The 267,473-nt window shown below is 40.1% G+C and overlaps 1 protein-coding gene across 1 annotated transcript; it reads left to right on the top strand.

The window, feature by feature from the left end:
- The first annotated feature begins 33,758 nt into the window (after positions 1 to 33,758).
- Positions 33,759 to 262,746, top strand: MAP3K5 (mitogen-activated protein kinase kinase kinase 5). Its single transcript, XM_027551670.1, has 30 exons — positions 33,759 to 34,628; positions 97,148 to 97,287; positions 119,794 to 119,817; positions 125,543 to 125,736; positions 126,974 to 127,142; positions 128,519 to 128,625; positions 131,199 to 131,369; positions 159,136 to 159,248; positions 169,403 to 169,562; positions 172,195 to 172,348; positions 178,562 to 178,669; positions 184,404 to 184,453; positions 186,921 to 187,016; positions 192,968 to 193,049; positions 209,177 to 209,310; positions 213,689 to 213,816; positions 214,820 to 214,956; positions 215,890 to 215,995; positions 221,561 to 221,718; positions 224,018 to 224,195; positions 224,921 to 224,941; positions 230,319 to 230,496; positions 230,587 to 230,755; positions 237,328 to 237,513; positions 241,140 to 241,245; positions 250,736 to 250,979; positions 258,131 to 258,243; positions 259,216 to 259,328; positions 261,039 to 261,115; positions 261,850 to 262,746. The coding sequence occupies exons 1-30, from the start codon at positions 34,205 to 34,207 to the stop codon at positions 261,908 to 261,910; spliced, it is 4,101 nt and encodes a 1,366-aa protein (XP_027407471.1). The 5' UTR covers positions 33,759 to 34,204; the 3' UTR covers positions 261,911 to 262,746.
- The last annotated feature ends 4,727 nt before the right edge of the window (positions 262,747 to 267,473 follow it).

The following is a 267,473-nucleotide window of genomic DNA, read 5'->3' as shown; positions in this document are numbered from 1 at the left end:
TGATCGATGAAAAACTGGCATCAGGGAATGACCCCATGGACTGTAGCCTACCAGGTTCCTCCCTCCATGGGATTTTCCAGGCAAGAGTACCGGAGTGGGTTGCCATTTCCTTCTCCAGGAGATCTTCTGAACGTGGGTCTCCCGCATTGTTCAGTTCAGCTCAGTTCAGTCGCTCAGTCGTATCTGACTCTTTGCGACCCCATGAATCGCAGCACGCCAGGCCTCCCTGTGCATCACCAACTCCCAGAGTCACTTAGACTCATGTCTATCGAGTCAGTGATGCCATCCAGCCATCTCATCCTCTGTCGTCCCCTTCTCCTCCTGTCCCCAATCCCTCCCAGCATCAGTCTTTTCCAATGAGTCAACTCTTCGCATGAGGTGGCCGAAGTACTGGAGTTTCAGCTTTAACATCATTCCTTCCAAAGAAATCCCAGGACTGATCTCCTTCAGAATGGACTGGTTGGATCTCCTTGAAATCCAAGGGACTCTCAAGAGTCTTCTCCAACACCACAGTTCAAAAGCATCAATTCTTCGGCGCTCAGCCTTCTTCACAGTCCAACTCTCACCGTCTGAGCCACCAGAGAAATCCACAAAATGAGACAAGTTTCAGCAAAGTCTGAAACCATGCCGCGAGTCCGAAAGGCTACTGAATGATTTGTTGCTCAGGGAAACAAGGCGAAGTTAAATCCACCGGCGTGAGACTCAGGAAAGAGACATCATTAGCAACTAACTTAAAAAAAATTTTTTTTAATTCTCATTATATTTATTGTATAGAATTAACTGCTCAGATGTTGGAGCTGATAAAGAAAAACGAAGGCTCATTCATCCATTCAAATATTTACCAGGCATCAGCTGGTTAAGAATCCGCCTGCAATGCGAGAGACCTGGGTTCGATCCCTGGGTTGGGAAGATCCCCTGGAGCAAGGAAAGGAAAGGCTACCCACTCCAGTATTCTGGCCTGGAGAATCCCCATGGACAAAGGAGCCTGGTGGGATCGCAAAGAGTCAGACATGACTGAGCGACTTTCACTTCACATACCAATATAGTGTGCTAAGTCGCTTCAGTCATATCCGACTCTTTGCAACCCAGTGGACTTTTGCCCACCAGGCTCTTCTGTCCATGGGATTCTCCAGGCAAGAATACTGGAGTGGGTTGCCATGCCCTTCAGGGGATCTTTCCGGGCCCAGGGATCGAACCTGTGTGTCCTGAATTGCAGGCACTGAGCCACTGGGGAAGACCTATACTATGTAGAGAGTGGCCATATAGTACTTACCTGCCAATAAGGCCCTTTTGAGAGTGAAAGAGATTGCAGTTAATAATTAAGCCAGGTCAACAGGTACAAACCTAATCATATGGCCACTTTAAAATATACACCACGTGCAGTGCTAGGCACTGGGGATTCCAAAGCAAGAAGATATAGTCCCATGTCATCAGTTAAGTGTAATCAAAATATTGTAGGTGCTATGAGAAATATATAGGGGCTATTTTTTTTTTTAAATAAAACTAATTGTCAGTACTGGAGGATGGGAGACAGGAGGAAAAGCTTCAGAAAGCAAATAATATTTGTGTAAATGATGATAAGTGCTAAGTTGCTTCAGTCGTGCCTGACTCTGTGACACCATGGACTGTAGCCTGCCAGGTTCCGCTGTCCATGGGATTCTCCAGGCAAGAATACTGGAGTGGATTGCCATTTCCTCCTCCAGGGGATCTTCCCACCCCAGGGATCCAACCCGAGTCTCTTACATCTCCAGCATTCGCAGGCAGGTTGATGATAAAGTTTCCTTTAAATGGACAAGGAGATGGAGGTCATTACAGGAGCAGGAACAACAAGAGACCTAAAACAGCATGATCTATAGGAGATTATAGCTGCCATGAATCAGCCTGTCCTCGTGGAAGGGGTATAGTGAAGAGTATTGGGTGGAAAGACTAGAATACTGTGTTGTGTCATGAAGAGTCTTGTGTGTCATACCAACAGAATTTGACTAATATTGTAATTTAAGCAATAGGGAACCATCGTTTCTTAAGGGAGAAATTAAATGACCAAGTTTCATTTTATAAGGTCTTCTGGCAGCACAAAACTGGAGGACAGAGATTGGGGATAAGAAGGCCAGTTAAAAGACTTTAGCAATAGTTCCAGCAAAAGATAAGAATGTAAACAAAGATTATGCTAATGGGAGAGAGTTACACTCTACAATATTGTGAGATTTACTCCTAGGAGGCCAGCCAGGTTCTCATAGTAAATATCAGAAGGGAAAAAAACAAACAAACATCTTTTGCAGAAGGAAAAGAAAAGGAACCATTTTGAAATAGCCTTAACAAGACCTGCTCTCAGGGAAAACTAGTTAACCAAAGTCTAACCTACTAGGGTATTTTCCAAGCCTTCCTAACCTGAAAGTTTCCTTGTGCCCCTTTTCATTCAAAGCCAGCCCTACTTCTGATCAACCACTGACCTGGTTTTCCTATTAAGAACTGCCTGAAATTCCAATGTTAGAAATGTATTACCAGTGAGTTTTTTTTACTTGATTATTTAAAGATTCCTCTTTTAAACACAAGTAGGCTACAGGACAAAAATTACTGAGGTTTGATCTCAATTTGCCCTTTAGTTTTCAGTAATAAACTTTGCCTAGATTCTTGTTTCTTCCTATGTAAAATGGAAAAATTTCAACTGAATCAATCATTTCTAGCTAGGTGGTCTTGAAAACTATAACAGGGTTAGAGGAACTGATCTAAATATTTAAAAAACAAACAGGAATTGCACATTTATAATTCTGCAGGAAAGAACAGCCTGAAATTCTAATTTTCTTTGTTTTTAGGCTGGGATTATATGAATGCAGTGTGGTCAGTCATTCTCTAATGTTGATATTAATTTCTGATTGACTGCTTATGAAATTATGATGTTTCTGGAGCTCAGGGAAGAAAAAACTGAAAACATTAATAGGTATTTAATGGGCTTCTCAGGTGGCTCTAGTGGTGAAGAACCTGCCTGCCAATGCAGGAGACACAAGAGACTCGGGTTCTATCCCCCGGTAGGGAAGATCCCCTGGAGAAGGAAATGGCAACCCACTCCAGTATTCTGGCCTGAAAAATTTCATGGACAGAGGAGCCTGGCAGTACCTAGGGTCACAAAGAGTTGGATGTGACTGAAGCAACTTAGCATGCACCCATAGGTATTAAACAGGTTGATCTCTAAGATTCTGTACAGCAAAGAGGACTGAGGTAAATAGAGTTGCTGTCTGTCGTGCCCACCTTACTGGAATAATTCAAAAATATAAATGATAGATAAAAACAGTTGTATCAGTTTGAGTCCCAAATTTGATGACTGTTCTATGGTTGTATAAGAGGATGCCCTTATTCTTGGGAAATACTTAAGTAATAATAAGAGTTAAAGGAAATTATAAAGGAATAACTCTTCAAATGGTGCAGGAAAAAAAAATGAAGCATATAGACAGGTGCGATAGGGAGAAAGATAAAACAAGTGTGGTTTAAAATGTTAAAAATTTGATAATCTGGGCAAAAGATATATGGGCATTTCATGTATTATTTTTGTAATTTTTCTGTAAGTTTGAAATTATTACATTTAAAAGGTGTTCTTAAGTATGTGATTAAAGATTTTACTAATTCAGACTTTTCTGTGTCCAATGAGTTTGAATTAGCAAGAAATGGTTCTAATTTGCTAAGTACACCCTGGGGACCTGTGAAAAATTCCTTTGCTAGTAGTGCCTCCATGGTCCCAATAGGTGATTCGTATGCCAGAAATGTCTGTGGTGTGACTTTTGACTGGGACTTCTGACTCCATAAATTTGAGGGCATATTTGAGAAGAACAGCAGAAGTTTCTTGCTGTTTAAGTCTAGAATGAAACGGAGCTAATCATGTGGAAATGTCAATGAGGAAGTCCAGGTCAACTGTAATTCCTGTCATGACTAAGTGGCATAAAGACTCAGAATATGATGACCTAGGGCTGACCTTAGGGAGAAATCACAGACTAGAATTGCTCATTTCTGGATTCTTGGTAAGGTTGATTCAGCAATTCATAAATCTTACCATTGACAATAAACACAAACCTAGGTAACTACATACATTTCATTTTCTCAGGCAAATATGCAGTATATATGTTTACATATTCTTAAGAAAGATAAGATCAGAGAGAGAAACAGCTTGTGTATGCTAGCACTGTCACTAAGTCATGTCTGACTCTTTTCGACCCCCTGGACTGTAGCCTACCAGCTCTTCTGTCCACAGGGTTTTCCAGGCAAGAATACTGGAATGGGTTGCCATGCCCTTCTCCAGGGGAATCTTCCTGATCTAGGGATCGAACTCACGTCTCCTGCATCTCCTGCATTGGCAGGAAAATTCTTTACCCTTTAGCCACCTGGGCTTCAGCTTTTGTACCAGATACAAAAGGAGTATACAGATCATCTTAGATGTAAATATCAGAGTTTGAAAATTTAGTATCTTCTTTACCTGCCTTGGATTTCTTAGCTCAGGAAAATAGCATATTCTGCAAAAGTGATCCTTTTCATTAACTGAGAAGTAGAAACAACACTGATCTACTTCAAAACTGTTCAAAAAAGGCAGGCATGCTTTCATGTGAAAGAGGAATCTTAGATTTTGTCTAGCATTCTTCTCATAGCCCCCAGGCTCTGTAACATTTTTTAAAGTACAGCATTATTCACAGTAAAAGAAGAAGAAGAAGAAGATGAATTCTCTACATTGGGAATCAATTCATTGCAAATAATGATGAATACAAATTTTAGCACAGATGTTGACGGTATGATTTTAAGCAAATAATTTATCTCTTTGAGTCTCAGTTTCTTTATAAAATAGAGCTTCTTGAGAAGGGCAAGCAGAGCAATGAGGGATCTGGAAGCCATATAACTTAGCTACATACCTATGTGTATGTACACTTAGCACACCTATGTATGTGCTAAGTTGCTTCAGTCGTGTCTGACTCTTTGGGACCCCATGGACTGTAACCCATCAGGCTCCTCTGTCTATGGAGTTTTCCAGGGAAGAATACTGGAGTGGGTCGCCATTTCCTTCTCCAGGGGATCTTCCTGACTCAGGTATCGAACCCGCATCTCTTGCATCTCGTGCATTGGGAGGCAGGTTCTTTACCACCAGGGCCACCTGGGAAGCCCCTGCTACCTGCTAAGTCACTTCAGTCGTGTCCGACTCTGTGTGACCCCATAGACGGCAGCCAACCAGGCTCCACCATCCCTGGGATTCTCCAGGCAAGAACACTGGAGTGGGTTGCCATTTCCTTCTCCAATGCATGAAAAGTGAAAAGTGAAAGTGAAGTCGCTCAGTCGTGTCTGACTGTTAGCGACCCCATGGACTGCAGCCTACCGGGCTCCTCCATCCATGGGATTTTCCAGGCAAGAGTACTGGAGTGGGTCGCCATTTCCTTCTCCAGGGGATCTTCCTGACTCAGGGATCGAACCCACATCTCTTGCATCTCGTGCATTGGCAGGCAGGTTCTTTACCACCGGCGCCACTTCGGAAGCCCCTACAAATCTCTAAGAATGATCAAAGTGTGTAATTCTGACAACACCGAATGTTAGTGAGACTGTGGAGCAGCAGGAACTCTCATCCATTGCTGGTGGAGTGAAAAATTGTACCAATACTTTGAAAGACAGTGTGGTGGTTTCTTACAAAACTAAACATACTCTTACTGTACAACCGAGCAGTTGTGCTCCTTGGTATTTACCCATAGGAGGTGAAAACTTATGTCCACCCAAAACCCTTCACAGGGATGTTTATATCAGCTTTATTTATAATTGCCAAAACCTGAAAGCAACCCAGATGTCTTTCAGTAGGTGAATGGATAAATGAGCTGTGGTGTATCCAGAAAATGGAATATTATTCAACACTAAAAATAAATGAGCTATCAAGCCCTGAAAAAACATGGAGGGACTATATACACATATTATTAAGTGAAAAAAGACAATCTGAAAAGTCTACATATTGTATGATTTCCAACTATGGCATTCTGGAAAAGCAAAATTATGGAGACAGTAAAAAGATCCATGGGTGCTGGGTCGGGAGAAGAGGGAGGGGTTGGAAGAGATGAACGGGCAGAGCACAGGGGATTTTTAGGGTAGCGAAAACATTCTGTATGATTCCATGATGATGGATACATGTCATTATGCATTTGTCCAAGTCAACAGAATGCACAAAGCCAAGACTGAACCCTGATGTAAACTATGGACTTTGAGTGATTAAGATGTGTCATTGTAGGTTCATCAACTGCAACAAAGGTATCAACCTAGGGGGGATGTTGATGTGGGAGAAACAATGCGTGTGCGGGGCAAGGAGGGTATAGGGAGTCTCTGTACTTTCCCCTCAATTTTGCTGTGAACCTAAAATGGCTCTAAAAATAGTCTTCATTTTATAGGAAGTCTAGTGCATTAAAAACAAACTGTAATGGCAATTAATGTTCTTAAATAAATCAAAAGGCCTTAAATTTTAATTTTATTCTCCACTACCCTTCAGAGAGAAAACTTTCAAAAAGCTAAAAAAGAAAATAAAATCTCCCTTCTCCCATCTCACTAACACGGATTGCTGCATACAGCTTTCTTCTGAAAGATCCTTTTGTTCCCTACACCCACTAACTTTTCTGGGTGTTCTTTAATGCTACCCCCTACGCAGGAAAAGTCTTTTGCTTTCTTATCCCACAAACTAACTCTCTGTCCTCTTCCAAATTTTCCCTCAAGGTTGAATACTCCAAGAAATTGTAGCTCATCTCTAGAACTTAACTTCCAAATATGAAAACAGCACACATCTAATATCATGTGTAACAATTGTAATTGCTTTTCTTATTTTTTCTTTTTTGGGGGATGGTATGGATCATATCCTTTTTGTGACAAATTTAATGACTAAAATATTTATAAGGAAAATGATTATTAAGATTTTTTAAATGGAGACAGCAGTGGGCTGAATGTCAAGAATCTCTTTTATGTTTTCGGACATACTGCTTTACATTTTGGTACTCTCATATGTAAAATAAGTGTAGTGGATTCCAATTCTTTTTATCTCTTACTATCATGACTCCAAGACTTGTCATAAAGAAAAGTTATTGTATGAAGGTTTTTAAATTCAAAGTAAGACTACCAGGATGTAGCCACATGTTATCCCAAAATTTGGATTCTATATTTCATAGACAACAGAATAACATTTCCTATTAGGTGTGAGTTGATTTTAGGTAGCATTATAATCCAAAGCTTAATTCAGAAAGTAATGATGCTGAAAATCATTCTCCTCAAGATGTAGAAATGAGACATAAAATGGCCTTGAATTAGTTTTCTTTAAAATCTAACTATTTGTTTTTAGATCTTCATCCAAATATTAAGAACATGCACATTTTCTTGCATGTATGTTTTACAACATACACAGAAGCAGTCTCCTTCTCACTCTTTAACTTTTCAGTGCTCCTGCTCAGAGAGAAATATCCTGTTTACCAAAAAAAGCAAAGTGAAAAACAGTGTTTAATATGCCACCGTTTGTGTTTTCAAAATGTGTATATGTGTATACATGTCCTGTTATTCAATTCATAGAATATCTTTGAAAAGAAACACCAGGAAACTGATAATAGTGGTTGCCACTGGAAAGCAAGAGAAAAGACTCTGGATTAGTAATCAAGACTTACTAGTCACTGGATATTTTTTCATCTTTTAATTTTTTACCATATGCAACTATCAGTTAAAAATTCCCACAGTGTATCTTGTAGACCATTCAATAAACACACATAATTTTATCCCATGCTTTTTAACAATATAGAAGTTTTTTAATCTACTTGAAATTATATATATTCAGTCTTACCCAAAATAATATTGCTGAGAACACTTTGGAACTAAGAAAATATGGGTTGAAATCCAGGTTCCACCACTCTCAGCTCAACCGTGGGCAAACCACTTCACTTCAGTTTCCTTCTCTATAAATGGATACAATAATAGCCCTTAGAGTTGCTGTAAGGATTTAGTGAATAATTATGCCAAGAGCCTAGTATTATGCCAGACACATAGTAAGTGCTCAGTAAAGTTTAGATTTTTTCTCTCTTGGCTTTTTAGTAATTTGGAAAAGTTAATTAAATGCTTAAAATAGGAAGACAAATGTATAGTGTTATTGTTGTTATTAATTATTACTGTCTTTGTGTTCGTAGTGGACTTTTGCTCTGAAGAAATGAGTTCTGAAAAGTGTTAAATGGTATCTAAGATCATGTATCCTTTGAAAGGAGGTTTGTATTTAATTTTTCAGGTAGTTAAATGAGAGAACATGGAGTAATTTGACAGTTTTATTGTCAGTCAAGCTATCCAATTTGAATAATTTATGCCCCAAGTGAGGAAGCTATTTAAACATTAAACTAACATATAGCTTATGTATTTCATCTACTGCACTGTCACAATTATCTGGAAATGATGGTAAAATGTTGCTCTCTGTTTTACTATTGTGGTGGTCTTAATTGTGTCTCCCCTTCTCCCCACACCAATTTTTATGTGGAAACCCCAACTCTTAATGTGACCAAATTTGGAGATGGATCCTTTAGAGGTGATTAAGGTGAAATGAAGTTGTAAGGGTGGGGCCCTAATCCAAAAGGATTGGAGTCCTTATAAGAAGAGGAAAACACATCAGTGTTTTTTGTTCTCTGTGCATACAGTGAGGAATAGCTGTGTGAGGGCACAGCAAGAGGGTGGCCATTCACAAGCAGAAACTTCGCACCAGAAGCTTCGCACCAGAAACTAAATTTGCCAGCACCTTGATCATGAACTTCTAGAACTGTGAGAAAATAAATGGCTGTAGTTCAAGCAACCTAATCTGCAGTATTTTTTTTATAGCAGCCTGAATAGACTAAAATACGGAATGAAGCAGGGCAAAGGCTAATAGAATTTTGCCAAGAGAATGCACTGGTCATAGCAAAACACCCTCTTCCAACAACACAATAGAAGACTCTACCCATGAGCATCACCAGATGGTCAACACCGAAATCAGATTGATTATATTCTTTGCAGCCAAAGATGGAGAAGCTCTATACAGTCAGTAAAAACAAGACCGGGAGCTGACTGTGGCTCAGACCATGAGCTCCTTATTGCCAAATTCAGACTTAAATTGAAGAAAGTAGGGAAAACCACCAGACCATTCAGGTATGACCTAAATCAAATCCCTTATGATTATACAGTGGAAGTGAGAAGTAGATTTAAGGGACTAGATCTGATAGATAGAGTGCCTGATGAACTATGGAATGAGGTTTGTGACATTGTACAGGAAACAGGGATCAAGACCATCCCCATGGAAAAGAAATGCAGAAAAGCAAAATGGCTGTCTGGGGAGGCCTTACAAATAGCTGTGAAAAGAAGAGAAGCGAAAAGCAAAGGAGAAAAGGAAAGATATAAGCAACTGAATGCAGAGTTCCAAAGAATAGCAAGAAGAGATAAGAAAGCCTTCCTCAGCGATCAATGCAAAGAAATAGAGGAAAACAACAGAATGGGAAAGACTAGAGATGTCTTCAAGAAAATTAGAGATACCAAGGGAACATTTCATGCAAAGATGGGCTCGATAAAGGACAGAAATGGTATGGAGCTAACAGAGGCAGAAGATATTAAGAAGAGGTGGCAAGAATACACAGAACTGTACAAAAAAGATCTTCATGATGGTATAATCACTCACCTAGAGCCAGACATCCTGGAATGTGAAGTGAAGTGGGCCTTAGAAAGCATCACTACGAACAAAGCTAGTGGAGGTGATGGAATTCCAGTTGAGCTATTTCAAATCCTGAAAGATAATGCTGTGAAAGTGCTGCACTCAATATGCCAGCAAATTTGGAAAACTCAGCAGTGGCCACAGGACTGGAAAAGGTCCGTTTTCATTCCAATCCCAAAGAAAGGCAATGCCAAAGAATGCTCAAACTACCGCACAATTGCACTCATCTCACACGCTAGTAAAGTAATGCTCAAAATTCTCCAAGCCAGGCTTCAGCAATACATGAACCGTGAACTTCCTGATGTTCAAGCTGGTTTTAGAAAAGGCAGAGGAACCAGAGATCAAATTGCCAATATCTGCTGGATCATGGAAAAAGCAAGAGAGTTCCAGAAAAATATCTATTTCTGCTTTATTGACTATGCCAAAGCCTTTGACTGTGGAGATCACAATAAACTGTGGAAAATTCTGAAAGAGATGGGAATACCAGACCACCTGACCTGCCTCTTAAGAAACCTATATGCAGGTCAGGAAGCAACAGTGAGAACTGGACATGGAACAACAGACTGGTTCCAAATAGGAAAAGGAGTACGTCAAGGCTGCATATTGTCACCCTGCTTATTTAACTTCTATGCAGAGTACATCATGAGAAACGCTGGACTGGAAGAAGCACAGGCTGGAATCAAGATTGCCGGGAGAAATATCAATAACCTCAGATATGCAGATGACACCACCCTTATGGCAGAAAGTGAAGAGGAACTCAAAAGCCTCTTGATGAAAGTGAAAGAGGAGAGTGAAAAAGTTGGCTTAAAGCTCAACATTCAGAAAACGAAGATCATGGCATCCGGTCCCATCACTTCATGGGAAATAGATGTGGAAACAGTGGCTGACTTTATTTGTGGGGCTTCAAAATCACTGCAGATGGTGACTGCAGCCATGAAATTAAAAGACGCTTACTCCTTGGAAGAAAAGTTATGAACAACCTAGAGAGCATATTGAAAAGCAGAGACATTACTTTGCCAACAAAGGTCTGTCTACTCAAGGCTATGTTTTTCCCAGTGGTCATGTATGGATGTGAGAGTTGGACTGTGAAGAAAGCTGAGCGCCGAAGAATCGATGCTTTTGAACTGTGGTGTTGGAGAAGACTCTTGAGAGTCCCTTGGACTGCAAGGAGATCCAACCAGTCCATTCTAAAGGAGATCAGCCCTGGGTGTTCTTTGGAAGGAATGATGCTAAAGCTGAAACTCCAGTACTTTGTCCACCTCATGCGAAGAGTTGGCTCATTGGAAAAGACTCTGATGCTGGGGGGGATTGAGGGCAGGAGGAGAAGGGGACGACAGAGGATGAGATGGCTGGATGGCATCACTGACTCGATGGTCGTGAGTTTGAGTGAACTCCAGGAGATGGTGCTGGACAGGGAGGCCTGGCGTGCTGGGATTCATGGGGTTGCAAAGAGTCGAACACGACTGAGCAACTGAACTGAACTGAACTGATGCCTATCTTCAATCAAAAGTCTTTTTAAGACAAAAAAGAGAGAGAAAGAGAAAGATAGTATAAATTCAGAATCTTTTTAAAAAGTTATTTAGTGATTATTCTAACAGTTAAACAAAATGCTGAGACAGTAATTGAACTTAATCACCTTCATTTTACAAATTAGGACACTTAGGCCAAAAGAAAGGAAGTCAGCTCTTTCCTGACTGAGCCAGAACTAAGAGTAATCTTCTGCACAGAACTCTCACCATTACACCCACTGCTTTTGAGCTGTGGGTATCTTCCTGGGGCTACAGGGTACAGTAAAGAGGAAAGGGAGAAACTGACTGCACTCTCACTGCCCTGCTACATCATTCAGTTCAGTTCAGTTCAGTTCATTTCAGTCACTCAGTCGTGTCCGACTCTTTGCGACCCCATGAATCGCAGCACGCCAGGCCTCCCTGTCCATCACCAACTCCCAAAGTTCACTCAGACTCATGTCCATGGAGTCAGTGATGCCATCCAGCCATCTCATCCTCTGTCATCCCCTTCTCCTCCTGCCCCCAATCCCTCCCAGCATCAGAGTCTTTTCCAATGAGTCAACTCTTCGCATGAGGTGGACAAAGTACTGGAGTTTCAGCTTTAGCATCATTCCTTCCAAAGAACACCCAGGGCTGATCTCCTTTAGAATGGACTGGTTGGATCTCCTTGCAGTCCAAGGGACTCTCAAGAGTCTTCTCCAGCACCACAGTTCAAGAGCATCAATTCTTCGGCGCTCAGCTTTCTTCACAGTCCAACTCTCACATCCATACATGACCACTGGGAAAAACATAGCCTTGAGTAGACAGACCTTTGTTGGCAAAGTAATGTCTCTGCTTTTCAATATGCTCTCTAGGTTGTTCATAACTTTTCTTCCAAGGAGTAAGCGTCTTTTAATTTCATGGCTGCAATCACCAGCTGTAGTGATTTTGGAGCCCCCAAAAATAAAGTCAGCCACTGTTTCCACTGTTTCCCCATCTATTTCCCATGAAGTGATGGGACCAGATGCCATGATCTTCGTTTTCAGAATGTTGAGCTTTAAGCCAACTTTTTCACTCTCCTCTTTCACTTTCATCAAGAGGCTTTTGAGTTCCTCTTCACTTTCTGCCATAAGGGTGGTGTCATCTGCATATCTGAAGTTATTGATATTTCTCCCGGCAATCTTGATTCCAGCCTGTGCTTCTTCCAGTCCAGCGTTTCTCATGATGTACTCTGCATAGAAGTTAAATAAGCAGGGTGACAATATGCAGCCTTGACGTACTCCTTTTCCTATTTGGAACCAGTCTGTTATTCCATGTCCAGTTCTAACTGTTGCTTCCTGACCTTCATACAGATTTCTTAAGAGGCAGATCAGATGGTCTGGTATTCCCACCTCTTTCAGAATTTTCCACAGTTTATTGTGATCCCCACAGTCAAAGGCTTTGGCATAGTCAATAAAGCAGAAAGAAATGTTTTTCTGGAACTCTCTTGCTTTTTCGATGATTGCTGCATCATTAAGAGGCCTTGAATTAAGATTTAAGGACACACATTATTTTACCTGAACTAAATACATGACCTCTCAGAGAAGTTCTTTTTTTTTTTTTCTTTCTCTTATTTAAAAAATCAGTTGAGATCTTTTTGATTGAGATTATTAATAAAGTATAAATTTTGCAGATTATTTTGAGAACTAAGAATAGTGGATTTCATTTAATTAAATAAGTGACAGCTCATAACCCACACTTCTTAAATAATAATGACATGGGATTATCAGTACTGTAAAAATTTGCAAATAGGTAGACGTCTAATATTTAAAGTTAAGTTTTATATATATGATTTTTTACAGGAGTACTTACAACTGCAAAGCACTACATACATGTGATAATTCCCCTTTAGGATGCTCTAAAATTTCTCCTTCTACATCTATCCATCTATCTACCTACCTAGCTATCATCTATTTATAGATAAATATATACACATGCACACACATTATATTGAAGATTAAGATAGACATGACAAAGACAGTTGCTTATCCTACATACATTCTTTCCTTCTTCCCTGATAACAAAACCCCTAAATTGTTGGCTGTGCTTTTGGGCCATGTTTAAAGCTACAGTGTCCAGCCCCCCTGGTGGATAGCCCTTCTGTAAGTGGACATAACTGGGTGAGGCTTCTAGGAAAGCTACTTTTAAAGACCTGGTTAGCATGAAGTCACGGTCTTTTGCCTTCACTCCCTGCCCTCCTGCCTCCTAGAATGTGGATATGATGGCCGGACTACGTCAGCCACTTTCTGATTATGAGGTGATTCTGAGGATCAAAGCCATGAGATCAGGCTGAGGGAAGAACAGACAGTGAAGGGATCAAGAACCTTAGCAACAATGGAGCCACCAATGGAGACCTGAACTGACTAAATCTGGACTTATTTTACATGAGAAAAAAAGTTATGTTCTTTCGAGCCTCGGTTATTTTGGATTTTTTATTATATGTTATAATTGGAGTATATGTTCCATGAGGGCAGGAATCTTTGCCTGTTATATTCACCGGCATATCCCAGAGACCTGACTTAGGCATTCAGGAAATACTGGTATTGCGCGACTGCAGCGTAATACAAGCCTAAACCTTCACTGTATTTTTTGTTACAGTGCAAAGAGTAAACTGTTCTGGAGTTTTCTGCGATGCCAAAGAAAAGTTAATAGAATATTGAAATGAGCACACACAAAGCAGCTGGAACCTTGGCCAGGAGTGGTACGGGAAGATTTCCAGTCTAAGCTAAAAATAGTGTGGTGGTTCTGGAAAGGACAGAAGCTGGTTCCAGCTGCGGTAAACTGTTTACGATGATCCTGGCAGTGGAAGAAATTCCAAAGGACTCCAAGATATTAGCCACCTTTCCTGACCAATACGTGACTACAGCATTGTAAAATATTTCATCTCACATGCTAGGTTTTCTAGAATAAAAACAATTAGACATATATATAAATAAACCACACTCCTATGCTGGATTTTAGGCACCTAAAAGTCAAGTCCAGGTCTAATTTGTTTGTATCTCCAGAGTCTTAAAACATTCTCCATGTACCGTAAGCCTGCCATAAATGTTTGAGTTGAGTTGAATTGAAAAATTAAGGAATAGGAGATATGAAATAGTTATCTTCTCCTATCTCTCTCCTTCCCTCTCCTGACACCCCTCCCCATATGTGAAGTCTCCAGTGTGGAGTCTAGGTTCCCTAGAGGTATGGATGAAAGTAAAGAACTGCCTAAAACTCCAGTACTAGAAATATATTCTTTGTGACTTCTAAAATTAATTACTTGAAGCCTTCTTTTTTAAATGCAAATGAGCTATGGAACAAAGAATACTGAGCTTTAATGTCAATTTGTTTTAATGTCAATTCCATACTTCCCCTACATTTTTACTTCTTCTGATGTAAAATGGAAGTTTCCAGTGGATCAATCATTTCTAGCTAGGAGGTCTTGAAAACTGTAGCAGCGATAGAGAAACTAATCTAAATATTTCAAAAGCCAAACAGGAATTGCACATTTATAATTCTGCAGCCAAGGCCAGTCAGAAATTCTAATTTTATTTGTTTTTATGCTGGAATTATATGAATGCAGTGTGGTTACATTCATTCTCTGATGATGATATTAACTTCTGACTAAATACTTATGATGGAGAAGGAAATGGTGACCCACTCCGGTATTCTCACCTGGAAAATTCAATGGACAGAGGAGCCTAGCAGCTACAGTCCACGGGGTTGCAAAGAGTCAGACACGATTTAGTGACGGAGCACAACCACTTATGAAACCATGACATTTCTGGAGCTCATGGAGGAAAAAAATTTGAAAATGTTTATGATATCAAACAGGTTGATCCAAGATTCTGCACAGTGAAGAAGACTAAGGCGCAGCATTGCTGCCTGTCATGCACACCTTATGGGAACTCTTCTTCAGCTTTATCGGTATAATTGACAAATAGAGAATGTATATATCTATACATGTTTTGTTCTGTTATACATTGTGAAATGAGCTTCACAATCACACTAGCAGTGCAGCAAACATGCGTCTGTAGAGGCTACAGATGAGAACATTTGTAATAGAGGAAAACCACATTTCAGAGTTTCTCTTTTTTCTCCACAAATTTGTAATAACAAAAAGGACTAAAAGTGAGCAACAGGATACAAAGCACATTACTTTCATGGCTCCTCTTTACTGAAACTGCATCCTTTGGCTCAATATGGACTCCTTTCAACAGAGCAGTACCTACACTTGGAAATGAGGCAATCAGCGTCACCTTCATGCATGTGTGACAAAACTATAATTTCTGAATTTGGTTATAAAGGACGATAACAGGTGTGATAAAGATAGCTCATTTGGGAACAAACATGGAATGCTTTCATTTTCCAGTTATTGTGACCAACTATTTCCTAGCTAATCCTTTCCATGCTGGGTAGCAGAACTATTGGTAAAAGCAGGGTCTCCTTCCTGTGACTATGACACTTGAGTAGTCAGCAAAGTAACAGTGTTACAAAGCTCAGGTCCCTGGAAATCTTGATGGGAATAATGCTATGGAATTTATGCAAAAGCAGCTTAGATTGAGTACTTCCTTTCAGTCTACAGGTAGTGACTTTAAAATCAACACCACTTCTCCCTCTCTTGTAGCAGCTGACTTCTGTTCTCACAACCCTCACTCCACAGGCCTGGGTGTAAAACCAAGGCTGAGACTTTCCCAGTCCTCTGAGCCAGAGACAGTCCCATTCAAGAACTGCACATGACCCTAGCCACACTAGTTAATCCCTGGTACTTTTTTCCTATTTGCTTTCCACTTTGAGGAGAAGCTGGCCTGAATATCCTAGCAAACATCATAAAAATAATAGAAGTAGAATTACCAGGATGCATGCATGCTAAGTCACTTCAGTCATGTCCTACTCTTTGGGCCCCTGTGGACTGTAACCCACCAGGTTCCTCTGTCTATGAGGATTCTCCAGGCAAGAATACTAGGAGTGGGTCGCCATGCCCTCTACCAGGGATCTTCCCAACCCAGGGATTGAACCTGTATCTCTTATGTCTCTTGCATTGGCAGGCTGGTTCTTTACTACTAGTGCCACCCGGGAAGTCCAGAATTACCAAGATATAGGTCTTATAAATGGAGAAGGCAATGGCAGCCTACTCCAGTACTCTTGCCTGGAAAATCCCATGGATGGAGGAGCCTGGTAGGCTGCAGTCCATGGGGTCGCTAAGAGTCGGACACGACTAAGTGACTTCACTTTCACTTTTCACTTTCATGCATTGGAGAAGGAAATGGCAACCCACTCCAGTGTTCTTACCTGGAGAATCCCAGGGACGGGGGAGCCTGGTGGGCTGCTGTCTATAGGGTCGCACAGAGTTGGACACAACTGAAGTGATTTAGCAGCAGCAGCAGGTCTTATAAAAGTGCTGTGTTCCACTGGAGTTGTCCCACCTATCTTAAATGGACTAAAGACATCTCCCCAGAAGAGGTGAGATGTACTGAAATTAATTTCCTCATGGTCTAAAGCTTAGTATTTCAGAAATTAAAAGTCAGAATAAGCCTAGACTACAAAGAGTAAAGAATTGCCCATGTTTGAAATAAAGAATCCCAGTGAAGCAGAAGGCAGTGAGTGAGCAGTTGATGAATTTTAAATATTTATAAATGTTTAGACTCTGTTTTATAGTGTGAGGTAATCTGTTATACAGATACAAGATTCTATTCTATCCAAAAAGAGCTTACAAGGCTGTGAATCACACAGACATAGTAGAAGTCTATTGAACTCAAAATGGTATTCAGAGATCTTCAATGGTATTCAGAGATTCAGAGATAATCAAGAACGATTATCTGACACTTGTGTATTCCAAACATGATTTAATTAGAAGGTTTGATTGGTAAAATACATGAAATAAAAAGAACCGGAGGCTGACTATTGTACTTGAAATTGCTTTTATCCAAAAATGGGGAGGGACAGGGGACTGTGAATGTATTTGAAGCTAAAAGTGGTATAAAATAAATGTTTGAAAATGATATGTTTTTTCTAAAATCAGATGTAAGCTCAAAATATAAAAAAGAAACATTATAGGTGACAGTAAAAGAATAGGCACTTCAAAGGGACTTCAAAGATAGAAACTAGGCAAAGAACTTCAAAGAAATAAAGGAGGAAAAAAATGATAGTTCTAAATATTATCTAGTTTAAAATAAAATTTCTGGTTTTATAAAGATAGGAATTAAACCCAGCCTCCCCCATCCCTTTTGGTAGAAAGTATAAAAATGATTTATGAATTCCAGGATTTTTTTCTAATATTCCAAATTTGGATATTTTGTATTATACATATTTTAATATCTAAAGATATAAAATAGTCTACAAAGAATCTAGGAGACTTAAATTTTTACCCTGATTTTTAAAGAAATATAGTATTACTAGTTTTATCAGTAGTGACAAGTACATTTACTGAAAAAATACCAAATTGGGAATTGGGATATTGTATGTTTAATGGCATGCACAGATTCTGAATTGTATACTAAAATTAAATAGTGAAATTTATGTCAATATAATGAAAAACATGAGGTTTCAAGTGAAACATATTGTGCTTGATGTATATAAACACTTGATATTTTGTGAGTTACTTCTAATACAAATTAAGACAATTGAAAGTTTCCTGAATCTATAGAAAACTTTGTTTTGAAATTGTGGGTAAGTTTAAATGTTTAGCATTTGACACATTTATATATATACATATATGTCTGTCTATCTATGTATCTATCTATCTATATATGGGGCAGGTTAGAAACTATCTTTGAATCTTAGGGCAGAATTCTTTTTCCAGGAAACCTCAATCTGTGCTTTAGAAGCCTACAACTGATTGGATGAGGCCCACCCATGTTATGGTTGGTAATCCATTTAAAGTCAGCTGTTGCAAATTTTAATCATTCTACACAATACTGTTATAGCAATATCTAGACTTGGGCTTGCTCAAACAACTAGTCACTATAGCCTAGTCAACTGAAACATAAAATTAATCGTCACAGTGATCAACTTAATTAAATGTTATCTAAATAAAATGTGATTTAAACAAATTCTTCTTGATTGACTTTTGTATGTTTTAGTTCACAAATCATTAAGACAAAAATATTTGTATTTATTAAAGTAGAATTCTATACTAGAGGTTAGAGTTATCTATAATTAAAATAAACACAGTTGAAATATATATGACATTTTGGTCCCTACATCAAAAGAGGATTCCAGATTATCTCAAGGGCCACATATACTTTACATATATCTATCTTTGCTATTCATATAGAACTCCAAGATATCAAGATAAGTTTTGATTATCTCACTGGAAATGAAAGATTATCATTGGTACTGGGTCAAGATATTACTAAGAAAATCATTTAGATTTCTACAAACTGTAATTTAAAAATATATATATATTTATTTACTTGGTTGCACTGGGTCTTGGTTGTAGCATGTGGGATCTTTAATGCCAGAATGTGGCCAGGTATCAAACCCATGTCCTCTGAATTGTGAGCGCAGAGTCTTAGCCCCTGGCCCACAAGGGAAGTCCCACGAACCATACTGTTAAAATATAACAATAATACATGACATGACAAAAAGCTGACATGTCATGTTAAAGAAGGAGACTTGTAGCTCATAAAAGGGAAAAAGTGATTCTTAAAAGCTTTCACCCGAAAACTCCCCTTTAACAGTTCTGAGACTCAAATTGTTATATTTTAGATCATTCGATATCCCACAGATCGCTAAGCTCTGCTGGTTTTACTATTTTTTTTCAGTCTTTTTTTCTCTGCTTCAGTTTGGATAAATGCGCTTCCTATTACTTCAAGTTCACTAATCTTTTCTTCAGTATTAACCAATTTGTCATTAATCCCATTCAATTTAATTTTAATTTTTAAAAATATATTTATTTATTTGACTACCCCAGGTCTTTGTTGCAGCATGCGGAATCTTTTAGCTACAGCCTGTGAGATCTTTAGCTGTAGAATACCAACTCTTACTTGCGGCATGTGGGATCTAGTTCTCTCCCAAGCACGGAACCTGGGGCCCCTGCATTGGAAGCAAAGAGTCTAAGCCACTAGACTAGCAGGGAAGTCCACTAATTTTAATTTTATTTTTCTTCTCTGGAAATTTAGTTTTGTTGCTTATTGTATCTTCCATTTTATCCTCAATATGCTAATCCACATTTCTTTTGTATTCTTCAGCAGTTATGCCTATTTATGATACCTGTTTTAATGTCTTCAATAATTGCACTATCTCTGCCATTTCTGTGTCTATTGCTGCAACTGATTTTTTTTCCTTTGTTTGTGTGGCAAGTTTTGATAGGATGCTAAATATAACACGTTCTAGTTTATTGTTATTCAGTCGCTAAATCATGTCCAGCTCTGTGACCCCATGGACTGCAGCACATCGGGATTCCCTGTTCTTCACTATCTCCCAGAGTTTGCTCAAACTCATGTCCATTGATCCAGTGATGCCATCCAACCATCTCAGCCTCTGTCACCCTCTTCTCCTGCCCTCAATTTTTCCCAGCATCAGGGTCTTTTCCAATGAGTTGGCTCTTTGCCTTAGGTGCCCAAAGAATTGGAGTTTCGGCTGCAGCATCAGTCCTTCCAATGAATATTCAGGATTGATTTCCTTTAGTATTGACTAGTTTGATCTCCTTGCAGTCCAAGGGACTCTCAAGAATCTTCTCCAGCACCACAATTCGAAAGCATCAATTCTATGGCATTCACCCTTCGTTATAGTCCAACTCTCATATCCATACATGACTACTAGAAAAACCACAGCTTTGACTATATGGACCTTTGTTGACAAAGTGATGTCTCTGCTTTTTTAATATGCTGTCTAGGTTTGTCATAGCTTTTCCTCCAAGGACCAAGCGTCTTTTTGGTTTTGTGGCTACAGTCACCATCTATAGTGATTTTGGAGCCCAAGAAAATAAAATCTGTCACTCTTTCCACTGTTTACTCGTCTATTTGCCATGAAGTGATGGGACCGGATGCCATGATCTTCATTTTTTGAATGTTGAGTTTTAAGCCAGCTTTTTCACCCTCTTTCTTTTTGCCTCTTTCACCCTCATCAAGAAAGAAGCTCTTTAGTTTCTCTTTGTTTTCTGCCATTAGAGTGGTATCATCTGCATATCTGAGGTTATTGATATTTCTCCCGGCAATCTTGATTCCAGCTTGGGATTCATCCAGCCCTGCATTTCCCATGTTGTACTCTGCATATTAGTTAAATAAGCAGACTAACAATCTACAGTCTTGTCATACGCCTTTCCCAACTTTGAACCAGTCAGTTGTTCTGTGTCTGGTTCTAATTGTTGCTTCTTGTTCCGCATACAGGTTTCTTAGGAGGCGGATAAGGTTGTCTGGTATTCTCATCTCTTTAAGAATTTTCCACAGTTTGTAATGATCCACAACATCAAAGGCTTTTCTTCAAGAGATCTCTAGTCTTTCCCATTCTATTGTTTTCCTCTATTTCTTTGCATTGTTTACTTAAGAAGGCTTTCTTATCTCTCCTTGCTATTTGTTGGAACTCTGCATTCATTTGAGTATATCTTTCCTTTTCTTCTTTGCTTTTTGCTTTTTTCTCTTTTCTCAGCTATTTGTAAGCTCTCCTCAGACAACCGTTTTGCCTTCTTGCATTTTTTTTTTTCCTTTGGTTGCCACCAAAGAAAAAATGGTTTTGGTTACCACCTCCTGTGCAATGTTATGAACCTCTGTCCATAGTCCTTCAGGCACTCTGTATACCAGATCTAATCTCTTGAATCTATTCATCACCTCCATTGTATAATCATAAGGGATTTGATTTAGCTCATACCTGAATGGTCTCGTGGTATTCTTCAATTTCTTCAATTTAAGCCTGAATTTTGCAATAAGGAGCTCCTGATCTGAGCCATGGTCAGCTCCAGGTCTTGTTTTTGTTGACTATATACAGCTTCTCTATCTTCAGCTACAAAGAATATAATCAATCTGATTTTGGTATTGACCATCTGGTGATGTCCATATGTAGAGTTGTCTCTCACGTTGTTGGTAGAGGGTGTTTGCTCTGACCAGTGTGTTCTTGTGGCAAAACTCTGTTAGCCTTTGCACTGCTCCTTTTTGTATTTCAAGGCCAAACTTGCCTGTAACTCCATGTATCTCTTGACTTCCTACTTTTGCATTTTCAATCCCCTATAAAGAAAAAGGGGGCTTTCCTGGTGGCTCAGTGGTAAAGAATACACCTGAAATTCAGGAGCCGCAGGAGACACAGGCTTGATCCTTGGTTCGGGACGATCCCCTAGAGGAGGCAATGGCAACCCACTCCAGTATTGTTGCCTGTAAAATCCCATAGACAGAGGAGCTTGGCGGGCTACAGTCCATGGGGTTGCAAAGAGTCAGACATGACTGAAGCAACTGAGCACACACGCATGGTAAAAAGGACATATTTTTTGGTGTTAGTTCTAGAATGTCTTGTAGGTCTAAACTGTTCAGCTTCAGCCTCTTCAGTGTAAGTGTTCGGGGCATAGACTTGGATTAGTGTGATGCAGAATGGTTTGCCTTGGAAACAAACCAAGGTCATTCTGTTGTTTTTGAGATGGCATCCAAGTACTTCATTTCAGGCTCTTGTTGACTATTTTGAGGGCTGCCCCATTTCTTCTAAGGGATTCTTGCCTATAGTAATAGACATAATGGTCATCTGAGTTAAATTCACCCATTCCTACCCATTTTAGTTCACTGATTCCTAAAATGTTGATGTTCACCCTTGCCGTCTCCTATGTGAGCACATCCAATTTACCTTGATTCACGGACCTAATAGTCCAGGTTCCTATGCAATATTGTTCTTTACAGCATTGGACTTTACTTTTCACTTTGTTCTAGTTTCCTGAGTGCTATATTTTTGTTATATTTCTTTGGAGGATATCAACCTTTTTCTGACAAGTAGTTACCCACTTAATAAATAAATAAATCTACTTATGGGTTAACTTTCTTGTTTCTAAGCTCAGTTAAGACAAAGTTAGGGTCTTCTATGCAGATTTCTAGAATTCTTTATCTGTATAGCTTTCTCCTCTCAGATACATGTTCACATTCTAACCATCTAAGCCTCCTCAAATTCTGATCTTTTTATCTTCATATTAAGATACTGGGAGTCTGTTGAAGATCTCCTTCCTTACATTACTGTACAGAAAATGCCTTCTGACAGAAAAGTCACCACATTCATTGCCCTTTTTTCAGGGTTCCAATTTGTGTACTGCTTGTTGTCAAATACCTGAAACTACAGGGAGTAAAGAATTGTATAGCATGTATTATCATTATATTAAGAAAATGAGACATATACATGTGTGTGTGTTTATATTAAGCAATTCAGCAATTTAATACATTACTTTAAAAAATTATTTCTTGAATTTCTGATTCCAGCCATAACAGAGAAATAGGACTTGGGATTATCCTCCCAGTGAAAATAACCAGAAAACTAGAAAAATATGATTATGGTTAGAGATAGTCAACTTTCCTTTTTATAGTTGCATAGTACTCCATTGAGTGAATATATCATAGTTTATTAAACCAAGTACTGAATGAGAACATTTGATGATTTTTGTTATTGTAAATAGTACTACTTCCCAGGAAGCGCTAGTGGTAAAGAACCTACCCACCAATGCAGGAGGCATAAGAGATGCTGGTTAGATCTCTGGGTTGGGAAGATCCCCAAGAGGAGGGCATGGGAAATCACTCCAGTACTCTTGCTTGGAGAATACCATGAGAGGAGCCTGGCGGGCTGCAGTTCATAGGGTTGCAAAGAGTCAGATGTGTCTGAAGCAACTTAGCACACACACACACACACAAATAGTACTAAAATGAACTGCCTTGTAAAAATGTCTTTCATAATTTCACCAATGTAACCTTGGGGTGCATTTTTAGAAACTGAATTACCAGTACTCTTGCCTGGAGAATCCCATGAACAGAGAAGCCTGGTGGGCTACAGCCCATAGGGTTGCAGAGTCAGACACGACGGAGGCCACTTAGCACACTCATGCAGGACAAGGGTAAGTGGATATATACTTTTGCTAGATATTGCCAAATTTCTCTCTGCAGATATATTTTATCATTGTTTCATTCCACCAGAAATGAATGAATGCCCCCCTTTTTTTTATAGTGTCACCAAAAAAATGTGTTGTGAAAGTTTTTGATTTTTAGCAACATAGTAAATAATGATGGTGCTAGTGGTAAAGAACCCACCTGCCAATGCAGGAGACATAAGAGATGCTGGTTTGATCTCTGGGTTGGGAAGATCCCCTGGAGGAGGCAATGGCAACCCACTCCAGTATTCTTGCCTGGAGAATCCCATGGACAGAAGACCCAGGCAGGCTACAGTCCATGGGGTTGCAAAGAGTTGGACATGACTGAAGCAACTTAGCATGCAGGTAGTAACTGAAAAATGGTATACTAGTATAATTTGAATTTGCATTTATCTCATTATGAATGAGGTTGAGTATCTTTTTATATGGTAAAAGACACCTGTATTTCCATATTTATGAATTGCCTGTAGCTTTCTATAGCTCACTTTTCTATAGGACTTTTGGCCTCTATTTTTAGAAACTCATTTTAAGGGCTGTGCTATCAGCTGCAGATATTTTTTCCTAGTTTGGTATTCATCTTTTTAGTTTGTGGTATCATTTGCCATATGAAGACGTTTTATTTTTATGTTACCAAGTTTATGTATTTTTCCTCTTTAGTTTTTAAATTTTGAGTCATAGTCCTAAAAGATTTCCTTGCTCCTAAGTTGAAAAGAATATACCCATATATTTATTGCAAATCTTCCCCAGTGGCTCAGCAGTAAAGAATCTGCCTGCAATGCAGGAGCCACAGGAGACACAGGTTCAATCCCTGGGTCAGGAAGATCCCTGGATAAGGACATGGCAACCCACTCCAGTATTCTAGCCTGGAGAAGCCCATGGACAGAGGACCCTGGTGGGCTGTAGTCCACAGGGTCGCAAAGAGTCAGACATGACTGAAGCAACTTAGCACATGCACGCACATAAATTTATTGAGTACTTATATAGTTTCATTTTTTTCATATTTTATCTCTTTATCAAGTTTACAATGAAAAAGAACTTGCAGCAAAAAAGTTCTGTTTTAAAATAGGGGCTTAAACACTTGCAAACCTCTTTCTCTGGTCTGGATTATATTCAACCAGATAAGTTGACATACAAAGTTTGACATTCCGGAGGATTTCTTTATTCCTTGGCCTTCAAAAAAACCATTTACTTCTGAACCTCCTCCCTGTTCATTTTTTATAATTAGATCTTATATCCAAACGGAATTTTTCTTGGTGTATGGTGTGGGAAATGTATCTAATTTTATCTTTTCCATATGGCTTTGTAGTTACTCCAATACCACTTTTGGAAAGTCCCTTTGATCCAATACTCTAAAAGTATGTTTCTTATACTAAATTTTCCTATGTAATTTGATCTATTTATGGATATTCTATTCTGTCTCATTGATTTATCTATTTATTCAGGAAGCAGTACTATTAATTTTAGAAGCCTTATGTCTTTAACAACTGTAATGTCACAGAAAATAGCTGTGACTACTTGGGACAAAGTCAGAGCTATTACTCTGGTGGAGTGACCTCAGCTATAGTTCCTGCTCTTTGAGGGTTCTTGGTTTCAATCTTTTCTGAGCCTGGATGCCAACCTGGCATTGATGCATGAGTTCTAATATCCTCACAAAAAAATTCATTTTTTGGTTTTGGTAGTCAGAGTTGGGTTTCCAAAGCTTACACAAAAGGTCTTACTGTGGCTCTCTGTATTTGCCATGATTTGTTTATCTAAATTATATTAAAGAGATGCCTTTAACAGTAAGAATTGTAGTCAAAATGAGGGAAGAAGAAGGAGACACATTGACAGCCTGGGAAACAATGAATACGTGGGTGGGACATGGAGCAATTGGAGAAGAAAATAGCAACCCACTCCAGTATTCTTGCCTGGGAAATCCCATGAGCAGAAGAGACTTGTGGGCTACAGTCCATGGGGGTTGCAAAGAGTCGAACATGGCTGGACACTTGTCAGCATGGAGCAAAACCTGGCCTTTCTTTCATAAAACATGAAGAGAACCATTTCTCTGTATTAAAACTGCTATAACTTATTAAGACAGAAATAGAAACAAAAATGTTGGCAACTATAGTTTTAAAAGAAGCATTTCAATGATTATGTCAAAAATCATTCCAGCCTGAAGAGACCTGAGATGCTGCAAGATCATGGCTCCTTCCTGAGACCAGGCTTGAAATATTCCAGAAGCATCTTAATTTCCTTTTGGGTTTAGGTACAGGCCTAAACGTCTACATTAGGCCACGGTTTTCCTTCTAAAATATTGATAGGATTGCGTTACTCCTCTGCTTAAAGCCCTTGAATGTCTCCTTTTCTTATGGGCTTCCCCAGTGGTGCGGGTGGTAAAGAACCTGCCTGACAATGCAGGAGACCTAAGAGACACGGATTCAATCTCTGGATTAGAAAGATGCATGGCAACCTTCTCCAGTATTCTTGCCTGGAGAATCCCATGGACAGAAGAGCCTGCTTAAAACCCTTGAATGTCTCCTTTTCTTATAGAATGAAATTGAACTTAACTTGCTTGAAGATGCTTCAAAATCTAGCCTTAGCCTCAGTTTCCATACTTGTTTCTGAACAACCATCATATCAGACATGTATTCTAATTGTAGTAGTAGTAGTAAACAAAATTGCCTTAACAAATCCTATAGGTATATTGAAGGTGTCCTGTGCTGAAACTTATTTAAATTATATCTCTGGTGGTGGGGGGTGGGGGTTCGGGGAAGGGTCTTTATTTGTGTACAAGTCCTCAGTTAACTCTGATCTGCGCCCATGGCTAAGAACCACTGCTCCTGGTGTTTGCTGAAATGGATGGGGAGAGAGTTAGAAGCTGTTGGATAAGCGAAGAAACAAAGAATTAAGAAATTCAAAACATGATTTTTGTATTAAAACAAATTGGCATTAATTATGAAATAAATGGCAAACATCAAGACAAAACAGAGGCGTCAAACAGATATAAACAAACCACATTCACCCTTGTGGACTTTAACCTCAAATTATTTCTCAAGACTTCACACTCCCTGGCTTGGAAGGGAGAAGTTTGGAAACACAGCTACTGTACACAGCTTCCAGAACAAGAAGTAAGAATGGTCTTTTGAAGTGATATTTCAATATTTAAATTTGACAGATAGACTGTCTTAACTTCTCATCCTTCTTCTTTTAAACTTTATGCAGCTGTCAAATGAACTGGTTGTATTATGCATGCCTACTGTTTTTGATGGCTTGTTTTTCTATCAGGAGGCACCTGATAGATCTGGTTATCCCTCCTTTAGTGATAGTAGTAACTATTGATCATCCATATCTGAATTCAAATTCACTGAGCTGTAAAGTGAACTGGTCCTCACATCACAATGAAAAAAGCAGATGTGACGTGATGGTCTTATCCTCCCATTACAATAAAGAGCACAAGCTCTATACTGGAACTCTGGTCTTGTTACTAACTCCTTATCTGACATTGGAGTCTTCCCTGGTGGCTCAGGTGGTAAAGCATCTGCCCTCTATACAGGAGATCAGGGTTCTGTCCCTGAGTCAGGAAGATTCCCTGGAGAAGGGATTGTCTACTCACTCCAGTATTCTGGCCTGGAGAATCCCATGGACAGAGGAGCATGGCAGGCTACAGTCCATGTAGGTGCAAAGAGCTGGACATGACTGAGCGACTAACACTTTCACTACTTCACTTCACTTATCTGACATCGGGTAACCTTTTCCCTCTGGCTTCCTGGAGTCCTCATCATAAAAATGTGAGATATGCCTATAAAGCAGTTAGCATGGTGAGATGGGCACTTGTTATTTTTCCAAATGGAAATGGCTCTAAGACACATTTGATCATGTTATTACTAGAAAATGAACTTGGCATCAGTTACAGCAGAAGTAACTTATTATGCAAAAATTAAAATGAGTCCTTTGATTGTAGATTTCCCACTATCTAGGTTTTACTCACTGCATCTCCTGAGCATTTTAACCTGCTTTATGGTCCTATGTATTTCTTGGAATTAGATATTGAATCTCAGCTTTGGATTCTGGGGTTTTGATGAGATTCACACCTACTGTTTTTGCTATGATTACCTCATAATTGGTGGTCTGTTTTTCTATCAGGAAGCACATGATAATTCTGGTTATCTCTCCATTAGGGATATTAGTAACTATTGATCATCCATACCTGAATCCAAATTTACTGAGTTGCAAAATGGTGAACACCTCATGCGAAGAGTTGACTCATTGGAAAAGACTCTGATGCTGGGAGGGATTGAGGGCAGGAGGAGAAGGGGATGACAGAGGATGAGATGGCTAGATGGCATCACTGACTCAATGGACGTGAGTCTGAGTGAACTCCAGGAGTTGGTGATGGACAGGGAGGCCTGCTGTGCTGCAATTCATGGGGTCGCAAAGAGTCAGACACGACTGAGAGACTGAACTGAACTGAACTGAACTAGACTCTATATGTATTACATGAAATATTTCTATAAAGATAACATTCCCTCATCCACTGTCTGGTTACCCACTAGTGTTTTCATTCTTTATACTTTTCATTGCGGTAGAAGAACTGCTATTCTAACTGAATACTTAAACACAGAACATTAGAGCTTTAAACGATTTTCAGTTTAACCTAATCCAGCACTTTTTTATGGATGAAGAAATAAACTCAAAGAGGTTACATCAGTTTTCCAATTTCTAAAAGTTCACGGTAGTTAGTAGAGTCTCAGAAGGATACAAGCCAATTTGTTTTTCAGTCGCTAAGTTGTGTCCAATTCTTTGCGACCCCGTGGACTACAGCATGCCAGGTTTCCCTGTCCTTCTCTGCCTCCTGGAGTTTGCTCAAACTTATGTCCATTGAGTTAGTAGCCCATTCAACCATCGCATTCTCTGTCGCCCCCTTCTTCCCCTGTCTTCAATTCGTCCGCAGCATCAGGGTATTTTCCAATGAATTAGCTCTTTGCATCAGGTGGCCAAAGTACTGGAACTTCACCTTCAGCATCAATTCTTCCAATGAATATTCAGGTTTGATTTCTTTTAGGATTGAGTGGTTTGATCTCCTTGCTGTCCAAGGGAGAGTAAACACTGACATTTTAGGAATCAGTGAAGTAAAATGGATGGGAATGGGTGAATTTAGTTCAGATGACAATTGTATCTAATACAGTGGGCAAGAATCTCTTAGAAGGAATAGAGTAGCCCTCATAGTCAAAAAGAGTCCAAAATGCAGTACTTGGGTGCACTCTCAAAAATGACAGAATGATCTTGATTTGTTTCCAAGACAATTTAAGATGGGTTTATTTATAAAAAGACTAATTGCAAAGGTGTAGAGGAGTTACAGAGAAGCTTTAAAGAGCTGTGAACTCGGAGCTAGCAGCTTCAGAGCCATCATCATTTCTAGGTGTCAAAGGACAAGATGAGGGACAAATATGAAATCGTGTACTTCCTGTAGGATCTGCCACCTTGAGAAGAGAAACGACTTCCTATTGAGCAACATGGCCAGCCTGACATAACTCGTGAGTCACAATATCCGTCCTTCCTCAGATCTCCTGCCTAGACTCCCCATTGACCAAACCCAGTTGGTAAACAGAAAGCAAGGAAGCCCATTGATTTAATTCATACAGGTTAGCCTCCGGAGGTACAGACTATGCAGATACAAACGGAGAGTGGATCTAGAGAAGAGAACTCAGGAACAGGGCGCTGAGGCAGGATTGGATTCAGATTCTTGCTCCTACCCTACCATTCTTCCATGCGTTCAAATGTTTGTCTACATCCATGGATCTTATATTAGTAATTCACGGTCCAGGATAATGTCACCTTCCTCTGGAGTGAATTTTGTTTGTTGAATGCCTGGAATTTTCTTAATTCAGTTTCAGGGTTCGCGATTTATTTCCTGGGTTGCTCAGATGTTTGGAGGAAGAGTTGTTATCCATGAAAGGGTCATTTTGTGTCCAGTTCACACCTACTTCTAAACTATATCATCCTTGCTTTTTTTGCACCCTTCCAAGTGTCAAAAATATAGTTCGGCCTCCCAGTTGCCTAATTCAGATTCATAAAAATTGTCAAGCCAAAAGCAGCCCCAACTGTAAGCACGCCCTCTGAATCCCTGTCCTTTCTTCGAGAATCTGGTCAGATAGCTCCTCATTCTCTCATTAGTTCTTTGATACCTCTATTTTAAATTTTATCCAGCATTCTTAGTCTTCTCTGGTGAGAGGGTTGATCGGTATTATTTAAACTGGTTATAATCGGAAGCAGAAATCTCTCCTTTATATTTCTCTAGCTCTTTTTCAGGAAAAATTTTTACCTTTACCTGTTGGTGTTCTCAAAGGTGTCCCAAGGATAATCTCTAAGTGGAAGTGTGATGGATTCTGAATGAGGATATAATTTCAACCAGTAAACTTCAGCTCTGCTGCCATGCTTTTTTTTTTCCATGAAATGTTCTATATTATACATCACAGCTGCCAATCTGCTTCCTGAAGTTTTCAGCTTCTTAATAACACCAGAGATTAAGGGCACAGGGTGGAGTTAGACTGACATGTGATTGCTGAGATGAAAGTGTGAGTCTGAGGGCCATTGAACACAGAGAATTTTCCCAGTGTATCATAATTACAGAAACACCTGTGCTTAGGAGTTTGTACTGATACAAAGAAAATTCATGTAGCTTAATGGTCTGGAAGGTCCTTCATCTCAGACTCAGGCTCCCATGCCTTTTTAAAGTATAAAGATGTCACAGGGGAATTCCCTGATAGTCTAGTAGTTCTAGCTCTATGCTTCTACTACAAGGGGCATGGGTTTGATCCCTGGTCAGGGAACTAAGGCAATGGCACCCCACTCCAGTACTCTTGCCTGGAAAATCACATGGACGGAGGAGCCTGGTAGGCTGCAGTCCATGGGGTCCCTAAGAGTCGGACACGACTGAGCGACTTCACTTTGACTTTTCACTTTCATGCATTGGAGAAGGAAATGGCAACCCACTCCAGTGTTCTTGCTTGGAGAATCCCAGGGACGGGGGAGCCTGGTGGGCTGCCGTCTCTGGGGTCACACAGAGTCGGACACGACTGAAGCGACTTAGCAGCAGCAGCAGCAGGGAACTAAGATCCCACATGCTCAGTAAGGCCAAAATAAATTTTAAAAATTAAAAAATAAAGATGTCACAGACTATTCATGATATTATAACTCTATCATGCATTCAGTATGGTTTAGTCTTTGCCAAGAGCTTCTACCGAGGCCTCTATTTGTGGTAAGGATCTAAACAATATGTTACTTCTCTATTTCCTTGAATTCTTTTTGTCCCTGATGCAGAAGGCCAATTTGTGAGCTTGCAATAAACAATGTAATCCCCTCAATTCCTGTTTTTTTAAGTTGATATAACTAGAAAGCATTGTATCTGACATATTCCTCTGAAATGCCTTTACTGAATTAATATTTAATATTATGACTTTGTCTTTAAAAATATGAAATCTAAGTCTGAAGAACATATATACTTGTTACCAATCCATATTCAACTGCATTGTATTGCCCAGTGTCCTCCATATCAGAGTCTATGTAATAAAGTCTTTATAGAATTCAGTGCCAGATTAAGACTTGACTCTTCATAGGAATATGTGTACTTTTATGTACACACGTGTTTTCTTTTTAAGTACATTTTTATGTACTTTTATGTGTTTTCTTTCTGACAGTCAAAGCACAGAGCTAAATTTAGCAATCAAATTTTTAATTTATCCTAGCTGCTTGATACCTTTTACTAGCTTCCTTGTTCATTTCTGATACTTTAAAATTATATTTACCTTGTTTTGTACATAGCATTTAATACTTTTTGGAATTAAGAGTATATAATATTCCTATTTATCTACCTGAGGATGCAGAGAAAGGGGCAAATCTGTCACCTAAAGTAAAAGCTAGTTAGCTAGAAGACACCTGTCCATTTCAGGTTTAAAGTTTTCCCTTTTATCTCTTTAAGAGTATACCTGGAAGCCCAGCCAGGCAATGATTTCTCTCCTGTCAACCACTACCATGTTAGATGTGCTTTTGGATTAGAAAACCCTGCTCCTTATACACAGATGAATTGCAAAAAGCAACCTCTGGGTGATCCAATTAGAAAAAGGCTTTCATTCCTCCAGACCCACAAGCCCTGAGGCAGGCATGGCAAACTGAAGGCTATGGGGATTTCAGCACCACACCCATGCCCTCAGCATGGTGTCCCTGCCTACTCAATTTGACTTGTGTAGGACTCAATTTGAGTTGTGAACGGAACTATTTGAATTTATACACTTTGAACTGTTCATCAGCTATAAAAATGTAAATTTAATCTGGATTCATTTAAAGAAGGCTGTGTACGATTAACCAGCTAAACCATGCCTGATTAGGTGGGAGAGCCCTGGGACCAAGAACTGCTTTTTTTTTCTTCCACATTGTATTGGAGTTTGGGTGCCAGTAATCAGTAACATCTTTGAAGATATTAAATCAAGTCTAAATAAAACTAAGTGGCCAAAGTAAAACAAATCGTGTATGAACGATGGCTCTGAAATAATCTGGAAAGGAAGCAAAGGTGACGTAGTCTAAAAATTATGGTTTTTAGAAAATAGCTTTATGAATACTCTTGGGCCTTATTTGTGTAGTTAAATGCTATTTGAGAATTTGGGCATTCTAATTTTCCAGATATGGTCCCAAAGACTCTCCTGCATTTGTTGTTTTGGGTCAGGATAGGGTAGAGGATTGTATACTTTCACAGAAGTTTGGAGGTTTTACAAGTTGTTGGAAATATTAAAGGACATATAATGATTAGCAATCCACCCATATTTTGTTTCTGTATGATCAGCGATTCATTAAATATCTAAATTTTCCTATGGTATCAAGTTTAAAAGCAGATGTGGATCCCATAGATTTCAGTTTCCTTATTATAAGTTTACTTCCATTATTTTACAAATCTTTAGAAAAAGCTAAGGTCATTTGGCTTCATTGAGGATACAATTGTGCAGATACAATTGTTCAGCTGCTAGGTGTTTCCCCACATTATTTCCTTTCTTCTTTTAACCCTTTCCTACTTAACTATTTTATCCTCCTTTCCCCCTGTTGATTAGTCGCTAAGTCATGTGGAATACTTGCAACCCCATGGACTGTAGCTTGCCAAGCTCCTCTGTCCATGGGATGTCTCAGGCAAGAATACTGGAGTGGGTTGACATTTCTTTCTTATCCACTCAGGGACAGAACCCACCACTCCTGCACAGACGGATTTTTCACCACTGATCCACCAGGGAATCCCCGCTTCCCGCCTAGCTTGTATGTAATTTGCAGTATTCTTCTACCTTTTTCATAGAACTTAATCATCTCGGTTCCTGAAAGTCCAAACCTGTTTCGTTATTTCACTGTAGGTTCCACTGGTTCTCCTAAAGTTATAGCATTCTGGAGAAGTTCTCTGAGAACTTGCACATATGTTTTTACTTTTCAAATAAGTAGATACTCTGATTGCTCTTAAGCAAGCCAGGCATTCCCCGATCCCCACCGCCACCCCTAGTGCAATTAAAAAAAAAAAAAAAAACTGAAGTAATTGCTTAATTTCCCTCTTTCATCTGGCAGATAGATGATTTGCCAAGTCCAGGATAGAACCGGTTTTCTATCTCAAGTAAGTATACGTTGTGTTGGGGGAAATTTTATGAACTCAAATGGGAACGCAAATGCTATACAGTTCAGCACTTGGAGCTAATCATTCACGACAGCAGAGCGATTGAAAACTTGAAAACGTCTACCAGGGGCAGACCCGATAAATTCAGCCTGCCACTCCCGGAGAGCCACTGTCACCAATACACCATTCTCCAGTTGAGGCCGCCTGCAGGACCGTAGTTAAAATCCTCGGGCCTAGCGCCACGCAGGTCTCCCCACGCTGCCCTATTGCTCCCCGCGCCTCACATGGGACCCGACAGCATCGCGGAGCTAGGCCGGCACCGGCCGGAGGAGGGCGCCGTGGTTACGGGGAACGTGGCGCGTGCCTCCTGGCGCTGGCTGAGAAGACCCAAGTATTCGCAAGAGAGACTTTTTTGGGGGCCATCCTATAGTCGCGTGCGCTCCGGGCTTTTGCCTACTCCAGGTTATCTTGGGTGGGGAGCCCAGTGGGTGACGGAGGAGAACCTTGGCCTCGCGCGGTGCTCCGGGCTGGGCTGCGGTCCGGGAGCCGCGACGCGGTCGGTTTCGTCCGGACTCGAGCTTCCCAGCAGCGCCCTCCCCCGGGGCGGGCCCAGACTTTCAGTGCCGCGACGAGTGGGCGGCAAAAAGCCGGTGGCGGACCTAGCGAGCGGCTGCAAGGAGCGGCGAGACTCGAGCGACCGGCTAGTGCCGGGACGAAGCGGCCGCGGCGATCGGAAGAGAACGGGGCCGGGGCAGGAGGAGGAAATAGAGCCGATGAAGGGGAGCTGCCGCCGAGGAAGGAGGCGGATCCTTTCGGCGGCCGCTGCCGCTGTTCCGGGACGCGGTCCAGGGAGTCTGCCCGCCCGCGAGGTGCTGGCCAGGTAGCTCCCCACCCAGAGGGCGCACTCCCCGGCCCCTCCCAGGGTGCCCGGCACTGAAGGAGCCGGGACCGCGCTCCCCGGGGGCCAGGGCGCACCGCACCCGGAGAGCGGCGCCCTTGAGCCGCACCGCCTAGCAGGTTCGCGAGCCGACTTGTCCGCCGGCCAAGAAAAGGAAGCGCTGTCCCTTCCCGCTCAGCCGGCCTCCCCACCCCTTGTACTCTACACCCTGCAGCGGGCGAGCGGCGCGGCCACGGAGGCGCCGAGGAGGGGCGAGCCGCCGCCGGGCAGCGGCGTCCCTTCGGGGGAGAGGGCGCCGGAGAGGAGGCGGCGGCGCGGCGCGGAAGGCGCGACGCGGGATGGCAGCTGCTTAGCCAGGCGCGCGCGGAGCAGCCCTGAGCTGTGGCTGGCCAGACGGTGCGGCTGGGCGGGCGACGCCGCCGCGGCAGTCCGGCCGGGAGAGATGAGCGCGGAGGCGGGCGAGGGCATCACTTTCTCCGTGCCACCCTTCGCCGAGGGCGGCAGCTACCGGAGGGGAGGAGCGGCCACGGCGGCCGAGGGCGAGGAGAACCAGCTGCCACCGCCGCCACCGGGCAGCTTCTGGAACGTGGAAAGTGCCGCCGCTCCCGGCGCCGGGTGTCCCAGTGCCACCTCCGGGAGCAGCGCCACCCGGTGCCGGGGCAACTCTGGGGGCGGAGGCGGCCGACGGACCACGGTGGCCTATGTCATCAACGAGGCGAGCCAGGGGCAGCTGGTGGTGGCCGAGAGCGAGGCCCTGCAGTGCCTGCGGGAGGCGTGCGAGACGGTGGGCGCCGCCCTGGAGACCCTGCATTTTGGGAAACTGGACTTTGGGGAAACTGCGGTGCTGGACCGATTTTACAATGCAGGTGCGTGCGATTTAACAATGCAGGGCCCCGGCCTCCGCGGTCAGGGGCCACCGCAAAGGGAAAGCTGTTGTTTCCCACCCCACCCCCCCGCCCCCATAGGAAAAATCGATCAGTTTCTGGGCAGCAATTGAGCGTCTTACTTATTTACTTCTTGCCCCACCTTAGGGGCAGCGAGCCGCGCTGCGTGACTGCTCGGGTCGCTCGCAGCTCGGGGCAGAGAGTCTGACCGCCCGGCAGCCGGCCCGCGCTGGGAGTCCCGGGGTGCGTGGGGTCCTCTTGAAGAACTTCTGTTCGCCTGCAGTGCGAGTTATTTGTCCCAGTGAGCCCTGCCTTATTCAGTGTTTTGGTTTCTCTTCTGTTAGATTTGGCCCACATTTTCCTTCTATATATACCTGTGCCTGTTTTAGAAGATGTCCTCATTTTTTTCCGTGTACTTTTGAGAGTACAAAAATTCTGACTTCTGCCACGCAGCCAGCTGCACGCAGAGCGGATCTGTGTGAATTTGCATGTTATGTCACGATCTTCCCAGCTCCCTTTCCCTGAAGTTTAGTGGCTTGATTTCCCATCTCCTACCAATTTGAATTTTCAAGTAATTACTTTCAAAAGCAACTTTTTTAACTTAACACTAAACTTGCGTGATATCTCTGTTGGAATTTTGGTGAAAAAGAGCAGAGTCTATTTTTCATGACTCCATATACCCCTATGGGCTGGCAAGTAGATAATTTAACATTATGTAAAACGCTGATACCCAGTTTTAATAACTAAGTTAGATTGGCCATTAAAGTGTGCCCATTAAAGTGACTGCTAGAGTAATTCATGAAAAAAAATCTTTTCAGCCTATTACAGATTTCAGAAAGTGTCACTGCAATTCAAGGGACTGAAGCAATTTGCTATCTGTTAGCAAATGTTAGAGATAAAAGCATGTTATTGAAATTAACCTTTAGCACCCTGTACAACCAATGTTGAGAATATATATACATATTTATTTTTTTATAAGTGTGGGCATAAAATTTGATTTAATGGTGCTTTCAGACAATAAGTTTCTTGCATTGTGATCACATAGAAGGTTTTATATTCCAATCTTGTTTCCAGTTCTGATTCTCTTCAGTCTTTTCAGAACACCTGAAGAAGGCTTATTTCAGTCTTGGAATTCAGCCAAAACTGAATATTTTAAGAACAAGAATTTCATGTTAAGGAAGCCAGATTGAATAAACTAGGATTTTCTGGTTCTGGTGTATTTTACTGTCTTAGTCTTCATAACTGGAAATGGGTAGAATATAGTTTAGCTTGGTTGTGTGACTTGCTATAAAAATTACATAAATGTTTCTAAAAATTACAGCATTTTTATTTTTGGATTATAATTTGGAAAAAGCTTCAAAGAACTGAAAGATATATGAGGAAAACACCCAATGAAATGCTAAGCCTATTTTTATTGTTTTGATAGATTGGGTATTTTTTTATAAAATAATCTTTAAGCTAACTTGAAAGACTTTCCTAACAAGGTTCACGTAATGTTTATTCTCCAAATACTATCTCTGGGAAAGGGAGAGAGAAAGATTAGAAGGTACCAGACATTTGAAATGTATCTCATTTAATACTCCAAACAAGCCCATGAGGGAAGTACTTAGCTATCTTCTTAGATGAGAAAACCAAGGGCTCCATCACTGGCTCAAGGTCATGGGTAACAACTGGTCAATGGAGGGTCCCACTTTGGGTGCCTGACTCTAAAAGGTCTGGCTTCACCCTTGCTACCTCCATTTAGCTGGACTGATTTATTCTCAGAATTAAGAGAGGGAAACATCAAACTCGCGGTGGAGAGCTGGCAGGGACCTTGTGAGCCATTGTGTGCAATGTGGAATAGTGGGGAGGAGGGCACATTCTAGGGAGACCAGTGTTTCTGGGCCCGCTCTGTCCCATCCCACTGGTGAGCTCAACCAAGGCAGGCCCCAGTTTCACCCCTGCCTGTGACACGAACCCTCAGGTCTCTCATTCAGCAAGAAAACGTTGAAGATGTGACAGAATGAAAATGGTATCGGTTTTGTTTTTCTAAACTGAGGGAGGCCAAGGTGAACAGTAGTAGAACTCAACTTCTGATTTCTAAGAGAGCACTTGTTTGTCCTCTGTAAAGGGCCAGATGGCATAAACGTTTTAGATTTCCCTGGAGGTGCCTCTCACACCTCCTCAGCTCTGCAGGTGTTACTCAAGAGGAGCCATAAAGAGGATCTAAATAAATCATCATGGCTGTATTCCAACAAAACTTGGTTAATGGATGTTGTCAGATTTATGAAATTTATATCTCATATTATTCACAAAGTGATATTCTTTTGATTTTTTCTTTTTTTTCCTCAACCATGTAAAAAATAGAAAAACCATTCCTAGCTTGCAGGCCTTGCAAAAACAGGCCTGGTAAGATTTTGGCCCCATGCTGACCTCTTCTCTACATCTACTACTGCCACGTTAAAGTTGAATCGTTATGACATAGTGGGAAGAACTTTATCCCTCTAGTTTGGTCTGAGTCTTTATCCTGACTCTGCTCTGAACCATGTAATTCTGAGTAAGGTCCTTTGTCTCCTTCAGTGGCCTAAACAATTGGATCAGGGATGGAGGGAGAGAGGGGAGATGAAAGTAAATTTCTAGGATTCTCTCATGTAATCCTATGAGTTTGCAAAGGAAGGCAGCAAGGTGGGCTAGGACAGAGCATCTGAACAAGAGTTTCACGATCTGGATTCTGGTCTTGGTTCTTCTCTGCTGCTAAGTCACTTCAGTCGTGTCCGACTCTGTGCAACCCCATAGATGGCAGCCCACCAGGCTCCCGCGTCCCTGGGATTCTCCAGGCAAGAACACTGGAGTGGGTTGCCATTTCCTTCTCCAATGCATGAAAGTGAAAAGTGAAAGTGAAGTCGCTCAGTCGTGTCTGACTCTTAGTGACCCCATGGACTGCAGCCTACTAGGCTCCTCCATCCATGGGATTTTCCAGGCAAGGGTACTGGAGTGGGGTGCCATTGCCTGGAGCAAATCATTTAAAATCTCAGAGAAGAGTTGTAATAACTGGTCTCTGAGATTCCCTCCAGCCCTAAATTCTGTACTTTAAAATTATAGCAGTATTGATTTAAAAAGGAATCACTTCAGTTCATAGAGATGAATGAACCGCGTGTATATATAATGTTGCCATCTCCAGGAGCTCAGGGTTGGTGAGCAGCACAGATTCAAGTGCAGATTCCTGGTTGTGAGCATCCTTGCAGAATGCTTTGTGCTTCCAGGAAGTAGCCTCTAGAATCAAACTGGAAGAAGGGTGGGTCAGAGGTGACCCCTAACTTGAGATAGAATGGTAAACAAGGAGGATTTACAAGGGCCTCAACATTTAAAATGGAATGTTGGCGTTGAAGTAGTTTGATTACATTTTTACGAGCTTCTGCTCTTTATGTGTACGGGGGTTTTCTAAAGAGTAGATTGCAGTTACAGGTTTTCACTGATTTTTCCTATTTGATTATTGTTCAACTATAATCAAGTTTGTTCTTTGACTACCCTTGTCATTCTCTCTTTCATTTCCATCTTGAAACTAATATTCTATCCAATATTTTATGAAAATTCATCATATATACAAGACTATCACTCAGAGATGTCGGTTGACAGGCTAATAACACCCCTTCCCAGACCCCTGCATTGTAGACAGTAAATTTCTAGAAAAGCTAAGCGATCTTAGTGATACAAATGTCAGTGATATAGAAGTTGGTGATGCAGAGCTATTCCACTGAGGTAGATAGGCCCCAAATGGCAGGGAATCAAATTTTTTTAAAAAAATGAACACTACTTTTGCAAAGTGTAGCTGGGATAGACTTTCTTATTCCCCTATTTGCTTATGAGAAAACTGAACCATAAAGGAGTTATATTCATTCATTCAGCCTAAATGATTTAAGGTTGCTGCTTAGAACCAGAAGCACACTTTTTCTTAGAAACAGTATTATAGATGGTGGTTAGATTTGGGTCTAGCCTGTAAGAGCCCTCCTAACTCAATGTACTTGAAGTCTGGAGCCCCTTTGTCTATTTAAGCAGTAAAACTATGTTGCTGGCCAACCTAAAACTGAGACTTTGAGTCCATCTTGCCCTGAGTTAGAATTGGTAACATGTATTTACCTAGCTTCTGGTAGTGTCTTGGCTGGGTGTAGGAGTATCACTTTGGATTGGTGGTGTTGGAAGGAGAGGCTGTGGTGAGGCAGGGGACAAAGGAAGGCTTGGGAAGTTTTGGGGAGAGGAGGGAGGTGAGGGACGGTGAGGGAGGAAGAAGGATGTTCAGCGAAGGAGGAAGCGATGTCAGCAGGAGATCTAGGAACACTTTCACCTTCACCCCCTCCAAACCTATTTATGGTCTTTGAATTCCAGCTGATCTAAGACCCAGGGACAGTGTTCTGTTCACGGCCACCTCACTCCTTCTTAGGGGGCTCACAATTGAATGGCTGCCTGTTTCCCCCTTCCCTGCCTCCACACCGCGCCCCCCGCCCCCCACCCAAACTACCATTGTATCCCCTGGCCTTTCTCTTAGGCAGGCTTTCTGTAGATTGCAATCTCTTACTCAGCCTATCACCCAGTAGCAGCAGTGGGGAACAGGAAGGAAACATATGCAGGTCAAAATTTTAAGAATTTAGCCTTTATATTTTCATCTGTGTAGTGTTCCCGCCTTGCTTGTGATAATAGTCTCCTATTTGGCCATGTCACTGGACAGGCATCTGAACTTTCTGGGTTTGGTTTCACTTGCTTCCAGCACAGCTCCCTAGGACTTCCAATCTTATTTGATAACAAAACAAAGCAAACATAACCTTTGTATCCTGTATATCTCAGAATGAGAAGTTCCTGAGAATCTTCCAGCCCACTTCTGCATCTTCTGCTTTTAAATCCAGTGAAGCTTTTATCCATACTGTCTCATATACTTGGAGAAGGTGGTGTCAGTATTTCCTAAATAGTGGTTCCCATGAACTGGTTTTTAAAAAGTTGAAGATTGACATGAATTTGTCATGATTTTATTTTTCCAAGTAAGGATATTAAAAAGAAAAAGAAAACTCAAAAACCAGCCAACTACTGCCACTATTTCTTAAAAAGACATTCTTTTTAATGTTAAATTAGGGAAACATAATCTTAAAGAATAGCTTTTTACATACAGTAAATATATGGGAAAATGCATTTTATTTTTCCTATTTCGCCATGATGGATAAAAAACTCTTTCATGCCAATCAACAGAATGGTGTTTGAGAACCTCTGATCTAGACCACCTACAAGCCCCTTCCCACTTCCAGTCAGTCTTTCTTCAACCAAGGAACAAGCCTTAGAAAATTATCAAAAGAGCAAATGTTGGCAAACTCATAAAAAAAAAAAAAAAGGTCTAGTTTAGGAAGGGGTTAAAAAAAATTATCCCAGTGGAGCCACGCTTGTGTTTTTTGCTGGCATATCATTCACCCTGTGGGATCCCAGAGCACTGTGCCTCCTCTTGCTTTCTTGGAGGCAAAATTTTCCAAAAAGGATTTTACTAGAAAATTAGAAAAAAAGCAAAGCTAAAAAGAAAACTCCAAAACACAAAGTACACTTGTTTGTAGAGCACTCATTTCTTACCCTAAATAGTCAAGTGCAGATTGTCATCATTGATCCTGCTTCCCAGGCTCCTGGCTCCTTGGCTCAACTTGGTCACCTTTGGTCTGCTTCATAGAGTCGTCAGTTGAGAGTTACAGTCGGTTCCACCTCTAGGTGAAGCCTAATTATAGGCACACAACTTGGCTTTGTCTCGCCAGTGGCCTTGGCTGCTGCCAGCCTTCTGGGAGTCCTCTGCTATGAATTAGTTCCCCTCCGGTGGCTACGGGGACTGTCCCCTGCTTCCTGTTTTGGAGGCCTGGTTAGCGGCCCGTTCAGTTCCTGTTTCTGGTTTGCAGGATAAAACTGGTTCACGGCTTCTTTGTGGAGCAGTGGGAGATCGACAAGCACAAAGCCCAATGAATATGCGAGTTTCCACCAACAGGTACCAACTGGTTCTGCTTTGCAAGTAGTTGTCCCAAGTGTTCCCTTTGAGCAGCACCCCACTCTGCCTGAGGCAGGATGAGAGTTGAGACTGTAGTAAGAGAGGTGGGCGTGGACAATGTTGCAGGAACTACAGCTTTGTGGGTATCAGGAAGAAACCGGTCACCAACAGCCTTGGGAAAGGTACATCTTGAAGAAAACCGCCTCACCATCCTGTAAACTGGATATAGTTAAGTAGGGAAACTGGCTTTGTTTAAGAAAGATTCCCCTTATTTTCAGGGAGCAAAGTTCGATTTGCAAGTTTTATTAGTGGCATAAAAGAAAAATAGGAAAGCAGAGCAAAATGATAAATTATTTTAAAATCCATTGATGATTCTAATACACTGACTGCTTTCATTGTTTTTCTATATTGGCTTTTATCTCTGGCTGAAGATGCTGACTTAAGGAACCCATCAAAATATGTGTCAGATTATTAGAGAAGGAGACAGGGTATAAGGCAAAGCTGATTTTTAAAGTCTTGTCGAATTGTACCAACAAAAATTTAAAGTGAGTACCTAACATCTTAATGTGTTTTATTTTGTAATTTTTTTTCTGAAGAAAATATAAAAACTAAAAGATACAGAATCCAGGCTACCTTGTGGCAGTCTTCTTAGGAGACAGAGAAGAGAGGAGAAAAAAAATTTAAATGTTCTTAGAGTCTCCTACTAGAAATCCTAGCAGAGCCAATCTGTGTAACTTAAATGCTTCAGGAGTCGCACAGTGTAGCAGTAAACATTTCATTACATGCCAGCCTTTTCTGTTACAATAGGTAATCAACAATGGGCAAAGCAATTGCCTTTGGTATATGATTCATACAGGAAGCAAGTTATATTCTTTGGTACAGTAAGGCTCTAAAAGTAGTTCTGACCAATTACATTAGTATTTTCCAACACTTTTAGTCTCTTCTAAGACCTCTTAAGTGGAGAAGGCAATGGCACCCCACTCCAGTACTCTTGCCTGGAAAATCCCATGGACGGAGGCGCCTGGTAGGCTGCAGTCCAACAGGGTCGCTAAGAGTCGGACACGACTGAGCGACTTCACTTTCACTTTTCACTCATGCATTGGAGAAGGAAATGGCAACGCACTCCATAAGAGACAGAAACGGAGCGGAACTACCCTAGTGAATTATTAGTGGATGTCAGGCCATTTGACTGTTGACTCCAAACCATGTAAAACTGGGTATTTGCCTGATCGTGGGTTAGTCACTAAGGCATATCCAACACTTGGGATTCCATAGATTGTAGCCTGCCAGGCTCCTCTGTCCATGGGACTCACCAGGCAAGAATACTCTGGAAATCTTCCCAACCCAGGAATCAAACCCAGGTCTCCCACATTGCAGGCAGATTCTTTACCAACTGAGCTATGAGGGAAGCCCTCTTTTTGAGGAAGCTATCACTTTATTTGGGTAGCACTGGCCTTAAATTGGGCTTCCATGGTGGCTCAGACGGTAAACTGCCTGTTAACGTGGGAGACCTGGGTTCAATCCCTGGGTGAGGAAGATTCCCTTGGGAAGGAAATGGCAACCCACTCTAGTACTCTTGCCTGGAAAATTCATTGTCCTTTCAAAATCTTAGTTACTCCTATTTCTTATTTGAAAGTCACCCCCAAAGAATTAAGGAAACCTAGGCTATGACATGTCAAGTACCTCTTGATATCACATTCAGTTCAGTTGCTCAGTCGTGTCCGACTCTTCGTGACCCCATGGACCACAGCACTCCAGGCTTCCCTGTCCATCACCAACTCCCGGAGTTTACCCAAACTCATGTCCATTGAGTCAGTGATGCCATCCAACCATCTCATCCTCTGTCGTCCCCTTCTCCTCCTGCCTTCAATCTTTCCCAGCATCAGGGTCTTTTCAAATGAGTCAGTTCTTCACATCAGGTGGCCAAAGTATTGGAGTTTCAGCTTCAGCATCAGTCCTTCCAAACAGTTTCTTGTGACAAAGATAAGTTTAGAGCTGAGGCTATCGAGGACCAGGAGCCTGATTCCTGCTGTCTTGGGGCCATGGCAGCTCTTACCTACCTCTTGAGTGTTTTCCAGGTTTATAGTTTGTTCACACCGGGGTGTAGGTGATGTCATGTGGCTACATGAGGGTGATAATATAAATGTGTGTTGTTTTATGCAATGGAGTCCTCTTTTGATTATCTTATGTGCTCCAGAAAATACATAGATGTGGCAGTGTAGTTGCTCTATATGTCACAGTTGAGAAAACTCCTTCTTGGAGAAGGGTATTTGACTTTGGCCAGAATAAATCAACTGGCTGAGTAGGGAGTCAAACTCATGTCTTCAGAGTTCTGAATAATCCAGGTGTTTTCCCCTTGCAGTGAAAAACATTTCAAAACACATATGCTGTTTAAGAGGATCAGTTCTAACATCTTGGTCCATGATAAAGAGAATTTGAAAAGTCGAGATTTCTCTCTGTCTCTTTCACATACACACACACACACACAATCAGGAATGCTGAAATGATTTGCTAATAGATGCCAAACTGACTAATATGTTGTAAGACAATTCTATAGGTATAAATGCTGGAGTCATCTTTTCTACAGGATGGAAATCAATTGTATCTCTACCAAAGAATATTTCTTTGTATTGCTGCGGACGGATATTATTTGCATTACTATCAGTTTTATACAACTTAATGTTTATCCCTAAAGCATTATCAAATGGTTTTATCACTAGAAGGACAATTAATGGTTGTTTTTTTTTTTTTAAATCAGATAATTCCCAGAGCATGGCTTGACCAGAACCAAGTCAGAATAGACTGGTGTGTTGCTTACAGTGTCTGCAAACCCAGCTCTATTCATATACTGGGAAATCATTATTACTAATAGGAACTTCAGTAGTCCAGACACCTTCAAATAGGTTTCTCTTTTGCAGAAAAAAATGCTTATAATATTTTAGAGGACTAGCAAATTTGCTATAAAACTCTACATACCAAATATATTACTTTGATCTTTGTAGTTTAAGGCCAGTGAACCAACCAGTGCAGTTGCTCAGTCGTGTCCGACTCTTTGCGACCCCATGGACTGTAGCCTACCAGGCTCCTCCATTCATGGAATTTTCCAGGCAAGAGTACTGGAGTGGGTTGCCATTTCCTTCCCAAGGGGATCTTCCTGACCCAGGGATTGAACCTAGGTCTTCCGCGTTAACAGGCAGTTGCTTTACCGTCTGAGCCACCATGGAAGCCCAATTTAAGGCCAGTGCTACCCAAATGAACACCATGTGTTACTGTGTGCTGGGTGCCATACCAATTACTCTACATGCCCAATCATATTCCTTATTTAATGTTTATGAGTTAGATGGCATCAATAGATCAGTTTTACATATGGGGAAATTGAGACCCAGCAGAGGTAATCAACTTTCCCAGTGCCACTTGATGGAACCAAGTTTTGAATCTGGGGCTGTCTGATCCCAGAGTCTGTTCATTTATTTATTGAGAAATGAGAATGTATTTAACTCATGGGGCTGTAATAGTTGAATTAAAATGAATATGGTTTCTTATCTCACAGCATATATGGAAATCAGATTCAAATAGATGAGGGACTTAACGCTGAGAGGCAAATTTCAGAGTCTGTTCATTTATAACTATGCTCTCTTGTCTCCTAGAAATAAATTTTCTGTTTGAGAACATTTAAATTACAGCCTTCTCATCATAGACATTAAAGTTGACTACTTAAAAATCTGCAAGATTTCTTTCTAAGGTCTGCACAGAATTAGGCTGAGTGTAATTTCTGCCTTTTATGATCTTTCAGTCTGCCCATTGAATTCAACAATTTAATAAGTAATTATTTAATAAGCCTATCAAATGCAAGGTGATATTCTAAGTAGTGAATAAGTGAAAAATCCAAAGAAACTCTTACGGACTTCATAATATGGGTGATTTCACTGAATGGGACACATGAGAACAATGTACATTACTGTGAAGATAAATGTGAAAATGCATTGAAGACCAAAAGCTTACAAATCTGTGAACTATGCATTAGGCTCTTCATTTATTTTTATATGAAATCAGTATCATGTTCAAAATTATGTAAATAAGTACTCAATTGTATTAAAAATCTTTAGGGTCTTTTATAAATATTGACAGACTCTCACTAAATTGACCTCAGGGAAGTATTGTAATTAATTCTTTAACGAAGAAGAATTTTTATATTCTGACTCATAGAAAGAAGTAGAGTTACTACCTGAGACTTAGAATCTTTTTTCTTATATTTTGTTTTTATAGTAGTGAAATTTGATCTGGCTCAAAATTCTTTTGTATTAGTCCTTTTAGTTTGTGAAAAAAATTGAGGCTATTTTAGGTAATTGCAACACACCAGTGGTGTAGTATCAATTTAAGATTCCTTAGGCGTATAGTCCGTGATTGAATTGTGTTGCTTGTTTGTTGATAATACCTGGGGTTTATGTATGGTCCTTGGTTGACAGGAAATTTGGCACCCCACTCCAGTACTCTTGCCTGGAAAATCCATGGATGGAGCGGCCTGGTAGGCTGCAGCCCATGGTGTCGAGAAGAGTCTGACATGACTGAGCTACTTCACTTTCACTTTTCACTTTCCTGCATTGCAGAAGGAAATGGCAACCCACTCCAGTGTTCTTGCCTGGAGAATCCCAGGGACGGGGGAGCCTGGTAGGCTGCCGTCTATGGGGTCGCACAGAGTCGTACACGACTGAAGCGACTTGGCAGCAACAGCAGCAGCAGTCAGGTTGAATGCAGAGTTACTGAATGGCTTGTCCAGAATGAGCCTATAAAACAAACAGAATTCCATTTAGATAATGGAATTTGAATGGCAGACATGTATTAGATACAGTGATGCATGCAGGACTGTATCTGTATTACGGTATATATAAAAATGACTAAGTTTGAAATCTGGGCTACCTTTGAAGTTCCTAATCATAGTTATTAATGTATACTTTACATAACCTTTCTAATTGTTTTTGAGTCACACGCGTACAATTGATGTATGTTAGCTCTATCAAGACAATTTCTAGAAATTGATCTTGGGAAACTAGTTTTGGTTGATCCAGTGAAACTTCAGATAATTAGATCTGGACAGTAAGATTTTAGTTTTTTGAAACTAATTCTTGGTCCATTTACTGTTAACTATTTATATACAGTCAGAGTAAGAAAAGATTTCTAGGCCATGTAGAGGGGCAGAATCTGGCTTTACAACCTAATGTATCTCTTTGTGTGTGTGTGTTGTTAGTTGCAAAACAGGATTGGGATGTAAGTTGCTTGGCTTGACCTAGTGAAATTCGAGAACAGTGTTGTAGCTTGCACATGAGTTATGGTGAGAATAGTTGGCTTAACTTTTCTTGCCCAGCAACTTAGTACTGCCAATAGCCTAGGTGCTTAAAGTACATTTGGCAGTTGGTAAATCTGAAATAAAGTTGGAAAGGAAATGCTAGGCTTGACTCTAAACAGAATCCTAGATTCCTCTTTCCTTTATAAATGCAATAGTGTAGAACATTTATTTAATCATTAAATATGACACGTGAGTGCGTTACCAAGGGCTGATCCTGCTGTGTTTACTAGAATGTTGACCTGCATATCTGCATTTGTTTTGTTTCCAAAGTCTAAAATTAAGGCTTGTCAGCATTATGAAATCTTTTGCACAGTCAGCTATGCTTTTGACTTAACATTTAATTTCCAGGAGTATTTTGTTAGTGTTGACTGGTCCTTCGAGCATATATTCAAATGAGTGGCACACTTGGTCATAAGTGTTAATTTTGATTGATTTATGTCACATCAAAGTTGTTCTTGCTTAGTTGCTAAGTTGTGTCTGATTCTTTTTGAACCCATGGACTGGGTAGCCTGCCAAGCTCTTCTGTCCATGGGATTTTCCAGGCAAGTAGATTTTTTTCAGGCAAATGGAGTGGGTTTTCGCTTTCTTTTCCAAGAGATCTTCCCGAGCCAGAGATCGAACCCAAGTCTCCAGCATTGGCAGGCAGGTTTTTTTTTTTACCACTGAGCCAGCAGGGAAGCCCTCACATCAAGGTATAAGTGACAAAATCTGTATTTATCACAAACATAATATATTTACAAAGTTAACTTTTTAAGGTTCTTTTGAAGCAATGAGTTAGATGCAAATATGTGCCAATTAAGAAGGTAAATTGCAGGAGCATTTACAAGCTGCTAACATGTAAATATTCATCAGTATTCATGAATAATAGGGTTAAGGAATGGCTTGCTTGGATTTATGGAATGTTTAAAAATTCAGACAAAATTCTGTTTTTGATTCTTTGTTTAAGGGAACAGAAGTCAGACAAATGGCAGACAAGAATTGTAGGTGACTGAGCTTAAGTAACCTCTATGGAGTTTTATGGTTACATTTATAACTATCATTCGGTGCCCCTTTAGGAAATCTTGGAGAAGGTAAAATTTGATAACATGAGAGCGACACTTTTCTACATCAGCCAAATCGCTTAAACACTTGGAACCAAAGTTAAGATATTGCTCTATCTCTTTGGTTTTCTTCCAGCGTTAACACATACTTTCACTGTTTGGTGAAAGTTAGGTAACAACAGTGCTACTTCACAATTTTCAAGCTTCACTGAGTTCAGGACTCTGCATCTGGTCGGATTTTATTAAAAAAGCAGATTTCATCTTGTTAAATATATATGAACATTCTTCATGATGGATAATCTCTTGATTATCCAAGACTGGTAGCTTCTCCTGATTACTTATTTCCCTCCTACCCCACCCCATCCCACCCCTCTTGGTCATCAAAGAGCTAAGCTCTCTCTGTTAATACTTCCTACTAGCTATCAATTTTACACATGATAGGATGGATTGAGAGGTTAGCATTTCCATTCATTGAAAAGATTTATTTTTTGGCTGTGCCTGGGTCATCATTGCTGCTGGGGCTTCATTATCATGTGGGCTTTTCTCTAGCTGTGGTGCACGGGCTTCTCACTGGGGTAGCTTCTGTTACTGTGGAGCGCAGGCTCTAGGGTGCTCGGGCTTTGGTAGTTGTAACTCCCGGGCTCTAGAGCACAGGCTCAGTAGTTGTGGTGCACGGGCCCAGTTTCCCTGTGGCATGTGGGATCTTCCCCGATGAGGGATCGAACCCATGTCCCCTGCATTGTCAGGCACATTCCTTACCGTTGAGCCACCAGGGAAGCCCTCCATTCATTTTCAATCTTGGAATTAGAATCATCAGAAACAAGTAAGTTGTTCACACAAAACAAGAACAGTTGTGCCGCTGTGTTGTGACGCCATTTGGGAATTTTGAACAAAGTTATACTATGATTTTATATGTTGGCATGCCTTAATTTTCCCGGACCCACCATTATTTAATAGGTTTGTGCTTCCCTCTGAAAATATCATTAGACATGTTGGAATAAGTTTGCAGAGACAGATGTATGAAGCAGTCTTGATTTTTCTGTTTTTAAATTGCACTTTCCTGGGGCTGATTCTCCTTGGTGTATTTGTCAGGGGAGCTAGAGTGTGTTCCCTAAACAGATTCCATGCCAGAGGATAAGCCAACTTAATTTGAGAAGATTTTCTAAGAGCATTAACAGAGGGGGAAAAAAAAAAAAAACTATGACTGGAGAATCCAAGGTCCTGATCTGCTTTCAGTTTTCAGTTACCTGGTCTCAATTCTGAAAGCTCCGTTTAAGACTTTGACTGACTTATAAGCTTCTGATGACAATATATTTAGTCTATGAGAATTTCCTTCTCAAGTCTTGTAATTGTCCCCTTTAGCCATAGAAGAAAGTATTGCCCAACATTTGAATTATAATGTGTACGTAATATGTGGTCGCCAGGAAAATTCCTTCCTGAGCCCAACATATTGTATAGTTATTTATGAGCTGGAGCTTAGCATGCTTTTTCATTTAAGCTAAGAGTAATCGTGGAACTATTTAACTTTTTGTTTTTTAGCCCCTCTTTAAGACTTGTGTAATTTTTTAATTACATGTTTATGTTAGTCTGTTACCTCTTAAAATAATCTCCTAAAAGCTATTAAGTACATTTTAACTCATTTACTTGATTCTTTGGCAGATATAAAAGAAAAAGCTGTTGCTTCATAAGTCTTGCATCATATGTGAAATGACTAAGAAGGAACAACCAAAAAAGTCAAGTCCAATGTAGAAGGATAATGAGAAATCCTTTGTTAGAAAGGTCTGACATAGAAGCAGCAGTTTCAGGTACTTCAAAGGATCATTAAAATATAATTCCATGTCTCCTTTCCTTGTCTGTCTTGTTTATCCTGTATCTCTAGCACTTTATACAGTGCTTGGCACTTAAAAGGCACTGGATATCTATGGATGGATTGAATGAATGAATATTGCATTTCCCCCTCTTGGTGTTTAGTTATTGATTTTGATATCTGTCTTTTTTACTCAAATGTGAATTAAGTTCCTTGGGGGCAAAGATCACATTTTATGGATCTTGACATGCCCCAGGTCTTCTATTTCTTTGCTTGACCTGTAGATCTGAGCTTGATCATGAAGTGGTCACACTTACTGATGCTTATCGAATAGAATTCAATGAAATCAACCCTTCTGTTGAGGGGCTCACAGTCTGGTGCAGGCGACCAGCCTATTAAGATAGAATAGGTTATGCTGATTGCTGATGGCTATTCTAGAAGTTTATATTAAGTGCTTGGAGAGCACAAATGACAGAGGATTCTTCTGGTGAAGGGAGTGTGGAGGAGGTTCGCTAAGGCTTTGGGCAAGAGGTGATATTTAAATTGGATTTTGAAGGATAACAGTGAAAGCACTTCTTATGTACCAGGCATTTTAAATTATGAGGACAAGTGAGTCTCCCTATAAGAAAGAGGCAGAATGAAAAAAGGGGCCTATGGTAGGACACAGACAACACCAGCATTTAAAAATGGATAGAGGAAGGCATCAACCAGTGAGAAAGAGAAGTGGTCAAGAGGTAAGACAGGAATAGGGGAAAGTTCAGAGAGAGGAAGTGAGAGGGAAAGAGGGAGCTAGCTGAAAACAACAACAGAGAGGTCGGAAGTCAGGAAATTTGAATTTTTCAGAGAAATGAATGGACATGGAGATGAGAAAGCCCCTGATAACTTTTGCCAGAGCAATTCCAGGTGAGTAGGTGGCAGTGGTTTTCCCGAATAGCCTCTTGAGTGATTGCTGCTGAACTGCAGAAGTCATATAACAGAAAGTAGTCCTTAAAATGAACCTAGCTATGGAACAGAAAAAGACTCGCAGATGTAGAGGACAACTTGTTGTTGCCGAAGTGTTGGGGAAGGCATGGACCGGGTCACAGATGTAGAGGACAGACCTGTGATTGCCGAGGTGTTGGGGAAGGCATGGACCGGGAGTTTGGGGCTGGCAGATGCAAACTATCGCATAGAATGGACAAACAGCCAGGTCCTACTGTATAGCACAGGGAGCTGTAGTCTATATGCTGAGATAAACCGCAATGGAAAAGACTATAAAAAAGAATGCATATATCTGCATAACTGAATCATGTTGCTGTGCAGCAGAGATTAACACAGCATTGTAAATCAGCTATACTTCAATTTTAAAAAGATAAATGAAAATAATTTATAATAAATGAAGATAAATGAAAAAAAAACCCCAAATAAACCAATGTGTTGGTGAGAGAAAAAGAAGGAGAAGCCAGGTGCTAGAAGGAGCACACCCTACTCCCGGGCTGAGGCACCTTGCCTGGTCCTGCCAGTTGTTTTTATGCCTTAGAGACACAGTGAGGTCAGTAAGCCTTTGTGGGCTCAAGTGTTATTTAACATCGTTTCTGTGGGAACGTGGAATACAAATTCCTAAGCATTTTCTTCCAGAAAGAACTTCGGAGCGTGACCCCTTGCAAGTGTACTTGTTTTCTTGGCTAATTGCAATTAGGGCTGAAAATAGAGTTGCTTTTCTTTGTGAAATTCTGTAACTTGGATAAATTCGAATTCACAGTGGTATGGGCTTTAAGTTGAGGGTTCTTTACTGGTGGAACTCAGTTTACAGAAGTGTAGAACTTATTCAGGAGGTGAAGTGTTTACTAAGACAATGGAGAGCTCAGGCTAGGGAAGGTTTTCATTCTTCTGTCTCCGGTGGCAGATTTCAAAGATTTTTGAAGCCCAGAGAATAAGAAGAGAGATCAAAAAACACTTTTGTTATTTCCTCAGCCACTTGAAACACTTCATTGCATATGACTGGCCACTTATAAGTAAAAACGATTCTTTCTTTAAATGAGATCTTTTTTACTTAATGCTATTTCACTTTGTAAATGTGTACGTGTCTCTCTGTGTGTGTGTGTGAATGAGCATGAGCTAGTCACTTCTGACTCTTTGTGAACCCCTTGGATGGTAGCTCGCCAGGCTTCTCTGTCTGTGGAATTTTGAAGGCAAGAAGACTGAAGTGGGTAGACATTTCCTACTCTAGAGATCTTCCCTGCACAGGGATCAGACCTGCATCTGCTGTGTTGGTAGGTGGATTCTTTAGCACTGTGCTAGCCGGGAAGCCCTGTAAACCTATCAGTTCAGTTCAGTTCAGTTCATTCGCTCAGTCGTGTCCGACTCTTCGCAACCCCATGGACCTCAGCACGCCAGGCCTCCCTGTCTATCATCAACTCCCGGAGCCCACCCAACTCATGTCCATTGAGTCAGTGATGCCATCCAACCATCTCATCCTCTCTCATCCCCTTCTCCTCCTGCCCTCAATCTTTCCCAACATCAGGGTCTTTTCAATTGAGTCAACTCTTCGCATCAGGTGCTCAAAGTATTAGAGTTTCAGCTTCAACATCAGTCCTTCCAATGAACACCCAGGACTGATCTGCTTTCAGATGGACTGGTTGGATCTCCTTGCAGTCCAAGGGACTCTCAAGAGTCTTCTCCAACACCACAGTTCAAAAGCATCAGTTCTTCTATGCTCAGCTTTCTTTACAGTCCAACTCTTACATCCATACATGACTACTGGAAAAACCATAGCCTTGACTAGACAGACCTTTGTTGGCAAAGTAATGTCTCTGCTTTTTAATATGCTGTCTAGGTTGGTCATAACTTTCTTTCTAAGGTGTAAGCGTCTTTTAATTTCATGGCTGCAGTCACCATCTGCAGTGATTTTGGAGCCCCCAAAAATAAAGTCAGCCACTGTTTCCCCATCTATTTGCCATGAAGTGATGGGACCAGATGCCATGATCTTCGTTTTCAGAATGTTGAGCTTTAAGCCAACTTTTTCACTCTCCTCTCACTTTCATCAAAAGGCTCTTTAGTTCTTCTTCACTTTCTGCCATAAGGATGGTGTCATCTACATATCTGAGGTTATTGATATTTTTCCCAGCAATCTTGATTCCAGCTTGTGCTTCATCCAGCCAGCATTTCTCATGATGTACTCTGCATATAAGTTAAATAAGCAGGGTGACAATATACAGCCTTGACGTACTCCTTTCCCAATTTGGAACCAGTCTGTTATTCCATGTCCGGTTCTAACTGTTGCTTCCTGACTGCATACAGATTTCTCACAGAGGCAGGTCAGGTGGTCTGGTATTCCCATCTCTTTCACAATTTATTGTGATCCACACAGTCAAAGGCTTTGGCATAGTCAATAAAGCAGAAATAGATTTTTTCTGGAATTCTCTTGCTTTTTTGATGATCCAGCGGATGTTGGCAATTTGATCTCTGGTTCCTCTGCCTTTCCTAAAAACAGATTGGACATTTGGAAGTTCACTGTTCACGTATTGCTAAAGCCTGGCTTGGAGAATTTTGAGCATTACTTGACTGGCGTGTGAGATGACTGCAATTGTGTGGTAGTTTGAGCATGCTTTGGCATTGCCTTTCTTTGGGATTGGAATGAAAACTGACCTTTTGCAGTCCTGTATCCACTGCTGAGTTTTCCAAATTTGCTGGCATATTGAGTGCAGTACTTTCACAGCATCATCTTTTAGGATTTGAAATAGCTTGACTGCAATTCCATCACCTCCACTAGGTTTGTTTGTAGTGATGCTTCCTAAGGCCCACTTCACATTCCAGGATGTCTGGCTCTAGGTGAGTGAACACACCATCATGATTATCTGGTCATGTAGATCTTTCTGTACAGTTCTTTTGTGTATTCTTGCCACCTCTTCTTAATATCTTCTGCTTCTGTTAGGTCTATACCATTTCTGTCCTTTATTGAGCCCATCTTTGCATGAAATGTTCCCTAGGTATCTCTAATTTTCTTGAAGAGATCTCTAAGTCTTTCCCGTTCTATTGTTTTCCTCTATTTCTTTGCACTGATCACTGAGGAAGCCTTCCTTATCTCTTCTTGCTATTCTTTGGAACTCTGCATTCAAATGGGTGTATCTTTCCTTTTCTCCTTTGCTTTTCACTTCTCTTCTTTTCATAGCTATTTGTAAGGCCTCCTCAGACAGCCACTTTGCTTTTTTGCACTTCTTTTTCTTGGGGATGGTCTTGATCCCTGTCTCCTGTACAGTGTCACGAACATCCGTCCATAGTTTATCAGGCACTCTAACAGATCTAGGCCCTTAAATCTATTTCTCACTTCCACTGTATAATCATAAGGGATTTGATTTAGGTCATACCTGAATGGTCAAGTGGTTTTCCCCACTTTCTTCAATTAAAGTCTAAAGTTGGCAAAAAGGAGTTCATGATCTGAGCCACAGTCAGCTCCTTGTCTTGTTTTTGCTGACTGTATAGAGCTTCTCCATCTTTGGCTGCAAAGAATATAATCAGTCTGATTTCGGTATTGGCCATCTGGTGATGTAACCTATGCTTTGGCCAAAAAGTTCATTCATATTTTTCCATGAGACTCTAACCCTAACCCTATGATCCTGTGGAAAAACCTGAAGAAACTTTTTGGCCAACCCATTACAATGAAAACACATTAAAAAAAAAAAAGGAAAGCAACTCTGATTGCTTTTTAGGCTTTCTTTGCCTTAGGTTCCCAGCCTCTCCTGAGTGGAGGGCTGCTCTGACTGGAGGGCTGATATAATCCCTGGATTACTTTGAGTATACTCTTGCTAAGAAACAGGCTGCTTCACTTGTATTCTCTGCCTGGTTCATTCCAAAAGAAACTTTATCCCTCTCAAAAAAAAAATCTTTGTCCCAATAGTTACTATTGTTTTACTGGCTGATTATCTTGGAATCAGCTCCCTTCAGCCTTATCTTTTATGCGTCCTGTGAGGGAGACACCGTGTCTGATGTTGACCCTTGTTTCTGATGATATTCCCTTCATCTTTTGTGTCACACTCACTGGAGTAGCAGAGAGAAGAGACATACTTATTTAGAAACATTTCATGTTCCTGTGGATGACTTTACTTCTTTCTCCTTTCCCTTCCCCTCCTCCTCCTCGCCTCGCCTTCTCCTTCTTTTCTCCCTCCCTCCTTCTTTCTTACAATAGGAAACCTTGACAGAGCCCAATCTTTTAAAAAACTTGCCTTGAAAATCAATTCTCAGGGTGAAACTTGAATTTTCCAAAAGAACACTTTCAAAGAGAACATATTTTTAAAAATATTGGGTTGTCAAGATAGTATAGAATCTGCTTTGATAATAATCATGGTAATTATAGTAATAAAAAGATCAGAGTAGAAAGGTTTAGTTGTCCAGGTTTCTGGCAACAATATAGGGGATTAGCTGGGTTTCATTCTTTTTGTCCATGTGAAGTGAACAAACTGCCCTTTTTTTGGTGTCAGATGTCTGTCTCCCTACTATGTCTTTTTAGCCCAGAACCCCAGAGCTGTGGGTTAACCATCTGTGTGCTCCACACCTTACTGTTGTCCCACAGATACCTTCAAACTCATTTCCCTACAGAAGTCGGTTCCCTCCTCTAGTTCCTAACATCTCATTAAATGGCACCCAATTATCAAAACCAGAAACCTGATCCAGATTCTTTTAAAATAATCACAAATTGTATACAGGTCAAGAATACCAGTCTTATATTTTCCCCCAATAATGTATTACTTTATTTCCTTGGTTTGATGTTTAGTTTAATTATTATGTTAATTCTTGACACATTTTTATAGTCAAAACTGTTATCATTTGTGAATTCCATGGTTGCTTTTAAGTGAAAATTCTTGCTTTATCCATAGATCTGAGAGTTATTCATTTGTATTTTCTTCTAGAAAGTTTAATAGATTTTCTTTTTACACTTGACTCCTGCCTCCATTATTGAATTAATTTTGTTGTAATGATATAGGAAAAGTAACATGTGTGTATTCCAATGTACTGCAATTGACAAAAGGAAACAACCTGTGAGCTGAGTGAAGTTTATAAACACAACATTTCTTTGTGCATGCTCAGTTGTGTCTGACTGTTTATGAACCCACGGACTGTAACCTGTCAGGCTCCTCTGTCCATGGGATTGTCCAGGCAAGAATACTGGAGTGGGTTGCCATTTCCTACTCTAGGGATCTTCCCAACCCAGAGATCGAACCCACATCTCCTGTGTCTCCTGCATTGGCAGGTGGATTCTTTACCACTGTACCACCTAGAATGCATATATTTATATGCACACACATATAAAAATGGGTGGAAGATGGGGGAATCTCAGGAGGAACTTTGACCTTTATTATTTTTGAGGCTGAGCAGAAAGTCAGGGAAGTTCTTATTTTTCCCAATAACCACAGAGATAACCTTAAGCTGAGGATGCTTCTACATTGCCTCTCAATGGTAACTCCTGTCCTGCTCTAGCATTCCACCCTCGCCTGCAGTTGTCTTTTCCCTTCAAAGAGCAGGATGCTCATAACCATGGCCAAGTTCAGGCTGTCCACACCAGGCATGATGCCAGATCAATAGCCTCCTGCAATGGCATCCCACTCCAGTACTCTTGCCTGGAGAATTCCATGGATGGAGGAACCTGGAGGGCTGCAGTCCATGGGGTCACTGAGGGTCAGACACGACTTCACTTTCACTTTTCACTTTCATGAATTGGAGAAGGAAATGACAACCCACTCCATTGTTCTTGCCTGGAGAATCCCAGGGACGGGGGAGCCTGGTGGGCTGCCGTCTATGGGGTCGCACAGAGTTGGACACGACTGAAGTGACTTAGCAGCGGCAGCAGCACCCTGTGCTCTTGGCCAACTGCAGGGACTCCAGGCTCATGCTGTGGTTCTCCCCACTTGTTACCACAGCTATGGGTACCTTTGTCCAGGCCAACTCGTAACTCTGGACCTCAAATTCAGGGAGTCAGTCTTTACTCACTTGACTTTCTAGATCCTCTTCCTTATTCTTATACTCATGAAACTTCAGGGGTCGTTGGGCACATACCCAGCTGTAGTCACTGGCATTGTTAGACCTCCAGGCCTGGGACTGTGCATATTCTCTTATAAATTTGATTTGGATGGGGACGGGCATCTAATGATGACTCCTGACTTTGGTAAGATACTGCTTAAAAAGTTCTCCACTGCCTGGGCATTCGGGGCTGGGGGAGTGACACAACCCTGGAAGCAGATGTGTGCCCAAAGTGGTGCACACGGTGCCCAAAGGGACAGATTTGCAGGGAGCCAAGTGGTGACCCTGCAGAGTTCACACATTTCAGCCCCTGAGATGTGGTGGGAAGAACAAATGCTTTAGGGTTAGGAGGCTTGCTTTGAGTTTCAGTTCTGCCTCACATATCCTGTCTGCAATGAGAAAGCCTATATTTGCTTTTGCTTGAGGATTAACTGAGAAACATGAAAGGAGTGACACATCAAAGGGCTTTGATTTATTATTTTGAGAGATGTGTGTTTCGTTTTTTTGTGTGATGCATAGCAATCCATACAAAATGCAGTAGCTTCTAATAACAATGTTATTTTCCCACACAAGGAAAGGCATTGACTAGGTTCTGCTGGGTGGTTCTTCTGTTTCATATGTAGTTGGTTGGTTCTGCAGTCATCTGGAGGCTGAACTGGGCAGGGTTTTCCAGAAAGGCTCATTTCCATCCCTGGAAGTTGGTGTGGGCTTTCTGCGTCAGCCTCAGTTCTCCTCTGGTGGCCTTTCCACATGGCCAGCTTGGACTTCTCACATGGTGTTTGCATTCTGAGAGGGACTGTTTCTCAGAAGAAGGAAGTGGAAGCGGTTAGTTCTTGTATGTTTTAGTCTCAAAATTCTCAGGACTTTTGCTATATTTTGTTGGTCAGAGCAGTCATAGTACCAACACAGGAGGGGACTTGCTCAATGAGGAAGTGGGCATGTGCAGGCCACGGGGTAAGGAATTGATGGTGGCCATCCTTGGAAACATCCACCACAGTCTGACTGCCCTGGCGTACTTCTGCCACCATGGGGTGTGCACATGTGCAGGCAGCTGATCAGGAGCTCTCTGTCTACTTCACTGCCATATAGCAGTGATGTCATGGAGAGAACCAAGGCCTGAGCCTCAAAGAGTCATTGAATTTTGAGAAAGAAGCAATTAGAACTCAAAATGGAAGGTACTTGAATGGATTCAGCAAGAATATGCTTTTTTTCCCTATAGATTTTTTTTCTCCTTCTACAGCTAAGGATGGTAGAAAATTTGCTGTCAAAATACTGTCCTGAGACTTTTTGCTGTCCACCAGAAGAATGTTTGCCTGAAAGCTGACCTCTTTCCCCACATAGTTGGGTCTGTTGGGATTAGATGGTTGAATAGAGACTAGATAGCTAAAGATTTGCCCTGGCTGCTGCTTGAAGTGAACAAGGTAATGAACAATTTTGTGAAAATCCTGTTTATACATCTAAGACCTCTGATCTTTTTTTATTAATTATTCATTCATTGGCCACACTGTGAGGCTTGTGGGATCTTAGTTCCCTAACCAGGGATCAGACCCATGACCTCAGCAGTGAAAGCCTGGAGTCCTAACCAGTGGACCACCAAGAAACTCCCAAGACTCCAGATCTTAATTGATTCATTATGCAGAAAGTAGAGTTGATGCTTTTTAAAAATCTGTGCAAATTAGCACACTAGACTCACCACCCCATCTCAGCTTTGAGAATGGGCAGTATTTGTTGTTTTCTGCCTCTAGCTGTGCAGAAAGAAAGGCAAGGAAGGATTAGGGCCACAGAGAAGACCAGGTGGTAGCAATGGCCTGGCTGCTAACCAAGAGACCTCAGGAGACTGGGAATAGGAAAGGGGAGGGAGAGACCTTCCTTGAGGGTCGAGTGCAGGTATAGGCATGTGGTTCATGAACTGGTTTAATCTGCAGGCAACTTGCCTATCCCAAGAGAGGTTTGCAGCCAGCATCAAAGTTTCCAGAGAGATAGGTAGAGTACAGGAGGTACTTTCTCTTGAATAATTCCCCTTGTTGCTTTTCACCTGTTTAATTCTACTCGGCCTTAGGAACTCAACCAGAAGTTGACTTTTCTGTTTGTACTTTTCCTAATCTAAGCCCTCCTCTTGCCTTACACACTCTCTGCCTCATTTCTGGATGGCTGAACCAGTCAGGAGCATGAGCCAACCTTTCTTTCTAATCTTTGCCCACAGAACACCTGAGAGTCATGTGCAAACATTCGACAGACGGTTCTTGGCTGTGTATCCTATCAAATGCACTGTTTATATTTGGGAAAAGCATTGGTTCTTCCACTCAGCAGACAAAATGTGTCCAGGCATTAATGAGACAAAGTCAGGAGCTCCGTGGTTCTGTGTGTTCTTTCCTGTACCAACTTCCTTCTCCACTTGCTACCTGCCTCTTTTGTTGCAACTCTCCTCTGGTGGGGCCAACAGTGGAGATTTTTCTTTCTTATTTTTTTCCCTTAATCCAAGCATACCATATTCTCTGCTTAAATTAGAAACCAAAAAATGTATTTGCCTGCCTTCCTTTAAGGCCATGGCTTTTAACTTTAAAGAAGTTGAAGAGTTAATTTTTAAATTATTTTGTTTCCTTTTTCTAGCACATTGTTGATGAGTGAAGCCACCAGTAATCTTGAATTTTTGGTAGAATTGCTGACTGAGCCAGTATCCCTCAAATGTATTCATTCCATCTGCATTTGCTCTCGAGAGGGCTATCTGGGGGCTCTTTCTTATCTTCCATCACTTCTCTTTGGTGCTGTCTGAGTAGTTGCTAAGAAATGCTTTCTCTCCAATGCAGTATCTTGCTTAGGGCTCCTGACCATTGGCAGGAGGAAACTAAACTTGTTAGCACAGAGTGCAAAGTTTGCCCAGGTTGGGCATCCATCTACCCCTTCGGCAAGTCCCTCTCACAAGCCCCGTGATTAGACCTAGATTCAGGACCGTTTCTCTAAAAAATTAAGCTCAGGGATCTCTCTGTTCTCATGTGCAAGTGTCATTTTCTGTTTGTTTTTTGATTTCCTCCCTTTCAAGTTCTATAGTATTACTGTGATGATAGTTGCTAGACCCAATGATTTGGGAAATGGGACCTGGTTCTCCTAGACTCTTTCCTGCCTGGAATTCACTTCCTTCCCTTCCTGGGAAACTCCTTCGCATCCTCTAGGCCTGCTCTAAAGGAAATCAGTCGTAAATATTCATTGGAAGGACTGATGCTGAAGCTGAAGCTCCAATCCTTTGGCCACCTAATGTGAAGAACTGACTCATTTGAAAAGACCCTGATGCTGGGAAAGATTGAAGGTAGGAGGAGAAGGGGACTACAGAGGATGAGTTGGTTGGATGGCATCACTGACTTGATGGAAGTGAATTTGAGCAAGCTCTGGGAGTCGGTGAAGGACAGGGAAGCCTGGCGTACTGGATTTCATGAGGTTGCAAAGAGTCGGACATGACTGAGCGACTGAACTGAATAAGCGTCTCCACCCAAGCAGTTAGTAACTTTTGTCTTCTCACAGTGCCAGCTGCTGGCTTCTACTTATGTGATTGGGCTCCCGTTGAGACTGTTAGTCTTTAGGTTTGTTTGTTTGTTTTTGGCTGCACCTTGTGGCATGTGGAACCTCAGTTCCCAGACCGGGGATCAGATTGAACCCCCTGCATTGGAAGTAAGGACTCTTAACCACTGGACAGCCAGGGAAGTCCTAAGACTTCGTTTTATAAGTTAGGTTGAGGTCTGTTTTCTTCATTTTTGTGTCCTTAGTGTTCACCTGTAATAGCTATTTAATAAGAATTTCTTGAATAGGTAAACAAATAGTGCTGTAAATTAAGTTTGTTGAACATACTGACTTAAGGGGGCTTCCCTGGTGGCTCAGATGGTAAAGAATCTGCTTGCAATGCGGGAGAACTGAGTTCGATCTTTAGGTAGGGAAGATCCCCCGGAGGAGGGCATGACAACCCACTTCAGTATTCTTGCCTGGAGAATCCCCATGGACAGAGGAGCCTGGGGGGCTACGGTCCATGCGGTTGCAAAGAGTCAGACACGACTGAGCTACTAGCACTTTGACTGTCACACAATCAATATCTTATGGAAGCACTTTATTCAGAAAATCTTTTACCTTTTGTTCTATTAATAGTTGATGCTTATGGCTAAAAAGAAAAGCTGATTAATATGCACAATAGCATTTAGTATAGGATTTACTAGTCTTAACTGCCTTTAAGGCCTTTATTGTTTTTGAAATTAAAAAATATCTAGACTGGTGACAGGCTTTCCAGGTGGCATTAGTGGTAAAGAACCTCCCTGCCAGTTCAGGAGACGTAAGTGATGCAGGTTTGATCACTGGGTTGGTTTGATCCTTGGGTCGCGAATATCCCCTGGAGGAGGGCATGGCTACCCACTCCAGTATTCTTACTTGGAGAATCCCATGGACAGAGGAACTTGGTGGGCTACAGTCCATAGCGTCAAAAAAGAGTTGTACACGACTGAAGCAACTTAGCACTCACACACACAGGCTGATGACAGTTAGATATGTGATGGACGCTGACTATACTTTGCTGTTAAGGCTAGAGAAGTTCTTGCCATCTAATGGCAGTTGGAATATCCCAACGGGGTACATTTTAAAAATACCGTATCACTCTACCACATGTTGACAGAGAACCGATTGATTCGTCCCATGTGGCTTCTATCCTGCCTGTCAGAGCAGGATTCACGTTGGTCAGTGACTGCAGTCTCCTCTCCTGGCTTACTGCATTTATTTGGAACTTGTGGATAGTGGTTGCCCTAGAGGCTCAGATGGTAAAGAATCTGCCTGCAATGCCGGAGACTTGGGTTTGATCCCTGGGTCAGGAAGATCCCCTGGAGAAGGGAATGACAACCCACTCTAGTATTCTTGCCTGGAGAATCCCATGGACAGAGGAGCCTGGCTGGCTACTGTCCATGGAGTCCCAAAGAGTCAGACACAACTAATGCTTTCACTTTGCACAGACAGAGACAACTAGGGCTTTCTAAAACCCATTCCCTGCCTCAGTAACTTAAAACATGTGTAGAATGTTGTTTTAGCTTATTTTCATTTCCCCTTTAAAATTCTATGGACTTTCCTCATGATCGTAGTAAACACAGCCTGTTCTTTAAAGATGGGGGATAGTTTGTGTATGGGTGGTCTTTTACATCCTCCAGCTTATACTTTATGTATAGTTTTAGTGTAATTGTTTTTTAAGGAAGCTTTCTTCTTTAAAGACCTTCTCAGGAGCGTGTTATTCTTGGATTATAGCACAGATTTTTGTTACTGATTCTTGCCTATCAACAGTAGTGGGAAATATTGCACATTTGTGAATCAACTTCTTATTCATCTTTGTGCCTATGATTTGGCACCTTCTGTACAATACTTATTCAATAAATATTCATTGCATGAACAAGTAAATAAGGCTGAACAGAGACCAATTTACTTTCAAAAGCCTCTACTTAATAAAGGTTTGGCACATAGAAACATGGACAAAAACCAGGATTCCTACTGTGAATGTAAGATGTGCAAAAACTCAAAACATTTTTATTTTCTCAGAGGGACTAACAGTTTTAATCAAGGCAGAATACACTTAAACCTAATAATTGATGACTTGTAAATTACTAAAGTATAAACAAAGCCTCCACTTATTAATTTGCCAGTTTCTTCCTACTGGTTTGTCTGTATTTTATTGATTTTTCTAAAGCTCAGATAAGGGAGAGGTAAAAATGTTTTGCTTCCAAAAATCTACGGTTCTGGACTGACTGTCCTAACTACAAAAATTATTTGATATACCACTTGAAAATGGATGGGAGGGTGGGCAGAGCAAAAGGTATTATTTGTCATAGTAATAGTTTAGAGTCCTGGAATAATGTCTTAGAGAGCTGTAAGTGCAGCATAAATTCAGAGACTATTTTTATTTTGGTTCAGTTTTCGTTATGTAAAGTTATAAGACTTTTATTAAAACATCATAAAAGACAAAAATTAATCAAAATAATAAAAGTGACTGAAAGACTCCAAAGCTTTATTATGTACTGATTTTCTTTGGAATGCTTTAAAATGTTATGTAAGAATAAACTTTTCAGGAGTGAGGAAGCTAACTTTTAAAATGCATGAAGATTTTTAAATTTTAAATTTTAGTATGATATAAGGACACTAATTTACAGTGCATTGAACTGAAAGTAAAATCAAAATAGTGTTTGCTCCTAAATTGCAAAGAATCTAATACAGTAAAATATTTAAACAATAGTCTTGCATTGGGTGCCTGTATTAAAATAGGCTTTAATTATTTACACAAAGACTATTACTTTAGTACTAGTATTTTAATACTCATGACTACCACTTTAAATGGTTTTATTTTTATGTTCTTTATTTTCTATCTAAAATGTATTTAGATGTTTTGAGGTATGAAAAGAAGTCTCTAAAATCTACAGAATGAGTAGTTCTCTGATGAATATGTCTGATGAACTTTTAATTTTTCTAATAGGGTAAACATAGGAGCAAAAGGGAATCTTGTTAACAGTATTTGATCATGTATGGATCTGTAGTGCTATCTGATAACACAGATGATTCTTATAATAGCTCATGCTTCCCAATATTCAGATAGCTCCCTTGACCTTCTTTCTCCATTCAGCTAGCCCTGACTCTCTTTCTATAAGCTGTGTTGAGATTGAAATGCTGTTATAGTTGTATTTGGCTGGTATTGAGGAATACCACAGTCTTGCCCTGGAAGGATTATTTTATTAAATTATTATTATTATTTTCCTGAGAGGTTCCAGAGGTAGCTATCTGGGCAGAAAATACACCAGGGCAAAGCATCTCTTGACATGGGGCCCTGGCCCTGGGCCCTAATGTAAAAGTGATGAGCTAAGTTGGAGTCCCTGAAGATCTCCTTTTCTGGACTAGGTGGCTTGAATGATCTAGAACCGAAGCAGGTCAAAGAGTCTTCCTGTCAGTTTCTACTACAGCACTGAATCCTGAGTTTCCTCAGGTCTCAACCCTGGTTGGATGGAAGTCCATGAAGATGCTGGAGGAGCAGAAAGGAGCTTTGCTTCAAGGCTTAGAGTGGATCTGAAGGAAAAGCCCATGTACCCAATACACTTGAGAAGGAGTCTCCTGGAAGCATGTTTGGGACAAGTTGGAAGAGGAAAAAGAGACCTTATCCATGTACTGGGTCATTAGCGCTCATGAGGCTGACACATCTCAAGGATTTTTAAAATCCTTGAAAAAGTAATCTCTGTTCTCCAACTCATATTCTTCACCTCTTATGGTTGTCTTTCCCCCTATCATCTATTTGAAATTCATTTCTTCTGATGAATCTACAGAGATTTCAAGCATCAAATAATATGGCCTTTTGTCTTCATTCTCCTCAGCAAGAAAGTACATGAGGCTGACCAGTCCCTCTGCCTTCCTGTACTGCTCTCTCGTTACTTAGGGCACCTGGGATGAAAGGCTGGTGTCAGTCAGTTCAGGCTGACTAGATGGCGTAACAACAAACTTTTGCTACTCACAGTTTTGGAGGGTGGAAGTCCAAGATCTAGGCACTGGAAGATTTGGTGTCTGGTGAGGGCCTGCTTCCTGGTTCGTGAATAGCTGTCCTCACATGGTTTAAGAGGTGAGGGAACTCTGTGAGGTCTCTCTGGTAAGGGTGCTAATCCCATTCATGAGGGATCCATCTTTAGGACCTAATCACCTCTCAAAGATTCATTCTCCAAATCCTATCTCTTTGGGGATTCAGTTTCAATGTATGAACTGGGGAGGGGATATAAATGTTCAGTTTATAGCAGCAGAACACCATAGAGTTCATATAACCCTTAAAGAGCTAATAGTCTATTTGTAAAGACAGATATCCAAAAAGATCATTTCACTGTTCTCTGACTTAGCTGTGCTGTTAAATTTCAAGTTTATGTTTGCAGCCTATTCTTCCCTCCTTAGCTCCATTTCCATGTATCCAAAAATCTACTAAATGGACATCTCTTTTGGCCTCAAATTGATGCCATCATCTTCTGTCTGAAACCTGTGTTCCTTTGCTCATGGGTGGTGATATTTTCTCTCCAGTCACTCAGATTGGACACTTCAGTGTCATCTTTGATTTCTTGCCTCTTTATTCATCCATTCATCTGAGTGCCTACAGCTAGCCTCTATGGATGCAGAAAACCATACTCCCTGCTGTAGTTCATATAACTGCCCAGCGCTGGGTTCGTATATAATTTCACAGGAAGGAATCGTAGAAAATTCAGTGTTCACAGGAGAAAAAAGCATAAAGACCTCTTTTACTCTTTTATGTTGATGACTCTGGTTTATTTAAATGCAAACTTCCCACATATGAAAAAAATATTTGAAATGTAAGCATTCTTTTATATAGCATTTGTGGTTCTGCAATGTGTCTTAAGAAAATGTAAACAAGCAGACAGGTAAACAAATTCTGACTCTGCGTTAGGGTAGATGAAAAGTGAAAGTGAAAGTCTCTCGGTTGTGTCCGACTCTTTGCGACCAGAATTCTCCAGGCCAGAATAGTGGAGTGGGTAGCCTTTCCCTTCTCTGGGGGATCTTCCCAACCCAGGGATTGAACCCAGGTCTCCTGCATTGCAGGTGGATTCTTTACCAGCTGAGTCACAGTAGAAGCCCAGTAATACTGAAGTGGGTAGCCTATCCCTTCTCCAGGGGATCTTCCCAACCCAGGAATAGAACCAGGGATTCTATTACCAACTGGTAATAGATTCTTTAAAGTGGATTCTTTAAAATAGATTCTTTAAAATGGATTCTGTAAAGTGGATTCTTTAAAATAGATTCTTTAAAATAGATTCTGTAAAGTGGATTCTTTACCAACTGAGCTATCAGGGAAGCCCCTGGATAAATACCATGAAGACAAAATAGCACAGGGCAGAGGTGGACTGGAACCAGGAACGGTAGATGCAGGGGCAAGAATCTTGAGCAGGTGGTACTGAGATAGAGCCTGATGGATGTGAAGGAACCATGCAGAGATCTGGGGGGAGCGTGTCTCAGGAGAAGGGGCAGAGCCCACCTTCCAACCCTACACTGGGCTTGAACCCTGATCCTTGAACCCTTAAACCTCTGCCTGGCCTCTGCCTCCATCCAGCCAATGTCCCAGCCATGCCGAGCTTCTCCCCTTTCATAGCTCTATACCTTTGCATTATTTCCTCTGTCTAGAGGGCCTTCCTCTTGTTTCTTTGGTGAAACCACACTGCAGAATGCAGCTGAAATGTCATCTGTAATCCACACACTCTCCCACTCACAGCTCCCTAGCACATAACCTTTATTGATGTGAATTGCAATTGATTGGCCTCCTCCCGCTCCAGACTGTACCCCTTTGACATCCCAGTAGCTTCATCATCTCATGGGGCATGATAGGTGCTAAAAAACTGGAATATTTGAATTAATGAGGGAGAGAGGGAAGAAGAAAGAGAGGGATGAAGGGAGGCAGAGAATGAAAGTGTAAACCTTTCTTGGAAGGTCTGAAACACACTGAAAAAGGAGAACTAAAAGTAAATAAAGAGGACTTAAAATTTTTTTTATTTTTAATAGGATAATTGTTTTACAATGCTGTGTTGGTTTCTGCCCTACAATGATATGATGTAGCCATAAGTATACATATGTCCCCTCCCTCCTGATGGGGGGACCACCACCCAAGATGACTTTAAAATAATACTAGAGATGTTTTCATTATGAATATAAACTATTACATGTAGAATGGATAAACAACAAGGTCCTAATGTATAGCACAAGAAACTGTATTCAGTATCCTATGATAAACTGTAATGGAAAAGAATATGAAAAAGAATGTATATGTATATATCTTAATCACTTTGTTATAGGGAGAGATTAATGCAACACTGTAAGTCAATTATATTTCAATAAAATAAATTTAAAAGAAAAAAATAAATTGAGCTAGAACCCAATTGAGTAACATGGTCCTGGGGATGCCATCAAGACATAACCAAACTAAAGGTTCACTTGTATTTCTAGGGTGGTAACCTTCTGAAAGTAGGAGTGGCTTAGCTTTTTCTTTTAAGTCAGTGTGTTTTTGATATTTTACATGTTTGGTGGGTTGGATGACAAGAATGCAAGCCTGAATCTACTTTCTGTATAACCACATCCCTTCTTTAGCGGCCTGGGTTGGGAAACAGTACTCCGAGCCAGAAAACAAGAACTGTGACAAAATGCTATCTACTTCCCAAGAAGTGTTCACAGCCTTTCTAGGCTGAGATCACCTTTTTAAATCATTGCTGTTTTAAACTGGTTGTTGAGTAGGGTGGGGAAGGATTGTTTAATTCGGGACCTGCAGGCTACAACTGCCAGCAGATTTCTACAGTAGAGGCATTTGGTATTTTTATGTTGGCTGGATAAAAGGAAGAAATAAGTAGATCATTATCTACCAGTACATTTCTTTGTGAAAATATTACTATATTTGGCCAAAGTCCTCATAACTATATTTAACATCCTGTTAGTGGTTTGTGTCTGTGTTTCTTTCCTGCTAGTAAACTCTGCCTCTCCCAAATTCCCATGGGCTATAGTAATGCAATCTGGAATTCACTTCTTTTCACTAATCTATGATTTAAACTGCAGAATGATATTGCTGTAATCCCCAAATAAAAGCTTAATGTGGATGGGAAGATGCAGGATGGCAGGTCTTTTGGTGACCTCATCCAAAATGAAGTTGGTAAAATCGTAAATCAAAAGAGCAGCCAGAGCCCAAGAAGAAGCAGAGATGATGATTAGATTTCTGTAGAGTACTCAAATTAGAGCAAAAGAATGCTGCTCTGGAAGGATTAAGCAGTTGAGAAGAGGGAGGGAGAAAAAGAGAAAAAGAAATGCACTCGCTAGAGTTAGAAGTCATGAGAAAACGACCTAACGAGGTCCCCAAAGAGAGGAACAAGTTCTTTGTTTAGTCATTCTGACAAGCAAAATTTTAAAGTTATATCAGAAGATCCAGAATTTTTAACATCCCTAAAATACTAAGTGAGATTCGTGGAAAGCTTTGCATTTAGCAGTTGATCTTTAGAAGCAGGAGACAAGTGTGTAAATATAGTGCTGGACAAGGACTGAGAACTACCTAACTGAAGAGGGTGGAAAATGAAATGTGTGCGATGATAGCTTTAGTTTAAGGCCCCGTCTCTTCCCATCAATTGAAATCAAGGATAAATTGGGAAGAAAAAAAGCCCCAAAGGAAAAAAGATTCAGAAATACCTTTTAAGAGTAATATGTTCTAAATGTACCTAAAGATTCCAGGTGGTCTTGTTGAGGGGATAATGTGACAAGTTATTTTTGACAACATAAATACTTTGATGCACTATAAACTCTTAACAGCCCATCCCTTCATCATTAAGGAGAACTATTGGTCCTCAACAGTTCTTAGAGACACCAAACTGTATGAGAGGAGATATTTGTCTCTTAGAGGACAGTAGGAGGTGTTTTTAAACCATTCTGTATTGGCTAATGAAAAAATGGAAGGACTGGGGACTGTGACTGTTACCCAGAATCAATGGGGTAAGGAGGGAGGGTGATCACACTTTGTCTCTTATGTCGGCTTTTATGAGTGTATTGATGTAAGAGCATTTGTGTAACGATAGTCATTTGCATGTTGATAAGTTGGAAGAGAATGACTTTGAAAGGTGCATCAATAAGTGGTTCACCTATGTAGCTGCTCACCATGAGCTGTATTGGGCAGCTCTTTAAACTCTGGATGGAGATTTGCTGCAAAGTACAACCCCCACGAGCCCTCTTCATTTCTGGCGTCTGGCTTCCAGCCCTATTCACTAGATCACTTGGTCACTCAATAGACATTCACATAAGCTTATATGATGCTGATGAATTAGACTCCTTTGGTGGAAACTCACATCCTGTTGGACAAGACTGATAAATAAATGACAGATTCATGGTAATTGCAAACTAGACTTTGTGCTGTGGATGACAGCAGATCTAATAGGAGGTCACTTTTGAGTTCAACCTTTTGGAAGATGAGTGAGCATTCTCTAGGTGCTGAAAAAGATCATCTAGCTATGGGTATGGAAATGGTCCTGAGATATTCAAGTCTAGGTTAATATTAGACAACCAGCATGGAGTGATTGCATCTTCACTGGTCACCTTAACAGAAGTATCTTATTGGGCCCCCAGTAGTCATTGTCATAATTTTTTTTACAACTTTTCAAGCATATTATATAATTTTCTTTATTGTTCCACTTTTATTTCTTAACTAAGGTCAGTAATTTGCCTATAACTATATAAGAAAGATACTGAAGAAGCCCCTTCCCTGGCCTAATTTTTCTTTCTTAATTATATATAAATGTGTATATGTGTACATACCTGGCTTCCCAGGAAGTGCTCATGGTAAAGAATCTGCCTGTCAATTCAGGAGACAATGTAAGAGATGCAGATTGGTCCCTGGGTCAGGAAGATCACCTGGAGGAGAAAATGGTAACCCACTCCAGTATTCTTACTGGGAGAATCCCATGGACAGAGGAGCCTGGCAAGCAACAGTCCAGGGGGTCAAAAAGAGTCAGACGCGACTGAGCATCTGAGCGCGCGCGCGTGCACACACACACACACACACACACACACACACACACACTCAGATACCCAAGAGCCTTAATTGTTGTTGGTGTATTTAAAGTTGTTTTAAAGTATTCTATACCTTTTCCTTGGAAGTAGTTCTCTCTTTTTTTTAATCAGTTTCTATAAAATGTCTACTTCAGCTTTTAACTTTATTAAATTTGCCTTCAGTTTTAGATTCTTGATTTCAAAGGTATTTTTTTAATTGTACTATTCCAAGTGTTAAGTTCTAGAATTCAATTTCACCATTATTCTAACACAAAACAAAACAAAATACCACCCCCCACTATCTTAATGACATCATGTAATCTTTAATACATTTTCTTAGATTTTGTTTGCCCTATGTCTTTTATTTTGCATGTTTTGTAAAGAACCCCTCCACGTTTTTCAAAGAAAAATTCTTTCAACAGTTTTTTTCTGAATAAGTACATATTTGTGCAAGCACACATAAATAGGCATATTTGGGATTCTTATGGATAGTTACAAGGCCCAGATATGAATAGGTAGTGGTGAATATTAAGATTTTTCCAAGTGCCTCCTTTATCTGAACACATTTCAGAAAGAAAGATCTTGTCAGCCAAGATCTTCACGTCTGATGCAAAAAGGTGGGATAAAGACATTTGGGTAAGGAAATGAAAAGGATGACATTGCATACACTACCCTGCCTGTGTGCATCCATAGCTTGACACATGACTCAAGGAATACTAGTGGTTAAGACTTCACACTTCCAATTGCAAGTGGAACTAACTGACTGGTTGGGGAACTAATATCCTATGTGCCCTATGGCACAGCCACAAAAACAGAAAAGGAGTACTGGTTTATTAGAATTTCTCACTTTGGGACAGAAGATGGAAATGTGCTTCTTTCAGAAACTTGGCATTTTGAAATATCTCTCTTAGATCATGGTAGTTGATGTTATTGACCCTTTTGGGCTACCGTATATCCAATAGACCTGAGTTGTTTTTGATTTTGTTTGGTAGAGCAGTATTTGCCACATTGGATCAAATTTGTTTCATTTTATACTGAAACATCCCCTATATCCTGTTTATGGATTTACAATATGGCTGTTGCTTCAAAGGGTGGTCCCTGTACCAGCAGCCTGGGCATCACCTCGGTGCTTGTTAAAGACAGAATCTCATCACTCCCTCCACCCATGACTGAATCAGAACCTGTTTGTTTTTTCTTTACATATATAAGATCTAGTGATCATGTACACATTAAATTTGAGATCCCTGGACTGCATTCAACTATTTTTACTTGGGAACCTCCCACTTACTTTCCATTTTATTGTCTTTAATCCCCCAATCTTATGAAAAACACTTATAATCTATTAATTTAAACACACACACAGTTTCCCAGCCTTTGTCATACATTTTCAGCACGTACTATCTTGATGGCTAATCAGTTCTGTAAGTTCCACTAGGAGTTACACTTTGAAAAGTAGTTCTATCTCACTTCAACCTGGAAAAACCCTTTTATTGGTCATTGGCTGCTTATACATTCATTGGTCAAAGTAGGGCCAGAGAGCAGGCATGTAAACAAGTGGAAATCCTGTTGTTGTCTGAAGGGACTAGAGATGTGTGTAACCTGGAGAAAAAAAAAAAGTCGGAGATGTCAAGATCAGTTCAGTTCAGTCACTCAGTCATGTCCGACTCTTCGCGACCCCATGAATCGCAGCACGCCAGGCCTCCCTGTCCATCATAAACTCCCGGAGTTCACTCAGACTCACATCCATCGAGTCAGCGATGCCATCCAGCCATCTCATCCTCCTTCGTCCCCTTCTCCTCCTGCCCCCAATCCCTCCCAGCACCAGAGTCTTTTCCAATGAGTCAACTCTTCTCATGAGGTGGCCAAAGTACTGGAGTTTCAGCTTTAGCATCATTCCCTCCAAAGAAATCCCAGGGCTGATCTCCTTCAGAATGGCCTGGTTGGATCTCCTTGCAGTCCAAGGGACTCTCAAGAGTCTTCTCCAACACCACAGTTCAAAAGCATCAATTCTTCAGTGCTCAGCCTTCTTCACAGTCCAACTCTCGCATCCATACATGACCACAGGAAAAACCATAGCCTTGACTAGACGGACCTTTGTTGGCAAAGTAATGTCTCTGCTTTTGAATATGCTATCTAGGTTGGACATAACTTTCCTTCCAAGGAGTAAGCGTCTTTTAATTTCATGGCTGCAGTCACCATCTGCAGTGATTTTAGAGCCCAAAAAAGTAAAGTCTGACACTGTTTCCACTGTTTCCCCATCTATTTCCCATGAAGTGATGGGACCGGATTTGTTCTTAAATGTCTGTAGGCTTTTAGAGGAAGAAGAATTTTTTTCAGTGTAGCTTTAGGAGAGTGGAAGGAGAAATAAAAAGTAGAAGTTAAAGAAGATTTTGTACTTATATAAAGAAGGATTTTAAAAAGGAATTTGAGGGACTTGCCTGGTGGTTCAGTGGTTATGACACCATGCTTCCAATGCAGGGGTGTAGGTTCAATCCCTGGTCAAAGGGCTAAGATCCCAAAGGCCACGGGGGCACAGCCAAAAAAAAAAAGAATTTGAATATTCCAACAACAGTGGAGTGTACCTCTTCCAACTACATGTAAAACTCGATACATGGAGCAAGCTGACCATCCTTATTACACAAAAGGTGCTCAAGCCAAGGTCTCTGGGAGCACTGAAGGGTATTGGGGGAAAGATGACTGGGTGATTTCTGCAAATTGTTCTCATCTTTATTTTTTGTTGTTGTTGCCAAAAAGAAAGAATATTATTGTGCATTCTCAAATTCTTTCTTTTTTCCTTTCTGAAACAGTTATACGTAGATTTTGTCTTTCTCTCTTGGGCATTAACACCCTGTATGGCTTTCTTTGTATGAATGGGCTACAGCTTTCTACTAGGATGGTTTTCAGGATACATGCTACTTTCAGTGTTTTATCTAGTATTCTTTCTGTGCTGTTCAGTGCTTCCCTGGTCACTTTCTCCTATAGATCATGGGGTCAATATCTTCAGGGAACAGTAGTTGGGAACTCCTAAATCTCTAATTTACAATTACTATTGTAACAGTTCATAGTCAGATATCTTTTTAGGGTTTAGATTATCTTGTATGTGTATCATTTTACACAGACCTAAAAATGAACATACTTTAATTTTTCTGGCCACCCAGAATTTTATGTTTTTCCATTTGATTCCCTTAGGCCAAGTTTTTTGTAACACTGGACTAGGGAAGCCTTGTTGATTTTACTGTTAGACCATAAACCTGCTGTATTTACTGTGGCCAATATTTGTTCTGTTGATGAAGTGAAGAGTTTTAGATACTAAGTCTGAATTTTATTGGGTTTTTATTGGGAAACCAGTTGAGTTTTGGTGGAGGTGTAGAAAATGAAACAGATGAGATTTTTTCAAAATTGGTAATGTTTCACTATTATCTTCCTCTTTCTTTTAAAAAATTAAAAGAAATTTTCAAACAGGTAATATATTTACAAAGTTCAAAAGGCACAGATCAGATCAGTCGCTCAGTCGTGTCCGACTCTTTGTGACCCCATGAATCGCAGCACGCCAGGCCTCCCTGTCCATCACCAACTCCCGGAGTTCACTCAGACCCACATCCATCGAGTCAGTGATGCCATCCAGCCATCTCATCCTCTGTCGTCCCCTTCTCCTCCTGCCCCCAATCCCTCCTAGCACCAGAGTCTTTTCCAATGAGTCAACTCTTCTCATGAGGTGGCCAAAGTACTGGAGTTTCAGCTTCAGCATCATTCCCTCCAAAGAAATCCCAGGGCTGATCTCCTTCAGAATGGACTGGTTGGATCTCCTTGCAGTCCAAGGGACTCTCAAGAGTCTTCTCCAACACCACAGTTCAAAAGCATCAATTCTTCGGCGCTCTGCCTTCTTCACAGTCCAACTCTCACATCCATACATGACACAAAAGTATATACAAAGAAGAGTCACCCTCTATTGTTTCACTACCGCCTAATTGTTCTCTACAGATGCAACTGATAATATTCATTTCTTCTGAATCCTGTAGGTACATTTGTTAATACATAAGCAAGGAAATGCATTTTTTTTACAGAAAATGATAGCATACTTTGATTTTCTGCATCCCATGTATTATTTTTTGTTTACTTAGCATAATTTGAAGATAAAAATAATTTAGATATTAAATCATTTTAAGTATCAGTGATTCTTCAAAATGTGTCTGAAACCTATTTGTATCTTTCCATCATTATTGCCACCTCCCTAGGTTGTAATAACATCCTCCTCTCATACCTGGACTTAGGCACTTACCTCCTGGCTTATTTCTCTGTTTCTTACCTGCCCTGCTTCCAGGCTGTGTTCTTTATAGCAGCCCGCTGATCCCCTACAAACTTGAGTCCCATAAGCAGACTTCCCAGAGTCAATCCAGGTTTTAACGAGAAGAAAACTTTAGAAATCAACCTGATTGATTTCACCTTATCAACTTGCAAGGTGACTAAGAAATCACTGAATCACACTGACTGTCCTTGAAATTATCTAGATTGAATTATCTGCCTCAAAAAAGAACACATGATACATGCCTTCTCTGAAAATATTGCAAAATAACATACACAGATTTCACCCTTTTCCATGTGTGTGTCTGTGTGTGTTTGTGCATGCACATGTGCTCCCTTTTTCTCTGGATGTAGCTGGAAAGCATTGAAGAAATAATCAGTAGAAACCTGCTGAATACCTGTAGAAAAGTGAACAGGTTGTTGTGATTTTCTTGTTGGTAGTGTAGGTGTGCTGGGGGTCATGGTCTGTCTCCCAGCTCAGAAAAGGGGGAGAAAAATCCATTTAGAGGTAGAGTTTCCCCTTCTTCCCTCCCACCCCATAGCAGTCACAGGCAGAGAGCGGGCGAATCTTTGCTTTAACCCTTTCTTTGTGTGCCTGGATAAAACATCTTTTCTAGAGCATATCAGTGTTATTTCACTATTGAAAGATATGTTCATGTTTTGAGGATAGGAAGTTGAAAATGGCCGGGAACTTGTTTTCTTCCCCCAAATGTGTATATTGGTGAATTACATGATTATAATTATGTTTCTTCCATTTTTAATAATTTGATACAGGAAAAGGGCAAAGTAGTTATTATTCAACTAGTTTAAAGAAACTTTTCTAAACAGTATACATAACAGATGCAAAAGCTCCAATTAAAACTAAATTGCTCAAAAAATAAAAACATTTAATAACTGCCAAGTGTGTGCCAGCTGCTGCCCTGTCAGCATTCTGAACAGGAAAAATTGAGTTCCATCCAAACACTGCTTCCACTCGTCTTCATTATAAAAGCCAGTTATTTTCATTAGTATGCAAATGAGTATTTGTTGCCAGCATTTCTAAGGAGCACAATCATGGGTCCAAATGCTGAAATAAGCAGTCTATGCTTTGCTTCCAGGCAAGTTGCATGGTTGATGGATGAGTGAGCATCTTTAAATCAGCTTCCAAATTGGTGGTTCTTAGCCCTGCTGAAAATTAGAATCACCTGATTCTAAAAGTCCCAATGCCCACACCACACCCCACAGTGAGTAAATCAGCATCTCTGGAGCAAGTTCTCAGGCTGTTTTTGGAAGCTTCTAGGTGATTGCAACCTGAAGCCAAGACTATGACTCATGTTTAAATGATGAGGCCTTGTAACTGCCCCACATCCAAGCAGGATTCCCAGCTGTGGGGTGGGTGAGGGCTGTGCAGTATGTGGATGCTAGTGCACACTGGGGCAGGTGGCATCCACGGGAGCCGCTTTCAGCTCCTAGAGTGGAATGATCAATTCCACATTATGGTGCCAGGGACTTGCTTCACCTTCCAGCACAATCTCAGGATGCATGGGAGCTCCATGGCTCCTGCGAAAGGAACCCTTTTTATAAAGTCTAACGTCATTTGTTTGTTTTGTTCAATCACTCAGTCGTGTCCAACTCTTTGTGACCCCATGGACTGCAGCATGCCAGGCTTCCCCGTCCTTCACCATCTCCTAGGGTTTGCTCAAACTCACGTGCATGGAGTAGGTGATGCCAGCCAACCATCTCGTCCTCTGTCGTCCCCCTTCTCCTGCCTTCAATCTTTCCCGACATGAGGGTCTTTTCTAATGAGTCGGCTCTTTGCATCAGGTGGCCAAAGTATTGGCGTTTCAGCTTCAGCATCAGTCCTTCCGATGAATATTCAGGGTTGATTTCTTTTAGGATTGACTGGTGTGATCTCCTTTCAGTCCAAGGGACTCTCAAGAGTCTTCTCCAACACCACAGTTTGAAAGCATCAATCCTTGGATGCTCAGCCTTCTTTATGGTCCAACTCATGAGCACAGGGATGGAGGGAGTAGGTTCTAGGATTCCTTTTTTAATAGTCTCTGTTTTGTGGAGTTGTTTTAGATTCACAGCAAAGTAGAGCAAGAGGTACAGAGATTTCCCATGTCCCCCCCTGCTGTCACAAAGGATAATACACATGCCACCGCCCCCCCCACCCCCGCAAATCACAATCCCCCACCAGAGTGGTTCATTTGTTACCACTGATGGACCTACATTGATAACCATCACTCAGAGTCCATTAGGGTTCACTCCCGGTGTTGTACATTCTGTGGGTTTTGAGACGAATATAATGACATATTTCCCCCTGTATAGTATCATGCAGAGCAGTTTCAGTGCCTAAAAATCCTCTGTGCTCTGCGTGTTCATCCCTGTCCCCTCCCTGACTCCTGGCAACCACTGACCCTTTTACTGTCTCCTTAATTTTTCCATTTCTGGAACGTCATATAGCTGGAATCATGCAGTATGTAAAGCCTTTTCACAATGTCTTTATTTTACTAGTAGTAGGCATTTAAGGCCCCTCCATATCTTTTCATGGCTCCAAAGCCCATTTTTTGATGCTGAGTAATATTCCATTGTCTGGATGTACCCCAGTTTATTTGTTCGCCTACTGAAAGATATCTTGATTGCTTCCAAGTTTTGGCAATTATGAATGAAACTGTTATTGATATCCATATACAGGCTTTTGTGTGGACATAAATTTTCAGCTCCTTTTGGTAATCACTAAGCATGATGGCTGAATCATGTCTCTAGAGTATCTTTAATTTTCTGTGAACCGTGAAACTTCTTCCAAAGTACCAGTTTGCATTTTCACTAACAATGAATGAGAGTTCTGGTTGCTCTAAATCCTCACCAGCATTTGATGTTGTCAATGTTTTGAATTTTAGCCATTCTAATAGCTGCAAAATGCTATTTTGTTGTTGTCATTTTAATTGCTTTGTATTGAAGTGTAGTTGGTTTACAGTGTTGTGTTAGTTTCAAGAATACAGCAAAGTAATTCAGTTATACATATATACATGTATATATATATACACATGTATATATGTGTGTAATTTTCAGATTCTTTCCCTTATAGATTATTAAAAAATATTGAGTATAGTTTGCAATGCCATACAGTACAGATTAAGTTGGAAAGAACTGACATCTTGACAATACTGAGTTTTCCTGTCCATACATATGGAATGGAATATCTCTCTATTCTTTAGTTCTTTGTTGAGTTTCATCAGAGATTTGTAGTTTTTCTCATATAGGTATTTTACATATTTTGTTAGAAGTACGTGTATTTCATGTGTAGGTTTCTAATGTAAATAGTATTCTCTTTTTAATTTTAAATTCCACTTGTTCATTGCTGGTAAATAGGATAGTGATTAACTTTTGTGTATTAAGCCTGAATCGTGCAACTTTGCTATAATGACTTGTAAGTTCTAATAGTTTTTTGTTGAATCTTTCAGATGTTTCACATAGATAATTATGTCATCTGTGAAGACAGATTTATTTCTCCCTTCCCAGAAGTATGCCTTTTATTTCCTTTTCTTGTCTTTTTGCATTAGCTAGGACTTCTAGTCCAATGATAGAAAAGAGTGATGGGGAGAGACATTCTTGCCCAATTCCTGGTGTTAGTGGAGAAACTTCCAAGTTTCTCACCATTAAGTACTGTTAACTTTAGTGTTTTTGTACATGTTTGAACACAGACTTTTAACATCTTGATTCAACAGCAAATTATGAACATCAGACTCAAGCTTTCTTAAGTGTAACCTTAGCAGAAGTAGTTATTATTGGAACATTATATGTAGAATAATTGCAGGTTTGCTGCCATACTATATGGGTAGTGCATGTATGTATGTGTGTGCATGTAATAATTTTATAGCGAAAAGCCAAGAAACAAATTTACCAAAGTGCTTAATTCCTCTGTGTGGTAAGTTTTAATTAGATCATTTTAATGTGCATAGTGTTTTACTTCTTTGATGGTGAGGACTGGATATGTTTTTGAGAGCTGACAACATTTAAATTTTTATCACTCACCTGGATATAGTTTTATTGTTTGATGAATTTAGTCAAGAGAGTCACATTGTGGGGATCATGTTGATAGTATGTTTAGTTTTAACCAAGGCAGTCTTACTGATAGAAAAGGAAGTGCATATATTTTAATGAGACATGATGAGAGTTACTGGGAATTCAACATGAGATGTAAATAGTGGCTGCAGAAGTGAAAAAAATTTGCCATTAATTTAACCTACATTTCTAGGAAAAGGAAAAAATGTACATCTTTTTCAGAGTGAGTGGATCCAAATAAATGGCAGAAAATCGCTCCTTTGTTATTCAGGCGGCACATACCATTTCACAAGCCTGTATTGTTTTTTACAGTGGTGCAAAAGGAAGACCTGGGCAGTTTAAGAAAATAATTTGTGTCATAGTTTTTCTAAAAGCAAGCTAACATAAAAACTAATTCAGGAATCATAGTAAAAATAGCATCTGGGTTAATAGTGGTGTGATTATGGATGGTGTAATTTCAGGTAATTTTTTTTTCTTTTCCCCCATTGTCTCAACCTTGCTCTGAAATCACATGGGAGTAGAAATAACTGGGGAGAATATGGTCTTTCAGATTTGTCTGCCTGGTTTAAACTAGTTCCCAAAGACCATTGGGACTTTTAGTCCCAGACCCAGTGGACACGTGGTCTTTTGTAAAATCAGCTCTGGCTTGTTGATGTCTAAAAGAAACTTGACCCTGGCATAGGCATTTTCAGTAGAAATGATAAGTAAACAGTAGAAACACGAGAGGACAAATATAAGCTCTTGGAGGAAGATGCAGATTCCAGAAAAGAAAAACCAAGATTAGAGTGAAAGGGTGGTTTAGTTGCTAAGACCTCTCAGACTCTTGCGACCCTATGAACTGTACCCTGCCAGGCTCGTCTGTCCATGGGCTTCTCCAGGCAAGAATACTGGAGTGGGTTGCCATTTCCTTCTCCAGGGGATCTTCCCGACCCAGGAATCAACCATAGGTCTCCTGCATTTCGGGCAGATGATTTACTGACTGAGCTGTGAGGGAAAGGGAGGCCAGGTCAAAAGAAGGAAACGCACGTGCGCATGCGCGCGCGCACACACACACACACACACACACACACACACACACACACACACAGAGTTACATGTGTGCACGCACGCACACGCATGTAAATGCAGACAGTAATGCAGACAATCACCAAAGAAAAGGAGAAAAATCCCAACAAACGAAATTTAGTTCGTTAGGAGTAGCAAGGGGCTATGAGTTCAGAAACTGCCTGATTCTACTCCATCCCGTTTTTATAGTTTCCTCTATTATTTTGGCCTGAGAGATTTGGAAAAGCAGCTCACGTCTGAAAATCATTTGAACATTCAGGGCTGAGGTCTTCATCTAGTGAAAGCCCCAGGGCCAAACCTGATGGGATGTGGGGGGTGGTAGTTCCTGAGGTTTTTGACAGCTTGCGGGCCCCCTGCCGGCACTGCCTATGGAAGGTGACCACACTGTGGGACAGGATCCATGGCTCAGGCTGAGGGACTGAAGGGTGCTCTACCAGAAATTACACTGGGCTGGAAGACATCCCCTGGGGTTGTTTGAAGCAAACCAGGATGTGAACTCAGCTGCCCATTCCAGCACCTTCTGAGGGCTCTGCAGTAAAGAGCCCTCATCCGCCTCCTTCAAACCCCCAATACTAACTGCAACTGTCAGATTGTTTCCATATGGTCCAGGGCCTCTCTTGAAGATGTTCTTTGCTACAGATTTTGTCAGGGCAGCAAGAGTCTGTTGAGAAGAAGGAAACTCATTTTATGGATTTTATGGCTTCTGCTTATCAGATAGGAAAAGGGCAGGAACCTATGTATAAGCTGTGGACAGTTCTCTGTGGTGGAAATAGGGTGTGAAGTTCCCTCCCAGTCCATGGCTCTGTAATAATGGCTAATGGTCGTTGAGGGCTTATGGTTGCTCAGCCTTTTCTGTGACAGGGACTGCTGTTCTTAAGTGATGGATGAGGAAACTGGTGGGGGAAGGGGGGGTTTTAGGCCGAGGGCTGCACAAATGAAGTGCAGACTCGAGCAGACCTGAGTGGGGCGGGGTCAGGGGGAGCCTGGCTACTTATAATTCCTGGTTGGTTCTCACTACTGATAGGCCACATTTATTTTTGGTCTCCCTGTATTTCTGCTTCTCCTTCAGATTCCATCACTCTGTCAGGGGAGCCCCACCAATTAATTAGCTCTCTCTGTTTGTGTTGTTCAGTCACTACATTGTGTCCAGCTCTTCGCAACCCCATGGATTGTGAAGTCTCCCCTGTCTTTCCCTATTTCCTGAAGTTTGCTCAGATTCATGTGCATTGAGTTGGTGATGTCATCTAATCAATTCATCCTCTGTTGTCCCGTTCTCCTCCTGCCTTCAATCTTTCTTAGCATCAGGATCATGAGTTGGCTCTTCGCATCAGGTGGCCAAAGTATTGGAGCTTCAGCTTCAGCATCAGTCCTTCTAATGGATATTCAAGGTGGATTTCCTTTAGGATGGGCTGGTTTGATCTCCTTGCAGTTCAGGGGACTCTCCAACACCACAGTTCAAAAGCATCCTTTCCAAACACCCTATGTGTTATCATTTGCATTTGCTTTTGTATGATTATTTGATTGTCCCCACACTAGAACATCAGCTTTCTGAGGACACCTCTGTGTGTGTGTGTCTGACTTCTGTATCCCTGGGCCTCGCTCATAGCAGAGATTTAATGGGCTGAACTGGTACCTGGTGTGTCAGAGCTGACATGGCTACAGGTTACTCTGAGTCCAATAGCAGATGCTCCAAGAATAGATGCATATACTGCCTGGACTCTGTTCACCGTGACTTCAGTTCTTTAGGTCTTTCTGTTCCTGGTTCTTAATATGCACATAGAAAAAAATGCTGAGACTTCGGGAGGTATATATAGCTCTCCTTGAAGCAAGTTAATTCTGTTAATGCTTTTTAGCAAATATACTTTCTGTGCTCCTCACTACCTCTGAATACTCTCCATGGCTGTGATGATGTTTGGTGGGCTTATCTTTTAGCCAGAGCACCACCTGGAAAACTCTTCCTGTTTGTCTCTTCTGCTTCAGCAACATGCATTAAATGTCACTCCTTACCAGCGTTTTCTGTTCAACTGGTAGGCATCACCTACCTTCTCACGCATAGACAGAAGCTGTCGGATTGTGAACAGAGGGAGCTATGGAAAGGCAAGGGAGTGAAACTCACCGTGGACCAAGGAGTAGGGGAGAGGGTAACACAGGCATCCTAGTGGCGTGTAAGGGAAGGAGACGTATTTCATAACATAGCTTAGAGTGTGTAAGGGCACAGGCAAAATGAAATCTCTCTCTTCCTGGTAAGAAAAGTTTTTATTGAAAAGAATTCCAGGAAAAAAAAAACCCATTAATTATGCAATTTATTTTACTGTCTGTAAACTTCCCACAGGGAGACCAGATAGGTGGAGCGATAATCCTTTCCCCTGTCAGTGGGAGGCTGTGCCCACGTCCATTCCTAGGCAGTGGGGCAATTTTTCTGGTGGAGAGAAACTCCTGTATTATGCAATCACAGAGCAGCCAGAAATGGCCTTCCCTCTAGTCTCTGTTTACTGAAACACTGCTGTTTCTCAAGGCTGACCTATCTGTTTCGTTTGACCTGGGACTTGTGCAGCTCACATGCACTTGAAGGGCTGGTGCTGTTTTCTCTGACCTCTTCATGTCTCTTGCACAGAATAATCAAAGCTTGTTAAAATAAGGAAGTGTGGGAGCAGAGAAAGGGGGGGTGTTCCCAGAGTGCTGTGATGACTGGGATTGGAACAAGTTCAAGAAGCCCGATCCTCCGATGCAGGGTGATAAGAAGCTATTGGAAGGCTGGAAGGAGGGTGTAGCCTAGGGGGTAATGCTGGAAGGGACTGCCCATCATGTCCTCCCCCGACTTGATCACTGTGTCTGTGGAAGAGGCATTTCCCATTTTCTCCACTGCAGGGCTGCTGAAGCTGGCTTTCATTCCGTGTCTTCATCCTAGTGTGGCTGGCCTTTGAGCTGTACTGACAGCTCTTTTTTTCAGTGACATTTTTTTTTTATCATCCCACAAATCTGTTGCATTAAAACAAACCAACCATAACTTTCCTAGAGAGTAAGTGAACTCCTGAGACTGACAGATTTAACTTTGTTTTTGTTGTTCAGTCGCTCAGTCGTGTCTGACTCTTTGCAACCCCATGGACTGCAGCACACCAGGCTTCTCTTCCTTCACTATCTCCCAGAGTTTGTTCCAACTCATGTCCATTGAGTCAATGATGCCATCCAACCATCTCATCCTCTGTCTTAGCCTTAGTGAGAAGGGAAAAAAAAGGACCCAGACTATTTCATGACAGTCAGTTAAGGTCAACCACCTAATCTGACAGCAATAAAAGGGTTATTTAACAATGAATAGTTTCAACTCTGCTCCTTCTCTCTAGTAAATTGTTTTAAAGAAAACCCAAAATGAATTGTTGTATGTACTGTAATGGAATGTCGGCATGTAAGCTGCAGAGTGAAATCATTACTGGCAGTATCTTATTTACACATCTGTTGTGTGAAGACAATTAGACACTCTTAGAGGAAGAACAAAGTAAATTTGAATTGAAATAGTGCACATTTTGACTAGATGCTGATTCCTCATTAGGTGTTGGGAGTGACTTTGACAGTGTACAAAGAAAGCAACAGTTTGACATCATTTAGAGACATTCTAGAAGAATCCTGATTCAGGGAGATTTCCATTTGTGTGCACTTTAAGAATCTGGAGCCCCGTGGAGCTCCTGGGCACTCACCCAGTTTTCTTAGATCCAGTTGGGTTTATGAGTACAAGACACGATAGCTTTATATGCAAGAAGGAAAAACCTTCTCAAACTGGCCAGCTTACTGGGCTGAGTCACTACTTCTGCCAAACAAGTGCTGTGTAAGCTGAGCTGTTTTCATCTTACTGCCTATGTTCTTTCTACAGCAGGAACAGTACAGTATTTATTGATTGCAATTAAATTTCTTATTGCTGAGGAATAACACTCTCTGATGGGCTTCCCTGGGGGGTCCAGAAAATAAAGAATCTGTCTGCAGTGCAGGAGACTGGAGTTCGATCCCCAGGTTGGGACGATTCCCTGGAGAAGGGAGTGGCAACCCACTCCAGTATTTTTACCTGGAGAATTCTGTGGACAGAGAAGCCTGGTGGGCTACAGTTCATGGGGTCTCAGAGTCGGACATGACTTAATGACTAACATTTTTTCACATATTTGTTAAAAGAAGAGGAAAATACATATGTAAAAATATATATGAATACATATGTCAATGCATATATGTATGTACTTACAAAAGTGAAAGTGAAGTCACTCAGTCATGTCCGACTCTTTGCGACCCCGTGGGCTATAGCCTACCAGGCTCTTCCTTCCATGGGATTTTCCAGGCAAGAGTACTGGGGTGGGTTGCCATTTCCTTCTCCAGGGGATCTTCAGTATTCTTAGCTGGAGAATTCCTTGGACAGAGGAGCCTGGTGGGCTATAGTCCATCAGGTCGCAAAGAGTCAGACATGACTTAGCGACTAACACTTTTTCACATATTTGTTAAAAAAAGAAAAATATACATATGTAAAAATATGTATGAATTCATATTATCAGTACACATATGTATGTACATATATAAAAACACATATTTAAAAGTACATATGTAAAAATATATAATGAATACATATGTAAAATGCATATGTAAAAATACATATGAATACATATGTAATAAAAGAAAATGCATACATTAGCAGTTAACTTTCTTTTTTCTTTTTGCAATATAGGATTAAATTACCATGCTCCTACCAGAGGCCCTTATCACACCTAAAATAATTTCTTAATATCATCAATTATCCTGTCAGTTGTCAAATTGTCTCCTATGTGTCGTAATTTTTTTAAGATTCATTTTAGTTAGAATCCAAATAAGGTCCCCATGTTGCAATGAATAATATCCCTTAAGTCTCTTTTAATATCTAATTTTTCCCTCCATCACTCTGCCTCACCTCCTGTAATGTTTCTGTTGAGGAAACCAGGTCATTTTCCCTGTAGAATTTTCCATAGTCTGAATTCTGTTGATTGCATCCCTGCGTTGCACTGCTTCAGTCACTATTGTTGTTTATGTAGATCAGCACACATATCCTACAGGTATTGCCCTCCACAGAGTGAGACAAACCTCCTCTGAATCAGAACAGCCTCAAATGAGAATGACATTGCCACAGTCATTTTTGCTTTAGAACCATGTAAGATAATGTTCAGGTGTTCTTTGGCCATTGTCTCTTGTCTCTGTGTGAAAAAGTCATAAAGGTATAAAATAATTAGGAAGAGGATGTCACTCAGGATGCATATCTGTGAGGAACAATCAGATTTTTTTCAAAAATGATCGTAAGTGGACTCTTGTAAAGTTACACAACTTAATGCCAGTGCCAATTAATCTGATGGGCAAGGAGTCTCAGAGTGACAGAGGGCAATGCTGTGTGCTTGGGAACTTCACTGAAGCATAAATGCAGACAGCTATGAAGATTTAATTAAAATTAAATATGAGAGACCTAAAAAAATGGCATGTACTGAAACCACCATAAAAACTAAACTCTAAAATAGGCTGTTCACATTTTTCTGAATAGCTCTTTCAGCCTGTAATGAAAACAGATGGATTACTTCAGGACTGAAATTTAGTACCTACAATGAGTTTACAGAGATCTAAATTTGTGATTATAGACCCTTAAACCCAATATAGCTTCAGGAAATAGAATAATTTCAAGGAGAAAAATAGTTTTCAGTGGTGACATAGACATTTTAACCATCAAAGCAGCCTCATTTTCCATTTCTGCTTATAAGATGCCATAAGGCCTGTCACATCAATAACCTTAGATTTAATTTTGACTCATGCTTTTCTTATATAGCATACTCTTTATGGATCATTGGCCAACTCTATTGTTATTGCTGTAACATTAAAAAATAAATTCTTAACTTATAAACTAGACCCTTTTTTAACTTGGAGAGTTAATACTTTTTGATGTAGGACCTATTTGTATTTCTTTAATAAATTGGGCTTCCCTAGTGGCTCAGCTGGTAAAGAATCCACCTGCAATGCAGGAAACCTGGGTTTGATCCCTGGGTTGGAAAGATCCCTTGGAGAAGGGAACGGCTAACCACTCCAGTATTCTGGCCTGGAGAATTCCATGAACTGTATAGTCCATGGTGTTGCAAAGAGTCGGACACAACTGAGTGACTTTCACTTAACTTAATAAGCAAAATTATGTAGGGAATTGACATACTTGTGAGCAGGAAGTATCATTTGATAAAGTATTTGCCACTCATCAAAGATAAAAACTGTGACTTATCCACGTTCCTTGGTCTGTGCACTGATAGTGAAAGATTCACTTCAAGACTGAATGGGGTTAGAGTCCTTACAGGCTGCCTTAGTAACACTTCCTTTCCAGGTGGCTTAGTGGTAAAGAATCCACCTGCCAGTGCAGGGGATGCAGTAGGTATAGGTTTGATCCCTGGGTGGGGACGATCCCCTGGAGAAGGAAATGGCAACCCACTCCCATATTCTTGCTGGGAAAATCCCATGGACAGAGCAGGCTGGCTGGCTACAGTCCATGCAGTTGCAAAGGAATTGGACACAACTGACTGAGCACATGACAAATGACTTAGTAACAATTACCAAACCACCATCAAAATATTGTGTGTTTGAAATTCCTCTTTAATAGGAAGGAAGGATTCTTCATTAGGCCAGTCTTCCTTGTGACCAAGAATATGCATTTGTAAGATTGAGATTTTAATGTCTGGTTAAGGTTTTTGTCTCTAGCTAGTGAGCAGAGGGCTTCCCTGATGGTTCTGATGGTAAAGAATCTGCCTGCAATGCAGGAGACCTGAGTTTGATTCCTGGGTCAGGAATCCCCTGGAGGAGGGCAGGGCAACCCTCTCCAGTATTCTTGCAGGAGAATCCCATGGACGGAGGAGCCTGATGGGCTACAGTCCACAGGGTAGCAGAGTTGGACTGTGCACACACACATGCACAGTAAGCAGATTCAAACTGAGCTCTATTCTTTGGCGTCCCTCTTTTCATCCAATACTCCTTTACTACATTTTAGGCAGTAGATAGTAAGCAAAGAAATAGAATTTTTTGGTTCTTATGATGCTTGGGTTCACATCCTGCTCCTTAGCTGTAATAGCATTCTTAGTATCACAAGTGACAAAAATTCCTCCCAAAAAAGAAATGTACTGGCGTCCTGACTTTGGAGAGCAGAGGTAGCGCTGCATTCAGGCACGTTACTCGAGCTGTCCACGGGGTGCAGGCTTGTTCTTGCTGTCCCTGGATGGTCTGTCTTCTCTATTGGCCACCAGCACCCTGGCTCTATCCTAAAAGGGCTATCACCTAAATTGGAAGATCACAGTACTCTTCCTTCTACTTTATCATTTCTCAGTCTTTGTTTTGTATCACTTCCCTTTTTCTTGTTTTTAAAGTTATCCCTCCTTTTTTCCAAAGCTGACTTTTCCCTTTCATCTTTGATCCCCTCCCATCTGTCTTAACCAAGAATATAAAGGCAGTCTCCACTAATTAGCTCCCCTCTTTAAAATCTTAACCTTTCTACTAATGTTTAAGTGCACCATCCTAAAACTAAACACCTTTAGCTTTCAGATCCCCTTCAGTTGTTGTTTGATGTCTAGGTTTCCTTATTGAGTGTAAAAATCCCTCCTGTAGACCTTCGTGAGTGTTAATCCTCTTCCTTGCTGGAGAATGTCTGTGCTCATTCCCACCATTTCCTCAGCTCTTACTCAGCGCCTTTAGTTCTGCTGTACTCACCTCTCACCTTTCTCATCCTGTGGCTTCTTTATAATTCTTGTGGTGGGCTGAAAAATGACCTCACCCCTACGCTCCAACATCTGTGTCGAAATGAAACTGGTGAATACTGCTTTATTTGGAAAATTTGATTGCAGATGTGATGAAGGGTTTTGAGATGAGATGACCCTGGATCATGTGGATAGGCCATGAATGCCATCACACAGGCTCTCATGAGGGAGAGAAGCGAGGGCAATTCGGCACCACAGGCACACGTAGCACAAGGCAAGGAATGCGCAAAAATGTTGGATTGTGAAAGAGGCAAGAAACACTTTCTGCCCTGGAGCTTCCAAGGAAGCCTGACTCTGGTTCTGCTGACGCTTTGAGTTTGAACTTTCAGCCTCCAGAAATGTGAAAGAATAAATTTCTGTTGTTCTTAAGGGATGGAGTTTGTGGTAATTTGTTAAGATCGCTGCTGCTACTGCTGCTGCTAAGTCGCCTCAGTCGTGTCCGACTCTGTGCGACCCCATAGACGGCCTCTTTGGACATTCTTGATAAAATCATTGACCAAAGTGAACATGCCTGAGTAAACAAGACTTAGATCAAGAAGGAGACTCTTATCAGCTCTCCAGCAGACCCCCAGAGTCCCTTTTCAGCCTTTGCCCCTACCAAAGAATTCACTATTTTGAATTATCACGTTTGTGAACCTAATATGAACCGCATCAAGAAGAATAAACCTATCTCTTTTGTATATGGATTCTTTCTTCTAACAATCCGTGAGGTTCATCCATGTTGTCATATGTGGTTATAGATTTTTAAATTGTCATTGCTGTATAGTATTCATTGTCTATATAGAGCACACATTATTTTTTCTACTGTTGATGGTTTACCAATACTGCTGTTATGAATATTGATTATGGACCTTTTGGTGAACATCGATTTGTGTTTCTGTTGAGTATATAATGAGGAATGGATTTCCTGAGTCGAAGATGCCTTGTCATTTCGTTCTGTACTAAGTTGACAATCTCATCTACAGTTCTACTTTAACTATCCCTCATCATTCTGACTCTTGAAATCTCTCAGTCTGATTCTGATCTTAGTGCTTAGATATAAAATGACAGCTATCAATTACACACACACACACACATACAAACACAGAGTTTAGTCTGTTCCAGTTTAAAGATAAGTTACTGCCAGAAAAGTGGCTCTTCCCCTTGTCATTTGTCGTGTTAATGACAAGTCATCAGTCTTAACCATTCAAGTTTGAAACAGAATCACTTTTAATTCTTTCTTTGATTATCCTGCGTCCACCAAATCTCAAAAGCTTCCCTTCCACCATGATTGCCCACCATGTTCTCTCTACATCAGTTTGGGGGTACACTGTCCCTTGAATGACTCCTTAACTTGTCTCCCACCTTCTAGTCTCTTTTGATACTCATCCATCTAAAAATTCTAGGTTTATCCTTACGAACTTTGATCCTGCTGCACCACTTCTCAAAACTCATGGACATGGATGGATCACCATTGATTATAAAAATCAAGTCAACGTTCCTTATGTTGACTTTCTATGCCTCATAATTTGATTTCAACATCATTTCTATGAGTAATTATTTACCTGAAGTTTCACCAGCTGGTATTGAGTTATCTATTCACATTGTCTTCAAAAACATTTTTATGATAAATTGCTCAAAGGGCTTCCGATGAACGATTCCTATAGTGGCTCCATATAATGGCCGTGTATTAAGAGTTTCCTGTGCCTGGTGTACACATAACCCACACAACAGCTTTGTGTGGTAAATACCTGTGTTATTATCCTCAATTTACAGTTAAGGACACCAAAGCTTAGAGAATTTAAGGTGTCTAATGTTATCCAGCCAGAAACCTAATTAGGATGCAGACACTGGAAATCACGACTCAGCTTACTTGCGTTTTGCATATTCATGACTCCTCTCAAGGCCATGGGAGATGAGGAGGCTTCCCTTCCAGCTTTCAGGTCTGTGGTGTGCTTTTCTGAGGCAGCATCTCCTCCTAACAGAGAGCTGTGATTCCAGGTCCCGCCAGTCTGCAGATGTGTGCTTTTCCCCCTCACGTTCTCTGAAGCTGGCCCATCATGAACTGAACTCTAGCAGCCATTGCCTGGGTAAGGGGGCTTTAGTTCTTATACCACCAATTTGGTTTGGTTCTGCTCCCTCCTTCTTTTCCTGTTTCTCTTCTCCTCCTTCCTCCCTTTCTCTGCTGTTTCTTTCTTCCTCTGCAGGCTTCTCCCTTTTCCTCTCCCCGCCCCCTCCCACCCTTCCTGCCCTTCCTTTGGTAGGTGCCATGATTCTCAGTATTTTTGAAAGATCACCCTCTAGAAGTGCACAATGTCCCTCAGGTCACTTACTTTGCGGGCTTCACTTTTCAGGTTCAAAAAACCCGCGATACCTCAGTATAATAACCAAATAAGCAAATTAGTGCTGGAGTGGGGAGATTATGTATACATTTGCTTGAGCAATATATGAATGATTCATGTTTGAATCACTATACATATATTTATTGTAGTTTAGGGATGAGGAAATTGTGGGCCAAAATCTATTGTTGATACAGATATGTATCATTATACACTGTAGAGTTAACCAAGCACCATACAAGAAAATAAAAGGATGCTGATGAAACTAAATGTGTAGTAATTTATAACAGGAATTTCCAAACCATGACCCATTCAAAACAACAATGATGATGGATTATTCTTCTATCCTACCTGAAAATCTCAACAGTTTCAGTTGTGCAGAAGGAGTTTTGCAATCTCTCAACATTGTATCCCTACCAGACTTTAGAAGACTAACTTAGAACCTTCAGGAGACTCTACTGGGGCACTACCTTTAGGCTCTGAGTAACATTTTAGTAATTTTCATGTTGTAGATCACTTGCAGGTAGCCCTTATTCATTCATGAAAGAAAAATCTATGGAATGCAGATGATGGGTCCCTGAAGAATTAGGAAGGGATGATCATTTGGGGGTTAGTGTCTGCTCTTTAGAGACTCTCTCTTGGTTCACCCACTGAGGATCCTACTGGGATTGATGTTGGTGTTTTCTGTTTTAGCTGTGCCAGGTCTTAGTTTTGGCATGTGAGATTGTTTAGTTGTGGCACATTAACTCTTAGTTGTGTCACATGGGATCTAGTTCTTTGACCAGGGATCGAACCCTGTCCCCCTGCATTGAGAGAATGGAGTTTTAGCCGTTGAACCACCAGGGAAGTCCTCTACTTAGTTTTCTGTTTTGATTTTCTGAACTTCTCAACCAAGCCCGGTACCCTTCGTTTCCTTGGCTTCCTCCATAATGCCTTTGATGTGCCCGGGCTGCAGTTTTTCCTATGCACTCCACTTTCTGACTGCATTAACAGCTAATGCCTCACCCACATAGATGTCTGTCATCCATCCCACCGAGGAAACTTTTATATAATAGATACTCAGGATGTTTGTTTAATTAAATTGGAATTAATGGATCACTGCAGGCATTAACCCATCCTGACTGGATGGGTAGTTCTGTGTGATAACTTGGGAAGTTTCCAGTGATTATGGAATGTTAGAGCACCTTGTAGACTATAGAATAAGCTGAATCACTACTGGGCTCTTGCTTTTTCATCAGTCATCCTGAGGTCAAGGAAAAAAACTGAATAGATAAAAAGTAAACATTAATGTCTTTCCCTCAGTGCTGCGTTTTACAAGCAGAGGCAGCTCTTGTGAGATATTTAACTAACAGATATGGTATTATCATGGAAAAATTGAATAAAAAAAGTAACAAAGACCATGAACCACTGCCATTTGCTGACTGAAATGCAATTAGGCACAACAGTTTTGTGTGATTGTCCTAGAAATTTATTATGCTTTAATAAACTCCTGGCAAACCTAATTAGATGCTCCATTTAGCATTAATTGAATTGGAACAAGGAAAGAAACTATACCTCATGTAAAGTTGTAAGAGGCACATTTTTAAATGACTGACTTGGCCTTAAATTTTGAAATGTGAAATGTGGCAGTTTTACTCACAATATTACCATAGAAACTCAATTAGACAATTATTAAGTGCATTTACTCATGAAATATACTACAAGAGTATATGTATCAGTCTCCAGATCTAGTTTTGCTTTCCATTCATGTCCTGATCTTTGGAACTTCCATATCCCATAAATGTAGCATGTGGCTCATTTAAGAATTAAGGGCATGGATTTTCCAGCCAGATTGCTTGGTTTTGAATCGTGATGCTAGCATTTTCAGACTGATTTGGGGCCGATTGTTTTTATCTTCTCTACCTCAGTGTCCTGAAACAATAACATTACCTACCACAAAAGGGAGATTATGAAGATTAAGTAATTTAGTACTTGAAAAGCATATGATGTCTGACACGTGTACTTACTAAATACATGTTTGTAAAATAAAATGGATAAATTGTACCTCATATAAGTGGGTCTCAAGAATTGTAGAGTATCAAGTGTTTATTCGGAGAAGGCAATGGCACCCCACTCCAGTACTTTTGCCTGGAAAATCCCATGGATGGAGGAGCCTGGTAGGCTGCAGTCCATGGGGTCGAGAAGAGTTGGACACGACTGAGTGACTTCACTTGCATTTTTCACTTTCATACATTGGAGAAGGAAATGGCAACCCACTCCGGTGTTCTTGCCTGGAGAATCCCAGGGACGGGGGAGCCTGGTGGCTGCCGTCTATGGGGTCACACAGAGTCGGACACGACTGAAGTGACTTAGCATAACATAGCATAGCAAGTGTTTGTTATTTTGGTCACCTGATGCGGAGAGCTGACTCATTGGAAAAGATCCTGATGCTGGGAAAGATTGAAGGCAGGAAGAGAAGGGGACAACAGAGGATGAGATGGGTGGATGGCAGTGTTGACTGAATGCACATGAATTTGAGCAAACTCCAGGAGATACTGAAAGACAGGGAATCCTGGCGTGCTGCCAGGGGTTCAAAGAGTCCATGGGGTTGCAAAGAGTCGGGTATGACTTAGTGACTGAACAACAGCAAGGTGTTTGTGTAGTTTGTTATAATTATATCATCTTGTGCATTCTTAGCATGTCTTAGGATGGTTTCATGAGGAAGATAATTTTCACCTGTTTATTTTATTACTTTTGAGAAGATATGGATCAGAGTCAGAAGGTCATAATAAGCTATGTTCTTTAATTAGATAATGAAATATTATTGTGTAAAAAATGCTGTGTAACTGGAAGGCATAGCCAGTATAATAAGGCAAAACAAAAAACAACTAACAAGAAAACAAAAACCATGAAAGACATACAGATTGGAAAGGAAGAAGTAAAGCCATTTCTGGTTATAGATGATATAATGGTCCATGTAGAAAATGCCAAAACACATGCGCCCCCCCCTCCAAATGCTTCTTGAACTAATAAGTTAATTTAGTAAAGTCTCAGGATACAAGGTCAGTATACAAAAATCTACTATTGTTTTATATACTACAATGAAAAATTGGGATTTGAAATTTTAAAAAGAGTACAGCTATGATAGTACCCCCAAATGAAACATTTAGGTATAATTTAACAAAGTATGTATAGGAACTGTATATTGAAAATTACAAAATATTGATGAACAAAATCAAAGACTTAAATAAGTAGAGAGGTATGCCTAGGCATGCATTGAAACACTCAGTATTGTTAAGATGTTAGATCTCTCCGAAATGATCCATAGTCATCATGAGTGGATGCTCAGTCTCTTCAGTTCTGTCTGAGTCTTTGCAACCCTATGGATTGTAGCCCACAGGCTCCTGTGTCCATGGGGTTCTCCAGACAAGAATACTGGTGCAGGTTGCCATGCCCACTCCAGGGGATCTTCCCAACCCAAGTCTCTTATGTCTCCTGCATTGTCAGGCAGGTTCTTTACCACTTGCGCCACCTGGGAAGCCCTGTCGTCATCATAATCCTAGTCAGAATTCTGGGAGAAATTTTTTTAGCTATCAGTGGATAGCTTTTAACTACCAGTTGATTGTAAAATCTATATAGGAAAGAAAATAGAAGAACTAAAATAGCTACAACAATTTTGAAAACAGAAGAGTGGGAGAACTCACACTGCTTGATTCTAGTACCTTCTGTGAAGCTACCACAGACAAAACAGTGTATATAGCACAGACGGTCCCCGACTTACAATGGTGCAGTTTATGATTTTTTTTTTTACTTTGATGGTGCAAAAATGATACCCATTCAGTAGAACCCATACTTTGAATTTTGAATTATGATCTTTTCCCAGCTTAGTGATACATTCTCAGTTGTGATGCTGGGCAGAGAACCAAAGCTCTCAGTCAGCCAGGCAATCAGGAGGAGAAACAACCGATACACTTACAACCATTCTGCACCCATACAGCATTCCATTTTCACTTTCGGTACGCTATTTGATAAGTTATATGAGATATTCAGCACTTTAATATAAAATAGGCTTTGCATTAGATGATTTTGCCCAACTATAGGCTAGTATAAGTGTTCTGAGCACATTGAAGGCAGGCTGGGCTAAACTATGATGTTTGGTAGGTTAAGTGTATTAAATGTATTTAAATTTACAGTATTTTCAACTTACAATGGGTTTTTCTGGACATAACCTCATTGTAAGTTGAGAAACATCTGTATTCACAAAAAGTAAATACATAGATCAATGGAATAGAATAGACCATCCAAAAATTTTTGGAAGAAAAAATCAAAATGGATCGTAAGCTTCAATGTAAGGTATAAAAGGTATAGCACTTTCAATAAAAATCATAAGAGAAAACTTTTGTGACTTGGGTTAGGCAAAGACTTTTTTCAGATACCACACCTAAAGCACAATCCACAGTAGAAAAAATCGGTAAATTGGGCTTAAAGTTAAAATTTCCATCTCTCCTAAAGACACTTAACAGAATGAAAAGGCAGATCGCAAACAGATATGTGAATCACATATCTGACAAAGGAAAAATATCAATATAAAAACAGACAAAACTCACATTAAGAAAACAAGCTCAACAATAAAAAGGGGGGGAAGGCACGTGCTTTGAACATGTTATCAAAGAAGATGAAAGAGTGAATATTATGCTATGGAAATTTTTAAAATATATTCAGAAAAAAATACAAATACATTAGAACAAATCACTTGACTGAATTTGAAGTAGGAAGAATGCCTTCCTCTGTTATCATACTGTCTTATGGTATTTTAAAATTCCTACACAAATAAACATTTTTAATGTTGTATATTGCATCCCACAGGGGTCTGTTCCTGTTTCCATGTTCAGATCTAATGAATGTATTTTAGTCTACTTGTACCATTTATTTTATGTGTCTCATTTCTCTCTTAATCTAAAAGCCTTCTGCAGCATTTCTACTTTATTTTAGCAACAATTCCACGAATCAGTTCTCTAGAAAGAACTCATTTCCCCCCCTATTGTCACTACTTAGTATTTTTCTTTGCTATCGCTCATTTGTTTTCTCATCAGCAGCTGTTTTATTTCGTTTCTCTCAGCCATACTGTATGCTGTCTCTTGATTTTAACGCTGTGTGGCTGACTGTGAGTGGCTGGCATCTGTGGGAGGAGGAAGCCGAGTGGGTGCCTGAGGCAGATGGGCCACGTGGGTGGGGTGCAGTGACTCATTTTTTTCATGTGTTGATTTTTGTTGTAGAAATGTTAAGGACCCCAGAGGAAAACTCTCTAGTTCTATTAGAGAGCCTTGAAGTCATGGCTAGCCTTGAAAAGTATCTTTTGAAGCTCCTTTGACTTGCCCTCCCCTTTTATAACCTCACTAAATCTTCTGGGTCTTTAGCTTTCATTTGATCTGATTTATTTCTCCTTCACAGAATGTAGACTCTAATTTCATATTCATTAGATAAGGCCAGCTGAATCAAACAACCTCTTGAGGGTCTGTGTTCCTTTTATAAAAGGGTTGCACTTTGATTGCATGCAGGTCTTCAATGTTCTTTTTATATTTTGGTGGGTTCCTAAATTACAAAAGTAATCAGTGTTCATAAAAGAAATTGTATAAGATATAGAAGGCATAAAGAGGAAAAGATAAGTCATAATTCCATTACACAGTTGTTATCACAGTTTACATTTTGCTGTACAACTTTCCAAAACTTTTTTATTCATGTACATCTATACATATAGAATATATATAATAATAAATTGATGATAATGTATACATTACGTTTTAATGTGTATGCTATACATTATAATGTATATATTTTACTTTTTTCCTAAATATAGTGTGTGTGTGTGTGTGTGTGTATGTGTGGTCATTTTTCTAATAATGTATATTTAGGCATTTTTCCAATGTTACTGCAAAAATAATATTTCAGTGGATATACTTACAAGTAAATCTGCCACATGTATAGGAATTTTCTCAGGATAAATTCTTAGGAATGGAATTATTGAGTCAAAGAATATGCATAATTTTAAGGACTCAAGATCTCCTAAAGAGTTAACACTTCCCCATAGCATGTAAGAATACCATTTCTCTGCATCTTCATTGGGTATTTTGAAATATCTTTGGCCCCTTGATAGGAAAAAAAACTTTATATTGGTTTAGTGATCATTTATTAGGAGTGAGATATAGAATAGTTTTATATGTGATGTTTAAAATTGTATGTGATGCTTAAAATTCTCCGAGCCAGGCTTCAGCAATATGTGAACCATGAACTTCCTGATGTTCAAGCTGGTTTTAGAAAAGGCAGAGGAACCAGAGATCAAATTGCCAACATCCGCTGGATCATCGAAAAAGCAAGAGAGTTCCAGAAAAACATCTATTTCTGCTTTATTGACTATGCTAAAGCCTTTGACTGTGTGGATCACAATAAACTGTGGGAAATTCTGGAAGAGATGGGAATACCAGACCACCTGACCTGCCTCTTGAGAAACCTATATACAGGTCAGGAAGCAACAGTTAGAACTGTACTTGGAACAACAGACTGGTTCCAAATAGGAAAAGGAGTACGTCAAGGCTGTATATTGTCACCCTGTTTATTTAACTTCTATGCAGAGTACATCATGAGAAACGCTGGACTGGAAGAAACACAAGCTGGAATCAAGATTGCCTGGAGAAATATCAATAACCTCAGATATGCAGATGACACCATCCTTATGGCAGAAAGTAAAGAGGAACTAAAAAGCCTCTTGAAGGTGAAAGTGGAGAGTGAAAAAGTTGGCTTAAAGCTCAACATTCAGAAAACGAAGATCATGGCATCCGGTCCCGTCACTTCATGGGAAATAGATGGGGAAACAGTGGAAACAGTGTCAGACTTTCTTTTTTGGGGCTCCAAAATCACTGCAGATAGTGACTGCAGTCATGAAATTAAAAGACGCTTACTCCTTGGAAGGAAAGTTATGTCCAACCTAGATAGCATATTCAAAAGCAGAGACATTACTTTGCCAACAAAGGTTCATCTAGTCAAGGCTATGGTTTTTCCAGTGGTCATGTATGGATGTGAGAGTTGAACTGTGAAGAAGGCTGAGTGCCGAAGAATTGATGCTTTTGAACTGTGGTGTTGGAGAAGACTCTTGAGAGTCCCTTGGACTGCAAGGAGATCTAACCAGCCCATTCTGAAGATCAGCCCTGGGATTTCTTTGGAAGGAATGATGCTAAAGCTGAAACTCCAGTACTTTGTCCACCTCATGTGAAGAGTTGACTCATTGGAAAAGATTCTGATGCTGGGAGGAATTGGGGGCAAGAGGAGAAGGGGATGACAGAGGATGAGATGGCTGGATGGCATCGCTGACTCGATGGACATGAGTCTGAGTGAACTCCAGGAGTTGGTGATGGACAGGGAGGCCTGGCGTGCTGTGATTCATGGGGTCACAGAGTCGGACACGACTGAGCAACTGATCTGATCTGATCTGATATGTGATGTTGCCATTTTAGTTACACTTTTGTGATTTTACCTGCCTATGTCCACAGCCTAATTTTCTATAATGTAATGTTTTATGGTTGCTTATTTGTTTTAAATTGACCAATAAGAGATAAATTGATGCTTTTGAACTGTGGTGTTGGAGAAGACTCTTGAGAGTCCCTTGGACTGCAAGGAAATCCAACCAGCCCATTCTAAAGGAGATCAGTCCTGAGTGTTCATTGGAAGGACTGATGTTGAAGCTGAAACTCCAATACTTTGGCCACCTGATGTGAAGAGCTGACTCATTTGAAAAGACCCTGCTGCTGGGAGGGATTGAAGGTGGGAGAAGGGGACAACAGAGGATGAGATGGTTGGATGGCATCACTGACTCAATAGAGACGAGTTTGGGTGAACTCCGGGAGTTGTTGATGGACAGGGAAGCCTGGCGTGCTGCAGTCCATGGGGTCACAAAGAGTTGTACACAACTGAGCAACTCAACTAAACTGAACTGATAAAGAGATAAGAGATAACAATAAAGATATTAACCTTTCACCTATCACATATTGCACATATTTTAAACAAATTAGTATCACTTGTTAAATTTGTTGTATGCTAATATTTTTATTTTGAGTAGGATCTGTTTATTATATTTTCCAGAAGCTTATTATGATTTTAAAGGAAGCTGTTGATTTTCATAATTTTGCACCTTGACATCTTGTTAAATTGTATTAATACATATAATAGTTGTTTAATTTATTCTATTGTGGTTTTTTGGTTGGTAATCATAACATCTGCAAGTAATGATAATTATTTTATAGAATTATATGTCTGTACTTCATTAAATCTTATTGCATCAGTTAGGATTTTCAGATACTGTACTGGTAGTAAGAAAAAAGACAGCCTTGTCTTTTTCCTGATTTTCATGGGAATACCTATGAAAGTACAAAGCTGTTATGAAATACGTATTATTTTTCAATTTAAAGATGTGCCCTTATATTTTCAGTTTGCAGTTATTTTTAATGAAAAGTGGATTCTAAATTTTACATAAAGTACTAAGGAATCTTTGGGAACACTGATGAGTTTTTTCCACTGAGCCATCCTTGCATTCCCCAAATAAATTTTAAATCCATGATCTAGTGTTCTTATAGTATATAGTGCTTGGTACATTTTGCTCATTTTTCTTTCATGTTTCTGTCTGTATATATAAATGAATTTGAAACTAATCTGAATTTTATTTTTGTGACACTGCCAAATTTTGGTACCAAGTTAATGCTACCTTGGTGTTAGTCATCTGTGAAGTCTGGAAGAACTTGTATCTATAGTTGTATTCTCTCTCTTAGTCATAATTTCTATACCTTTGCTTCCTCTTTTTCTTGATTATACTTGCTAAGGACTTGCTAGATATTTGTTATAAAATTCAGCTCTGGATGGACTCATAATTTTACCTGTTTGCTTCTTAAAATTTCATTTTACGTTGATAACTTAACTGCTGTTTCCCATGGATCTACTTCTGGAAAGTTAGTTAGCTTGTTTTCAGTGTTAAAATTTAACAGAGTGCATTAGCCCCACTTTCCACCATTGCAGACTCTCCTTAGTTTCCAGTAATTACATGATCCTTTTCTTTTAAAAAAAAGCAAAAATGCAGTTTTGCTGCAGTTTGTAAAACCACTTCCGATAGAACTGCTAATTTAAAATTCAGTGGTAAATGAAGAGGGAAAATCCCTATCATTTCCTCTTTGAATACTAAGTTATTGTAACAAAAAAGTGCTTACTGAGCATTATTTAGGTGTCATCATTTGGGGGACTTTGTTTTCTGTTTGCAGATATCGCCGTGGTGGAGATGAGTGATGCCTTCCGACAACCATCCTTATTTTACCACCTTGGAGTGAGAGAAAGTTTCAGCATGGCCAACAACATCATCCTCTACTGTGATACTAATTCAGACTCTCTGCAGTCGCTGAAGGTACTTTACTTGTTTACTAAATATTTACTTTAGGCCCCAGAGTTTTAGGGATACCTCTCCATCATCCAGAAAAAAAACAGTCAAGTAGCATATGTTTGTGGTAGGATGTTATTGTCAGTCAAATAATTATGCAACAGTAACTAGTTACATTGCGAGGTTTAGCTGTAATTCAGTGTGGAAATTTGCTGATACACAGTTAGTGGGAAAACTTAGTATTGAGTTCTGAGCTCCAGTTGGAATTGCAGCTGAGGAGATGGTTGTGAACAGGAAGTTGTCACTGAACACACTGGAGAAAGAAGAGAGTACCTAATGTGTGGTCAGCCCTCATGCTGTGTCACCACTGGGAGTTTCCTTGGGCACACCTATCACCTACTAGAAGTATGCTGTCTACTGAAAGTTCTCTGAGTACAAACTCTATATCACCAGAAAATTGCCGTCTTCTGTCACTGGGATATGATTTCAGTTAAAGTGAGAAGAGGAGGAAGAAAAACGTACCATATTTGTCTACAAAATTCAACATGTCTCATGGCATTCTCTCCATGAGAGGAACTTAATGATAGGAGGGTATTTTCTCCGTTCAAGAAGATTGCCTAAAATGCTTTTGCAACGCCAAATGATTTTACACTGTATGATTCTTTGAAAAGCATCTAACAGTTCATCATGTAACTCATGCCAAACCTCATAATCAATCATTTCCTTTGTGAAACTTGCATCTAGCTCTTTGTGGCTTTTTCTCATTTATCACTTCAGGTTCCCAAATCCAAGCCAACCTTGGTAAAATACAATAAAAATTAATTCAAAAAAACCCAACCTTGGGATGTGGAGTCCTGAAACCCAGAACCATACTTCTAATCACTTCAGAATTGGTATATGAAGATCTCTAACCCCAAACCCAAGGAAAAAATATAGTCGTGTTTTGCTTTTATCTGAGGATCTAAAGCTTGTATGGCTTTCTCTACAAAATATGCAGTGTCATTTAGCAAATACCTTTTCTGCATGCCAGGCCATTGTGCTGGGGATTGATTGGATATTCCTTCCCAGAATACTCTGAAATAGTTGTAAGAGATTTTTCCTGTCTGTCTAATCTGTTTTTCACCTGGAGCAATTCTTTAAGGAAACCCCTACCTAGCAACTAAACAACAGCAAAAACTTAATCTTACCCCAGATTTACCCCTTTAATTAATGTACCATACATTTCATGATGATGCATTTTTAATTAAACAGTTTGATTTAGTACTCTTTGCAACCTGTATTGGCAACCAATATTAGCAGGTTGATGAAGAGATTTAGTACTGTTTGAAAGAGAAAAAGGAGAGTGAAAAAGTTGGCTTAAAGCTCAACATTCAGAAAATGAAGATCATGGGATCTGGTCCCATCACTTCATGGCAAATAGATGGGGAAACAGAGGCTGACTTTATTTTTAGGGGCTCCAAAATCACTGCAGATGGTGATTGCAGCCATGAAATTAAAAGACACTTACTCCTTGGAAGGAAAGTTATGACTAACTTAGACAGCATATTAAAAAGCAGAGACATTACTTTGCCAACAAAGGTCCATCTAGTCAAGGCTATGGTTTTTCCGGTAGTCATGTATGGATGTGAGAGTTGGTCTATAAAGAAAGCTGAGCGCCGAAGAATTGATGCTTTTGAACTGTGGTGTTGGAGAAGACTCTTGAGAGTCCCTTGGACTGCAAGGAAATCAACCAGTCCATCCTAAAGGAGATCAGTCCTGGGTGTTCATTGGAAGGACTGATGTTGAAGCTGAAACTCCAATACTTTGGCCACCTGATGTGAAGAGCTGACTCATTGGAAAAGACTCTGATGCTGGGAAAGATTGAGGGCAGGAGGAGAAGGGGATGAGAGAGGATGAGAAGGTTGGATGGCATCACTGACTCAATGGACATGGGTTTGGGTGAACTTGGGGAGTTGGTGATGGACAGGCCTGGCATGCTGCTATTCATGGGGTTACAAAGAGTCGGACATGATTGAGTGACTGAACTGAACTGAACTGAAACCTATATTAGCAAGTTGATGAAGAGGTTATTTTATTCTTTGTGTTCTATTTTCTTTGCAGTAAATTCATTTTAAGCAGGCAGTGTTGTGTTGGACATTTTTCACTCTACAGTATTTTTATCCTTATCCTACTGGTATCTGGTGATTTAATTTTATGCCCATTCTTTCCTAAGGAAATTTTTTAAAATTACATTTGAGAGAAAGAGATAAAGCTAATCTTATCAGAACTTTGTGTGGGACAAATAAACTGATTTATTTAATTGCTTTCAGCCAGCTTTTGTATAAAAGTGTTATTGGTATTTGAATAAAATAGTTCTTTAAAGAGGCTTGTCTATCTAAAATATGCTCATTTCTTGTGTACAATACATAATTGCTGTTTTTTATTGAGCACTTACTATGTGCTAGGTACTAAGCCCTTTTGTTATTGTATTGCTATTCAGTTGCTAAGTCACGTTCAATTTTTTGTGACCCCATGGACTGCAGCACGCCTGGCTTCCCTGTCCTTTACCATCTCCCAGAGTTGGCTCAAACTCACGTCCATTGAGTCAGTGATGACATTCAACCATCTCATCATCTTTTGCCCTCTTCTCCTTTTACATTCAGTCTTACCCAACAGCACTGTCTTTTCCAATGAGTCAGTTCTCATCAGGTGGCCAAAGAGTTTCATCTTTAGAATCAGTCCCCCAGGATTGATTTCCTTTAGGATCGACTAGTTTGATTTCCTTGCTATCCAAGGGACTTAGGAGTCTTCTCCAGCACCAAAATTCAAAAGCATCAGTTCTTTGGTGCTTACCCTTCTTTGTGGTCCAACTCTCACATCCATACATGAATGACTACTCGAAAACCATAGCTTTGACTAGACGGACCTTTGTCAGCAAAGTGATGTCTTTGCTTTTTAATATGCTGTCTAGGTTTATCATAGCTTTCCTTCCAAGGAGCAAGCAAGCGTCTTTTAATTTCATGGTTGCAATCACCATCTGCAGTGATTTTGGAGCCCAAGAAAATAAAATCTGTCACTGCTTCCACTTTTTCCCCTTCTATTAGCCATGAAGTGATGGGACCGGATTAATTCTTAAAACATCACTTTGAGGTATATGCATGTGTGCACTAAGTCACTTCATCGTGTCTGACTTGGTGCAACCTTATGGACTGTAGCCCACCAGGCTCCTCTGTCCATGGGATTCTCCAGGCAAGAATACTGGAGTAGGTTGCCATGCTCTCCTACAGGGAATCTTCCCGACCCAGGGATTGAACCTGTGTCTCCTGAGTTTTGAGGTGTATATACCATCACCAAATTATAGGATTGCAAACTGAGATTCTGACATCAATCATTTGCCCAAGGTGATGTAGAAAATTTGGGTCCAGGTCTGCCTGAGTCCAAAGTCTGGCCCCCTTGACCACTAAACTTGACTCCAATTACTTCTGGTTAGAAGGATAGCAGACTATTTCCAGTTTTTTAAGGAATCTCCACACTGTTCTCCATAGTGGCTGTACTAGTTTGCATTCCCACCAACAGTGTAAGAGGGTTCCCTTTTCTCCACACCCTCTCCAGCATTTATTGCTTGTAGACTTTTGGATCGCAGCCATTCTGACTGGCGTGAAATGGTACCTCATAGTGGTTTTGATTTGCATTTCTCTTATAATGAGTGATGTTGAGCATCTTTTCATGTGTTTGTTAGCCATCTGTATGTCTTCTTTGCAGAAATGTCTATTTAGTTCTTTGGCCCATTTTTTGATTGGGTCATTTATTTTTCTGGAATTGAGCTGTAGAAGTTGCTTATATATTTTTGAGATTAGTTGTTTGTCAGTTGCTTCATTTGCTATAATTTTCTCCCATTCTGAAGGCTGTCTTTTCACCTTGCTTATAGTTTCCTTTGTTGTGCCGAAGCTTTTAAGGTTAATTAGGTCCCATTTGTTTATTTTTGCTTTTATTTCCCATATTCTGGGAGGTGGGTCATAGAAGATCCTGCTGTGATGTATGTCGGAGAGTGTTTTGCCTATGTTCTCCTCTAGGAGTTTTATAGTTTCTGGTCTTACGTTTAGATCTTTAATCCATTTGAGTTTATTTTTGTGTATGGTGTTAGAAAGTGGTCTAGTTTCATTCTTTTACAAGTGGTTGACCAGATTTCCCAGCACCACTTGTTAAAGAGATTGTCTTTAATCCATTGTATATTCTTGCCTCCTTTGTCAAAGATAAGGTGTCCATATGTGCGTGGATTTATCTCTGGGCTTTCTATTTTGTTCCATTGATCTATATTTCTGTCTTTGTGCCAGTACCATACTGTCTTGATGACTGTGGCTTTGTAGTAGAGCCTGAAGTCAGGTAGGTTGATTCCTCCAGTTCCATTCTTCTTTCTCAAGATCGCTTTGGCTATTCGAGGTTTTTTGTATTTCCATACAAATTGTAAATTATTTGTTCTAGCTCTGTGAAGAATACCGTTGGTAGCTTGATAGGGATTGCATTGACTCTATAAATTGCTTTGGGTAGTATACTCATTTTCACTATATTGATTCTTCCAATCCGTGAACATGGTATATTTCTCCCTCTATTAGTGTCCTTTTTGATTTCTTTCACGAGTGTTTTATAGTTTTCTGTATATAGGTCTTTAGTTTCTTTAGGTAAATATATTCCTAAGTATTTTATTCTTTCCGTTGCAACGGTGAATGGAATTGTTTCCTTAAGTTCTCTTTCTGTTTTCTCATTATTAGCGTATAGGAATGCAAGGGATTTCTGTGTGTTGATTTTATATCCTGCAACTTTACTATAATCATTGATTAGCTCTAGTAGTTTTCTGGTGGAGTCTTTAGGGTTTTCTATGTACAGGATCATGTCATCTGCAAATAGTGAGAGTTTTACTTCTTCTTTTCCAATTTGGATTCCTTTTATTTCTTTTTCTGCTCTGATTGCTGTGGCCAAAACTTCCAAAACTATGTTGAATAGTTATGGTGAAAGTGGGCACCCTTGTCTTGTTCCTGACTTTAGAGGAAATGCTTTCAATTTTTCACCATTGAGGATAATGTTTGCTGTGGGTTTGTCATATATAGCTTTTATTATGTTGAGGTGTGTTCCTTCTATTCCTTCTTTCCGGAGAGTTTTTATCATAAATGGATGTTGAATTTTGTCAAAGGCTTTCTCTGCATCTATTGAGATAATCATATGGTTTTTATTTTTCAATTTGTTAATGTGGTGTATTACATTGATTGATTTGCGGATATTGAAGAATCCTTGCATCCCTGGGATAAAGCCCACTTGGTCATGGTGTATGATCTTTTTAATGTGTTGTTGGATTCTGATTGCTAGAATTTTGTTAAGAATTTTTGCATCTATGTTCATCAGTGATATTGGCCTGTAGTTTTCTTTTTTTGTGGGATCTTTGTCAGGTTTTGGTATTAGGGTGATGGTGGCCTCATAGAATGAGTTTGAAAGTTTACCTTCCTCTGCAATTTTCTGGAAGAGTTTGAGTAGGATAGGTGTTAGCTCTTCTCTAAATTTTTGGTAGAATTCAGCTGTGAAGCTGTCTGGACCTGGGCTTTTGTTTGCTGGAAGATTTCTGATTACAGTTTCAATTTCCGTGCTTGTGATGGGTCTGTTAAGATTTTCTATTTCTTCCTGGTCCAGTTTTGGAAAGTTATACTTTGCTGGGCATACATCCTGAGGAAACCAGAATTGAAAGAGACATGTGTACCCCAATGTTCATTGCAGCACTGTTTATAATAGCCAGGACATGGAAGCAACCTAGATGTCCATCAACAGATGAATGGATAAGAAAGCTGTGGTACATATACACAATGGACTATTACTCAGCCATTAAAAAGAATACATTTGAATCAGTTCTAATGAGGTGGATTAAACTGGAGCCTATTATACAGAGTGAAGTAAGCCAGAAAGAAAAACACCAATACAGTATACTAACGCATATATATGGAATTTAAAAAGATGGTAACAATAACCCTGTGTATGAGATAGCAAAAGAGACACAGATGTATAGAACAGTCTTTTGGACTCTGTGGGAGAGGGAGAGGGTGGGATGATTTGGGAGAATGGCATTGAAATACGTATAATATCATATATGGAATGAGTTGCCAGTCCAGGTTCGATGCACAATACTGGATGCTTGGGGCTGGTGCACTGGGATGACCCAGAGGGATGGTATGGGGAGGGAGGTGGGAGGAGGGTTCAGGATGGGGAACACATGTATACCTGTGGCGGATTCATTTCGATATTTGGCAAAACTAATACAATATTGTAAAGTTTAAAAATAAAGTAAAATTTTAAAAAAAGAGAGAGAAAAAAAGAAGGATAGCAGACATTCTTAAGTGCGTTCATTTAGAAAAACCCATCAGCCATACGTCCTGGGTTGTCTCATGTAACATCCATCCCTTCTTTTGTCTTCCTCCTTCCATTAAATGTAAGCTTTTGTTATTTTCTTATTTAGTTTGTACCTGGCCCAAGTATCTGGTTGCAAAGTACAAAATTCTAGGGTAGAAAGTGTTTTCCTTCAGTCTAACAACCTCCTCTGAGCCCTGGGTTCCTTGGGTTCTGCTGCTGAGGAAGGTCTGTGTGTGTGTGTTCAATTTTTAAAAATTATTTCTGTTGCAGGTAGTTATAAGTGAAATTTTTATCCCCACCATCTAGCAACAGAAAGGAAAGCTGCTGTGAAATTGGCAAAATAAGAGATATTTATAAATAATGTATTTATATATGGATTAGGTAAATGAAATAAAAATGAAGTATCTCCCTATTTTCACAGGGCAAGACAGAATGAGAATGCTATTCTTGTTGCATATCTAGCTTCACTCAAATTGGTTCTTTGGACATCTAGAAAGTACACCTGCACCAGTTTTATTTCCATCTACTGTTCTTGTTGAAAAGAACTGTTTCTCTTTGGCAGCAAATTCTTAGGAAGAAATCACAGGAAAGTTTTTTTTTTTTTTTTTTAAAGTTTAAGCTCCTGATAGATAGGAACCATACAAGTACTTAAAAATCTATGTCTCAGTATGCAAATGAAAGGATATTTAGACTCTAATCAGATCATGTATTTGCAATAGAATTTGTATCAGTTTTAAATTACAAGTACTCTCTCACTGTAGCAAGAATGAAATTTTTTTTTTTTCAGAAAGAAGATCATCATTCCCCTTTGAGAAAGGGAAGTTGATAGATATTTTTTCCTTAGCAAATAGGAAAAAACTTATTTAGAGTAATAACACAATTTTCTTTAAATAGATAGCATGAAAACATCTTATGTGCCTATTAATGAGACTCTGCTGAGATTTACGTTTGTTTGAAAATCAGAAACTGCTGTAACAATTGTTTTCTGATTTATTTGGTATACTATAGAAATGATCAGATCTTTATTTGGGGTCTCTCAGTAAATGGGACTGTTGGTCTGGAACCATTGGCTGACAGGCTGTGGGACAAATAGCATGGAATCCATCTGTCATCAGAAAGAGCTTGGGAGAAATGAATGGCTGTTGTGTAGAATGACGAAGTTGTTTTAATGAACCATTTCTCCTCCCATCAGAAATTCCTTTATTAATTCTTTTCCTGTTTAAGTTGTTACATAATATTGAGCAGAAAAAGAATAGATATGTATAATTCAATCACTTTGCTGCACACCTGAAACTATCACAACATTGTTAATCAACTGTACCCCAATATAAAATAGAAAGGTAAAAAATAAATGAAGACAAAAACAAAAAGAAATTCCTTTATAACAACACCTCTCAGCTATAAATCTTGACTCCTTCTCCTTCTCCCTTATTTAGCTCCCTCTCTTTTCTCTAGGTCACTCCCCACTCACTTTTAAATAATGCTTCATATAAAAGCAAAGCAAAACAAAACAAGGAAATATCATTCACACTATCAGATAGTCAACAATTAAAAGCCCTTATTATACCAATGGCAGGGCTGTGAAGTATGGGAAGTGTATGCATTGCTGGTAGAAGAGTATGTTGGCACTACCTTTTGAAGATCAATTTGGCAATAGCTTATAACATCAACTGAGTTTATCACCAAGAGTCAGCAGTTCTGTCTCTAGATGTGTGCTGTTAAAAAAAAAAAATCTTTGGCTTGCATATGGAGATATAATGAAGAAAGTTTATGTTAACTTTGTTTGTGATAATCCCTCCCCCAGAGAAATTGGTAAATATCCATCAACAGAAGAATGAATATGAATACTTTCTGGTATAGTCATTTAATGGAATATTTATAGTTCCACTGATATTTCTTCTGCCCAGATTAGTAGTCTCAACTAATCTCTTTCTCTTTTAAAAAATATTTTTTGAAAGTAGCCCTTAAAAGTTCTTATAAGATAAAACAATTTTGTAAGTATCTGTAGTGACAGATGTTAACTATATGTATTGAAATGATTATTTTGCAGTGTATACAAATATCAAACCATTATATGGCCCACCTGAAACTAATATAATGCTATATGTCAATTATGCCTCATAAAAATTTTTTAAATAAAGTAATAAAAAATCTTAAATAAAGGCATGTTTGGATACACAGGGAAATTACTCAAAATAGATTAATCATATCAAATCCTCTAAAATTTCATTTTAAATTTACTTTTGAAAGTTACGGAAAGATTTTCTTACTCAGTTTGTCATTTTCATTTAACTCTTTCAAATATGTAAGTTGTGATAGTTTTCTTAAAATGCACTGATCTGTAATGTTAAGTTCTGATTCTTTTATTTTTTGAGAAAAATAAAGATCATTTCTGTTTAAAGAAGTCTTTAGCTTGCATAAGGTGATATAATCAAGAAAGCTTATGTGAACATTGTTTGTGGTAATCCTCCCATCACAGAAATTGGTAAATATCTATCAACAGAAGAATGAATATAAATACTTTCTGGTTTAGTCATTTAATGGAATATTTAGAGCACTTAAAATTGAATTTACTAGAGCTTTCTGTACCACTATTAGTATATCTCAAAAGCAATGTTAAGAGAAAAAAACAAAGTATAGAAGCATGAGTACAGTATGATGCCATCTGTACAAAATGCAATCACGTGCAAGACAATGCTCTTTATACATTTATGTAATAAAGGTTAGAAGTATATATGAGAATTATAAATAAATTATGAATACTTCTCTGAAGGATAGGTGGAATAGAATTAAGGAGTCTTCAACTATATATACATTGCATTTCTAAGTCTGGGTGGTTATATCCATGGGTGTGTGAAAAATTTTGTTAATTTTTTAAATTGAAGTATAATCAACTTACAATATTGTATTAATTTCAAGTGTATAACATAGTAATGATCACCACAAGTCTAGCTACCATCTCTCTGTATACAGTACATTACAGTGTCATTGACCATATTATTCCTGTGTTGTTGTTCAGTCACTAAGTCGTGTCTTACTGTTTGTGACCCCATGGACTGCAGCATGCCAGGCTTCCCTGGCCTTCACTATCTTCCAGAGTTTGCTCAAACTCATATCCACTGAGTCGGTGATGCCATCCAACCATCTCATCCTCTGTCCCCCCGCTTCTCCTCCTCCCCTCAGTCTTTCCCAGCGTCAGGGCCTTTTTCAATGAGTTGACTCCTTGCGTCAGGTGGCCAAAGTACTTTATTCCTGTTATTCCCTATGCTATATACTATATCCGCATGACTTACTTATTTTATAATTGGCAACTTGTACCACTTTATCCCCTCCACCAATTTTCCTTATCTTCACAGATCCCTCCCCTTTAGCAACTATAGTTCTCTGTATCTATGAGTCTATTTCCATTTTGTTTTGTTTGCCTCTTTTGTTTGTTAATTCTACATATAAGTGACATCATATGGAGGTTGTCTTTATCTGTCTGACTGCTTCACTCAACATAAATATTCTCTGGTTCCATTTATGTTGTTGCAAACAGCACGATTTCATTCTTTTTATGGCTGAGTAGTATTCCTGTGTGCGTGTTTGTGTGTGTATGTAGCACATCTTTATCTATTCATCTATTGATAGACATCTAGGTTGCTTATATGTCTTGGCTAGTGTAAACAATGCTGCAGTGAATGGGGGTGCATATATCTCTTCAAGTCAGTGTTTTCATTTTCTTTAAATAAACACTCAGAAGTGCATTTGCTAGATCATATCGTATATGACAAAGGTCCGTATAGTCAAGGCTATGGTTTTCCCAGTGGTCACATACAGTTGTGAGAGCTGGACTATAAAGAAGGCAGAACACCACAGAATTGATGCCTTCAAACTGTGGTGCTGGAGAAGACTCCTGAAAGTCCCTTGGACAGCAAGGAGATCCAACCAGTCAATCTAAAGGGAGATCAACCCTGAATATTCACTGGAAGGACTGACGCTGAAGCTGAAGCTCCAATATTTTGGTTATCTGATGCGAACAGATGACTCATTGGATAAGTCCCTGATGCTGGGAAACATTGACAGCAGAAGGAGAGGAGTGCATCAGAGGATGAGATGGTTGGACGGTATTACTGATGAAACGAACATGAACTTGGGCAAACTCTGGGAGATGGTGAGGGACAGAGAAGCCTGGCATGCTGCAGTCCATGGGGTGGTGAAGAGTCGGATACTACTGGATGACTGAACAACAACAAAATGACAGTTCTATTTTTAATTTTTTGAGGAACCTTTATACTGTTTCCACAGAAATTGCACCAATTTACATTCCTGCCAACAATGCATGAGGGTTCCCTTTTCTCCATATTCTTGACAACAGTTCGTTGTCTTTTTATAATAGCCATTCTGACAGATGTGAGATGATATCTCATTGTGGTTTTGATTTCTTTGCCTGATAATTAGTGATGTTGAGCGTCTTCTATATACCTGTTGAAAAGTGTATGTCTTCTTTTTAAAAATGTCTATTCAGATCTCCTGTCCATTTTTAATTGATTTTTTAAAAATTGAGTTGTATGTGTTCTTTACATATTTTGGATGTTAACCTCTTATTAGATATATTTGCAATTATCTTTTCCCATTTATTAGATTGCCTTTTTCTTGTGTTGGTGGTTTTCTTTGCTATGCTAAAGGAGTGTAAAACTAAGTTTGATATTCTTTAAATATTTCATAACTAATGTTTTTAATGAAAAAAATTGTTATAGTCTGTTACTTTCTGTATCTTTTGAAGTCTCTCAGTCGTGTCCGACTCTTTGTGACCCCATGGACTGTAGCTTACCAGGCTCCTCTGTCCATGGGATTCTCCAGGCAAGAGTACTGGAGTGGGTTGCCGTTTCCTTCTCCAGGGGATCTTCCCAACCCAGGGATTGAACCTGGGTTTCCCACATTGGAGGCAGATGCTTTAACCTCTGAGCCACCAGGGAAGCCCCTATGTATCCTTTAGGATAACTTAAATATATTTTGGTCATTTGAATTTCAAATATTTTTTTCTAATGTTCTGACTGTGGTTAGAAGGCCTCACATGCATTTGGAATTATTCTTTCTGCACTAAGATAGGCTTTATTCCCATTTTATCCATTGCAGAATAAATGTCTGTCTAGAGATTGATATGCATACCAGTTAGTGGTGACACAGCTTATGTTGAAACATAATGATTATGTGAGATCATTCCTTATTCAAGAAATTTAGTTGTGTTTTCCTCTGTAACCATTGCTTAAAATGTCACTTTCCAGGTGGGATTTGGTTTCATAAACTGCTCTTTACAGCAATCTATCCACAGGCTTAATCCTTTGTCATCTCACTGAATATATTACCTACATATTTGGTGGCTGAAACTCTTCCTCTGCCTCAATGCAACTAGTATTTTCTAGATCGGGATCTGACTAACATGAAACTGTGGGTGCACAAACCAAAATATGTAACATTATCACTAAATTACCCCTTTAAAAATCATCAATTTTTAACAATATGGCAATTTTTTCATATGACCCTGCAATTGCACTTTGGATATATATATCTCAGAGCATTGAAAGCATGATCTCAAAGAGATATTTATGCACCCGTGTTCATAACAGCATTACTTAAAATAGCCAAATATGGAAGGAGCCTGAATGTCCATCAGTAGATGAATGGATAAAATGAAATGTGGTATATTCAGCCTTAAAAAGGAAGGAAATTCTGCCACATGCTACTACATGGATGAACCTTGGGGACAATCGTAGTTGCTTAATCAAACAGTTGCATGGTACTTAGACCCATGATGTTTATCTGTAGGTACAGAGGGACTCAATCTCCATTGGAGTTTGTATGTGAGAAATTGGATATTGAGTCCATTTTGCTGATAATATTCATTTCCACTTGAAACAAATGGTTATAGTTTTTAGAGGACCAGGCAGTGATATCAATGCTGTGAATTTTGATGATTATATTGGGCTAGCCAGCAAGTTCATTCAGGTTTTTTCATACTGTCTTATGGGAAAGCCTGAATGAACTTTCTGGCCAGCCCAATACTAGTTTCTAGTAATTTGTTGAGGAGATCGAAGGAATTTTGTTATAAATACCTTGAACTTAGGGCTTCCCTGGTGGCTCAGTGGTAAAGAATCTGTCAACAGTGCAGGAGATTCAGGTTCGATCCCTGGGTCAGGAAGAGCTCCTGGAGGAAATGCTAACCCACTCCTGTGTTTTTGCCTGGGAAATCTCATGAACCAAGGAGCCAGACAGGCTACAGTTCACGGGATGGCAAAAGAGTCGGACACGACTTGGTGACTAAACAACAACCTTGAATTTAAGTTGAATTTTCACATGTATTTGGCAAATTAGATCAGATTCTAGAGTGTTCTTAAACTCAAAAAACTTTTTTTTCCTCTTACACCACTACTTCCTTTTCTTAGTTTTACCTTTTTTACCAAGATAAAGAACTAAGATGAATTTAGTTTTAGATTGAATTGAGTATGAAATTAATATTTGTATTTTCCCAAAGGTTTATAATTTTCTTAGTTTAATAATGAATTTTTACTACATTCTTTTCAGCACTCTAAAGTAGCACTTACCTTAGTGGTACAAAGTAGATGGTAAACGTTAGGGAAAAAAAGTCATTTGAGAATATGATCCTATAAAGTAGTCTAACGATTGGTGCACCAGAAATATTGGCAGTGCTTCACGGAACAGTGCTGCTCCTGGACATTTTCTTAAGTCTCTTACTAACTTAATAACTGGCCATTGATTTGTAAACCATGGCCCTCTGTATCTCCTCTGTCCAATATAATCATCACATATCCTTCTTAATATTTCCTGGAAAAAATATTTTCTATTGAGAGAAAAAGGTTCTAGTTCTTTTATTTTACTTATTTTAGAAATGATCTAACTTTCCTCTGAGCTATGTAATTCCATGTCAAAGTAGGGGGAAAGGGAAGTAATTTTGGGGAGAAATAGATAAATAAATACCTGTGAGCACTGCTTTATGAAGATTTTCTCTCAAGATCTTGAACTGACAAACTAGATGAAGATTTCTTTAGCAGGAGTGGATTTCCAGTTGTTGTATCTCTGAGGTTTATGAAAGGGCTTGTGACTGGAAAATCCAGTTTTCTTTGATGTCAGGTAACAAGATTACATCTTCAAAGGAATTATGTGTATACTGGACAAAGGATGCCCTTGCTTTCCTTCCTAACCTCCTTTACCCTCCCTCATCTCATTGTGTCTAGCATCTTATTGCGATCTCATCCAAAGGAGAAGGAAATCTATGCTACGCAGTGAATGGAGAATGTCATCACATCTCTGAGTGTGTTCTCTTCATTTGTAGAGATTTTCATCACAGGCTTATGAATTTGAATACCTTAAAAAGCAAGAAGGAATACCTCTGCACACAGAGGGTGTGAGTCTGAAAGCCTCCCACCTCCCACCCAGCTGAATTCTAGACCTGTTTGTTCATTATAAATAAGTGCTTCTTTCTCTGGAAGTTAATCTTTGTGGCACTGCAATCCACCATCCTATTTGAGTCCTTTAAAAATGCATCCTTGAAAGTTTTACTAAAATCTATGTGTAAAGTATAATTTACCATGCTAGAATTCATTATATCTGTAACTTTTCAATAATACAGTTTTTTAAAAAAGAAATACCTGTACTTGAATAATAAGGTCTAATTAAGCCTGAAAGATGATGCTGTGAAAGTGCTGCACTCAATATGCCAGCAAATTTGGAAAACTCAGCAGTGGCCACAGGACTGGAAAAGGTCAGTTTTCATTTCAATCCCAAAGAAAGGCAATGCCAAAGAATGCTCAAACTACCACACAATTGCACTCATCTCACATGCTAGTTAAGTGATGCTCAAAATTCTCCAAGCCAGACTTCAGCAATACATGAACCGTGAACTTCCTGATGTTCAAGCTGGTTTTAGAAAAGGCAGAGGAACCAGAGATCAAATTGCCAACATCCGCTGGATCATCAAAAAAGCAAGAGAGTTCCAGAAAAACATCTATTTCTGCTTTATTGACTATGCCAAAGCCTTTGACTGTGTGGATCACAATAAACTGTGGAAAATTCTGGAAGAGATGGGAATACCAGACCATCTGACCTGCCTCTTGAGAAATTTGTATGCAGGTCAGGAAGCAACAGTTAGAACTGTACTTGGAAAAAAAAAAAAAGAACTGTACTTGGAACAACAGACTGGTTCCAAATAGGAAAAGGAGTATGTCAAGGCTGTATATTGTCACCCTGTTTATTTAACTTCTATGCAGAGTACATCATGAGAAACGCTGGACTGGAAGAAACACAAGCTGGAATCAAGATTGCCTGGAGAAATATCAATAACCTCAGATATGCAGATGACACCACCCTTATGGCAGAAAGTGAAGAGGAACTAAAAAGCCTCTTGATGAAAGTGAAAGTGGAGAGTGAAAATGCTGGCCTAAAGCTCAACATTCAGAAAACGAAGATCATGGCATCCGGTCCCACCACTTCATGGGAAATAGATGGAGAAACAGTGGAAACAGTGTCAGACTTTATTTTTCTGGGCTCCAAAATCACTGCAGATGGTGACTGCAGCCATGAAATTAAAAGACGCTTACTCCTTGGAAGGAAAGTTATGACCAACCTAGATAGCATATTCAAAAGCAGAGACATTACTTTGCCAACAAAGGTCCGTCTAGTCAAGGCTATGGTTTTTCCAGTGGTCATGTATGGATGTGAGAGTTGGACTGTGAAGAAGGCTGAGCGCCAAAGAATTGATGCTTTTGAACTGTGGTGTTGGAGAAGACTCTTGAGAGTCCCTTGGACTGCAAGAAGAACCAACCAGTCCATTCTGAAGGAGATCAGCCCTGGGATTTCTTTGGAGAGAATGATGCTGAAGCTGAAACTCCAGTACTTTGGCCACCTGATGAGAAGAGTTGACTCATTGGAAAAGACTCTGATGCTGGGAGGGATTGGGGGCAGGAGGAGAAGGGGACGCCAGAGGATGAGATGGCTGGATGGCATCGCTGACTCGATGGACTTGAGTCTGAGTGAACTCTGGGAGTTTGTGATGGAAAGGGAGGCCTGGTGTGCTGTGATTTATGGGGTCACAAAGAGTCGGACACGACTGAGCGACTGAACTGAACTGAACTGAAGCCTTGCTGAAAGAAGCGATGGTGACAAAGAAGAGGAAGTTGATTATAATAATAACAGCATATTAAAAGAAGTTTGTGTTAAGAAGCTCTTTCAAGCACTGTATGTATAAAACATAACTTTTCAGCATCTTACACCTGTTTAAAGATACGTATCAACTTGCAGTAGGGTTTTCCCACTAAGATATATTTTTTAACATGAAACAAAATTAATAGAGGAGGAGAAGAAAGTCTAGAATTTCTTTTAGGATTATTTTCAAGTTTGGGTATCATTAAACCTGATTTTGGGTACAGGTTTTTTTTTATTAACAGTTGCTCATATGTCTTCTCCATAATCCCGATATGTTCCTTCCCAGGATCATAAACAACGCAGGTGTAAGATGCCTCTGTATTCGATAACATAGGAATTGAGTTGGGGTTGTCTGCTTTGATAGTATTAATACCTCATGTTGCATACGACTTTAAATGCTTAAAGGTCTCTCATAAATTTATTTCATTTGGTCTTTAAACATGACCCAGTGAGATGGGAAGTGTCGTTACCATGCAGATTGAGCAGATGGAATACTTTCTTCACACATGAGAACTAAATCCACAGAGATGATTTAGAGTCACACACACAGTTAAGCATCAGAGCAAGACAAGCCCCATATTCTTGGATTTGTCATCAGGTATATTTTCCTACATGTCTGTCCACAGATTTCATATGTCTGTTAAAAATATGATTTTCCAGTTTTTTGTTAGACTGAGTTTTTTTTTTTAACTTGAGCTTTTATGTAAGCATATAAACACAAGTGTGCTTGGTTCCCCGACTTTAAAGATGAACCAGTTTTGTGACACCTGTGTTGGAGTGTTCTTCCTAAGCCAACTCAGCATGTAGAGGGTAAATATGAGCCCCATCTTCTCAGTGAGGCTCATGGTGTTCACCGCAGCCCATATGACATATCTTTGTTTAGCTTTGAGGCATTGAAATTAGGTAATAAGATGGAGCTGGGGAGTACAAGAAAGATTCCTTTTTTTCCCAACTTTAGTGGAAAACTTGCCACATTCCATTGGGACAGAAAGAGATCTCAGAAGAGAAGACCTTGAAGGTCACTGGTCTTTTTTGCTAGCCAAAAACCACCAGCTTGTGCCTTTCTTTTCTTTCAGGAAGAAGATCCTGGTTGCTAACTCTGTTTCTTCCACCCTGTGTCCATTTGGTTTGGCAACCTCACACCAGCTGTTCCCACTTCCTTCCCCTGGCTGTAATTACTTAAATGTTAGGCAGAGAAACTTTCCAATTTTGGAGACTCTGCACATTTATTTATCCTTATGATGACCTCTACAATGTTACGTTGTCCCAAGTAGCTCTCAAAAGTTGTCTTTGTCTTCCTTTGGATTGAGACCTATGCTAGATTATCTGGCTAGATTGTCTCGTTGGCCTTGCTTCCTGGGTTGGTTATCAAAGCGTCCTGGAGAAAACATTTGAGGATGTTTTGGTACAGCCAGAGAGTACACTGATTAAAGGTCCCCTAAAGACTTTAGGCTTACTCCTTGGCAGGAAAGTTATGACCAACCTAGATAGCATATTCAAAAACAGAGACATCACTTTGCCAACAAAGGTCCGTCTAGTCAAGGCTATGGTTTTCCAGTAGTTGTGTGTGGATGTGAGAGTTGGACTGTGAAGAAAGCTGAGCACCAAAGAATTGATGCTTTTGAACTGTGGTGTTGGAGAAGACTCTTGAGAGTCCCTTGGACTGCAAGGAGATCCAATCAGTCCATTCTAAAGGAGATCAGCCCTGGGTGTTCTTTGGAAGGAATGATGCTAAAGCTGAAACTCCAATACTTTGGCCACCTCATGTGAAGAGTTGACTCATCAGAAAAGACTCTGATGCTGGGAGAGATTGGGGGCAGGAGGAAAAGGGGATGACAGAGGATGAGATGGCTGGATGGCATCACCGACTCAATGGACGTGAGTTTGAGTGAACTCCGGGAGTTGGTGATGGACAGGGAGGCCTGCTGCTGCTGCTGCTGCTGCTAAGTCGCTTCAGTCGTGTCCGACTCTGGGCGACCCCAGAGATGGCAGCCCACCAGGCTCCCCCATCCCTGGGATTCTCTAGGCAAGAATACTCGAGTGGGTTGCCATTTCCTTCTCCAATGCATGAAAGTGAAAAGTCAAAGTGAAGTCGCTCAGTCGTGTCCGACTCTTAGCGACCCCATAGACTGCAGCCTACCAGGCTCCTCTGTCCATGGGATTTTCCAGGCAAGAGTACTGGAGTGGGGTGCCATTGCCTTCTCCAACAGGGAGTCCTGAAGTGCTGCAATTCATGGGGTCTCAAAGAGTCAGATATGACTGAGCAGTTAACTGAACTGAACTGAAAGACTTTAGGCAAGAACGAAGTTGCAGTGGGGTGATGCATCTTCAGAAACATTTCACTGTTAAAGAACTGGAGTTTATGTTGGTTTTTATTTTTCATTTTTTAGGCTCTGTAGATAAGACATTTCCACTGAGTGATGTGAAGTATTGCAGTTGCCTGTTAAATTTATTCCCCTTTCTCCTTTTTATTCCTCTTCAATGGATTTAGCACAAATTAAATATTCACTGGGGCTTCCCCGGTGGCTCAGCAGTAAAGAATCCACCTGTAGTGCAGGAAATGCAGGAGATGAGAGTTTGATCCCTGGGTCAGGAAGATCCCCTGGAGGAGGATCTGGCAACCTACTCCCATATTCTTGTCTGGAGAATCCCACGGAAGAGGGGCCTGGTGGGCTATAGTCCATGGGATCACAAAAAGTTGGACACGACTGAAGCAACTGAGCACACACACATGCAAACATTCACTATTCCACCTCAGTAGTTAGATACGTTTTCAGGTCTTGTTTGCTATTTATTTGTACTGAGTTAAAATGCACAAATAGTACCTTTCTTTCTTTAAAGTTGATACCTCCTTTTGTAAGCTGTGAGTAAATTGTTCTTCAAGAGAACCATTTGTACCCATTTAGCTTCTATCAAAATGAGCAAGCAGTTAATAAGAATTCAGTAGGACGGCTATAAGGTTGATTGAATATAGTTTTAGAATTTTTTATGATGCACGCATTACCTGAAATGGAAGCAAAGAAGACATGTAAGAGAGTTATTACTTCAATAAGCAATTCTTCAAGAAGACATAACGTACTGGCTGTAGGCCAGTAACCACTGTGGTTATTTCCTTTGGCGACAACCAGATGGGAGCCTTCAGCTCATTCAGCCCTCATCACAGCTCCCTTCATCACCACCTCCATCTCTGTGCCTGATGCACCAAACAGAAATCATGGTCAAGTAACTCCTGTGCTGGGCATAAGGACATCGCTCCTTCCAGTGGCACAAGAATGATGCTGACTTAGATAGGCCTTTGCCAAAAGTAAGTGATAGGATATAGCGCCGGAAGGGGCCAACGATCCCTCTATCCAGTTCTTAGTGTGTTACATTAGAGAGAGGTGAGATGACACACGGCCAGTCAGGAGCAGAGCCAAGACTTAACACCTATCTATCCTAATTCAGAGTCCAGTATTTTTTACAGTCACAAACTAGTTAATGTATTCATTCTTTTATTGCGCACCAACTATATGCCCTGCAATCTGCTAGGCAATCAGTGGGGATACAAATATGAACTAAACATGGCTCTTGCACCCCAGGAACTCATGATGTAGGATTGGGAGAAGTGTATGAAGCGGTAATTGCAGTGTGGTACATCCAGTGTGGTCATAGAGGTCGGTATGAGGAGTCATGAGGGCAAAAATAAGGACATCAGCTGCTTCTGTTAGGGGGTTAGGTGTCATTGAAGGCAGTCAAGAGAGAAGAGGGTTTCCTATGCAGTATGCAGAGGATGCTGTGTGGTACAGGATTAAGAGAAGAGTGTTGTTTTTCTTTCTTTTTGCATAGAGGGGTGAGAGAAGGCTATGCTGATCTAGGAAAGAGTGTGGTTTGCTACTCTGGAGAGATGCTCCATAAATCAAGTTCGGAAAACTCTGCATACTATATTCCTGGCTTTGTGACTGTCTGAGCCAGGATAGCTAGACTATCCTGGCTTTGTGTTTTTCATGAACCGTGTGTGTGTGTGTGTGTGTGTGCGCGCGCATGCACGCGCGTATAGCAGAGAAGGTGGAGAGATGCATTAACTACCTGTGAAACACTGTGGGAAAAGACACTTTCAGCTTTCCTCTACATCATCACTCATCCGTCTCTTGATTTCCATCCCCCAGGGCACTACCATTGTCCAAGTCCAGAGTCCAGACATTCCTCGACTTTGGCAATAACTACCTGAATGCTTTTTCCCACCCAATACTAAATACCACCATGGTAATTCATATTTTTAAAACTTTTACAAGGTTTACCTTTTAATTACTTGTCTTTCTTGGGTAATGCATTCACCCAATATAAACATTTATAAGTGCAAAAAGATATATTATTGAAAAGTCATCCTCTGATCCTTGTCCTCCAGGCAGTCGGATCCCCTCTCATTGGCAGCCACTGTTATTGGTTTCTTGTATATCCTTCCAGAGAGATTTTAGAAGCAGACAAATTAGGATTTTATTTTTCTCCCTTTTATACACATAAGTAGAAACAAAGGGCAGCAACCATTCTGTACTTTGCTTTTGTTCACTAGGCAGTGTATCTTGGAGATCTTTCCATATAGAGAACTTTCTTGTCTTTTGTTCAGCTGCATTGTATTCCATCGTGTCGAGGAACCATAGTTTAGTCGGCCAGTTTCTAGTTGATAGAACATTTGTGTTGTTCCCAAACTTTGCTTTTACAAACAATGTCCCAGTGTGTGCAGAGACTTTTATATGTCTGTCACTCACCTTAAACAACACTTTTACTCTCATATGCCCAGGTGCCCACACAACAGAGTACTTTATTTTGGCATTCAAGGCTTTCTTCAATTAGGCCCCAAATAACTTTATATTACTATCAGTATGTGCCAAAATGAACTTTCTGTTTTAGCCTAATGATTGAATTCAAGATCTTTTCAATAATAAAAGGAAACCCTTTTATTTCTCTCTTCTATACTTCTCAAAATGAGCTGTCTTCTTTAGCCCCAGGAATAATATTTATTGTTTCCTAAACGGGCCTTTGCATTCCTAGTTCCCTAGCCTGGATTCCTACCTCCCTGCTTTGTCTTTGGAAGATGTGACTGTCCTCTTGAATTCCACCTTCTCTGCTGATCTTCAGCCTTTTTCAGTCCCTAGGGACATCTTCTTTTCCCCAGAAACCCCAGCTCTTACTGTTGTATCGCTCTTTGGATGTAGGACAGGTTGCATACATGTTTGTGTGACCAGGCTTATAATGTTTCTTTTTACATGTGTATGTGTTCTTTTTTTCGCCAGCAAGATTGTGAGTATTGAACAGTCTCTTTTAGTATTTTATATACATCTTTATGGGTCTCACAGTTACCCTGCACAGTCCTTTCCTCTTTTTGTTTACTCATCTGTTACCCTTAATCATTCAGAAATCTTACCTACTGCTCCAAGCTAAAGCCCTCCTAGGTTCCCCACGTCGATCCTGGGATGAATAACAGCCAGTCTCCTGGGATGAATGACAGCCAGCATCACTCCTCTGCTCCTCTCTTACCTCGCCTGGGTTGGTTCTGCTTCTGGTCTTAGCCAGATGGACCATGCTGTAGACTCCAAAAATGCCTCACATTTCCTGTTTCCCTGGCAACACACATGCCATCTTTTCTAAAACACAGTCCCATTTCCCTTTTCTAAATCATGGTTCCCCAACCTCAGTGAAGCTTTTATTCCACAGACTCTTCTAGATTTTCTCTTCCATGTCTCTAGTCATCTTGAAGTCTAGGAATAATAATAGCTGGCTTTATCGAGAGCTTTCTATGTGCCAGGTATGATATAGCCACATTATTCCCATGATGGCGTTTATTTCTCATAATCTAGAAGATAGGGGCACAACCTGCAATGTATTTGTCATATTTCACTTCTTACGGAACAATACATAACATTTATGACTAGTTATTGTCAGATGTCCTTATTGTCTACATATGACTTTGCCCCCCGACCAGTAGCCAGTACCCTTTATTTCTAGTTTTACTCCAAGCATGCTGCTAGGTTCCTTCTCAGGGCATGATTGAGATTGTGCTTTGAGAAAGCTAACTCATTTTAATCTCTTTCCCCAAAGATTGTAGCTGATAAGATAATTCTGCGCATACATACTCTGCAGAAATGGTTTTCAGATTCGGGTTTTGGATTTTTCATGTTTATGCTGTTTTCCTAAAACCATAGTTGATACTTTTGTGCACTCCTGTCCCCTTCATCTGGAGAAGGCAATGGCACCCCACTCCAGTACTCTTGCCTGGACAATCCATGGATGGAGTAGCCTGGTAGGCTGCAGTCCACGGGGCCACTGAGAGTTGTACGCGACTGAGCAACTTCACTTTCACTTTTCACTTTCATGCATTGGAGAAGGAAATGGCAACCCACTCCAGTGTTGTTGCCTGGAGAATCCCAGGGCCGGGGGAGCCTGGTGGGCTGCCGTCTCTGGGGTCGCCCAGAGTCGGACACGACTAAAGTGACCTAGCAGCAGCAGCAGCAGCAGCAGTCCCCTTCATCAGACTGTAAACTCAGATGCAGGAATTTAGTTGATACCTTTTTTTCTTCACATTCTGAATTTCTAATTGCTGCTAAGTCACTTCAGTCATGTCCGACTTGGGACCCCATAGACGGCAGCCCACCAGGCTCCCCTGTCCCTGGGATTCCCCAGGCAAGAACACTGGAGTGGGTTGCCATTTCCTTCTCCAATGCATGAAACTGAAAAGTGAAAGTGAAGTTGCTCAGTTGTGTCCGACTCTTAGCGACCCCATGGACTGCAGCCTACCAGGCTCCTCCATCCATGGGATTTTCCAGGCAAGAGTACTGGAGTGGGGTGCCATTGCCTTCTCTGATTGCTAGTGATAAATAATAAAATTGTTAATATAAATTTTACCACATAGACTATTTCAGTTAATTAGTTTAATTGATTAATTTTGTATTAACTTTTGCTTTACTCTTCTCTTTTCTCTTTTTTCAGGAGATCATTTGCCAGAAGAATACTGTGAGTATTTTACTTAATTAATCCTTCCATAAACGTATTTATCTTTTCTTTTTTATCAGCTAATTGCTGGTATATTTTCTATTTCCACAAATTATTAATTTCTGTATCTTCCTTTTAAAGCTTCTGACACATCAATATAAATATGGCTATTTTACTTAAGTATCCCTTTGTAGTGAAACTTATTTATACTAGTGGGAGATGACACTGATGCCTATTTTTTTCTATATATAATTATATTTAGAACAAAAACTACATAGTATATTCAATTTTGTATAATTATGAGTGTTACTAAAGCAACATATATATATAAATGCACTGATACACACACATATGTTTGTGTATGTGCATATCTATATATACAGGTATACAGATATCTCTGTATAAATATACTATATATCTATATGTATACTATATATATAAATTATAAATGTGTCAATACATATATATACATGCACACACATATGGAAATATGTCTACATATCTCTGTCTTTACATTGAGATCGACTTAAGTTCCTAAGTCTTAAGGACCACACTTTAAGACCTTTGAAAGCACACTACAAAGTTCTTACCCTCCGCAGAGAATTAAAAATTAAAGAGTGATAAAGATAAATTTAAGAAGTTTTAAGTGTATGAAGAATAATTATATTTTGGAATTAGCATGGTTATGGCAATGGTTGTGTTTTCATTTTGGAAAGTAAGCCAGTATTTAAAACCTTAATGTATTTCTGAAACGTAGAGTGGAAATAACATACTGCATAAAAATCTGTACATGATTCCATTTATGATGATAAGATTAAAAGTACAATGGGTAAATTTCCCTTAGATCAGAAATTGAAGAAATTAAGATTGAAGAAATTTAAGAGTTCAGGTCAGGGACTCATTGCAGCATGAATAATGTTGCCGTGATAAACTTATCCTTCACATCTCAGCAGGAAAAGAACAAGGATTGCTTCACGCATCAACTCAGTGTAACAGATTTTATGAAGCAAATATTGATGGAACATGAACTGTGTGCCAGGTTTTGGGTTTGGTGCTGCAAGACACTCACTATGGAGGCTGAAAGTGGAGACAGCTCATTCATAATTGTCCCAGGAGACAACTGAGACATGCCAGAGTGTTGCTGGGGGGATGGGCAAGCAATTAAGCAAACAAACAAATTACAAATTAACGTAAGGCAGTGTCTCAAAGAGTGGGTAGCCTATCCCTCAAGTGGTCGTGGAAGGTTTTTCAGAGGAGGTAGCATTTACCTGAATGGCAGAGAAGAACTGATCATGCCCAGTGATAGTTTGTACATGTGGGGAAGCAGGTTTGTAAGTTGACCCAATATTACACATTATGAACAAGTCATCTATTGACTCAAGTACGCTGCTGTGTTTCCAGTGCTAAGTCCCTCTCAAAAGTTGAGTATTTTGGGCATATATTTCAATATGTTTGGCGGCTTAGGGCATATCTTTCCAGAAGTTTAATTCATGCTCCACACATACTTATGTTCACCTTTATGTGACTTTTAAAAAGTGAAACACAGAGTTGGCATTTTTATTTTTAAAACAAAAGCAGTAGAGATAATCAGAGAGAATTCGTCTAGATTTTGAGCTGTGTGTTTTTATAACCATGAAAACAAGTATGGGCTGAAGAGACCAGTCTGGTTATTTTATGACCATGCCTCATTGTTTTGAAATTTAAGGAAAGGTGGTCTTTCTCCTTCAAGAAGCAGGTTTAATTGTTTTAGAATTAGTATCTTATTAATAAAATACAATTGTTGCACCTAACGTGTCTGTTCTTGATCACAGTCTTTTTTATTTGCTTTGGATTATTAGGTATTTCAAACTCAAGATTGGCAGCAATCTGTAAATAGAAATTGCCGTAATAGTATTTCTAAACTTTATGTGAGCCAGCTTGGGAAATAAATGTTCCCATATTATTAGTGTTCATCATTTTGAAAAGGTGATTTTTTCAATAGTTGGTATCCTTTTAAAAAACACACCATCCACAGCCACTCCCCACATTCTTTCTCCCCACTGCAGGCTTGCTAGGTTGGCTCTTAGCTCAGGCCCAGAAGTGCCTCTTGCTGCTTACTTCTCCCCCCACCACCTTTTTTTTTTTTTTTGGTCACCAACAATGGGACATTGAAAAACAGTACTGCCTTAGAGAAGAGATTCCAAAAAGTACATTGAGACCAGGAACTTGGGAAAACTTCAGCATGCTGAATACCTTCAAGGATTCTGAAACCTCATCCCATGGGGTTTGAAGATAGTTGGAATCCGATTTTCTCTGCTATTTGCATGACTCTCATCTTTCTCTCTTTACCCACCTACTGCTCAATACACACTGAGACATCTGATACTCTTCCTCTCTCAGAATGTTTTATACAGATATGTTATTTCTCAATGCCCAGTCTTTCAGTAATAATGTGTTCTAGTTCTTATCTTATACATAAATACACATGATATTAAGGCTTCTGAAGGTACAGAACTTTATCCAGCAGTAGAGGAATAATATTCCAAAATTCCAATAGCGCTTTTCTGGTTTATTGGCTTCTCACCTGTTTGTCCTTACTTTGTGACTTAGAAGATTTTGAGCCTTCTTTTTGGTAGTTTTGAGTCAAAATGATTTTCAAAAATAGCAGTATTTGATTCTGTTGCTCTTTTACAACTCACTCAAAAGTTTAAGCTCTAGAAGATTTGAAAAGCCATCTCTTGATATGCTTGCCTTTCTTTTCTGCTTAGACATTGGCTTGGGTAAAAGGATTAGTTTGGTGAACCTGCTGTGGAATCTTGGTAACATTTTAGAAGCAGGGTATGTTTATTTTTACTCTTCCTGACTAGTCTTCCAATTACTGTTCCATGAAGGAGAACTTGTGAAAGGAACACCTTAATGTGCTTGATTTAAAAATCAAATTGCAACCTTTAGAGATTCTTCTCATACTTTAACTAGAAGTCCGGTCCAGTTTCTGCTTCATTACCTGAGATACAAGTGCCTCAGAGAATAACGTGTTCATAGATAATCAAGGGGGGCTGTAAGGACATTTGGTACTTCTTAGCTGTTTGCTACGAGGCAGTAAGTTGGCTCATGCAGGGGTCCGTGCAAGGTGGCCTGAAGCAAAGAGATGGTGTGCCAGCAAGTCAAGGACACTCGGGAGGGTGCTCAGCCCCCTGGCAATAATGGCAGGCCCTCTGGAAAAGGAGTCCGTGGACTGGCATCCTAGACACATCATAGCCCAGCTGTGTGACCTTGCCAAGCCTTACCTGACTCCTTACCTGTACAATGGAGACGAGACAAGATCCCTTCCATTAGTGGACTGTTGTAAACATATGACCGAAATTCATTCCTTGGCACCTGCACATAATGAATAAATGTTTACTCTCGTTCATTTAGTTCAAAGGATAAGAGAAGCAATGCATTCATTGTTCTCCATTGCGCTGACATGGAACATGTAACTGGGGCTCCTGGAACTCCCTAGAAGAGTGATAAATAGAGTTTTCTCCCCATCTCATTCTAGTTTTCAGCCCTCTGCTTTTTTTCTTTCTCTCTGGCTTTTTCTCTTAGAGGTCTCTCTCATTTCCTCAGACTCAGCCATACCAAATAATTTCCAGGTCTGCACTTTGGCTTGCAACTCGTGGATGTTATCACTTTAGAAGTACTGTTCCCCTTAAATCCCAACCTTTCAAAAGTGTCCATGTCACCCTACTCACCAAATCAGATCTCACCCTCTTAAATAAAGTTCATCTCACATTTTAACTAGAAGTCAGGCCCTGTTTATGATTCATTACCTAATATATAACAAATGCCCCCAAAGGTAATTTGTTCATAAATATTAATAATTAAGTCTAGTTCTGCTTCTGAATTCTTGATTTTTGTTAAGGATCCCATTCTCCTTTAAGGAACCCCATTTACGACTATGGAGTGGCCTTCAATGCCTTCTTCTTCCTCTCTTTCAATATCTGTAACCAGTTGGCTGGTCTCGATGATTCTTTCTTCTTAACGTCAAGTTCATGCATCCACTCTTGTGATCTGGTCTTGCTTTGTGGCTTCCCACCTAATTTCCTTAAATCTCATTTCTTTCTCTTTCAGTGCATTCTGTTTTCTGCCTGGACTGTCAAAATGCACAGCTTTAGTTATGTTTTCTTTCCTGCTCTGAATCCTTCCAGATTTCCCACTGCCCTGAACAGAGATTGAAATCCTTAATTTTGTATTCACTTCCCTTCCCTGAGCCCTAAGCTCCAGTCAGGCTCGCTTCCTCAGGGGCATCCAGTCCAACATCTCCTTTATTCTTCCCAGTTCCACTTGTGTTTGCACTGGTGCACCCTCACTTGGCATCATCAGGAACAGACAGAAGGTCATGCTGAGTGAGTGGAGAGTGGTACAGGCTGAGGCTAGAGAGAGAGGCAGGGTTTGGATAGTTAAGCCCTTGTAGGTGACAGTGATCTATTTTATCTTCATCCCAGGAGTAAGGGAGGGGACTTGAGCAGCTGAGAGAAGTCATCTGATATATGTTATTGAAAGAGCCATTTGACCGCTGGGTAAAAAACAGATTGATAGGCAAGAGGAGAAGCAGGGAGCCCAGGTAAAAGCCAATTACAATGGCTCAGGCCAGGATGTTGGTGGCATGGTCTGCAGTGCTAGCAGAGAAGATGGAGTGAAGTGAACAAATAGATATATCTTGGAGGTGGAATAGACAGCACGTTGGTAGTTTGTGGGAAGGTGGAGGAAATGGAAGCATCAAGGATAACTTCAGGGTCTCTTGTTCAGCTGCAAGTTTGTATCTAACTCTTTTGACCTCATGGACTGCAGCACGCCAGGCTTCCCTGTCCTTCACTATCTCCCAGAGTTTGCTCAAACTCATTTCCATTGAGTCGATGATACCATCCAACCATCTCATCCTCTGTCACCCCCTTTTCCTCCTGCCTTCAATCTTTCCCAGAATCAGGGTCTTTTCCAATGAGTTGGCTCTTCGCATCAGGTGGCCAAAGGATAGGAGCTTCAGCTTCATTCCTTCCAATGAATATTCAGGGTTGATATCCTTTAGGATTGACTGGTTTGATCTCCTTCCTGTCCATGGGACTCCTGAGTCTTCTTCAGCACCACAGTTCGAAAGCATCAATTCTTTGGCTCTCAGCCTTCTTCTATAGTCCAACTCTCACATTGGTACATGACTACTGGAAAAACCATAGCTTTGACTATATGGACCTTTGTTGGCCAAGTGATGTCTCTGCTTTTTAATATGTAGGGTCTCTAGATTTAGTAACTGAGATGTTAACAAAGCCATGACTGTGATTGAGTAGCCTGGACGGGATCAGCTTAGTCTGGCATCACTCACACTTTGGTGTCACATGGGCAGCCCTAAAATGTTAGCTCTTACCATTTCCATGTATTTATGCTGTGTCTCTGACAAGTTTTCTGAAGGCTGAGGGCTGTGTTTTAAACTGCCTTGCTTCACCTACAGCATATATCATAGTGCTGTAGCCAAGAGAATGGTGAATAAATATTTAAGGGATTGATAGAAACTGTGCCATGCCATATTTTTTTTATCATGTGTAAGTCTGAATTACTTGAAGTAAACAATTCAAGAAATTGGAGGAAATTTTCATAGATCATGAGTAGGAAATGAAGTTTTTTTTTAAATTTCCTTTCACATTTAGGCTTATTATTTAAAAGTCAGATCTGGGGTGACGTTAGGGCGGGGTCAGCAGGGCGGCTCGCCACCCCTGTCCTCCTCTCTCCGCAGATGTGCACTGGAAACTACACGTTTATCCCTTACATGATAACGCCGCACAGCAAGGTCTACTGCTGTGACAGCAGCTTCATGAAGGGCTTGACTGAGCTCATGCAGCCGAACTTTGAGCTGCTTCTGGGACCCATCTGCTTACCTCTCGTGGATCGTTTCATTCAGCTTTTGAAGGTGGCACAAGCAAGTTCCAGGTAAAGTTTAATAATGCCGTTTGGTAGTGATAGTGGAGTGTTCGTGTACTTAGTTGATGGAAGTCCCCTACATCCGAACCTGCAAGTTGTGAACTTTCAAAGATGTGAACGTGTGTCCGTATGTCCAGTCCAGCACAGGGTGGTTTACACACGTGGCGTACGTTGTCCCTTGCAGCTTGCTCTCCATTTCCTCTGCTGACAATCCTTCAGCTCTACCATCTCCCACCTCTCTCTCTCCTCCAGTCAGTAACTCTTCTTACCTCTTTACTTGATGCCAGTCTCTGTATGCCAGCTCTGGTACTATACTAATGTACTGTACTGTAAGGTTAAAAATGTTTTCTTATTTTTTGTGTTTTTTTTTTACATATTATTTGTGTGAAAAGTATCATAAATCTATTAAAGTACAGTACTATACAACCGATTGTGTTAGTTGGGTACCTAGGCTAACTTTGTTGGACTTAACGAACAAATTGAACTTATGAACACGCTCTTGTAATAGAACTCATTCGTATGTAGGGGACTTGCTGTATTTGTGCACCTTATCAGATGTTTCTTACATATAATACTCAGTCAAGAACCAGGAAAAATATATATAATATCCTTTAAGTGGATAAAATAGATGCACCTTAGTCTACCTTTTGAATTTTGTCCACTTTATTCAGAGGAGAACAACTTGAAATCAGAAAAAAGAAAGACTGTTAACTGTGTTATAGTAATGGTAGAGCTAAAAATATATTCCATGTAAGTACAGAAACATTATCTGAATAAATGTCCAGGGACTTTTAGTGTAAGGACAAGAACTCTCTAAAAATTGTTGAAAGCACTATTATATTTTAGTTAAGGGCAGTCATTTATGCTGATAAATGATGATGCTGGATCAGAAGGTACATGTTATATTATGTTCAAATTGTGGGCATACCTAATTTATTTAGAACAATTTCTACTCAAGACAGTAAAATGAAAAATAAAGTTTTAGCATCTTAACTGGAATACTGCAGGGTCTTGGACAACTCATTAACATGGAATATCTTTACCTTTAATTCTTCCTGGAGCAAGGCAGAGTGTAAAGTATTAGGATGCCCCAGTTTTTTAATAATACCAGCTAGATGAGGTGTTCATTCTGTACATCTTAGTGATCTGAAAGGTATGAATGCTGCAGGTGTCGTTCATTTCCTTATTGCTTCTCATTGAAATACTTTCTAGTATCGACTCTTAAAAATGTGTGTTTTTCCACCAGCCAGTATTTCCGGGAGTCTATACTCAACGATATCAGGAAAGCTCGTAACTTATATACTGGCAAAGAATTGGCAGCTGAATTGGCAAGAATTCGACAGCGAGTGGATAATATTGAAGTCTTGACAGCAGATATTGTCATAAATCTGTTACTTTCATATAGAGATATCCAGGTGAGAAGATGCTCAAAATCAAGTCTTGGTTATGTATCATTTTGGAGGAATAAGGGAGTGTTAATATCCAGTTTCATTTAGCTACTAAGTCACTCATGTTACTACATGTAATTTTTTATTGACTCTCCTAAGCTTTCCATCCAGAGATTTTATGATAAATGAAACAGACTCATATAAGTTAACCATCAGTGATTATGAAAGACTTATATAGTAAAGGGCTGCCTTCTTCCTCCAAAAGAACATAAAGAAAAATTTGCATGCATGGCTAATCCACAGACAGCTGTTGTATTCTGCTAGCCTCAGGCACACCTGCCTGTCACTAAGTGAAATCTTTGTTTTCGCAAAAAACAGACATTTTTAGAGCTTTCCAGATATATCTCTTACTCCTGGAATTGTGTTGCTTGGAATTGATAGTGCTGGATCTAACTAGCCAGAAGCGAGAAATGTACAATTGATTAATTATAAAAATAACTTTAAAAATAAGTAATGTAAAACACAGATATGCCATATTATTTTATTGGGATGTCTTAAAATTTTTAAATCACACTAAGAAGAATCATGGGGCTAATGGTAGAAAACCCACCTGCCAGTGCAGGAGACATAAGAGACTTGGGTTCTATCCCTGGGTCGGGAAGATTCCCTGGAGGAGGAAATGGCAACTCACTCCAGGATTCTTGCCTGGAGAATCCCATTGACAGAGGAGCCTGGCAGTCTATAGTCCATAGGGTAGCAAAGAGTTGGACATGACTGAAGCAGCTTAACACAACACATACAAGAATAATTAAATCTCTGAGTTGGGGATATGCTGTTGGATTTTTACAGTAAAATTTAAGTGACTTGTGGTTTCCTATTCCTACCCATTCAGGCTCGAGTAAAGTTTCATGTGGATAACAGAGATTCACATACATGGAGACGTGTGGCACTTAAGATCCCATAACTGGAGAGCCTTCTTATGTTGAAACCAAATATTTTTGTTACTTATAATAGAAGTTCTATCGGTTCCTCCATGTTCTTGATATCTTGGAAATTATCTCCCTGAAAGTAATTGACAACACCCTGTATACCGGGAATCTAGCTCCAGGGAGCAGTAAACCACCTGTACTGAGAAAATGTAGTATTACCATGCTAGAGAGTTCATTGTTTTGTAGGTCAGAGATGGTAATTCAGTATTTCCAGTGTTTTATCTATATAATGGAAAACCCTTATTCAGGCAAGCAAATGAACAAACAGTTTCTTCTTGGTTCTAGATTCTTTAAGGTACTAGTTCCTTCTTAATACTCTTCTTAGTTTCAGGCATCTGGTTGTTCAAAGGCATTTCATTGTCAAGACTTTCTCCCAAAGATTTAATTCTATGTTATTCTTCTCCTGTTTGAAAGGACTATGATTCTATTGTGAAGCTGGTAGAGACTTTAGAAAAGCTTCCAACGTTTGATTTGGCCTCCCATCACCATGTGAAGTTTCATTATGCCTTTGCACTGAATAGGTAAGAAGAAAAAGTGCACCACCCCCCCACAATGTGCCTAACGTATTACTTGTTAACCTGCATGTTCTTTCCATGATATGTTTTTCATGTAGCCTTGCAACCACTCCTATTATAAGGTATTGTTAATATTTCTACTTCAACCATATAAAATATAGGAAGCATGCATTCTGATTTTGTCTCACTTTTCGCGAGTAAAAGAAGTACCCTCAATGTTTATATATCTGAATTCTTAAAATTCTTTTGCTTCTCTGTCAAAGTTTGTATTTTCTATTTATATATATTTTGGGGATTTTTAGAATTACATGGATGTGATATTGCCTTTAAATAGATTGAATGCCAAGTGGTTATTTACATAAAAACTAACTAGAGTAGGGATAGTTATATCTAGGGGAACATATTCCTAATCAGAGAAGATGTTCACTGAGATTGTTCTGAATATACCTAATTATTAATATAATCAAAACTCTGTGGACCACATTTTAGGTCATGCGTCCATGAATTTTCTAGGATCAGGACTAACAATGCTGCTCCCAGTCCTGCCTCTGTGCTTTCTGTCAGCATCATGACTGACACCTACCTCAGTGCCACTTTCTACCCAGAGTCACCGTGGAAGACCATCCCTACTCTGGCCATAGAGAGGCCCAAAGCACTAAACTGTCCAGAACTTAGTTTTGCTGTTCTCTTCTATGGTAGAGAGTTGGATATGTATGTAATTACTACAGTTGAAGAGAATGATACAGAGAAAAAGAGAGGGGAGCCTCACCTCTATTTTTCATTTGCCATGAAGTCTTAATTATTTTACCCTTGAGGAAACTAAAGTGCTTGAGTAATTTTTCTTCAAGGCTCGTAGTTATGTCATAAAACAGGCTCAGACCCAGAGCAAGCTGATACTGGTACTTATATTCTCCCTCACTTAGTTCTCCTGCCTTTGTCTCCAAAGAAAAGTCAGCATGCTCTTCAGCCAGATACTGTGTCTTTCCTTTATTCATCTGCCCAAGCTCTACAACGTGCTACCTTTACCAATATGATAATGAAAGTCAATTTTATCTCCCCATTTATTAAACATTTTTCTTTAGATTTGGCAGAAAGAGATGAAAGCTCCAGAGATTATCTGTTCCAACTGGTTTTCAAATAAATCCTTTTTGAAAGATGAAATGAAAGATGGAATGAAATATATTATATTTTGAAATAAAAAGTGAAAGTCCATAAGAGCCTCTTATATTTTCTTTTATCTATATTTTGTCTCTGTTTTTCCTAAAATAGAACAGAATGAAATGATAAATGTATTTGTATGGAGCATTATTCTAAACTGAAGGCGTTTAGTACAGAGTGTAAAAAGGAATTTCATGGACAGAAAGATTTAAAATAGTAATTGAGAATAGAAATAACTCTTTTATGTAACAGTTTTATTGAAATATAATTCACACATCATACAATTTTATTTAAAATGTATGATTCAATGGATTTTAATGTATTTACAGAGTTGTGTGACCATCAATACCATGAGTTTTAAAGTATTTATATTACCTTTCCCAAAACCACCCACACCCTGTCCTGCTCCAATGGAGGCAGGATACTCTCCCATTCCTCCCAAATCCAGACCTAGGCAACCACAGATCTCTTTCTGTCTCCATAGATTTGCCTATTATGGATATTTCATGCAATGAGATTGTACAATATATAGTCTTTTTGTGACTGGCTTCTTTCACTTAGCATAAATGTTTTCAAGGTTCAATAAATAACTCTTAAGAGAATTTTTATCTTTGAGTATGTATAGTCTGTACATACTCACCAGTTTTAAAATGAGCTATATAAAGCAGCTTCCTTAGATGATTGATTGCTCAACTCAGGTTAGTTTATTGGTATTGTCTATGGATTAGTTAGGAGAAGGCAATGGCACTCCACTCCAGTACTCTTGCCTGGAAAATCCTATGGATGGAGGAGCCTGGTAGTCTGCAGTCCATGGGGTCTCTGGGAGTAGGACACGACTGAGAGACTTCACTTTCACTTTTCACCTTCATGCATTGGAGAAGGAAATGGCAACCCACTCCAGTGTTCTTGCCTGGAGAATCCCAGGGATGGGGGAGCCTGGTGGACTGCCGTCTATGGGGTTGCACAGAGTCGGACACGACTGAAGCGACTTAGCAGCAGCATGGATTAGTTTGCTCAGTGTTTTGGAGCAAAAGCCACTGGAACCTATAGCATCAGGGTTTTGCCCCTGTTTGGATTCCTTGACTCTGCCCCGTTCACAACCACAGGCTGCATTCTTAATCTCACTCTGTCAACTTGAACCCACACAGAGTCCGCAGGGAAACTGGAATAACTGTGGACGGATAAGCACAAATCATCACATCAGCAGAAAACCAACTCAAAATAAATCCTTTTTAGATGATTAGACATGAAGTAGGATAAAAAAGAGTTGCAGAAGACTTTCAAAATGTAATTATTGGTTTTATCCTGCCAAACTTATTAGTGTGAATCAGTGTATTAAACAGACATTTTAAAAAGATGATTGGCCTAAACTGCTTCTGTAGTCTATACAGAAAGAGTGATGTTCCCTTTCTCTACCTTAGGAGAAACCTCCCTGGAGATAGAGCAAAAGCTCTTGACATTATGATTCCCCTGGTGCAAAATGAAGAGCAGGTTGCTTCAGATATGTATTGCCTCGTTGGTCGAATCTACAAAGATATGTTTTTGGACTCTAATTTCATGGACACTGAAAGTAGAGACCATGGAGCTTCTTGGTAAGTGTACAGGGTAAGATATTTGGTAAGTCCATGACACAAAAAAATCATTTTTAAATGAGTATTAAATTATTGTTTTCATTCTTTGATTGTATATTATAAAATAAATCTTAGAATTTATAGATTTAGTAAATAATTTTGATGAAATTCATTTAATAAGGCAGAGTAAATTGGGGTAAATTGGATGAAAAGATAATGGTTTAAAAAAATAGAATTTTTAAAAGATGTAAGTATAATACAATAAAAATATAATTGGGGAAATTCATAAAATTTTATAGAAAGACATGAAATAAGACCTGAATGAATGGAAAAATAAACCAAGTTATGTGGATGAGAAGACTTGATTTAAAGATGTTAATTCTCTACAGCAGGACTTTTCATAAAATTCAACAAATTGATTCTACAATTTATTTGAAAAAATGAAGGGTCTAGAATGGGCAATTCTATTTTGGAGAATGAGGTGGAGGGACTTGCTCTCCCAGATAAGGCATACTGTAGCAGTGTAACAATTCAGGTATACAGTATTAGTGTGAGTGAAGTGAAGTGGAGTGAAAGCCGCTCAGTCGTCTCCGACTCTTTGCGACCCCATGGACTATACAGTCCATGAGATTCTCCAGGCCAGAATACTGGAGTGCGTAGCCTTTCCCTTCTCCATGGAATCTTCCCAACCCAGATGTCGAACCCGAGTCTCTCGCATTGTAGGCGGATTCTTTACCAGCTAAGCCACCAGGGAAGCCCAGTATGAGTGCAAGCATAGACAAATTGGGAGATTGGGATGGACATATATACAGTACCATCTGTAAAATAGATAACTCGGGAGGAGGACATGGCAACCCACTCCAGTATTCTTGCCTGGAGAATCCCCATGGACAGAGGAGCCTGGTGTGCTGCAGTTCATGTGGTCGCAAAGAGCTGGACATGACTGAGTGACTAATCACACAGCACAGTGGGAACTTGCTGTATAGCACAAGGAACTCAGCTTGGTGCTCTGTGGTGACCTAGATGGGTGGAATGGGGGTCGAGAATGGAAAGAGTTCCAAGAAGGAGGGGATATATGTATATATATATGTAGCTGATTCATGTTGTACAGCAGAAACTAACAACAGCATTGTACAGTGATTATCCTCCAATAAACTGAAACAGTTAATAAAACTCTAAGACTGAAGACAGAGCCTGAAAGAAACAAACTAAAAACAGAGCCTGGTATATATCATTTTGTATGCATATGACTGGTTTCCCTGGTGGCTCAGCTAATATGACTAGATTTATGGTATGATATGCTTCATGAGGGCAGGAGACCAGATTTCATCCCTGGGCTGGGAAGATCCCCTGGAGAAGGGAATGTCTACCCACACCAGAATTTTTGCCTGGATAATTCCATAAACAAGGGAGGCTGGCAGGCTACAGTCCATGGGGTTGCAAGAGTCGGATGCAACTGAGCAACTTAGGGCTATGCTTCATGAGCCAGAGGGGAAAAAATGGACTCTTTAGGAATGATACTGGAAAAATTTGTTTACCTGCCTGTAAAAATAAAAATGAATCCCTAGTTTAACCCACACACAAAAAGATAAAATCCAAGTAAATTAAAGATCAAAACATTTTATTTGGAAAAAAATTTATAATAAAATATACAAAATGGATTTATGACTTGGAAAAGGAAAAATTATCTTAAAAGAAGGCTTAAAAATACCATAAACCATAAGATATTGGGGAAACTAGAGCCCATTAAAATTTGCATCTGCTTATCAACTCTTTGGGAAAGAGTAGCTCCTATGGCACTGACCTTCCTGCTGATAACAGTTATAAACATTGGGAAAACACTTTTAAAAAAGTTTGAAAGCACCAAAGAGTGACTAAAAATAGAAACTGGAGAGCTTTTGATTCTTAGATGAGGAGTACTGCATTAGATAAGATCCACATGTATATGCTTTTTCCTTTGGGGGAGCTCTCAAATCTGCAGGCTTAGGGAAGATACAACTCAAGAAGAAAACCGTAGTCTTACATGGTTGAAGGAGTTAGTCTGAGGCTGCCAGTTCAGTTCAGTTGTTCAGTCATGTCTGACTCTTTGTGACCCCAAGGACTGTAGCACACCAGGCCTCCCTGTATATCACCAACTCCCAAAATTTACTCAAACTCATGTCCATTGAGTCGGTGATGCCATCCAACCATCTCACCCTCTGTCCATCCCCTTCTTCTCCCGCCTTCAATCTTTCCCAGCATCAGAGTCTTTTCAAATGAGTCAGTTCTTCACATCAGGTGGCCAAAGTTTGGAGTTTCAGCTTCAGCATCAGTCCTTCCAATGAATATTCAGGACTGATTTCCTTTAGGATGGACTGGTTTGATCTCCTTGCTGTCCAAGGGACTCCCAAGAGTCTTCTCCAACACCACAGTTCAAAAGCATCAATTCTTCAGCTCTCAGCTTTCTTTATAGTCCAACTCTCACATCCATACATGACTACTGGAAAATAGATTTGACTAGTGCCTGGAAATTGAATGATAGATCCCTTACATGAAGGAGCCACAAAGGGAGCCCAAAATATGCATATAAGCCACCTTTCCATTCTTGGCTGATTCCTGACATCTGCACAGGTGTGGTAAAACTCAAAGGAGTCCAGCAGAAATTAGGAGCTAGAAGGCTAGAGCTGAACCAAGATTTCAGCAGCTGTGCAATGGAGGAGAGACAGAGTTTGGGGTTTGAACCTCACCAAGTTAGAGGGGCTTGATAAACACGTTGAGCTTTCCACTGAAACTCCAGTAGGTCCAAGCCTTCCAATTAAAAAGACCACATCCAAGGACTAAGGAAGGATACTAAAGTGAAGAGGAAAACCAATTAAGCACCACCTTAATAAAACCCCAAACCGAGACTCCACATAAACAAGGTGAGCTGACCATAACTTAGATGCCTGTTGGAACAAAACTCAATACTCTTAAGACGAAGATAACAGAATCTGAGCTATATGATGTATCACCCAAAATACCTACTACACCATCAGAAACTACTAGATTTGTGAAGAGAGCAAAATGTGATCTGTAATAGAAACATCAGTCAACAGGAATATACTGCAAATAAACACATGGCAGAAGGATACATAGAGTATGATTTTGTTTATAGAAACTTTGAAACCAGTCATACACATCTAGTAAAAGTATAGATGCTTAAATGTACATCATAAATCCCCAATTCAGTGTAATAGTTACCAGTAGGGAAGGAATAAAAAGGGATCATGGAATGTTGCACATGCAGCTGCAAGAATATTTAAAACATTTTATTTCTTCAGCTGAGTGGTGGGTATGTGGGTAGAAAGTGTTGCTTATATTATTCTTCTGTACGTTTTAGTCTCTAAAATGTTCCCCAAATAGTCTCTGATTCTAAAAAAAAATATTAAAGGAGATTGACTTACAGAAAGAGACAAATACTGTATGATATCACTTATATGTGGAATCTAAAGTATGACATAAATCAACCTATTTCACAAAACAGAAACAGACTCACCGACGTGGAGAGCTGACTTGCGGTTGCCAAGGGGGAGGAACTGGGGAAGGGATGGATTTGGAGTGTGGGATAAGCAGATGTAAGCTATTTTATGTGGGATGGATAAACAACAAGGTCCTACTATGTAGCCCAGAGAACTATATTCGATGTCCTATGATAAATCATAGTAGAAAAGAATACGTATACTTGTATAAGTGAGTCGCTTTGCTATACAGCAGAAATTAACACAACATTGTAAATCAACTATACTTCAGTTTAAAAAAAGGGCAATTGACTTAGTTCAGGCATTCCTTAGTAATGGCCATAATATTATTTAAGTTGTGAAACAGAAATCTTAACATTTCAAAATCTTGTGTCATCCTACCAGCTTAGCAAGGGACTGAAATTGGGATAATGGATTATAACCAGGGAAGAAAATTTGGGGACAGTGACTTCCTGGATTTTCATGGACAGATTTGGTTTGGACTTTTAAATTTGAATTATAAATTTTTATTGCAATCAACAGAGAGTTTTACCATTTCCCTTAACCATTTTTTTTCCTGCTGTTATAAAAGAAAAATGTAACTATACAACCTTTTTATTACCACAAGATTTCTTTAAGAAGAAATTCTTCTTTAAGAAGAAAGAAGATTTCTTGAAGATTGTTAATTGTAGGAGAATTAGAATCTGATATTTAGAAGCATTGTGCTGGTATAAATGCTTTGATTTAATGGTGATAATGAAATGCATAGATAATCTTTGAAAGTCTGATTTTCATGGTCAGTGAATTAAAATGGAAAACATCTCTTATGAAGTTCATGTGCCTCATGCACGGGAATAGAAGTGTTTCCCAGTTTGAAAAACCAAACAATTTAGACTACTGAGAGCTTTCAAGGTCACATAAAGTTCAGTCAAAAGGAACAGTTTTTTTTCTGATTGTGTTTTGTTCTGTCTTTCTATACTTCCCATTCTCTTTTTCTATGATTCCTATTTAACTGAGGAACATTTACTAGCTTTCAAAAGAGCTTTGTCTTTTAAGTCTTCAGGTCAAATTTAAGATGTCAGGTTTTGTATGATTTCATTTTAAGCTGTTCGTTAATTTTCTAGCAAGAACAGGGAAGGCTATTAGAACACAAAGCCTTTTCATGGGAGGAGCCTCAGGAGTTCATCTGGATGTATCGCTCACTGATGTATTGAGTAATACAAGAATGTCACTTCTACTGTAGATTACAGGTCTATAACCTGCCGTTATTGTCATTATATCCATTTGTCGTAAGGGTCATTACGAAGATTTCACCCCTATTTTAAAAGTGTGTTTTCATGCCTTCACACTTGTAAAGCCACTTCAGTATTTCTTACTGCTTCCATCCAACCAACTCCCACTCATTTGCGATGGTGTGTTGGCATCATCTGTAATCGCTTGTTATATCACAGCTGAAGTAAAAGCGCGTTGTCAAGGTGCTGACTCAAGAGTTTCGTTACTGAGGTCATTAGGTTTCTGGCCAGACTTACTCTGGGTTTGTGTTTCCTGAGTCCTGGGTTCCAGAGAGTTTTTCAGCTGACTTATATATTTATTAATTTATTTATTACCTTTTCTGAGCCAAAATTTTCTAAGCTCTTACTTGTCAAGTGCCTGGGTGGGATAGCAGTGAGTGGCAGGCAGTTTGTCCCTAAAGCTTCTTTCCATGCCCGTAGCTTGAATCATCATCTGCTAGCTTGAATGGACAGTCATTTACTAAGCAGGAAAAGTTTAAGAATAAGAATTTCAACTCAGTGGAAAAATAGCCCCAAGCAATTGTGTTTACAATGGCACATAGAAGTCTCAAAGTTCCCCTTTTTAACATCTTTAATGAGTTGTCTGTTCCTGACTTATAGCACAAGGAGAAAGTCAGACACTACTCTTGAGCATTCATTGTAATATTTGGTATGGGCACTATCCCAGGACATTTTTTTGCTTTTAGGGAGACTGTGTAATGCAGGTCTATTTTCTGAGAGGTTTACTTGGGACTGAGAAGATGAAAATACAAAACAGGAAAGAAGTTTATGGTTTAGATTTTTAAAATTTGCAGAATTGAAGTATGTTGTAGAACAAACTTTACATACTGAATCTTATCTGGGACAAAGGGTAAGGGGTTTGAAAGAACACATCCTGTTGATTTAAGTATAAAGTTCATTGTCACTCCCTTAGTTGTTTTTGCTCACTGAAGCTCTTATAGATGGCTATCAGTTCAGTTCAGTCGCTCAGTCGTGTCCGACTCTTTGTGACCCCATGAATCGCAGCACACCAGGCCTCCCTGTCTATCACCAACTCCCGGAGTTCATTCAAACCCATGTCCATCGAGTCTGTGATGCCATCCAGCCATCTCATCCTCTGTCGTCCCCTTCTCCTCCTGCCCCCAATCCCTCCCAGCATCAGAGTCTTTTCCAATGAGTCAACTCTTCGCATGAGGTGGCCAAAGTACTGGAGTTTCAGCTTTAGCATCAGTCCTTCCAAAGAACACCCAGGACTGATCTCCTTCAGAATGGACTGGTTGGATCTCCTTGCAGTCCAAGGGACTCTCAAGAGTCTTCTCCAACACCACAGTTCAAAAGCATCAATTCTTTGGCGCTCAGCTTTCTTCACAGTCCAACTCTCACATCTATACATGACCACTGGAAAAACCATAGCCTTGACTAGACGGACCTTTGTTGGCAAAGTAATGTCTCTGCTTTTGAATATGCTGTCTAGGCTGGTCATAACTTTCCTTCCAAGGAGTAAGCATCTTTTAATATCATGGCTGCAATCTCCATCTGCAGTGATTTTGGAGCCCAAAAAAAGAAAGTCTGACACTGTTTCCACTGTTTCTCCATCTATTTCCCATGAAGTGATGGGACCAAATCCCATGAACTTAGTTTTCTGAATGTTGAGCTTTAAGCCAGCATTTTCACTCTCCACTTTCACTTTCATCAAGAGGCTTTTTAGTTCCTCTTCATTTTCTGCCATAAGGGTGGTGTCATATGCATATCTGAGGTTATTGATATTTCTCCCGGCAATCTTGATTCCAGCTTGTGCTTCTTCCAGCCCAGCGTTTCTCATGATGTACTCTGCATAGAAGTTAAATAAGCAGGGTGACAATATACAGCCTTGATGTACTCCTTTTCCTATTTGGAAAAGTCTGTTTTTCCGTGTCCAGTTCTAACTGTTGCTTCCTGACCTGCATATAGGTTTCTCAAGAGGCAGATCAGGTGGTCTGGTATTCCCATCTCTTTCAGAATTTTCCACAGTTTATTGTGATCCACACAGTCAAAGGCTTTGGCATAGTCGATAATGTAGAAATAGATGTTTTTCTGGAACTCTCTTGCTTTTTTGATGATCCAGTGGATGTTGGCAAATTGATCTCTGGTTCCTTTGCCTTTTCTAAAACCAGCTTGAACATCAGGAAGTTCATGGTTCATGTATTGCTGAGGCCTGGCTTGGAGAATTTTGAGCATGACTAGTGTGTGAGATGAGTGCAATTGTGCAGTACTTTGAGCATTCTTTGGCATTACCTTTCTTTGTGATTGGAATGAAAACTGACCTTTTCCAGTCCTGTGGCCATTGCTGAGTTTTCCAAATTTGCTGGCATATTGAGTGCAGCACTTTCACAGCATCATCTTTCAGGATTTGAAAGAGCTCAACTGGAATTCCATCACCTCCACTAGCTTTGTTCGTAGTGATGCTTTAACTCTATTCTTTTCTATATGTAAGTTTCTATAATCCAAGTCAAGTTATGAAAAAATGCGTTTTTTGAGTTTGACTTTCAGTTATTTTTTAATAACTTTCATCGTAGCTGGTCCATATAAACTTAAATATAAGTTAAAGCAAGCAACAATGATAACTGTCATAAGTGCTGGTTGGGGAATGTTAGGGGCTGCTATAGGATAAAGGGAAAGGTGAGAGAGCAAAGCTGGGAGGAGAGCCAGCTTTCAAAGGAAATATTGTGACTCAAGAGCCTAGACTTACATCTTAAAAAGAAAAAAAAAATACAAAAAACAAAACTCACAGAATTTCTGAAGTGACAGACTGAACTGAAATGACCCAAGGCAATATTATGGACCATGACTTGAGGGGCCATGGGAAGTTCACTGACAAATTTATCTCTACAACTTCTTTTTAAAGCTAATCTAAAAAAGAAATAACCACAAAGTAGTTATGCTGAATTCATATGCAGCATGACTTACTGAGAACATTTTGATATATATATATATATATATATATATATATATATATATATAGTATTTGTTTAGTGGGTAGAAATAATAATCCCTAAAATTTTAGAGTTCACACAAGGTTTTTGTATATGTTATTAACAATTGGTGGCTTATAAGCACCTTGTAAGGTGGGCAAAGCTGATATTTTTCTTCCCATTTTACAATTAGGGCAAATGCAACTCAAAGAACTTAAGTGAATTCTTGATGTTTTATGGTTAATAACATTTCAAATTAATTTTTTTCAGATCCAGTGTTGTTTTTACTACACTCTAGCCTCTCTTTCCTGGAATTTCCAGGAACAGGCATTTCTAGCAATATCTGTACTGTTTTATTGAAGAGGCCTAGACTTGTGAGAGACCCGCATGGAATAGTGTTGACTCAGTACTTGGAAACAGTGTATCTTAGGCAAATGACTTAAACTTTAAGAAATTCAGTTTTCTTATTTGAAAAATAAGAATAATATCTACCTGGATGAGTGAGAATGCTCTTAGCATCCGAAAAGTAGCTGAATAGCTTACTTCAATGGGCTTAAGCAGGAAGAAAATGTAACTTCTTAAAACATGAAGTTCAGAAATAGGGCTGGGTCTGGTAGTTGAGTCAGCAGCTTAAAAGGCAGCCGAATCTGTTTCCTTGTTATTGTTGTGGGTGACTGCCCTCAGTCTGGCTCTCTTAGAGTTAGTTACAAGGTACCTTTGGCCATTTTAGGCATCAATCGAACTTAGCTATGCCAAGGTCTAAGATGAGAGAAAAGGAGGCCATCTCTTTCTGTATCTTTCTCTTAGGACTAAGAAAACACTCATAAAAACCTATCTCACACATTCCTTACATTTCTTTATGCTTCCAGTATTTCATCATTAGCCCAATATTACACAAATCACTAGCAAGGAAGATGGTTTGATTACAGATGGTTTAGACTCATCACTTTAGGAAGAATAGATGCTCTGTTTGAGGGATTAAATGAAGCAACATATGTTCAAGCCTTGGAATTCAGTAAACCCTTAGAGTTATATTCTTAGTATATAATATGTGAAAATATTTTATATTTCTGCATATAATGTTATACTTATGTTCAAAGCAGATATTGACTAGATTAGTGGATACGGATTAGATTACTCGTCCCTAAAATATTCCTGAGTTTTCTTTCTCTTCTTTCTGAATCTAGCTCACCATTTTAGCTAATGAGGGAAAAGAGAGTGTGTGTATTTTTTACATAGGACTTGATAGAATTTCATATACCATAGTTATCATGGAGTCACCTGGGATAGGCAGTGATTGCTTGAAATCATACCTGGTTTTAGAGATGATGGTATTCTCATTCTTAAGGGGAGATAGAAGTCATTTTCAGAACTTTGAAAGGAAATTGGCTGCTGTTCTATATTAACATAATCAGGTTTCCCCTGTTGTAATGCCAAAAAAATCCATAGCAAACAAGTCAATCTAATCACACGGACCACAGCCTCGTCTAACTCAATGAAACTAAGCCATGCCGTGTGAGGCCAACCAAGATGGGCTGGTCATGGTGGAGAGGTCTGACAGAATGTGGTCCACTGGAGAAGGGAATGGCAAACCACTTCAGTATTCTTGCCTTGAGAACCCCATGAACAGTATGAAAAGGCGAAATGATAGGATACTGAAAGAGGAACTCTCTGGGTCAGTAGGTACCCAAAATGCTACTGGAGATCAGTGGAAAAATAACTCCAGAAAGAATGAAGGGATGGAGCCAAAGCAAAAACAATACCCAGTTGTGGATGTGACTGGTGATAGAAGCAAGGTCTGATGCTGTAAAGAGCAATATTGCATAGGAACCTGGAATGTTAGGTCCATGAATCAAGGCAAATTGGAAGTGGTCAAACAGGAGATGGCAAGAGTGAATGTTGACATTCTAGGAATCAGCAAACTAAAATGGACTGGAATGGGTGAATTTAACTCAGATGACTATTATATCTACTACTGTGGGCAGGAATCCCTTAGAAGAAATGGAGTAGCCATCATGGTCAACAAAAGAGTCCGAAATGCAGTACTTGGATGCAATTTCAAAAACTACAGAATGATCTCTGTTCGTTTCCAAGGCAAACCATTCAGTGTCACAGTAATCCAAGCCTATGCCCCAACCAGTAGCACTGAAGAAGCTGAAGTTGAACGGTTCTGTGAAGACCTATAAGACCTTTTAGAACTAATACCCAAAAAAGATGTCCTTTTCATTATAGGGGACTGGAATGCAAAAGTAGGAAGTAAAGAAACACCTGGGGTAACAGGCAAATTTGGCCTTGGAATACGGAATGAAGTGGGGCAAAGGCAAATAGTTTTGCCAAGAGAATGCACTGGTCACAGCAAACACCCTCTTCCAACAATAGAAGAGAAGACTCTACACATGGACATCACCAGATGGTCAACACCGAAATCAGACTGATTATATTCTTTGCAGCCAAAGATGGAGAAGCTCTATACAGTCAGCAAAAACAAGACCAGGAGCTGACTGTGGCTCAGATCATGAACTCCTTATTGCCAAATTCAGACTTAAATTGAAGAAAGTAGGGAAAACCACAATACCATTCAGGTTTGACCTAAATCAAATTCCTTACGATTATACAGTGGAAGTGAGAAATAGATTTAAGGGACTAGATCTGATAGTGCTTGATGAACTATGGACAGAGGTTCGTGACATTGTACAGGAGACAGGGATCAAGACCATCCCCATGGAAAAGAAATGCAAAAAAGCAAAATGGCTGTCTGGGGAGGCCTTACAAATAGCTGTGAAAAGAAGAGAAGTGAAAAGCAAAGGAGAAAAGGAAAGATATAAGCATCTGAATGCAGAGTTCCAAAGAATAGCAAGAAGAGATAAAAAAGCCTTCCTCAGCAATCAATGCAAAGAAATAGAGGAAAACAACAGAATGGGAATGACTAGAGATCTCCTTAAGGAAATTAGAGATACCAAGGGAACATTTCATGCAAAGATGGGCTCGATAAAGGACAGAAATGGTATGGACCTAACAGAAGCAGAAGATATTAAGAAGAGGTGGCAAGAATTCACAGAAGAACTGTACAAAAAAGATCTTCATGACCAAGATAATCACGATGGTATGATCACTGACCTAGAGCCAGACATCCTGGAATGTGAAGTCAAGTGGGCCTTAGAAAGCATCACTATGAACAAAGCTAGTGGAGGTGATGGAATTCCAGTTGAGCTATTTCAAATCCTGAAAGATGATGCTGTGAAAGTGCTGCACTCAGTATGCCAGCAAATGTGGAAAACTCAACAGTGGCCACAGGACTGGAAAAGGTCAGTTTTCATTCCAATCCCAAAGAAAGGCAATGCCAAAGAATGCTCAAACTACTGCACAATTGCACTCATCTCACATGCTAGTAAAGTAATGCTCAAAATTCTCCAAGCCAGGCTTTAGCAATATGTGAACTGTGAATTTCCAGATGTTCAAGCTGGTTTTAGAAAAGGCAGAGTAGCCAGAGATCAATTTGCCAACATCCACTGGATCATTGAAAATGCGAGAGTTTCAGAAAAACATCTATTTCTGCTTTATTGACTATGCCAAAGCCTTTGACTGTGTGGATCACAAACTGTGGAAAATTCTGAAAGAGATAGGAATACCAGACCACCTGACCTGCCTCTTAAGAAACCTATATGCAGGTCAGGAAGCAACAGTTAGAACTGGACATGGAACAACAGACTGGTTCCAAATAGGAAAAGGAGTACATCAAGGCTGTATATTGTCACCCTGCTTATTTAACTTCTATGCAGAGTACATCATGAGAAACGCTGGACTGGAAGAAGCACAAGCTGGAATCAAGATTGCCGGGAGAAATATCAATAACCTCAGATATGCATATGACACCACCCTTATGGCAGGAGTGAAGAGGAACTCAAAAGCCTCTTGATGAAAGTGAAAGAGGAGAGTGAAACAGTTGGCTTAAAGCTCAACATTCAGAAAACTAAGATCATTGCATTTGGTCCCATCACTTCATGGGAAATAGATGGGGAAACAGTGGAAACAGTGTCAGACTTTATTTTTTGGGGCTCCAAAATCACTGCAGATGGTGACTACAGCCATGAAATTAAAAGACACTTACTCCTTGGAAGGAAAGTTATGACCAACCTAGATAGCATATTCAAAAGCAGAGACATTACTTTGCCAACAAAGGTCCGTCTAGTCAAGGTTATGGTTTTTCCTGTGGTCATGTATGGATGTGAGAGTTGGACTGTGAAGAAAGCTGAGCGCCAAAGAATTGATGCTTTTGAACTGTGGTGTTGGAGAAGACTCTTGAGAGTCCCTTGTACTGCAAGGAGATCCAACCAGTCCATTCTGAAGGAGATCAGTCCTGGGTGTTCTTTGGAAGGACTGATGCTAAAGCTGAAACTCCAGTACTTTGGCCACCTCATGCGAAGAGTTGACTCATTGGAAAAGACCCTGATGCTGGGAGGGATTGGGGGCAGGAGGAGAAGGGGACGACAGAGGATGAGATGGCTGGATGGCATCACTGACTCAATGCACATGAACTCTGTGCATTGAATGAATTCTGGGAGTTAGTGATGGACAGGGAGGGCTGGTGTGCTGCGATTCATGGGCTCGCAAAGAGTTGGACATGACTGAGCGACTGAACGGAACTGAACTGAGTAAGCTAAGAGCATTAAATCTGTTTTTCGCATTTATGTGTTCATTTTCCATGGTAGCTTGGGAAAGAACAGACCGATTTGCCTTATCAACTGATTCTGTTTTACGTCAGTGACAGTGCTATTCAAACAGTGATCATGCCTAATAACTGTTTAGTTTGTACGTTATTAATGGGGTTGGCTGTACTTAGGAAGAGTTATGTAACCAACCAACTGATATACAAATAAAGACCAATGTCTAGTTTCCATTTGCCATATTTTCCCTTTTTTCTTTATCTTGGCTTCGACATATCTTTCTTTCTTCATGTTATCTCTATTTCTACTACCCTCCTAACCCCCCGAGTTTGATCTCGCCATTATTCCACTGACATCATTTTCATTTAGTCCTTCGTTGTTTCTATTAACCGAATTTCCCAAATTTGGATGATTTTTATCCTCAGAACGCAAAACCTGAAGAGTTCTTAATAACTCAGCATGACACCCAGCTCATTGATGTCCAGGGGTAGAGGGCTCTTAAAGAACCATCAATTCTAAGATGATCTGGAGACTTGGGGAGAACACACCATGTACCCACAATTGCTTTGTAAAGAAGCAACCTGGTACATTGTTCTCATGCCTTGAGCTTGATTTAACATGCCATTCAACAGATGACAGATTGTGGCATGACCAAGTTGAAGTCCAAGAATGATAATGTTTAACGAGTCACTGGGAGATTTCCTAATTGTGTCTTATAGGTAATAAGCACCTAAGGAGAGAAACTAAGGCTTGCTCTCTGTAACCAAGTTGTCAGAGGGATGAGTGAGAAAGAGAACTGGATGTTTGCCAGGCATTATGATGAAAAGGAAGGAGCATTTGGAAGAACAGTAATGATTTTGCTTGGTGAACCAAAGCAGTTGTTTCCAAATCTGGCTGACTATCAGAACTACTTGGGGAGTTTTTCAATAGTGCAGAGTTCTCTGTGTCTGGAAATGTTGCTTACTGGATCCATTTTATTGAATAGCTAACCCATAATTGATAATATGACTTTTCTTTTTTAATTAAATATTTAGACTTTCCCCAGATTTTGCTGCCAGTTCCTTCTTCCTAAATGTTTGCTGTTCTTCATATCCTTAAAGATTAAGTTTAAACCCTTGGCCTTACCTCCTCTTCAGAACTTTCCCAAATCTATCTCCTCCTGTCTTCCTAGAGTTCTTTGAGTATGGGTTTTGCATTTTAATTTAAAAGAATTGGCAGTTATTGGAAGGATACATTTAGATTGGTCATAAACATTTAAAAACTATTCACTCTCAGGAGCAATCAGATAAGTGCCCATTAAAATCCTGAGCTGTGCTCTCTTGTTATTATCAGTTAGCAAAAATGAAAATAGATGAGAATATTTTGGCATGAGTGCAATGTAAAAATCTCTCTCTTGTGCTGCTCTTGGGAATGTGAATTGGTAAGACCTTTCTGGAAAGCAGTTTGGCTTTATGATGTATGAAGAACCTTGAAATAATTCATGTTCCTCAGTCCAGTTATATCCTTTGTAAACCATCCAAAAGAAATAGCAGATATGGAAATAAAGATATGTTTAGAGTGCTCCCTACACTAAATTTTATGGTAATGAAAACCTGGGAGAAACAGTAGGGAAACTGTTAAATGGAAGGATATCCTCAAGTGATGGAATATCATTCATTCAAAGTTGTGTGTTTGGAGGGTTGATGGTAGCAATATACATAAATAAAGCTTACCATTTTAACCATTTTTGAAGGTATGATTCAGTGGCATTAAGTACGTTCACAATGCTGTGCTTCCATCACCACTCCCTGCCTGACAACCTCCTCACTCTCAAAACTCAAACTCTATACCCATTAAACAATTTTGGATTCCCCTTTCCCCCAGCTCCTGGCAACCACTATTCCACTTTCTGTCTCTATGAATTTGATTACTCTAGCAGAGACATTACTTTGCCAACAAAGGTCCGTCTAGTCAAGGCTATGGTTTTTCTAGTGGTCATGTATGGATGTGAGAGTTGGACTGTGAAGAAAGCTGAGTGCCGAAGAACTGATGCTTTTGAGCTGTGGTGTTGGAGAAGACTCTTGAGAATCCCCTGGACTGCAAGGAGATCCAACCAGTCCATTCTGAAGGAGATAAGTCCTGGGATTTCTTTGGAAGGACTGATGCTAAAGCTGAAACTCCAGTACTTTGGCCACCTCATGCAAAGAGTTGACTCATTGGAAAAGACTCTGCTGCTGGGAGGGATTGGGGGCAGGAGGAGAAGCGGACGACAGAGGATGAGATGGCTGGATGGCATCACTGACTCGATGGACGTGAGTCTGAGTGAACTCTGGGAGTTGGTGATAGACAGGGAGGCCTGGCGTGCTGCTATTCATGGGGTCGCAAAGAGTCGGACACGACTGAGCGACTGAACTGAACTGAACTGAGGTATCTCATATAAGTGGAATCATACAGTATATATCTTTTTTGTGAATGGCTTATTTCACTTAGCATGACATTCTTAAGGCTCATCCATGTTGTAGCAATGAGGCATCCCTCATAGCTCAGTTGGTAAAGATTCTACCTGCAATGCAGGAGACCCTGGTTCAATTCCTGGGTCGGGAAGATCTGCTAGAGAAGGGATAGGCTACCCACTCCAGTATTCTTGGGCTTTCCTTGTGGCTCAGCTGATAAAGAATCTGCCTGCAATGCAGAAGACCTGGGTTCGATCCCTGGGTTGGGAAGATCCCCTGGAGAAGGGAGAGGCTACCCACTCCAGTATTCTGGCTTGGAGAATTCCATGGACTGTATAGTCCATGGGGTTGCAGAGTTGGACACAACTGAACAACTTTCACTTTCATGTTGTAGCATGTGTCTGAATCTGCATTCTAAAGGCTGAATAATATTCCCTTTTATGTACATTGTCTTTACCTGTTCACCTGTCAATGGACATTTGGGCTTGTTTCCACCTTTCAGCTGTTATGAGTAAATATTACTATAAATATGGGTGTACAAATATCTGTTTGAATCCTCTGTTTTCAATTCTTTTTAGTATAAGCCCAAAAGACGATTGTGGTTTTAAATAAATATTTAATAGTAACATGCATCATGATATCATATGAAAATTTTAAAAACAGGTTATTAAATGGCATGATTCTTGTTTTTGGAAAAATATGTACATAGTAAAAGGACTGAAAGGAGATAGCTAGAATTTTGACTTTTTAAATTTTTCATCCTGACTTTTCTATTACAATAAAATTATGTACAAATAAGTTGTATGAATTGGAGAGGGTTTCCCCATCTCCAGATCAAATTAACAGAGTGATTCAGCACTAATTTTTATCTCATGCTGTCTTGCTTTACTTCTGAGTTATTTTGTGAGTGATAATTTCAGAAATATCCCTAGAGATGTAAAGCACCGTGAAATTCTAATTTAATTACTTGTATGTCTTACAGAAAGAATCACAGCTGTTATATCACAAAGGAGGAAAATGACAGCTAAATAGAAAGAACTTGAGCTTAGTTTCTTTGTTGGTGGAAAATAGATGCTCTTTCGCTAGAAACAATTGATTCAAGAATATTTCCTTTATTTTTTACTTGGTTGCACATCTCAGTACAAATGCAAAAGTGAGCCAAGTTCTTAGTCTAAAGACTCATCACTCTATTAACAAGTACTTAGCTTTTTTAGAGCTAGTTGCAATCAGTGACAAACACAATGCTGATATAAGGCAGTCCTTGAACAAAAATCTGTTGCTCTGAAAGCTTGGACAATAACTTTGCATCTCTTCAATGTAATAATGAATTGAAGATTAAAAATTATTTGTCCTCTTTCAACACATATTTAGTACTAAGTAGAAAAAGATCAACAATAGTATAAATAACTTTAGTTACTCAAATATACTCTCTAGAATTTTCTTGAGATGTCTGTTGCCATCCTTAAGACTTGTTGCCTTCATGAAGTCTTAATGTAGCTTCATGCTAAGTTGCTTCAGTTGTGTCTAACTCTTTGCTGCCCCATGGACTATTGCCCACCAGGCTCCTCTGTCCATGGGATTCTTCAAGCAAGAATACTGGAGTAGGTTGCCATGTCCTTCTCCAGGGGATCTTCCCGACCCAGGACTGAACCTGTGTCTCCTGCAGCTCTGCACTGCAGGCAGATTCTTTACCACTGAGCCACTGGGGAAGCCCTCTAATCATTTTATTGCTATATTTTTATAGTTTTATATTATTAGTCATTGTTTATATATTTCTTTGTGTAACGTCTAACCTACTGTTAATGTTCATTTATCCTCTTGCTAGTTAAACTGTAAAGTTTTCAATGACATAGAATATCTTTGGTGCATTTTTATAAATAATTTTATTGATCTATTTATTTATTTTTGGCAGTGCTGGGCCTTCGTGGGTGTGGGCTTTTCTCTAGTTGGTGGCGAGCAGGGGCTACTCTGTAGTTGTGGTGTGCGGGCTTCTCACTGCGGTGGTCTCTTTTGTTGCGGAGCATGGGCTCTAATGCATGTGGGCTCCAGTGGTTGTGACAAGAGGGCTCAATAGTTGCAGCTCCAGGACTTTAGAGCTCAGGCTCACTAGTTGTGGCTCAGGGCCTTAGTTGCTCCGCAGCATGTGGGGTCTTTCCAGACCAGAGATCAAACCCTCGTCTCCTGCATTGGCAGGCAGATTCTTTACCACTGAACTACCAGGGAAGCCCTCTTTGATTCATTTTCATGGCACATCCAGTGGTATTTCCATGCCAGTCTTTTAAAAATTTAGTCTCTAATCTAATAAGATTGACCAAGTACAGTTTTGTGACAAACACCATTCTTTCCAAGAGTATATCAATACCTGTTTCTGTAGTGTGTAGAATCCAAATTTATTTTTAATGTAAAAGCAGTTCTCTCTATTTTTATTTCTTGTTATTATTTTTCCTGTTTCACCCAATTCCTTTTTACTAAAAAAAAAAAAACAAAAGCAGAAATAATGAAAATCGACTAAAAGTTTTTTTTTTTTTTTTTTAACACACACCAAAGTGTAGGCAAAGTTATATAGAGAAGAGGGCTCAGGTTTAGAATCTGGCAGAAGTGGGTAAAGTTCCTGCTCAACCACTTTTAAACTGAATGACTTAGTATTTCCATTCTGCAGAGTTCTGATTAGTAAACTTGAGAGAATCCTCCCTGCCTTAGGAGCTGTATGAATTAGAAATATTATGCTGGAAGTGTCAAGTGCAAGGCCTGTACCTAGTAGGTGCCCAGTCATGAGAGGCAGCTATTATTTTTGTGTCTTTTACTATCTGGTGGTAACCACAGCTTCCTGTGGTAGAGAATATCATCTGCTCTATTGTGTTGTTAGAAATACACTGTCCCTGTTCATAGGAAGGTTATATGTTTCCACCCCATGATACCAGGTTCTGATTTGTATGTTGGCTGATGCTTTTTATTAGCAGAAGCTTTAAAAGCCATGTCATTTTTCCTTAGCCATTTTCTAGAGAAAGCAGCTCCTTCAAGCTAGGTCTCAGAGGGAAAAAAGTGTCAGGCAGAGACAAGCCAGCTGATGCAGAAATTGGCAAACCACTGGGATTTGTTGTTGATACTTGGCACATTTACGCTAAAATGACTGATACATCTTCTTCAGCTGCAATGGATTGTTTCATTATTTTAGCCTCCGTATGCATTCTTCTTGGGGCTTCCCTGGTACCTCAGCTGGTAAAGAATCTGCCTGCAATGCAGGAGACACCAGTGTGATTCCTGGGTCGGGAAGATCCCCTGGAGAAGGGATAGGCTACCCACTCCAGTGATTCTTGGGCTTCCCTGGTGACTCAGACGGTCAAGAATCTGCCTGAAATGCAGGAGACCTGGGTTTGATCCCTTGGTTGGGAAGATCCCCTGGAGGAGGGCATGGCAACCCACTCCAGTATTCTTGCCTGGAGAATTCCATGGACAGAGGAGCCTGGCAGGCTAAAGTCCATGAGGTTGCAGAGTCAGACACAACTGAGCAACTGAGCACAGCACATGCATTTTTATTAAGTTTGAATGTAAAGAAACAGTGAAATGATAATGCATATATGGAAAGTTAGCACCAAGGACACGGATACACCAGGGATAAGGATTATCATGCTCTTTAAAATAAGCTTCAGTAATAGCATGAAAAATGAATCATATGCCGCATTTTCAGAGGAGACTATCCTCTCCCTAATAATAAATTAAAGAAGTTTCTCATATAAGTAGGCAACAAAACTATACAAACAATATCTTTAATGTTTTTATTAAATAGTACATTCTAGTAACATTAAAATAGAATGTGGTGAAGGTGCTATGCAGTTCACTAATGTGGTCTAAGGCGGTAGCTCTCTGGGCTTATGGTCTTATCAAGATCAGGATTTAGACTACTAAGGAAGTGAAGAGATTATTTTTTATATGACCTGCTATATTTATCACTTGTCACAGCCTGGCTCTTGGTAAGAGATGGATGCAGGTTTTCTTCATGCAGCAGGTATTTTGAAATCACCTGCAGTGAGTTGGGCTCCTGCTGAGTCAAGTGCTAAAGATTTAGTCCTCAACAAGACTGGCAAGGCTCCTGCTGTCAGACTGCGTACAATATGAGAGATAGATGGTAAAAACAATGATTTCAGATTGTTATCAATTCTGCAATAGTCATAGAACTATTGTTTCCTTTTTTTTTTTTCCTTGTGTCATACTCATCTGTGAATTTCAGGAAAATTTTCCAGTTCTCCTAAGTTGCCATATTTATTGGCTTAAGGTTGTTCCAGATATCCGTTTACTTTCTTTTTAATGCTTATATACTCTTGTGTGCTAAGTCACTTTGGTTGCGTCCAACTCTTTGTGACCCTAGGGACTGTAGCCCTCCAGGCTCCTTTGTCCATGGGATTCTCTGGGCAAGGATACTGGAATGGATTGCCATGCCCTCCTCCAGAGGATCTTTCAGACCTAGGGACTGAAACCACGTCTCTTAAGTCTCCTGAATTGACAAGGGGGGTTCTTTACCACTAGGACCAGCTGGGAAACTTCCCTTGTGTCTCCAATGGTAAAGAATCTGCCCGCCTGCAGGAGACATGGGTTAAGTCCCTGGTTCAGGAAGATCTTCTGGAGAAGGGCATAGCAACCCACTCCAGTATTTTTGTCTGGAGAATTCCACGGATAGAGGAGCCTAGCGGGCTACAGTCCACGGGGTTGCAAAGAGTCAGTCATGACTGAGCAACTAACATTTAATGCTTGTAGGACCTATACTGATGTCCCCATTTTCATTTCTCTTTCTCTCTCTGATGAGCAGTCTATCTAGGAGTTTATCAATTTTATTAATCTTCCCCTTTTGACACTGTTCCTTTTCTTTATTGCACATCTATTTTCTACTTCATTGATTTCTTTATTATCTCTTCCTTCTAGTTTATTTTGGAATATGTGCTGTTTTATTTCTAGATGGAAGTTTAGAGTATTGGTTTTTTTTCACCCTTGCTGCTTTCCCAGCCAGAGGAGGCAATGGCACCCCACTTCAGTACTCTTGCCTGGAAAATCCTATGGATGGAGGAGCCTGGTAGGCTGCAGTCCATGAGTTCGCTAAGAGTCAGACACGACTGAGAGACTTCACTTTTACTTTTCACTTTCCTGCATTGGAGAAGGAAATGGCAACCCACTCCAGTGTTCTTGCCTGGAGAATCCCAGGGACGGGGGAGCCTCGTGGGCTGCCATCTATAGGGTTGCACAGAGTCGGACATGACTGAAGTGACTTAGCAGCAGCTTTCCCAGCATATGCATTTAAAGATCAAAATTGTTCTGCATCCCAGATGTTTTGATATATTGAACTTTCAATATTGTTTAGGTCAAATACCTTTTAATTTTCAATGTGAATCTTTGAATCCTGGCTTATTCAGAAGTAGGTTGCCCAATTTACAGATGTATCTTTCTTGTTCTCTGGTTTAATTCTACTTTAATAAGAGGTGCCTCATAGCCCCGGAAACAGTCCACCATTGTTGGGTGTAGTGTGCCACGTAAGATAGTTCAGTTGACTTGCCTAATCATAATATTCAAATTTTCCATGTCACTGATATTTTTTGTCTAGTTGTGCTTATGTCTTTGGAGAAGGCAGTGGCACCCCACTTCAGTACTCTTGCCTGGAAAATCCCATGGGCGGAGGAGCCTGGTAGGCTGCAGTCCATGGAGTCGCTAAGAGTCGGACACGACTGAGCAACTTCACTGTCACTTTTCACTTTACTGCATTGGAGAAGGAAATGGCAACCCACTCCAGTGTTCTTGCCTGGAGAATCCCAGGGACGGAGGAGCCTGGTGGGCTTCCATCTATGGGGTCGCACAGAGTCGGACACGACTGAAGTGACAGCAGCAGCAGCAGCAGCAGCAGCTTATGTCTTGCAATTCATTTTCTATTAATTTAATATCTTCTTCACTATTTATTTCATATCTTTGTTTCTTTAGTCCTTCATTCCCCCTTTTTTTCTATTAATTTAGTGTTGCATTTTATACTCTATTAACACTTTAGTCATAGTAAAGAACCTGCCTACCAATGCAGGAGATGTAAGAGACGCAAATTCAATCCCTGGGTTGAAAAAATCCCCTGGAGGAGGGCATGGCAACCCACTCCAGTATTCTTGCCTGAAGAATCCCTTGGACAGAGGATCCTGACAGTTTATAGTCCATAGGGTCGCAAAGAGTAGGACATGACTGAAAGAGCTTAGCGCACGTGTGCACGCACACACACACACACACACACAATACTCTTTATATTATGCTTTTAGGAGTTCACTAGAGATGACCATCCACATCCTTGACTCTTAAAGTCTACCTTAAATTTGTATTTTACCACTTCCTTGAAGAGGAGAGAAACTTTAGCCATCCGGTCGCTCAGTCTTGTCTCTTTGAGACCCCATGGACTGCAGCACGCCAGGCTTCCCTGTCCCTCACCAACTCCCAGAGCTTGCTCAAACTCATGTCCATCGAGTCGGTGATGCTATCCAATCATCTCATCTTCTGTCGTCCCCTTTTCCTCCTGCCTTCAATCTTTCCCAGCATCAGGGCCTTTTCCAGTGAGTCAATTCTTCACATCAGATGGCCAGATTATGGAGTTTCAGCTTCAGCATAAGTCCTTCCAATGAATATTCAGAACTGATTTCCTTTAGGAGTGACTGGTTTGATTGACTGACTTCCTTTATGATTAACTGGAGAGAAACTTAAAGCAGAATAAATATTCAATAGTTTTAAAATGGCTAGTATCTTCCCCTGGTAACTCAGTTGGTAAAGAATCTGCCTGCAATGCAGGAGACCTTGGTTTGATTCCTGGGTTGAGACGATCCACTGCAGACAGGATAGGTTACCCACTCCAGTATTCTTGGGCTTCCCTTGTGGCTCAGCTAGTAAAGAATCTGCCTGCAACACAGGAGACCTGTGTTCGATCCCTGGGTTGGGAAGATCCCCTGGAAAAGGAAAAGGCTACCCACTCCAGTATTCTGGCCTGGAGGATTCCATGGGCTGTATAGTCCATGAGGTCAAAAATAGTCAGACACAACTGAGCAACTTTCACTTTGACTTCAGTACTCTTTCTGATGCTCTTTTTGCAGTTCAGTGCTTCCAAATGGACTCACTATCCTTTAGCCTGAATACTTTTAATACTTTTTGCATGCAGATCAGTTGGCAACCAGTTCTGCCACTTTTTGCTTATTTGTACCTCTTCTTTTTTTTATCACTCTGAATATGTCATTGCATTATCTTTTGGCTTCCATAGTTTGTATTACAAGTTAGCTATCAATTTTATTCCATAGTTTGTATTGCAAAGTCAGCTATCAGTTTTATCAATAAAATTGCTATAAAAGTGCAATAAAATGCCTCCTTTGAAGGTAATATATCTTTATCTCTGGCTGATTTTAAGATTTTCCTCTTTGTCTTTGATTTTAACATTTAGGCTGTGCTTATTTTATCTTATCCAGCTTGAAGTTGAGCTTCTTAAATCTGTGTTAATGTTTTCGACAGTCTTGGAGTGTTTTTGGCTTTGTGTCTTCAAATACTTCTTGTGTTCTGTATTCTCTCTTCCCTCTTTCTAGGGCTACCATGATACATATGTTAGACCATTTAACTGTGTCTTATATGTCTCTTACATTCAGTTGTGTCTTTTCCCCCTCCCATTTTCTGTGTATCAGTTTACAAACTGTTTATTGACGTTTCTTTTTTTTCTTCATCAAGTCCATCTTCTCCTCTGTCTGCTAAGTCACTTCAGTTGTGTCCGACTCTGTGCGACCCCATAGGCGGCAGCCCACCAGGCTCCTCCATCCCTGGGATTCTCCAGGCGAGAACACTGGAGTGGGTTGCCATTTCCTTCTCCAATGCATGAAAGTGAAAAGGGAAAGTGAAGTCGTTCAGTCGTGTCCGACTCTGTGCGACTCCATGGACTGCCGCCTACCAGGCTCCTCCATCCATGGGATTTTCCAGGCAAGAGTACTGGAGTGGTGTGCCATTGCCTTCTCCATCTTCTCTGTCTAGTCTGCTATTAAACCTACACAATGAATTTTTATTTTCAGGTGTTATATATTTCAGTTCTAGACTGCTTGATTCTCTTTATCTTTTAGATTCCAACTCTAGATTGAAATTGTCTTTTCCTTCATTTGTCCATTTTTTCCACAATTTTCTTCACCATATTTGTAATAATGATTTAAAGTCCTTGTCTACAAACACCAACATATGAATTATCTGTGAGTCGGGTCCTCTTGTCTGTTTTGTTCTTTTGTTTATTGGTCATTTTTTCCTGATTCTGAAGTTCTCATAATTCTTTATTGTATGCCATACATTTTATATATAAGAATTACTGAGATTAAGAATGATTTTATTTTCTCTCATAGAAGGCTCTCACTTCCCTCTGTTAGCCAGACATGATAAGGAGCTGATTATCTCAAAAACTGCGGTTGAGTTGAGTTGGTCTCGGTTTCAGTTTTATCAACCCATCTATCTCTGTTTTTGTCCCTGCTTCTTGATATGACCACCCTCAGCTTTTGATTGAGAGCCAAGCAGTGTTCTATCTTCTTATCCCTGTATACTATAAACTGCCCTTTGGAGTTCTGAGTTTGAGTCTTTATTCTCTTACATTATAAAGCTCCAAACTTTGGAGGAGATTGTTAGCTATTTGTTGTAGGCTCCTCCTTCTAGTATTTACTTCTCAGTTCAGTTCAGTTCAGTCACTCAGTCATGTCCGACTCTTTGTGACCCCATGAATAGCAGCACACCAGGCCTCCCTGTCCATCACCAACTCCCGGAGTTTACCCAAACTCATGTCCATCGAGTTGGTGATGCCATCCAGCCATCTCATCCTCTGTCATCCCCTTCTCCTCCTGCCCCCAATCCCTCCCAGCATCAGGGTCTTTTCCAATGAGTCAGCTCTTCACATTAGGTGGCCAAAGTATTGGAGTTTCAGCCTTAGCATCATTCCTTCCAAAGAACACCCAGGACTGATCTCCTTTAGAATGGACTGCTTGGATCTTCTTGCAGTCCAAGGGACTCTCAAGAGTCTTCTCCAACACCACAGTTCAAAAGCATCAATTTTTCGGCACTCAGCTTTCTTCACAGTCCAACTCTCACATCCATACATGACCACAGGAAAAACCATAGCCTTGACTAGACGAACCTTTGTTGGCAAAGTAATGTCTCTGCTTTTGAATATGCTGTCTAGGTCGGTCATAACTTTCCTTCCAAGGAGTAAGCATCTTTTAATTTCATGGCTGCAGTCACCATCTGCAGTGATTTTGGAGCCCCAAAAAATAAAGTCTGACACTGTTTCCACTGTTTCCCCATCTGTTTTCCATGAAGTGATAGGACCAGATGCCATGATCTTTACTTCTAAGCACCGCCAAACTTCAGATTTCACTGCCATTCCAGCCATACCTCATCCCCAACTGCCCATACAGCCGGTGTTAAGCAAATGTCCTGTGGAGAAAATCAGCTACATGTTTGGGGTCCCTCAGGGTTTCACCTTGTCATGCCAGCTCATGCAACTGTCAGCAAATCCACTTGTTTCTCTTTTCCCTGGTAGAGTTTCAAATAGGTAGAGTTTCTCTGCCTATACCAAGCCTATGCTTAATCTATGGTCAGAATCAGCAAATGCCCCTATAGACGAAAGCATTTTATCTCGGAAGGACACTTCCCTGTTTGGAGTTTTATTTCAATAATGATGTTGCTTCCATAGATCTCCAATGACTATAAAATTATGTTCTTAATGTGTATCCTTTACCCCACCTAGTTATTGTAGCAGGAGGGATGGCTCCCTAGTAGACTGTTACATCTTACTTGGAAGCTCAAGTTTCCCCTGACATTGAATATTCTTCTACAATTTAAATGGTTACATAGCTTTCCAACAATTAGAATGCATTTTGTTCCATGTTATATTTTCTAATATTTTTGGAAATTTAGGAAGTAGTTTTTCATCTTGTAACAAATATTCTTATAACCAAATGTCTGGTTACATTTTGTTGTTGTTGATTAGTCACTAAGTCATGTCCAGCTCTTTGTGACCACATGCACTGTGGCATGCCAGGCTCCTCTGTCCTTCACTGTCTCCCAGAGTTTGCTCAGATTCATGTCCATTGAGTCGGTGATGCTATCTAACCATCTCATCCTCTGTCACCCCCTTTTCATTTTGCCTTTGAGCTCTCCCAGCTTCAGGGTGTTTTCCAGTGCGTCTGCTGTTTGTATCAGGTAACCAAAGTTTTGGATCTTCAGCTTCAGCACTAGTCCTTCCAATGATTTTTCAGGGTTGGTTTCCTTTAGGATTTGCTGGTTTGATCTCCTTGCAGTCCAAGGGACTCTCAAGAGTCTTCTCCAACGCCACAGTTCAAAAGCATCATTTCTTCAGCACTCAGCCTTCTTTATGGTCCAGCTCTCACATCCGTACATGACTACTGGAAAACCACAGCTTTGACTATATGGACAAAGTTGGCAAAGTGATGTCTCTGCTTTTCAATACACTGCCTAGGTTTGTTATAGCTTTCCTTCCAAGGAGCAAGCATCTTTTAATTTCATGGCTGCAGGCACCATCCAACATGATTTTGGAGCCCAAGAAAATAAAATCTGTCACTGCTTCTACTTTTTCCCCTTTTATTTGCCACAAAGCAATGGAACCAGATGTCATGATCTTTGTTTTTTCAGTGCTAAGTGTCAAACCAGCTTTTTCAGTCTCCTCTTTCACATTCATCAAGAAAGAGGCTGTTTAATTCCTCTTTGCTTTCTGCCGTTAGAGTGGTATCATCTGTGTATCTGAGGTTGTTGATATTTCTTCCGGCAGTCTTGATTCCAGCATGTGATTCATCCAGACTGGCATTTCTGATGATACACTCTGCATATAAGTTAAATAAGAAGGGTTACAGTTTTTCCAGTTTTGAACCAATCAGTTGTTCCGTGTCTGGTTCTAACTGTTGCTTCTTGTCCTGCATACAGGTTTCTCAGGAGACAGATTAGGTGGTCTGGTATTCATATTTAATGCTTTTTCTTAGTGTAAATCCATAGATATGGAAATATTGTGTCAATAGGTATGCATTACTTTTTTTTGACATTTTACAATTTTTGATAAATATTGGCAAATTTATGCCAAGAAATAGTGTATTAATTTACTTTTCAATGTGTGAGAATTCCTACTTCCTTAAGACTTTCTCCTCAATATGCTTCTTATTATGAAGTGTTCTGAGCCATAAAAAATATAACTTATTAATTTATTGGCATCTATATTTTGCTTAAAATATTTTAAATTGTATCGTTTATGGTAACAGAAAAACAGATATAAGCCCATTTAATTTTTTCAGTTTGGTTAGTTTGGCACATAGGAAATACTTATCAGTATTTACTGATTGATTTAGGGTTATCTTGCTTTTCGGATCTTCCTTTGAATATATTAAGAGAATTTTTCCATAATTTTTTCTTTCAGTAAAAATGAAAAATTTATTTGTTGAAAGATATTTCATATATTGATATGAATTGGTAGAAAGTATAAATTACTGGTAGAAAGAAAGGTATTAACTCCTTTCTTCTCCTATGTCTTTTTTATTTGGACTTTCTACTTGCCTCTGAGAAAACACAAAGACCTTTGGATTTTGTATGAGTCTAAAACTTATAAATCATGTCTTTCCTTGATATGACCTGCTTTGGATATCAGCAATCTGGGTTACATGGTTTTTCCATTTTAGATTTGGTAAACTCCTGTACTTCTGGAGAGAAAAGGAATTCTTCTTAATCATCAGCAGTGATGCAGTTAAAAATATTTTTTTCTTATTCCACATGCAAAACTGTTCAAGCCAACTAGTACTTGTTTGAGTTTTGTTTCTTCTCAGAGATACTTTTCCTGATTAAAAAGTAAGACCCTTAAAAGGGCACACGATTCTCAATATTCAGAAAATATGTACTTATCCTTTTCAAGTTTACCTTACCATTTTAAAGTACAGAAAATTTCAAGTATGTATAATAGCCAAGAATGTACTCTAATGTACACCATTGTGCCCACTGCCATTTTTGCAATTCCCATCTTTCATTTTCAGTTAATGATTTTAATAAAAATGCTCTTATCCTAGAATTCTAATGTTTTTCCGTAAGTATCTCTTTACTGTATCATTAAATGTTTATTCACTAGGTATTTAGTCTATATTTTTCTCAATCTGGTTTTTTAAAGTAGAGATTTCATTTTTCATGTTTGTCTCAGTTTTTATTAGTTACTAGGCCATTTATATTAATTTTGTTCTACTTTGTGCTCTTAAATGAAATAATATTGAGTATTATTGCCTGTTAAATGATGTATATGAGGGGACCCTTGAACAGAACCTATGAAGTGTTACCTTGAAAATACAGTGGATGTATAAGCACTGAAGACTTTTCAAATGTTGAAGCATTTTTAAAGGTAGATAGATTCATGCACATCCAGAAAATGGTTCTCATTCTCTTTGAGCAAAAACTAGTATGCACAAGCACCATCTCTTTATTCCTAATTTCTTATTGCAATAGACATTCTTTATTGTATTTTTATATCACTCATACAAAAATGATTGTTTCAGTATGTTATGTAGATAATATTCCTGATTGCTTTGTGTATTGTTTTTACTTTGTTTACTTATAAAACTTTTCAAAAAACCACTTAACAAATATGCACAGGGTTCTTATCTTTAAATTTTCACTTTTTATAAATGCTCACACACGCACATACATTCTCTCACATTTCTGGAAGACTGTTGAAGAGTGGATTTTTTTAAAGACTGGGGCTGCTATGGTGAGGCTGAGTTAAGTAGGGGGAATGCCATGTTGCTGAGGGTGAGGGTGTGCAGTTACTTAAGCATTAAATCCTAATAGCACACTAGATTCTGGGGTGAAGGCCAGTGGAATATTTTTACTTGCTCAGGCCTTGGAGTTATGCAAACAGAGGCTATTGCAAACTCAGAGTTTCATGATTGAGAAAGTAAACTTGTACATTTGTGGGTTTATTTTTTTTTATAGGTTCAAAAAGGCATTTGAATCAGAGCCAACACTACAGTCAGGAATTAATTATGCGGTCCTCCTCCTGGCATCTGGGCACCAGTTTGAATCTTCCTTTGAGCTCCGAAAAGTTGGTAATTACAGCTTGATGTTTTACATGGAATCAAAAAAGTGGATCCAACTCAGTGCAAAAAAAAAGGGTCTTTCATAGATAGTTCCTTTGCTTTCTGTCTCATCTGACTTCCTGAAAAAAAAATTATATCTCCTTATTTAATGTTTCATGCTATTGTGCAGAATCTTGATATTGGGATGTAATTAGATTTTTAATTTATTTCATCTGATTCTAAAAATCCCCTAGTTGATATTTTTTTATTCTCTCTCAGTGTGTGTGTGTTAGTCTTTAGTCCTGTCCAACTCTTGGCGACCACATGTACTGTAGCCCGCCAGGCTCTTCTATCCATGGGATTCTCCAGATAAGAATATTGGAGTGCACTGCCATTTCCTTCTCCAGGGGGTTTTCCAGAGCCAGGGATCCAACCCGGGTCTCCTGCACTGTAGGCAGACAGTCTTTACCTGCTGAGCCTCCAGGGAAGCCCATTCCTTCTCAAACTCATATTAGAAATAGGGGCTTTGCATTTAGCCCACAACTCCCGAATAAGGTAGTATTCTATGAAACATCAGGAAAGTTTCCTATTTTAGGTTAATTTTGTTTTCCTGGTGCTGAAAAAAAAAAAGGGAAAGAAAGACTTCTGATACTCCCTGTTTCTGTTTCTCAGGCACACCTGCCCTATGACTTCAGCATTGTTTCTGGTAGAGCCTCCCAAGACCCTAGAACAGCAGGTCAAGCAGATGGAGTCTTGGCAGTGACTGGTCTCCTCAGAGACCATCTCTGAATTGTAGCCATTGATAGAATGTGCTTTTGTCCCTTTTATCAGTGGACATTGTCTTACATGCTGACCCCTCTTTGGAATTTTTAAAGATTAGGACATCTTAAGTGAATAACTTTTGTATGATTTCCTTAGTTCTTGCTTTGATAACATTTTTAAGGTTCTAGATACTGAATACTGTGTAAGGTAGTCAAATTTTCTATCTCTTGAATGTTGAACTGTCTTTTTGCAGAGAAGCTTTCCAACTCTCATAGGAGTTTTTACTACAGACAGAAATGTTTTTCCATGGTTTTTGTAGAGGAAAAAAAATTGATCTTAGTGAAGCTGTGAATTATATGTAGACAAAACTTTTCCTTTAAGATTTCTAACTGGACAATGTTTTTAATCTTTCATAAAGAAAAAGTGAGCCCTGGGTGTTTTTTTACACTATTTGGGAAGGGCTAATTAAATAACCATATGTATATTCTGGGAAATCTTTGAAGGCAAGTAAAGTATGAGTATTAAATTCTTTTTAAAAGCCCAGACTAAAAGAATGATACAGTGTTTGTCGCTGCTGGATTGCAGTGGTATTCAATGCACAGAGTTTTATTTGAATTCATTTTTTTTAAGCTGGAAAATGAAATCAGAAAAAATACACTGCAATGTGTACTTTTCAGAAATTATCATCATAATAAAATTCTCCATCTAAAGTTATTTTTAAAACTCTATACTGATCCGATGTATTGAGCTTCCCTGGTAGCTCAGTTGGTAAAGAATCTGCCTGCAATGCAGGAGACTGAGTTCAATCCCTGGGTTGGGAAGATCCCCTGGAGAAGGAAATGGCAACCCACTCCAGTATCCTTGCCCGGAAAATCCCATGGACAGAGGAGCCTGGTGCTCTGCAGACCATGGGGTCGCTGTATTAGTGATCTAAAATGACTTGCATTACTCTGTTCTTGAACTTGAAGTTGAAGCCTCCATATCTTTACAGAAACTGGCATTGATTTGCATGTGTAGGTAGAGCAGTAACATAGTGGTTTGAAATGTACCTGTTCTAAATTCTCTTTTTTAAGTTAAATGTAGGTTAAGATGATCAGCACTCTTCTAAGGGAGTAGATCTTAAATGTTCTCACTACAAAAACAAATGGAAATTATATGACATGATGGAGGTGTTAGCTAATGCTATAGTGATCATTTTGCCAGATACAAGTGTATCAGATCAACACGCTGCACATCTTAAAATTACACAATGTTCTGTCAATTATGTCTTTGAAGAACTGGAGGGGAAAAAAGGATGATCAGCACTCTGAGGTTTGAGGAACCGTGATTAATGGAATTTTGTAAAGGAAACACACTTCAACTTTTTCCAGGAAGAGCTCATTCATAATACACGTTGAACAAGCATTTGAAAGCATATGAAGTTGAATTTTTAATTTGGAAATTGCAAAACTTACACAGACTTAAAATATGACTTGACAATGAATTTTTAGTTCCCATAAAAGCTAAATTTTAGGCTTCTAAAATACTGTGATATACACTGGAAAATGTATGTCCTTAAATAACTGAAAGGGGATTCCCAGGTGGCTCAGTGGTAAAGAATCCGCCTGCCAATGCAGGAGACATGGGTTCTATCCCTGGGTCATCCTCTGGAGAACGAAATGGCATCTCACTCCAGTATTCTTGCCTGGGAAATCCCACAGACAGAGGAGTCTGAAGGGCTAAAGTCCATGGGGTTGCAAAAGAGGCAGACACAACTTAAAGACTAAACAATGATGATACTAAAAGGCAGTTAAAGCTCACTAACTTAGATTCTACTCATAAATTATGCTAAGAAGTATAGGTTGACCTAAAATTAATGTTTATATGGTAAAATAGGATTAAAGGGATTTTCAGAGAAAAACAGGTTGATTAAATGAATATTTTAACATAATAATTGTATTAATTAAAGTAATTAACTTACTAATTAACAACATATTTGAGATATTTTAAAGATATATAGTTGCATTCTTTTTAAAATCATAACTCAGTTCTTGTGTTCTGATAGTATTCATTTTTCTTTATGAAATCTTTTCTTTAGATGTATTTTGAAATTTATTTATAAAGGGTAAACAATGAAAATTAAGATGTCATAAGATGATTATTAAGCCTGAAGCTTTTCAAACATATTATCTTAAGTTTAAGAATTCTAATGTTAAGAATAATTCTTAACTGTTATCATCTGTTAACCAAAGACTGTTAATTCTAGTTGTGTGTTTGTTTGAGGTTATGGCTAATTGTTTCATGATCTGTGTTTTCAATATCCCAGTTTTTGAATAATCTTTGGTGTTTGTACTGCTTAGAACTAGGATTTGGAAACAACCGCATCTTTTATCTTTATCCTTTTTTCAGCTTCACAAGACTTAAAATTAATAAGCTTTAGTTAAATAAAAGATGTTTCTCCCGTGTTCTGTGGAATTTTCAACCATGAGACACTTTATGAGATGATGATGTAATAAGAGAACAGTGTGATTGGAATTGAGACAAACCACTATTTGAATCTTATTTTCAGGGAGCCATAAAAATAAAATTTGTGTTACTGAATATAAAAATCCATGACTCTTAAAAGATAATCAAGAAAAAGAAATCAAAACAAAAATAAAATCCATCACCAACCACAAAACAACTCATTTGCTGTCAATGGAGGTGACCAAATTCTCAGAAAATTTGAAATTACAGGGAGCAAAGTACAATACTTTCCCTTCCTTTTAAAGGGATACTATAGTTCATCCCTGGAGAAGGAAATGGCAACCCACTCCAGTATTCTTGCCTGGAGAATCCCATGGACAGAGGAGCTTGGTGGACTACAGTCCATGGGGTCTCAGAGTCAGACCTGATTGAGTAGAGCCTAGATCATCCAGTTGAGGAGGTAAAGCTCTTCTTAAGATATGCTACATACTAACTGTATGTTTTTAAGAATGTATTCTTCGGAAGAATGCTAGCTGATAAAGTAGAAGGACTGATGAAACTGATAATGATAGTGATGCTAAGATAATGATTCTGACCAGGATCATCGATTAGAACTAACACCATTAGGATGTTTATTTTTTTTTAATTTTCATTTGCCATATTTACATGAAACCCAAGCTCACCAGCAAATTGCTTACCAATCACAAAGAAACAATGCACCCATACAATTCATTGTATATATCCCCTCCAGGCGTCCAGCTGTCAGTGATCCACCCAGCATGGCTTGATGGCTGGACTTTTGCCAGCTGATACAGAGAACGTGAAATAAGCGGCATCTCCTGTGAAACATTGTTCAGTCGCCCAGGCATGTCCGACTCTTTGCGACTCCATGGACTGCTACATGCCAGGCTTCCCTGTCCTTCACTCTCTCCCGGAGTTTGCTCAAACTCATGTCCATTGTATCAATAATGCCATACAACAGTCTCATCCTCTCTCACTCCCTTCTCCTCCTCCCCTCAGTCCTGTGAAATAGTCTCACCAAAAATGTTTAACCCAAGCCTTAAGATTTAACAGTCAGTTAATAGAATCACAGTTGGATAGAGAAATAAGTCAGACAACACCAAGAAATGCTATCAGCCAGATCCAGAAGGTCAAAACATTCTACAGGACTCCCTGCCTGGTCTCTTCAAAAAGTCAACGTCATGGAGAAAAGTGTGGGTGGATTGGTTAGCTTAAAAGATATTTCAGTTCAGTTCAGTTGCTCAGTCATGTCCGACTCTTTGTGACCCCATGAACCACAGCACGCCAGACCTCCCTGTCCATCACCAACTCCCTGAGTCCACCCAAACCCATGTCCATTGAGTCGGTGATGCCATTCAACCATCTCATCCTCTGTCGTCCCCTTCTCTCCCTGCTCTCAATCTTTCCCAGCATTAGGGTCTTTTCAAATGAGTCAGCTCATTAGAGACATTTTTAAAAAATGCAATTAATGATTCCCGTTTGGATTCCCGTTTGAAAAAACAAAGAGAACAACAACAAAAAGCTATTCAGTTCAGTCGCTCAGTCGTGTCTGACTCTTTGCAACCCCATGGACTACAGCACTCCAGGCTTCCCTGTTCATCACCAACTCCCAGAACTTGCTCAAACTCACGTCCATCGCATCAGTGATGCCACCCAACCATCTCATCCTCTGTCGTCCCCTTCTCTTCCTGCCTTCAATCTTTCCCAGCATCAGAGTCTTTTCCAGTGAATCAGTTCTTTGCATCAGGTGGCCAAAGAAATTTGGGGAACGGTCGGGGAATTTGAATCAGGATGAGATATTAAATAATATGAGAGAATTATTATTTTTATTAGGTGCAATAATCAAATGCGGCTTCCCGTGTAGCTCAGTGAGTAAAGAATCTGCCTACAATGCAGGAGATTCGGGTTCGATTCCTGGGTTGGGAAGATCCCCTGGAGAAGGAAATGAAACCCACTCCAGTATTCTTGCCTGGAGAATCACGTGAACAGAGGAACCCAGAGGGCTATAGTCCATGGGGTCGCAGGAGTCAGACACGACTAAATGGCCACCACCAAGGATTTGGGAACATGAAATCAGTTACTAAAAATATCTAACCATCTAAAGACCTGTTCCACCAGTTTCCCTGGAGCACAGAGTGCCTCATTCTCCACCCTGAATTGCCCTCAGGGGGTGTTGAAGCTCAGCAGCCAGGGTTCAGTCTCCACAGAGGCAGAGGTCAGATGCCCTTGTTGTTCAGTTGCTGACAAGTGTTCAAAAAAATGATCAAGGAGAATGTGTAGGAGAATTTTTATACTATGACACAATATTTAAGGGTGAAATCTGTAATTTTATCTGAAATGGTTCAGTCAAAGTATTCAGGGAGATGAAGCAATAGCAAAATGTTAGCAGTTGTTGAAAATGTGATCATTGTAGCATTTTTCTACTTTGATGTATGCTTGGAATTCATCACAATGGAAAGTTAAGCTGGTAACAATCTAACCTCCACCGGGGCTGTGCGACCTTCAACAAGTTGCTTAACATCTCTCGGCATTTTTTTCTTTCCATTATTGCCAAAGGGACTAATCTTTGATTGTGGTGGTTTTGCTTTTCAGTCGTTCTGTTGAGTCTGACTCTTTGTGACCCTATCGACTACAGCATGCCAGGCTTCCCTGTCCTTCACCATCTCCCAGAGCTTGCTCAAACTCATGTCCATTGAGTCGGTGATACCATCCAACCATCTCATCCTCTGTCATCCCCTTCTCCTCCTGCCTTCAATCTTTCCCAGCATCAGGGTCTTTTCTAATGAATTGGTTCTTCCCATCACGTGGCTGAAGTATTGGAGCTTCAGCTTCAGCATCAGTCCTTCCTATGAATATTCAGGATTGATATCCTTTAGGATGGATTGGTTGGATCTCCTTGCAGTCCAAGGGACTCTCAAGAGTCTTCTCCAACACCACAGTTCAAAAGCATCAGTTCTTCCATGCTCAGCCTTCTTTATGGTCCAATTCTCATATCCATACACGACTACTGGAAGAACCGTAGCTTTGACTATACAAACGTTTGTCAGCAAAGTAGTGTCCCTGCTTTTAATACATTGTCTAGGTTTGTCATAGCTTCTTCCAAGGAGCAAGTGTTTTTTAATTTCATGACTGCGGTCACCATCCACAGTGATTTTGGAGCCCAAGAAAATAAAGTCTGACACTGTTTCCATTGTTTCCCCATCTATTTGCCATGAAGTGATGGGACTGGATGCCATGACCTTCGGTTTTTGAATGTTGAGCTTTAAGCCAGCTTTTTCACTCTCCTCTTTCTCTTTCATCAAGAGGCTCTTTAGTTCCTCTTTGCTTTCTGCCATTAGGGTAGTATCATCTGCATACCTGAGGTTATTGATATTTCTCCCGGCAATCTTGAGTTCAGCTTGTGATTCATCCATCTCAGCATTTCCCTTGAGGTACTCTGCATATAAGTTAAATAAACAGGGTGACAATATACAGCCTTGATGTACTCCTTTCCCAATTTTGAGCTAGTCCATTATTCCATATCTGGTTCTAACTGTTGCTTCTTGACCTGGATACAGGTTTCTGAGATAGCAGGTAAGGTGGTTTGGTATTCCCATCTCTAAGGATTTTCCAGTTTATTGTGATCCACACAGTCAAAGGCTTTAGCATAGTCAATGAGGCAGAAGTAAATGTTTTTCTGGAATTCCCTTGCTTTTTCTATGATCCAACAGATGTTGGCAACTTATTCTCTGGTTTGTCTGCCTTTTCTAAATCCAGCTTGAACATCTGAAAGTTCTTGGTTCATTTACTGTTGAAGCCTAGCTTGGGGAATTTTGAGCATTACCTTCCTAGAGTGTGAAATGAGTGCAATTGTGTGGTAGTTTGAGCATTCTTTGGCATTGCCTTTCTTTGGGATTGGAATGAAAACTGACCTTTTCCAGTCCTGTGGCCACTGCTGAGTTTTCCAAATTTGCTGGCATATTGAGTGCAGCACTGTCACAGCATCATCTTTTAGGATTTGAAATAGCTCAGCTGGAATTCCATCACCTCCACTAGCTTTGTTCATAGTGACTCTTCCTAAGGTCCACCTGACTTCACACTCCAGGATGTCTGCTTCTAAGTGAGTGATCACACCATCGTGGTTATCTGGGTCATTAAGACCTTTTCTGTCTGGTTTTGTATATTCTTGCCACCTGTTCTTAATATCTTCTGCTTCTGTCAGGTCCATACCATTTCTGTCCTTTATTGTGCCCATCTTTGCAGGAAATATTCCCTTGATATCTCTAATTTGTGTTGTTGTATGGGTTGAAAAGAGTTACCTTTTCAGTGTGCCATGCTAGGGCTAGGCATATAATGAGTGTTCAATAAAAATGTCATACCTTTCTCTGTTAAAACAGCTCCTGCAAAATATAAAAACTATGATAGAAACTAAACTATTAAAAAATCTTCAATTCTTAGAAGTCAACCAGTTCTAATTAGAACATTGTCAACATTTAAATTGCCTAAACAGATGATTGAATCAAAGAACTGGTATTTAAAACAGCAATGACATGCTGTTAATTGCTTATAAATTTTGCCAAAATTTTTTAAATAGTGAAAAATAGCCAGATAGTAAGGACTTGGTAAAAAGATAGAATCATCCATCAGCAATAGTGCTTTAATAATTTGGTCCTAGCAATCAAAAACCTTAAAAGTGCTATAGCCTGGGACCAAGCATAACACTACCTCTGAGACTCTATCCCATGGAAATAATCCTAATTATGGAACAAATATCATGTACTAAGATATTTATTCCTCTATTCCTTGGATGGGTAGGTGGAGGGGGCTTGGGGAGAAAGGGATCCTAAATATAAAAAATTAGAGCCATATTCTTAACTCCAAACTTAAAAGATTACTATCTCCTGTAGAAACAGGTTTCATACATCATGTGGAAAGACCATAAATGCTAATTCATAAAAGATATATAAACATATAAAGACAGTCAATCTCAAAGCTTTAAAAAAAAAGCATGTTTCCTTTTGTTCTCCATTACATTGGCAAAGATGAAAGGACGTAATATTACCCATAATGTGTGCTCAGCCACTCAGTCATGTCCAACTCTTTTCGACCCCATGGACTGTTACCCACAAGGCTCCTCTGTCCATGGAATTTTCCAGGCAATAATACTGGAGTGGGTTGCCATTTCCTATTCCAAAGGATAGTCCCCACCCAGGGATCAAACCCACATATCTTGTGTCTCCTGCATTGGCTGGCAGATTCTTTACCACTCACCACCTGGGAAGCCCACTACCATAATATCAACACTAAAATGAGCATATCTCTGTCCCCAGCAAGTCCACGTTGAGGATTTTATTACAAAGAAATAATTGAACAAGTGCACAAAGCTATGTGTACAAGAATATTTATAGTGATAAAAAGCAGCTACCATCTTCATTTGGGTAAATAAACCATGACCCATCTGTATACTAAAATACTATTTGCCATTAAACAAGAAATACATTTTATCCAAATGCTGAATGATTCAGAGTTGCATCATTTTACCAAATTATGCTAAGGCCAAAGTTAAGATGACCCTCATAGAGTGAACTTCTGGCATGCAAGAATAAATCTACATTTTAATTTTAAAACTAATATTATTTTACTGTTAAACACTTTCATAGTCCCTGTTTAAATGTTTAAATGGTCCGATGCTACCTTAGTCCTACATTCATTGTTCTGAAAGTATGAAACAAAAAAAAAGAAATATTCATATTCAACTGAGGTTGACAGAGACACACATTTTTAGTATCTAATTTCCCCCCTACACTTTCTTCTTCCATTTATATTTGTTGTATTTTTTCTGTCCAGGTAGGATATCATAGATGTTGTTGCATACATGTGCAGTTTTTTTTCATCTCATGAAATTTTAAGGTGGCAAAGCTGTTCTCTTTTTAAATTATCATCACAAAATGTGAAGTCCCAAATGGACTTTTTCCTAAAATACTCATGGCTTAAGTGGAATTATATAATAAAAAACAGCATAACGTTTTTTAAAGGTTGTTTTGTTTCATTAAAGCATAATTTTAAAAAAAAGGTAAATTCATGACTCTCCGAAAATATAAAAGATTCTATTTAATTCAGTGAACATGGAAACAGTAAGAGGCTATGTCCTGTTTAAAGTGCTTTTAAGAAGCTAATGTTAGTCATTCAGTCACGTCTGATACTTTGTGACCCCGTGGACTGTAGCCTGCCAGGCTTCTCTGTCCGTGGAATTCTCCAGGCAAGAATGCTGGAGTGGGTAGCCATTCCCTTCTCGAGAGGATCTTCCTTGGAGATAAGGTAATCATAATTTAAGAAAGAAATCTTAGAATCAGATTTCTGAGTTTGATTTTTTAAAAGCTATTTTATAACCAGCCGGTTATAAATATTAGATATTGTTTCACTAGACAGGAATGCAAAACACAAATTAACAAGGAAACTTCTCTAAGCCTGAGATCATTTATTGTTGTTATTTAGTCACTAAGTCGTGACCAACTCTTTTGTGACCCATGCCTTGTCGCCCACCAGGCTTCTCTGTCCATTGGGTTTCCCAGGCAAGAATACTGGGGTGAGTTTCCATTTCCTCCTCTAGGAAATCTTCTGACCCATAGATGAACGTGCATCTCCTGCATCAGCAGGTGGATTCTTTACCACTGAGCCACCAAGGAAGCCCAAATACAAACATATATAATAATTCTGGAATGATGTACATCAATGTGAAGTTGGCAGTTATTTGGAGGTTTTCAAATTGAAGGGAAATTATCAGTTTTTTCTGTGTACCTTTCTGATTAGTCTTTTTTTCTTTCTTTTACAATGAACTTAAGCCCTTTTAAGAATCAGAAACTTAACAAAGGTATTTTAATCTGAAAGGAGGAATGAAAGCTTGCTTTTTAATAAAGAAGTCAGCTCTGCCTGCCTGTGGTGTGTTTGTAACGTTCTTTTTCCTATTCATCTTCTAGGGGTGAAGCTAAGTAGTCTTCTTGGTAAAAAGGGAAACTTGGAAAAACTCCAGAGCTACTGGGAAGTTGGATTTTTCCTGGGGGCCAGTGTCCTGGCCAATGACCACTTGAGAGTCATTCAAGCATCTGAAAAGCTTTTTAAACTGAAGACACCTGCATGGTAATAGTAAACTGTTAGGCGTTTATAGATTTATTTTTTTATAAAAGCTCCTATCACTTGTTTCTAAATCGTTAAATATGTTGAACTGACAACTAGATGATTTTATTTGCTTAGAGACTGAAATGCACAATCTAGAGGAAAAAGTGATTGATGCTCATAAACAAAATGTATTGATTGTAGGTTCTGATGACTTCAGACACAGGTGATATCTGATGGCCACCAAGCTTAGCCTTTCCATCACACTGACCAACCTACTAGCCCAAGTTGGCCAGTATCTCCTACTTGAATCATACACACACCTCCAACTTTACATGTGCAGCTCTAATCAGCAGATTCACAAGCTTCTATCTCAGCTTCCCAGTCTCTGCTCCAAACATGTGCCCTCTGTTTCCTTCATGATCTAACCTCCCTCTTAGGACTCTCATTCTTGAGTTGCACTTCTTTGTTACTTATAATTTCCTAACACTTTTAGATGTTTCATATATTATGTGTGTTTTTCTAATTTCAAACAGTTCTTGGGATGCAACCAAGTCTCATCACTATGGATGTGGTAACTGGAAAGATTAAAACAAAATTCCATCTGTATTTGAGACTATTTTTAGTGCTAATTTTATTATGCATCTCATGTAATGATTGACTATTAGCTTTAAAGATTTTTAAAGGTTAACTGTGAGATGTAGAGAACAAACATATGGACACCAAGCGGGGAAAAAGGAGTGGGGTAAATTGGGAGATTGGAATTGACATATGAACACTACTAATACCGTGTACAAAACAGATGATGAAATAGAACCTATTGTATAGCACATAGAACTCTACTTAATGCTCTGTGGTAACCTAAATGGGAAGGAAATCCAAAAAAGAGGAGTATTTGTGTGTCTGTAGCTGATTCATTTTGCTGTATAACAGAAACTTTCACAATATTGTAAAGCGACTGTACTCCAATAAAAAATACTTTAAGAAAAATAAAGTTTACCTGTGACATCAGGAAAGGCTCAAAGCAGCTCAGGACTCAGGCCCCTGATGTTTTGTCATCAGAGGGACCATTTGAGGAGATGCCCTCCACAGTAGACCTTCGTGGCCTCTTTAAGCATTTGGTCACATTCAGGTCTCCCTCATTAGCAAATACTTCCCAGCATCACTCCCATAATGATCTTTCTCAAATGCATGTCTGAGCCTCCCCCTCCACTAAAATCTTTAAATCAGCATACTTTAATGACTCCTCACAGCCTAAGGGATAAAGTCTACCTCCTTGGTGTGGCAAAGGTTTGCCCTCAGTCACTAAACCTCAGTCCTTGTCACACCCCAAGATTTACACTGCGCTCTGTTTACACTGAGCTTGCACGATTCTGGCTTCTTGCTGCTGTGTCTCAACACACGATGAGCATCGTCTTCCAGCCCTCTCCTCCAGCTGGGGAGCATTTGCGGGTCATGTCTATACCTAAATCCCACGCCAGCTTAAGACCCTTCCCCACAGCCAGACAGAAGGTGGTGGATGTTGTTACATAGACTTCTGTGTGTGATCCACTTGTCTCCTGAACCTTTCTTCTTCCGTGTTTAGTCATATTTCTACTGACTACTTTATGACTTTTGGCAGTTTTCTCTCCGTGAGTTAAAGCTCCATGGGCATTTATTTCATGGTGCTCAGCACCTTTTACATTTCTGTCTCCTTGGCCCTGCGTGCAGCTTGAGGACAGGGTTGTACTGTCAGTAGCACGCTGACAGCAGGCATTCAGCGAATGACATGAAAATAAATGAACCAATAAATGCACACATATCCCATGCGGTCAAATTGGTTGTTTCTTTATGAGGACCATCCCGATGATGGTTGAGGAGGAGGCTGGAGCGCAGATACAAAGTTTCAATTAGAGGTCTCTTGGCCTTTGTTAACAAGAAAACAGGCATTGTTTTGTGCAGTAGTGACAGCAACCACAAAACAATGTTCTGTTCCCATTAATTTAATGTTAATTCCATGTGTGTAGTTTATCGTTTACAAAGTGCTTGCATGCCCATTATCTCCTATAATTATCTTACTCCTCATATTTTCTTGACTTTTTCCTTCGAGGCAACATCTGTCTTGCAATTTAAGGATGTTCATATGATGCATAGGAGCTGAGTTACTTCAGAGCAAAATAATATTTCTTATGATGGGTCTATTTAGAAAGGAAGATATTTTAAAGCAAATGCATTAACACTTTATTGAGTAGAATATAGGCATCACTTTATTTATTTTTTTAAATTTTAAGATATTTATTATTGTTTATTTATTGGGCCCCCTGCATTGGAAGTGCAGTGTCTTAGCCACTGGATTACCAGAGAAATCACTAGGCTTTACTGTAAAAGTCATGTTTTAAGTAGATGTTTTGTTCAGTCCACGTTATGTAAGCTGTCTAAGCCTTAGTTTCCTCATCTTTAAAATGGGGGGAAATGGCCTACTTCATTGCATTTTTGTGAGTTTTAAATGAGATAATGTGATAGTGTATGACATGTAACAAAAAATGAAATTTGGTGACTTGGCTTGTGTAATTATTAATGCCATGTTTAAATCACGTTTACAGAGTAAGACTGGGATATGTGGGAATAGGTAGTTCTAAATTTGCCTATTTCAAGTTTTATATCGTTTAATTTTTAGGTACCTCAAGTCTATCGTAGAGACAATTTTGATATATAAGCATTTTGTGAAACTGACTTCGGAACAGCCTGTGGCCAAACAGGAACTTGTGGACTTCTGGATGGATTTCCTGGTCGAGGCCACAAAGACAGATGTCACTGTAGTTAGGTTTCCAGTAAGTACTCTTCACTTAACTCTAAGGACGTTTATGTTTTGTTCCCTTTATTTAAAGAACATCTTGCACTTGTGACTGTAACAGTATTAATGTGCTCTTTTTCATGCACAGCAAGTGAAGATGGTCATCTGGTTAAAATACTTATTTTCTACAAATTGGTGTGCTTTAGCTTACTTTAAAAAATAACTGTCACAGTCAGAGAAAGAAGATACGTTTTCATGTTTTTGCCATGAGCCTTGGTGGTTTCCTTTGATAAGTTGTAATGTGTGCTTTCCCAGGAAAAGATTATCTCTTAGCTCAAGAAGTCAAGATATCTTCAGATCAGATGAATGGGTGCTTTTAATTCATAGTGCAGTTTTGTTGACATTATCACCGTCAATATTGTCAACGTTATTGTGGTGAAAAGTGTCAGGCTCACCTGCATTGTTACTCCATCACTACCGCTTACTACCCATGTGGGTCAGAGTTAGATGAAGTGTCGCTTTCTACAGTGCTTTAGAGCAGGGATCCCCAACCTCTGGGATCTAATGCCTGATGATCTGAGGTGGAGCTGATGTAATAATCATAGAAATAAAGTGCACAATAGATGTAAATATACTTGAATCATCCTGAAAGCTCCCCACCACCACCACCCCCCGGCCTGCCACTTCATCCATGGAAAATGTGTCTTCCATGAAATTGGTCGCTGGTGCCTAAAAGGTTGGGGACTGCTGCTCTAGAGGATGGGAAGTGATACTTCATAGGTTCTGGTCTGCAACTCATTATGCCTAGTTTCTATCAGATTGAGATATTTAAATGTATAACACACATACACACACTTTAAAAATATATTGTCCACCTTAGCTGGTTCCACACCCATCCTGATAATTCTTGGAAAATCATCCAAAGCACTGTAGCTTTAGCACCCAATTCAAGAATTACTGGCAACTGACTGTATACACAGACCTCTTCCCACGTCAAAGTGATGCCAGAAATCTGTTTGAGCTCTGTTAGTCTCAATCCTTCATACTCAGTGGTGATGACAACTCATAATTCTTTTTATAAAATCTTGTTTTCTAGTGCTCGTTGGTAGGATCAAATGTTTCATTTAATTAAATCTATCCCTGGCATTAACACACTTCCTTTGCTCTTGCTTCCAGAGGAAGCCATAGCTCAGCAGGATCTTTCGTTGAAAAGGCTTTCAAACTATAACACTTCACTCTGTTTTCTATCCTGGATAATGTGTAGCCTAGGAAAATACTTCTCTCAGAATGGGCTGGCAGCTGGCCTTTAGCTGGTACTTTGATGATAGTAAATGTGGTAGTGAAAGAAGACAGCACAAAACTGAAGTATTTAATCAACTGTTGACTTGATGGACTAAGAAAGTTGGCCATGAGAGGAAACCACTTATATTAGCGATTCTGAGCTAATTTAAATCACTTTAATATGAATTAGTTTGTCATAATTGAATGTAAAAAAAAAAAACAAAACACCCAGAAAATAGAGAGAATTTAGGAGAATATACGTGTGTGTGTGTGTGTGTGTGTGTGTGTGTGTGTGTGTGTGTTAGTTGTTCAGTCATGTCCAACTCTTTGCAACCCCATAGACTGTAGCCTACCAGGCCTCTCTGTCCCTAGACTTCTCCAGGCAAGCACACTGGAGTAGGTAGCCATTCCCTTCTCTAGGGGATCTTCCCAGCCCAGGGGCTGAACCCAGGTCTCCTGCATTGCAGGCAGATTCTTTACCGCCTAAGCCACCAGGGAAGCTAGAATATAGGTGTATACTCCAGGAAAGAGAGGCTCTCTTAAGCAAAAAAGGGACCTATAAGCTCCACAGGCAAATATTAACCAATTTGATTCAATTAAAAGTTCAAGTTTTTGGTCATCTTAAAAAAAAAAACCCACCCTAAATATGGCAAATGCTAGAAAGGAAGAGAATATTTAACACTAATGCTGCAAAAGGATCAATGCACCCAATATGCAAAAACCAACACACACAAACAAAACAACTCCCACAAACTGAATAAGCAAAAGAAACAGAAAAATGGTCATAATCCAGATTTTTAACTGTTCTTGAACAATGAAAGGATAGACAATTCATAACTGCCTTCTTTCAAAAACAGTAATCCCCTGAGCCAACTGGATGCTACCGTTTAGGATGTCAGTTCCAGTCCCATTCATTCTGTTTCACTCACTGCCCTTTCTCACCCAGCCCCTCCCTGCAACCATGGAGTGTGTTACCCACCTTCTATTGCGTAGAGAAAGGCAAGCTTCTAGAACCTGTGGTTCTATGTCAGTCACTGTAACTGTTTATGTCCTTAGAGTAGCATCTTCTATAACCCACACTTGTGAAGGCTGCATTAGGTCTTGATAGGGGTGATTACCTTATTCTTCATTGGAAATGGGTTTGACCAGGTAGCTTATATTAGAAAATATTATTTAATAGGTTTCATTTATCTCACTACCATATCCATCTCATGCTTCCAAGAAATAGCAATGACTCTAGGCAAACGAAAACAGACCAAAGTTTCTTTGGCAAATGAAGAATCCCATCATTTAGTATCATTTGGGTTCAGTTTGATTCATTCTTTTTCCTCACCTCTCTTCAGTGTACGTTTTCTTTCCTTCCTACTTGGAAAAGTTAGGAGACCATCAAGCCATCAGATAATGTCAGGAGAGAGGAAGAGGAAGTGGTACTTTCACAGTTTCTATAGGAGCTTAGTATGTACGTCTGCTTACTGTCTCCTCTTAGAGTCTACAGGCCTTGCTGTCTTCCTTTATACTTCAGAATTTAGTAGTTAATTATCATGTTAACTGGTAGAAAAGACAAGACACTTAAAGCAAGAATATGTATACTCCCAAGCGAGTTGTATTTAGCTGGTTTCATCAAATTGCATCCTTTTCCTTGTCTTTAATCAGCCTTTCTGTGACATCCACAAGGCATGCTACAAATCTCCTCATGTTTTGCCATTTCAATAACAGGTCAAAGGGCTCAGCAGGCATTTGTTGTTATTCATTCACTCAGTCATTTCCAACTCTGCAGTCCCATGGACTGCAGCACGCCAGGCTTCCCTGTCCTTTACCATCTCCCAGAGCTTGCTCAAACTCACGTCCATTGAGTCAGTGATGGTGTCCAACCATCTCATCCTCTGTTGTCCCCTTCTCTTGCCTTCAATCTTTCCCAGAATCAGGGTCTTTTCTAATGAGCTGAAGAAGAGTGGCCAAAATACTGGAGCTTCAACTTCAGCATCAGTCCTTCCTATGAATATTCAAGGTTGATATCCTTTAGGATTGACTGGTTGGATCTCCTTGCGGTGAACTTCAAGGGACTCTCAAGAGTCTTCTCCAACACCACAGTTCAAAAGCATCAATTCTTTGGTGCTCAGCCTTCGTTGTGGTCCAACTCTCACATCCATACATGACCACTGGAAAAACCATAGCTTTGACTATACAAATGTTTGTCAGCATCGTTTGTCAGCAAAGTAGTGTCCCTGCTTTTAATACATTGTGTAGGTTTGTCATAGCTTTTCTTCCAAGGAGCAAGTGTCTTTTAATTTCATGGCTGCATTCAGCATCTGCAGTGATTTTGGAGCCCAAGAAAATAAAGTCTGTCACTGTTTCCATTGTTTCCCTATCTATTTGCCGTGAAGTGTTGGGACCGGATGCCATGATCTTCATTTTTTGAATGCTGGGTTTTAAACCAGCTTTTTCACTCTCCTCTTTCATTTTCATCAAGAGGCTCTTTAGTTCCTCTTCACTTTCTGCCATAAGGGTGGTGTCATCTGCGTACCTGAGGTTGTTATTTCTCCTGGCAATCTTGAGTTCAGTTTGCGATTCATCCATCTCAGCATTTCCCTTGAGGTACTCTGCATATAAGTTAAACAAGCAGGGTGACAATATGCAGCCTCGACATACTCCTATCCCAATTTGGAACCAGTCCATTGTTTGTATTTGGTTCTAACTGTTGCTTCTTGACCTGCATACAGGTTTCTCAGATGGCAGGTCAGGTGGTCTGGTATTCCCATCTCTTTAAGAATTTTCCACAGTTCGTTGTGATCCACACAGTCAAAGGCTTTAGCGTAGTCAATGAAGCAGAAATAAATGTTTTTCTGGAATTTTCTTGCCTTTTCTGTGATCCACCTGATGTTGGCAATTTGATCTCTGGTTCCTCTGCCTTTTCTAAATCCAGCTTGAACATCTGGAAGTTCTCAATTCACATACTATTGAAGCAATCATTAGACAATAATAATTGCAACCAGTTTTTCTTTTCCTAATCTCAAGATAGGTAATTCATAGTTCAGATTTTATCTGTTAGAACTATTTGAGACAACAATAACGCCGTCATTTAAGAAGACAGGTGATAACCTGTGCCGTGCTTTTCTAACGTTAGATAGCATGCTCACTTCTTTAGAGGACAAGGAAAGTTCTAGTCCTCAGTGGAGTCTTGAGTGCTGTTTTGGGAAACCATTTTATTCCCTATTATTTATTTTAATTTCACAAACACTGGGATACTCACATTTGAAAGCACTGTTTTTACCAAGCTAAGATTGAAAGGTAATGATTTTCATTATTAATCAGTGCCACTTAGTTCTCTGTTGATAGGAATTTGGACCTTGATTCGCCCAGCACGTTTCTGCATCAGGCTGTGTTCCCCAGCGAGCTCTTTGCTGTGTGTTTATTTGTGGCATATGCTTATTTTCATCACCAGAGCCTGACCAAGAATTCTTTATGCCCTTAAGGATTTTTTACCCTTGATTAAAGAAAATATTGTCTTTCTCATCCTCTTTTTCTAATTCTCTGTACCTTAACTTGAATAAAAACTGTTCCATTTTCTCTGGTATTTTATTTTCTCCCCAAATATTCCTGCTTAAGACCACACAGGAAATGTGAGCTGAATAGGTGCCTTTAAGTGTCTGTACAAAAAGTTAATATCTGTAGCACCTTTGGAATCAATGTAGGTGTGGTGTTTCGGTGCTATTTGCTCCTAATATGATATGTTAGTAATAATGTAAACATTGTCCAGCCCTTTGATGGAGACTCTCATCCCACTTGTCATATATCCTCAGATACTCTCCGAAGTAGGAGCTAGTTTTATTTCTCTCTTTTTCTCTCACAAAGCTAAATATATCATTATTGAAGGTACTAGTTTGAGGCTGCAAAAGCATTTTTATTATTTCATACAATTATGTCCATTTCTTTGGCTCATACATAAAACTCTTGCAATACTAATCAAAATCTTTTGTCAATCCATTTACAACGGTATGAAAACCATACTACTACATCTTTCTGATAAGGTATGGCCACAAAAAAATCTAAAATAAGCATGTGATAGTCTATATATGGAATCTTATGTACATAGAATTATTTGTTCTTTTACCACATTCTGCCTTTCTTTGACACATTTACATTTATAGAAATAGATTATGGGAAAAGAATATGTATAACTGAATCACTTTACTATACACCTGAAGCATTGTAAATCAACTATACTTCAATAAAAAATTAAAATTAAAAAAACTAAAAAAAGAGAAATAGATTCTGTATTGATTATAAATAAAATAAAAGCTTTATATATATAAATAAAGCTTTATTTATATATATGTATAAATATATAATATATATATATATATATAATATATATATAGCATTAGTAGATTCCCTGCTGCTGCTGCTGCCGCTGCTAAGTCGCTTCAGTCGTGTCTGACTCTGTGCGACCCCATAGATGGCAGCCCACCAGGCTCCCCCGTCCCTGGGATTCTCCAGGCAAGAACACTGGAGTGGGTTGCCATTTCCTTCTCCAGTGCATGAAAGTGAAAAGTGACAGTGAAGTCGCTCAGTCGTGTCCGACTCTTAGTGACCCCATGGGCTGCAGCCTACCAGGCTCCTCCATCCATGGGATTTTCCAGGCAAGAGTACTGGAGTGGGTTGCCATTGCCTTCTCCAAGTAGATTCCCTGGGGATAGGCAAACCAACATAAGGACTTCAAAAATTTATTTCCAGTTTCTTTAGCAATGAAAGGTGATGCATTATTGTAACTTATGGTAACTGTTTAATACCATGAATTGCTCAGAGGCCTCATAGGATAGCAAGAATCTGAAGTTAAAATAGTCTTACTCCAGCTTTGGACTAAACCTTATCTGTTAATCTCTTGTGTCAGTGCAGGGTTGTTATAACAACTCTAAATGGCTTAAATCTTAAGTCAATAATACTAGTTTCTTTGCCTTATGTTTTGAAGGTATTAATATTAGAACCAACCAAAATCTATCAACCTTCATATTTGTCTATCAACAATGAAGTTGAGGAGAAGACAATATCTATTTGGCATGTGCTTCCTGATGACAAGGTAAATTGTGCAGTTATTAAGACAAGAGCATTAGTAGTGAAAGATTTTATACCTTCTGGCATTTATATATTCCAGCAAATGTCTGTATTAGTTTAGAAGAAGTAGCTTCCTGTGTATTTATTTTGGCATAGATGTATTTGGTAATATAAAATTGGTTAAATTTTGGTTTTGGATTTCACTCAATAAAGTATAATTCTGCTGTTTGGATTTTTATTATAGATGGCATAGCCATCCAAAGGGCACTCAAAATGGCACCATTTTTAAAAAAATAATACTTTTATTTATTTATTTATTTTTGGCAGCAATTACTTGGGAGGTTGTTTGTGTTATATTAGGGAATTGTGATATTGCAGTTTATAGTAAATATGTTTTTGATCTGGTCCCTATTTCTGGCACAGAGTTCCTAAAACCCTTGGAATTTCCTGAATGCTGAGAGTCATAAAGATGACTTTTGTTATGTTACTGAGGTGGTACCCTGAAAACACCTAAGGATGGGGCCTGATCGCCAGGGGAACCAACCAGGAGTTTGGAGGATTGGAACTTTCATTCCCATACCCTGATCTCTGGGAGGGGAGGAAGGCTGGAGGTTGAATCATTGACCAATGACCAATGATTTAATCAAACATGCCTACGTAATGAAGCCTCCAGAAAAACCCAAAAGGATGGGGTTCAGAGAACTTCTGGGTTGGTGAATACTTGGGGATTTGGAAAGAGGGGTGTATGTGGAAAAGGCATGAAAGTTTCAAGACCTTTCTCCATATCTTGCCCTGTGCATCTCTTCCATCTGATTGTTTCTTAATCATATCCATGTATAATAAGCTGGTAATCTAGTAAGTAAAATGTTTCTCTGAGTTCTGTGAGCTGCTCTAGTAAATTAATTGAACCCAAGGAAAGGATCCTTGGAACCTCCAATCTGTACTCCACTTGGAGTCATGCCATCATGACAAAATTGATCATAACTAATATAACTATCTATATACATCTTATTAACCTTGTTTTTATAAAGCACAGTGTTTTATTTGTGCTGTGCTTAGTTGCTCAGTCATGTCCTCTTTGCGACCCCATGGACTGGAGCCCACCAGGCTCCTCTGTCTATGGGGATTTTCCAGGCAAGAATACTGGCGTGGGTTGCTGTGCCCTCCTCCAGGGGATCTTCCCAACCCAGGGATTGAACCCAGGTCTCCATTACCAACTCAATGGACATGAGTTTGAGTAAACTCCAGGAGTTGGCAATGGACAGGGAAGCCTGGTGTGCTGCAGTCCACGGGGTCGCAAAGAGTCGGACTCGACTGAACAACTGAACTGAACTGAACTCCTGCATTGCAGGCGAATCCCTTACCAGCAATGTAAAGTGTTTTCTTTACATTGTTTAAAGGTATATGCATACATGTTCTCATAAGCAGAAGTAGAGTAGTCATCCAGTTGAAACTACAAAATTTAAAAGGTTAGAGACATCAAAATTGTTATCTGGGAGAGGAGATTTTCAAAAGCTTGATTAGAAAGAGCAGGGTTATACAAGGACACGTAGAAACAGGACAGACCGGGGCTAAAGGAATGAGCGATTAGCAAGTCCCAAAGAAGAGTAGAGAGCCAGAAGTTATTTGGAAGACAGAAAAAGAACGGAAAGTAAGCCAGGAATTTTTGGAAAATGAATACTATTTCCAGTTGTCACTATTTTTCTTTTTCTGGAGGTTCTGTGTTCAATACAGTTAGCCTTGTGTTGATTCTTTTATGTTTGTGACAACTGTAGAGACAATTTTTATGTTATGCTAATAAATAAATATATTAGGATATAAATCAGTGCCTTACGTAGTTGTAGACGTAGGCTGTGAATTGTCCTGCTTCCATTTTTACTATATTTTGATCAAGAAATATTACATTTGCCTTGTCCTCACTGCTTATTACCTTCAGTGTTAAAAATGTCCCTTGTTAAAAATTTAAACTTTTAAAAAATGGATGTTTCCATTTTAAATTGATGTCAATATTTGTTGTTCTATACCTAAGTATGTATATTCATTATCCCTAGTTCTATCCATAGTGTATTCATTACCACTGTATTCATTACCACTCTATTGTTTTAAATAGAAGTGATACAATTGGAATGAGGACAAGCAATGAAGATTACTTTATTATTTTACTAGTTTTAAGCAACTGTAATAACTATAATTAAATAACAGATAAGCAACAGGTTTAATAGGTTTTAATGTTAAATAGGAAGTAGATTTTTCTTGGAAGGGTGTCATAAAATGTTTAAATTTTTCCTTCTAAAAATAGCACAACCTAGTGTTGCTTTTTGTTGATTTTATTTACTCCTTTACTTCTTCTCCCAGTATTTTCATTCTAAAATGTGGGGTGAATGGTTATATGAGCTAGTGTATACTTTATATTGCTACTTTCAAAACTTTAAGATCATTATACCAAGTCCCAAGAGTTCAGGGACTCTGTGGTCAGGGGCAAATTAATTGAAGTCCCAGTCTTTTAATAGTTCTCCCTGGTTGCTGCTTTAAAAAGTTAGTGCTTGAAGAAAGTCTGCATGTGTACATGAAAGAAAAACCTAGATTGTGGAAGAGAGAAGTTATTTGCAAGATATTTAAAATCATTGTTATTTAGAATTCCCGTCCTTTGAAATTCGAAGCTAAGCACTCCTGGTCTATCTGGGGCAGGGTCCCAGTGGAGAACTAAGTGTCACCCCACTTCCCTCAGTCCAGCTCCAACCAGTGGCTACTCAGTGGAGACCCAGGAAATGTATTAGGGGATGTATTTACCATAGGTTCTATATTTTGATAATATGATGCTCTCACCCATCAAGGAAGTTTTTGACTACAAAACTCTCAACTAAAAATGGCTTAAATAATAAGGAAACATTGTCTCATATTACAAGAACTTCTGAGGTGGATCACTGGGGGCTACTTTCAGTGGCTTAGCAGTGTCAGATTTCTGGTTGGCTTCTCTATGTGCTCTTGTTTTTTCTCTCATGGGCTTAAATAGCAGCACCGAGCATCACTCCATACAGACAGCATGCAAAGAAGGTCAGGGCCGTTCCCTGGGACCAAAAGTTGCATCATGTGTCCATGCCTAAACCAGTCACCAGCAAGGGAGATGGGTTTACCATGGCTAATTCAGGGAATCTGTTTCACCATCTCTAAACATTGCCACCTGCGCCTGACCAACAAACACTTTTTTGTAGCAAAGACGGAAGGGAATGGCTGTCGCCTGGAGAAACAACAGTGTCTGCCACAGTGGAATTGCTGCCATGTTAAAAAAAGAAAAATGTTACTCAATCGTGTCCGATCTTGCGACCCCATGGACTACACAGTCCATGGAGTTCTCCAGGCCAGAGCACTAGAGTGAGTAGCCTTACCCTTCTCCAGGGGATCTTCCCAACCCAGGGATCAAGCCCAGGTCTCCCACATTGCAGGCGGATTCTTTACCAGCTGATCCACCAGGGAAGCTGCCATGTTAGCTCAGTATTAAACACTTTGTCTTCAGCCTTGCCCTAGCTGGGGCACAGGATCTGAGGCTAACCATTTCCAAGAAAATGGTGCTTGTGCAGATTAGGTTGAGTGTTGGTTTGGGGCTTTAGGGAATTAATTGTCACTCCAGCACCGCCTCTGCCCTGCCCTTTTCCCCAGACTCCCAGAGGAGCCAGGAAACGTTTACCTTACATGTTGGCTTTATGGCTCAGCAGCGCCTCTGTGTGGTGAGTTCCAGTAGCAAGGGAGGTGAGGAGAGAGGACTCCTCATCCCACATCACTCCCATCTTGGGCCCTGGGCTTTGCACCACTGAAATGGAACATTCCCTGGCAGCACTCACAGCCTTCCAGGAATCTAACATTCTGGAAATGCTCTACTTCTTTCCTACAAAACTAGCCCAGGCAATCTGGGAAATCTCTCTTTGGCTGCTCCCAGAACGGGGCTGATGGAGGATAGATTTTACCAGAGTTGCCTGGCCAGTGTTCATCAGTCGCTGTGTTCCATCGCAGGTTGAACTCTGCTCAGCTGGCTCTGCACTGAGCGCCCCTGTCGTGATCTGAGGCTTGGCCTTAGAAAGCAGCTCAGTTGCAGGCTCTGAGGATAAGGCTGCATTGTGTGCAAGGAGTGTGCAGGTAACAGCTGCAGCTCTTGGCTCACATATTTTTAGAAGGTCACCTGAGGCCAACAGGATTTAGAAGCCACTTTCCAAATTACCAGCTGAAGCTACCGGCTGCTATTTTAATTTAAGTCCCTCTGTACTCTGGTTAAGAAAGCTGAGTTCCAGGAGTACCTTTCTGTGGTCTCCTCCCTCTCTAGGCCTCACATACAGCAACATTTGCTCTGTGTTAACTCAGGTCACATCCCCGTTACCTGACAGATGTGCACTGAAAGTAGTTTTTTAGTAAATCAGCCCCGAGTTTGAAAGGATCTGTTTTTAAGATGCATGGTCCTAGCAGAGGACTAGGTGTTGTGGAGATGAATTGTGGCTGTTCGAGTTGCTTTGGCCCAAAGGAAAGTTCTGGACCACCTCAGAGTCTCAGGCTTCATTACTCACTTCACTAGCCCAGCCAAGACCTCAGCCTCTGGCAGTATTTTAAGTGGGTGGGTAAAAGCTTGTTTCTCTGGTTCTTTTACATTTACAGAATTAAACTGCAATCAGAATTGACTACAATACAATACTTGATCAGTTTAGACACATTTATCAACTGCTTTATTTCCATAAAAATATTTATGTTGTTACTTCTATATTGTTGACAATAATATTTTTATAGGGAATATAAAATATTTTATAGGGAATGCCATCTATCTTGTCACTTATTTAAGTTTGATACATATTAATTTAATACTGATTTTAACTCAGCTTTAGTAATAAACTTAAGAAATAAATTCCCACATTTAATTTTCATCTTGGCCCTGCAGATCATTCATGCTTTTAAAATGGTCATCAAATTTCTTATGTTCAAACCTTATTAGCATATTGAATTTTTCATAAATTAGGTCACACTTTATAGCAACGATGGACACTATATACATGTGTCTTTACACATACATGGGCTTCCCTGGTGGTTAAGACTGTAAAGAACCTGCCTGCAATGTGGGAGACCTTTGGGTTTGATTCCTGGGTTAGGAAGATCCCCTGAAGGAAGGCATGGCTACCCACTCCACTGTTCTGGCCTAGAGAATTCCATGGACAGAGGGGCCTGGCGTGCTAAGTCTACGGGGCTGCAAAGTCAGACATGACTGAGCAACTAAACACATACATACGCATACCTACTTGCTGTACTATTTTCTGAAGAAATAGAAGCACCATTTTAATTAGGAAGTACAACTAAAGATAATTCATAAGTAATTATCTTTAAAATCTTGCAGAGATTTTATTCAAATTAATGTTTTTCTTTCTCAGAAAAGAAATATCACTCAATTGTAGTAATTAAATTTCTTGGATCAGGAGGTTTTTACTCTAAAGATGAAGGCACAACAGTTAATAGGTTAATCTGCTAAAAATCAAGTTTTAGAATTTAATGAGACTAATTCTCCTAGATTCTCCTGGAAGCTGTTTTATTGGAGTACAGAAATGTTTAAGTAAACATCACCCTTGTGGCTTGAGAATGAACTACAGTTTCCGTCTAAATAGTTTGTCCTTGAAGAATTATGGGCTAGGAAAATTTACTCTGAGTATATTATTAACAATTAAATTACTGTTACGTTATTTCCATTCAGATGACTCAACCTTTGTTGTTGTTTTTCCCTTGTGTTCTAGAAAGGTATACATGAGTGGAATTTTAGTGCTTCTTCTGTCAGGGGTGTGAGGTAAGTCTCCTTGGTTTTGTTTACTTAGAAAACATTTTTCTAGAGCCTGAATGTCTTGGATAGGACTTATAGTCATGATTTAAAAATGCAAAGAACTTCAAGCACCCTTCGGTTGATAAAAATGCTCAGCCTTCTTCAGACTCACTATCTTCATTACAAAAAGATTTGCAACAAAAGCTTCATGGACTCTGTACTTGTCACCTACTTAAAATACGGTGACTGAGAGATAAGTGTGATTGTAGACCAGAGTCAAGGTAAGGATAGAAGGGAGCTGTTGGAGGTCCTCTCCAGCTGGGGGAGCTGATGGTTTACGTTAGAGGATGATTTTTATGGGGTTTCTTGGTATACCAGGAACTACTCTCTCTTTAGATGTGTTGAAAACACATGTACTGTCTACTGGATCGGGTCCTCTAGCTAATACTAAAGAAGGCAATAGCACCCCACTCCAGTACTCTTGCCTGGAAAATCCCATGGACGGAGGAGCCTGGTGGGCTGCAGTCCATGGGGTCGCAAAGAGTTGGACACCATTGAGGCGACTTAGCAGCAGCAGCAGCCAAAACTAACATGGTGAGATTATGGGAATTCAATTTTTAATGACTTTTCCTGAGATCTCTGTTCATCACATGTTCTTGAGGTTACAGTGGCTTCCTTCAGTTTGGACATTGCCATCATAATGCCCATGCCTGGCATTTAGAAATGAGACTTTTTCAGAGTCAAGAGCCCCTGGTTAAGTGTTTACAGAAGTTTATGAGAAACCAACTCTTGCCCATTTCAAACCAAATTAGTTGCATTTACTTCTGTTTGTCCCGTATAAATAAAAATGAGAAAAGCCAGATTCCTGCAGACCTGTTATGCAATACTTTGTTGCTTTGGGCATAATGGTAATTGGTTTTGTTGGAGCATGAACTGGTGGAGTTGTCTGAGTCACTGATAATTGGAGTTTGCCTGGCAAAACCACCTGTTACCTTGTGAATGATGTGAACAGAAGCAGGCCAGACTGACTCATTATATATCTTTCCAGTCCATGCCTTCTCAGATAAAGTATTACTCTCCTAATATTTAATTTTTAAGACCAGACACTACTTATTGCTGCCTTTTTTAAGCCATCCATCTAAAAAAGTATGGTAAGTATAAATCTCTCTTTGTCATATTTATTTTCCAATGAGTTAATTTTCTCTAATGATGTATGGCATCGCTCCACAGCCTTTGTTGTGACTGACAATATCAACATGGAATGATCATTTGTGGCTACTGCCGATTTGTGTGTTGAGAAACTTGAGTTCCAGTGTGTGACTTCAAAGAGATCTAACTTTTCTTGGCCTCCTCCTCTATAAATAGAAGACAAACTATAGAAAAAAATCCAGCTGTCAGCCGTTTATCTTGCATCAGCTCATTTGGCATTTATTGAACGCCAGCTATTTGTCAAATGTTGAGAAGGATACAAAAATGACTAAGACCCGAACTCTTCCCTTGAAGCACTCACAACCCAGCAGGGCAATAGACATTTAATAACTAATGACATTACAGTATGAAATTAGCAGAAGTATGTTCAAAGACCAGAGAGACAAGAGGAAATCTTTCTGTTTCAGTTGGAAGTAGCGAAGTGAGATGGAGTAAGGTCTAAGCTGGGCCTCAAATGATGGATAGAATTGCTGCAAGAAGTGAAAAATGATGTGCATTCCAAATGGAAGGAACAGCAGATGCAAAGGCATAAAATAGGGATTGGAGAACAATAGCCCACAGACCAAATATGACCTGCTGCCTGTTTTTGTAAATAAAGTTTTATTGGAACTCAGCCATATTTATTCATTGTGTATTGCCTGAGGCTGCTCCAACAGCAAAACTGAGTAGTTTGGCCTTCAAAGCTTGATATATTTACTCTCTGGCTCATTACAGAAAATATTTGCCAACCCTTGGCGTAAAGGAGCGTGGCATGACTGTAAACTCAAAATTGTTTCAATTGCTGTAAACTAAATAACTGGCTGAGTCCAATCCAAGTGCTATTTGGTATTTCTTCACTCCTCTGTACTGTCTACAGGAATGAGCTGCTTTTACTGCCTCCACACATTGCCTTCCCAGCTTTGAAAGAATTTTATTGTTCGACAGATCTTATAGAACCAGAATCATCGGGTCTGTAAGCCAGCTGATATGTGTGCTTTTCTTCCCAGCGCACAATTTAGTGCTACGACAGGCAAGACCTGTTCTCCACACTAAGTTGTAGGCCACGTAGGTTATGTGCCTGCAACACCCTGAGCAGCCTTATCTGTAGGAAGACAATTCTCAGAATATTAAATAATTTTAGTACTGTGGTACAGGGAGTGTCACTTGTGAAGTGCTATTTATAACATTTTGGTATAAACAGCATTGATATCATACTTGGGACTGAATATAAAAAGCATTCCTTTTTCATCACAATTCATGGAAGGTATTGAGATGACTGTGAATAATTCTCTTTTGTTTGTTTCAGTATTTCTAAATTTGAAGAACGATGCTGTTTTCTGTACGTGCTTCACAATTCTGACGATTTCCAAATCTACTTCTGTACAGAACTTCACTGTAAAAAGTACGTATTAGTCATTGTTGATGTGTGAAAAAGACTGTTCTTACCTGATCATTATTTTTAATTAGTGAATGAACATGTAGCTCCTGTAGAGAATTCATGGCCATGTGCTTATATAAATATTTCATTTGGGTTGGTATTTTATAATTATGTGGCTTGTTTAACTGAGAAATTTAGGACCTCTCTTTAATAAATCAACCTTTTTCTTAGTCATAACTTACTTTTCCACAGACAAAACTTGAACCAAATTTACCAGTTAATTGCCAAGTCTTAGGTCTCATTTTTAAAGAGCTCATGTATTCTATGGTTACCAAAATTTTCATTCTTGAATGAAATTCTCACCATTATCTACAACAGTGACTCCTAACTCTAGTTCATATTAGAGTCAACTGGTGGGCTCTAGAAAGTGTTTGAGCTGTACCCTGGACTGATTATATTGAATTTTGAAGTGGAGGAACATATTGAGTTAAAAACCAGTGATCTAATTTACACCAATAAAAGATAATCCAAAAATCCATGAATTGCTTTGTATGTTTGTGTTAACCTCCCTGGGTATATTTCTCCTGGGCTAATAACTGAGTTCTTCTCAGTGCCTAATTGTGGGGACCTGTAGAAATGAGTGGGTCTTCCAAGGTGGCTCAGCAGTACAGGATCCACCTGGCAAGCAGGAAATGTGGGTTTGATACCTGGGTCAGGAAGATGCCCTGGAGAAGGAAATGGCAACCCACTCCAGGATCCTTGCCTGGGAAATCCCATGGACAGAGGAGCCTGACTGGCTACAGTCCATGGTGTCGCAAAGAGCTGGATATGACTTAGCAACTAAACAACAAGTAGAAGTGAGTTACAGTTGGGACACCAAAGTGCAGTAAAAGCCAGCTTGGACTTAAAATTTTGTTGGGGGTTATTCTTATTCAAATAATCACTATTTGACACCATTATAAATGATTGATACACTAGCTACAATATACACTCAGTCTTTTTATCTTGGCACCAAAAATATGTATGCTTAATTATGATTCTTAGCTAAAGTTTTATCTTTAAAAGGCAATGCCAAAGAGTGCTCAAACTACCGCACAATTGCACTCATCTCACACGCTAGTAAAGTAATGCTCAAAATTCTCCAAGCCAGGCTTCAGCAATACGTGAACCGTGAGCTTCCAGATGTTCAAGCTGGTTTTAGAAAAGGCAGAGGAACCAGAGATCAAATTGCCAACATCTGCTGGATCATGGAAAAAGCAAGAGAGTTCCAGAAAAACATCTATTTCTGCTTTATTGACTATGCCAAAGCCTTTGACTGTGTGGGTCACAATAAACTGTGGAAAATTCTGGAAGAGATGGGAATACCAGACCACCTGACCTGCCTCTTGAGAAATGTGTATGCAGGTCAGGAAGCAACAGTTAGAACTGGACATGGAACAACAGACTGGTTCCAAATAGGAAAAGGAGTACGTCAAGGCTGTATATTGTCACCCTGCTTATTTAACTTCTATGCAGAGTACATCATGAGAAATGCTGGGCTGGAAGAAGCACAAGCTGGAATCAAGATTGCCAGGAGAAATATCAGTCACCTCAGATATGCAGATGACACCACCCTTATGGCAGAAAGCGAAGAACTAAAGAGCCTCTTGATGAAAGTAAAAGAGGAGAGTGAAACAGTTGGCTTAAAGCTCAGCATTCAGAAAACTAAGATCATGGCATCTGGTCTCATCACTTCATGGGAAATAGATGGGGAAACAGTGGAAACAGTGTCAGACTTTATTTTTTTGGGCTCCAAAATCACTGCAGATGGTGATTGCAGCCATGAAATTAAAAGACGCTTACTCCTTGGAAGGAAAGTTATGACCAACCTAGATAGCATATTCAAAAGCAGAGACATTACTTTGCCAACAAAGGTCTGTCTAGTCAAGGCTATGGTTTTTCCAGTGGTCATGTATGGATGTGAGAGTTGGACTGTGAAGAAAGCTGAGCGCCGAAAAATTGATGCTTTTGAACTGTGGTGTTGGAGAAGACTCTTGAGAGTCTCTTGGACTGCAAGGAGATCCAACCAGTCCATTCTAAAGGAGATCAGTCCTGGGTGTTCTTTGGAAGGACTGATGCTAAAGCTGAAACTCCAATACTTTGGCCACCTAATGTGAAGAGTTGACTCATTGGAAAAGACTCTGATGCTGGGAGGGATTGGGGGCAGGAGGAGAAGGGGACGACAGAGGATGAGATGGCTAGATGGCATCACCGACTCGATGGATGTGAGTCTGAGTGAACTCTGGGAGTTGGTGATGGACAGGGAGGCCTGGTGTGCTGCGATTCATGGGGTCACAAAGAGTTGAACACGACTGAGTGACTGAACTGAACTGAATGTATAGTAAAAAAAAGACTTGGAAATAAGAAAGAATTCCTAGCACGTGTATTGTTGACTTTTCTACTTACACTTGAATTCTCAAGGCTATTCATTTATTTCAATGATAATTATAGCTAAGATTTATGGAGTACTATATAAATCTTATAGGCCTATATCTATTTTAATCTTCAAATAAACTTTATTAGGTAGGTAATATTAATAGTTTTGTAGAAAACAGTTAAAGAAAAAAGTAGAGTCTTGGAGAGTTTATGCTTTTGAACTGTGGTGTTAGAGAAAACTCTTGAGAGTCTCTTGGACTGCAAGGAGATCAAACCAGTCAATCCTAAAGGAAACCAGTCCTGAATATTCATTGGAAGGACTGACACTGAAGATGAAGCTCCAATAATTTGGCCACCTGATTCAAAGAGCTGACTCATTCGAAAAGACCCTGATACTGGGAAAGATTGAGGGCATGAGGGGAAGGGGACAACAGAGAATGAGATGGTTGGATCGCATCACCGACCCTATGGACGTGAGTGTGAGCAAGCTCCGGGAGTTGGTGATAGACAGGGAAGCCTGGCATGCTGCAGTCCATGGGGTTACAAAGAGTCAAATATGACTGAGCAACTGAACTGAACTGGAGAGTTTAACTAGCCTATAATCATATATAGCCAAAAAGCATAAAATTTGGGATTTGAACGAGGCACATACAACTCTGGAATCCAAGCATCTAAAAATTACCTGTGCTCCCATCCCACCAGAAGTGTATTTTCTACTTAGAATGTTCACGTTAGAAAATTTTGTGTGAATAGCTGATGGAAATCTTTACCCCAGATCTTTAGAATTTGTTTAGGTCTTTCATGTTCTTCTTCCTTTTGGTTAAATTTACTTGTGTCTTTAACTCATCAAGATATGTCATCTTCATCAGAGCATACTGTCATTCTAATCAGGTTTGGGATCTTTTTTCTCCGTATCATTAACCTCCAAGAAATGTATGTATAGAGGAAGGAAGAGTGAAGAATGTAGTGTCACAAGCAAACTCCAGAGAGAGGCTCCCAACTCCCAAATGGACATTGTTGGGGACCTCCCTGGTGGTCCAGTGGTTAAGACTGCACTTCCACCATAGGGGGTGTGAGTTCAATCCCTGGTCAGGGAACTAAGATCCCACATGCTGCACAGCCAAAATGTAAAATTAATTAATTAAATAAGGTCCCTGGGTGCTGTTCTCTTGGGCACTGAGTCCTTTGTCTTTTAGTGCATGTATTAAAAAACAAAACAAAATGAACATTACCGATTTTGCTCATTGTCATATTTCTAAAGGCCAGAACAATGTTTATTCCATTAGACACTCAATGGTATTTGTTGGATGGATGGATTAAAAAAAAAAAGCACTGTATAAGAAAAAATTTTTTTTCCTTCCTATGTAGGGAAAACCCCAATTCTTCCCTACTATGTTTCTTTTCTGTGTGTCTCCTTTATTCCTCACAAAACACCTCATTTCTGATATTTCTTATCCTCAAATGTGTGGAGATTTCCCCCCCACAACAATTCTTTGTGACACCTGCAATTGAACTCAGTCGACCTGGAGGTAGAGTGAGATCCCATAGGCTAAGGGCTCAGTCCCATAAGACTGTTTCTTCCCTTGACTTCAGGTGCCAGTTCCAAGCCCAGGTTATCACCACCTGTGTTTTAGACAAATCAGTTATAGCTCAGAGGTCCTGGTGACACCCTTCTTGGGTTTGATTAATTTGCTAGAGAGGCTAACAGAACTCACACTTAACGTTCATCAGATCATTAAAGGACATAATACAGATGAACAGCCAGATGAAGTGATTTGTAAGCTGAGGTCTGGGAGGGTCCTGAGTGCAGGAGCTTCTGTTCCTGTGGAGTTGGGTGAGTCACCCTCCCTGTGTGAATGTTTGCACCAACCTGGAAGCTCTCTGAATCCCTTACTATTGGTATTTTGTGGACGCTTCCTCACATGTGTGTGTGCGTGTGTGTGTGTGCATGTGTGTGTGTGTGTGTGGTCAGTTGCTCATTCGTGTCCAGCTCTTTGCAACCCCATGGACTGTAGCCTGCCAGGCTCCTCTGTCCATGGGATTTTCCAGACAAGGATACTGGAGTGGGTTGCCATTTCCTCCAGGGGATCTTCCCTACCTAGGGGTCAAACCGTGTCTCCTGCATTGACAAGCGGATTCTTTACCACTGAACCACCTGGGAAGCCCCATTCCTCAAGTAGGCATGAATATGAACAGGTAATAACTCCACTTCCAGCCTCTCTCCCATCTATGAAGGATGGGAGGTAAGATTGAAAATTCTTTCAATCTTTTAATCATGTTTTGGTATAATCATGTTTCAGGCTTTTAATCATGTTTTGGTATTTCTGGTGATCAGTTCCCATCCAGGAGTCATTCAGAAGCCCGCCTAGAATCGCCTCATTAGAACAAAAGATGCTCCTGGTTCTCTATCACTTAGGAGCTTATGAAGGTTTTAGGAGCCCTGTATCAGGGACAGGTCTAAGACAAATATTAGAATACAAGATGTTCCTCGTACTCTTATCAGTCAGAAAATTACAAGGATTTTAGGATCTCTGTGCCCAGGACCTGGGGCAGAGGCCAGTATATTTATTTTCTATGCTTTCATAGGTATAGAGATAACAGAAAAGTTCTGAGTTGTGGTAGGAAGCTTTTCTCGCCACACAGTAACCTGTTCTTTCCTTGGGCTGACTGTGCACCGCATGACCTACCCGTGATATCATCAGCCCCTGTTCAAAGTGCCTCCCTTACTCCATGTCTGGACTAGAAACCATTAGCATCCCCTCTGGAGGGACAGACTCAGCTAGTGCCCAGAGGGAAAATCTGTTTCTTGCCATAATTTTTTTTTTTTAAAGCTCTGCAATGATCTCCAGAAAACAAAACAAAACTTTACAAGAATAATTACTGAAGAAAATGTTTATCACCAAAAGAGAGGTGGCTTCTGTCACAAACATAACAGATAGCCATTCCTGGTTCACATCAGTATTTTGCAGACCGTGTATAGGGGACCCCACATGGATACTGAGGTGCTCAGGCTGAAGTTTCAGGAACTGAGATCAAACTCTAACTGAGTAGTTAGAGACACTACTTCAGAAGGTGGATGTTTCTGTTATGTCCCGTTTAATAATATTAATAGCAAAACAATAATAGTTAATATTTAATGAGGAGTGCCCTGCCTTGAGCACTTTACTAGTCATTTTCATGTATTCCCCACTTACAGTTAGAGAATGAGTCTCAGAGAGGTGGAGGAATTTGTCCCAAATCGTGTAAATACTCCCAATCCTGGTCTTATACACAAGTCCACATTCTTTACATTTCTCTGTCCTTGTCCAGCCTTACCATTCTGATTGTGTAAAGTGTCATGTTACTATTATCTGAAGTGTTAGACATTGTCTGAAATTTCTGTCAAATTATACTAACCTGTGTTTTCTTTTTGGAAAACCTTATTTTTCACACTGATGCTCATACTTTATTGCCTGACTCCTCTAGATCCCAGCTTTTGCTCTGAAGTCACTTTAAAACGTGCTTGGATATATTTAATATGTTAGCTATTATGAGTGACCACATACCCATTTTCTCTGTAGGTTTTTTGAAATGGTGAACACCATTACTGAAGAGAAGGGGAAAAACACAGAGGAAGGAGATTGTGAAGGTGACTCCCTGGAGGTAATTTTTACAAAATTTCTCTTGTGGCTAATTTTTTTAAGTGATCTATTTCAAGTTTTACTGAAGGAAAGGTGTGTGTGTACATGTGAGAGAGAGAGAGAGAGAGCAGGCATGTTACATGAGTAGTGGTGAGGAGTAGAGAGTCTAGAGTCTATAAGCTGTTCCTTAATGTTAAAAACAGCTTTGAGAATCCCTTTGGTTAAAAAGGGCTAAAAAGCAAACATCACAGAGCTCTTAGGAACGTCATGTTTTTGTATCTTACTTATAGAGAGTAACTATGCTTTTATCTCTGAGGGTGTTGATAACCCTCAATGCAAGAGTCATAGTGCCCTTGCATGTTTTTCTTCTCCTCTGAGATATGCTGCAATTCAGACCAGCAAAATTTCATGAAAATTCTGAATGATAGAAGCGTTTGCATCCCTCATTCATATGCTTACATGGAGAATCTGAAACAATAGAAGATAAACAGAATAAAGAGAGGATATGATAGCACTCATCCCGATGCTGTTCCTTTCAATCTACCCTTCCTTGTGCCTCCTGGGTGTAGTACACTGCAGACACCCGTTTTTCAACTGTGTCCATTTTATCCATCCTGTCTGTCTGCTGTGTGTCAAAGAGTGTTCTACCACAGTGAGGACCAGTACTGGGGAGGTTCAAGAGTGCTGACTCTCACACTGGGGCATCTTCAGTGTCTGAAAGGTGACATTTCTCCAGACATGAAATGGGCCTCTGCTTTCTCCAAGCCCTTCCCATTTTATGACTTGGGAGAGAATTCTAAATTCAAGAAGTATTGAAATTTACATTTAAATGTTTGAATTTTGAAACATTTGAAATTTTCAATTATTTTCAAATAATTGAAAATTAAATTCAATTTAATATTGAAATTTAAATGTTAAAGTGAAATTGAACTACAGCACCAGTCTGACTGGTATACTTATGTTTTAGATCACCTTGATACTGTCATCTTGTATACTAGCAGTGTACTTAAGTTTTATGTAAGCATAGTGGTAGGGTAACAATCGAAGGAAATTTAAATATAACAACCAATTGTTAATTATGTCTATAATTAAATTCTGTAATTCTTTAGCAGTTACATGCATGTGTATATATGCTAAACTGTTTCAGTCATGTCTGAGCCTTTGCAACCTCATATGGAATGTAGCCCACCTGGCTCCTCTGTCCATGGGATTCTCCAGACAAGAATACTGGAGTGGGTTGCCATACTCTCCTCCAGGGGATCTTCCCAACCCAGGGATCAAACCCGAATCCTTATGTCTCCCATTGGCAGGCGGATTCTTTACCACTAGCACCACCCAGGAAACCCCGGAAGTAGCATAGCTTTGTTATTCCTGAATAGGCCTAAGGCTTTTTCATTTAAGTTATAAAAAGATGGAAGAAAAAAATAATCTTCTTTGGAAAAAAAAAATAATCTTCTTTGGAAAAAAAATAATCTTCCCCATGTACTAGCTTGCTGTCTGCAGAAGTAATAGACAGTACTTTGTTATGCTTAATATTTTGCAATGTTATATTTTCTTATTTAAGTGGTTATGTTAGAAACTAGATATCTTGACTTCCACATCAGTGCTCTTTTGACTGTACTTCATTATCTCTGTTTTTATTTGGGTTAAATTTAGCATTACTTGATACATAGCAACTGCCAGGGTAAAAGTTAACAATGAAAATGAAACAGTTCCATTAGTAATAAGTTATGAAGTGGATAGATTGGAAAACCCCTGAAGTTATTTTACAATAACATAAATTGCTGAGTTTAAAAAAAAACAAAACAGCGATATCTATTCTTTATTATTCCTCTTGAAAAGCAATCCATCTTATGATAAATGTACATAGCGTGGCCAGACTGTGATAGCCAGGTTGGGCACGCCTGGTCTTCATAAACTGACTGAATCATCAGTTCAGAGACTCTGCTCTAGAAACTCCTTTAACTACAGGCACAGCATAACATGGCTTGAATTCCCTTAGACTTTGTGGTGAATTACACTGGCTAATTTTTCTAAGACTGGGTCTCCTGTACTGTTAGAGGGACAGGTAGATTGCTTTTCAGAGAGCCGTCAAGAAGACCCCGGGTCAGGATCTCCCGATCTGTATGCAGTGGTAATCAGTGGGGTGGGCCCTGTGAGATACCCTTCCTGATCAGACAGTTCTCCTGCAAGCGCTGAGAACACTTACCAGCTAGATAAGGAGGGGAAACATTCAGTTTTTCTTCCTAGGAATGTCCGGGGGTTTTAGTAGATCTGACCTCACAAAAAACAACTCATACCGTAGAGCTCTCTGATTTATCAAAGTGCTCCTAACCCACTCTTCTCAAGAAAGTGTATGCATGCTTAGTTGCTCAGTAATGTCCAACTCTTTGCAACCCCATAGACTGTAGCCCACCAGGCTCCTCTATCCATGGGATTTTCCCAACAAGAATACTGGAGTGGGTTGCCATTTCCTCCTCCAGGGGATCTTCCCAATTCAGGGATAGAACCCAAGTCTCCTGCATTGGCAGATGGATGGATGCTTTACCACTGAGCCACCTGGGAGGCCTTCTCAAGAAAGTGCAGGGACACTATTCTTTTAATGTTAGAAAAACACTCTGATCCTTCTTATACGTCATTTGTGTTCTATCCGAATAATTTAAAATCTCTGACACAGAATGGCTTCTGCAGTATTCCCAGTGGATTGTATAGTCTATACAGTGAACTCAAGCATACTTGTTTTAAGTATTTTGGCTTAGTTTGCTATTATTGCTACAACTAGTGACATTGCTGATGTAGTCTTGGGTGTTCTGGTAGCATGACATGAATGAATGGATACAGTGATGTTCTGGGTTGTGAAGATGATGATGTCCATCTTGGCTTTCCAGGCCCTTCATGGCCCTCCTAGTCCCTTCATGGCCAGAGCACCTATACAACATGAGTTATTAACCTGAACTTATATTTTTGCATAACTTATGATAACTCCATTATAGTCTTGATCACATTTCTTAGATATTTTCAATATTCATGACTAACATTGTGTGTGCATGGGCTAAGTCGCTTAAGTTGTGTCCAACTCTTTGTGACCCCATGGACTATAGCCCACCAGGCTCTTCTGTCCATGGGTTTCTCCAGGCAAGAATACTGGAGTGGGTTGCCATGCCCTCATCCAGGGGATCTTTTGGACCCTGGATTATGTCTCCTGCATTGGCAGGTGGGTTCTTTACAACTAGCACCATAACATCAGGTTTTTAGTATTCTAAATATTTGATTAAAATTTGTTCCTTAATTTCATTACTGCAAACTGAACTCAAACTTCAGGCTGTGAATGATATACTGAAAATAATTCCTTCTCTTCCTATTCTTTACAGTATAAGTGAGAAGGATTACTTTGGTGTTTAAGATTTTATATGCAGAATAATTATTTTCTGATCTTCACCTCCATTTGAGATAGAATTCAAATTGGCCCAAAACAAAATTAAAATTTTAGAAAGATCAGATGTTCTTTTTAAATGTTTTTTAACTTTTCATGGGGTGATAGCAGCATTTGGCAGACATTAGCTATTAATGTGGTTCCATAAACCACAAATTTGAACTAAACCTTAGACTTCCTGGTGTTTGAAAAACTTACCTAAAGTCCAAGTTAAGCTTTGCTTTTCTTTCTGATTTTGAATGCTTTTTATCTGAAGCAGTACAATTGTGGGAGGGATTCAGGCTTGTTTGGGTCATGGTCAAACCCTTCTTCCAATTGATCAAACCTGACTCTACTCTAGTAAGATCCCTGTTCTGGGGTCAGAGGCCTTGGGTTTTAGCTCTGACTTTGCCAATAACCAGTGTGATAACTTTGGACATAATTCTTACTCCTGCTGGATTAAGATGATACCATTCCTTAAATGAGAGTTGAACAAGAAGATCTTACATGTCCTTTCCTAGCTCACATTTTAAACAAATTTCAAGATTAGTACAAACTGTACAAGGTTTCCTAAATATAGCTCAATACCACTGTCAGAGGGCTTCTCTATTTTTAAACAGAAAGAGAAACAACTTCTTTTGATTCAAGGCCATGTTTTTGATTCAGGGCTATCTTTTGAAATGGAAGAGGTATGAACCCATAGCTTAAAGAACTTATTATATTAATAAATTTACACTGAACTCATTGAACAATTGATTGTAGTCAACTGTCAGGGTTTGAACACTTACCATCCGTGGTCCGTGTTTTTGTTCTCCCAGCCTTTCATGTCTGTACTAAGAACAAGGGCATCTGCACAGGTACCCAAGCCAGATACCTCCGAGAATCTCTGCTCCAGTCTCACAGCCAGTGTTTCTTCCAGCCCCTTCATTCCACTGTCAGTCCTCTATCTCACGTCCTCATCATCTCTCATATGGCCTGTTATCTCTCCTGCCATCAATAACACTGGCCCTGCCATCACTGGAGAGATCTCTCAGGCAGATTTAATCCTGTGACTTCCCTAATTAAAAAGCTTTTTTATTTTCTTAAGTTTTTTGTTTAAGAGTATAGTTGATTTACAATGTTGTGTTAGTTTCTGTAGTACAGCAAAGTCAGTTATACGTGGACATATATCCACTCTTTTTTAGAGTCTGTTCCCATATGGGTCATTACAGAGTAATGAATAGAGTTCTCTGTGCTATTCAGTAGGTTCTTATTCGTTGTCTATTCTGTATATAGTAGTATGTATATGTCAGTTCCATGTAAGTTTTTCTACATCTGTGACTCAACTTCTGGTTTGTAAATAGGCTCATTTGTACCATGTCTTTAGATTTTACATATAAGCATATGATATTTGTCTGTCTGACTTAATTCACTCAGTATGACACTCTCTAGATCCATCCATGCCACTGCAAATGGCATTTTAAAACATAAAAATAAAAATCTTTGATGCTGTTCTTTTTAGAAGATTTCTGCACCATACAATATTCTTATCTCTCTGGCTGTAACCTACCCTTTCCTTTCCACCCTGCCGTCCTGCAGTGCCAAACTCCTGTCCATTATTCAAACAGCCATGCTGTTCCAGCCTGTGGACTTGGCATGCAGATGCCCAACTCCACATGCTTTTTCTCATTTGTTTTACTTGGTGACTCTGCTCTAACTTTTTGAGATACAACTCAAGGGTGCTTTTTACCTTGAACCATTTTCACCACATCTTTTCACTTTTCTCTGCCCTTAACAGCATTTTTGCCCCGTCCTCGGCCCTAACTCTTTTCATTTCCCTGTAGTTCAGTAGCCTGCATTGGACTATTTACATCCCAAGGCTGGACTGTTGCCCTCTTTCCCTTTTCACCCCATCGTCTTGCGGGGGTCAGGCATCCAAGCCGTTCATTCCAAAGGCTTAGAAGGGTTTGAAGCTGAGGAGTGACAAAACCAGAGTTGTTTAGACAATATCTCAAACTGGGAGGAGAGGGATAGAGATTGGAGGAGGGCAGAGTAAATGCTGGGGAATGAGCTTGATGATTGTTTAATCAATGTGAAGTCAATGAAAGAATGAATACCATAATCAAGCTGAATACCACAATCAAGCCACTCTCCGCCCATTTGCTTAATCTCTCCCTCTCTCTTTTTTAGTTGTTTGGAAGAAACCATAAATTACTGAGTTCCTTTGGTGTTCAGCACAGAATGTGTTGCCTTCCTCTTCATGCCTCTTTCAAACATACAGATATTCTCCTTCCCTTTTCCCATGGTGCTCCTTTTTCTTTTATGCATTTGTACATCACTGTTTTATCAGAATGGGCATCCAATTGACACAAGCCTGAAGTAATCATAGCAGCTGGCCCTGTGAACCTGTTTCTGTGTCATTTCCAGGCTGCATAGAGAGGAAGTTGCCCCCTGTGTGATGGATTAGGAACAAGTAAGACAAATGAAATGTTTTCCTTTCACTCAAACATCTGCTGGATGATGAAACCTTACCATTTATTTTTTGATGATTTGCCTCACAAACATTAACCATGAATTATGGTTTAGAATTCATTTAAATCAATTCAGAGTCACCCAGTAGCACACTGGTTTGTTTTTCTTTGGCCTTGTGTTTCTATTTTTGTACAGATCTGGCTCAGCGGTAAAGAACCTGCCTGCCAGTGCAGGAAAGGCGGGTTCAACCCCTGGGCTGGGAAGGTGCCCTGGAGAAGGAAATGGCTACCCACTCCAGTATTCTTGCCTGGGAAATCCCATGGACAGAGGAGGCTGGCAGGCTACAGTCCATGGGGTCATAAAAGAGTTGGACGTGACTTAGTGACTAAACCACAACCAGACCTGAAGCTGATCACCCACAGTTACTGCACTGCCTTGGAATAGCTGTCACTATGGTGTTGTATGATAAGAATATGTTTGTTACTCATTCATTCGTTCCGTTGCAAGAAAAAGAAACTTTTTTCCTCTGTCAACTCATGTTCAGTGATTAGAGGCCTGCAAATTAACTGACAAAGATTAACAGGAGAAAAGACAACAGTTTATTCCTGTGTGAGGGAATATGCAAAGAAGTAATTCCTGCAAAGCTAGATTTAAAAGTTTATTTATCTTAATAGGAAAAGTCTTTGGGACTTCCCTGGCAGTCCAGTGGTTGAGACTTCACCTTCTAATGCAAAGGATGTGGGTTCAATTCCTGGTCAAGGAATTAAGATCCTACATGCATCATGGCCAAAAATCCAAAACATGAAACAGAAGTAATATTATAACATGTTCAATAAAAACTTTAAAAACTGGTCCACATCAAGAAAAAAAGCACGGTAAAAAATTTTTTTAAAGAAAAGTTTTTAGAAGGACTTCAAGGGCAAGCAACATGGTGGGAAACTAATGAGAAACAAGTGGAAAGTATGGGAAGTTTTGAAAAAGGTTTTGTTTAGTAATTTCTCATCCAGATATGAAAAGTGAATGTGAAGTAGCTCAGTCGTGTCCCACTCTTTGCGACCCCATGGAGTGTAGCCTATCAGGCTCCTCCATCCATGGGATTTTCCAGGCAAGAGTGCTGGAGTGGATTGCCATTTCCTTCTCCAGTGGATCTTCCCAACCCAGGAATCAAACCCAGGTCTCCCGCATTGCAGGCAGACACTTTACCACCAGGGAAGCTGGTGGTCCAGATATAAGGGGTCCTAAACCTCCTGGAGAGGAGATTGTGGCATCTATATTTTCAAGAGGCTTTGCTTAAGTCAGCAAAATATGTTTAGAAAAGGTTTTTTCTGCAGCTATTTCTTCAGTTGTTTTTATCTTAAAATAATCTTTATACCACATTAGGGAGTCCCAGTGGATCCCATCAATTCATTCACCAAATATATATTGGACACCTGCTATGAGGAAGACACTCTTCTAGGTACTGGGGATCTAGCAGGGAACAAAATAGAGGAAATTCTTACCTTCACTGAGCTTACACTCTAGTGGGAGACAGTAAGTAAGTAAAATGCATGCTGTGTTTGAGTAATGATCAACATAAAGGAGAAAAATTAAGCAGGGAAGGATTTAGGAAGTTATAGTGAAACAGAAATGTGATTTTACACAAGGAAGCCTTGAGGAGGGAAGATGTGAGTAAAGATCTGAGAAAGGAGAGAGCTATAGAAGTAGATATTTATACCTACCACATTTTTACTCTTCTCTTAATGCTATTAGTAATTAATGCTTTTAGCATTTACATCTTACTAAGGCATTATAACTAGAAAAGTAGCAAAGCTACGACTTGAGTCCTTGAGGTGACTACTAAGCTAAGGTAATTAATACCAGGGACAGCACGTGGCTTTTTAGAAGGTGACTGTTTTACTGTGAGTCCCTTGACAGTGCAAGGACTAAGTGAGTCACAGCTTTGGTGTTTGGCCTTGTCAAGATTGTCTTCCTACGCGCGCCAGTTTAGACAGTTCTGGGCAGGCAACAAGAGAGGCTGATTCTAGAAGCATTCCCATCGTTGCTTCAAAATGCAGTTGTCTCCCATAGCAACACCTGGTTTGTTAACCCATTGCCATAGAAATAGAATGCAAACTATATAAGCAGTGTAATTTTATTCTTATTTTTAAAAACACTTGATTCCCCCAGGCCCTGCCTTTTTTTTTTTTTCCCATTTTCGTTATTTAACAGACCCTTGGCTTTGGTCATGGAGAAGGCGATGGCACCCCACTCCAGTACTCTTGCCTGGAAAATCCCATGGACAAAGGAGCCTGGTAGGCTGCAGTCCATGGGGTCGCTAAGAGTCGAACATGACTGATCGACTTCACTTTCACTTTTCACTTTCATGCATTGGAGAAGGAAATGGCAGCCCACTGCAGTGTTCTTGCCTGGAGAATCCCAGGGACGGGGGAGCCTGGTGGACTGCCGTCTATGGGGTCGCAGAGTCGAACACGACTGAAGTGACTTAGCAGTAGCAGTAGCAGTGGCTTTGGTCAAGACTTCTTTCTACTTCTTCTGGTCATCACAGAGATAATTCTGTGTGCTTAAAGGTCTTGGAAGTCTTCTCAAGCCTGCCTTTTAAAATTATATCTCTTTATTGTAAGAAAAAGAAGAGGGGATTAAAAAAAAGAAGAAAGGGACTTCTGTGGTGATCCAGTTGGTAGGGCTCCACACTGTCAGTGCAGGGGGCCCTAGTTCAATCCCTGTTTGGAGAACTAGATCTGGCATGCTGCAAATAAGAGTTCATATGGCACAACTCAGAAGCCCGCACACTGCTGCAAAGATCCCGTGAGCCACACCTAAGAACCTAGCACAGCCAAAATAAATTAATTAATTAAAGAAGAAAAAAGAAACCAAGCGGCAATCATGCATTGGAATGGTTTTTGGTTTTATTGAAAGCCCTTTTGAGTTTCACTATGACCACTCTGTCTAACAGGAGGCAACTTCTATAGTTAATATTCTTTTAAAAAAAGAACAGTCTTCTGATGCCTTGCATTCCTGAGGGATACTAAACCTTGAGCAGTTTCATCGAGGCTTGTATATTCTTCACTATGCTAAGTAGGTATTCCTGTGGCAAAACTCCTCTCAATGAAGAACAAAAGGATACTGATGGTAAATGTTTTGTTTTGGCATCTGGTTGTTATCAAGGGAATTCTCTGATGGTTCAGTGGTTAGGGCTCCACAGTGGAAAAACAAACTAAGAAAAGGTTTCCGTTAAATTTTCTATAGCCCGATTGATTAAGCAAATATTCACTGAACCTCTACTGCAATACAAATATGGCTAAGACTAGGGACAGACCAATTCAAGATAAAGTCCTGGTTCTCAATGATCTCAGAGTAGAGACTGGAATGCAGATGGCCTAAGAGAAGAGTGAAAAATGCCTCCGTGAATGAGGGCAAAAGGCCTTGGAAGCCTATCAGACCAGAATCTAACCCAGCTTTGAGGATTAGGTGGACAGTTCAAGAAAGCTTCCTTATTTTAAAGGACGAGGCAGAACTCCTTAGGTAGAAAACGCCTGTGTATAAAGGCACAAAGATCTGGGGAACTTCACTGGGAGTTTTTGGAGGACATTGATGAGATAGCAGGCTGGACACAGAGGCAGCAAAGAGATTCTGAAGGATATTGACTCCAGGCCAAGGAGTTTGGATTTGATCCTGAAAGTGACGAGGAACACATAAAGCAGAAGCAGTGGTATGAATGTGGAAAGTTCACTTGGGAACCTTAGACTTTGGGAAGTTCACTGCTAACTTTTTGGAGAGTGAGTTGGAAAACCAAGCAACAGGGTAGGAGGTAGCAGGAAGGCCTGTTGAGGATTTGTAGAATGATACAGGAACAAGGGGACTTCCTAGGTGGTGCGAGTGGTAAAGAACCTGCCTGCCAATGCAGGAGATATAAGAGATGCAGGTTCAATCCCTGGGTCATGAAGATCCCCTGGAGGAGGGCATGTCAACCCATTCCAGTATTCTTGCCTGGAGAATTTCGTGGACAGAGGATCCTGGTGGGCTATAGTCTGTAGTGTCACAAAGAGATGGATACAACTGACGCGATTGAGCACGCACACACACACAGAAGCAAGGAGGGCCTGATCTGAGGCAAGAGCAGTGAGGATCAGCCTAGTGGCATTTGGCAGTCAATGTGACCTGGGGAGAAAGGGAAGAATGGAGTCTAAGATGGCCAACAGATGTCTACCCTCTGTCTGCTTGAATATATATGGGTATTCAGTGGATACCAAGAATATACTGGAACATCTTTACAATACTGGTGTTTGGAAACAGAACTGAGATCTATCTTATAAGTTCTTACACTGTGAAAAAGATTTTCCTGCAGCATTGGTGGTATGAAGAATAGAAAATCTAGAATCTGATGTTATTGTTATTCAGTCCCTCAGTTGTGTCCTATTCTTTGTGACCCATAGACTGCAGCACACCAGGCTTCCCTGCCCTTCACCATCTCCCCAAAGTTGACTCAAAGTCACGTCCGTTTAGTCGATGATGCCATCTAACCATCTCATCCTCTGTCACCCCCTTCTCCTCTTGCCTTCAATCTTTCTCAGCATCAGGGTCTTTTCAATGAATTGGCTCTCTGCATCAGCTGGCTAAAGTATTGGAGCTTCAGCATCAGTCTTTCCAATGAATATTCAGGACTGATTTCCTTTAGGATTGACTGGTTTGATCTTGCTGTCCAAGGGACTCTCAAGAGTCTTCTCCAGCACCACAACTCAAAAGCATCAATTCTTCGTTGTTCAGCCTTTATGGTCCAACTCTCACTTCCATACATGACTACTGAAAGCCATAGCTTCAACTATATGGATCTTTGTTGGCAAAGTGATGTCTCTGCTTTTTAATACGTTGTTTAGGTTTGTCATAGCTTTTCTTCTAAGGTGCTGCTGCTGCTGCTAAGTCGCTTCAGTCGTGTCCGACTCTGTGCGACCCCAGAGACGGCAGCCCATCAGGCTCCACCATCCCTGGGATTCTCCAGGCAAGAACACTGGAGTGGGTTGCCATTTCCTTCTCCAGTGCATGAAAGTGAAAAGTGAAAGTGAAGTCGCTCAGTCGTGTCCAACTCTTAGCGACCCCATGGACTGCAGCTTACCAGGCTCCTCCATCCATGGGATTTTCCAGGCAAGAGTACTGGAGTGGGGTGCCATTGCCTTCTCCGTTCCAAGGGGCAAGCGTCTTTTAATTTTGTTGCTGCCATCACTGTCCCCAGTGATTTTAGACCCCAAGAAAATAATATCTGCCACTGTTTCCATTTTCCCCTATCTATTTGCCATGAAGTGATAGGACTGGATGCCATAATCTTAGTTTTTTGAATGTTGATAACTGTAAAAAAGATTGTTCTATGGCCTTGGTAGGATCTGATGGGCTAGGTTTAAACCACCCTTTTCACATATTTTCAGTGGAAGATATTTTTGATCATTTGTAAACTGGAGCTAATCATAGACCTTTCCTGCTATGACATAGGCTTATTATGACCATCAAATGAGGTAGATTATTAAAAGCTGATATTTTTTCTTTTAATTATGATAATTAAAATTATATAGTGCATTATAAAAGGGGCTTCCCTCACAGCTCAGTCAGTTCAGAATCTGCCTGCAGTGCAGGAGACCCGAGTTCAATTCCTGGATCAGGAAGATCCCCTGGAGAAGGAAATGGCAATCCACTCCAGTATTCTTGTCTAGAGAATCCATGATCAGAGAAGCCTGGGCTCCTAAGAGTCTGACACGACTTGGCGACTGCACTACCAGTGCATCATAATAATGTAAGGTGGTGGTAGTACTAGATTCAGTGTGTAGGTTTCCCTCCCTTTGATAGGCCACACTGGCAAAGATGAGTTACAGGACTTTGATGATGGTCCCCATCCTGCCTCCTGCCAGCCTGGGTCCTGGCTGGTAGATTTCCAGCATGCATGGTATAGCATGACGAAAGTCTGGACCGAGAGTTGGATGTAGAGACTTGGGATTCTTCAAGTAGAATTTTTGGACTGTGTGTACTGCCTCTTTGCTGGAGTATCTTCCAGTCTGGAGAATTTGCTAAACGATCCCTGTTTCCCATTCTCTTATCCTGTAAACATAACTGTTTTTCTCCTCTGGTCTAAGGACAATCTTTAGCCATATGTCAGATTGCTAGAATAGGAGTATTCTCTAATGTACATTGGGTAAAGTGTTGCCACTGGAAAAGTAGATATCTCTTTTCCAGAGCTTGGCCTCTTTCCTCTGGCAGAATAGGGTCCATGATAGGGAGATCCGTGTTCACCAAGTCCTGCCATGGTAGTGGGCATAGCATTCTCCGGAAGAATACAACCTGATTGCCTCTATCAAGGCTTGGAAGCCTCTTGGAAGCAAATAAACGAGCTGGTAACAATATGCTCCCCATCTTCCTCATCCTTTGTGATAGTAGTCTCTCAAGTTGAGAGTGTGTACCTCAGAGAATTTGCAGAGTAACCAGATTACCTGCCTTTGTGGGTTATTTGTTCTTTAAAAAAAAAAAAATTCTCTGCTTCCTTTTATCATCCTCTCTTTGCCTTTGATATTTTGTAGTTTCCCTATATCATATCTGATTGGGAATTTTATTTTTTTCTTTTCCTATTTAGGGCTCAACTTCTGGAGGTTATGTTTGAATCTGTCTCAAGTCTGTCTGGCCCTTTTTAGAGTGTCTTTATCCTTTTCTCAAGGGCTTCCCTGATAGCTCAGTTGGTAAAGAATCCTCCTGCAGTGCAATAGACCCTGGTTTGATTCCTGGGTTGGAAAGATCCCCTGGAGATGGGATGGGCTACCCACTCCAGTATTCTTGGGCTTCCCTTGTGGCTCAGCTGATAAAGAATCCCCCTGCAATGTGGGAGACATTGGTTTGATCCCTGATTTGGGGAGATTCCCTGGAGAAGGGAAAGGCTACCCACTCCAGTATTTTGGCCTGGAGAATTCCATGGACTATACAGTCCATGGGATCCCAAAGAGTTGAACATGACTGAGTCACTTTCACTTTCACTTTTCATTCTTTCCTCATATTTTGGATTTCTTATTTTATATCTTTATGTTAAATGTACTTATTTTAGAGTGATACTTGTCAAATCAACCAGTACTCACTGATGGTGAATTATTTTGTTATATATTTTTAAATTTTTGATTATGAGCTTAATTTCACTGGTGGATCCTTTATAGCCTGTGTTAAGGGAGTCTTCTTTTAAATGTTTTGCTTTGTTTCTGTTGTCACTCAGGAATTTTTCAGGCTCGATACAGATTACGGGTATTAATGACAACTGTCCATTTGAGCTCCAGACAGCAGAGTGTCAGCCAGTGGTTGAAAGTATTCAGAGGAGACTTTGTCCACTCAGAGCTTAATCTAAGACAGACAAAGTTTTCTTTTCGTTTCTCAGTGCTGTGGGCTGACTTTTTTCTAATATACCCTTTCACCAAATTACAGTCCTTCAAGGACCCTGGTTTTGTGTATTCCATCTCTTCACCTTCCATAGGCACCAGGTTTCATTTGCTATCCCCAGTGAGCATTAAGACCAAAGTCTCAGAAAAGGAATTGATGAACTGTAGCCCAGACACAGGAAATGGCAACCCACTCCAGTACTCTTGCCTAGAAAATCCCATGGACGGAGGAGCCTGGTGCAGGCTACTGTCCATGGGGTCACAAAGAGTCGAACACAACTGAGCGATTTCACTTCACTTCACTTCAGCCCAGACACCAAAACCAGCCCACCACTTCTCTTGACTGGAACACAGCCATGCCCATTTGCTTCTGTATTGACTGAGCTACTGACAATGGCAGGGTTGAGTTGCTGCCATAGAGATCGTATGGCTTACAAATCTGAAAATTATCAATATCTGGCCCTTTGCAGAAACTGTTTGCCAACCTCTGCCCTAGATTTATAAATCTAGAAGACTTCACCCCCAGCACTTGGGCTGCAAGGTCATCAGTTCTTGTGATTATCCCTGTAGTGTCCCTTTTCCTTGTAATTTCTAGTTCCTAGAAGTCTTCTTTACTTTTTTATAAGCCCAGCTAGGCATTTAATGGAGTAGAAAATGGTAACCCACTTCAGTATTCTTGCCTGGAAAAATCCTATTGACAGAGGAGCTTGGTGGGCTACAGTCCGTGGGGTAGCAAAGAGTTGGGCATGACTGAGCACACACACTAGACATTTAAAGTATGTCTATTTAATTTTGTCTAGTTTTTTTTTTGGTGGGAACATTTTCCTGTACATAGCCTACCATATTGCCAAAACCAGAAACTCTTCTACTCTCTTTGGATAGTAATATATTCTTCTTTGTGTATTTTCTTGACCATTTAACTTGATCATTTAAAAGTTTTCTGTTTTCTAATGCAATTCTTTAAAACTATGAAAAATTTTATGTACATAGTTCTAAATCTGTAGTTTTTGACGTGCAATGCTCTCCTTGTCATTCTTTTTGAACTACTTTGAAATTCCCATGATCATTTATTTTTTAATCCCTTGATAATTTTAATTGCAATGCTCAGTTTTCAAATATAGTTTTTGGCTGTCTTATTTTTAGTATCTTATGGTCAAAGATCATGGTCTTTATCATAGCTGTTCTTTGAAATTTGTTGAAATTTTCTTTGTGGCCTAATATGTGACTAATTATTTTATATTTTTCATATATGCATGGAAGGAATTTGTCGCTATCTCTGTATCTACCATACCAAACTTGTTATTTGTGCCATTAGGGTCTCTATTTTGATTTTGTCTGCTAGATATATTGGTTTCTAAAAGGGTTCTATTTAGAACCTATTATGGTTTATATTGTATATTTTTCTTTGTAATTTTATCAGCTCTCTATATTTAAGGCTATGCTGTTAGTTTAGTGTCAAAATCCATGATCATTATCTTATTTTGGATTATTTTGTGTGTTAATATTAAATTTGCTAATATACAAATGTTAGAAATCAGTTGTTTTTTTTTTAAATGGCTAACCCAACCCTTCTGTGAGTTGAACCTAGCTATGTGCTGCTAGTTTTATACTCTAGCAAAATACAGACAAAAGAAGGAGCTTGTTTTTATGGTCTCTCCTGTTGGTCTGTAGTTTTACATTGGGCTTTTACATAGACATGGCTTGATCATTTGATGACTATGATTCCTGTAGGTTAAGTCCACAACAAAAGATGCCTTTGTGGATGACGCCTCCAGGTCTGAGATGTCTACCAAATGTCACATGTTGTTGTCGTTTAGCTGCTAAGTTGTTTCCCACTCCTTTGTGACCTATGGACTGCAGCCTGCCAGGCTCCTCTGTCCATGGGATTCTCCAGGCAAGAATACTGGAGTGGGTTGACATTTCCTTCTCCAGGGGATCTTTCTGACCCGGGGATTGAACCCGTGACTTCTGCTTGGCAGGCAGATTCTTTACCACTGAGCCACCTGGGAAGTTCTAAAGGTCACTATATCCCTTTCATTTATTTGATGCTATTTTCCATATTCGACTGAGATGCTTGCCACTATGGGTTTAGGGCTGTAGGTATTTCCTTTTTTGCATCAAAAATGACGTTTTTACTTCATTTTGAAGTTTTTCCTTTTTTAAAATTTTACATTAAAAAACATTTTTTTTATTCTATTTTTTTTTAGTCATGCCACGAGACATGTGGGATCTTAGTTCCCAGACCAGAGATAGAACCCATGGCCCCTGCAGTGGAAGCACAGGGTCCTGACTACCAGACTGCCAGAGAAGTCCCCATTTTTCACTTTTAAAATGTTTTGAGGCTTGGGGAATTGGGAACAGGGGTAAAGTACAAATAATCCTTGCTTAATATTGTCAGCTAGTAAGACCTCAAAGTTTCTTCTTACTCAAAGCCATTGAGTGGTTTTCTTCTCCTGGCAGAGTGTGAAATGCTTTGATGGTACCAAAAGCTGAAAAACCAAAGAACAGTTAATTCAGTGTGATAGCTATTGAGAGACATTGATGCTAATCATACTCATCTTCAGAATCAGTGATAAACAGGATTCAGTGGGTAAAGAATCCGAGTGCGCTTTTGGAGAAGCGCTTCTATGGATTTCAATACATAGTCCCTCTCTGGCGCCCCCACCCCCCACCGCCTGGTGTCTGTCACAGTTGGGAAAATAGGAACACACGATGCTCTGCGTTAAGTTTGTTCTTTGGTTCTTGAAACTGTTCATTAGAACCTCATCTTATTGTTTTCCTTGTTAAAATCATTTGATAAAATAAGGAAAAATGCTCTTGGAAAAAGTTGATGTTTAAAATGTGGACTGCAGCTAATGTTTCAATCTTCTCTCCCCCTTTGTCTTTCCGTAGTATGACTATGAATACGATGAAAATGGTGACAGAGTCGTTTTAGGAAAAGGCACTTATGGGATAGTTTATGCAGGTCGAGATCTGAGCAACCAAGTCAGAATCGCCATTAAGGAAATCCCAGAGAGAGACAGCAGGTACAGTAATTGTGACTAATCAAAGCTGCTTTCTAAGGTATTTCAGTTGTTAATAGCATTTACAAAATATTTTGGTGATATTCTAATTAATGAAACTGTCTGAAAACTTTGTGGCTTTAATTAGCTCCCTCTGAGGTTTAGCTGCTGCATCACTCAGTGATTCAAGCCCAAGACTCTGTTGGGGAAGGATGGCATCTCCATGGTAACTAGGACTTTCAAAGAGTAGAAAAGGGAATGGCCCGTGTGTTGGGCTCAGGTTATGTTTCATCGTGATTGGTTTATTATATAGATACATGGGGAATAAGCACCAGCTAAAATGGTTTGAACCAGAAGTTCCAGTTTCCGGTCAGGTGTGTTAAGGACATTGGAAGTCAGCACTCCGTTCTAAACTGCAGGTGGAAAGCTGGACCAACTGAGAAATCGACTCTTGTTGAAGCCGTCAGAAAAGTGACGTCACAGGGCAAAAAAAGTTGATGAAATGTCCCCCAACATTGGAGAGACAGTCATAGGGCAGTCCCATACTCTTGTGAGTCTTTGGTCCTCACAAAGACTATTAGAGAAATCCCTTCCTCAGAGACTGCACAGAGCTCTTTCTCAAGTTGAAATCACATCATGTCATTACTACTTAAAACCTGGCTGTGAGTTCTTACAACACAAAACCCAGGAACCTTAACACAGACACCTGCCTCCCTCTGTGGCCTCGCCTCCTCCTCTGCAGCCACGCTGACCTCTCTTTTTCCATCAGGGCCACCAATACCACATATTGGCGGGATTGCCTCGTTATCATCAATTAGGTCCCAAGTTCAGTTCTCAAGCCCTCAGAGATGCCTTCTCTGATTACCACAAGCACAGAAAGACACCCCTTGTTCCCCTGTAACCAGTGTCCCAGGCCCCAGTTCTCTTTCTGCTTTGCCATCCTTGGTCTTCATTCTTGGTACATGACTTTCTGACAGGTGGTCACTCTGCCTTATCTACATTCCAGACAGGAAGAGGGAAAAGGAAAACGAACTTTCTCAGAAATGTCCAGCCTATTTTCACCTCTTGTTTCATTAGCCAAAAGTGACCACTCCTGACTATGAAGGAGGTTAGAAACTCAGTAGTTTTTAAGTTGGCTAGTTGTTTCTCCAAACAAAATCACATAAAAAGGGAGGAATGGATATTAGGTAGGTAGACAGTAAATTCAGTTTTAGGTTTTCTATGGTATTTTTGCAATTTCTCCTTGGTTAACTCATGAGACATAAGTATGAATTCTTCTGGGATGGTGATAGAAACTATTCACTAGATACACAAGGGAATATATATATGTATGTGTGTGTGTTATATTAAAATTTTCATCAAATATTCCTATAGGTTCTTAAGTATTATATATTGATACATAGAGTGGATTTTTAAGCGATATAAAATTTAAAAGGATTGTCTTTAGCAATATCACCTTCCTCCCCACCACCAGATAAATGTAAGTAGTCACTTGGAAGAAAACCACTTTGAAAACTGTCTTTGTAGCTTAAGTTTATTCAGCTGCCACTGTGCATACACAGAGTACACCACCACCAGTGAAGATCCATTTGGCATAATGTGGTTTGTTTGAAAACACTTGCATGACAAGCCCTTCTCTTGATAGCTGCTGTGGGGCATCTTTTTGTTACCTCTATGAGAAGATTAAGGTGAAGTCTATAATGTTATTGTGAGATACAACACAGAAAGCATTTCTACCTTTGTGACCTGGAGAGTTTCAAGGTGGCTTTTAAAAAGGTAGCAGTTACAAAGGATAATTGCTAAGATGGTAGGATGGGTGTGAATAATGCATAATCCAGCATACACTAAATACTACCATCTGTAGTGAAGGTCATAGCAACAAAAGCAGCTTCTTCTGTGGTTCCCTCACTCTAAAAACACTTCGTTGGAGCATCAGAGTAGTCATAAGAGCAAGCTGCTGGATTCTAAGGACACTCTCATAATTTGTCCCATCTAGTTGTACATCTTGAGTTGGCTTCCGCTAACATTCTACACATTTGTCAACTATTTTCCTAGGTCAGGTATTTCCACCCAGCTATGTTTTAGAGGAACCTGGGGAACTTTTAAAAAATACTGATGCTCAGGCCATAACCCCCCAAATTCTAGGGTAGGTCATACACATTGATATTTTAAAAAATCCTTCCAGGAGATGCAAAATAGCCAGCCAAGGTTGGGAACTTCAGTGCTTTGAATGGTTGTAGTGGGAATTTGACTCAGGAGAGGTGCTCTGGAGACATGTATGATATATTAATTTTTCAAAGCTAAGTGCATATTTAAGTATCTTTGAATGTCTATACCATTTTTCTTTCTGTTGTCATAGGTAATTGAGAAGAAATGGGATTTTCTTGTAATTCCCACAGACAAGTGTTGCTTATTGACCTGAACAAATTATAATTTCATGCTTATTCAGTGTGTGGTACTTACACTTTCACTTACATTTAGTGAGAATTGCTAGATGTTACTAATCGTTTCCACACTGGAGAAGAGTCCTTATTCTCAGCTAGGATGAATTCTATTATTGTAACTTTTGAGCTATCCTTTGGTTACGTAAGGAGAAGCGTGTGTTGTATATTTATTTCTTCACGATCTTATATTTAAACATTTATGATTGATATTTAATAGGCTGTCAGGGGGTCAGAGCCTTTCAATTATTTGTCATCAACTGAGTGAGCCTCTTGCTTCAGATTATGCAGTCATCTTGATCTCCCAAATCTGAAGAATTGGCCCAATATTGCCACTGATTTATCTCCTGCATATCAAGAGCGATCTTATTAACTAGCATCAATAAAGCATTTTAAACTTCATAGAAAAAGTAACTTGTAAATGTCTTCATAGTTGAGAGTCATTACCTAAGCATCTCCTTGGTAACATTATATACTGGTATTTCTTGCGTTATCTCATTCTAGCAATAGTCAAAATGGTATTGTCCCTAACTGATATCTTGTTAAGGGGTTTAGTTTAATACAAGCCTTTAGCTCCTAGAACAATTCTGAAGAAAAGTAAAATGAGTAAGAGATCTAATATACAAGTCAATTTTTGGTTGTTGCTGGCAAGTTTCTGAGAAATGTTTCACAGGTTATAAAAGTTTGTTTAAATTAAATCAATTTGTGGTCCAGTGGTTAGGACTTGGCAGTTTCATTTCAGGGACCTGGGTTCAGCCTCTAATCAGGGAACTAAGATCCTGCAAGCTACGTGGCTAAGCCAATTAAATAAATTAAAATTTTAAATATATTTAAAAAATAATTAAATGAATTTGGGTTTTTGCAACCTACTAATGTTATTCAATACTGATTCCAGTATTTGTTATGGTCATTCCAGGAAATCCATTCTGCTTATATGGATTTGCCTCTGTAAAATTTGAGCATTTCTTGCATGTAGCACTGAAGCAAATTATGAGGCATCAGGCTTATATTTTATGTTATAGTGAGTGCTTTTCACACCTGTAGCTTCCATCATACAACAGAAAAAATATTAGGAAATAGCTATGAGTCTCTGTTCATCATTGCTGGCACCCTACCACAGTTAAGTTATACAATAATTATATTAACATAATATATGATAATATATTAATACTCAGGATTGTTAAAAGTCTACAAACTTCATAGTACTTCAGAAAATCATAAAAAAATGTTGTTCTGTCTGTTCCAGAAATATAAAATTCTTTCATCATAAAATTTAATAAAGCAATATATACCAAGTACGTGATTTTGAAGTCTGGTCTAAAGCTGGTCTTTCAGTATGGAGGCTCAGCTAAGAATGAATAAAAAATAATTTGATACAGTAGAACCAGATAGAATAGAATCAAGGAGACTTGGCATATAAATGGTTTTATATTTTTTTACTGAAGAGTTGTTGGACCTTTCAGGAAGTTCTGGAATGAATATTTAAATTATTTGCAATTTTGTCTTCCTGGGAAGGAATCTCCTGAAATAATAAACTTGTGAAGTGAATGGAATATGAATGTGACAGTGAGCTGTGTGGGTGATTTCAGTTCTCCTGGGTTCAGATCTTAGTTCTGTTACTTACTAGCTTGGAAATCTTGGATAGGTTAGTTCTGTGAATCAATTTCCTTATCTGTAACATGGGTATCTTAGTAATACCTTCTCATGGAGTTGTTGTGAGAAATGAGCTAATTCATACAAAGACCTAGACTAGTATCTGACACAGTTCCCCTCAAACCCTACCAAGGCTCCAGCTTCACATTTTATGCGAATTTATGTGATGAGAAATAAAGGCCTTAGATGGTCATATTTTATTTCATATATGGGTGAATTCATTTAGCTGGAATTTCCCATTTGTATTGCTTAAATTTATACAAGAAAGTCTGACATAATTAGCTCACTGACATTTGCATGTCTTTCAGATACTCCCAGCCCCTGCATGAAGAAATAGCCTTGCATAAGCATCTGAAGCACAAAAATATTGTCCAGTATCTGGGATCTTTCAGTGAAAACGGTTTCATTAAAATCTTCATGGAGCAGGTCCCAGGAGGTAAGAGATGGTTTTCTTTCTTTAAAAAATATAGGTTTCTACTATATATAAAATTAATAAGCTACAAGGATATATTGCACAACCCAGGGATTATAGCCAATGTTTGATCATAACTATAAATGGAAAATAACCTTTAAAAATTTCAGATGTTATATACCTGAAACATATAATACTGTACATCAACTATGTCTCAATAAAAATAATAAAGTTTAGGAAAACCTCAAAAAAAAAAAAAAGACTAACTTTTTAAAAAATGTTTCTAGGGTCTTGAAGAGTAAAACTGAATGGAATTTATTAGTTTACAGGTCTTAATTTGTGTAAATGTAAATAAAATTTTGACATAAACCTTACACTTTATTGAAAGTGAAAGCTGCTCAGTTGTGTCTGACTGTTTGTGATCCCGTGGACTATAGAGTCCATGGAATTCTCTAGGAGAGAATACTGGAATGGGTAGCCTTTCCCTTCTCCAGGGGATCATCCCAACCCAGGGATCAAACCCAAATGGATTCTTTACCAACTGAGTTATCAGGGAAGCCCCTAGAGTTTATTGGGAGATTAAGGTTTGCAAACTGAGTGGTCTTTTGTGTATGTGTGCCAAGTTGCTTCTGTCGTGTCTGACTCTGCCACTCTATGGACTATATAGCCTGCCAGGCTCCTCTGTCCATGGGATTCTCTAGGCAAGAATACTGCCATCAGTTGCCATTCCATTCTCCAGGGGATCTTCCCAACCCAGGGATCAAACCTGCATCTCCTGCACTGCAGTCAGATTCTTTACCCACTGAGCCACCGGGGAAGCCCCAAGTAGCCATTTCAACTGTATTTGATAAAGACCATCAACAGAGCAGGAACTTTCCTATTTATATTTGAACCCAAGTACTGTGTCTAGTATAATACCTGGGCCACTGTTAATAACCAATAAATGTTAGCTTAATGTTGTAATACTAACATGCTTTAAAGAATTCATTCAAATAAGATTTTATCCACTGTTTCTCCCTACTTACAGGAAGTCTTTCTGCTCTCCTTCGTTCCAAATGGGGCCCACTGAAAGACAATGAGCAAACAATTGGCTTTTATACAAAGCAAATACTGGAAGGATTAAAATACCTCCATGATAATCAGATAGTTCACCGGGATATAAAGGTAGGTTGCACTAGGATTCATTCTTGTAAGGTCTTTGATGGGTAATTGTTTTATTTGCAAAAATTGTTTTCTTATGAGAACGAATTTGGAATGATAAATAAGTCCTAGAAACAGCAGATATACGTCACTCTGCCCTGAGTCAGGTATTGATTGATAGTCATGTCTTACCGCGTTTACCCAAAGAATAAACTCCTTAACCATGTTCAGCCAACAAAGATTGAGTTTCCACTTCATGGCTGGCACTGTTTGAGGTGCTCCATGAGGCTAGAAGCTAAACGGAGCAAAGTTAACAAGGATATGGTCCCTGCTCCCAAGAGGCTTGTAGGCTGGTTAATCTTTGTATCCTTGCCCATAATAGCTACTCAATAAATACTTGTTCAATTAATGGATGAATAGTTAGAAGGAAAAAAATAAAATCCCTACTTCTCACACATATCATATACTCCTGGGTTGATCTAAAATTAGATAATCTGTGAAATTCTCCTTAAAAAGGGAAAATTTAGAACTAATAAATTTATAACAAAATTGGACTATTGAAAGTAAGTTAATATTACTATCCTCAAACTAACACGAATGTCCATTTATTTGTGCTGCCACTAAATATTCCAGGAAAAGAAGTAAAACAGCATAGAATAAGTCAAGTACTAGGAAGGTATAAATATAATTTAACTAATCATACTCATATCAAACACAAATAGCCCCTACTATCTATAAACCTCGTTTCACCTTGTGACCCGAGTAGCAGATTGTGAACTGATAGCATGTAAACAAAAATGGTGTCAATAATTCACTACTGATGTTACTGTTAAGGAAGAATATAGAAATAGTATCCTTTTTGCTGTAAGGACACCTTTTCTTATTCGACTTTCAAGCCAATAACAAACAGTATTGGGAGAAAGATAGCATTTCTGATTGAAGTTCTTTCTTCTCTAGGGTGACAATGTGTTGATTAATACCTACAGCGGTGTTCTCAAGATTTCTGATTTCGGAACATCAAAGAGGCTTGCTGGCATAAATCCATGTACTGAAACTTTTACTGGTATGTTTTCGCAGTGATGATACAGATCTTATGTAATTAAAGAAATAATTGCTGTGTTTGAGTATGATGTGAGAGATAAATTTAGTCTGGGTTCTTACCAACATTCATGTTGGTATCTTTTGATGCTCGCTGAAAAATGCTATACAGAATTTCATCTGACCATTGCTTACCTTGTATTTATATAACTCAGTTTCCTGCTCAATGCTGCTGAAGATATATATTTTTTTAACTCTCAATTTGTTATTTGTTTTTCTTTTCATGTCATTCCTTCTCTCCTGGTTGGTCTACAACCACTATAATCCTGACAACATTTCTTTTTTTAACATTTCTTTAGCCCAGCCTCTCAGTGATTCTTACTCGTACTTTAATCACTTCCCATTTGGACTATGAGTTCTTTCTTTCCTAATCTGTTTACTGCCTGTGGTCTATTCCCCTACTCACAACCTAAATAACTAAGATTTCAATTCAAAAAAAGGAAGTGACTCACTAACTCAGAAGTAGGGTGGAGAGAAAGCTTTGCTGAGAAATTAGGCAATGCAGCTACTAAGCTCCCTCCGTTCGAAAATCCTGAGAGGGTGGAGACAAAGTGACTTCCAAAAAGGTAATAGTAGCCAAGAGGAAACCAAGGCTCATAGAGATTAATGACTGCCCAACAGTTATAGAGAGGACGTCTGGAAGTCCAGCCCTGCTTTCCCCTCCAAGTTTTCGTCACTCCATTCTGCTGATTCTCATGAAGTGTTGCTGCTGCTGCTGCTAAGTCGCTTCAGTTGTGTCCAACTCTGTGTGACCCCATAGACAGAAGCCCACCAGGCTCCCCCGTCCCTGGGATTCTCCAGGCAAGAACACTGGAGTGGGTTGCCATTTCCTTCTCCAATGCATGAAAGTGAAAAGTGAAAGTGAAGTCACTCAGTCATGTCCGACTCTTAGCGACCCCATGGACTACAGCCTACCAGGCTCCTCCATCCATGGGATTTCCAGGCAAGAATACTCGCGTGGGGTGCCATTGCTTTCTCCTCATGAAGTGTTAAGTTCCTGTTATTGTGACTTCCCTGGTGGTAAAGAATCCACCTGCAATGCAGGAGCTGCATTAGACGTGGGTTTGAACCCTGGGCCAGGAAGATCCCCTGGAGGAGAACATGGCCACCCACTCCAATATTCTTGCTGGAGAATCATATGGACAGAGAAGCCTGGCAGGTTGCAGTCTATGTGGTCACATGTGTGACTTGGCGGTCCAGCAGCTAAGACTCAGCGCTCTCACTGCCTGGGCTCGGGTTCAGTCTCTGGTCAGGGAACTAAAATCCCACAAGTCTTGCAGTGCAGCAAAATATAATAACAGTAAAAATTAAATTCTTATTATCATCAGAGAGAGAGATTTAGAAAAAAAAAAAAGATACTGTAATGGATAATCTTTGGTCTAATATAAAACAGATTGTCCAAATGCCCTCATTTCTGAATTCTGTGACGTGATGGCAGTACTTCCATTTTGCAGATGAAGAAATTGAGAGAGAAGAGATGTCACAGCTGAAAGTCACAAGAGTTTATAAGTGATAGAACTCAGATTTTTAATCCACCCTTTGCACTTTGCTTTGAGCTTCTTGCTCCAGTCCATCTTTCTCTCCACCTTGCTGAAGTGTCTCTTGTGGAAGCCAGGAAGGGGGAAAGGCAGAGAAAGAGAAAGTCTGAAGTCTCAGAACATTCAATCAGCAATGCCTCTGATCCAGTTCCTACTCTCATGGCAGTGGGTATTTCGGGACACAATCAAACCCATTTAGAATGCATTTTTTAAAGAAAATGAATTCCAGCCTTCTAGTAACTTTAAATATATTTACATTTCTTTTCCTCATATTCCCTCCATTTGGCAAGAGACCCTTTAAATACTGCCAAGTCTCAGTAACTTCTGCGAGGAAAATCCTGACTTTCAGACATTTGATTTGGGGAAGACGTTAATTTAATATCTGCCGCTTATCTTAAGCATTTTCTTTAATCCCCAGAGAAGTTGTAGTACAGCGGTCCTCCAGGAGCCCTTTGCTTGAACTTCTTGCACGGGCCTCATATGGTGTCCATGTGTGACACACGTGTGGATCGGTCCCCGGCACTGATCACGAGGGCCTGGGGTGTGCGGGCCTCCCAGTGCTAATTCAGCACTGGTGAAGTCACAGGTGTAGGCAGCCTCTGATGAACTGAGTCAAAAGACAGTGGCCTGTGTGGCTTCTTCGTGATTCGATGAGAAGGAAGGCAGCCACAACTATTCTTTATGGAGCACTTTCTGCATCCAGACTGTGTTAAGTGCTTTACATGTTATTGCATCGAAATTTGTATGTCAGGCCTAATCCTTACGTATCATTATCCCAGTTTATGGTGAGAAAATTAAGGTTCAAAGAGGTTAAATAGTTTGCCTGAGGTCACAAAGCTTGTAAGTCAAAGAGCTGCAATTCAACTAGACTTAACACGCCAAATGGAATGAATTATCTTTTCCCCAAACCTGTTCCACCCACAGTCTTCCCTGTCTCGGTTGACCACTCCAACCTTAGAGTTATCCACTGCACCTCTCTTTTCTCACCCTTCAGCTCAGTCAGCCAAGGAAACCCATCAACTCTGTCTTCAAAACATGTCCAAATCTGGACCAGTTCCTCTGCGCCTCCCTGGCTCCCGCCCTCACCTCTCACACACATGATCTCAGTAGCCTTTTCTCCTGCTTCCACTACTGTCTCCCCTCAACTCTACAGCTGGAGCAATCCCATATAGACATAAATCGAGCCCTATCACTCAGAGACTTCGATGGCTTTCTGTTTTTGGAGTAACAAACACCACAGTCCTTACAATGATGCACAAGGCTCAGACCTTCTCAGAGTCTGTTACCTTTTAGGCCCACTTCCTACCCTTCCCACCTTGCACAGGCCTTCCTGCACTTCCTTCGATCCATCGGGCAGGATCCCGCGGCAGGACATTTGCGTACCCTTTTCCTTTTATGGCACTCTTCTCCCAGCTGTCTGCATAGTGAAGTTCCTCATGTCCTTCAAGTCTTAACTCACAGATCATGCCAGTGAGGCCAGTGATTGCCCTATTTACATGGCAGCCCTCCCCGGACACTTCTGATCCCCTTCTCCTGCTTTTTTCTAATTTTATCGTAACACATCACTTTCTAACATACTCTGTAATTTACTTCTGTATGTTACTATAGTTTGCTGTCTGTGTTCCACTGCGAAAATGTCAGCTGCACAAGCCCTGGGATTTCTGTCTGTCTTGGCCACTCCTGCATTCTAAGTGCCTGGCCCATAGAACTGTGCTGTGCTCAGTTGCTCAGTCTTTTCCAACTCTTTGGGACCCCATGGACTGTAGCCTGCTAGGCTCCTCTGTCCATGGAATTTTCTAGTCAAGAATACTGGAGTGGGTTGCCATTTCCTTCTCCAGGGGCTCTTCCCAATCCAGGGGTCAAACCTGCGTCTCCTGCACTGGCAGGTGGATTCTCTACCACTGAGCCACCTGGGAAGCCCTTCTGGCAGTGTTAATCCACGAAATGCCTGAGGGAAGGGAAGGCGACATCAGGGGTGCAGCTTTTAGCTTCTGTCTTGTGGCTCCCCAGGTGGTTGTAGTGGTAAAGATATTCTAAAATAGCTGATTTTAAAGTAATTTGTTTATTCTAATGAAGATATTTGAGGTCTGGGTTTTAGACTTAATACTCTCACTGTTCTCCTTGGGCTAATGCTCAGACTGGTTTGATCTTCACTATCCAGCTCTGTAAATCTCTTTATATAAAATACTGTATCATGTGCTTATGGAGTAAATAGAGCAGATTTGAACACATGATTAAACCTGCTTTTTTGGTACCTGATCTATGGGGGATAATTAAACACAATCGTCAAATACCACTCTTTGAAATATTATCTAATGAATCAAAACACTAATTTACTTACAAAGATATTACTTGAATTATTCAATTTTTAAAATTCACTATATTTTTGGTCAGTTGTCATTCCTGCTGAGATATTAGTACAACTTCAGTTCTTCCATTAAATATATTTTAGGTCCACAGATAGTAAGAGTGGTAGGCCTCAGCTCATATTTTCTCAGTGATCACTTAATTTTGTTTACATTGTAAAAAATGATCACTTTAGGGGGAACTATCAATGAAGAGAAATTGTAACGGTTTTGTACTGCGAGTAATAATTTGAGGAGCATGGTTACCTTATCCTTCACCAGGTGAAATGCTTTCTTTCAAAAATATGACTGATGTAAGCTGAGGACAGACAGGTGAAGTTGTATGTGATTGTGAGCATGAGCTACTATCATGTAATGATGAGATCTCAAAGATAAACCTGGCAAGATGACAACATTTGACAAAAATAATACACTTTCACTTTTTAAAAAAACATTACAGCCAGTTTCTAGCCTTTGACCATGGGTTTTATAGGAACTGTTTAGAGGAAATTTGTGCAGTAGTTTTCAGGCACAGAGCATTCAAAGGTGTTCCTTGTATTTATCAAAATGTCTCTTATTGGTTATGAATAAGAAAATGCTCAAGTGGCTCTTTTGGCAAATGCTTCAGTATTTGAAGTAATTTATTATGGCATCTTGGATCCTGTTTGCTGATTACATCATTTATATCAGAAGCTAGGGATATGGCAATTTCCTGTTCCTATTTGTACTCCTGACTAATTGCCGGATTTTGAGAAATCACTCCAAACTAGATATATAAATTTGGCCTCTAGTTGTAACTGATAAGATAATTGCAAGTTCGTGTCCACTTGGGAAGTACGAGATCAGAACTAAAACCGGGGGTTCTTGGCCCCCGTGTAGTGCTCTTTGCATCGTACCACACTTTTCGACTCCTTGATTCCATGAAGCCTTTTAAATTTCCTCTCTTTTTTATTCTACTCTTCTTCACTCCAGTGATTTGTTTATACTGATGGCTCATGACCTGACTTTAACCCATTAAATCTGTTATTCTCTGGACCACAGGCTCATAGCAGAAGCCATGTACGATAGATTTACAGAGTAAAGTACACCCAAAATTATTTACATTATTTTAAACAATGGCTTTCAGAAATTTTTATGTTTTCATGTTTAAGAATTAAGTATGAAAACAGAAGAACTGAGCATTCAATCGGGAATTGAGAAATAACAGACTAAGGAAATGGATGAATGACCCAGATTTTTCCTGCAAAAGATTGGAAGTATACGTAAAGGGAATCTCCGTGTATTTGAAAAACTGATTGCAGAAAATGTGTGTTGAGTATTTTCTGTTATTCTCAAATGACTATTAGAAGTTTCGAAGAGGTCCCAATGAAATGATGCCTCAATTACACTGTACTGTCTAGGAAATGAGGAAGTATCTATTCATAAACAGATAATATTAGTAAGATATGTTTATATCACTAGTGAAATCCATTATGAAAACTGCTATTTCCCCTTTTATTAGCAGCAGAGAAAACTGGAACTTAAAAAGATGAGATACTAAGACCTGAATCATGCTTTTAAGTTCTTATTTATGTAAATAACTTGAAACTGTTGTTAGTGCCTCTGTTTTCTCTTTTTAAACTGTAACTGTGTTTGAATTCTATCCAGGTACCCTCCAGTATATGGCACCAGAAATAATAGATAAAGGACCAAGAGGCTATGGAAAGGCAGCAGACATTTGGTCTCTGGGCTGCACGATCATTGAAATGGCCACTGGAAAACCACCCTTTTATGAACTGGGGGAACCACAAGCAGCTATGTTCAAGGTCATATTTCATATCTTAAATGTCCTAAAAATCAGTGGTTGAAGCTCTTTACGGCTCTTGGAGTTCCATGTCTGTATGTCATATTTTTTTAAGCAAAAGGAAAGGAGCCTGAGCTAGCACAATCTAAGATCTAAAGTTCAAGTTTCACTCCCCTCGGTCAGCTTCACATGGAGGGTCTCTCTCAACATCTCTCACTCAGCTACCAAGTGAGACTCAGTGTAATGCCCTTTGACCACCTTTTCACGATGCAGTATGATTAACACGCCACTCCACGGAAGATGATTTAAGCCCTTTGGAAAACACAGTCTGAAAAATCTTCCACTGAGGGACATATAAAAACATTTTTTATCCATTTAGGTATTAAAGACATGTTTTGCTTTTCTCCTCTATCATTATAGTTTAAAGTTTCTGTAGATAAAAGGATATAGTTGTTTTAAGTACATCAACCTTATTCTCATCTATCTACTCTTCCAGCCTGTTACTTTGCCCATTAGTAACTCTTCTGGGGCTGGGAAAGGAAGCAGCTCCAGCTCTCAAAATAGGGAGCATGTGAAATGGAAATAGACCAGAGAGAGCCTGGGGGCCACAGGTTCAGCATCCGGGGCCTGGACAGTGACCTGCCCCTGAATCCCTGCAGTCTTCACCTGCCACTCCACTGAGCCAGAGGAATATTAAACTGAACCCCTGTCTCCCAGGAAGTGAAGCTCACATCTCTGCTATTCTCTGAGGCATCAGACTTTTGATTATAATTTGTTATTCCTTTCCCTGCCACTGACCATGTTTCTAGCACTTACTCCATTTGTGATTACCCCTCTTATGAGGGACCATTTGTCACGTCCCTTCTATGTTTGTACCAAACTTGGTTTACCTGAAGCTTGGAGACAAGCTGATGGGCTGCTGCTGATACAGAAATGAGTAGTATAACCACACCTGAAAAAAACAATGAGCTGCTCAGAGATCTGCCTTTCTGGGCATGAATGGATGTCTTTTTCTTCTTGGCCAGTCTGTCAAGTTCTCACCAATCTCTGGGACTTCACTCTGAAATGTTCCTCTGTTACCCATCGGTGCAGGGATTATTAAGCAACATGCTTTAGAGGAAATAGCATGCTCTGGCACTGATTTGCATCATTTTAATCCAGGCTCCAACACAGTCAAGCTATTTACTGGCTTTGAGTAAATTGTTTAACCTTCTTGTGCATCGGTTTCCTCATCTATAAAATGAGTATAAAAATAGTACCTATCTAATGAAAGTTTTTGAGGAGTGGATGAGATAATATGTGAAAAGCACTTAAAACAATGTCTTATACATAGTAAAGGCTTTATAATTAGTACAAATGTATCTTATCTATATAATAAATTAATATTTTGTTATTTGATAACAAAAGATTTCCTTAGGAAATTTTCTCTGTACTAAATACATGAAACATTGCTGAAAGAAATTAGAATGACAGCAATGAGAAGAACATTCTCATTGTTATAAAAATACTGTTTGTTTAATTTTAAGTATTTTAAAATATCTCTTTTAACGTAGGCAATTTGAGACAGGGAAGAACATTCACAAATCATGGTACAGGAGAAACAACACAGTCTTTAAGCCAAACAAATGAAGGTTCACACTCCCAGCTCTGCCCTTTCATAATCATGTAACCTCACCCCTGTGAGCCTCATTTTTCTCATTGCTGTAACTTGGATCATATTTAATCCACTGGGTTGCTAGGAGGATTCAATGAGATCTCATAAATGAAAAAAACCAAGCACGAAGTTCTGAGGACTGAATTATTATTTCATAGCACTGTCTACTGGAGAAGGCAATGGCAACCCACTCCAGTACTCTTGCCTAGAGAGTCCCATGGACTGAGGAGCCTGGTAGGCTGCAGTCCACACGGTTGCAAAGAGTTGGACATGACTGAGCGACTTCGCTTTCACTTTTCACTTTCATGCATTGGAGAAGGAAATGGCAACCCACTCCAGTGTTCTTGCCTGAAGAATTCCAGGGATGGAGGAGCTTGGTGGGCTGCTGTCTATGGGGTCACACAGAGTCGGACACGACTGAAGCGACTTAGCAGCAGCAGCAGCAGCAGCTCTGTCTAATATCTTAAGCTAATTACTGTGCCTATGTCATTGATAAAGTTACAAAAACACTGAAAACTTTCCATAACCTACAGAAAACAGGTCCTGTCTCACTTTGAAAAAAGCCACACATTTGTAGTATTTGATAAAGGAGCTTGTCTCATTAGGTCACCAAGTGATGGGATGGGATGAGATGGTTATTCAGAAGCTGTGTTGTGCTGTGTCTTAGGTGGGGATGTTTAAAGTCCACCCAGAGATCCCAGAGTCCATGTCAGCAGAGGCCAAGGCGTTCATATTGAAGTGTTTTGAACCAGACCCTGACAAGAGAGACTGTGCTAACGACTTGCTTATGGATGAGTTCTTAAAAGTTTCAAGCAAAAAGAAAAAGACACAACCTAAGCTTTCAGGTATGTGGTTGCATCAAAGGGGGTGTAGGTCAGAGTCTCTAAATACTAAACTTTTTAAGATGGAAGATTTTTCCAGAGGTGAGCTAATTTGTTTAAAGGTATCACTGAAAACTGGCATCTGGAAGCTATGTTAGCATCAATTTCACAAATATTAGGGCCTCACACATAATAATCTTCCATCACATGGATAGTAGGGGATTAGTATATCAGCATTTATATATTAGCATTGCTGATACAAAGATTAAAGTACAGAAGGGGTAGAAGGTAGTTTTTTCAAACTGAAACTCCAAATTACCATTGATTGACGACAGGGCTATTAGAGAACTGTTAAACTTTGAAACCATCTGGATAACATGTTCTTTTAATTTTAGATTGTCCAAAACACCAATTGCCTTTTAGAGACTATCATTCCAAATAATTACCACCACCCCCCCACAAAAAAAAAGAAAAGAAAGAGAAGATTTCCCATTATAATAAAATAGCACTGTAAAAATATAAATTGGCTTGTGCAATAATTTCCATAACTCATTTCAGAAAGGAAAAAAGTAAGTGATTCACTTGTTGTTAGCATTTTTGGTGTCTATGTGGGATGAGATGGACAGAATGAATGTTTGGAAAGGACATCAATCCCATTTCCAGCATTCACTTCACTTTTTGTTGATTTCTGAGTTTAATAACAAACCAAATGTATGCTTATTTTGCTGTGTTTACTTTTCTTCCCACAGCTCTTTCAGCTGGATCGAATGGTGAGTTTATTTTTATGTTGTCCTTTGGGCTGAAGCTTGGTACATCATGAAATAAGCTCTAGATTTCCTATTGGAGAGCCTCATCCTCTGCTCTTTGCTTACATGGGGTAAGGGTAGGGGGCTCCTGGGTACAAAGTATGTATGGTTGTAAGTCAGGCTGGGTTCATTCTTTCAGAAACCCCTCAACTTTCTCCCTCATAAGACAGGCTTCTTTCGTTCCTTCCTGAATGCAGGATAGTGACTCTGATTTTGAAATCTTCAATTTGAGAGGAGTCCATGCTTTCTTAGGGGCTTCCCAGGAGGTGCTAGCAGTAAAGAACCCCCTGCCAATGCAAGAGACGAAAGAGACGTGGGTTCCATCCCTGGGTCAGGAAGATCCCCTGGAGGAGGGCATGGCAACCCACTCCAGTATTCTTGCCTGGAGAATCCCATAGACAGAGGAGCCTGAGGGCTATAGTCCATAAGGTTGCAAAGAGTTGGACATGACTGAAGTGACTTAGCATGCACACATGCTTTCTTATCTGAGAGCTAGCTGGCCACCTAACTCATTTCTTGTGGAAAATGTCAATGCCAGACAGCTTTCCCTGTCATCTTTGGTGTCCGATTTTCCTCTAATTTTAGCTGGTCAGGACTAGATGTGTTTTTTATTTTCAGTATTAGGCTTTGCAGATCATAACTAGGAAGGTTAATCTGCTCTAGGAAGATCAAGTGATGCATTTTAAGGCACAGGAAAGAAATGACCGTGACTTGGGATTTTCCTAAGTTGGATGAGTTGTTGATCAAATAGACTTGGGGCTCGGTGTTCATTGTGAGTGTCCTGTGCGTTCTTCCACTGGCTGGGGGTAGATTTTTGCAGGTTCCTTAGGTGCCTCAAAGCCAGTCAGCCCAGAGAAGAAGCCCAGTAATTGGGGTTTCTTGGCCACAGCCTCTCCAGTTTTCCCCCCTCAATTCTTAGAGTCAAGAAGAACTCTGTGAAGAAAAGCCCCTCTTTTCCTCCCTTCTCCACAGTCACTGAATTTCACAAGGAGGACCCCGGGGCACTCAGCAGCCTCCCCACCAGCTGGGTTTTGATGTCATAAAATGGGCCCTGACTTTGGACTCCAGCAGAAGTCGATTCACTTTGCACTTAGGCGGAAGCCAATTCTGATTCCAACTAAGCCACTTTATAAAAACATGACAATGCAGCAATTTGCTTGTTTCATCAGGCATTCTGTGCTGGGAACAATACCTACTGCACAGATTTGCTTCTGAGAACAAAATAAAAAATAAATACCAAAAGAAGCTGGAGCCATGCCCAGAAGCTCAATCCATGATTGTTTCATCCCTTCCACATGGGAAGGTTTTTGTTGCAGGAAGCAGAGTCTCATCACGCGCACATTTAAATTATGTGAACTCAACCATACACACTTGGCAAGAGACAAGTAGCGAGAGGGAATTTAAGCTGACAGGTCTGCCCACAAGCCCTCTCGGTGAGCATGTGCCTTAGAGCGAGCCTGAGACGGAAGGTGTCCATCTGCTGACCGCTTGGTCACCTTTCCCACACACCCTCCCACTCTGCACTCAGGGTGGCTCAAGAGCATTTGGGACTCAGCTCTGGCTTTAGAGTCTTTTACTTAAGGTATTTTAGAATCTTAAGATTTTATAGAGTCAGCAAAAAGAGAATGGGCATTGGAGTCAGAGCTGGGTTCATGCCTTAACTGGGTGACCCTGGAAATGACTTAACCTTAGTCACCTCATCTGTCCAGTGAGTTCAGTTAGACAAACTGCCTATGGCGCTTTGTGACAATTAAAATACAGTCACACATGTGAGATGCTTAGCAACTGCCTTAAGGTGGTTATTATGACTATTACTGCGGGGCTGTTCTTGCTCTGGCCTGCCCATGCCCAGTGGCTTGTTTAGTATTGTAGACCACAGTCCAGAAGTCTCCTATTCTTTCCCTAAAAACTCCCTATCTTCCTCCCTCAGAACATCTCCCAGGCCTCCTCAGCTCTCTGGATTTTTATTTTTTTATTTGCAGTGACTCATCCCTTTCTGTTCTGCCTCCTTGGCCTGAGACATTGATCTGCTTGATAGAGATGTTTCTGACAAAAATTACTTATTTTCAAACCAGTATTTGATGAAAACTAGGTACCTCCTATTGTGTCAGTTCAGACTCCATCAAAATAAAATAAAAGCTTATGTTTGTTTTAGAATTATAACATCGTCATCTCCTCTATTGGTTTCCAAAATATGTGTTTAGCAAAGAACTGCTTTTTAAAAAATTATGAATCCTTAAGCAGAGCTTAAAGTGACAAATAGATTCAAGGGATTAGATCTGATAGAGTGCCTGAAGAACTATGGATGGAGGTTCATGACATTGTATAGGAGACAGTGATCAAGACCATCCCCAAGAAAAAGAAATGCAAAAAGGGTGAATGGTTGTCTGAGGAGGCCTTACAAATATCTGAGAAAAGAAGAGACGCTAAAGGCAAAGTAGAAAAGGAAACATATACCCATTTGAATGAAGAGTTTCAAAGAATAGCAAGGAGAGATAAGAAAGCCTTCCTCAGTGATTACTGCAAAGAAATAGAGGAAAACAATAGAATGGGAAAGACTAGAGATCTCTTCAAGAAAATTAGAGATACCAAGGGAACATTTCATGCAAAGATGGATACAATAAAGGACAGAAATGATATGACCTAACAGAAGCAAAAGATATTAAGAAGAGTTGGCAAGAATATACAGAAGAACTGTAAAAAAAAGATCTTCATGACCCAGATAACCATGATGGTTTGATCACTCACCTAGAGCCACACATCCTGGAATGTGAAGTCAAGTGGGCCTTAGGAAGCAGCACTACGAACAAAGCTAGTGGAGGTGATGGAATTCCAGTTGAGCTATTCCAAATCCTGAAAGATGATGCTGTGAAAGTGCTGCACTCAATATGCCAGCAAATCTGGAAAACTCAGCAGTGGCCACTGGAAAAGAACTGGAAAAGGTCAGTTTTCATTCCAATCCCAAAGAAAGGCAATGCCAAAGAATGCTCAAACTACTGCACAATTGCACTCATCTCACATGCTAGCAAAGTAATGCTCAAAATTCTCCAAGCCAGGCTTCAACAGTACATGGACTGTGAACTTTCAGATGTTCAAGATGGATTTAGAAAAGGCAGAGGAACCAGAGATCAATTTGCCAACATCCACTGGATCATCAAAAAAGGAAGAGAGTTCCAGAAAAACATCTACTTCTGCTTTATTGACTACGCCAAAGCCTTTGACTGCGTGGATCACAACAAACTGTGGAAAATTCTGAAAGAGATGGGAATACCAGATAACCTGATCTGCTTCCTAAAAAACCTGTATGCAGGTCAGGAAACAACAGTTAGAATCAGACATGGAACAACAGACTGGTTCCAGACCAGGAAAGCAGTACGTCAAGGCTGTATATTGTCACCCTGCTAATTTAACTTATATGCAGAGTACATCATGCGTAATGCCAGGCCGGATGAAGCCCAAGTTGGAATCAAGATTGCCAGAAGAAATATCAATAACCTCAGATATGCAGATGACACCACCCTTATGGCAGAAAGCAAAGAAGAACTAAAGAGCCTCTTGATGAAAATGAAAGAGGAGAGCGAAAAAGTTGGCTTAAAGCTCATCATTCCAAAAACGTAGATCATGGCATCTGGTCCCATCACTTCATGGCAAGTAGATGGGGAAACAATGGGAACAGTGAGTGACTTTTTTTGGGGGCTCCAAAATCACTTCAGATGGTGACTGCAGCCATGAAATTAAAAGATGCTTGCTCCTTGGGAGAAAAGCTATGACCAACCTAGACAGCTTATAAAAAGCAGAGGCATTACTTTGCCGACAAATGTCCGTCTAGTCAAAGCTATGGTTTTTCCAATAGTCATGTATGGATATGAGAATTGGACTATAAAGAAACCTGAGTGCTGAAGAATTGATGCTTTTTAACAGTGGTGTTGAAGAAGACTCTTAAGAGTCCCTTGAACTGCAAGGAGATCCAACCAATCAACCCTTAAAGAAATCAGTCCTGAATATTCATTGGAAGGACTAATGCTGAAGCTGAAACTCCAGTACTTCGGCCACCTGTCTCAAAGAACTAACTCACTGGAAAATATCCTGATGCTGGGAAAGATTGAAGATGGGAGGAGAAGGGGACAACTGAGGATGAGATGGTTGGATGCCATCACCAACTCGATGGACTTGAGTTTGAGTAATCCCTGGGAGTTGGTGATGGACAGGGAAGCCTGGTGTGCTGCAGTCCATGGGGTCGCAAGGAGCCAGACACAACTGAGCAACTGAACTGAACTGAATTCCTAATGTTAGCAAATTGGACTGCAAGGAAATCAAACCAGTCAATCCTAAAAGAAATCAGTCCTGAATATTCATTGGAAGGACTGATGCTGAAGCTGAAGCTCCAATACTTTGGCCACCTGATGTGAAGAAGTGACTCATTGGAAAAGACCCTAATGGGAAGATTGAAGGCAGGGGGAGAAGGGGACAACAGAGGATAAGATGGTTGGATGGCATCACTGACTCACCGGACATGAGTTTGAGCAAGCTCCGGAAGTTGGTGATGGACAGGGAGGCCTGGTGTGCTACAGTCCATGTGGTCTGACTCAGTCGGACACGACTGAGTGACTGAACTGAACTGAAGCAGAGCTCTGATACATGACTGAAGGAGCATATTTGTTTTAGGTAAAACAGGGTTGGAATCTATGTTCTAGGATCACAGAAATCCACCCACTCACCCCACCAAGGCAGCCCTGAGAACTAGGTGGACCTTAAACTTCTAAGGAGCACAGTTTATCAGTTATGAATCTGGTCCTTTATTTTATACATGTGAAAAACTAAGCCTCACAAATGACCTTCATAAATTCTAGTGGGTATGTGTGTGCTCAGTCGTGTCCAACTCTTTGGACTGTAGCCCGCCAGGCTCCTCTGTCCATGGGATTCTCCAGGCAAGAATACTGGGGTGGGTTGGCATGCCCTTCCCCAGGGATCGAACCTGCATCTCTTGCGTCTCCCGCATTGGCAAGCAGATCATTTACCACTGTACCACCTGGGAAGCTCCTAAACTCTAATAGGTGGACAATAAAAACAAAGGGCTGAGAACCCAGAACTGCTGGGCCTGGTGCTTCCTCCAGTTTCATGCCCCTGAGATAGTTCTTTCAGGGCCTAGGAGGCCCTTTCCTCGCTGACCCCCTGCATGGATTACTCTGAGGAACCGTGGTCCCAAGACCAGCCCCTTGTGTTGCATAGTTTGGCTGCTCACTGGAACGAGACACTTGACAAGTAACCTTGCTGTCTCATGTCGGTGTGTGCACGTTTCTAGAAGCCTTACTCATCTCGTTCCCCCTCTTGTGACACGCAGAGTACCTCAGGAGTATCTCCTTGCCAGTGCCAGTCCTGGTGGAGGACACAAGCAGCAGCAGTGAGTACGGCTCAGTTTCCCCTGACACAGAGTTGAAGGTGGACCCCTTCTCTTTCAAAACAAGAGCCAAGTCCTGTGGAGAAAAGGATGTCAAAGGCATCCGGACGCTGTTTCTGGGGTAAAGACCTGACTTAGTTGGGGTGAGGGACGAATGTGGGGTGTCATTTGATAATGGAGATGGTAATACGTGCTGCCTAAATTATTGCAGCATCCCTGATGAAAATTTTGAAGACCACAGTGCTCCACCTTCTCCAGAAGAAAAAGATTCCGGATTCTTTATGCTGAGGAAGGACAGTGAGAGACGGGCCACGCTTCACAGGATTCTGACGGAAGACCAAGACAAAGTTGTGAGAAACTTAATGGAATCCTTGGCTCAGGTAATAGCCCTTCGGAGACTTCATTTCCCCAGAGTTTACTTTTTTTTTTTTTTTTGGACTGTGCTGACTCTTTGTTGTGGCGCTGGGGCTTTTTTCTCTAGTTGTGGCACATGGGCTTCGTTGCCCCTCAGCATGTGAAATTTTAGTCACCCAACCAGGGATTGAACCCACGTCCCGTGCACTGGAAGATGGTGTCCTAGCCACTGGACCACCAGAGAAGTCCACTTGGAACTGTCTCAGATGATATGAAGACATGAAGAAGTTTCCACCTCCTGATGATAAAACAAACCTACCATGGGGGGTAGGCAGAATCCCTAACACAGAAACTGTGTTTTAGAACATAAGCTGTTTTTACGTCAGGCTTCCCTGGTGGCTCAGATGGTAAAGAATCCACCTGCAATGTTGGAGACCTGGTTCAGTCCCTGGATTGGGACAGTCCCCGGGAGAGGGGAATGGTACCCACTCCAGTATTCTTGCCTGGAGAATTACTTGGACAGAGGAGCCTGGTGGGCTCCAGGCCATGGAATCACAAAGAGTCAGACACAATTGAGTGACTGACGCTTTCACTTTTCACTTATTTTTAAGGCAGAAGCAAAATGTTGGTGAGGTTCTGATGGGCCCCTGCAAATCTTTTCACCGTTCTTTCATTTAGACAGTAAACATCCTCTGAGACATGTGAATTGCTACCTGCCATTAGCATGAGGCCACCTGCCATTGGCTCCTCTGAGCATTTGGGAAACCTCACTTACTCAACAGAGACTGCTGTGCTTGGAGGGCTCCAGTCATTGGAGGGCTCCAGTCAAGTATAGGGAGATAGGCAATAATAAGTAAATTATCTAGGGTGGTAAGAGGCCAAACATGCTACAAAAAAAAAACAAAGTTGGGCAAACTCTGTTCCCTGGTGTATTTGTTTGCTGAGCTGCCATAACAAAATAACTTAGACTCAGTAGCTTGAACAACAGGAAATTTTTCTCTCTCAGGGTTCTGGAAGCTGAAAGTCTAAAACTGAGGTGCTGGCAGCTTCGGTTTCTCCTGAGGCCTCTCTTCTAGGCTTTCAGGTGGCCACGTTCTTTCTGTGTCCTCACCTGCCCTTTTTTCTCTGTGTGCCTCTAGTGTCTCGTCTTTGTTTTACAAGAGCACTAATCCTGTTGGATTAGAGCCCCACCCTTATGATCTCAACCTTAGTTATCTCCTAAATACCCTGTCTCCAAATAGTCACCTTGAGGGGTTAAGACTTCAACACGTGAATTGGGGGATGGGAGAAATGACACAGTTTCATCCCTAATACCTGGAAACATGTATTCCCTGGGATTCTACTTATAGAAATGAGGATGAATCCGCTCCCAGCTCTGTCCCAGTAGAAACAGGGTTTCCACCACCTCTACACTGCAGGTGATGCCTGCTTGCCTGGAGCAGAGGCTCAGGCCTCCTCTTGAGTATAAAACTCCCCAGACATACTTGGCCCAGACATGACACTTGCATCCTCTTTTAGTTCTATGGGTGTCAGGGACTTGTGAACCGACTTCAGCACCTGTGGCAACCACCTGTCTTCCATGATTACCATGATGACATGTAATTTCTCTCCTCCCTTCTGTCCTAGGAGAATAGCTACAAAACGGGTGAAGCTGGAGGGATCGGATCAAGTTTCCATCTCAGTCCAGTACTTTACCTGGTCTCAGCTTTTATTGGAATGTAAATGAAGCCAGATTGTCTCTTTCTTGGCTCTTGCTATATAGTCCCTGCTTGTCTTTATCTTGAGAAGCCCTCGAAGTTTCTCTGCTGGTTCCATCACCTTAGGAATTCTCTAATATTCACGTCTTTAGATTCCATAGGAGGAGCTGAAACACCAAGTGTGCGTCATCAGGGTCTCTGGGTACACGGAGAACTGACATCTATGTGTTCTAGGAAAACTTCTGACTTGAGTCCTAAGGCAAGGACTCTGAGGCCCTGAAAGGAGGCGCCCTGGGTGAGGGATGGCCAAGTTCTGAATTGCAAGTGGAATGAGTGCTGAGAATACCACAGAGGAATCTGGAGATATGGCTGAGATGGAAGTAGTTTGGAACCCATAGCTGTCACTTGTGCCTTTCCATCTGCTCACTGTGGTCATTCAAGGACTGAGAATCAGATGGTGTAAGATAAAGAAGCAGAACCAAGTTTAGATAAAAGGAGCAAATGTGCAGTAATTGGAGGCCATTCATTCAACAAATATTTACTGGGCATCTACTAGATGCCAGGCATTCCCCCATCTATGTGCTGGGTATGCTAGGACACTAGAGTGAACAAAATGGGGGAAAATAGATGCATCCCATTGAAGCTGACATTCTTGTGGAGCAAGAAAAGCAATAAAAATGTAGTAAGCACATAGTTGAATATATAGTACTTAAATATATAGTTAAATGTTATTATATACTATGTATGTTACATATATGTTACTCTGTATGTTAAATATATAATATGTGTGTGTGTGTGTGTGTGTGTGCGTGCTTAGTCACTCAGTCATGTCCGACTCTTTGCAACCCCATGGACTGTAGCCTGCCAGGCTCCTCTGTCCATGGGGATTCTCCAGGCAAGAATACTGGAGTGGGTTGCCATGCCCTCCTCCAGGGAAACTTCCCAGCCCAGGGATCAAACCAAGGTCTCCCACGTTGCTGGTGGATTCTTTACCATCAAGACACCAGGGAAACGCAAATATATAGTAATAATAGCAAATACTTTCTATGGGCCAGACATTGTTCTTAGTAGTTCCTGGGTCTCTGCTCACTCAGTTCCTGTGACCACAGTCCTGCAGCAGTAGTTCTGTTAGTCTCCTTATTTTGCACAGAGGAGGCACAGAGGCGCTGAGTAATTCACAGAAGCCACACAGCGCTGAGCGATGGAGTTGGGATTTGTACGCAGGCAGTCTTGCTCCAGGGTCCGTGCTCTGCTCTCCCTCCTGCTACACCGCTCTCCCTCCCGCTATGCCAGAGGGTGACAAGTCCTGGGAGAAATAGGCAGCAGGGGAGGGGACGGGGTTTGGGTTTGGGAGAAGGAATCACCAGTAGCCGCTGTGGCATGAAGGCTTTTGATTTAGGTCAGTACACAGAACTCAGTGATTGCTTAGGTCTCGTAATCATCCCCTGTGGGTGTGCTTTCCTAATACAGAAAAGTGTCTGCTTGTTTGGGGGTTTTCTTTGTCTGCCTTGATTCGTGTCATGGTCTCAGCCCTCAGCAGAGAGCCTAGCAAGAGACTGTGCTTTCATGACTGTGCTGAAATTCCTAAATTTTGGAGTTGGCTAATCCTATTCAAGGCTTCCCTGGTGGCTCAGACAGTAGAGCGTCTGCCTACAATGTGGGAGACTGAGGTTCGATCCCTGGGTGGGGAAAATCCTCTGGAGAAGGAATGGCAACCCACTCCCGTACTCTTGCTTGGAAAATCCCATGGGAGGAGCCTGGCAGGCTACAGTCCATGGGGTTGCAAAGAGTCGGACACGACTGAGCGACTTCACTTCACTTCAATCCTATTCAAGTGTTTGTGACTTCCTAGTGTTTTAAGAATGCTTGAATGTTCTCTAAAAAAGGGGAAAGGAAAGAAAAGCTTAAAAGCGACTGTCAGAGGGCTTGCCTCAGTGCACCAGTATGAAGTGACCAGTATGATTCTGACCAGAAACTGCTGGTCACAGTTGCTTAGTAAATCCAGAATTGTCAAGTGAGAGATAGGGTCCTTCTGATGGTGACTGCTGCAGAGGCTGTGAATCCTTTCCTGAGGCATCCCGTGGTGATCTTGCAATAGAGCAGGTCCCCACCCAGGTTTACTGCTGGTTCAGACAGCTAATTGAGGCAGTAGAAGGTAATGATTAGGAGCTTGGGTTCAGCCTCAACTTGACTCTGAGGCCTGATTCTACCACTTAAAGGCTATGTGATTTGAGCAAGTTAGTTAACCTCTCTGAGGCTGAATTTCCTAATCCATAAATTTGAGGAAACAATGGGATTAGTCACCGTAGCAAAGGGTTGCTACGGGGAGTAACTAAGATCATGAATCATTGAGACAATAATAGAGAATATTCCATAAATGTTAACTATTATTGTTGATATCATTATCAAGCAGTTATCTAGTATCTGATTTTTTTCTATGACTAGATGGAAATGTATTTTCATTGTATTAAATATTTCTAGATACATCTTTACATTTAAGCCTGCCCCTTTATGACAAGACTCAAGTGTGGATTCTCAAAGTGGCCCATGAAAGCACTTTCAATCTGTAACATCCTTCTGAAATCCACTCATCACTTTGAAGGAGTTTAAGGACAAAGAAGGCAGAGCCCCTTTGCCAGAGAATCTAGGATGGTCCTCTTCAGTGTTCAGGAAAGACACACTGTCAGATGCTGCCTTCTGATACTGAATCAGTCTCACCTGATAACCTAAGATGCTTGTTCATAAAGGCGTGTTAATGAGTACATATGGGGAGGCAGGCTTGAGAACAGAAACAACCATTATTATGACCATTATGTAGGTGATGAAATCCCCCAGATGAAAAACATTTCCCAGGGTAGACAGTGTTCCTTTGTAGAACAGGGACAGTAACATCAAAAAACCAGCAGAAGCATGTTTTTTCTGTTGTGAAAACAAAGCAAATGTCAAAAAAATGTTTGCTGTTTAAACTGCTGGCAAACATGTAACTGATTTTTCACTAAGATAAGCTTCCAGTTTCTAAATAGCACACATTTTTCTTCTCGAACATATTTTCATGTTTTTATGATATTGCCTGTGAATCTTTACTTTGAGGGTAATTTGGTTTGTGGCAAGAAAAGAAACAAAGTTTATAATTGTCCCCTGTCTGATTTTCAAATATTCCCTTAATGATAGCTTTCAAGCTTTTCAATATAATCTTTTCTCATCAAAGCATAAACATGAGAGGGAGCTCCCAAATGAAAATCGAATGGGAGAACAAACTTGATGGGGCATTTCTCTTTTATTTTAATAGACTCCTAGAAATTGTCATTTTCAAATCCCAGTTGAGGATTTAATTTTAATGATGCAGTAACAAAATACACAATACGAGATAGAAATGAGGATATTTCTTTCTTAAATGAGGATCTTTCTTTCTTAAATGAGGATCAATAGCATTCTACTGTTTCCTTTAAGTAATAACGTTTCTTGCTCAAAGTAGAAGTTCAACTTGAGGAAGGGAATTTGTTTAAATATTTAGTTTTTAATATGTGGAGTCATCCATTTGGTCCATTCTTATTACTGATTGCCTTATTGGTGTGTAAGGAATGGTTTCCAGGATAAAGTTTGAAGCAAGCTCTGTTAATAGCAAAATGTTTGATATGTTTTTATTGTTAATTAATTTTTATTGGAACATAGTTGCTTTGCAATATTACTTTAGCTTCCACTGCACAGCGGAATTAATCGGCTGCACATATACATACATGTGCATGCTCAGTTGTGTCTGATTCTTTGTGACCCCATGGACTATAGCCCACCAGGCTCCTCTGTCTATGGGATTCTCCAGGCAAGAATACTGGGGTGGGTTGTCATTTCCTGCTCGAGGGGATCTTCCCAACCCAGGGATCAAACCCAAGTCTCTTGCACCTCCTGCATAGGCAGGTGGACTCTTTACTACTGTGCCACCTGGGGAGCCCACGTATACATATATCCCCTTCGTTTTGAATTTCCCTCCCATTTAGGATACCGTGAGTGCAGTAGGTCAGAAAAAGAAACACTAGCATCATATATTAATGAATATATCTAGAAAATGATATAGATGGCCTTATTTGCAAAGCAGAAATAGAGACAAAGAATTAGAGAACAAATGTCTGGATACTGAGGGGGTAGGCAGGGTGGTATGAATTGGGAGATTGGGACTGATACATATACACTATTGATACTATGTGTAAAATAGACAACTTATGCTAGCTGCTTTTGGTTACAAAGAATTGATGTGTCTTCAATGGCACTTGAAGGACTAGGAACATGTAGGCAGACACATGGATTCTCAGGGTAAGTTCAACCATAGCATCTCTCAGAGCCTCACAGAGATAGAAACTGGAGTGTAATTCCAAGGCCTTCAAGTCCCGCAGCCTGTGCTTCTCTGGCTTGGTTGCTGTTGGCACCCATTTCCATCTACTTTTCTCTCTACCAATCGTCATTCTCGACTCTATTCCTTGTACTTCCTTATAACTCAATGTACTCTCACCCTGTTTTATGACTTCTGTCTCTGGGCAGACTTTGAGCCTGAAATCCTATGGCTCTTTGCCTGAATCTCTCTTTAGCTCCCAATTAAAGTTTCTGAAAGTAGAATCTCACAGCCTCTGCCTGTCCCTGTTTGTCCATCAGACTACATCACAGCTGTTGGACAGTATATGCAGTGGGTTTCTTTCCTTCCCAAGGTTTTCCCTTTCCTTTCTTTTTTTTTTTGCAGGGGGAGAAGCCATAGTTCAAATATGGCTGTTCCCACTTAGCAGGGGGCTATTGATACTGTGTATAAAACAGTTCAGTTCTCAGCAGGGGCTGTGAGGGCGAGAGGCCCATGGCTGATACATCCAGTACAGAAATATCTGACAGACTGAGAGACGGTTGGTTACTATTCACAGGGGGCTGAAGAACCTAAACTGAAATGGGAACACATCACAACTCTGGTCGCAAGCCTCAGAGAATTTGTGAGGTCCACGGACCGGAAGATCATAGCCACCACCCTGTCCAAGCTGAAGCTGGAGCTGGACTTCGACAGCCACGGGATCAGTCAGGTCCAGGTGGTGCTCTTTGGTTTCCAAGATGCTGTAAGTATGATATTTCGCCCATGTTTTCCCAGACACTCCAGCTAAAATTAGTCAGAAAATAGGATAAAAACATAAGCTCTGTTGACTTTTCTTTATTTAATCATTGTAATGAATTCTTTTCTCTTTAGAACATGAGTAAGTATGAGATGGTTGCCTGTCTGTGTGCCTCGAAGCACTAGCTTTGTTATAGAATCTGGAATCTCCCCCAGGTTAGATACACATAAAATGGAACACCGTGGAAAATAACAACACTCACAGACATCTCCCATGGCTGCACTTTGTTCTTATGAAATCATGTAGTTGGTCACTATTTATTTTGATGATTTTAGCAACAGAGCACTCTTGTCCTGCACTTTATATTATATATGAAAAGTGCCATCTAGCGGTCACTCGGAAAAATGTAACTGTACAGATCAGAATGATCAGAATGATCAAAATTTTTCCCCCTTGCTCTGTTTTCCAAACAGAACATTTTAAACATACTTGTTTAATAAATATTCACTACTCCCTAGCTAGAAATATACTTTAGAGCACAGGGCATCATTGGATAAAAATTAATTCACAGGCTCTGGTGAGAGATCACTGACAGTTCCTCGCTCTCCTAGCGAGTTGCTATGCAACACAAACTTGAAGCCTGTTTTCCAGAAGCCTGATTCAAACCATATGTGATATCCTTGAATGAGACTTGCCTGTGGAACTTGTACCAAAAAAAGCCAGAAGTCCCTCCCAGAAGCCCTTACAACTGACTGCAGGAGACAGAGAAATAAGAAAGTTCCCACGGTGCCAGCCATGTGAATAGGGAAGCACTTTGCATCATTTTAGGTAAATTCCCCAAATTGACTCAGTCCTAATGAGTTTATTGCTCCTACCTAGAAGATGTCTTGACAGTTGCATTTGGTGCATCAAAAGATCCCTGATTTAAAACTAAATTGTAATCCTTCAGTGACCTTGTGTTCCCTGGAACTCTGTGCAAGCCGCTCAGTCTTATGCTGTTTTGTGGGGAGGGCAACAGTCCTGACTCAATTGACGTCATGGGAAATGAGAGCAACTGGCCAGGCCTGTCACTAATATAATGCTAAAGGCACACTTTCTCTGTAACTAGGGAACCCCAGCCAGCTGCAAATAGAATCAAATAACTCAGTGAGTTTGCAGCTTGCTCACACATTTGGCTTCCAGTCTACAGGCTGGAAAGCAAATAGGCAAGTAGAGTTCAGATTGAGAGTGGGTTAGTTGTAATCCTGGGCCACAGACCAAGTCTCACACACACACACCTGCTCTTGCTCTGACTAGAGGTGTCCAGGATGGACATGCACTGTCCAGGATGGGAATGAACCCAAAGAATGGCCTGGATATAGTATATTGTTGAATGAGGAGCTGTGAGGAGCTGGTCATGGTGATAGAGGACCCCTCCTCCATTTTCTCTTTGGGACCCTTGAGAGAAAGAGTATTAGTTACTAAATGTCATACCCACATTAGTCAAATAATCAAGCGAGTCCTTTAAGAAAGTGCCAGGAGAAAATCATTCTGAAGGGGTTTCCTAGAACAAGTGGGAACCTAGCAATGGTCCGCTTCCCTGGGAACAACCACTCTGAGGAATTCCTCAGACAGACATCCATCTACACTGGGGGATTTTGGTGAAGATGGATCAAGGGCAGGAATGAGCCACTGGAACTCTAGCTTCTGGTGTGAGATTGCAGCTAGGTCACCTTCTCCCCAGCTTCCTCTAAGATCTCTCTCTAGTCAGAGTCCTGTTGGGAAAAATAGCATCTTTTCTTAAAGACCCATGTCAACTAGAAATTAGTGGAGTTAAACCAAATTTTGAATAAACCTCTCTTAGCCTTATGATAAAAGTCATTTATAAAAAGGTAATGGCTTACCCATACAATCAGATCAGATCAGTCACTGAGTTGGAATATTATCAACCTGAAAAAGGAACGAAGTTCTGACACATTACACATAGTGAAATGAGCCAGACACAAAAAGACTGCACTATTTCGATTGTGTGAGACACTTAGAGTAGTCATATTCGTAAACAGGAAGTAGAATGGTGGTTGTCAGGGACTGGGAGGAGAGGGCAGGGGGGAATCATTGTTTAATGGTGTAGCATTTCAATTTTGCAGGAAGAAAAGAGTTCTGGAGATGAGCAATGGTGATGATAGCGTTACCTAATAAATGAGCCACAACCTGAAAGCAGAGAGTTACTTTATTTGGTGGGAATGTTGAGGACTCCGAGCCCAGGAGACAACATCTCAGTAGCTCTGTGAAATCCGCTCAGAGGAGGCAGGAGAGGGAGTCCGGGTATATACAAGTTTGCAAAAAAGAGGGAAGACAACCTGAACATCAAAGATTATTGTTAAATAGTAAGGAAAACCAGATATCAAGCTAAGGAATTTAGTGTTTTATATGTAGGGAAAGAGGCAAGCCTCTGGGCTCTCTGAATTCATTCCTTTCATAGGCACCTCAGCTATCAGGGGCCAAATCTATTTCTAGATGCTTCACATCCTTAATTCCTTTTTTACCATAAGGGATGGCAAGTGTGGTGGATGGCTGCTTCTGGCATCCCATCTCTTCACTCCTCCAGCAATTGCCATGGCTGGGGATGGTGGCATCTGCTGGATCACAGTTTTGGGAGCCCTCATTCACGTTAGGAGGCCTGAAATCGCTGATGGCTGTGACATTTCTTGCCCACTGATACAGCAGGAAATGTTTCATTTCACACTAGCACAACAGTGTCCACGTACTTGATGCCACTTAAAAAATGCCACTTTAGCTGTACACTTAAAAATAGTTATGATGGTAAATTTGATGGAATGCATATTTTACCATAATTTTTAAAAAGAAAGGTAGTGCATATATCTGTGTCACTGTGTAAATAAGTGAAACATTACTAGTCACTTTAAAAAGATAGTCTTACAACAAAGATTTTTGATGTAAACAGATTGTCTGGAATAGTTGGCAGTTTATTCCTCTTTAAAAAGAATATAAGCCGTTGTGGGGTGGAAAACAAGGCACGCACCATGGCCGGTGTGTATGTAGCACGTATGTTCTCGTGTTCCCCCTTTGAGCGGTGACTGGCACTTTCAAGTCATCACATGATGCTGAAGTGCTTGGTTGTGTTGAATAGCAGCCATAACATTTAAGAATAAAAAGGAGATACATAGTCTCGATGCATGTGTGTGTGCTGAGTCACTTAATTCATGTCCAACCCTTTGTGAGCTCATGGACTGTAGCCTGCCAGGTTCCTCTGTCCATGGGATTCTCCAGGCAAGAATACTGGAGTGGAACTCTTTTTTTTTTCCTTTCCTTTATCACTTCCACCATCCAATCTGCTGACATCATAAAAGGCAGAAGTTGCAGATACTGGGTCCCAACGAGGCAACATTCCCATTTAACTAGATTGCTTTTCATTGAAGTGGTATATCTTACTTGCTTACATGGGAAGCACCGAACTTCATTTTGAAGTTGCAGTTTTTCATTTGTTTTCTGGTGACATAAATAATTCACAATTCAGAGTGAAGAAACCTTTTAGTTATTATTGTTGGTAGAATATCATCCAAATGCATGCATCAGCTAGGTTATTTGCAATTAAATATTAAAGTAAACCATATATCACTCTTTTACTCCAGGTCAATAAAGTTCTTCGGAATCATAACATCAAGCCACACTGGATGTTTGCCTTAGACAGTATCATCCGAAAGGCGGTACAGACAGCTATTACCATTCTGGTTCCAGGTCAGAAATACTTAACTACTTTGCAAATATTTAGAGTTTGGTATTTGCAATTACTGTTCATCTATCATTTATGATGTCTCCTCACTGCTTTTAGGGCAACTTAGCCTTTTTTTTTCATCTTTCAAAGCCACCAAATAATATTTATCTGGTGTGTGTACTCTGAGCAAAATGTTTACTATGAGTGAGGAAGACTTGTTTCCTTGTCTTTAAAGAGCATCATTGGATATAAAGACAAAGAGAAAATGATACAGGAGATCCACATACATATGCATTTCAATATTTAGATATCTGTACCCACAAAACACACTCCCATGTCATCCTTTACCAGTGGTTCCCATAGCTGCCAGTACATTGAGTGATGTAAGGAGCTCTTTAAAATTACAGCTTTGAGAGCTCCACCCCAGACTGAGTGAGAATCTGCTGAGGATAAAGCTCAGGAATCTGATTTTCGAGGTCATTTTTATACACAGCCAGGTTTGGAAATCACTGGTCTAAATAGATGCCAGCTATGTTTGCACTGAGATATTATACCAAAGGGTATCTCAATGAATGCAACCAGGTTATGGGAGTAAATGTGTGTGCTAAGTTGCTTCAGTCATATCTGACTCTGTAACCCCACGGACTATAGCCTGCCAGGGTCCTCTGTCCATGGGATTCTCCAGGCAACAATACTGGAGTGGGTTACCATGCCTTCCTCCAGGGGATCTTCTTGACCCAGGGACTGAACCCACATCTCTTACCTCTCCTGCATTGGCAGGCGAGTTCTTGACCACTAGCGCCACCTGGGAAGCCTCTTATGGAGAAAGGGAGAGATGCACTCATGCTCTAAGACAAGCTTCCAAAGTGTTTTGATAGTGTACCCATAATAGAAATTTTAAGCAGAGCTATTCCACCTTGTGTGTGTGTGTGTGTGTATAGATAGAGAAATAGATTGATTTAGGTATATGAATTAGAAACGTATTCTAAAATAAAAGAAACGTGTTCTGTTGTACTAATTTGTACATGTATTATAAAGTATTCTAAAACAGAAATCTAAAAAGATAAGGTAAATAAATATGAAACATTTCAAATTTTATGTTATTTATAAACGGTACCACAAACTTTCAAGTTATCATAAACCCTTCTGAGTTGTGGAGTTCCTTCTCTTCTTTCAGAATGCCTTGTCTGGTTTCAGGGTGAGGGATTAACATTTCTTCTTTATGAAAGGAGGAAATAGAAGAAGTTCTAACATCCCTGAATAGGTTGTTCCCCTACGTGGTGCATACCTCCCCCCCACCCCCACCCCATCCCCACTGCCGCCTCCATCCCTCCTGCCGCCTCCGTCCCTCCTGCCGCCTCCATCCCCGCTGCTGCCTCCCCTTGAGTTCTTGTAAGTTTGTCTTCTTCAGGTCTCATTTTACAAGATGCCCCCTCCGCGAGTCCTGACCGACCCCAAAGTCTACAGTAGACCCCCTGTCTCTCTCTCTCTCCTTGGAAATGGTTTTCCCATTGGTGACATTTGCCCAATCAGAAACTACTTTTATTTTCTTGTCTAATGGCTGTTTCCCTTACCAGAGGGTAGCTATGTCTTTTATTCTGTGTCAAACACATTGTCCAGCATGTTGCCTGGAAATTAACAGACTTCCAATAAATATTGGTTGAAGCAATCAGTAGATGAGTTTTACCTGGTTATAACAAATTAGGGTGAAAACTTTTGCATAACTTAGAAAAAACTCTAGCAAGGCTTTGAAACAAACAGCTGGCAGTTGGATGTGAACCTGAAGAATGTAAAGCTGGTAGAAACCTAGTGTGATGCTCTCAGGACGTCAGCACGTACTTATGTTTAGATGGTTAATCACCGGGATGAGCTTGGGTGTGGGAAATGTACCAAAGAGGGGTTATAAACCCAAAAGACGTAAGGGGTGAAAGGGATTAAGTGTGTATCAGTGAGGAGTATAGGTATAGGCCATGAGTTACACCGTGTGCTGTGCATGCAAAGTCACTTCGGTAGTGTCTAACTCTTTGTGACTCTATGGACTAACCTGTCAGGCTCCTCTGTCCGTGGGATTCTCCAGGCAAGAATACTGGAGTGGATTGCCATGCTCTTCTCCAGGGGATCTTCCTGACTCAGGGATCGAACCTGCATCGCCTGCCACTCCTGCATTAGAGGCAGATACTTTACCACTAAGCCACTGGCGAAGCCCCAAGTTACACCCAGTAGTAACCTAAATTGAGAATGTCTAAATGAGGAGAAGAGAAAGGGATTATACTTTGAAATAATTTAAATAGCATATAAATAATCTGTTAATCTAATTTGTAATAACTTCTTTAAAAATGGATTACCTAAATGCAATGGATTGTATCCTGGAATAGAAAGAAGAACATCAGGAAAACTAGCATAATCTAAAAATACTCCAGTTTCCTTAATACAACTGATACTGTACCAATGTTAATTTCTTAGTTTTGACAGAGGTACCATAGTTACATAAGATATACTAGGTGAACTGGGTGGAAGGTATATGGAGTTCTCTGTATTTTCTGTAAATCTAAAATTCTTCCAAAATACAAAGTTGATAAAGCATACTGATTATCATGCTGTAGATGAAACACTTTAAGCTTAGAGGGAGAGACAGGGACAAGGGACAACACAGGGAGGCCTGTCTCCTCACGTGAGTGTCCTCGTGATGGGTGTTGCTCTAACCCAGCTCCTGTGCAGAGGAAGGCACACTCTATGAAAACAGTTTGCTAAGCAAAGTTTTTTGTCCTTCCACTGTGAAATTGGTTTCTTTGAGGCCACTAGGGGTCTCTGATGACAACTGAAATGACTCTTTGAAAGCATTTTTAAAAGTGAGCAAAAAAAAGAAAAAAGGAACTTCCCTTGCAGTCCAGTGGTTAGAATTCCACACTTCTACTGCAGGGGGCATGGGTCCAATACCTGGTCAGGGAACTGAGATCCTACAAGCTGCGCGGCGTGGCCAAGAATAATAATAATAAATGGAAATTTCAGAGAATTACTTTAAGAAAGTATTTTTTAATATTCCTCCCAGGATGCAGGAAGACAATATACACTCTACATCAATATGTTTATGTTGAAATATATGAACAAGGGCAACCAATTTCAAGCATTTGACAATTCCATTGATTTCCAAATGTCCATAAAGATTTTGTTATACAATTAAGATTCAAAGAAACTATACTAAAAATGCCTGTCTTTTTAGTCTCCTGATAAAAATTGCTTTTAGCTGACAAAATACTGCAATAAACCTACCAAATTTTAAGACATGCTAAAGAAACCAACAAATTTAAAAGTATACCATCATCAGTACACACATTTCTTACATGTGTTTGCTGAGAGGACCCAGATGTTGGCTTTTAAACATTCTCTATTAAAAGGAATCAGAGCTCCTTGCAGAAATGGTTGATTTCCAGGCCTGCCTGGGGCAAAAGAAATTCAAGATGAGCCTGCAACTTACTGTGATGGCAAAAGATAAGGAAATGCACCAAAAGGATGGACGCTGATACAAAGGACCCTGGAGACCTCTTGAAGGACTTTCCAAAAGTCTAAGCCAGGGCAAATTAAACAAAAAAATCAATAAAAATAATATTGGGTTATATGCATAGAGTAAACTAAATAGCCATGAGTCCATACTGATATAAGTAATTGAATACATATATGGAGGATAAGGCCAATTATTTGTCTTAGTAGAATTCCAATTAATACATGTAGAAGGGATGAGGGAAATAAAAAAATCACCATTAGGCAAACACCACAGTAATAATTATTACAGTAAGAACCATCAATAGCTGCTGAGGTAAGCAGGAAAAATAATGCTGAGAAACGAGGTATTTGAATGGTCTCAGGTAATCTCCCGACAAGATATCTACTAACTACAAAGAGAAAACAGTGACACTCCCTTTACCAGAAGCTCAAGGTAAGCATCACTCACATAAGACACAGCACCTCTGGGTACCTCCTGATGTGACGCTCTGGGAAGGACACAGCATCATCTTTGTGGTATAGGAGCCAAAAAGGCAGAGCCTCAACCTAATTTTGACAAGACATAAATGAACCAAAAATGAGGGACACAGTACAAAATAGCTGACCAGGACTCCTCAAAGGTACGGAGGTCTTGGGGGAGAGAGAAATACTAGGCTGCTGCCACAGATTGGCAGAGACCGAGAGACACATGACAAATAATGCTGTGTGGGGTCCTAGGTCAGAAAAAGGACATCCTTGGGAAAACAGTGACATTCACGTAAGGTCTATAGATTAGGATGATAGTATTGTATCCATGTGAATCTCCTGGCTTTGGTAATAGTGCCAAAGCTGTGTATGCTGTGACAAATATTTAGGGCAAGCTGATACTGGGTATACAAGGAACTCTCTGTACTGTTTTTTGCAACTTTTCTGTTATTCTAAAATTATTTCAAAATGAAAAGGAAAAAATAAGAAAATGTTCCATCTTCTTTCTTCTGAAAAATAACACACAGAACAGAGAGTACTGTGTAAACCCCATATGAGTTTCTTGTTTTTTTTTTTCTCAGACTCTTTTCCCACTTGTCTTCAAGAATTAGCCTGTGGATATTGGTAACACTGAGCATCTTTGATTACTCTTCAAGTACAGGCTGGCTGTGGGTGGCCAGCCTGTACTGAGCATGAGACCATGTTGGCCCAGCTAAGGCAGACAGAATGCACAGTACAGGCACTCTTCTGATGGGAACTCTAATTGTTTAAACTGCTAGAGTCCTTGGTGTTACTCCCAGTTGTTAAGCTGAATCAGTCCCATGCCCCATGTCCACATTAACGTAAAATGCCCAGCACCCCAATCTACATGCAATGTTTAATGCAGGGATCATACACCGCACTGACAAGTATTGTGATCCTACCACGTGTTAAGGTTATTTTCCTCTGATGAGGCTGCCAGTTGGGGTGGAGTGGGAGTGAGGGGAGGTGGGGATAGTATTGCTATTTGATCCTCTCTTGTATTTTGGAAACATGCACTCCCTTTAGTTTCCCACACATGGGCTTAAATGCTGTCCATTCGTTCCAGGGTCCCCTGAGTCCCTGCCTTTCTCATGACACTTGGCTCTGTCCTGACAGTTCCCTCTGCTTTCCATTCTCCTCAGAGAGCTCATTTGTGCTTCCTTCTCTTAAGCTTCCTGGGTGGCTCAGACAGTAAAGAAACCACCTGCAATGCAGGAGATCCAAGTTCGATCTCTGGGTTGGGAAGATCCCTTGGAGAAGGGAATGGCTACCTACTCTAGTATTCGTGCCTGGAGAACTCCATGGACAGAGAGGAGCCTGGCGGGCTATAGCCCTTCGGGTTGCAAAGAGCTGGACGTGACTGAGCAACTAACATTTCACTTCTCTCAAGTACCTCTTCTCCTTTCTCCACCCCAAGGCTTTCCCCTCCTCCAGAACCTGCCTGGGCCCTTCCATCTCCTTGAATCCATCAATGAGTAAACCCCACACTAGCTTTAGTCACTGCAAATATACTTTACTTACCCCTTAGCACTCTTATTACATGTACCTGTGAATTATATATGTAGCTAGGTGTATAACTGAAAGCATCAAAGATAGTCAAGCTGAATTCATTTGTGCTTGCAATTCCATGTTATCTTTGCATATGCTTTTATGACTCTTGCGTATATTTGCCCTAGTTCTCCTTCAGGTTGTTTCTTTTGGAGGATCAAGAGCAGATGCTCTCTCTTATTTGCATGTTTTACAATATCTGATTTGATGATGTGTCCTCAGGGAGCCATCATGAAAGATCAAAATAACAAAGTACTGCATTCACTTATAGTTTTCTACTTTCTTCAAATTATTGGGGAAAACTTTTAGTTATTAGCACATAAGTAAAATGATGACATATGATCATTTAAAGAGTACAGAGTTAGAGGAATATAAGGGAACATTTAAATGTAATAATGTAGTAATAAGTATTAGAAATTTTCCCTCTCCTAAAGTGAGATTATATTCAACAAGACAATAAACCTTTAAAATCGTCTTTAAAATTTCAGTTTAGAGACCATAAGGAAAAAATTTAGAAAATTTAAAAAGGCCTATTCTTGCTCTAATTTAATATAGATTGAACTCTCCTATTTAAAAAAAAAAAATATTTATTTGGCAAAGCCAGATCTTAGTTGCTAGTTCCCCAACCAGGTATTAAACCTGGGCTCCATGCATTGGGAGTGTTGCTGTCTTAGCCACTGGATCACCAGGGAAGTCCTCTTATTTTTAAAGATCTTTTTTTCACTATTTTGTTCCCTTATAAATAATCCTAGTAAGATAACTTCCATTCTGCCAACATTTTTTTGAAGCTGATATGGCTCAGCCCCTGTAGCAGGTTTATGTAAATTAAACACCTGATTTTGAGTTACACCTACAACTAACACACAGAATGAAGACAAAAGGGCTTCCCTGGTGGCTCAGACAGTAAAGAGTCTGCCCCCAATGCAGGAAACCCGGGTTCTAGATCCCCTGGAGAAGGAAATGGCAACCCACTCCAGTGTTCTTGCTTGAGAAATCCCATGGACGAAGGAGCCTGGCAGGCTATGGTCTATGGTGTCGCAAAGAGTCAGATACAACTGAGCGACTAGCACAGAGAATACTATAGATGAACTAGGAAATAGAATTTTGGAAGGAGAAAGGCGGTAATGCAGACAGCCAGAATAGAGGTGGAGTTTGGCTAACCTTAAGAGATAAAAGGTAAGGATGTGGAGAAATTAGAACTTTTGTACACTATTGGTGAGACTATAAAATGGTGCAGCCACTATGGAAAACCAATATGTGGCTTCTCAAAAAAATAAAAATTACCATATGTTCTTTAGGGTATATATTCAAAAGAACTGAAAGAAGGATCTCAAATAGATAATTGCACACCCAAGTTCATGGCAGCATTATTCACAATAGTAAAGAAGTAGAAGCAACGCAAGTGTCCATTGATAGATGAATGGATAAACAAAGTGTGGTATATGCAAACAATGGAGTACTATACAGCCTTCAAAAAGAAGGAAAGTCTGACACATGCAACAGCATGCATGAAATTTAAGGACATTATACCATACACAGGTCAATAAGGCAAAGACCAAACAGTTCCCTGGAGGATTTGGCGATGAATTGGCCCTTTGGCTGCACTGCTGTAGCAGCTATGTTAGAGTAGTGGGAGGGGTCTTCCATCACTCCCACTAGCGCCCTCCCCCAGCACAGGGGCTCTTCAACTATGGTTCATGGACTCTCAGAATTGGCTTCAAGGAGCCAGTGAGCCTTCAAGAAACAGGGAAAATGCTGTCTGAATGTGCTTCTCTTCTGCATGGCTCTCATCAGATTCTCGGTGGGTTCTGTGATCTAATGAAAACTCCACATGCCCATAATGAGATATCACCCCAGACTTGTGGGAATGGCTAGCATTAAAAAGAATACAAATAACAAATGTTGGCAAGGATGTGGAGAAAAAAGAACCCTCCTCCACTGCTAGCGGGAATGTAAACTGTTGCAGCTCCTGCAGAAGACAGTATAGAGATGGCTCAAAAAACTAAAAATACCATATGACCCCGCAGCTTCATTCCTGGGTATATATCAAAAAGAAACAAAAGCACTAATTTGAAAAAATACATTTGTTCCAATGTTCATAGCAGCATTATTTACAGTTGCCAAGTTACGGAAACCACCTAAGTGTCCTTCAACACATACGTGACCAAAGAAGATGTGGTATGTGTGTGTAAATGTGTGTCTATGATGGAATACTACTCAGCCATTAAAAAGAACGAAATTTTGCTCTTTGCAGCAACATGACATGAATGGACTTGAAGAACATTATGCTGAAGTGAAAAAGTCAGAGAAAGACAAATACTGGGTGATACCGTTTATATGTGAGATCTAACAAAGACAATAAACCAGTGAATAAACACTGATACAGAGAACAAATGAGTGTTTACTAGTGGGGAGAGGGAATGGGAAAGGGGCAGTACAGGGGTACAGGGAAAATAAGGGTCATTCTAGGATTATTTGAAATCGTGTGTGACACTGAGGAAACCAGAAGGGAAAGAGACATGTGTACCCCAATGTTCATCGCAGCACTGTTTATAATAGCCAGGACATGGAAGCAACCTAGATGCCCATCAGCAGATGAATGGATAAGAAAGCTGTGGTACATATACACAATGGAGTATTACTCAGCCATTAAAAAGAATACATTTGAATCTGTTCTAATGAGGTGGATGAAACTGGAGCCTATTATACAGAGTGAAGTAAGCCAGAAAGAAAAACACCAATACAGTATACTAACGCATATATATGGAATTTAGAAAGATGGTAACAATAACCCTGTGTATGAGACAGCAAAAGAGACACCGATGTATAGATCAGTCTTATGGACTCTGTGGGAGAGGGAGAGGGTGGGGAGATTTGGGAGAATAGCATTGAAACATGTATAATATCATGTATTGGATGCTTGGGGCTGGTGCACTGGGACGACCCAGAGGGAGGGTAGGGGAGGGAGGAGGGAGGAGGGTTCAGGATGGGGAACGCGGGTATACCTGTGGCGGATTCATTTCGGTATTTGGCAAAACTAATACAATATTGTAAAGTTTAAAAATAAAATAAAATTTAAAAAAAAAGAAATATTGTGTGAAACTTTTGAAAATTATAAAGAATTATAGAATTTAAAGAATGTTTCTTTGAAAATAAAAGTTTCATGTGTCATAGCATATGGAGCCAAGATCCAATATTTCTGTTACCCTGATTTTACTTATATTATGAATTTAATTCCTTTTGGGGGGGCCATTTTGAGAACCTAATCACAATGTATAATAGTTTTTCCCATCAAAACGTAGCATCCCAATTCTGAAGTGACCCGCAGATGAACTCATGGCCTGCCGTCTGTTTAAACTGGAGACTTGTAACTTTTGCACTTTAAATCTTAGTGGTGAGTCAGTAGGTTAGGGTAGGACACACACTAAAAATTAACCTAATAGTCAAAAAGTCAAAAGCAGATTGGCCTACTAGAGTGAATATAAAGAATGTGTGTGTATTTTCAGTACTCGCCCCTCCCACCCCCACACATTTTGAATGTTACAAGCAAAAAGCAGTCTGTCTTCTTACTCTTATTTATACAATCTCCCTATATCTCACTTTCCTCATTTCTAAGTGAGTTAATAGTTGACAGAATCAAAACTATGAATTTTAATTGTATAAACAAATTTTCATATTCTTAACAGGTTTTTACACAATTGCCTATCTGATTTTAACAGATTTCCCACGTATCTTATGTGCTGTGTGAACACTTCTCTTCTGTTTGAGTTAGATCATTCTGAGTTTACATATCTTATGATTTTTGCAAATTTGCTGGAAGAACAAATCTGAAATAATGTGCAGAAATCCATCCTCACTTTTGGAAAAGCAGTTGGGAATACATCTTATTGATAGCAGGGGAGATGACATTCATGTCTTAAGAAATTAAGGCCATCATTCTTATTTCATTAAGATTGTTGTTGATCATATGCTTAACAGAACTGAGGCCGCATTTCAGCCTTGCATCTGAGAGTGATACTGCCGATCAAGAAGACTTGGATGCAGAAGGTGACCATGACGAACGGCCTTCAAATCAAACTGTCCAAAGACCTCATGCCGTCCTTGAAGACGCGGTGGCCACCTCAGGGGTGAGCACGCTCAGTTCTACTGTATCCCATGACTCCCAGAGTGCTCACCGATCACTGAATGTACAGCTTGGAAGGATGAAAATAGAAACAAATAGGTAAGGCCTATTCCAATGTGGGTGGGTTTCTTTTTTCTTACTTTTATATAAGTGCATGTGCTTGGAGTCTACTTTAAAGATTGGTCCACAGAATACACATAAGGTAATCCCCTTTTCCCATTCATATAACCTTGATTTCATTCTTTATTAAAATGAGAGATTCATTTTAGCCTCTTTAGTCAAATACGTTTTCTGCTTCTCCCAATTCAGTCCTTCAGCATTTCTTCTTTGATCACTGCACTAAGATTTTCTGAGTAACTTAGTTGTAACCTCATAGACTGTTTGGGATGCAGGCTCAGAGCAACATGTACCATCCAGTAGATAGCTGAAGACAAGAAGAGAGTCTGTGATCTTGAGACCCGTGACTTGGAATATCAGGTTCTTTCAGGAGAGGAAGAGCTCTGTTCTTAAGGAGATAAAATTAATGGTTCAAAAGTTTTTAGTTTTAGAACCTTGAAACGATGATCCATTGACCACATTTATGATTTTATTTTTAATATGCTGTATCATATCTGGAGTTTAATTTTTCCTTGTGAATTTGATAACACAGAACTCACATGATCAGGTTATTAAGTGAACAGGAAATATGTTCTTGTGCTTCACAAGATGTTGACACAGTTCAAGGTCTGAATCTTTATGATTTATAGCTTCCTGTGCTGGTTACCGTTGACATGTGGGCAACTGACTTTATGACTTTGGGTTGACAGGGAAAACTTTTTTATTATTTATATTTTTGGAGTGAATCAATAAACATTGTTCAAATATTTAGAAACCTTAGTTGAAAATCCAAGTTATTCACCAGGGAGATAAAAATATTTTATTTCTGGTCATAAGTTTGGGTTCTTAATAAGCTTAAATACCAAGCTTGTATGAGTAGTACCAATCAACCTCATCCTGTATTTAGAAACTTGAATTTTAGTTGCACGATTCAGTAAATCCATACTTAGCTTCTACAGTTTATATACAGAAATGTTTCTGAATAAAGGGAAAGTGGGTTTCTTGTTTCTGTATCCTGGATTTTTAAAAAAAAAATATTGATCGATTTATTTGGCAAAATCAGGTCTCAGTTGCCGCACATGGAATCTTTGTTGGGTCACACGGGATCTCTCGTTGCGATGCAGGGCCTCAGTAGTGGTGGTGTGCGAACTCTCTAGCTTAGTAGCCCCACTACATGTGGGATCTTAGTTCCCTTACCAGGTTTCAAACCCATGTCCCCTGCATTGCAAGCAGATTCTTAACCCCTGGACCAACAGGGAAGTTCCGTTATCCCAGTCTTGTCCTCTGAAACCCACCTCTTTACTTCCCACTTATTACTTAGTGGAAAAGAATTGGAGTCTTTGCTAAGACTTCATTTAAATCTTCATGTCCTTCATTTCCTCCTCTTCTCAAGCAATATGGGCTTCCTCATAGCTCAGTTGGTAAAAAATCCACCTGCAATGCAGGAGACCCTGGTTCAATTCCTGGGTCAGGAAGATCCACTGGAGAAGGGATAGGATACCCATTCCAGTATTCTTGGGCTTCCCTTGTGGCTCAGCTGATAAAGAATCCGCCTGCAGTGTGGGAGACGTGGGTTCAGTCTCTGGGTTGGGAAGATCCCCTGGAGAAGGGAAAGGCTACCCACTCCAGTATTCTGGCCTGGAGAATTCCATGGACTGCAAGGAGTCGGACATGACTGAGCAACTTTCAGTTTCACTCAGGCAATAGTCCCATTATGAGTCTCCATCCATTAGAGCAGATGTTGACTTTAGTCACTTCTCTTTAATTTACTCTCTGGCACCCAGTCCTGAATGGAGTTGTGTTTTTATACCCTTCTCTGATTTCTGGAAGAGGAGAGTGCACTCATGACTGTTTAGGTCCCGCCACCCAGCTCTGCCCACGGCTTCCAGACAGTAAAGCTACTTTATTTACCAGTGAGCCAGTACATTTGCTCCTCTGGCTCCTGAACCTTCTGTGTACTTACCCTGGCTTGTGTCAATAGAACATGCCTCTCCTAAGTGCAGCCTCTTCCTTCTGTGCTCAGCCCATGTGCATTACCCTGACTCACCACCCCCAGGGGCCCCCATCTGTCCACCGTGCTTGCTCCACCCATGGTCCTTGGGCACTGCCCTTCCCCGGCTGCTTTCTTCACATCTCTTTTCTGAGGGTGTCAGACAGCTGAGGGCCTGCTCCCCACATCTGCCCACAGGAATTACCATGTCTTTATTATGTTAGGATGTTGTTGCAGTTCTTACAAAGCCCACTCATTTATGTTTTCTATGTATTTACACGCACATGTGTGAAATCTCTATGATTACTGGCTTCCTTTTTTTCTTTTTCTAGTAGAATCTCCCACAGCTCCTCCATCAGCCCTAGAAAAGTGAGACAGGGCACAGCATTCACTTCACGTAGGGATCTAAAGAAAGGGCGGCTGCGTTAGGATAGGTGCCAACGAGGGCTGGTCATGTCTACACCAGTCCTTTAATTGTCAGTTGAATATTACTTGATATACAGATGTACATATATTGCAAAGTAAACTTGAGGAAATGTTAATGTGTTTTTAGGAAAGGGTGTAATCCTCAGGTCAGAAATTGTAAGCTTATATTTAGGATTCAGTTCAGTTAGGATAATCACTGATGAATATCTATCCAGCTTTTGATTAATAGATCATCAATAATATTAAATAGCAGAAAGTAACAAAATAGCTTTAGGAAGCATGTTTTACTTAAATATAAAGTATGTGCTTACCTAAAATGTTCTGAAAATCATTCATTTCACATAAGGAATTGGGACAATAATGCAGAGGTAGTTAAAATCTAACTCAGAAGGAGCTGACTTGTTATCTGATTTCCCTTTCCTGCAATTCTGGAATTACCCACCAACCCAGCTCCCCACCCTCACCTATCTGAGTTAAAAAATTGACCTCATGGCTGATCCTTGCCAAATTTGTCTGGCACAGAGAGACAGTCAATTGCCCTGGTTTCAAAGGATTTCCCTATTAACAGAAGACAAAGTAAAAACAAAACTGATGGACTGGATATGTCCTAAAAATAAATAATTTTGAAGGCTGGAATTGGGACAAATGAGGTGGCTTGTCGGTACTTTGCTTCCAATGTTAAGTTCTGGCTTTTAGGATAAAAAGGAAATACATAGTCTAAATGCGTGTGTGCTAAGTTGCTTCAGTCACGTCCAACTCTGTCACCCTATGGACCATAGCCCGCCAGGCTCCTCTGTCCATGGAATTCTTCAGGCAAGAATATTGGAGTGCGTTGCCATGCCCTCTTCCAGGGGATCTTTCTGACCCAGGGTCTCCTGTGGCTCCTGCATTGCAGGCAGACTCTTTATGGCTGAGTCACCGGGGAAGCCCATAACCTAGATAGACGTATTAAATTCTAGAAAATTTCACTGTGTATTCTTTGAGAAAAGCAGTAAGAATACTGCAGTATGAATACTATCGCTATTCATACTATAAATTAGCATGAATGACAAAAATATACACCAGATCAAAAATTGCCAAATTAAAAGTTCATACTGAACTTGCTGAAACTTTCTCTGAATACCATTTGTGTTGGAGTATATAAGTCTCCCTTAATCCTCTCCTTCCTTCCTTCTTTCATTTCCTCCTGCTTAATCCATTTAAGTGTGTGCTGTTTACTCCACTGCTGCTGCTGCTGCTGCTGCTAAGTCACGTCAGTCATGTCCGACTCTGTGCGACCCCAGAGATGGCAGCCCACCAGGCTCCCCCATCCCTGGGATTCTCCAGGCAAGAACACTGGAGTGGGTTGCCATTTCCTTCTCCAATGCATGAAAGTGAAAAGTGAAAGTGAAGTCGCTCAGTCGTGTCCAACTCTTAGCGACCCCATGGACTGCAGCTTACCAGGCTCCTCCATCCATGGGATTTTCCAGGCAAGAGTACTGGAGTGGGTTGCCATTGCCTTCTCCACAGTTGTCTTTAAATAAGCTGTCTTCCTGTAACCACTGTCTCTGTCTGCTTCCCATTGTTTTTTTTTTTTGTCTCACCTACTCACCTACTTTGCCAACAAAGGTCCGTCTAGTCAAAGCTATGGTTTTTCCAGTGCTCATGTATGGATGTGAAAGTTGGACTATAAGAAAAGCTAAGTGCCAAAGAATTGATGTTTTTGAGCTGTGGTGTTGGAAAAGACTCTTGAGAGTCCCTTGGACTGCAAGGAGATCAAACCAGTTAGTCCTAAAGGAAATCAGTTCTGAATATTCATTGGAAGAACTGAAGCTGAAACTGAGACTCTAGTACTTTGGCCACCTGATTCAAAGAACTGACTCACTGGAAAAGACCCTGATGCTGGGAAAGATTGAAGGCGGGAGGAGAAGGGGACAACAGAGGATGAGATGGTTGGATGGTATCACTGACTCAACAGACATGAGTTTTAGTAAACTCCAGGAGTTGGTGATGGACAGGGAGGCCTGGCGTGCTGCAGTCCATGGGATCACAAAGAGTCGGACACGACTGAGCGACCGAAGTGAACTGAACTCTACCTCAATCCTTCTTCTACCTGATAGCCTCCCATGTCTCTGTCCTGTGGGAAAGGGGTGAAATCTGGGGGTCAGGGAGACAAACCCTAATGAACCCTGGGAAGCTTCTTGTCCAGTGCCTGAGGCTGTAGCAGAGAACAGACAGCCCTTCTTAAAGGCCAGACACTGTGTTTGGCATTCTACCTATGTGGATTCTCATCAATGATTACAGTAATCCTTTCAGAAAGTTCTACTCTTCCTTTTCACAAATGAGAAAACTGAAGCCCAGAGGCATTCAGTCATTTGTCAAGGTTAACACAGAAGCTTATGGCTGAACCAGGATACAATCCCAGGGCTGTCTCCAGTTGGACTGTGCTGCCTTCAGACCATGTCAACTGAAGCAGAAGCAAGCTTTTGGAATGGAATCTGGTCCTGAGTTAAATCTATCAATACTCAGAAAGTAAAACAAATAGAGCTTGTTAAGAGCCATGAAACAATGTACCTTGATAATCTTATACATAATTATATTTGTTGTCCTGTCACTCAGTCATGTCCTACTCTTTGCAACCCCATGGACTGCAGCACGCCAAGCCTCCCTGTCCTTCACCATCTCCTGGAGTTTGCTCAAACTCATGCCTGTTGAATCAGTGATGCCATCTAACTGTCTCATCCTCTATCATCCCCTTTTCCTCCTGCCTTCAATTATTCCCAGCATCAGGGTATTTTCAAATGAGTCAGCTCTTTGCATCAGGTGGTTAAAGTATTGGAGTTTCAGCTTCAGTATCAGTCCTTCCAATGAATATTCAGGGTTGATTTCCTTTAGGATTGACTGGTTTGATTTCCATGCAGTCCAAGGGATGCTCAAGAGTCACCACAGTTCAAAAGCATCAATTCTTTGGTGTTCAGTCTTCTTTATGGTCCAACTCTCACATCCATACATGACTACTGGAAAAACCATAGCTTTGGCTATATGGATTCTTTTGGTGGCTTAGACGGTCAAGAGTCTGCCTGCAATGCAGGAGACCCGAGTTCAATCCCTGGGTCAGGAAGATCTCCTGGAGAAGGAAATGGCAACCCACCCCAGTATTCTTGCCTGGAAAATCCTATGGACAGAGGAGTCTGGGGGGCTACAGTCCACAGGGTCACAAAGAGACACGACTGATGAACTTCACTTTCACTTTGTCAGCAAAGTAATGTCTCTGCTTTTTAATATGCTGTCTAAATTTGTCATAGCTTTTCTTCCAAGGAGCAAGCATCTTTTAATTTCATGGCTGCAGTTACGATCCGCAGTGATTTTTGGAGCCCAAGAAAATAAAGTCTGTCACTGTTTCCATTGTTTCCCCATCTATCTTGCTGCTGCTAAGTCACTTCAGTCATGTCCAACTCTGTGCGACCCCATTGACGGCAGCCCACCAGGCTCCCCCGTTCCTGGGATTCTCCAGGCAAGAACACTGGAGTGGGTTGCCATTTCCTTCTCTAATGCATGAAAGTGAAAAGTGAAAAGTTGAAAGTGAAGTCGCTCAGTCATGTCCGACTCTTAGCGACCCCATGGACTACAGCCTACCAGGCTCCTCCATCCATGGGATTTTCCAGGCAAGAGTACCAGAGTGGGGTGCCATCTATCTTAAAGTATTACAATTCTGAATTCAAGTTATTCAAAGATAGTTTTCTAAAAACTCAGAACATCTGTCTTCACAACTTCGAATATTTTCCCAGTAATGGGAATGGTGAATGGGTTACCACTTGGCTGTCAGTTGTGCAGTGAACCTTTCATGGGTAAGAACCATGTAACATAATACTTCTTATTTCTTTGGAGCATGTATGAGATACCAATGGGGAACTGAATGTACCAGGAACACAGCTGTGGTTTTCCTCAGTTCATTGCTCCCCTTAGAAGGCAGAAAAATAACAGTAACAAACACAACAACCCAAGCAATCTTCATTAACATTTACTGAGGACTGATTATGTGCCAGGTACTGTTGCTGACCTCCCCTATAGTTGTGAAGTGAAAGAGTTAGTCGCTCAGTCATATCCAATGCTTTGCGACCACATGGACTGTAACCCACCAGGCTCCTCCGTCCATGGAATTCTCCAGGCAAGAATACTGGAGTGGGTTGCCATTCCCTTCTCCAGGGGATCTTTCTGACCCAGGGATCAAACCCAGGTCTCCTGCATTGCAGGCGGATTCTTTACTGTCTGAACCACCAAGGAAGAGTTACTTCTCAAATTTTCATAGTTTAAAAGAAAGTAAGTACCTTTCTTCTTTGCATTCATTGCCTATTGTATTACCCATGTTGACCAACTTTTTTAATGAGGGGCTATGCAGGTAAACACCATATATTAATTTGTTTGCCATTATGGTCATAAAAGGAAACAGAACAACATCTCTGAAGAGTCTGTCAGCCAATTAGGGGTGCAAGTTTTAAATTCTTGTCTGGAAGCACACTTTCTAGAGCTTTGCTACTCAACTCAGATGTCTGTGGATCTGGGAGCTTATTACATATGCAGAAACTCAGAGCTCCCTACCCATCCCTGCTCCCCAGCCAGCTGCTGGATCAGAATCTGCATTTCAATAAAACCCCAGGATGTCTGTGTTCATTATAGCTTGAGAACCCTTGTCTAGAAGGTCATTCTGTGGCTGCTCCCACTTCATTATCCTGTCAACCAATATAATTTCCTTCTGCAGATTACTGGAAGAATTGGTTCAGAAAGAGAAAGAATTACAAGCACTCCTTCATCAAGCTATTGAAGAGAAAGACCAAGAAATTAAACACCTGAAGCTTAAGTCCCAACCAATAGGTGAATAGCAGAAAATTTTAAAGTAATACTGTTCAACCAAACTGCCACAGAAAACTAGAAAGCCAACAGGCAAACTTTATATCATGGCTTATTCAGCATCTGTCACTTGTACCACAACTACAGGCAGAGATTGCTGTACACAAATTTCCAATTCTTAATTGTAGCCAACCATTATTTCTTACAAGTACAGTAAAAATGATTCATAATTATCTTTTCCTGAGATTATATATTATTGAGGTGAATAGGGATCTCCACTTTTTTGTCTTTATTTCTTTTTAAGGATTTCACAGTGAAATTACTAGAATAATATAATACTATTTTTGTCATTTTGTATTTGTATTCTATGTATTCTAGTGTTTTATAATTTGACAAGGCTTAAGTAGAATAAAGATAAAGCAATAGCAAGTCATAAGTTGAATATACTTTAATAAAATGTTTTGTCAATTATATCTCAGGTTTTTTTTTTTTAAGTCATAGATTGGAACTTTAAAGAAATCTATTCTGTGAGAAATTGGGGATGAAGGATAATCTTTAGGCAATCTTATTTAGCCCATTTAGAGGAAAATAAAAATCATTATTTTTTGTTCAGATATATGGTCCTTCCATATTACTGCAACTAGTGGAAAAAGAGATTATTATATGGTTCTCTGCTAAGTATGCTCTTCTTTGTTGCCTGAAAAACACACAGTACGATTTTGATGCATCATTTTATTCTAAGAGGCTATAAAATTGATACGAAACCACAAGGTGGAAGTATCATTAATTATTGTTAGTGACTCTCCACTGACTAGTATATTAAGCAGCCTTAAAGAGTTTGATTTATATTATCTTGTAGACTGCCAATCTCAATGGTTTCTATTAATTATACTGTGATGGAGAAAAATCTGCTAAAGTATCAGTAAATGTTGACTATCAAATGACCTCTGAAGCTAAGAATGTCCCTTCTTCTCCCCCACCCCAATTCTGTTCTAGATGTTCCTGGGTTGCCTGGGTGTCACTCCAGTTCTCCTGGCACAAACACTGAAGATTCGGAACTTACTGACTGGCTGAGAGAGAACGGAGCTGATGAAGACACTATAAGTCGGGTAAAGAAAACATTCTATGAGACAAACATTTTTTCACTTGTTTCCTAATGCTGAGTGCCTACTATGTGCCAGGCACCAGGGAGACACTAGTGAGAAACTGACCCAGCCCTGCCTTCCTGAGGCTCACAGACTAGGGTAGGCAGACAATAATCAAAGAATTCCACATGTACAAATATAATTATGTCCTGGTCAAGTCTGTAAAGGAAAGATTATCAGGTATTAGGAGACAGAGGGAGGGAGAAGTTGGGGAAGGTTCTTTGAAAAGATGATTGGCAAGCTGGAGTCTAAAGGAATACTTAGGAATAAACTGTATGTCTGTTCTGGGATGGGGGAAAGACAAAAAGGGAAAACCATTCAGAGTGGAGGACAGAGACAGTGAGGCAGACAAATGCTCTGTGGTCCAGAACCCATAAGGATTTTTATGCTGTTTAATGGAAAATAAAGAAGAACAGGAAAAATCAAGAAAAGAACTAAAAGGAAAAAGTTCTTCTGCTTCTCATTCTTTCTCTCGTTTTTTAACTCTTAAATTCTCATGTGACATTCTTAGACTCCACTGGGCAGCAGCTATTTATTGCTACTTCATAAAATAGACTAGTTAGTGAACTTATATCAGAAATAAACACTTTCTATACAAACTATATTATACAGGGAACTTTTGTAGTTAGCATGAATAGATTTCTTTATGTTGTAAGATCACATATATGTGCAGTAAGAGGTTATATTTTTTTATTTTATAGAAATAATAAATAGTTTATATAAATAGGAAATATATTATTTATTTTAATACAATATTATGTTGATTTCAGTTTTATATTTAAATTTTTTAAATGACTAAAAGATGAATTTCTCTTGGCTTGATAATTTATTAGATCACTTAATAAAATTAAATAAATTTTATTTATTTAATAAATAAATATTTATTATTTATATAATATTATTATTATATATATAATATATAATATATATATAATAAATATATATAATATAATATATAAATATTATATAAATATTTAATAAATAAATAAATAAATAAATAATAAATAAATTAAAAAATTAAATAAATAAAAATAAAATAAAATCACTTAATAAAATAAGAGTCTCCTTAGAAATCTGCAAGCAAATTACAAAAATTAAAAGGATTTTCTCACCTTTGGGAAAAATTTATCCAATCAAATTTTCCAAAATATTTTCCCCTCTAACTTAGACTCAAATAAGAATTAAGGAGTAGTCATTGATGACACACTAAATCACTGACCTTTTTGAAAGATTTAAAATTAAAAGCTTCACTTAAATTCAGGATTCTGATTTTGTAGTAAGTATCGGAAAGTTTTCCGAAATTAAGTGTAAACAACACATTTTACCCACTGGGAAAAAATTAAGCTACAAAGTACTAAACCTTTTAAATACAAACATTATCTTATAAGCAGCAGATGTAATTACAAGCAAGTTTTATCTATTCATCAGAAGACCAATCAGAAGTACTGTGTTCCTTGTCATCTTTCTGCTCCTAAAAGTCGTATGGATGTAATTCCTTGTAATTATTTTGTAATGGGGGGACTTTTTTCTAATAATTCCAAAAGATTCTGTCTTTACTGAATTTCCTTTTAGATTTATTTTTCATTATTGCCAATGTTTACATTATGGATAGTTTGCTACTTATGGAAGTGCATAAGACATCTTACTTTTGTGTGTATTTTACTTTCTCCACAGTTTTTGGCTGAGGATTATTCATTAATGGATGTTCTCTACTATGTTACACGTGATGATTTAAAATGCCTGAGACTAAGGTACCACTTTTCTTTCTGTTCAGTCTCATCATGATGGAAAGAGCACTGGGCTGAGATCAAGAAGCCTGGGGCCCTTCCCAGCTGATTGCTAACTAGCTCTAACTAGCTCTCCGGTCTTGGGTAGAGTACTTGAGTTCTCAGCTGCTCTGAGTAACCTGAGTTGCTTGGACCAGGCTATTATTGGGAGCACTAATAACCAATATGTGCATATTAGGAAATGCAAATCAGCCAGAAGAATTTCTTGATAACATATCAGATTAAGACCATGCAGATATCTTAAAGCTGATATTTTAAACCAAATGCTCTAATTTGGTTCATGATCATATCATACTTATTAAAAATACCATGATGAGGTGCTGATTTGCCATCCAAATAACATGGTATAATCTAAACACAGTTTCTTACAAAAATTTGTTGTCTCCGTCAGGCCAAGCATGTCTATATATAACAGATATAACTATTACTCCTATCCACCTCTAGAAAGACACATTTCAAAAGTGCTGAAAATCTAAAATGATGCTTTGGGCTCTGGTTGTCTGTGGGAGTGGAGAGTGAAAGGCATGTGGAGGGGTGAGGAGAAAATATATACAAAAAGAATACATCAGGACTGACAAGCCTTTGGGATCTTCATGTTCTGATCAGAGCTGCTGAAAACTAAGAAGTCACTTTCATATTGCAAGGGCGCTGTTTCAAGTGAAGCCATCTCTTCACCATGTTCTTGTGTCTTTACACAGGGGCGGGATGCTGTGCACACTGTGGAAAGCCATCACTGACTTCCGAGACAAACAGGCTTGACTGTCACTCAGTTTGTTTCCAACTTCCCGTGGAGATTCTAAAAATGAATATAGACCTGATCTTCTGCTAGGGGAGGGAAGAATCAAAGGGACAGGAGAAAGAAGCTGCACTTTAAATCCAGTATTTGTTTACTCGTGTTAAAAAAAGAATAGATGAAATACACTGAAATTTCCTAACTGTTTCTGTTTCTATGATTCATGAAGACTCTTTATAAAGACTCTCAAAATAATCCCAAACACTGTGATGTTTGGGATTATTTTGGTCTGAACATTTTTATGGAAATATTTTTAATTCAGCAGCTATAATAACTCAGCCAAATGTTTATTTCACACGAAACAGACAGAACATTTCATGTGATTGTGCATCACTGGAACAAAACCAAAATGTGACCATAACTTTTTAGGCTTATGTATGTTTGTATTATACCCTGATCATCTGAGTAGAAGTGCGTGATTTGGATTATTGTATAAAGTTTATGGGTTTTTTTTTAAGTGTGCAGAATCTGAGAGCAGTGGTTTTTACTTACCTGTATTAATTGTAATATTAACTCTATTTTGTAACTTAAGTTTCTGGTCTAGAGTACATTCGTTGGAGTCATTTATGTACTACTGAACTGTACCAGTTGCACCTGCCTGAATCCTAGTCATGTTAGCTTGTTCTAAAGCTATCCCTTGTGTCATATTTACTCTACAAAGTAAAAAAGACTCTCAAAATACTGTTTTGATAAATTCTAAAGCATTTGTATTTTGTTTTGGCAATCTAGATAATTACTGTGTCGAAATTCTAACTGTTCCTTCAGCTCTCACATTAAATAGAATCTGTCTTCTCTTCAAGTATTCAAATAGCAACTTGATGTCCACATCATTCCTTGGGGCTACTGAGTGGTAAGAGAGAGAGGGCATGGAAAACAGAATAAAAGAAACTCAGTGGCTTTTTCTCAAGACCCCAAGTTACCTTGGATGACTACTGTGTATCTCAAGGGATCTGCAAATAGCACCCCACTGGGGAACACTGCATTTTCTGTCTCCTTAATTTTAGTTCTCATATTTGAGGTGAATATTTTTATATTAAGCTAGATATATATTATATTTTATGACTGCCCACATGAATAGGATGAAGTCTGAAGCTCCTAGATGGATGAATGACATAAACAACTTTCTTAAATACAGAGGAACTTGTTTATTATGCAATATAGAAATAACAGAGCTGATCTTGTATCATGATTTGATCCATATAGAACAGTCTTTAATAAAACAGGTAGTCATCTTTATTTTTATGTGAAAATCAGCATACAGTATATGTTTTACATATTGCATTAGAGTATGCAAAAGTTCTCACCAGTATGTTCCTATTTGATACTTGCAACAACACAGCTGCATTTTTTTCTTCCGTCCCAATCCTGGGAACAGTCCTGTGTCCTATGGAGAAATCTCGAAGGAGGTGAGGTATAAATGAAATCATAAATCATTTCACTCACACTTAAAGACAGGAGAACTTGTTTATCAAGCCACAGTTCATATCCCCACCTGTAATGGTTAAGTGCTTCTTTTAAAACCATATATATATATATATATATATATATATATATATACACACATACACACACATATCAAGCTACCTATCTGAGCCACCTCTTTAATGATGTAATCTCCTCTTGGGATCTCCCTCCTACCCTATGTAGTAGTAGTGCTCAGTAACTCAGCCCTGTCCAACTCTTTTGTGACCCCATAAACTGCAGGCCACAGGCGCCTCTGTCCATGGGATTATCCCAGAAAGAATAGAATACTGGAGTGGGTTACCATTTCCTACCCTGTGTCTATGGGCAAATGTTTCTCTATACCTATATATGGTTCATAATATATTCCTAGATTAGCATCCTTGAGGTTTTTTCAGAATTCTGGGCCTTAGTCACAAAAGAAGGCAATTCCATTATAGCTCAATTTCCATGAAAGTTTTGCACTGAAAGGCCTTTGGCATCGATCAAGGCCAGTGATTCTCAACCCAGCTTCATGTTAACATGATCTGGACACTTAAAAAAATATATATTGATACCACCATCTCAGAGAAACTGTTGTTACTGGTTTGGGGTAGGGCCCAGAGGTCTTTTTACAAAGCTCTACAGATAATTTAAGGCTTCCTTGGTGGCTCAGTGGTAAAGAATCTGCCTTCAGTGCAGGAGATGCAGGTTCAATTCCTGGGTTGGGAAGCCCCCCTGGAGAAGGAAATGGCAACCCGCTCCTGTATTCTTGCATGGTAAATCTCTTGGCTAGAGGAGCCTGGCGGGTTACAGTCATGGGGTTGCAAAAGAATCAGACATGACTTAGCAACTAAACAACAACAGATAAGTTAACAATAGAAACAACAGTACATGAAGTAAGCGCTATAGTTGCATTGAACTGCCAGAGAGGGTCAAGAGAGGCTTTACAGCAAAGTGAAGGTCCAGAGCTGAGCCTAGAAAAATTTTTGTAACAAAATAGATTCACATGGGTGCCAGGGGCAGACTCAAAAATAGATCCAATGTTTCTTTTAAACCACAGTTTGACCTCTTTCTCCTAGTTCTGTTATTGCATATTGTGTTTCTTTCATTCCCAAGCTATTACATGACACAGTTTGGCAAAGAGGAATTAACTGTGAACCCACTCGAAGGCCTACTGTGTGTGAGGTGCTGTAGCAGCAGGAGAGATTGACATGGAGCTCATCAGGTTCAGAATGCAGGCACGTGTGTCATTGAGGACATCTGCAGCCTGTCAACAAATCAAATAATTGATGGCTCCAGACTTTATGGACACCTACAGAGAAAGAGAAGACGAAGCCCCTGCCACCAAGTCATTCGTATCAGATTGAAGAGGCAGATGTGCAGTAACAAACTACATCTGGTCTATGTTAAAGGCTGGACAAGTTACAAGTACAGAAGACCGTGGAGAAGTTCAGAGGACCAGATTGCCAAGAGACCCAGGGCAGGTGGAATAAGTCTCACTGAGTTGGTGGACCTCAACCTGGGCCTTGGAAGAAAGGAAGTATTAAATTACTTAGGACTGGAGAAGTCATTCTGGCAAACAGCTCCAAGAACAAAGGCAGAAAGAGATTTTCAAGGTGTTCTAGAGAAAGTGAACAACTTGCATATTGCACTAAAGCACACACAAATTTTAACTCATTTTAACTCTTACTTGGCTGGAAATATGAATTACAGAGTTGAAAAGTGGAAATGGGATAGGAGAGCTCAGGATGTAATTGGGGGATGGTCAGGGAGGGAAGTGAAGTTAGTATTTAGTTATGTAGAAATGGGGAATCTAAGTTTTCTGAGCAAGGTGTGTGTGTGTGTTAGAAGATTAACTTGGTAAAGTTGTGTTGGGTAAATTAGAGGGAATGGAAATTGGACAGAGCAGTTCAGAAACTGTTTAAGATGTGAATGAGGGTCTAGTGGAAGCTACAGAGCGATACAAAGTGAGAGAGTGGAATTAAAACAATGAATTGACAAAATTTTGGAACCCTGATTTGGGCAGTGATGAAGATGTTGAACCTACATGAGTAGGAGAATTCAAAAATAGGCAAGTTTGGGGCGGGGGTGCTGGTCTGGGGACCTGTTGAATTAATGTCAGGGCATCCTGCTAGAATGTGCATGAAAAGAGAACATGCTAGAGTGTCCAGAGACCCTTGAGGATGTATTGGTGGAAGTCAGGACTGAAGTCAGGGTATAGATTCTCGATTTAGGAGTCATTTGGATGGAGATAACAGTAGATGAGGGCTGTCAGCAATAGAATGGAGATAGAAAGGTTATGGCCTAAGATTTGGGGAGGAGGCAGGTTTGGGGACAAGTTGAGAAGGAGGAAGAATTTAAGTCCACAGAACAGACAAAAGAACTGACCACAGAGGAGTGAGAAACATCAGGCCAGTGGGGTAAGCCAAGAGGAAAACAGTCAGGCTTGAGTGCTGCAGAAAGTCTAGGGGAATACAGATCAAAATAATGGAATTTGATTTTGTGACCAAGAAAGCTTTTATAGACAGGTAAGAAAGACCACAGCCAGTTAAACAAAGATAATAAGCTGATGGCGGCACAAAGTCCACATATTCATCCCCTTTGGTGAACAAAATATATGACGAGATTTGGCAGGGTGGGAAGTCAAAGGATGAAATTTTCAGAATCAGAGAGCCCTGAATGTATTTGTCGGGGCAGAGCCCCTTGAGTGGGGAGGCGTTTGGGGAGTAGGGATAACGGAGAGATGAGGTTTCAGAGGAGGCAGGAGGGGGAGTGAGTGGCCTGAGGACATCCAGCTCCTCCCCTGGAAAAGGGAGTCAGGATGATTCGGCAAGGTTTTGAGTTGGATATGGGCACTCAGGACAGATGGCTTCTGTGTTCTCAGTAAAGTACAACATGAAATACAATGTGGTGGGGTGACATTTAACAGATGTCACCCTTCCCGCAGTCACCCAATAGTCCACTCTGTTACAAACACTGCATGGGCTCTGGAATACAGAGTCTGTACAGGGCCTAAGTGCAGAATTTTGGTGTGTTTCTTGTTGCATTTATTTTTGTGTAACTTGTGACAAACTGAAACCTAAGTTACCAAAAGAATGGGAGAAGGAATGAGCACAGACAGAAATAAAAACCAAACACACATACAAAAACACACCAATAAGTCTTCACTTTGGGGAGGGGAGGAAGTCAAAGAACTCATTGGTTCACTTAAGTAAATAGTATAGCAGAAGATTGAAAACAAACGGCCTCCTTTTCCTAAGGAGGATTCTTGATTCTTTTTCTTTCAGAGAATTCAGAGTCTTTCTGATGTTCAAAGGAAAGTGTCTTAAACCCTGGTGACTTAATTTACTAAAAAATACCTTTGGTTGGACCCAAGCTGAGGTCTAAAACCACCACCTGAGGCTTAATTTTCATTGATTAGAAGAGCGCTAAGTGATCTGAATGTGATTTAGGAAGGTCAAGCTGCCAAATGATCAGTTTGCCTAGTCTGCTATAGAAATAGCACCGAGGGAAAATCCATAACTACAAACCGCAGCACGTGTCCCTTAATGAAAACCTCTACCTAATCAGCCAATGACCCAGTAAACCAAATAAAACCAGTCCATTCCTGGGCTCAGAGTGGCAGGATGTGCATGCAAGGATGGTGAGAGTTGTCACCCTACCAAGAAATCCAACACTGTTCTCAGACACGCTTGGGCTCCCCTAGATTCTGCTGAAGTCCTTAAGAGGATTTTAAACTGTTGGGAGCTTGTGACTTGTGTTCAGCCAACCAAGGCTGTGGGACTGCATCTCTGTGTAACCAGGTAGAACTGATCTCTGCTCCATTTTGTTCCTTTATGTTTCCATTTATACAGGCTACTTCCCCCCCCCCCTCAGCATTTGTTGCTTAACGTTTATTTGCGAGAAGAAATTGATGTCTCTGCAGCTAATAATCTGTTTCTTAAAAAAGAAAGAAATTGTTGCCTACTGCTTTTTCCCCTGGTCTTCCGGAGCCAGCCACGAGTCACAAGGTAAGCTGCTAATCGGAAGTCAAGAATAAGAAAAGCTACATCATTGGGCACAAAGTTGTGTGCCCTAGGGAACATC

Source organism: Bos indicus x Bos taurus, chromosome 9, assembly GCF_003369695.1.
Source record: "Bos indicus x Bos taurus breed Angus x Brahman F1 hybrid chromosome 9, Bos_hybrid_MaternalHap_v2.0, whole genome shotgun sequence".
Classification (NCBI taxonomy): domain Eukaryota; kingdom Metazoa; phylum Chordata; class Mammalia; order Artiodactyla; family Bovidae; genus Bos; species Bos indicus x Bos taurus.
Note: the sequence above shows the minus strand (reverse complement) of the source record. Positions and strands in the feature narration are given on the sequence as shown.

What these genes read in the sequence shown, in the direction of transcription:
- MAP3K5 (XM_027551670.1), top strand. Translation starts at nt 34,205, where the DNA reads ATGAGCGCGGAGGCGGGCGAGGGCATCACTTTCTCCGTGCCACCCTTC. An exon ending in CATGGAGCAGGTCCCAGGAG is followed by an intron (nt 213,817 to 214,819) that starts GTAAGAGATGGT and finishes CCCTACTTACAG; the next exon opens with GAAGTCTTTCTGCTCTCCTT. An exon ending in TAATGGAATCCTTGGCTCAG is followed by an intron (nt 230,756 to 237,327) that starts GTAATAGCCCTT and finishes TACTATTCACAG; the next exon opens with GGGGCTGAAGAACCTAAACT.